The sequence below is a fragment of the Pygocentrus nattereri genome, chromosome 24 (genome assembly GCF_015220715.1).
Source record: "Pygocentrus nattereri isolate fPygNat1 chromosome 24, fPygNat1.pri, whole genome shotgun sequence".
In the NCBI taxonomy this organism is placed as follows: domain Eukaryota; kingdom Metazoa; phylum Chordata; class Actinopteri; order Characiformes; family Serrasalmidae; genus Pygocentrus; species Pygocentrus nattereri.
In genome coordinates, this window is record NC_051234.1 from 19,362,527 (window position 1) to 19,650,884 (window position 288,358).

The window sequence follows — 288,358 nt, forward strand, 5'->3', positions numbered from 1 at the left end:
TTTTGACCCATTTTGCCTAAAGAAAAAAGCTGCCTAATAATTATGCACACCTTGATATAGGGTGTTGACCTCCTTAGGCCACACCCTCCCTCATTACACAGATACACATCACCTGCTATGCTTAAATCCATTAAGCAATCAGGTTTATCCAGCTTGGAGTTTGAAAATATGCCTAAAAATAATATTATGGTCAAAATACTCACTTGCCTAATAATTGTGCACACAGTGTATATATCTGCAGCGAGCAGTATTCTTAACCTAAGCTGTCTGATTCAGTTAGATTATGTAAATAGTCTCACCTACACAGTTTCCGTGCTGACTGATCTTTTGGTCAATAACTAATGGATTTGTACTGAATGGCACCCACCAGCTCATGGTTTGTGAATGGCAGCTTTTCCTGCATTGTAGTCCATTCTATTTTTGGAATAGCTCCCCATTTTGGTAGAAACATTTCAATTTCCATAAACCTAAGCCTCTTTCTGCACTTTCATAAGCTGTGAAAGGCTAGTCTTCTGCATTCCCCAGTTATAATACAGTTTAACCAGTACGGCTCCATGGAGATATGTCCAAAAAGTGCCATGAACATAAGTTCTATGTATGCAATACAATAAATGATACCCTGAGCAGTGAAATCATCTTGGAGGAAATATATCTAATATTTTTCATTATAATACCGTTGTAAGGCTTGGGATGTATATTCCTGGTAAATAAGCCATGGTAGGGTGTTCATTACTGTGATTTTATGGTGGGTGAAGGCATTAGTAGGCACAATGTGTAAAATCCTCTTACCTGTGATAAAATCACTGAAATGCACTCATTGCTTTCTCTAAACAACAGATAACAGAACCTATAGTATTTCAAAGAACACTGAGGAGGCCCATGTGCTGAAACTTGTCTGCATTTGTGAGTCAAACAAATATTTTGCAATTATTGTAAGAGTGCTGTCCAAGCTTTTTTTCATTTTTCAACGTAAAATATGATAAAATACACAATTCTCAATAAATAATTGATAAGTGGCTTAGATAATGAGTGATGAGTGAGTTATTATTAATAATAATCTTCATAAACAATTATTCTGATAAGAAATATAGTTCCTTTAGAGTATCTAATGCAAAAACAATGCACTTAGTAATTTTTGCTCACCAAACGACCACTGCAATGACAATGCTAACTTCCATTATCACTTAAATGCAATTTCCAGTCTTATCTAGCACCAAGCTAACAGATTTTTATGCCCCCTTTTCCCCAAGCTGAGGCTCAATCCCAAATGGTTCCCTACTTCCTATGTTGTGCACTACATTGGAATTAAAATACTGGATCCTACACTCAATTAATACATTATATATCTAACAAATAGTTGTCTTTAGTCATCACACAGTTCACACTGGATAAAAAGTGCAAGTAGTTTACAGCAGCTTCGAACATGGCAGTTAAAATGCTTTAAAATCCCAAGTTTGATTTTATTTTTCAGTGAATTGCATTATGGGAAGCACATTAAAAGCAGAGTATTTAGTATCATTGAAACTGCAAAGAAGGTAAAAGGAGTCAGCAGTAAAGATGTGATGACTGACTCCAGCTTCAGCAACAGATAAAAAGTAGAATGAAACAGCATGGCCAGAAGCAAGAGCTTATAACCCCAGTATGATCTTTAATATCAAAAGATTTCTTTCATTTAGCAAGCGCGAACTCGTGTCTTATCGCATCCATCCTAGAGGATGAGAAATAATCCCCCTATACAGAAGGAACTGAGCAGATAGACGAAGAATGTGGACTTAAAAACTCAATACAAAAGACAAATGAAGGCCAGATGGCACCAAAAAATATCCCAGAGGGCATGTTTTGAAGGGAATGACAAATATAATGCTGGTATCGCAGGATATTTTTCATTGCTAAAGGCGCTGTGCTTACTGACAAGCAATCAGTGAAACTGCCTGCATACCTTCAGTAATAAAACGTGCAGCCGGCAGCTAATACAGCAGCAAAACTGCAAATATTTGCTTGTGGTAAGAGTGACATAGTCTTTGAAAGTGTTGTTTAATGAAGTACAATCTTGTCGAATGGCAAACAGATGGCATTTTTTGTTTTTGGGGACTAACTCCTCAGTGACTAAGCAATAACATTCATGTTGCCAAGAGCACTCGCGGTTGTTTGTCCACAAGGTAATTCAAGTAAGGTATTTAAAGGAACACTCCAGCATTTTTTGACTTAATCTCTATCTGTTGCATCTGTTGCTTATTGCTGATTACCATGAACGATAATTTTAATACCTTTCCAGAAGGTATTCTTAGGAAAGAATGGAAAAGCCCTTGACTAAAAACATACTTACAAACCCCAATGAAGTTGGGACGTTGTGTAAAACATGAATAAAAAAACAGAATACGATGATTTGCAGATCCTTTTCAACCTATATTCAATTGAATACACTACAAAGACAAGATATTTAATGTTCAAACGGATAAATTTTGTTTTTTGCAAATATTCACTCATTTTGAATTTGATGCCTGCAACGCATTCCAAAGATGTTGGGACAGGGGCATGTTTACCACTGTGTTACATCACCTTTCCTTTTAACAACAATCAATAAGCGTTTAGGAATTGAAGCTTTCTAGGTGGAATTCTTTCCCATTCTTGCTTGATATACAACTTCAGTTGCTCTACAGTCCGGGGTCTCCATTGTTGTATTTTGCACTTCATAATGTGTCACACATTTTCAATGGAAGACAGGTCTGGACTGCAGGCAGGCCAGTCTAGTACCCTAGTACCCGTACTCTTTTACTATGAAACCACGCTGTTGTAACATGGGCAGAATGTGGCATTGGCATTGTCTTGCTGAAATAAGCAGGACGTCCCTGAAAAAGACATTGCTTGGATGGCAGCATATGTTGCTCCAAAACCTGTATGAACCTTTCAGCATTAATGGTGCCTTCACAGATGTGCAAGTTACCCATGCCATGGACACTAACACACCCCCATACCATCAGAGATGCTGGCTTTTGAACTTTGCGCTGATAACAATCCGGACAGTCCTTTTCCTCTTTGGCCTGGAGGACACGATGTTCATGATTTCCAAAAACAATTTGAAATGTGGACTCGTCAGACCACAGGACACTTTTCTACTTTGCGTCAGTCCATCTCAGATGAGCTCGGGCCCAGAGAAGCCGGCGGCATTTCTAGGTGTTGTTGATATATGGCTTTCGCTTTGCATGGCAGAGTTTTAACTTGCACTTGTAGATGGAGCAACGATCTGTGTTCACCGCTTACTTGCAGAAATTTCTCCAGATTCTCTGAATCCATCTTATGGACTGTAGATGATGAAATCCTTGCAATTGCATGTTGAGAAACGTTGTTCTTAAACTGTTGGACTATTTGCTCATGCAGTTGTTCACAAAGTGGTGAACCTCGCCCCGTCCTTGCTTGTGAACAACTGAGCCTTTCAGGGATGCTCCCTTTATACCTACTCATGACACTCACCTGCTTGCAGTTAACCTGTTCACCTGTGGAATGTTCCAAACAGGTGTTTTTTGAACATTCCTCAACTTTCCCAGTCTTTTGTTGCCCCTGTCCCAACTTCTTTGGAACGTGTTGCAGGCATCAAATTCAAAATGAGTGAATATTTGAAAAAAACACTGAAGTTTATCCATTTGAACATTAAATATCTTGTCTTTGTAGTGTATTCAATTGAATATAGGCTGAAAAGGATTTGCAAATCATTGTATTCTGTTTTTATTTATGTTTTACACAACGTCCCAACTTCATTGGAATTGGGGTTGTATAATAGAACTTAATGGGCAGTTGCTTCAGCTTCTAAACCATGTAATCCTCTATGCAAAAATGAGCAGCCAAGAGTGTCTCTATAGACGTAAATGGATTATTGAAGTACGTATACGGTAGGTGTTTCTAATAAAGTGTCCAGTGCAGTGACAGCTGGTCATAACATTGGTCCTTCCCTACAACAGGTGTGAAACAATCAAATGAGCTGTCTAGATAGTCATTGGATTTTCGAATGTGTTTAAATGTTGATGTGTGATGCCATTAGCTAAATATTTAGCAAGCTAACAGAGCAATCACAGTATATTTTACAGTAGTATTGTGCTTTTTTAATCTACTTTGACATGAGCAGAACATTAAATTAAAGTTTAAATTAAAGTTTAAATAATTACCTCGACCTGTCCAGGGTGTATCCTGCCTTCCGCCCGAAGACTGCTGGGATAGGCTCCAGCACCTCCCCACGACCCTGACGGAGAAGCGGCTTGGAAAATGGATGGATGGATGGATGGATGGATAATTACCTAATGAGCCTGTAAAACAACAATATACAAATTATAAAAAATATCTCTCCCAAATGTTTGTTAAAACCTGTTAAAAACTTTCAAGTGTCCATGTGCCAGAGTACCCCTGTAATGTGCTAACATAATATTGCATATCCCATTGGTTCCCTTTACATACTTTACATGTTTACTCTTTAATCCTACTGTAATACATACTAAGTACATAATTTTGGAACAATTTACAAGAAGTGTGTTTAAATTGTAATTAATCTATGGTTACATGTTAAGTGCATTAATTTGTGCTTTGTCAGCAGTCACCTATGTAGTGGACTTGTGCAAAAGTCACAGAGATGTAATTTATTTGTTTAATTTTCAGTGAAAACTGCCACTGTACACAAGACATTAATTTTTCAGTGTTAGGGAGAAACAAGTAATCCCAAACACTTTCAGTAATGTTGAGGTCTGGACTCTGGGCTTGTCAGTCCATTGGTCTGAGAATGCCAGCAACGTCTTTGTTCGATGTGTCTTTTTCCTTTTCTCGGGAAGAGCGTCCCGACAGCTCCACATCCTTCAGACCCATAAGTGTTGAGCCGTCTTCTCACAGTGGAAGGATGGACAGAAACACTTGTGGATTTTTTCAGATCTGAATCAAGAGCAGAACTTGATTTTCTCCTCTCAAAGAAGAAAGCTTTATCTGATAGGGGCAGTTTTGTTGGTCTACCAGGCCTTGCAGGTGGTTGTTAGGAGACCCATTTTCTCCATAGCTTTTAATCACTTTTTGAACTCCAGTTTTGGAAACTCACTTATTTCCCTCTGTTAAATCTCATCAGAAATATCTCCTGAGAAATTAATGACTTTATTCATTAATTGATGGGTGGTCTCTGACTTTTGCACTGTACCAATAAGTCTAACTAGCTAGTGTTGTGTTTCCATTATTTTGTCCACCCTCTGCAAATGTACTACAAAGAAGTAGCAGATAATTGCAACACATTCCAAATCAGCGTGATACTCACAGACGTGAATTATTCAGAAACGGTTCCTTATATTTATTTATCAGTTTCCCTCCTATTTGTTTATCGTTTGCTTATTTATTACACCCATATAGCCTACATGCTTGAGCATCCCATTTCCCCAAGCAGTTTTTAATTACAAATTCAGAGAGGTGGAACTAGCTCTGCGCTTATCGCCACTCTGATAGAGATTTTATTCTGTTAATTAAAACGAGCTGCGATTTTTTCCCAAGGAACCAAGAATGAATCGGTTTCTTTGAGATGCTTTAGATTCCTTCCTGTTCACGCTGCTGCTGCTGCTGGAGCGTTTCACTAAACGCGAAAATGCAACAGTAAGCTAGATAAGACCTCATTTGCATAATTGCCATGTTGTCACTATTCATCCCACCACTCACCCATCAGTCGGCCGAATTCTGACTTATTTGGTCACATAACCTTCATATTTCACATCCAGTCAGAGATTCTTGTATCATCCGTCTGAAATTCAGAAAGACCCTCTAATAGGATTAGCATGTGTACAGATGCATTTGCATTTGAATCCTTCTTACACTGTCTTACTAAGTTAAAGCTAAGAAAGGTTGACAGAAGGAATATTCTGGAGATCGTTTATGTGCTGGTGACTATTTGAAAGCCATCACTGTCCCTCTCGTTTGTGCCTTTACAACTGATACATGTAAACGAGCTTTGTTCTGATTGGCCGCCTTCATATTGTGCCTCATTTCAAAAGTTGTCCAGGTTTAAACACTCCTAACGTCAGTGTGAATAGACGGGGTTAAACTGCAGTAGGCTGACTAGGTTGATATATGGAAATGTGTTGGTGTTTCTTTACATCACGAAAACACTGATGGTACATTTTGAAACTTTGCAGGGCCCACATCTTAAGTTCATGCAACGAAAACATGAATTCATTTTTGCCAATTGACAATCTCTCTTTATCCCTTTACAATTAACCAGGCTGTTTAAACTGTATTTTTAAGACTGGTATCTGCAAATAAGCTCTGTTCCGATTGGCTGCGCATCATTCAAAAACAATCTAGGCTGAAACACTCCATAATATCAGGGTGAGTGTGCAGAGCTAAACTACTGTAAACTGTAAGTAAGTAAGTGATACTTTTTTGATCCCACAACCGGGGAAATTCCACCTCTGCATTTAATCCATCCGTGAAGTGAAACACCACATACACACTAGTGAACACACACACTAGGGGGCAGTGAGCACACTTGCCCGGAGCAGTAGGCAGCCATATCCATGGCGCCTGGGGAGCAGTTGGGGGTTAGGTGTCTTGCTCAAGGACACCTCAGTCATGGACTGTCGGCCCTGGGGATCGAACAAGCAACCTTCCGGTCACAGGGCCAGATCCCTAACCTCCAGCCCACGACTGCCCCCAATGTAGGTGTGTGTTGGGTTTTGTCACATCACAAGAACACTCTATTTAAAACGAGTTGGTTTGCAGCTTAGTTTCCACTTATGAACTGTATGGAATATGCAGTTAATGGTAGGTTTTGAAACTTTAACAGTGTTTACATACTATATCAAACTCTTTGAGGTCAATAAAAGAGGAAAACTTTTCCATGATATAGGCCCTTTAAAATGAGTAAGACTAAGATCTTTTGGCTGATTCACATATTTGAACAACTGTTTTTTGCTGTTGTTTTCGATAAATGTATACAAGTTTAGTGCTGGGTGATTTCTATCCCACTACACCAGTACTTAAGCTATTCTGATAAATACTAGCAATATAAATACACAGTGGAAGTGTCCCTTTGGTGTCATTGTTAAAGGGATTTGTAATGTAAGTAATACAGATTTTTCAAACATTCTATGTAATTCAGTGGTTGAGAAGAAAAGAAAGTCATTTAGAATGATTTAATATGAAGTGTTTCATCATAGAGAAGCTTACATACTCAGATTTCTTTGCAGTGGTGGTGATGTGAACAAGGGGCTGTGATGCCTACAACACAGATATAGCCATTTTGTTTAATATACAAAAACCACCAGTGAACCTACACCCATCTTCTGCATTTTTATATGTAGTATTGATGATGTTTCTTTAGGGACTATTTTGCCTCATGGCACTCAACATTTACCCCTCCACCATGAATAAAAATGCATTTTACTCCAGAATCTCCACAACACTACAGTACAACAATGTCTCAGACACCAGGCAGTGTATTCATTACCATTTCATGTAATAACTTTCTGTGAGGAAGCTTTTAGAGGTGGATGTCTGGTTCCTGTCGCCACCATTATAAAGAATTCTGACTTAGTAACTTTCTTTAGAATAGAGCATTTCACAACAAGTCATTCTAAATGGCTTTGTTTACATCTTAACCTTTTAATTGTGCAGGAATAAGACAGTGAAATCAAAACAAACTGTCTTTTTAAAGACTTTTTTTTAGAATAGTAGCAGCTCTCAGCCTGGACCCAACACAATGTTGTCTTTCACTTTCTTCATTGATTTTGGTAATACAGTACTGCGAAAAAGGCAGAGAGCACCCTTCATTTATTTATCTGGTTAAAGTAGCTATTAAGTACAAGTTATTCATTTTTCAGTGTCAGGAAACAAAAGCAGAAAACAAATGTTTATAATAATTATAATGATTACATAATGTTTATAATAATTACAACTAAATATAATACCAGTTTTTCTGTGTTTAGCGTGTCCACTCTTCACCTTTATTCCAACTTCTGTTCTTTTCAGGAGACTCGCTTTCAGTTTTTTAAAGAAATCTGCAGAAATATTTTTACATACCTCCAAAGTTCAGTCTTAGAAGCTGGTTTTCCTTTTTCTGCTTCTCACTATCCAAATATTCCCAGTGATGTTGAGATCTGGACTTGTTCCCTTGTTCTAAGAACAACAGCAGCTTCTTTGTTTGATGCGTCTCTTTCCTTTTCTCAGTAAGAGCTTCTCAACAGCTACACATCCTTTCAGACTCATAGTGTTGAGTTGGCTCCTTACAGTTTAAGGATGGACAGAAACACTCAGTGGATATTTTTAGAGCTGAAGTAAGAGTGGAGTTTGATTTTCTCCTCTCTCAAAGATGAAAGCTTTAAGTGCTGTTTATCTGAAGGGACAGTTTGGGTGGTCTACTAGGCCTTGTGGTGGTTGTCAGGAGTCCCATTTTAATCACTTTTGGAACTCCAGCTTTGGAAACTCCTGGATTATCTTATCTATCTAATCTAATGAGACATAGCTCTGGAACAACGCTACTGCAATGGTATTAGTGTAATACGTCTTATTCATGTGGAAATGACATACACATTTCAATCACCTTCAAATTAAATTCAATGCAGCACTTTTTTGAGTGTGAATAGACTGGTTTGACTGGCCGTCTGCACCACTTTCAAAGGAAAAGCATATCATATTTTAAGATTTGTAATGTCTACATGATTATTTGACTGGCTAAAAGAAAATGACTGAGTTGCATTTTGAAACACGCTCCTCTTTTGGCAGGGTCTGCTGCCGTGACTCAGTATGCCACTTAGTCACAAACGATGGCTAAAGAAACTCTGAATGTCATCTCTCTGACCTCTCGGCCTCCGTTTCAGTCTGCATCGCCGCAAAAAACGTCCGGCTGAGTGTATCTTTCCTCACATGAATGCGCTCAGTGTCAGAGTCAGTGTCTTCATGGTTCATTCTAATGGGTTTCAGTGTCTCATTATGTGTAGTAGTAGCCGTAGTGCTTGCTGAGTGAGAAGACATGAAGGACGATCTGTTCACTTTCATTCATTCAGTTTCCTTCACAGTCAGTGCGCCTTCAGTCCTAACACTGCCAGAAGACACATACTAGACGAAGCTTCACTTATCTGAACTCAAATCTTAAAAGGCCCATATCCTAAATTTACCTTGTATTTTAATTTGTGTGGTTTTTATGTGCCAAAAACAATCAATTTCATTTTATGTAACTATTTACAAACTGGTCTCTATTTCTTACAGTTGTAGTGGCTGTATACCCCTGGTGAAATCACTACTTTTTTGCTGATTTTAACATATTGGAAAAAGACATGCATGTGCCATAACTTTTGCATTACTTTTTTTTCCCTAAACATATTAAATTCAGTATATAAAGAGTAAATGTGCAGAAGAGGAACTGCAAAAAAAATATGTAATTTGACAAGGGGTACCCAAACTTTTGCATACAACTGATATATGCAAATGAGCTCTCTTCTTATTGGCACCTCTCATGCAGAACACAGTTTGGACTGAAACACTCTTCATAACTTCAGCATGAATGGATGGGGGCTAAACTGCTGTGAATGGCTGGATATATGCAAATGAGCTAGTTTTTGTGACATCAGGGATACAGTAAACTCCGAATGGGCTGTTTCCAGAGCTTAGAAAGCATTTTTCAGTTTTTGACATGATTTGAAAACGCCTGCTGCCCCTTACATTGTGTGTAAATTTCATGGTGAATGGATCAAAACAAAAGGCCCAGTGAAAAAGCTCTGGTTCCACTGACTTTACATTAAAAGTAAAGTATGTTTTTCCCTTCTTCTAAACTTCTAAAGTTACCATTTTGGAGATACAAGGTTTTCTTAAGACAGCAGCGATATTTACACTTTAGACTGGAGAGTGAACAAAACATTTTTGAAAATTTAACAAGTCTTTTATTTAATAAAATGAACAAGAAAATGAATGTTTGAATTTTTCCAAAACGTGGGCCGTTTAACCATTTTAAACACTAGAAGTCATTTAGCTATACTTTTATTATGTAATTAGATAATTGGAAATTGAATCATACATTGAATTGTATTTATGTTTTGTTTACATCCTGTACTTACAGGTTTGTAACAAAAAAAGGCCATAAAAATGAAGGACAGCTTTTCTTTCAAACTGAAATGTAACATGAACTGAAAGTTTACAATCTACACTTTCCACACCATTTCTCCTCTTGCTTCACTGAGCTACAAGCCGGAAAGAATTCATCTTGAATTACAGCATGATTTCGTTATTGCCAGCTATAACTGCGACTTCTAAGCTTAAAGGGAAAGTCCAGCATCAGCGTCAGGTTTACTAATGCTCAACCTGTTCAGGCCTGGAACTATCTATGAGCTGGCTGTTTCTCAAAAGCCCTTGATGTACTTGAGGAGTGTCATATTTTATGCAGGTCGATGCATGCATACAAATGCATTTATTAGCATGCACGGAGTGACATCAGGCCCGAGCAGGACATGCTGAATGTGAATATTGCAACATGGGAAATATCCACTGGTTGCCAAGGCTCATTTAACAGCGCAGATATCACTTCACATCCCCGAGTCACTTTGATCAGCCGCGTCATCAAGTATGACAATGACTACACTTCTGGGCACTTTTTGGACATTAGCTGACACTTTTTCCTCTCTAGAACAGAAGTCTCTCTCTGCTTGTTGTGTTTTTCCAGCTTTCAAAAGCAGGTAGGACAGGTAAGAGTAGCTATGAGGCCTATAAATTAGTTATAATAGCTTCCACAGAACAAGTGCTTTTGCTCAGATAATCACACTCAGCTGAGAAAGTGTTAAGCTTGTTTCTCTGCTATTGTAGACATTTGTGTGAGCGTAAAGACTAGTGAAGTACGTTATTTCATATCAGCCAATAAGGAAAGCTAACTGGCAAGTAAAGTAGCTAATTAGCCAAATTAGAAGCTCCTGGTTGGACCAATCAGTGCTTCATTAAGTTGTGCTCATGATGTAATTGATGGTATTAACAAGTCTCTGTGGCGGCTGTGAAGGTGTCAAGGAAAAATATGGACCCAAGAAATTCTTGTTACTTTTTATTGTTTCTATGTTTATTTGAATTATGAATATGACTTTATTCTAATGTATATTGTGATAAACTCACTGCTGAGGTCAATTGTTGAAAAATTTGCTTAGACGCCTAAAACTTTTGCACAGTACTGTACACTCACCTGACACTTTATTAGGTACACTATTAGGTTCAGTTGCTTGTTAACACAAATAGCTAAGCAGCCAATCACATGGCCACAACTCAATGCATTTAGGCATGTAGAGGTGGTCAAGATAACTTGTTGAAGTGCAAACCGAGCATCAGAATGGGGAAGAAAGGGGATTTAAGTGACTCTGAACGTGGCATGGTTGTTGGTGCCAGACGGGCTGGTCTGAGTATTTCAGAAACTGCTGATCTACTGGGATTTTCACGTACAACCATCTCTAGGGTTTACAGAGAACGGTCAGAAAAAGAGAAAATATCCAGTGAGCGGCAGTTGTGTGGACGAAAATGCCTTGTTGATGTGAGAGGTCAGAGGAGAATGGGCAGACTGGCTCCAGATGATAGAAAGGCAACAGTAACTCAAATAAATAAACAAAATCTTTTCAACACCTTGTTGAAAGTATGCCATGACGAATTAAGGCAGTTCTGAAGGCAAAAAGGGGTCCAACCTTTTACTAGCACCTAATAAAGTGGCCGGTGAGTGTATGTTTCAGGATTAGTGCAGAATCCTGTTGTACCAGTGCAGCACTACCTGCGTTATGAGTAAGTTCTTTGCTTTTGTGATGTAACACTCATTTATCCTTTATTGGATAATTTTTTGCATGGATTGCAAAAACTTCAGTGAAAGCTGCCGACCCTGTTATCAGTGTTGCCAGATTGGATGAGTTCTGTCCAAATTGAGCAGAATTTGGATGGATTTAGAGTGTGAAAAGTGCTTTGACATTATGTAATAATGCAGCTGAAATTTGATCAGGCCTAAGTTCTCCTTACATCCACTCAGTTATCAAAACTTCGACTGATACTCAGCCAGTCTTCGACTGGTTTTAGTTTTGTTGAGAGGAGGCCGCATTCCCGGCCATCTGTATCATTCACGGTTGACATCAGTGCCCAGTTTATTGTGGATGTAATGGTGCGTCTTCGGGTCTAACGTGGAATAAATTATCCAGTTCACTGCTTTACTGACTTGAGGTATTACTGATGTTCAACTGCCTTTCGGATTACATAGCATCATGTGTCATATCAAATACAATGCATTAAAAATGTTAACACAATGTAAACAAGATACACATACAAATCAAAGCATTTTAGTTGATACTAAGATAAAAAAAAAATCTAAAGTAAAAGTAAAATCTCGATGTCTTGGCTGGTGTCTGCATGTGGGGTAAGTGGAAAACTGTGAAATGGTGAAATCTCAAACTGTACCACGAGCCCTTCGAGCTTCAAGTATAGCTCGGCTTGACCCGCCATCCTTCAAGGCGCGTGGAAGACAAGCGTTGAGACTGTTCTCTATACTGGCACCCAAGTGGTGGAACAAACTCCCACTGGCTGTCTAAACAGCAGAGTCTCTTGCTGTCTTCAGACGCAGACTGAAGACACCTCTCTTACATGGCACTTAAATGAACATTGAATTAAGTAATGATTGCAATATATTGTGCTGCACTTATACACTCACCGGCCACTTTATTAGGTACACCTTGCTAGTGAAAGGTTGGACCCCTTTTTGCCTTCAGAACTGCCTTAATTCTTCATGGCGTACTTTCAACAAGGTGTTGGAAACGTTCCTCAGAGATTTTGGTTGGTTATTTGAGTTACTGTTGCCTTTCTATCATCTCGAACCAGTCTGCCCGTCTGGCACCAACAACCATGCCACGTTCAAAGTCACTTAAATCACCTTTCTTCCCCATTCTGATGCTCGGTCTGCACTTCAGCAAGTTGACTTGACCACCTCTACATGCTTAAATGCATTGAGTTGTGGCCATGTGATTGGCTGATTAGCTATTTGTGTTAACAAGCAACTGAACTGTACCTAATAAAGTGGCTGGTGAGTGTATGTTGTATTATATTGTATTGCACAGAGTTCTCTGTTCAACTCTGTTCCTTTTCTTTGGGTATCAGCAGTAACTTTTTGTTTCTAGCAGTATCTGAGCTCAGGACCAGCTTTCTCTCTAACCTATTGGTAACTAGCAAAGATACTTTCTCTAGATAGACAAAGCACTTCTTGTAAGTCGCTCTGGATAAGAGCGTCTCCTAACTGCTGTAAATGTAAATGTAATTTTGTTTTTCTGACAAACCACTCTTCAACCACTAGGGATGTGTGGATCAATGCTGAAATATCAATACTTTCAATGTTGATGTGTCCCTTTGAGAGTCAATCTTTACATAAAAATATGAGATATGGGGTATTTTCTTTAACCAACAACTAATAATTGTTTAAAAGAATTTTTCATGAATGCATTCTTGGTGCTATGGGGGCGTGCTGGTGACATCTTGTATAAATAAAAACAATGTTTGGCCATGACTTAGTAAGGTGTGAGATCAAGATCATGCCTTATTAGGCTGTGATCAGGGCTTAATTATCTCATTCCCATGGCTTTCTGAGTCGTGGCCACTCATTAGGGTCTCATTCCCACACTTTACTAAGTTGTGGCCACGGATTAGAATCCTGTTTCCTTACTAAATCATGGCCACAACATATTTATCTCGCCTCACTAAGTCATGGCCATGTATTATTTTTATTTATTCTGGCTTGACCAGCAAGGCTCCGTGTGATGCTAAAAATGATGCTAATTTCACCCTTTAACACGATATTTTATTAAGAGTGGAGATTTTGCATAATACGTTGATCAGTATGAATATACTGGCTTAGAATGGACAGACAAGACACTGCTTGATTCAACACACCTCATTCACTGATTATGGAACTCATGGGTTGAATCAGGTGGTTGTAGTAGTGAAGCTGTGCTATAGGTTCACATCCCTATTATCAAGATATTATCAGTGCTATATCGCACAGCACTGTTAACCACTAGTCAGTCTCAGCGCAGGAGGCGGAGCTACTTCTAGCCAACCCTCACGCAGGAGGAGGGACGCTGCTATTCAATCATAGCTCAAGAAGCGGAGCGCCAGCTCACCAACCCCAATGCAGCGGGCGGGGCTTCCCCAAAACGGGTGTTAAAAAAACACAGCGTACCGCGTCCAGCTCAGCAGTTCGTGCTGCAGGTGCCGCTGAGAGCCGGGCGTCTCCTCACATCTCTCTTTCTTTCTCTCTGTCTCCTTCCGTTTCTCTTTTCTTTCTTCCTCTTTCGCTTCTTTCTTCCACTCTTTGTCTCACCGAGTGGTTTTCGCTCACCTGTACATTCTCTGTCTGTCACTCTGTCTTCCTCCCTCCCTCTCTCTCTCTCTCTCTCTCTCTCTCTCTCTCTCTCTCTCTCTCTGAGGTCCCGCAGTCTGGCCGGCTTTGCGCCAGCAACATCCTCCACTTTCTCTCAGCGCTTTTAACTGGATTGCAAACATATGGGGAGCAGATAGAAGTGCATGTTCCTGTCTACTGCGGTGGGAAAACAAGATGAACTCCAAGCCATGAAAGACAGGAAAGCCCAACTGCTGCCAAGGATGGTGGTGATGACTGAACTCTTGGGCTGCTGACCAGCAAAAGCAGCAGAAAGCCTGCCGGTTTGCGCTGAGGGGGATTTGTCGTCGTCTGCACTGGAGGAGAACAACATAAAGACATTTTTTCAAATTGATTTTTCATGTTGCTGAAGTTGTTGTTGAGGCCCCGTGCTGCGCGAGCTGCAAACAAGTGAAGAACAGCAGGAGAAATGAACTGGCCCGCGGATCGATTCTGAGGATTGTTCCTGAAAAGAGATGGAGGGCTTCTTTCTGCTTTCTCGTGTCAGCATCGTTGTGTCGCCGAAGAGTGAAGGTGGAGAGCAGCAGGGAAGCTAATGAAGGACCTTTCCACGCGCTCCGTGCAGCGGAAGGATTTGGAAACGTTTGGATGGATTTCAGGCTCATGTTTTAAAGCCTCTCCGGTTTTATCCCGAGCTGGAGAGGAGTTGAGCGTTTCTTTACGGAATTTTCTCCCCCGCATCAGCAGCTGCTGCATGAAATCTCTCTCTCTCTCTCTCTCTCTCTCTCTCTCTCTCTCTCTCTCTCTCTCTCTCTCTCTCTCTCACTTTAGACCCATCACTCGTTTCTTCTTGAAGTATTCCCTTCTAAATGGAATTAGTTGAGGTCGAAGCACGTTGTGAAAGGAACAGACATGGTACATGGGCGCAGTTTCCTTCACGGTGAGTCCAGAACCCCCCAAATCCAGCTTAAAGGGAATCCCACCGATTTTTAAAAATCTCTGCATGGCAGTGGTTGAGAAACTAACAGGTTCGGATTTGTTTACAGTGGTGCTGATAGGAGCCAGGGGTCGAAATAACTTAAACACATATATAGTCTTTCGCCTTCGACCACCAGTGAACCTGGACGTGTGTTCTGAGGTTTTATAAAGCTAAAATAGTAGTAAATCTAGAAAAAAAATGTTTTCTTTTGAGCGGGGGGGCTCTTTTGCCTAAAACCGTCTTACGTGTACCCCTCCACCGTGAACCAATTACCTCAAAGATGTGAAACAACGTCTCAGTGGTGCGTCCTTAGTAATTCCGTGTGATAACTTTCTGTGAGGGAGGCTTTAGAGGTGGACGTCTGGTTCCCATCACCACCGCTGTGAATAATTCTGGCTCGGCGTGTTTCTCCACCACTCTGAACGGCGTTGTTTACGTCTCAGTCATTTATGTAAACATCTAAAAGCCGGTGGAGTTCATCTTTAACTTCACTCTGCGTCCTCGGTTGACTCGAGATGGGCATTTTCCCCGCGCTTTTTTGCGTGAGGCGCGTGAGGTTTACATTGTGTTTTTCGTGTGAGGTAGGCTATGCTAACATGTTGCGCGTGAGGTACACGTGAGATACGCTGGTGGTTCATGCGTGAGGTATGTTGGAGCTGTAAGCCTGAGATGTTCTAAGCGTTTCATGCGTCAGTTACACTGTTTTATGTGTGAGATACACTGATTTTTAAATGGGGTGCATTGTTTTATGAGTGAGACTGGTGTTCTACAAACAGGGTTAGGAGGTAATGGAATGCAAGTTTTGGGAAGACATATTCGGAATACAGATATTAAACGGGAATTCCACCCATTTCTGGAAAGATATATGCACAGTTCAATGGTTGAGACGTAAACAAAGTCATTCAGAGCGGTTAACTGTACAGAAACTTACTCACATTTCTTTACAGTGGTGTTGATAGGAACCAGAGGTCACAATGTCTACAACACAAATCTTTTATTTGCTGTCTAATTAATCTCAGTGTCACTCAGCTCTACTAAAGACTGAGTAGACTGATAAATCAGTGTGATGATCAGTTATTAATCTCAGTGTTACTCAGCTCTACTAAAGACTGAGTAGACTGATAAATCTGTGTGATGATCAGTTATTAATCTCAGTGCTACTGAGCTCTACTAAAGACTGAGTAGACTGATAAATCTGTGTGATGATCAGTTATTAATATCAGTGCTACTGAGCTCTACTAAAGACTGAGTAGACTGATAAATCTGTGTGATGATCATTTAATAATCTCAGTGCTACTGAGCTCTGCTAAAGCCTGAGTAGACTGATAAATCTGTATGATGATCAGTTATTAATCTCAGTGTTACTGAGCTCTGCTAAAGACTGAGTAGACTGATAAATCAGTGTGATGATCAGTTATTAATCTCAGTGCTACTGAGCTCTACTAAAGCCTGAGTAGACTGATAAATCTGTGTGAAGATCAGTTATTAATCTCAGTGCTACTGAGCTCTACTAAAGACTGAGTAGACTGATAAATCTGTGTGATGATCAGTTATTAATCTCAGTGTTACTGAGCTCTGCTAAAGACTGAGTAGACTGATAAATCTGTGTGATGATCAGTTATTAATCTCAGTGCTACTGAGCTCTACTAAAGACTGAGTAGACTGATAAATCAGTGTGATGAGCAGTTATTAATCTCAGTGCTATTGAGCTCTACTAAAGACTGAGTAGACTGATAAATCAGTGTGATGATCAGTTATTAATCTCAGTGCTACTGAGCTCTGCTAAAGCCTGAGTAGACTGATAAATCAGTGTGATGATCAGTTATTAATCTCAGTGCTACTGAGCTCTACTAAAGCCTGAGTAGACTGATAAATCTGTGTGATGATCAGTTATTAATCTCAGTGCTACTGAACTCCACGAAAGCTTGAGTAGAATGATACATCAATGTGATGATCAGTTATTAATCTCAGTGTTACTGAGCACTGCCTAAAGGTAGATTGGAGTTCTACGTGTGCGATATTACAGTGTTTTGTGAGTGAGCTATGCTATGGCATTCTATGCATGACATACAGCCTAGGTATGGATATTTTGTTTGTGAGGCACACTGGAATCTGTGTTTTTCATGCCTGAGCAAGCCAGGAGTTCTATGCATGAGATATACTAACATTTTATGCGTGAGAAGTACACACGTGTAGTGGTGCTTCTATGCATGAGCTACAGTGGCTATTTTTGGTATGAGCTATAAGTGTGAGATATACTGGCACTTTTACTTTCAGGGTTGACTTATGTTGCTGTTGTACATGTAACTTATACTGGCTGTTTATGTTTGCAGTGTAGTGGGATGTTAGTTGTGAGGTAGATTTGCAATTTATATTTGAGGTATACTTGCAAATTTTAGCTCAGAGTATGGTGCTACTTGACATGTGAGATGATCATGCACATTTAAGGTGTGGCAGTATTTTAATGTATGATGTAAACTATCGTTTTCAGTATTGCTTTCCAGTTCATGTAACTGATTCCAAAGGGTTACACAATAAAACTCTCCGATTATACAAAGTGCTTATATAAGAATATGTAAAATGTAATATGTTATATGAGTACACAAATAAACACTAAAAGAGTTCAACACTGGGGATTTTGCTGTTTAGCTGCTGCTTCCTATATACACTACACACTGAAGGTAGCACCTGCTACTTTGTGCTTAAGACATACAACTTTTACAGGTTATTTGATCAGAGCTTTTATTGTGTTTTTCTGATCTCTTTTCAAATGAACCTCATAATAAACCTGAAATAGAGTTCCATCTTTCTGGGCAATGAACTAGCACAGCATAGTCTATCGATTAGCAATACAATACCCTTCACAGGCGTTTGGAACTGATAATAATGCTCTTTTGATAATAAATTCTTTCACAGCTGTTGCAAGTCTCCTCATACTTGGGTTGTCTGGGGCAACGAAGAAGGAAGCAGGTAATTTTTCTTATTTATTTAATTTTTTTTACCCCTCTTGGTCATAAAACCCCTCACTTATTCGGAGTTCACTCACTATCGTTTGATTCTGCTGCTTCTTTCAGTGAAAAACAACTCAGGGGTGCAGCCGGCAGGGCAGTGCGGAACGTGGGTGAAAAATCCAGAGGGAGGGCTCTTCACATCTCCAAATTACCCCAACAAATACCCCCCAGAGAGAGAGTGCATTTACATCATTGAAGGTACGCGCACAGCAACGGCAAATGTATCTGCACTTCATTTGAGCTGCACTTTTCGCTTTGTCTGATGTCTGCTCATTGGTGGAGAAATGGAGCACATTCACATTCACTGTTTACTCAGTTTTCTTTGTAGACTACGCCAGCGATGTTGTGTAAGGGAGTTTCAGTAAATTACAAGTCTATTTCACATGAATGTAACAGTATCATCTGCACAGTGTCTTCTTTGTTTTTATCAGTATGTATATATATATCAGATATATATTGTTTCAGACAATATACACTCACCAGCCACTTTATTAGGTACAGTTGCTTGTTAACACAAATAGCTTATCAGCCAATCACATAACCGCAGCTTAATGCATTTAGGCATGTAGAGGTGGTTAAGACCACTTGCTGGCCGGTGAATGTATATCTGATATATGCTCACCGGCCACTTTATTAGGTACACCTCGCTAGTAAAAGGTTGGACCCCCTTTTGCCTTCAGAACTGCCTTAATTCTTCATGGCATACTTTCACCACGCTGTGGGAAACATTCCTCAGAGATTTTGGTTGGTTATTTGAGTTACTGTTGCCTTTCTATCATCTCAAACCAGTCTGCCCATTCTCCTCTGACCTCTCACATCAACAAGGCATTTTCGTCCACACAACTGCCGCTCACTGGATATTTTCTCTTTTTCGGACCGTTCTCTGTAAACCCTAGAGATGGTTGTGCGTGAAAATCCCAGTAGATCAGCAGTTTCTGAAATACTCAGACCAGCCCGTCTGGCTCCAACAACCACACCACGTTCAAAGTCACTTAAATCACCTTTCCTCCCCATTCTGATGCTCGGTTTGCACTTCAGCTAGTTGTCTTGACCACCTCTACATGCCTAAATGCATTGAGTTGCGGCCATGTGATTGGCTGCTTAGCTATTTGTGTTAACAAGCAACTGAACCTAATAAAGTGGCCGGTGAGTGTATATCTGATATTCTGGAGTTTTTTAAGCACTGTTCACTCTATTAGACACTCCTAGTTTGCAGGTCCACCTTGTAGATGTACAGTTAGAGACAGCAGCTCATTTGTTGTTGCACAGTCCTCAATCTGTGGTCACAGGACGCTGACCACACGATGCTGTTGGATGGATTTATATGATTAGTGGACTATTCTCAGTCTAACAGTGGCAGTGAGATGTTCAAAAACTCCAGCAGCGCTGCTGTATCTGGTCCACTCATACCGGTGCAGCACACACTTACACACCACCGCAGTGCTGAGAATGATCCACCAGCCAAATATTACCTGTTCTGTGGGGGTCCTATGGGGTTCCTGACGGTTGAAGAGTATGCAGAGTATGCAGAGTCTGTAATTGCAGAACTCTGAAGTAGTTATATGGTAAATTGAGCTGATAAAATGGACATTAAAAACAATGGACAGCATAGAAACAAGGACTTTTTTTAAGGTATTAGATGTTATTGAAGTAAATTTAACTAAGTTTGAGAAATTATTCTCACTTTAACAGTAGAAATACAGTAGAATACACCTTATTAGAGATGCCATAAAAATAGATGAAAGTGTGTTTATTTAAAATCTGGTAAGTAAATACTATTACATTTTAAGCAATTCTTATGCCAGGTTAAGTAAATTTCACTCTAGGTACATATTGCCTCTTATCTAATAACTGATTATTAATGGATGAGCAAATCAGTACCACTTTCACAGTTTCCTTTAATAATAAATACTGTGCAAACATGCACACATTAGTAGTAATTCCATGGAAGTAAATTTAAAACCTGCTCCTCACTAAAAAAAAGCAACACCAGTAATCACTCTGGAACCAGATCACAGTGCATCCAGGTATATTTAAATGGATCTGACTCATCTGTGTCTCGAAATTAAAATAACATTGATTTTTAATGTTTTAGCTGCATAATTCCAGTTGCACCTGCTCAGCTCGGAATAGTCAGCTAATGTGCTTGTTGACCCATGAACCAGTTTAGAACAGGGAACAAATTACAAATCCCAGTTTTACTAATGATCTAAACTGGCTGAGCGCTCTAATCACTCTTGTAGATTGTCACCATCATAATAAGATTACAAACATCATGATTAAAGGATCATCTTTACAGAGGAAATTACTCCACTCTAAAAATATCCAGCTTGTTCAAGTCATGAAGGATGGGATTGGTTCACTCTTTTCTTTGCTAATTCATTCATTCTTTATTTTTTCATGTTTGGTTTGCTTGTAGGAGATTGCTTTCTGAAATGCTGTATTTTCTTAATAATTTTATTCATTTGTGTTTAATTTCTTTTTGCTTTTAAGAAGAAAAATCACTGATATGAGAACTGTGGGCCGATGCCGTTATCCCAAATTGTTCTTTAGCAATGTAGAAACTGGAAATTCACTTGGCTTATCGTTACAGAGAGTTTTTGCAGTGAAATTAATAAAATATTGATATTTTATTGAAGTCACCTAAACATTCTGCTCTTCCAGAGTACAATAAATGCATTTTATGCAACATCAATGATCGCTTAAAAATACCGGTCAAATCTGTACGATATTTCGTGTTTTTAAGCTACTTATGCCAACACCAGCACTTTTGTTTTGAATCCAGTATATTCAATACAGCACCTTTTCAGTGTGCATAGCTAGCATGGTTCCTGCCTCCTTTCTCTCTCAATAATGATTTAAATAAATCCATTAATGCATTGTATATACCTGATAATTACAATTTTCTTTGCATGTTAGGGTCAGACTGATGTGAATTGCGAATTGAAATGTTTAGAATACAGTAGTTTTACTGACTGATATGATTATCAGTTCTCAATTATTGCACTTAAATTGAATTAAAATTGAAATATGAACAATTTATTGTAGCTTTGGGAGGGAAGAATGTTGAGTGTTTATCACCTCCAGTTGTTTTTATTTTTTTAGTAGGTCTCTTCTTAGAAGTGTTACAATATTCTCATACTAAAGTTTAAGTTTAATGTCTAATTTTTTTTTTTTTTTTAACTTTTACCACGTTGGTGGTCTGTGGTCAGGTTCAGCAGGTCAGCCTGTACTGTTATCAGATAGTTAAACAGAGAACATCTCGCCTCATTTTGAGCTGCCCAGTAACATAACTGACCATCAAGAGAAGGTGTGAATCCCACTGCTGCCATGACCAAAATGAGTATCAGCGATATCATCAGCGGGTAGGATGGTACAGCAGATCAGCCAATATTTCAGCTAACTGGTGTATCAATTGAGCCCATATGTCCTAATAATAAAAAGTGGGATGCACAATCGGATTCAGCGGGTTTTTGCTCAAAACATGAAATCAGCAGATTAAAAAGGTGAGGCGGGTAAGAGGACGTCTGAACCAAAATATGGAAGCAAAATTATACACAACTCATTGTGCTGAACATCCAGCTGCCTCTTACTCTCAGCACTTTACATGATTTTAAATTGAAAACACATTAAAATGCTACTTTGGCTCATTAAAGAGCAAATATTAGTCATATTGTAACTTTAGTTAATAGGACGTTTCATGCGCTCTTTAACCCCACACAATGTGAGCTTTGGATGTAAAAAAGGCTTGTAAAAGTTGACCAAAACAATTGGCCATCAGGCAAAAGAAATCAAAATTGACCAAAATATTCATGATCAGTGCATCCATGATGATAATAATAATGATAATAATAAAAATAATAATAATATCCATACTAATAAACTTGTCTGAGCACACATCAGAAAAAGATGAAACCAGATGGCTAAAAATGTAATATTTAATAAAAAGTTTTTATTATTTTATTTAATCATTTTATCATATGTAGTAAAACAGGAAACCCAAATTTGACTGTAATGCCTGTAGATAAATGATATTTTTTGCCATAGCACAATGTGGGTTTCCCCAATAACTTTGCTAAGAGCTCTTCAAAATAAAATAATAAAATTAGGCATAATAACAAAAAAAGTACTGTGAATCATCTAAAATATAACTATATTATTTATTCCCTTGTTATTTCCCTTATAAATGCAGCTATTGGTCTTGAGGGGGTCACAATTGACAGCATGCATTCAATTACAGCTTAATTGTTCCCTGTAGATTGCAGTCATGTTTGTGTTTTGTGTTTGCTTTTGCTGTTCCAGCTCCCCCGAGACAGTGCATTGATCTCTTCTTTGATGAAAAGTACTCAATAGAACCGTCATGGGAATGTAAATTTGACCACATCGAAGTGCGGGACGGTCCTTTTGGCTTTTCTCCGATAATTGGACGTTACTGTGGTCAGCAGAGCCCCCAGTACATCCGGTCAAGTGGCCGCTACCTCTGGATAAAATTCGTCGCGGACGGTGAACTGGAAGCCATGGGCTTTTCAGCAAACTACAACTTCACAGCAGGTACCGTGCCATGTTTGTTTTTCTTCTCTCTGCCTCGTCTGCTGCTGCAGCTTTACGGCTGTTATTTATAAACTCCCCTAATTTACTGATGTCGGTGCCATTAAGACAGCGGCTCGGTTTATAGCCAGACTGATTCAGTGTAGCACGTTGAAATGCTGTGATGTGGCAGCTGCTCTTTTGACATATTGGACTCTGACTTGACTCACTGACCTGGGGCCATCGTGAATTCCTAATGCAATCAGTAACTGCTTGTTAGAATCTCAGCCTCTTGATTTTCGCACTGGTATCGTGCTTCATATATATCATATGTGACCATTAAAGGAATACTCCAGTGTTTTTGACCTAATCAGTTTGTTCTACCTGTAGCGGATGGCCGATTGCCACAGACACTCATTTCACCATGTTTCTGAGCACAGCTGTAGTAGAAGCCAATGGTCAGATGCTGAAACATGCAAAACTAATATTGACAGTATGATGAAGATGCAGCAGAGGCTGGAGTGTTCCTTTTAGGTGAGCCTGCTTGGCTCAACATAGTCAGCTAATGTACTCATTGACCCATGAACTAGTTTAGAATAGGGAACAAACAGCAGTTTTCCTTATCAATTCCTAATGTATTAAGTGTTGTATTCATTTATATTCACATCTCAAAAACACAAATTGGTCTTTTTTTCAAATCCCAAAACACAATATTTTCATTCATATTTAAAAAAAAAAAGTCAGATACTCATGAAAAGAAATAATCCATATACGCCTATTGTGGTTTCTTGAAATCCTATTTTCTACTGGTGTTTATTTGCTTGCTGACAGTGTTCTACTAAAGAAATTTTCTCCACTGCACGTTAACCATTTGCTTTAAATTGCATTGTCAGTGGTGCAGTCACACTTTGGACCCCTAATGGGGGAACAAATTACAAATCCTAGTTTTGCTAAACTCACTAAATCATTCATGTTGACTGTATGCATTTTTGTAGTCACAGTATTTTCAGTCATATTTAAAAAATTTGAGTTGCTTGCTAAAAGTGAAATGTGCTCTACGAAATAAGCCACTGTGCATTAATTATTTCCTTTGAAGTGAATCTTATCAGTGGTGTAACCAGTGATGCAGTCACACTGTGGACCCTTAAAGAGTTTTTTGAACACCTTGTCTCACTACTTCAGACTATTGTATCACAAATTTTACACCATTAATTAGCTGCCCAAAGTAGATACAGTAACTTAATATCAATCAACATACTAAACCAAGCATAACATTACGTCACCAACTTGGCTGAGACATAACAATAAACGAGTAAATGACATTGTCATTTCTTTATTCACTGAAGGTCATTTTTTAGGGTGGGACAAATGAATCACGCCGGAGTCCATAAGATCCTAATTACACGACTGAATCTTGTAACTAGGTTTGTGCAGTCCATCTGTGTCACACTCTCATGTTTGTATGTGGTGCTTTTCACAAAAACTTTAACAGTGGCTTGTTATATCTAAATTTCTTTTGACCAGAAACCAACAGTTCTTAGTCAGTGATTAATTGTTAAGCTACGGTCAAAGATGGTCCTCATGTAAATATGTAACACAGCACTTTAAGCTGTATTGAATGAAAAGACACAGCCTAACATAACAGATATGTCAGTAACGTAATGTGGTCTACTTACTTACATTTACCACATATTATTAGCTCAGGTTAAGCAACATATCTGGCCTGGCTAGGATTGGATTAAAGTTGTATATGAATAGTATACAAATGAATAGCAGGCAATATTAAGCCAGTCGCTTTATGCTTTTTTTTCTAGTGAGACTACATAGGCCAACTGTTATTAGCTAACAAGTGCATTTGTAGGCCACAGCTTAAGGCCTTAGCACAGTGTCATGTGGCCAAGTCATTTTTATGGAGAAACATATCCAACACATCCACATGAGTCAGTCTACTGTGCAGTCGGTATGCACAAGTTGCATCTGATCAAGGTTGCTTGCCTCTCAAAGCCATGCATCACGCTGCCTGAGAACATGGACAAGATACTTGGTTGTCTTTTCTTGGCCTTCTTGCAGAAAAGGGGCCACACAACACTTCTTCTCACACTTTTTTGTGTTGAACGGCGAACGATGGGGAATAGATTCTGCAAGAGTCGATTCCAGCATGTCTTGATGTTGGGAAAGACTCTTGGCCGATGTCGTTGAGAACTAAATAGAATGGATTTGTAGCACATTGATGATCTGTAGCTACCCTAAATTGTTTAAACTGTGTTAATGCCTGCTATATCTCTTTACCTACACATCCGCAGCAGAGTTTGGAGTCTGAATCAACTTCAGTATGGTTGGCTCAAGTTGCGCTTTTGTGCCCACAGCTTAACAATCTTCAACTCAAAAAGCATTCATAAGCAGTTATAACACACAAATAAAAAGGGCAACAGTAATCTGTTATTTGCCTAATAGTGAACCCACATTCATTTCACCCACACTTAAAAATGATAGTTCTTCAAGGGTCCTTTAGTTGAGAAACTGGTTCTATATAGAGCCATGAACAGTCAGAGTACCATTTGCATGATTGAAGGGTTCTTTGCACAGTGAAAGGGTTCTTCAGGTTAATGGAGAATGTGCTGTAGATGGCTCTGTATAGAACCTTTTTTGAAAAGAGTCCCATATAGCACCAAAAAGCGTTCTTCTATTGTTACGATGTCAGGCTTGTTACCCTTTTTGGTGCTAACTCTTTTCAAAAGGGTTCTATTCTCCATCAATCTGAAGAACCATTTCACGATGCAAAGAAGCCTTTAATCTTGCAAAGAGTTCTTTGAGTGTTCGTGGTCTTATATAGAACCACTTTTTTACTGAAGAACCCATAAAGAAACATCATTTTAAGTGTGAAGTTAAACCGCAATTTTTGCTGGTTGCTTATCTTACCTTTAATAATGTGTTATAGCTGTTTACTAATGATTTTGAAGGTGTTTATGACCTGATTAATAACCATTAATAAGCTTATTTAAAACCATTAATAAATAGCTTATAAGTGGAGTCTTATTCTAAAGTGGTACCCAAATTTCAATAGTTTATCAGACATTAATTTTTTTTATAATATTGGTCGAACATTTATGTTCGTTAAATCATTAGCATTACTTCTCTTTTCAGACTATAATACATACTTGCATTCCTGATTGGTGAGTGGTTCACATGCTTACAAGAAGGCAGTTAGTTGACAGTCAAGTGGCAGTGACAAAAAAAAAAACGTGTTGGTGAAACTATAATATATACAATAATAATATGATAATATTGTCAAGTCTATACAGAAAAAAAAATATTGAATTTAATCTATTCATATGCGTGCAACAAATATTTAACATATTGTAACGCTAACTAGTTTCAGTGTACTTTTAGAAGTAATTATGCTGTGCATTTCTTTTGTATATATAAATATATTCTTGTCATATGTTATGACTAGAGTTGTCAGTCCATTAAAATAGCAGTTTGTGTAGTTAATCACAATTCTCTTATTTGCTCAAATGTGACAAAAATAAAGATGCTTGAAAATGACATGATTTCCACGGAGTGAACAGTTTCCAGTTTTTATCATTGATAAAAAGTGAGAGCAACAGCGTATATCATATATACAGCTCTCCCATGAGCACTATCCAGCATAGTCTGCTGAAGGTGCTGAAAGGTTCACTTTAAAAGCTATTGAAGTGCTGTGTTTGAGCGAGAAGGCTTCAATCTTCGATTTTATCAGAGCAATATAGAGCTACAGCTGGGCTTCAGCCTGAACCTGAACTAGAAAAATAAGTAAACTGCATTAATAATTTATTATAGAAACTGTGTAGCACAATGAATGTTATTGATGTGTTACTTTGACAGCCCTAGTTGTTTTATATTTCGGTCATGTGTTGTGTAAAGTTTTATTTAAATGACTAAACACAGTACATAAACATAATACATGTATACAAAATTATTACGAAAAACTGTAACTGAAAGTTGATCAAAAATATATTTATGTGGAAATTATGTACACATTTGAATCAAGTACATTCACTTCCCTTTTTTCAGCCTAGTAACCGCCACTATGTTTAGGGACATAATTCCTGCTGCTACAGTCAGCGGACATTTAATATTCAATTGGTAATAACTGTAGGCAGTGAATGTGACAGCTATAGAGCAGATCAGCGTGGATCAGGACGGCTCACGACTTCTTTATTAATAATGCAGAACACTTGTGGGTAAAAACGGTTACAGAATCTGGTGGTAAGACTCGGGATGGCTTTATACCCAACAGATGAATGAATGTGTGATTGAGGTTTCAGAATGTGTTGGCAGATAAACTGAGCTGTTTCTTCAAAATAAATGCTTATAATAGATGTTTTTAATTGTCGACAAGTGCAGATAAAATGTGAAATTTGTCACTAACGATGTGACTAATATTTGTGTGATCAGAGTTTTGAATGTGCGCTATGACAAAATCACAAGATCACTGTTTGTATGTCTGTAACACACTGAAAGAAAGGTAACCCAATTACTTATACATATACCCAAAGGGGAAGTCCACTGACTTTTCCAAATTTCTGCATAATTCAATGTATGGGTGCACAATATATTGCTTCTTAATCATTATCATCACCTCAAATTTTGCTGTACTGTTATTGCAGAAGGCTGCCGTATTCTAATGAGCCAGTGTTTTGTTGTGTACTATGACCACATCTGTGTGTTTGAATGAAGGTTAGCAGGTCAACTTTTAGCTTTGACCCATCAAATGTTCATGAATATATTAATTTAATATTTTGAAAGGTATATTGCAATTGCAGTGCGTAGCAATGCGAGTAATAGCTTGCAAAATTTTGGAACATCTTGCTGCCCTTAGTTACTGTTGCTATGTCTTTCAAACCTTTAGCTCAGGCCACCTGGTAGCATTCAGAAGAACACATGTGAAAACACTGTTTGTTCAAAAAAATAAACTGGCTTTAAAAAAGGTTCAGTGTAAATATGCATGTTTGAGAATCTATAAAATATGAATGTAGGTCAGTTTAAGCAAAAAGCAATTATCATTAAAAATGATCAATAGGTTGTAGTGACTGAATCTGCATCTTCAGCTGAGCTAATGTTAAAGCTAGTGCTAGCCACACTAACACTAAGAAAACTCATCTTAACATTGCTCTATAGTGTTATTTATCATTAAACATGATATTAAAATGAATATTAGCAAGTACAGTAACCTAGATGGAGTTGAGCTGACCTTAGAGCTGCTTGTTAATGGTTTTACTATTGAGCTGTGAGTTTTCCAGCTTCAGGGAAGAGATGAATAAGAGTAGCACCATTGAAATGAACAAAGAATATGGACTATTTAAGAATTATGTTCCCCTCATGGCATATTTGTGCAGACAAGTTTCTCCTTCACTTGGTGGAGGAATAGCTCTTAGAAAATATTTTTCTGTCTTCATTTTGTGAAGGGTCTGTTGTTAAATGGTGTTGGTGTAGCCCATCTAAAGTATTGATCTATTGTCTAAATTCCTGTCTCTGATTCTCCATTCTCTAAACTCATTATTTCCATCGCTAGAATGATAATTAGCTCAATTTACAAACTGTTTATCTGGGTAATTGTTTGTTATAAATTTTTTGTGACAAATTTTTCTGTATTTATCACAAAAACCTAAAATACATGACTTTTTCATAATATTGTTCAGCCCTAATTCAGTGGTTGAGATGTAAACAAAGTAATTCAGAGTGGTTTGATGTGAAGTAGCTCATCGTAGGAAAAGTTTACAGTGGTGGTGATAGGAACCAGGAGTGGAAAAGGCTGTATTGTAACGGGGCGGAGCGAGGAGGCGGACGAATATGCGGAGATAAGCGACATTTATTATGGGCAAATCCAGGGTCATAGTCCAAACGGTCCAGGGTCATGGAGCCAACACGGATTGATCGGGGGACAGACATGACAGAAACCAGAATCAAACAAGCAGAACAATACAAAGTCCAGTAACCAAACAGGGGAAAACACAGGCTTTAAATACATAAGGGTAAATGAGGGACAGATGGAAACACAGGTGGAGACAATCAGGGGTGGAGTCATGAAATGAGGGGGCTGGACTAAAAACCAAAACAAATACACATGGGCCAAACCAAAACAAATGCACATGGACCGGACTGGGAGGGGCCAATTGTGACACGTATATTTTAGACCAAAATGTGATCAAAACGGCAGGCAGTGTATTTATTACCATTTCATGTACTAACTTGTCTGACTCTAGAATGGAGCATTTCACATCAGACCACTCTGAATTACTTTGTTTACATCTTAACCATTTAATTAGGCAGGATTTTTAAATTGAGAGTATTCATATAGTTATTTTATACAGTTATTTTGGTTAAGTTCAGTACGTGAAGACCTTAACTGAATTGGCCTAATTCAACGTTTAGCAATTATGTAACACTACCAGAACACCATAAATAGATTTGATGTTGTAGTTCCTTCGCTCTGCCTTTGACTGACACAGAAAGAGGTGAAAAGACTGTAGCTGTGTGAGCTAATTGGTATTGTTAAACACAAACCATGCAATTACAGCGACTCACAAAGGCCTGACACACTTCATTTACGCTTCGTTCTGGAGGACGCCCTTTTGCCATAGTGAGAGGATTCAGTACGGTCCATTTATAAACCATTATTTGACATTGATTCTTCACAGTCAGCCTTTACACAGAGGCAATGTCTCAGTTAACTCTGTCTCAGAGAGCTTTTGTGTGAAAATGACACCTGGAAGAAGTAAGTGGACCTAAACTTGTCCAAAGTTGAATTGGCCGTTCGCATTTATTTTGGCAAAGCATGCTGTACTTTTATATGCATTATGTCTGACTTGTAGCTCATTGAAACAAATGGAGAAATTATATGTAAAGTGTAGATTCTGAACTTTCAATCCAAATGCCATTTGTGTTTGTAAGTAGAAGACATATTTTATTATGATTTGAATTTAATGAAAAGTTAATGAAAGATTTTTGACATGTTTTTGTCATTTTTTTTTGACATTGAAATACATTTTTGAACTGCAGATATGAAACTGTTGCTACAGTATAAATGGACTAAATATAATCCCATTAATGTATAATTAAATGCTTAAATTAAATTCAATTACACTGTAGCAAATTACTATAGTAACATAGTAGTAATGTAGTAATAATAATATTAATAGTAGTAATATACTAATTTACTAATAGTAGTAATATAATAGTAATATACATTATATTATTGTAAAGTGCTGTCAAGTTGATAAGGGCCTTCAGGTCTTCCCGTTTTTTGCTATGACTGTTGTCTCATCAGACTCCAAAAATCACAGGTTATTGATGTTTCTTTCACCAGTCCTGAATCCTCGATTTTCTTCCTGCAGTCCTCCCAATAAATGTTCTGCATATACGTTGAACATGTGTGGTGATAGTAGCCCTGTCTAACTCCTTTACCAGTGTGGAATCAGTCAGTTTGTCTAAATTGTGTCACGACTGTTGATCAGCATAGAAATTCCTCAACAGAACATTAGGATGCTCTGGAATTTCAGTGTTCCTTATTTTCCTAGAGTGAGCTCTGAGAGAACAACTGTGAAGTAAACAGTTAACACTCTGAATTCAGTATCTCCTATAAATATGTAGTATCTACTGTAAATTGTTACAGTATGAGTTATACAGTATGTCATGACTTGTTACTCAAGTCTGACTCGAGTCATATATTTGATGACTTGAGACTCGATTTGACAAAATTGATAACGCCTTGTGACTCAACTTCGAATTTGAGCACCAATGACTTGGGCTTGAGCCTCAGGACTTGGAAAGACTCTAGACCCCAGAGTGTAAGAAACGTGGAGAGTCTGACTGCATCAGTGCATGCACCCTCACTCAGTGCTTAAACTCAGTTTTACTGGAGAAACTTACCAGGTGAACTGACCATTTTCCTCATGATTGCAAAACAGAAGCCAAACTGCTCTCTGTGTTCGACTGATTTGAACAGCTTCTGTAAGTAAAACAAGCATAACATTCACCATGAGGCAGAGGCTGACTTGTTATTCACCAGCTTCATATTGAAATTTACCGTTCCACCTTAAATGGTGCAGAAGTCAGACACCAGCAAGTACCTGCTGTACTATTTAAGGTGGAATGGAAAATTGAAGTCCGAAGCTGATGAATAAAAAGTCAACTTCAGCTTCATACATTCACCATCATTTTACTGTCCTTTCTGTAAACTTTGTTCAGCCCGGTCGTTTAGGTTTCTGTTGTCATCTAAATTCTTTTCAAACTAGCAGCTGATTTAGTTAACTGGGCAAGTTTTAGTGCGGAGCTCTACATTTTTACTTTAATCCAGTGGGCTCAATGTTCCTAAAAATAATCAAAAATGAGGGTGAAAAAAAAAATGAATATACAGTCACACACTATTAACATGCTGTCATTAAAAGGCCGTATTCATGTTACCATCATTTTAATATTCAGGTTTGAAATGGCATTAAATTATCTGAGGAATACAGTCTGAGTTGTTTATGACTTGAAAATTAGGACACGGGACTCGACTTGAGACTTTCCCTTACTGACTCAAGGCTTCAATTGAGACTCGAATTTCTTGACTTGGGGCTCCATTTGGGATTTGAGTGTCAATACATACTTGTTACTTGCAACTTAGTGACTTATCTACTGTAAATTATTTTCGAACCAGTATACATTTTTCAGTGTGTAGTAAGAATTATTCATCATCTACTATGACTTAATCAGTAAGTGCTATGCATTATTCCTTAGGAACTTAGTTATCAATAACTACTATGAATTATAAACTGTCTAGTAACTACACTGAATTATTCAGTAAGCATTATGAATAATTCAGTGTCTATGGTGTGTTATCCCATAACCACTATGAATTTTTCTGTATCTACTATGAATAATTCAGCATCTATGGTGTGTTCTCATAACCACTATGATTTTTTTCTACATCTACTATGAATTATTTAGTAACTACTACAATTTATTCAGTATCTAGTATGAATTATTCACTAACCACTATGAATTATTCAGTAACTACTATAATTTATTCAGTATCTAGTATGAATTATTCATAATCTACTATTGATTATTCAGTATCTACTATGAAACTAATCTTTAAATTCTCTAGTTATGAGCATGATATATTGAAGTTCTGACCCACATACAGACTTTTAAGGGCTTAAATGTCTTACAAAGTCCTCGCTGCAGCCTTCTAAAAGTCACGGCATTTTACATCTTTTCTGTCTAGCAGAGCTTTTCATTCATCTGTTCTACCATCTGCATTAGCATGTGTTAGCACTGGCTGGAGAGCAGCAGATGCTGGACTGTTTTTTGGTGGGGCAACATCGAGTGAAGTGAATTTGTGGACTTTTATCTTGCTAATTATGGAAATCTTATGCCATGGATATTCTTTATCAGGACCATGGATGCTGTGGGTTTTTTCCCCTAGCCTGTGTGTCGCCCATAATGAACAGAAGCTCTGCTATTTCATCACCACTTGCAGTAAAGGAGTAAAAAAAACGGTGTCTTTACAATTCATCTCTCAGAGATCACTCTAGATAAGTCTTACCTTCTCTTGTGAGGTGTTTTTCTCTCTGAATGCAGACATATGCTGCTGTGCAATCTTTCCTTGAAGCCTCAGACTTGCAGATGAGGCTCCAGTGCCGTGGCTGTCATTTCGAAAGTAGACTAACCTGTGTCGTCTCCTAAAAGTTAGATAATAAAATATTTCCTGGTTTGGTTTGTTACTTTAGAATCTGCACAGTTTCTCTATATGTTTCAATGAGCTACAAGTCAGACATATTTCAGAAAATGACAGCACAATTAATTATTCAGTAACTACTATGAATTATTCAATATCTTTCATGAATTACGACCTTTTCAGTAACTGCTATGATTTATTCTGCAATGCTCATTGCTCACCAGCAACTCAACACAGATTCACAACATTTAACACAGATAGATGACAGTTTCCTAGTCAATCTGATAAGAGTTACATGGAAAATCTTTCATTTGATCATAATAATTACAAATATCTGAGTGAATCTCCATTTTGCTGGATGAATGGCAAGTAGGGGACCTGCAGAAAAAGGTTAAAGTTGATGAGGTGTAGTCAGGGTGTCTGTTTCTGGTTCATGGCAGTTAATACATTAATCTTTCGCTCAGTTATCTGACCTAGAGAGTGATGAAAGTGCCTGGACAGGACGGAAATGGATGTGCTAGTGTGGATGATCATGGTTCTGCCCAAATGAAATACAGCAGCAGCTTTTAGAAAACACAAGCTACTATAAATCTTTAGACAGTGCCTGCAGTAGCTGTACAGTCTGCGCTGTTTAGGACTGTTGTGGCACATTTTTAACACTGCAGTGTTTGTGTTTCTCACCACTGTGTATTCAGGGTACCACTATTGCTATGTTTGCTTAATGCTTTGAAATGATAAACATGGCATGACACAGAATGTTTCTGGACAAGTTGTTTTTTCTTATAAGAGAGCACTATATGTGTTTTGGCTTTATTTTATTCTCATACATATAATTGATATTTATGCCTTGTGAGAACTTTGACAGCTGCATTTTAAATCAACTCAAGCTGTTTGTCTTTTTTTGGGAGTTCAGTTAGGAGATCATTACAGTAATCAGTCCTGCTAGAAATAATGGCATGGATGAGATTCTCCAGGTCTGGTTCAGTCAGAAAATTTCTGATCTTGTTGATGTTAAGGTAATAAAATGCTGATTTACTAACTGCTTTGACATGATTGCTAAAATTGAGAGCAGAGTCCATTAATACACAAAGGTTACATACTAGTTCTTTAGATTTTACAGCTCTCAAACCCACATAAGCAGCTACTCTGTGTCTCTCGTTGCTATTTCTGAATAAACTAAGATCTGCTTTGTTTTTATTCAACCACAGAAACAGCTTTGTACCATCCAGTTAGTGGTATACTCACAGCACTTACAGAGTGAGTCAAGGGGACCATAGTTGTTTGTGAAGAGGGCAAAGTAGATCTGCGTATCATCTGTATAGCTGTGGCAAGATCTTGTAGGAGTTGGCAAAGAGGAATCATGTATAAATGAAATAAGAGCGATGAAATGATGAAATAATGAAATAAGCTCAAGAATTGAACTCTGGGGGACACCGCAGGTCATTGTGCTCTTAGAAACCTTATTTTCTATTTTGACAAAATAGTTCCTGCCTAGCTAGTTTTTAGGGCAGTTCTAGAGATTCCAAACCAGTTCTTAGGTCTATCTATAATGATTTTATGGTATCAAAAGCAGCACTGAGATCAAGCAAGTAGAACAGATATCTTTCCAGAGTCTGTTTTTAAAGAGTTTGTGAGTAAATGAGTTGTACTCTGCTCCAAATTGCAGTATAAAACATGACAGATTACTGATTACTACACTGTATGTAAAGGCAGAAAGACAGACCTGAGAGTGATTTTGGTAATAGTCTATGCATTATATGATTTCATTATATGAAATGACAATGCTTGACTGAAAGCAAAACTGATATTCAGTGCACATTCAACTGAAAACCAAAAACCAAAAGAAAAGGTTCTGTTAAAAAGAATTTGCTTTATAATTTATGGTTTTGAATTATCATAATAATGCTGAGGATGTGTCAAAGGGGATAATCACCTTGTTGGGAAAGAGAACTGAGAGAACTAGAAGACTAATTTCATTTTACACAGCTTTCTAAATAATGTAAAACATTGAATATTCACTCTTTCTGAAAGCTCTAAAGCTGAATTCCAGAGCAGCGCCTCTATAACGATGGAAAGCATCTTGTTTTCTAATATGTAAAGCGTGTAGGCATGGCTTTGGAACTCCATCTAACAGTCTAAAGAGTCTCCAGCAGGGGGCTGTGAACACACAAGTCACTTTTAGTGTTTGTCATTTTGCGAAGAAATAGTCATAAACACATACCACCAGAATCTTATCAACACTCATGTACACGGTAGCATCTTTCAAAGCCAAAAGTCTTTGAGTTACTCAGTATTATTTATGTGATTTCCATTAAAGATAAATCAGTTAATGTTGAAAAGCATGTTAAAGACTGTATAGAGTGCAGCTGCAGTGGATGTTTTTTATATCTATTCCTGATTTTTAGTTATATTTACACTTATTTAAGACTTCATTGTAGCCTTATTTCAGTGTGTGCTCTTACTGGCTTTTTTCTTTTTCGCCAAAAAATGTGGCCAAAATTTTGGTGCATCCCTTAGTTATTGCACTTTAGGCTCTTTGTAATAGTGCTTTGTCCTTTGCTGCTGTCCTTGGCTTTGGTCAGTCTCTCTCCCTCTCTCTCTCTCCCTCTCTCCCCTCCTGGGCTCTGTGCACCGTGTTACTCCCCCATCTCTGTCTCTGAGATAAAGTGATGTAGATGAGATCTGGCTGGCTTTAATAAAATGTAAACTCACTCACCTCCCTTTTCTATAGCCAGCTGAATAGCTCACCTCTGTGATAAACAAACCCAGCAGAAAAAAACAACAGAGAAGTAAGTTACCTGCCTTACATCACATTATGTTAATGTGATATGTGATTAACTTTTTCTTATAATGAAGTAGTGTAATGCATTCTTGTAATCACATTACAGTTACTCACTTAATCAGAACTTCTTTCTCATACAGTCATATGCAAATGTTTGGACGCCCTGGTCAAATTACTTTTTTTTTTTTTTTTTTAAGCGTAAATGGACAGTTTATTTACTGAACTTAACATATCGGGAAAAAGTAAAGCATAAAATGTGTGTACAAAGTTTGTTTTGGTAACAAACCTGTATTATATTCAACAGATTTATAATATTTCATAATCTGTTACCAACTGTTTACCATTGTTGTTCACTGCAGTGCTCATATTCTTTTCTGAACCTTGTGCAGAGTCATGATCGTCCATAACAGCAACATTGTTACGTATATGAGACGAAGTAAATTAACCATTTCATATAAAGAAGATGAAGGAAAGCTAGACAGAAGCTCATTCACAATAATCACAATAAGGCAGTGATGGATGAAGTGCATTTAATCTCCTAATTTGTGGATTGGGAATAGTATTGGATTTAAATCACTCTAATGACCTTTGAGATTAGACCAGGCTGGCCCCGGCGCAGCAGATCAGTCCATGTTATTGAGCTGTGATGGATTCAAACTGGAAAATTGAAAATTTTAAATTGAAAGAATGGACCTTCCTCGCTTTCGGGTGGCCACATGTCTCTGCAGTGAGATTGGGCAGGAATTGAAGTGAAGTCTTTTGGTTTTTCTGACTTTCTATAAAGTCTCAGAGTGATATAGTTTGGGAGATGCGACAGGTGGATCAGGCTGAAGACTGAGAAACTATTTTAGAACGACTGGAATCTGTTGGATTTTTTTGCAGTCATGTGCTTAGGCAAGCTGCAGCTGAGCCACAAAACCAGATTAGAGGAATGAAGGAATGCTGCGCTCTTAAATAGAGGTGATGCCACTGAAGAACCTTTTCAGTTCCCTAAAGATGGTTGGTGTTTCTTTCAACAACTTAATTGACACAAGTTATTTGAAAGGTTCTTGGAGCTGAGATGTGTCCTCTGTGGCATTGAAAGAACTTTTTAGCAGCTTTTTCTTTGAGTCAAAAGGTTCCAAAGGTTCATGGGGGTTCTACAAAGTAAAAAAATGTTTCTTTGGAAAATTAAACCACAAATGGCTGGTTACTTGGTAACCAGCACTTTAATCAATGAGTATATGGAATTTATGGAGTATATTAGATGATAAACAAACAGTTGTTTCTCGGGGCGTGAAGACCGCTGTTCACTGGCAAAAACATCTACAGTATACATATGCCTACTGTGTCCACAGAACTGGACCTTGGAGCAGTATAAAAAGGTCACCTTGTCCATTGAGTCACTTTCTTTTACATACTGTATACGCCCAGGTACATGTGTGCCGTTTACCTGGGGAAGTGATGGAAACAGGATGCACTGTGGGAAGAAGTCAAGTAGGTGGAGGGAGTGTAATGTTCTGGATGATGTTCTGCTGGGAAACCCTGGGTCTATCAGTGTGGACCAGGCACACCCGTTCATGGTAATGATGTTCTCCATTGCCAGTGTCCTCTTTCAGCAGCCACACTGCATACGTTGTTAAGGAATGGCTTAAGGAATATGATAAAGAGGTCAAAGTGGCCTCCAAATTCCCCAGATCTTAGTCTGATCAAGCATCTCATCTCTGGGAGGTGCTAGAATAAGAACACGGATTCATGGCAGAGCCACCTCAAAACTTACAGGACTTAATAGCTGCTATTATATATAGGGTTTTCATGCCAGATATCACAGGGCATTTTCAGAAGTCTTGTTGAGTCTTTGACATAGTTCTTGACATAATTTGTAAGTTTAAGCCAATAGAAATGGTCCAAAATCACTGTGAAAAAATCATTGGCTCAACTGACTTTTGCTTATGCATATGTATAAATGTATATATACAGGTGTGACAAAATGTAGGTTTCAGATAGAGTCTAACATGCCATTATCATATGACTTAAAATCCCTCCAGATACAAATATTGTTAGCCCTCCATGCAGTCTGTAGTAGGAATAGACTTACATATTTGCTGGCATTTGGTCTTTGAACACTTTTAATAATATCAATCATAACTAACCTGCATCTTTTATCATCTATGTAACTTACAGTTTACTGAGCTCTGTTTAGGACTGTCTGTTTATCATGATGTTCAGAAATCGTGTAAGTGAGTTGGTTCAGATATTAGGAGGACAGAAAATGTTTTCCTTGTTGTACTTCTGCATACTCTGCAAAGAAAAAAATTATATATATATATATATATATATATATATATATATATATATATATATATATATATATATATATATATATATATATATATATATATATATATATATGTATGTACCCAAAGGCATTGCAGCATAAATTCCATTTGAGAAGTGTCGACACGGCACACTCTTCCAAAGACAAACAGCGAACTGCCGGCAATACAGCCGCCAACATGTACAAGATCAAGTGCCTCGTTTTCTGACTGCAGAGATTTTTTGTTAGAAAAGTGTTAAACTGTGTTGTGAAAGGTTTGATAATGTTACTGTCTTGAGACATACATATTGTCATACAGTTATACACACACACACACACATATATATATATTACTGCTGTCGAAAGAAAACCTTGTATCTCCATTTTTGATGTTTTAACTTCATTTAAACATTATGTGTAAAATTTACATTACCCTTTACATTTTGTATAAATTTTGTGAAGAATGGACCAAAAGAAACAACCCAAAATGGTTTGGGAAAATATCTGGTTCCACTTACATTCGAATAAAGTAGGTTTTTTCCTTCTCCTGTAAAGTTACCATTTTAGATGTTTCCTTCCGACAACATTTATGCTACTTTGAATCTAAAATTGAGGCTAGTTTGGGTTTCTTTATCCAGGCTAAGCCCACTGTGTAGTTCCATGTGTATAATATCATAGTTCTTTCACTGTTATTCTAAAATGTGGAAAGAGTACAACAAAAGAAAACTTTATAGAAGTAGGTATCTCCAAACTTTTGACTGGTAATGTATATTATTAGCTGAGAAATATGCAGAAATTGAACATCTCCCTTTGGTTATTTGCTGTCAGTATCTGTGACTGCTAGATGCTGTTTTCTAGGGGATGCGAATGAGTCGACACTTTTTTCGTCTAATAAAACTGGATTTAAAGACTTCATGCAATATCTCCACCTGCCAGAAATGGTTTCATTGCACAATTTTTAGAACATCAAAATAAATTCAATCTGTATGTCAATCAAATCCTGGCCACTAAACATGCATATATGCTGACAGGAGATTTAGGTTTAATGGAAACATTCTGCCAGCAGAAGAGTGGACTCATCTCCTGAGAGAGCCACTTTAACTCTAAGAAGACAAAACGTAAAGCCAATGAGAAAAAAGCATGCTGTAGATTTATATGATTTATTTCCGGGGTCGAAGATTGTTGAAACAATTGGATAAATTGTGTGGAAAGTGCAGATTCTAAACATTTTATACATACCAGTTTGTAAGTGTAAGAGATTTTATTATCATTTGAATTTGATGTAAATATTGATGAAAAATGTTATTTATAAAGAATAACTGTTTGTTTCTAATGAATAAATAATAACTATGTAATGAATTATGTTAGTAAATGAAAATTTAGGCACACACACACACACACACACACACACACATATATATATATATATATATATATATATATATAAATAACATTAGTCCATTCATCATGTAATTTACTCACAGTGTAACAGGTATATATATATATATATATATATATATATATATATATATATATATAGATAGATAGATAGATAGATAGATAGATACACATTCACCGGCCACTTTATTAGGTACACGCTAGTAAAACTTTGGACCCCCTTTTGCCTTCAGAGCTGCCTTAATTCTTCATGGCGTACTTTCAACAAGGTGTTGGAAACATTCCTCAGAGATTTTGGTTGGTTATTTCAGTTACTGTTGCCTTTCTATCATCTTGAACCAGTCTGCCCATTCTCCTCTGACCTCTCACATCAACAAGTCATTTTCATCCACACAGCTGCCGCTCACTGGATATTTTCTCTTTTTTGGACCATTCTCTATAAACTCTAGAGATGGTCATTTAAATCACCTTTCTTCCCCATTCTGATGCTCGGTCTGCACTTCAAAAAGTTGTCTTGACCACCTCTACATGCCTAAATGCATTGCATTGCGGCCATATGATTGGCTGATCAGCTATTTGTGTTAACAAGCAACTGAACACTACAGAGCCTGCATCTTACATTTTGTTCTTGTATGCCAATGAAGAAAGCATAGAATGAACTACTACAACCATCTAAAAGCTACTGCTACAGCCGCCTAAAGGCCACTGCTGAGGTCTAAAGACTGCTACAGCTGCCTAAAGGCTACTGCTTTGGTCTAAAGACTGCTACAGCTGCCTAAAGGCTACTGCTGAAGTCTAAAGACTGCTACAGCCGCCTAAAGGCCACTGCTGAGGTCTAAAGACTGCTACAGCTGCCTAAAGGCTACTGCTTTGGTCTAAAGACTGCTACAGCTGCCTAAAGGCTACTGCTGAGGTCTAAAGACTGCTACAGCTGCCTAAAGGCCACTGCTGAGGTCTAAAGACTGCTTAAAGATTGCTGCAGTTTTTTAGAACAGCTTTTTAAAAGCTTCCAACTGTGCCAGCAGTAAACATAGTAGCAGGAAGTCCAAAGCACATACTGTTGGATGCAAAAACATTTGGCACCACCTGGTCAAATGAAACATTTTGGTGATTTTCTAAGTGAAGGTAAATTAACACAACCTCTACAGAGGGCACACTTCTGCATACTTTAATGCACAATTACTGTTAATTCACTGAATTTAACATAGTGGGGGAAAAACAAAACAGAATATGGCCTGTGCCAAAAGGTATCAGAAAGTTTCAGCTCAGCTTTTCACAAACTCACTCTTTTTTAAATAAAAGACCAAGTACATGTTTTTGTCAGGGTAGAACACTGATTGTTAAATGGTCACTGTCCTCTGATGCATCTGATACAGTAGACTGTAGCCATAATTTCTATATGTAGCCATGATTCCTATGGTGGGATTATTTAAATATGATAAAAAAAAGCCATCGAAATTCAGATAGCAGATTTGCAGTGCCCATTCCTAACACACATTTCTGTGTTTCAGAAACTACTTTTTTCCCCATCAATAATCAGCTGTTGCTTCTCGGATGTTTTCCCTGCCTGGTTATAAAAAATGCAGGTGCTACGAGCTGCTTGCTGCTGATCTAATTTCCTAAAGTAATGCGATCAGACTGAGGTGTTTGGCACGAGTAGATGCAGGCTGGGAGGGAAATAGCACTCGGGAATGAACATAGGAAGTCTTTCTCTCCCCAAACTTATTCCACTCTTCAGTAAAGGTAAAGTAACGATTGCTCTAAACCGGACAGGAGAAATGGAAAAAATAAGAAAAGAAGGGGGAAAATTCTGCTTTGTAATTGCTAAAATGCATAACCAACACTTTCTGACGCTTATAAAAATGTCCCATAATTGAGTGGAGTCTCTGGAGTGGAATTACGTCTTCTGTTAAAAGATGTTGCAAAGTAGATCTGCTGGTGGAAGAACACTGAATTTACAACATAGTGAAGCAAAGTAGAACTCTGGAGGTGAAATTATATGGTGAATAAAATTATAGCTGGTATGATCTGCCACTAAATAACAGGCCAGATGGCATTATAACATACGTGGGCTGGAGGTTAGGGAACCAGCCCTGTGACCGGAAAGGTTGCCGGTTCGATCCCCTTGGCTGACAGTGCATGACTAAAGTGCCCTTGAGCAAGGCACCTAACCCCCAGTTGCTCCCCGGACGCTGTGGATAGGGCTGCCCACTGCTCCGGGCAAGTGTGCTCACTGCCCCCTAGTGTGTGTGTTCTCTAACGTGCATGTATGTGGGTGTTTCACTGCATGGATGGGTTAAATGCAGAGGTCTAATTTCACAGTGTGCAAAACACAGTGACAAATGGTTGTAAATTCTCTTCTGATGTTTAAGCGAGAGAAGAATTCTGCTTGGTGATTTGTAATAAACACTTTCTGATACTTTCAGGGTGGACAAGATATTGTTTGCTGGTCTTTATTGCAGTATACCGATACGTACTGAAGTAAAAGTGAAGCTTGAGTAGTTTGCTTCTCTTATATAATTTCTCTGTTAGAATCAGAATCAGAATCAAGCTTTATTGGCCAGGCATGCTTACACATACATGGAATTTGGTTTTGGTTACAGGAGCTCTCAGTGCACAGTACCAGACATTTACATGTAGTGAATAAAATAAAATAAATATAAAATAAAATAAAATACAAGAAACATGTATTCCTACCATCACTCACTCGTACACACACACACACACACACACACACACACACACATACAGTTGTATCTGTATACCTTTACATTGCAAAGTATGGGTCTAAAGTTAAAATTCTGAGTGCAGCAGCAATTAAAGGGTGGATAGTGGCAGAGAAAGTGATCAGTGAGATAAGTGGGGTAATAAGGCAGGTGAGTAAGATGCTAGAATAAACACTGGTTTGAGACAGTAGTTATAAATTGTGGGCTTTTACCTTTTGGCTAGAACGTTTGAGGCATTAGCACAGGTATCTGATATTCGTGTTAAGCAGAGACCGCATGGTGTCACCATTTGATCTGCCACTCTTTGCCTACCATTGCTATACTTGACTGAGAAACCTTGCCATTTCAAACAGCATGGCTAGTCAGTCTTCTGAGGTAGTCATACCAAAGCTAAACTAAACCAACAACATTCCAAGAGCAGCGAAGGTTTTATTTTTATTGTGGATCCTGTAGCATGAAAACTAACGGTGTTTCAGTCACAGCGCGTCTCACAACCCCTGCATTGAAAAAATGAGTATTAACGTGTCGTGTGACACACTTAGTAGTTTGTGAAACAAACTGAATAAAAATCTGCACATTTTGTGTGTTGTTATGTCGTTCTTTATGATAAAATATAATAATAATAATAAGTTTGCACATTTCATCCTGGACTGGAGCAACAGATTGGAAAGATAAAACAGCACAAATTCTAAACTATACATGAAAAAAGTTATTGTTAGGTACATTATATTAACATTAGAAACTGTGAGCCGTTAACATTGTGATCACATACACACCAGCTGGAAGAGAGTGGTCTCTTCTCTCACACACACACACACACACACTCTGAGTACTCTGTGTTATCGAGGCTCGGTCTTCACTCACAGAAGATCCACTGTGTGCTTATCAGACCCACAGAGCTCACTTAGACAATCCACATCACACATTATTTAAGTCGAAACTCTTACATCTCTTTCTTTTCTTCCCAAATCAGACTGGGGACAGTGTGAGTCGGGGTGTGTGTATTTGCTTTTGTTCAATTTTAGGACAGAAATGCTCCTGACTTTGTAAAGTGCTTTTAACAGAAACTTCTTTCATTTCATTTCATCATTTCATTTCAACTTCTTTCATTTTTCAAAGCCGAGGTACAAAAACAGTTTTTCGGTTCCTGATATTAAGATTAGTGTTAGGTTGGGAAATATATCTGCATGTGTGAGACTTATTATTATTATTATTATTATTATTATTATTATTATTATTATTGCTTACAATACTGTGCAGAATTCATTTTTCAATGACAAGAAAAAAAGGGAAAACTGGATATTTTTCCACTCCTCCGAATTCAGTGTCAGAAGATGGTGTTGCACTTTCTTCTCATGATCCAAGTAGACATGAGTTTATGCATTTAATGTGTATGGGCCATATTATTTTATTATATAGACACTTATGTATATCAGCATGGCTTCTATCCAACATACTCTTCCTCTCTATCTCTCCCTCTCTCTGTCTCTGCTCTGTTTTCCTCTTCTCTCTCTCTCTCGCTCTCTCTCTCTCTCACTCGCTCTCTCTCTCTTGTGCACACACTCTTTCTCTCTCTGTCTCACTCTCTGTCTGCCTCTCTTCTCTCTCCTCTCTCTCTCCCTCTCTCTCTCTCTCTGTCTGTCTCTTCCTCTCTCTCTTGCGTACACACCCTTTCTCTCTCTGTCTCACTCTCTGTCTGCCTCTCTTCTCTCAACTCTCTCTCCCTCTCTCTCTCTCTCTGTCTGTCTCTTCCTCTCTCTCTTGCGTACACACCCTTTCTCTCTCTGTCTCACTCTCTGTCTGCCTCTCTTCTCTCTCCTCTCTCTCTCCCTCTCTCTCTCTCTCTGTCTGTCTCTTCCTCTCTCTCTTGTGCACACACTCTTTCTCTCTCTGTCTCACTCTCTGTCTTCCTCTCTTCTCTCTCCTCTCTCTCTCCCTCTCTCTCTCTCTCTGTCTGTCTCTTCCTCTCTCTCTTGCGTACACACCCTTTCTCTCTCTATCTCACTCTGTCTTTCTCTTGGTCTCAGTCTCTCTCTTTCTCTTTGTTCTCTCTTTCATTCACCCTTTTCTCTCTGTCTCTGTCTCTCTCTTTTTGTTTCCTCTTTTTCTGTGTTTCACTGTCACTCCTCTTTTCCCTCTCTGTCCCCATATCACCCTCTCTGTTCCCTCTCTCTCTCTGTGTCCCCATCTCACCCCTTTCTCTCTACTCTCTTGCTCGCCCCCCACCCTCTCTCTCTCTCTCTGCAGAAAAACCTTTGCTGTCTCAGAGCCCTCGAAGCCCATGCAAATGTCTCCTTTAAACACATACTGTATTCTCTCTCTCTCTCTCTCTCTCTCTCTCTCTCTCTCTCATCCCCCCTTAAACTTTCTCTATGTCTGTGTCTCATAAAGACACACTGTCTATTCTATTGCTAACATTGATTTCTATGTTCATTTACATCTATTCCTGTTTAGCTGAGGCTGGGTCTGTTTCACAGTGATTCCTGTGAACATGTTTTAAGCCACTCAGCCTTTGAGGTCAACACAAAGAAGTGGCTGCTTCTCATATTTCATGCGTTCTTCTTCATTAATAATTATTATTTTGTAATATACTGAAAATGCCAGAAATCTTTCATTTTAAATCTTCATAATAAATAAAATATAATGCTATGATAAAGTCATGGTGGACTGGGCTGAAATAGTTGTGTTTATTTATTTCTGCTTCCCTGTGGAATTCAAGTAGCAAAATATGGCCAAGCTAACAGCAATTAACATAAATATTTTATGCCCATTCCAAGGTAAACATACACATTTCAAGGGTGTAAATTAAATGCATTTGTAGGTTTTATTTGAAGCTTGTAACAGACATTAACCCCTTAAATGGTCAAGGCGGGCCTAGTTACACACTTATATAACCTAAGAATAGCTCAACCAGTAGTAATAAGCCTTAGTATATGACACACCTGGGATTTTAAGATGTTAAGCTATATTCAAGCTTGTGTGTATCAGATTCATAGTGATGCTTTCAGTAAAGAATCTTGATATTGCTGCTTTCCATGGACTATAATGTTAGACTATGGCTCACTTTCATAGTCAGTGATGTATCTGAAATTTCTAGAATGTCTGACGTGTAAGGCCTTCAGTTCCACTCCTGAAGTCCTAAACAATGGGAGAGAATGCTTGTGCTGAGAGTGCAAACAATCAGGGGCGGAGTTACAAAATCAAAACAAATGCACATGGAACAAACCAAAACAAAAAAGCACATGGAGTGGGAGGAGCCAATCGTGACATAAGCACAGAATCATAAGTGCCCTCACATTTGATTTTAGTCACAGGCATTTTTGCTGTTTGGCTCTAAGGCTTAGGGACAAGTAGCTGCAGATCGGAGAGTTTTAGGAGTATTTTAGGAGTGTTTTAATCAAAGCCCACTCTACAGCGCTGAAAGCAGCTCAGAGAGCTGCAGTTCATTCATAATCATGATGGCTCACTGCCCAGTCAGGTTTAAATCTTGCTGAAATATTACCTCATACGATCCTAGATCCTCAACATTCACACTGTATATCCACTCACTGTGTAATTTTATCAGTTTATAGCTGACTTATTGTACTTTTCTGTTATGTATATATTTTCTATTTTCTTTGCAGACGTAATAGTCAAAACTGGGGCTAAAGTCAAAGTTAATTTCTTAATATTGTGTTAACATAATAAGTTATCAATGATACAGATTTTTTTAAACACCAGTAATGCATTTTCGTAGTGTGCAGTGACCTGTGGCCCCCCAGTAGGTCATGGTGGTTCTGTAAGAAGGCTGTTAGCAGTGATATTTATCTTCATAGTCCAAATCTTCATTACAATATATTTATCATTTATAACAATAACATTTATCCAAGCTAATGATTTTAAATATGGCAAATATTATCATCATCATCATCATCGTCGTCGTTGACCGCTTAATCCAGATAGGGTCATGGTAGCAGTTGGGAGAGCAGAGAATCCCAGATGACCCTGTCCCCCGCAACTTCCTCCAGCTCATTCCCAGGGACCCCAAGCCACTCCCAGGCCAACTTGGAGATGTAATCCCTCCAGCGGGTCCTAGGACGATCCCGAGGCCTTATCCCGGTAGGCCATGCCTGGTACACCCCCACCGGGAGGCGTCCAGGGGGCATCCGATTCAGATGCCCGTACCACCTCAGCTGGATCCTCTCAATGCGGAGGAGTAGTGGCTCTACTCCGAGCTCCTCCCAGATGGCCGAGCTCCTCACCCTATTAAATAGAGTGTAGCCCGCCACCCTGAGAAGAAAGCTCATTTCCGCCGCTTGTATTCGCGATCTCATTCTTTCGGTCATTACCCACAGCTCATGACCATAGGTGAGGATCGGGATGTAGACTGACCGGTAAACAGAGAGCTTTGCCTTATGGCTCAGTTCCCTCTTCACCACTACAGTCCGGTACAGTGACTGCATTACTGCTGCCGCCTGTCCCAGCCTGTGGCCAATCTCATGATTCCTCTTCCCATCACTCGTGAACAAGACCCCGCGATACTTAAACTCCTTCACCTGAGGCAGGTCCTTTCCCCTTACCTACCCCTTATTGCCAAGCTAACAGCAATTAACATAAATATTTTATGCCCATTCCAAGGTAAACATACACATTTGAAGGGTGTAAATTAAATGCATTTGTAGATAGGTTTTATTTGAAGCTTGTAACAGACATTAACCCCTGAAATGGTCAAGGCAGACCTAGTTACACACTTATATAACCTAAGAATAGCTCAACCAGTAGTAATACGCCTTAGTATAAGACAAACCTGGGATTTTAAGCAGTTAAGCTATATTCAATCATGTATGTATCACAGTTTCACAGTGATGCTTGGGCTGGAGGTTAGGGAACCAGCCTTGTGACTGGAATGTTGCCGGTTTGATCCCCAGAACCGACAGCACATGACTGAGGTGTCCTTGAGCAAGATACCTAACCCCCTACTGCTCCCTGGGCACTGCGGATTGGGCTGCCCATCGCTCCGGGCAAGTGTGCTCACTGCCCCCTAGTGTGTGTGTGTGTGTGTGTGTGTGTGTGTGTGTGTGTGTGTGTGTGTGTGTGTGTGTGTGTGTGCTCACTAGAGTGTATGTGGTGTTTCACTTCACGGATGGGTTAAATGCGGAGGTGAAATTTCCACGTTGTGGGGCTAATAAGGGTCATTTTATCTTAATGTGTCTGAAATTTCTAGAATGTCTGATGTGTAAGGCCTTCATTTCCGCTCCTGAAGTCCTAACCAATGGGAGAGAATGCTTGGCTGTACCTGTTTGGCATTTCAGGATTTTTAACCCCTTTGTTTCCCAATGAAACATGTCAATTAAAGTTATTGATATACTGAATGTTAAATACTTTCTGATGAAGCTTATTTTGTCTAGTCATATAGCTATAACAAAATGCACTGCTGGGACAAACCTTTTCTTTAGGATCAAATTTGAGTAACAGACAAATGCCATAATTATTACACATTATTATTGATTTATCATATATAATTCTTGTTATTAAATACTATTTGAGTGCTTTTGTTTGATTGTCCTTGTGTGTATGTGCAAGCAGTGTCAATTTTACATCCATTAGCTCTTTTCTCTTTTCTGCTTTGCCGCTTTCCATTAGGTGTGCAGGTCTGGAAACATGAATTAAAACAAACACTCCCAGTGGGAATATTAAAAACCTTAAAGGAATACTCCAGCACTTTTCAGCCTAATCTCTCTCTGCAGCTTCTGCAGCACATAGTTGATTACCACAGACAATAAATCAAAATTTCCCTATGCTTAGAAAATAACAGGAAACATTATAATAGAAAATTCTCCCTAGTTTAGTGGGTAAGATGTAAACAAGGTCATTTGGTTTAATGTGACAAACACACTGACTCAGATTTCTTTTTGTTGGTGGTGATAGGAACTAGGGGTCACAATGTCTACAGCACAAATGTAGTTGGTTATATTTACTATCCATAATCACTGGTGCACTGCATGTGCGTTTTTAAATGTAATGTTAATAATGATAATGTAAAAGTTCTACTAGAAATGGATTTTAAAAATACATTTGTCAAAACAAGTGTGAAAAACAATATATCTGACATCAGGCAGCGAAAGTAAGGCCAGAATTCCATTCTGATGATCTTTTAGAGGCATTTAATTCTTCAGACATCTGGTTCCTATCACTACCAGTATGAACAATTGTGACATGGTACGTTTCTCTAGAACAGAGCATTTCACGCCAAACCACCCTGAATTAGTTTATTTACAACCATTTAATTATGCAGGAATTTTGAAAAATCTCTCATTATTATTCCTTTAACACATAATATAATGACTTCCTCAGGCAGCAACTTACTGCTTTTTGGGCTGCATTATGCAGACACAAAATGTGTGTTGAAGTTGTTGGATGTTGTATTTACACTGTTTGATTGGTAAACTGCAATTAACTCTCTAGGACTGACACATAAAGTGGCTACTTTTTCAACTGTATCTACTCTACTGTATTCTTAATGATTAATGGGTGCTGTAATCGTGTTTACTGTGATGAACTGGTGAATGAACAGGGTGTATCCTGCCTTTCATCCGATGACTGCAGGGATAGGCTCCAGCTCCCCCCACAACCCAAAAGGATAAGCGACTTAGAAGATGTGTGTGTGTGTGTGTGTGTGTGTGTGTGTGTGTGTGTGTGTGTGTGTAATTGTGTTTATTTTTAAATGGAAAAAATTTGATCAAACAAAGCCAAACATTTTTACATTTTAATTTAGTTTGTGTCACAATTTATCAATTTTGCATCTTTTTAAATAAAGCTGCAGAAAAGCCATAGAAAGCTGCAGTTACATGCTGAAATTGTTTACATGAGTCTACCATGGCAGGTGCACGTCATACCTCTTCTGTTAGCAGATTTAAACAAGTGTTTCTTTTCTGTTTTTTTGGTCCTGGTCCCAACTTGTTGGGTTTGTGTGGTTAAGAACTTTGTAGGCATTCCTAAATATGCTCCGGTTTGCTTGGTTAAATTTTAGCAAACACTGGAGAAATATAGATTGCAACCTAGAATAGCTATTGGACAAGGTTTACAGAACACTGCTGAGAGATCCTGTTCAACTTAATAAGAAACTGTAGAACAGACTCAGTTTATATCACAATACCTACATTTAGAGTGAGTTACTCATTCAACCTGATGAGAAACTGTAGAACAGACTCAGTTTATATCACAATACCTACATTTAGAGTGAGTTACTCATTCAACCTGATGAGAAACTGTAGAACAGACTCAGTTTATATCATAATACCTACATTTAGAGTGAGTTATTCATTCAACCTGATGAGAAACTGTAGAACAGACTCAGTTTATATCATAATACCTACATTTAGAGTGAGTTATTCATCCAATCTAATAAGATACTTCTCATGAGAAAAGACATCCTTTAACCAGACATGTATTCAAAAAACAGTACAGGTTGCATGGTATATACATCTTGCAACTACAACGTAGCTTGAAACTGCAGCTTGCAGAGTGATACATGTGTTTTTGTGAATAAATGCAAATTATTATATGCAGTACATCTATTTATAGGAACTTCTGCATTGAGAGAATATACTCATGCATGAAACAGTAAAGCAATTCGACATTTATTTCTTTTTTTCCTGCTGAATAAGGCACTTTTCAGCTGACTCTCCCCATAGTTGTTGGCCCGTTTCTGCGGCCGCATGTTAAAAAACGATAGTTGTCCTCTAACAAATGGCACAGGCTCGGCTCAATGAATATTCAGATATGGAGCAGCCTTGGGGAAGCACGCTGGCCCGGAACTGTTATCAGGCCAGTTTCACTCCTTTCTCTTTCTTTCTCTCTCTTCTCATTTCCGCCCTTCCAGAATGGCTGTATGGGACTAAAAATAATAAAAGGAGGCGCACGGCTGGTGTGAATAATTGAGCTTGGCAATCAGAAACGGAAGTACAGGGAGAGCAGCTTTGTGCAGTACCCTGTACAGTGGTTGTGTGGGCAGCAGGGACAATGAAAGCCCAAAAAAATAAAACAGGGCTGCACAATGTGGGATTACATGATAGAGAGCACACATTTTTTGTCTATTCCGATACCAATATCAATACCGAAACCTTGAGTATCGTCTGATATCCAGTATTGCTTCTTTAAGAGCTATAAAGGTTTTAAATGAGCTATTTGTAATTGAAGCACTTCACACAAATTAAGTCAAACAAAAATAATAGCTACTCTACATACTCTACAATAATAGCTGCAAACAATATACTGCCACGCAAAACACATTGTTTGGTAATCATTATTGTGATATTGGGTTTTGCCATATTGATTGTCAGATAGCTTCAATATGCAGGTGAGAATACTAACCAATCACAATGCTTTTTACTGAATGCTGTGAGTTTCGGGGAAGTTTCTGATGATTGCAATACACAGTATACAACAGTATGTAGTGGTATAATCGCAGCACTAGCATTTTGTCTGTATTGTGCAGCACTTAAATTGCATTACCCATATGCAGCACTGTAATTTAACACTGAAGGATTGTGTAACAGCGATTAGAGTAGCACTACAGAGCATCAGAAAACTGAAAAGTGAACCAGTTAGCTGCACTGGTAGAAAAATGTGTACTTTTAAGTGAATTTTAGTCCCCTAAGGTACAACATGGTTGTTTGAGTCCAATTGTGTACCTTTATGAGTTTTAAAGGTATACTACATTCACATTCTGAGTGAAAAGGTGTACATTTGTACCTCCTTATAGCTTGACATTATTAATTAGCAGTGGTGGACTCTGATTTTTATGATTAGGCTTTCGATTCAGATTATAAATGTCAAAACTCAATCACGAAGAAGCTAACTGAGAATTTTTTAAGCTTGTGACAGACATATTAGCATATTTTTACCTTGTATCGGTTTCAGTCTTTCAGTAGAGATGCCTGGTATACAGCTTAGTCTCTCTTTTCTGTTCTCTGTGTTTGCACTTTCAGATTCTCTTACTTTCAGGAATTTGTAGAATACCTTCAGCATATGCAGCCCTCAGTGTTCTCAGCCCAGTGTTATCCTTGTAGGTTAATCCCAAACATCTATTTTTCTTTGTTTGACAAAAGTAGAGCAGAGAAGAAGTAACACACTGACAGAGATGAAGCGGTGAAGAAGAGGATGGATGGGATTGGACAGTGCGAGTTTTGCTGCGTGACAGTGAAATACGAGCGACATGATCGTGGATGTAGATTCAGTGCAGTTTTTTACAATCAAAAAATCACTTCCAGAATTGGTTGTTCAAACATTTAAGTACTTTTTAAAAAGCTGGTTAAAAAGTAAAAAAAAGTCAACTGGCCACTTTATTAGAAATGCCTACCTTATATTTCTACTCACTGGCCAATTTGTTAGAAATATTTACCTTATATTTCCACTCACTGGCCACTTTGTTAGAAATATTTACCTTATATTTCCACTCACTGGCCACATTGTTAGAAATATTTACCTTATATTTCTACTCACTGGCCACTTTATTAGCACCTACCTTGCACTTCCACTCACTATCCACTTTATTAGAAGCGCTTACCTCGTGCTTCCACTTACTGGCCACTTTATTAGAAACCCCAACCTTGTGGTTTCACTCTCATGGCACTTATTAGAAAAACCAACCTTTCACCACTAGCAAGGAGGAGCTATAAGGAACGCATTTTCGATAAAGTGACTAGTGAGTATCTAGTGATTTGATGTCAGTTGAGGAGTCAATCAGAACTGTTCATATTACATCTTCATTGCATTTCATGGCGTGACTATTGCACTGCACATTGCTTTTTGACTAGAAATGTATTTCCAGTATTTACTATTGGCAGCATATTTGCTTGTGCCATTGCTATTAACTGATAAACGCTTCTTTGAATGGACAAGCCGGCATGAGAGATTTTTTTCCTCTTTTTCCCATTTAATGGTGCAGCTGATGTCATTTGTGATCTCATTTGGTTTAATCGGACAGATGAATCGGTCACTTAGAGGTCCGGTTCCATTTTGCGTAATTAGTGACTTGGTGGAGGTGACAAATGATATTGGAATTATACGCTAATATTCTAACCCAGTGCTTTCCAGTTCTGCTCTTGGAGTCCCACTACACTACACATATTAGTGTTTTTTTCTTCTCAAAAACATAATTTTTAAACTCCATAAGGGCTTTTTCTTTAAGAGATGAGTTGAGTCAGGTGTTTTGGCAGCAGGAAATCACTGAATTGTGCAGCACAAGAATAAAACACTGCTATAGCTCAATAACCCAGAGCTAAAACCAAGAAACTTCCTCTTAGGCCCCGGTTCTTTCTTTAGTGAATTGCTGACTAGATTGAATCTTATTTAATGTTTTTTTTTGTCTCATTAAAGCACAGTGAGGAGGAAGTGTCTTTAAGGGCTGCACGATTTATTTTTCTTTAATGATTATCATGATATTGGTCTTTCCGTTAGTGACATTGGAGAAGGTTGTAATATGCAAATGAGCCTCTAACCAGTTGCCAAATTTCACTCAGCAGGCCATCTTACAAGAGCCACTGCCTCCTGCTGAGTCACTGACTGACTGACCGATACACATTATTGAAACAGGCAAGCATTGGCCAAGATGGACAGTAAATTACAGTATATACCTAATTAAATTTGTGTTAAAACTATTAGACTTTTAGAAATCCCATGGGGCAGTAGTAGAATTTAGTAGAGGTGGTTTTTTACCAAGTTTTGACATTTCAGGTCTGAATTGAAGGCCTCTGATAGTCACAGTTTGCAACATAACAAATAGAGTCCTTGTATTTTGTTCATATCATTCAGCTTTAAAATGAGCCTTTTTCAATGAGCTCTACTATCTCTTGTAGAATATTGCATGCCTGCTTATAATATCATTATATTGTGACTTAAAGCATGTTCATCCAAAGCTATCACTCATTTTAAGGTCAAAAACAAATGCAGTTAGATTATCTGTATCTGCAATTACAATAAAATGACCATTTTTGAAAGATTGTTTAGTTTTAAATTATTGCCACTATGCTAATTGTGAAAGTTTTGTGTTTATTGTTAAAGCATTTATTGTTAAAAAAGAGAAATAAGTATGCCATTACAGTCTGATCTTGTTGGATAATTAGACAGACTGACAGACTCTTATGAAGGGCAGTACATGGCACAACTGGGAATTTAATGGTTTCAGATTAATATAAAGTCAGCGATAATAATCATTTTGTACATTTTTTATGAATTATTTTGTAGCTCATTGAAACAAGGGGAGAAATTGTGTGGAAAGTGCAGATTTTAGTTTTTCAATCAATTTGTGCTTGTAAGTAGAAGAGGAGATATTGTATTATGATTTGAATTTTATAACTGGAACTAGCAAGTAGGATTGGGCAACACGTAAACGGAAAGAAGCTAATGTTACCCATTTAGCTGAGTGGTTGAATCAGGGATGTTCAGTCAGATTTCCAGTGAAAATACAAATGTAGCAGACTCTCGAGGCCCTTGAGAAATTAGGCTAAACTTGATTATTAGAATTCTCCATTCCACCTTAAATGGTTCATCAGTTGCATTCAGGAGTCTGTACACTGCTGCTCCATTTAAGGTGGAACAGAAAATTTGAACAAAAAGCTGCCAAACAGAAATCCAACTTCGGCTCTGTAGAAATTGAGACCTAACATTTAGCACTGTTTTTGCCACAAAGCAATATTAACAGGTGTATCTATGCATTGTTCAGGTTTGTTTTTACTATTTTGCACAATAAAAATATTTCATATTTACTTTGTCTGTTAAAAATGTCTGCATATAGAAGTAATGAGACAACCCAGAATAACAAGTCACTGTTAACCTTCAAAAATTGATTTATTTAAACATCTAAAGGGGGTGTATTTAAAAAATGTATACCATGATATGTATATATACAGAAATTTTCCGACACTTTATTTTTACCTTTATATATTTCTTATGCTGTACCGCCCACTACTGAATTGAATGTAGATGAAACTAATTATGTTATGCTTTGTTATTAATTATGAAATTCATTTTTAAATAACATTTGAACAGTATAGAAAAATAGCCTCTTACTCCAGATTTCTAACTCTTAAGACCTCCGCCTGAATTAGTAAAAGCTGTCGGATTGATTAAGATGATTAGTTCTGCTTGAGCTTTCTCTGGGATTTCATCAAAGCAATGACAGATCCTCTCTGATCCCATCCTGAATTTTTTTTTATTCCTGCAAGATTTCTGATTACAGCTACTCGATTAATAACTGCTCTTCACACAAAAAGCCAATTTAAGACCATTAACGGTTTTCTAAAAGCGATAAAGTTATCTCCCAAGTCCCCAAGACGGCTTTACAGAGCTCAGCTGAGGCACGACTTCCATTAACACCGGCTCTTGAGGTTGGATATAAATATTCCTCTCTTTAATTTAGATAACGAATAAAGGATGGAGCATCAGTGGAGTGTGGTTGGTGTGTGGGGGGGGGGGGGGGGTTGGGGGGGGGTTGGGGGGGGGGGGGGGGGGGGGAAGTTGATCCTCTACCTCCCTCCCCCCAAACCATCCTGACTCGTTCAGCCTTACATGACTCGCCTCTTACTCACCCATCATCCGGGCAGCTGCCTCTTTCAGATCAAATCAAAAATAAAAACGTCAAAAGCCAGAAGCCGAAAACTCCTTCAGACAGAGCCTGTCGAGATCTGCATTGTCCTCACATACGTTCAGCAATGACAGCGAAATAAAAAGAGAATGGAGGAGAACACAGTGAAACAATAAACATTTCCTTTTTATGTTCATTCTGTTTGACTTTTCACCACTCGCTGTGCCTTGTAAATTAGTAAGCATGTACCGTCACTGGCCACTTTATTAGGAACTCCAGCCTTGTACTTCTTATTGGTCACTTAATGAGAAATCACTCCCTTGTACTTCCACCAACTGACCACTTGTTTAGAACCATCTACCTTGTACTTCTTCTAACTGGCCACTTTATTAGAGACACATCTTGTACTTCCACCAAATGGCCACTTTTTTAGAAACACCTACCTTATATGTCTACTAACTGGCCACTTTATAAGAAACACCTACCTTGTACTTCCACTCGTTGGCCACATTATTAGAAACTGCAGTCTTGTACTTCTGCTAACAGTCCACTTTATTAGAAACTCCAACCTTGTCCTTCCCTCGACTGGTCATTTTATTAGAAACACCTACCTTGTACTTCTTCTAACTGGTTACTTAATTAGAAATGCCTACCTTGTACTTCTTTTAAGTGGCCACTTTATTGTAAACTCCAACATTGTACTTCCACCAACTGGTCATTTTATTAGAAACACCTACCATGGGCCACTATATTAGAAATTCCAAACTTGTAGTTCCACTTATTAAACACTTTATTAGAACCACCTAACTTGTGTTTCCAGACACTGGCCTCTTTATTACAAACATCTACATTATAGGTTACATTAAATAGGTGTGCAGTTGTAGTGTAGTTCATGTGCAAAGTTTATCAGCTCCCCCGTAACCTATTCATCACTGGTGAATTTCTGACCACAACAGTGTTGTTGCCAAGATATTATTTGGGTGGTGGTCAATTCTCAGCACTGTTGTGCTCAGCACCATAGTGTTTGTGGAGTACACTAGCAAAAAGCTGCAAAAAAGGGGTTACCAGTAAAGTGGCTGTAGAAGTAGCACCGCAGCATTTATACACTCATACAGAAGTCAATGAATGCACACACACACACACACACACACACACAGACTCAGCACACCAGATCTGAATGCTCTGGTTTTGATGCGATGTGCAAACATCACCATGTTTCTCCACTGTCCTCTTGAGGCTGTGTAATGCAGAATATCAAAGTCAACCTGGATCCTCAGCCTTGTAGTCTCTCACATCAAAGGCCGGCCAGCATCCTTTCAACTGACCATATAACACGGATATTAATGTAGGAGCATTCTAATTGATGTTTCGGCCAGTGCTGTGCAATGTGATCACATGTTATTTTATGTTTGTTCATTTGTTAGTAGCTAATGTTAATGTTGTAATTTTATGTTTTAATAGTTGGTCAGATTTTCTCTTGAATTCGAATTTGATGTTTAAAAAATTTACAAATAGGCAAACGCTTCAATATGGTTTTTGCACCGAAAATTTGCCTACTGAATATTTTTACCCAAAAATGGTCAAACATAGCATTTTGCAAATTATGAAAACAATGGATGAGAATAACATTTTTAATTCTTTTCATTATCCATGATGATGAAATCAGCTTCATATTTTGTTATTTGGATCTACCTTCACATCACAGGGAACACAGGGTGTAAATTGTCAAACATGTTTGTATAACACTAAAATTGTGTTTTAAACATATAGTAAAATTTGAATTAAATAAAGAAGATTGTGCTCATCAATTCATCCAAGAACAATGTGGGCGTGGCCTAATATTTGAATTAGCTTGCGTGGTTGACAACCCTAAGACCAGCACTGCCTGCCTGCTGTTTCACTGAAGCAGAACTAAACACAAATGAGTGAAATGGGCTCTTTGTGTACAGGTGGTGTTGCTGGGTTAGCTTTTGCTTGGTGGTTAGCTTTCTTGCTGCTTCAGCAGAGAGACAGGTACCGCTGTGGAGTACAGTTTTAATAAAGCTGTGTGGACAGGACAGCCCAAATCAGCCTTGTGATTGGTAAAGATGCTGCTTATGTATGTGCTATCCAGGATTAGGACTGCAAAGTTTGCGTCAGGAAGGAATGCTGGCAAAATACATTGTCCATTTATTGATCATTAAAAAGTTATTTGCAGGACATGCTTTCTACATGTATGTTGTGCACCCACAAGAGCATAGCTTTAAATGATGTGGCTGTTACATGGGATGCAAAGCCTAATTTTGATTATTGACAGCTGTTCCCATAGACGGCAGCAAATGTGAGATGCCTGGAGGAGAAATATACAAACCTAATTGTAAAAAGCAGTAGGATAATGTGAACAGGAACCACTTAGCTTGGACACCAGTTGGTGGGATAACACTGGGTCCTGTGTGAATGCACTGTTGATGCATAGGTTTTGTAGCATTTTCCACAAGCTTTTTCTTCTACAGGTTCTACAAGCGAGTGCATTTCGTTGGTTATTTCAGAGTCATTTTGTTCTGTAAATGAATTGTGGCAACAACATAGCAATGCTTTGCCTTTGAAAAGAAAATGTATTTTTCATTTCTGAAGTGTTTTTAAATCTAAGTACTCCAGTACTTTAACTCAAGTTAAAATTTGACAACAACCTTTTGCTTGTCTTAGAGTAATATTTGACCAGGAGTATGTATACACTGTTAGAAGTAAAGGTTCTGTATAGGTACATTTTTCGTTCATCAAGGTGCAAACAATGTAATTGTGCCCTCAAAGGTACAAGAGTGGTTTTAAGGGCTAATTTTGTAGTTTTTCTAGGTAACAAGTGCATATTTGTACCTTTTCACAACCCAATGTTTTTTTTTTCACAACCCAATGTTTCTCTTGGACAAGGGAAATAGAATTTCAGTGGATTATGGTACGATGTTCCCTGACTAAAGGCACTGAGATGTACCCTTGAGGGGACCACCCCAGTGACAAGAGGGGTATTGCCACAGTGACAATCTCATACCTTTTTTCTGTGTGTACTTCTGAGTGTACTTTGGAGTTGTGTACTCTGTCTGCGCCTAAGTGAATGAGATTTCAGTGAATGCTTATTCACTTGTATACCTGTGAAAAGCTAGAAAACTGGTGCTTTTGATCATTCCACAAATTTCCCGTCTTATGCGCCCCCTGTCTCAACTTTTTTGGAATGTGTTGCAGATATCAAATTTTGATTTTGTGTACATTTACAAAAGTCAATCAAAGTTAAGAATGGAAAACAGTCAATGTCTCTTCTTTGTGCTGCATTCATTTAAATATGTCTAAAAGACCGTTTACAAAACACTGCTTTCTGTTTTTCTTTGCATTTAAACTACTGTCCCAACTGTTATAGGTACTGAATAAGTCCTATTACTTATTTTTTCACAATAAATGATACACCAAGATATTTATTTTTTCAGACATCTGATCAGTTGGAACAAAGAAAAAAGATCCAGCAGTGCTACATTTTAAAAATTACTGTCAAAAACTGTGAATACAGTGATTTTTATTCCATATTATGCACGCTGTGTTGCACTAAATCCAGCTAAGAGGGACAAATTTTGGTCCCTTTGTAATGAAACATGCAGTCAGTCAGTGTAATGATATCCACAATATGTTCAGAAAAGCATCGAGACATAATATATCACAATGATAAATGTTGTCATATTGCCCAGTCATATATTTTTCATTGGTCCACATACCTTTCTAATGACAGTCAGTCTGAAACACTTGCTTTTCTTAGTAACGCTCTATTTGGAGTGGTCTTTTGTAGATGATTAATAAAGTCTTAACAGAATATCAGTAACACATCAACAACATATCAGTGAAGTAGCAGTAGTGAAGCATCTGAATGCTTTGAAGTAAATTTCTTGTAGATGTTCTGTTGATACATTACTTACATTACGTAGATGTATTGTTAATATGTTACTTCCACCTAATCCTTTCACTGGCCCTAATCCTAATCCTAACCCTAACCAAACCCTAACCCTGGCCCTAATCTGAAAACCTACCCCTGGCTTTAATCGGAAAACCTGACCTTAACCTCAACCCAAAACCGAATCCTAACCCTGGCCGTAATCGTTAAATTTAAGATTAACCTCAAACCAAAACCTAATCCTAACCCTGGCCATAATCCTAAAACCTAACCTTAACCTCAACCCAAACAAAACCTTGTATCTCCAAAATACAGTAGAAGAAGAAGCATACTTAATTTAATATTAGTCAATGGAACCAGAATTTTTTCCAAGTCATTTTGGGTCATTTCTTTTGGTCCATTCATCATGAAATTTACACACAATGGAAAGAGCAAAGGGTACTTCCAACTGTTAATAACTGAAAAATGACAGTAGTGATATGATTTTGGCCTGTTACTGAGAGTCCATTGAATGCTTGTTTGATCTAAAAGGACCACCCAAATTAAAATGTCATCCATTTATCTGTAAATACAGTGGTGTGTTTGTTAAAAGTAAAATTGTTACAGTGCTGTCATGAGAGTCTGTTTTGATACTGAACAGGCAGAATTTTCTCCAAGTGTAGCGCTCTTACAGTGAGATCACAGAGAAACGAACTGTTAAATTGGTGAGATTCTTGCTTTAACAGTCTGTGATGTTGTTTTTGCTGCGCCGCCAGCAGAGCTCAGAGAAATTAAACTCTCATTGAACATAACAGCTACAGGAGTTTACATTAAAGTGACTCACATTCACACAAAGTTCTGTAACATGCTGAATCTCCTGCTGACTGGATGAAAACCATGTTTCTGGTCAAGCTCTGATGTTTATGCTCACTTCAGCCTCACACTGGTGGTCTGTTAATGTAAGTGAATAGAGTAAAATAATGAGGTAGCTTGTGAGTTTATTATTCTGATTACAGTTGTTTGTTTTGGCCTGATTTCATTTTCTCAGCGTGAATATGTCACAAAAGAATTCACTGTATTTCTAATTAACTCCTTGGGTTTGTAGTCGTTTTTGATTTGCTTTTGCTCTCTCTCCCTCTCTCCCCCCTCTCCCTCTGTCTTTCTTCTATCTCTCTTCTACTTATGTTTTCTGTCACCATCTACTTGCTGCCAAGTAGAATTTGTTAGCGTAAAGCATCATGGGATTGAATCTAATCTGTGATTTCTGTGTGATTTCTCCTTAATCTGACCGCTGCCGCTCAGTTACACAACTGCAATGCTCAGAGTTACTGCACGCTCTTACCAGACTCCAACAGGATGATCGCTTACAGTTCATTGTTAAAAGCTTCACACACTTAAAATCATAATATTTTTCATTTAAAGCATAAAAATGTTTACTTAATTGCAGAAAGTATGTGTTGTAGGTAGTGAAAGTTCTTAATGGTACATGGTACTTTCAGACTGTGGGACACATTTACTTCAAAACAGTGGGATCTAACTAATCTGGTGGTTGGTGTAGTGTAGTGGTTAACACCTCTGCCGTCTATGCTGTAGACTAGGGTTCAATCCCCCACTTGGGTAAGCACCCTACAATATACCAATAAGAGTCCTTGGGCAAGATTCCTAACACAACCTTTGCCTACTTGTGTAAAATGATCAAATTTAGTCGCTCTGGATAAGAGCGTCAGCGAAATGCCATAAATGTAAATGTAATCTACCATGTGGCCATAAGGGACAAGGGAGGGGGTTCCCCAAATTTCTCCCCAGTTTTCTCCCCAATGTAGTCATATCCAGTTCCACCCACTAGGTAAGGCTCCCCCAATCACATGCTACCACCAGCATTAGGAGGGCAAAGGCTTTCTTCAAGACCTGTGAAGCGTTACCGCATCTTTTCGGACAGCCGAATGTGCTCGGAGGAAAGCGCCACCCACCAGCTCTGTTACATCAGCTAACAGAGGCCTGAACGTCATGATGAGGGTAGAGGGGAGAGTTAGACCAATTGTGCTCTCTTGGACTCCCGGCCACAAATGGCTGTAGCATTACAGGAATTGAAATCATGTTCTCCTGATGATAAGAATGTTTCATCCTAAATCTTTCAAGTCAAAAAGATCTGTAAAAAATATTTAGTGTTTGGGACAGCTACCTTAAGTAACTTATAAATTATGGTTTTGTATATATTCAGCTTGCTACTGTATTTAGCTTATACATTTGAAGAGGTCATAACATAATCCTTGTAAATATCTAAGATCTGAATATTTAGTTGTTTGTTTCTATTGTTTTCTGTTATACAACGTGACCGCGGTTTGCACTAATTTAGTATAACGTCCGTATGATGAGTAATAGTGAATAAAAACTTTCCTTTGCTCTCCTGCACCAGCCAGCACAGACATGTTAAAACAGTTTGAGCCGTAGTGGATCAACAGTATGTCAGCCATGTGGAACTATTTCAGTTTCAGGCAAGCAATTTATAATCTCTGTTCACGATACGCCAATTGATACAGAGAATACAGCAAATCAACAGACGCAGAAAGGAAAGTTTATTAATAGGCAATAAATAAATAAATAAATAATGGCATTCAGCAACTTGGATGACCAACAGTTCTCTGATTTTGAGGACGTTGAATTTCATGGTGCTCTAGCCAATGTACTGTAATCATTTATGAAAAGTTTATTTTTTTGGTTTTCAGTTTTTGGTTTTCAGTTTTGACCTTTGGCGAAATGTGTTCTGGTTTTTGGTTTAGGCTCTGATTTCTATGAACCTGGAGCTTTGTGTCACATACAGTCATGTCACACGCTATTCCTGTGAAAAGTTGGTGATATTGTGTATATAAAGAAACGCTTTGATGATACTGTGTAGCTGTATATTAATATAAAGTGCTTTATACAGCTGCCTCTCTAATCATCCTTTCAGTCAGCTTCTCTGATGGCATTTCTTTTGTGTCTTCTCTTCATTCTGCTCTTTCAGTGTAGAGAGGATGGAGAGCAAGTTTTTCCTCTCAAACCATGTAAATGGTTGAAAGACTTCTGAAGCATTCACACTGGGAAAATGTTAAATATAGATATACATGCAAGGATACTAAATATAGCAAAGCAGCACTCGTAAAACTTTTTTTATAGTGTAAAGTAACATCTGTTTGAAAAATCCAGCAAAATCACAGAGATGTGTGTCTGAGCAGGAGTAAATTTATCAGATGACCACTCTTTTCAGAGTAAAACAGTATGTGATTGGCCAGTATTTTTTTCAGGGGAGAAGGTATAAAAACTGACATGGCTAATACAGACCTGTAAGAAATGACCCCGGAGAAGAAAAGCTATCACATAGCATCTAGCCCGCCACCCGACGAAGAAAGCTCATCTCCGCCGCTTGTATTCGCAATCTTGTTCTTTCGGTCATTACCCACAGCTCATGACCATAGGTGAGGGTCGGGATGTAGATCGACTGGTAAACAGAGAGCTTTGCCTTATGGCTCAGCTCCCTCTTCACCACTAAGAAATGACCCCAGATCTACGTGTGTGTTTAATCCCAATACAGAGCTGTAAAAATAGCCTTTAACAATACATCACCTTCTGCTTCAGTTATCTCTAATGAGCCTCACATTTCAGGCCCTTCACAGATCCCATAAAACATAGAATGAAATTGAATTAATATCTCAAATTTGAGACTTTTGGTCCAGTTCAGTAGATCTAATGTTGCTGAAACATTCATTTTCCCCCCAAAAGAGAATCAGATCATTAGTGTAAGATAGTCTACCGCCTGCCTGGTTTGTGTGTGTGTGTGTGTGTGTGTCTGCGTGTGTGAGAATGAGTGAGTATAACAGTCACGGTTAATGTATTAATAGCCTTATTCATCCGCTCAACAGAATGTTCATCTCTCACTTATCCTAGTGTGTCACGGATGTGATTCTAATGCTGTTCTGACTTAAATGATACACATAAGCATATCTCGATATACAGTATAACATAATTGTGCAGACATTCTGAAAAATCAATGGAAATGTCCTTTAAGTGTTATGTAGAATTCATGCATAATCATCAGCTTACTTTGTCATAGAAGCAAATTTCAACCATTCAAGCATTGTCCTCAATCCATTCCTTAATATCTAAGATTGTGGAAAACATGCGCTCAGTTGGGGGGGTGCAAACTTTTGACTGATACTGTATGTCAAAATCTGTTGTTTGATTATATTGAAGTATGTTTTCAGTACTATCTATATATTTGTTTTAGAAAGGTAAGCCCCTCTCCTCTCTGCACCTTATAAATAAATCAGACACGAGCAGAAAAAGGCCTGGGAGGAATTTGCTGTTGACTTAGCAACCGGCCTAGCAACTGACAGGTATCTGCAGTGAGTGTGTTATTGTTGTTATGATGCTTTTGTTTTCGGCAGAAAAGGTTGGAATGGTACTTAAAGGGAAAGTGACTGATTTATTTGCATAAATCAGTGGCTGTGCATCGAAGTTATTCACAGTGGTTTTCTTTATGTTGTACCTAATAAGAATCCTATGCTGAATTACACTGCTCTGGCATGTCAACTCATCCATTCGTTTACAGTAAGAAGCAATGGTTCATTTTTTGGGGGGACTTTTAGGAGAGTTTGAGTGAAGTGCTGCATCCAAAAGTTCATTGAAGGTTCTCTTTATACAGATGAACCCAGCCAACGTGATACGTGATGGTCTTGCCATCAGCCTGTTTCACATAATGAGGGGTGAGGGGAACATGGGAGTGATGTACTGAGATCATTACTGTAACCATAATTTTGAAAGAAACCATTTAATTTTTTTTTTTACGTTCTCTGTAAAGGAACCAAGTTTGCATTCAGGAGAAGTTGGATGTTACCTTGTTTCTCTACGCATGAGGCTGAAGTTAGCCTTATTCAGCCTTATTCATTATTAGCCAGCTTCTTATTCAACGTTTCCATTCTATCCTAAAAGGGGCTCCTGTTACACTAATGTAAAAATGTACATTATTTAAGGTATGCTTCGTCCTCTTTTCTACAGTGCTACATGACATGTGTTGTTTTTATTTGGTTCCTTATACTGTTTCTAATCATTGCTTATTGTAACAGTAATAATGAAGAAAATGAAGAATCAGTGTGAAGAGTGGGATCAAAAACATTTTTCTGAGCAGAGTATGTGCTTATAGCAGCTGATGAGCTGTGTTGGCATTGTTTAAACACTGTAATTAAACTTGCACTACTGAAACCCTAGATTCTATCAAACTGTCCCTCGAGCCAATTACACAGGAAAAACACAGAGTCGACTCCAAGCATTTTGACTCTCAGAGCTGCTGGCTAAGAATGAATTTCAGAAAGTGAGTGAAAGAGAGAAGGAGTGAAATAGGGAGAGTGAGTGAGTGAGTGAAAGAGTGACTGAAAGAGAGCGAGTGAGAGTGAGGGAAAGAGAGTAAGTGAGTGAATGAAAGAGAGAGGGAGTGAAGGAGAATGAGTAAAAGAGTGACTGAATGAGTGAGTGAGGTGAGTGAGTGAAAGAGAGAGAGAAAGAGTGAAAGACAGAACAAAGAGAGCAAGATAGTAAGTGAATAAGAGTGAGAGAGAGAGGGAGAGAGTAAAATAGTCTGAATCACTGATGTTTCATCCTTTCAGTGAAGTAAAAAACACTTTTCTGGCCGCTGAGTGCTGGAGTACCACATAATGGCCAAAGTACACACACACATTAAACAGATCACAGTGACTGTGTGAATCTCATTAATCTGACCATTCACACACACACACACATCCTCCCACACACGTACTCTCCATTCATTCACACACTCATACTCTTCATCTTTAAACAGATGCACATCACATCATCCTCCCACTGGATAATAAACTTCACAGCTACATCAACACAATCCTCTCTACAGTTCTGTGAAAAAGTTTGGGTGCCAAACACAAATTGTTTTGATCAAAGTGTTTTGTTAATTCCATGGTTTCATGTGATAAATGTAAATTGTTTATTTTTTTCTGAATTATTCTGATATAAATTAGTTGAAGAGTGTAGATCCATCAGGAGTTGAATTTTACACTAAAATTATTAAATATTCAAAAAACACTCTCCTGTGTTTACATGTCACTACCGAAACACAAAGAGTCCATTGGCAGAGCCCTATTTTGGCCACACTCTACATTTTAGAGCAGGAAGTGAGTGTGTTCCTGTCCCTCCTGACTACATGGTGAGCAGTTCCATTAGTTTGAAGTAAACTTATCCAAAATGTGTAACATTAAGAATTGTCACTACTGAAATACATTTTTTCTAATATTAAGTAAACTTAATTGTGTTATACACTCACTGGCCACTTTATTAGGTATACCTTGCTACTTAAAGGTTGGACCCCCTTTTTGCCTTCAGAACTGCCTTAATTCTTCATGGCATACTTTCAACAAGGTGTTGGAAACATTCCTCAGAGATTTTGGTCCATACTGACATGATAGCATCATGCAGTTGCTGCAGATTTGTCGGCTGCACATCTATGACGTGAATCTCCCGTTCCACCACATCCCAAAGGTGCTCTATTGGATTGAGATCTGGTGACTGTGGAGGCCATTGGAGTACAGTGAACTCAATGTCATTCAAGAAACCAGTTTGAGATGATATGAGCTGTGTGACATGATGCATTGTCCTGCTGGTAGTAGCCATCAGAAGATGCACTGTGGTCATAAAGGGATGGTCAGCAACAATATTCAGGTAGGCTGCGGCATTTAAACGATGCTCAATTGGTACTAAGGGGCCCAAAGTATGCCAAGAAAATATCCCCCACACCATTACACCACCACCACCACCAGCCTGAACCATTGATACAACGCAGGATGTATCTATGCTTTCATGTTGTTTACACCAAATTCTGACCCCACCGTCTGAATGTCACAGCTGAAATCAGGCAACATTATTCCAAACTTCTATTGTCCAATTTCGGTGAGCCCGTGCAAATTGTAGTTTCAGTTTCCTGTTCTTAGCTGACAGGAGTGACACCCGGTGTGGTCTTCTGCTGCTGTAGCCCATCTTCTTCAAGGTTCGACGTGTTCTGCGTTCAGAGATGGTATTCTACGTTCCTTGGTTGAAAACAAGTGGTTATTTGAGTTACTGTTGCCTTTCTATCATCTCAAACCAGTCTGCCCATTCTCCTCTGACCTCTCACATCAACAAAGCATTTTTGTCCACACCACTGCCGCTCACTAGATATTTTCTCTTTTTCGCACCATTCTCTGTAAACCCTAGAGATGGCTTTTCATGAAAATCCCAGTAGATCTGCAGTTTCTGAAATACTCAGAGCAGTCCATCTGGCACCAACAACCGTGCCACGTTCAAAGTCTCTTAAATCACCTTTCTTCCCCATTCTGATGCTCGGTTTGCACTTCAGCAAGTTGTCTTGACCACCTCTACATGCCTAAATGCATTGAGTTGTGGCCGTGTGATTGGTTGATTAGCTATTTGTGTTAACAAACAATTGAACAATAAAGTGAACCTAATAAAGTGACCGGTGAGTGTGTATATACCAGTCAGATACATACAAACTTTCAATTTTGACTGACAATTGTAATAGAAGTGGGTTGAATTAAGTTAGTTTAAAATTCTGTTTTATGAGGTCTGGACGCACACACACACACACACACACAAACACACACACACATATACACACACAGTCGAGCCGTGTGTTGGTGTGAGGTTGTGGGCAGCATATGCTCCCTTGCTGATGAACAGGGCTCCCTCAGGTTGGCACAGATTGGACTCTAGTTAAAAGCCACGCTGCTATGTAAATGAGTGGGCAGGGGAGGCACCAGTCTGCAGGGGCGGGTAATGAGGACCAGCAGACGCAGGACAAACCCTGCAGAGCCACTCTGCACACTCACACACACTCCAACTGCCCATATGCTCCCGGCTGTGCGCCCACACCACCACCACAACCACTACCACTCAGGACACTCCAAAGTCATGGCCGGGCTTGGTTGTTTACTCCACAGGAAATTAACAAATCCAGATGAACCCAAATTGATTGCTGTAGGTGGGTTTCATTGCAAAATGCATAGACCAATGTTAAGAATTTCAGAGGGCCTGACATCATTTAATGGCTGAGTCCACAAAGGTTTAATGTGCCGTGAATGAAGATTTGTTGCAAACTGGGATATTTAAGATTTTCTAGCTAAGTATTTTCTGTATATTTGAATACTAATTGTGTTAGATTTTAGCTAAAATTAAAGCAGAATTTTTGTTAAACCTGAAAAAGTAGCATTACTTACTCAGGAGAAGAAAAACAGGCTGAAATATGATGTGCATTTGTTGCTGTAAAGCATGAAGTAATAATTTATAAGTCAGAAGTGTTTTTCAGATCACATCATAGTTCTTCATATACTGAGGTCACATACAAAAGCTCAGAAAAGGTCTGGCTTGATGTTTAAGTCTCAAGGGAAAACTCTGATAAAGATGACAGTAGTTTTGACTGCGTACTGAGTTTGAATTCTCTTTCAACAAACAACAAAAAATCATCAGATCAATCCACTCATGGGGGGTCTGAATCACAACTCATGTTACCAGTGTTCTTCCACATCTTGTGTGCTTTTACGCTAGAGATGTCGCTAAATGCTCAGATTTCACATTTTAAACCTAAATTTGTCAAATACTTTGTTCAGGTAACAAACAAATGCTACATTTGTCAACATATCTAAGATTTTTACAGCGTACAGCTGCGTTTCCAGAACAGTCTCACCTATGTTGGGTACAGCAAAAGCAGTATTAATGTTGGATTTTACCCAGAATGTTTAAAGGTTTAGCTATGTTCACATGTGAAATTCCTGTGCCGTCACAGTAATAAATTAACAACCAGCAAAAATACAAGGTTTTACCATCACTGGAGGCTGTTATCATGGTAACTTGGTTAAAGGGGAACTCCACTGATTTAAAAATTTCTGCATAATTAAATGTCAACAAATTCATTCAGAGTGGTTTGATATGAAATGCTTCATTGTAAAGAAACTTACTCAGAATTGTACAAAGTGGTGTTGATAGGAACTACTTCCAAAAAGCTTCCTCACAGGAAGTTAATGGTTTTGAATACACAGGCTGGTGTGTGAAGAATTGATTTACAATAGTTTTGTAATAAAGTTTTGGCCTAAAATGTTTGTTAAGCAATTTATGTTATTCCGTTAATGGTAGAAGGATACATGAATGGTGTTATAAGGCAAAATAGTCCCAAAGGTTTTTTCAGATTTCCTGATATGTATAAATTACATATAAAAACTCAGAAAACACAAGTAGGTTCATTGTAGTTTTGGATGAACAGATAAAATGGTTAGATTCGCATTATAGTTGTCATGACCTCTTGTTCCACCACCACTTTTAAGAAATCTGAGGTGCTAAGTTTATCTACAGAGTAACTATTTCACACCAAAACCACTTTGAATTACTTAGTTTCATCATCATCATCGTTGACCGTTAGTCCAGATAAGGTCGTGGTAGCAGTTGACAGAGCAGAGAATCCCAGATGACCCTGTCCCCCGCAACTTCCTACAGCTTATTCCTGGGGACCCCAAGCCACTCCCAGGCCAACTTGGAGATATAATCCCTCCAGCGGGTCCTAGGACGACCCCAGGGTCTTGTCCCAGTAGAGCGTGCCTGGAACCCACCACCCACCTGGGAGGCGTCCAGGGGGCATCCAGATCAGCTCACCTCAGCTGGCTCCTCTCAATGCGGAGGAGTAGCAGCTCTATTCTGAGCTCCTCCTGGATGACCGAGCTCCTCACTCTATCACATAGCATGTAGCCCGCCACCCGCCATTACCCACAGCTCATGACCATAGGTGAGGGTCGGGATGTAGATCGACTGGTAAACAGAGAGCTTTGCCTTATGGCTCAGCTCCCTCTTCACCACTATAGTCCAGTACAGTGACTGCATTACTGCTGCCGCCTGTCCCAGCCTGCGGCCGATCTCACAATTCCTCTTCCCATCACTCGTGGACAAGACCCCAAGATACTTAAACTCCTCCACCTGGGGCAGGTCCTTTCCCCTTACCTGGAGTGGGCATGCCATCCTTTTCCGGGCTAAGACTATGGACTCAGATTTTTAGGTGCTGATTCGCATACCAACCGCTTCACACTCAGCTGCAAACCGCTCCAGTGAGCGCTGGAGGCATCCATGTGATTCAGCCAAAAGAACAACATCATCTGCAAATAGCAGAGGCGCCATCCTCCGGCTTCCTCACATAATGCCCTCCTGACCCCAGCTATGCCCTGACACTCTGTCCATGAATATCACAAACAAGAGTGGAGACAGAGCACAACCCTGGCGGAGTCCAACACTAACACTGAAAGAGTCTGACTTAATGCCGAGTATACAGACACAGCTCTCACTCCAGGAGTACAGAGATTGGATGGCCCGGAGTAGTAGCCCCGGCACCCCATACTTCCGGAGGACCTCCCACAAGATATCTCGAGGAACATGGTCATAAGCCTTCTCCAAGTCCACAAAACACATGTAGACTGGGTTAGCAAACTCCCATACCCCCTCAACAATCTGTGAGAGGGTGAAAAGCGGGACAGAATCCACATTGTTCCTCCTCAATCTGAGGTTCAACTATCGGTCGGAGTCTCCTTTCCAGCACCTTTGCATAGACTATACCAAGAGCCAGTTTCTGCTGCAGGGGCCACCAAGGGCCTCCCTGCAATCTCCCACTGCCAGTACGGCACTGCACCGCTCCCCCATGCACCTTGCAGGTGGTGGGCCCACATGGCCTCCCCATGTTGCCTCTTTGGGCTGAGCCCGGCCGGGTTACGTGGGCTACCCGGCCACCAGGCGTTCACCATGGAGTACTACCCACTGGCCTGGTTTCAGGGGTAGATCCCGGTGACCCTTTCCCGGGCAGGGTACACAATTTTTCGTGTATATCGTGCATGGAGTGGTTACTTAGTTTATGTATCAGTAAAACCAGTTTAACCATCATCAGGCATCAGGTGGCTTAGATTATCATTAAAAGGACTACGTTTTTGCTTTTCACATTTGCAGCATGAGAATTTGACTTATGATTGATGATTATGTAGTGCAAAATATGACAGGACCTCACTGAATTTGCTTGATTCAAATGTGTACATAATTTCCACTTGAATACACTATATCAACACTATACTAAGTATAAATTAGTAAAGTGAAAAACTGTGTTGATGTAATATATATATATATATCCTTTGGAAATGATGTACACATTTAAGCCAGGTCCATTCAAATCAGTCACAATTTTCTGAGAAAGTGCATGAGAGAAGCTGGAGGGAACTAAAAGATACAAGAAAAAGAGGAGTAATTCACACAGGCAGTGATTTTAGTGTAAAGATGGAGCTGTGGAGATGGTAGAGTAGAAAACAGCTGGTCCTCCGCCAGCTCTGTCGGTAAATTGGATTTTTGCCATGGCAGCGCTGCTCTGATAGCATCAGACGACCAAGGACTGGAGGTCGATGGGCTAGATCGCTCAGAGACAAGAAGACAGAGTGAGTCGAGAGAAAGAGTGGAGTTCAGAGTGGAAGCAGCAAGATAAGAACCCAGCTCAACTCTGAAAAAGTAGAGACGTTGAAACAGGGAAGAGTTACACAACCAGGTGTATCATCACTGTGGAAACAAAACCTTTTATCACTAAAACAACAAGTTTACAGGTAAATATTCTTAACTTTTAGTGCAAGTTAATGTAATTAGATTTTATTCCAAGTCATTTTGGATGATTTGAGTTTTGAATAATGTTAAATGTTGATACATTGTAAAAGGCAGCTGCAGTTTCAAATTTTAGAGAGATGGTCCGACCTGGTTTCTGTGCCAATTTTATCAGGAACATCTACTATTGATCTACTGATCTAATAGCTCCACTGTATATGTGTACACTTACAAACTGTAGCCCATTTGCACAATTTATCAGCCCTCAACCACATCTTATTGGTCAGTTTCTGACTATACTAAAACTATGAACTGCAATAAAATTATGTTGGTGAAAAATCTGTGAATTTATCATTAATCATGTTTGTTTAACCAGGCATTGTTTTGACAGACTGATCTCAAGCCCCACCTTGTATTTCTAGCTCTCCAATCTCTGCCTAGTTTTTCTGTGAATATATTTTGAATGTAACGCTGCAGATATGGTGGTACAATGTGCCCAGGGAACATCTGATAACCTGACAGACTGATTATTGTTTATGTATGTCTTGTATATATTTACATTTCGTCTTCCAGGACAATACTGCTTTCACTTACTGCACCAAATTTACTTGATTGTGTACATCATTTCCACATGAATATTATGCATTTATCATTCAGTTTACTGTTGACCCTTTTGACATAAGGGGTGAGATAAAATATTGATACAGCGATATATTGTATCGCTTTCTTTTGCGATATATTATCAATACACTGGTACCAAATATCAATTTATTATAATGCTCTAAACGGACTCCCCCTTCAATTTAGTTTACCAAATTCACTTCTTCATGACTCCACATGGTGGCGCTAAGCTGGTAATCAAATGATTAGAGTAAACCTGCGTTGAAGAAAAAAAAAACTCAGGGGAAAAATGACCAAAAATGCAGGAAAACAAATCAGACAGGCACTCAAATCCAAGGGGTTAGGGCTTATTTGCAAGAACCTTTGCCCATAAAGTATAGTCGAAAATTAGTATTAATTAGGAAATTATAATATATAGTATTATAAATTAGGAAATTAAGTATTCTACCTTTAGACATTTTAACCCCAGAACTGCTCTGTTTTCTAGCAGTTTATCTCTTTTACTTTGGAATGATGACACGTAGTCAGTGTATGTGTGTTAAAGAGGCATGAAGCTAAGCTATGAGCATTGTTGTTTCATATTAGTTGTCAAATTCTGTGAAACTGAATTTATTTATTAATAAATACACAATTCCTGCTATTTGCCTGTTTAGGAGTATTTTATTTTCTTCAGTTATACAGATATAGTGATGTATCGCAGAGGATAGTCTTGCATCCGGTATCACAGTACCACAGTATCGTGATATTATTATTGTGGGCAATGTAGTGTGAAAATATCGTATCGTGAGATGCCCTGTGATTCCCACCCCTGCTTGACATAACAGGTTTTGTTTTTGCAGAGCTGATGTACATGTTTACATCCGGTCTGTTCAATTAAGCACTTTTTGGTAGTTTTTGGTCAAAACTACCTAATTTCTTCATCATTTAGCAAAGTGCCCACCAATTACACCACCCCAGCCTTTAGCCACATGCCCACTACATAAACAGCTATGACAAAAACGTACTGTTTTACATGCTCACCTTGCTCATGCCTTTGAGCTGAAATAGTAACAGCAAAGAAATACAGTTCATACAGCAGGTGCTGGAGCAATGCACGGTGACAAAAAAATCAATAATGTACTTTGCACATCTTTCAGGAAAACCCTTCTAGGGATAACTGCCTAGTGGATGCTTTGATTGTCGTGGTGAACGCAGTATGTCTGCCCAGTGTTACAGTACTGCATTCAGCGCCAAGATGATAAAGCAAAAAAAAAAAAGCAAAAAAAATGACTGCCTGTTATAAAGAGTTTATGTGAAGTGCAGTATTGATTGTTTCAGCACTGCTTTCATGAACATTTACCTCTAGTTCAGCAAAAAGAAGCAAATGCCTTTTAACTATTTGCTACATCAGTGGTATTCTTGATGTTTGTTCAGCAGCACATTCTGGACCTTGTCCTCATCTGGTTGGAAAGAGTTTTCATTGATTGATGAAGTCTAATAGCCTATCCTCTGTTTTCTCACATTACATGTTGAGTGTTTATTGTCTAGAATAAGACATTTCCAGACATTACCATCAAATATAGGTGATAATGTTTCAAATCTACAGTACTGTGCAAAAGTCTTAAGCAGCCAAGAGTATTTCTCAGGGTAGTGAGTGTTTTTGCTAGTAAAAAGACTAGATAACATTTAAATGCAGTAAGACATTACAAGAACGCTTTGTTTAAAAAAAGAAGACATTTATGACAGACATGTGTATCCAGAGAAGTAAGCTAATGCAGCAGTCTTGCCCAAGCACTCTAATGCTGCAGGTGTTGTAGACCACTAGAGACAAGACCAAGACTGTGAAAAGGCAGAGAAAGAACTGAAACAAGACAGAGTACAAATGATGTCAAGACTGAGAAAAGACTGAGACAAGATTGAGTCTAAATGATGTTGAGACGGAGAAAAGACAGTCAGGACCAAGTTCGAATGATGTTGAGGCTGAGACAAGACAGAGATTGTTCATTTCATTCTCGAGAACTATTTCCAAGTGCACCTTAAATAATGTCGAGACTGAGAAAAGACAGAGACAAGACTGAGTCCAAATAATGTCAACACAAAGAAAAGGCAGAGACAAGACCAAAGAGTCCAAAAGTGTATATTGTTATATTATTATGATCATTTCTTCCACATGGAAAATATCAAATCAAATCTATTTGTATAGCGCTTTTTGCAACTGATGTTGTCACAAAGCAGCTTCACAGAATTCCAGTAAAGACAAAGTTTTGACATGAATGTAAAAACCCCCAGGTGAGCAAGCGGCAAGGAAAAACTCCCTCAGAGCTGAGGAAGAAACCTTGGGAGGAACCAAGGCTCACAAGGGGGGACCCATCCTCCTCTGGTCAAACTACCTACAAAGTGATTATACTACTAATATTAATGGTAGTAGTATTAGTAGTGTTAATAGCTAGGAGTCCATGAAAACGTCAGTGTACTGTGGGCAGCTAGTCCATGGTAAGTGGCAGTAGCTGGGGTGTGGGCAGCTGGTCTGAAGCGGGTAGCAGGAGAGCTCGACAGTCAGTCATCCATCAGTGTCCAGCCAGACAGGTGGGCGGTCATTTACTTGGAAAAAGGTAGGGAGATGGAATTAGTTTTGTTCTTCAGTTTGCCCACATTTGACTTTAAAAGTGTTGATGTAATAGCTTCCTTTCCACTTGAATCGAAGAAATGCAGTGTTTCTGCTCTTTCAGAAGTAGTGCTGGGATGTCAGTTCACAAATGTAAAGCCCAAGTCACACAGAATTTAATCAACTGGTCTTTTGGAACATGAGGTGTACATGATGGAGAGATTTTCAGAGTGTTTTATAAGGAAAGGCCTTGATTTCTGAAGCTAATAAATTATGAGCATAGCATTCCCTGTGTAGTGCTGCGGAGAGGTTTTATTAAAAAGACGTTTTACAAATCCAAATGAAATTAATTTTTCCTTGTGCTATTTGTAGGAGTGAAACTCGGACACAAGGTGTAGTTGAGAACTTCCATAGAGAGCTTGTAAGCCTGATATGTGTGTGTGTGTATATATATATATATATATATATATATATATATATATATATATATATATATATATATATATGTTATGACCCATTTCATTCATGCTTCATACCTTCATTAGGCTAAGGTGTTTTTTCTCTTCCAAAGCTGTTTTATGCATGAATGTGTTCTCCTCCTTCAGACTCCTTGGTAGATTATTCATTGGGAACAAACCACTTAACGGCGTTCATTGGAATCATAGTCGCATTTTTCCCCAGGAAGCTGCAACGTTAAATGTTAAAGCAGAAAACTCTGCTGAGACTTCATAATGAAGCTTAGCCCTTGCTTATCTATTTGAAATGAAGAAACACACCATTACAAGTCTTTTGGGTTATAATCACAGTTAAGACCCAGACGCACTGAAAAGGTAATTAAGCAGCTCACAGGAGAAACGTCTGTGATCACTTTAATCTAGAGAGCCCACATGAATTCTGATCATGAATTGTAAGAAGCAGTCAGACCCAGAAATGATAGATTATTCATTGTCCTGCTTCACAACTGGAATTATAGACACTGGCCACTTTATAGAAACTCCTCTCTTGTAGCTTTGAACTCCTGGTGTACATTTAGAGACTTGTGTTGGCCAGTGAGAAGAAGTACATGGTAGGTGTTTCTAGTAAAGTGGCCAGTGAGTGGAAGCACCATACTGGTGGTTCTGATAAAGTCAATAGTCTGGCTGCAGACATGCACTCTCAGCCAGATACACTCTCAGCCCCACTGACAACAGGTGCACAGTGACTTTTGGCTGCTGCTGCTGTTTAGCGATATCATCACTTATTCCATTTTTCGTCCATAACTTGGCTAGAGAGTTACATTTAATGTACCTTTCTGATGAAAAAGATCATAGAACTCATTAAAAATGTCTGTTGGTTCCTGGTGGTTTTCAGTAGTCGCTAATGGTGTTCTGTGTTTTCCTGATGGGTTGATATCACAGTGTAAAGGATTCTAATAATTTCCTAATGGCCTCTAATGGCAAACATCAAGTCAATTCCCATTGGGAAGCAAAACCATCAGGTTTTACTCCTAATGGCCCTGCAAACACAGGTACTATTTTAATTAATATTACAGTTTTTGATAATATTACAAATTTTGATAATTCATTGTCAGCATGGCTTTCATGAGTTTCAGTGGTAGCCGTTTTGTTTTTCTGGGAATAAATCTGACATTCTTGTCTTATCTTCGTGGTGTTTTATTTTGAAGGTATCTGTATTCAGTTACCTTATTAACAATATGGCAATGTTAATATACATTCAGTGTAGCTCTTGTTGCCCAGCAGTACATGGTTCACTGTTTTCCTCATAAAACCGACAAAGACACTGTCGTGGCAGAGCGTGCAGAGGCTGAGAGTGCATGGCTGCAGCCAGACCCTTCTCGATAAAGTGGCCAGTGAGTGGAAGCACAAGGTAGGTGTTTCTAATAAAATGGCCAGTGAGTGGAAGTAGAAAGAAGGTGTTTCTAATAAAATGGCCAGTGAGTGGAAGTAGAAAGAAGGTGTTTCTAATAAAATGACCAGTGAGTGGAAGTACAGGGTTGGTGTTTGAAATAACATGGTCAGTTAGTGAAAACATAAGGCTGATGTTTCTAATAAAGTGGCCAGTGAGTGGAAGTGCAGTGTAGGCCAACATGTTTTGGCCTCACAATTATGAGGTGGTTAAGTAATCATAATACAAAAACTCTTGTATTTTAATATGACATTTTAACATTCAGACACAAAACATTGTGTAAATCTGGTACCGTCACAGGGTGATTCTTTGCCATTCAAATACAGATTTTTTGTGCAGTAAGCTCTGCTGTCTGAACACAACCTAAGGCTAATTTTATCAGGCTTTTATTGGAAGTTTTTGTTGTGTGTTTGTAATGGGTGGGAGCGATAAGGAGGCAGACGCATATGCAGAGAAAAGCGAGATTTACTGAGGGCAAATCCAGGGTCATGGTCATAACAGTCCAGGGTCATATAGCCAACACAGAGAGCAGGAGCGACGGACATAACATAATTCCAAACAATACACACCTCAAACATGAAACATGTCAAACAGTACATCAAACAAATCAAAAATCAGCCCTAGACTAGGGAAAACACAGGGCTCAAATACAAACAGGGATAACGAGGGTTCACAAAACACAGGTGGAAAACAGGTGGGAAAACAATAAAGGGCGGAGTCAAGAAACAAGGGGGCAGAACCGGGAAGAAACAAAACAAAGAAGCACATGGACATGTAAGCAAACGCACATGGAAGATTGGGAGGAGCCAATCATGACAGTGTTTGGACTCTTTTAATGGTTCTCCTCTAATAAAGCTAATAAAGCCGGAATAAGATGCACATATTTAACGATGTGATCTTGGAATTGAGTTTCGTACATCATTATGTAGTATAGCTTAACTATAAAGTCAGTAAGGTCTGTAGATGTTTAAGAGTTAAAGTGATGAGAAGGTCTGTGTCTGCCCTGGTGAGCTGTTTGAGATGCAGGATAGAAGCAGGTCTGGATGCGCTCTCACATGCATGAGCAGTTTGACTCCTGGATGCATGACAGGACTGTACTGTGTGTGTGGCTAGCTGCTCAGAAATATCTCTGGCTGTCGCTTTTTATTTCTTTTTATTCGATTATTTTTCATCAGAAACCTATGTGATATTCAGTAAATAAAGAAATGTTACACATGCCATGAGTTTATTATTGTGTTTAATCTGTTATTCTTTTATTCAATTTATCTGTTTTTCATTCATTCATTCATTCATTCATTCATCTATTTATGTATGTGCTATTCATTCATTCATTCCTGCATGTGCTGTTAATTCATTTACTTTTATTTAGTACATGTGCTATTAATTCGGTCACTATTGATTAGTTGTATGTGCTATTCATTCATTCATTCATTCATTCATTCATTCATTCAATCCTTCATCCATCCATTTATGCATTTACTGTGCATTCATGCGTTCATTCGTTCATTCATCCATCTATTTATGTATGTGCTGTTTGTTCATTCATTCATTCGTTCACTCATTCATCCATTTATGCATGTACTGTGCATTCATTCGTTCATTCATTCATTCATTCAGCCATCTATTTATGTATGTGCTATTCATTCATTCATTCATTCATCTATTTATGTATGTGCTATTCATTCATTCATTCCTGCATGTGCTGTTAATTCATTTACTTTTATTTATTTATTTAGTGCATGTGCTATTAATTCAGTCACTATTCGTTCATTCATTCATTCATTCATTCATTCAATCCTTCATCCATCCATTTATGCATGTAATTTGCATTCATGCGTTCATTCGTTCATTCATCCATCTATTTATGTATGTGCTGTTTGTTCATTCATTCATTCATTCATTTCTGCATGTGCTATTAATTCATTCACTATTGAGTAGTTGTATGTGCTATTCATGCATTCATTTAATTGCATTAATTCATTTACATTGCTTACTTACTTTGTCATTCATTGACTGATTTTATTAATGTTTCATCTGTCCATTTATTCATTCCTTCATCCAGTAATTCATTCCTTCGTTTACTGTATGTGCTAATTCATGTTTCTTTCTTTCATTTCCTCCTTTCGGATGTGTTCATGCAGAGCTTCTGTTTGCGTGATGTCTTTAAGGAACTAAAGGCACCGATAAGTAAAGTTCTGCCACTTCCAACTTTAATTCCCACGTTATTCATGTTCTTTTTTTGACCCTGTGCATTCTGTAATTAAGCAGTGAGAGTCCATTTAAAGCACTCCATTTACTGCTGAAATCAGAATCAGTAAAAAAGCAGCCTGAAAGGTGAGGTGCGCTAGGTTCTGCTTCGGCACTGATTAAAGCCTTTCACCAAACATAAGAAACAGAAAAACATAACCGAGGAATAATAAATCTGCAGCCGGCTGTACTGTTTTACTCAGGGACAGTTTATACAGGGCTCTCAAACACAAAATAACTAAAAATAAAAAAGTAGAAGTACTTTAAGGTCTACAATATTGATTTTCATGCTATAAATTAATGTAAGTCATATAATAATATAAATAGTATTAAAAATACACTGTTCAGTTAATCAGCCAACCAAATCTGTTTTGTTTATGCATTTATTTTTTCATTATTGTGCCCATTATAAGCCTTGTGTCATTCTTACATATATGTGCACATCATGCAGCCTTGGGGGTATTTTTTTGCTCCTGTACCGCAGTGTGGTGGAGTGTGTGGCAGAGGGAGGCAGATGGGGGAGATGGTGTAGAAAGGAGGAAAGGAAAGGTGAGAGAATGAAAAGGAAGTACTCCCCAAGGTCAGCTGAAATGGATGGCTGCCCACTCTGGCCACTTGCTGTTCCTTCAATCAGCTGGTCAATCAATTAGAGCTGAATCAGCAACTGCCAGAACTCAGTATAACCATGAGACCAATATGACCATCTAATTCATTTATCTATCTAATCAATATAAATAAAATATCCACTTAATCTATGTAATAAAAGTAACATAACTAATAGAATCATCTGATCAACATAACTGGTCAAGATAGTATGATCAGTATAACCGTACAATCATAATTATAGCGATTATAACCATTTAATGAATGTAAGATAACCCGTATAAACATCTAACCAATATATTATAAGTAGTATCCAGTGTTGTACCAGTAAGCTGTAGTTTGAGCTCATGTGAAGAGGTTCCCTCTGTTACTCATCCGGCATTATTTTTGAATAGTAGAACATTTCCGTTTGCATTTCTCTGCTTGCTGCTAATGTTTCTGTTCTTTTTAGTCTATTAACATCAGAGCTGATGCCTAAAAGAGTAAACCTCCAGCTTCAGCCCTACGTTTCCATCAACTGAAGCACTTATTTAGTTACATATATTATTATACCTGCCATCTGCTCATGGAAACACAGGGTTACATTGTGAAGACATTTTTTCCGTTTTCTGTTTCAGCTGGTGGGACTAAAGGGTCCATATGGCTCTAAGGGAGACCCTCATCTACCTAAAAGGACCAAATTGTCAGTGAAGGGTTCAAGGATGTGTGCACGTTATTTAGTCAAGTCGTCATGGCTGGTGTGTGTGTGTGTGTGTGTGTGTGTGTGTGTGTGTGTGTGTGTGTGTGTGTGTGTGTGTGTGTACAGACATGATTTAAACGATTTTAAGCGGCTTTTGACTTGGATTGCCATCACACAGTGTGAGTCCTCTCCAGCAGAGGGACAGATAAAAGGAGAGAGAGAGGAAAAGAGAGTGAGAGAGAGATAAAAGGAGAAAGAATGAGGGAGAGAGGGGATAGATAGATAGATAGATAGATAGATAGATAGATAGATAGATAGATAGATAGATAGATAGATAGATAGATAGGGAGAGAGGGAGAGAGGGAGTCAGAAAGAGAAGAAAGTATGGGGAGAGAGGATAAAGAAAAGGCAAGACATAAACAAGGGAAGAGAAAAAGAAAGAAGAAGATGAGAGACAGGAGGAGAGTGATGGAAGGAGAGAAGCAAGTGAGAGATACAACAAGCTTTTAAAAGAGAAAGGAAGCAGGTGAGAGAAGATAATGGGAGAGAAAGAGAAAGACACATAAGAACCATTCATTCCATCATAACAGTTTGGCGTGGAGAAGAGCCTGCACAACTCTAATTCTAGTTTTACAACAGTGCAAAGGCCAAAAACACCAGAAATGCAATAATTGGATGGTCCCAAAAAACTTGCAGTGGCACTCCTGACCTTCTGATGAATCGTCTAGCCTTGTCGAAATGTCTTATTGTAGCACATACTTATAGGTTGTCTTTCATCCAAGCACGTTCAGCCGTTCATTGACGTTGTGGGAGCAACAGTTCGAAAAGATGTGGTGGCTGGTTTCACAGGTCTTGGAGGAAGCCTGTGTTAGCCTTCACCCTCCTAGCATTGGTATTATCGTGTGATTGGGGGAATCCTAACTGGTGGGTGGAATTGGAGACTACTAAATTAATAATGGTAATAGATGTTTTTCTAACTGGCGTGTGATGATGTCTGCAGGGAAACATCATGATGGTTGATGACATGGGGTGGGGGGTGGTAGCATTTGCCTTGCAAAAGCACTATAAATGCTTGACACGTCTTAAAATACATATTTATCAGATTTCTGGGTAAGTGATGAGTGATAAATACAGATTTCTACATTACAGCAGAGATGCCAGAATTATGAGGCGGGACAATGCCATCATCTATTGGCCCAATCTTACATACTATACTGCATTAATGATGTGTGCATGTGTGGTAGGACTGCATGATGGGTACGACAAATTATTAGAACACTTTTGCTGAAAATGTTTCATCAGTATATGTACAGGTGTCAAAACACTTCTCTCAATTGAATTTAAAAGGATTCTACACAGTGTAGGCCATGGCAGAAAAACATGTCAGTATCTTCACTGTACAGTACTCAAAGGCTGATTAACCTCTTACATGGCAAGAGCCCACTGGGCCCAATATTTTCTTGCATATTGCTGTGGCCTAAGAATAGCACAGACAGTTCCTGAAGTTACTGAATAATAAGCCTTAAAAGGAAATAAGCCAGGCATTTATAGGGGTTAAAGATGAAAGGGCTGATTAAAATAATAGGACTGGCTGTTGGTTCATCTTTAAAAGAGGTTGAGAGGAGCTTTTTTCCAAAAACCTTTTGCCATTATGCCCTTATGCATGCCCCTATTTTCTAAAATTTCTTCCTGTTACAATGAAATTACTTCTGACCTCACTGAATTTTTTTGTGAATGCAGCCTGTGTACAGTACAATGAGCATATGACCGTGTGTATGTTTATTTATGTATCTGCCTTAGACAAATAAAGCATTGATATTTAGTATCTTAATAGAGGTGATGAGCTAAAAATCAGCATCTGCACTGCATCTGAACCAACCTAACACAAAACCCTTTACTATTAAGATAACTGACAAGAAAATAAGAGGTATTTCACAGAAATAAAAACACTAACATTTCTGAAAACCTGGGCCTCTTAATTGCCATCTACCTTAATCAACATCTCTCTCTCTCTCTCAGACTCATTCTCTTTGGGTTTGTTCTTCTCTGCAGTGCTGCAGTCCAGGTGTATTAAATTATTTGTCAGAGAGGCTGAGCTGAGGAAGCTCAGGAGAAGGCTGGGGGAAAATCAGGTTGTGGATGCTAGCAGGCAAATGAAAGTTGAATATGCATATTACATACTGCATATTATATAAAAAATGCATATTACAGATGGCAGGCTGGTGGACATTGATTTGGAAGGCCAGTTGGCTTTTAAAGTGAAGGAAGGAAGGAAAAAAAACACCCAAATGTTAATTAGAATGAATTTTTAAGCAGTCGTATGGTCATTAGAGGAGCTGTTTTCTAGTCCTGGTATGGTAAAGATGCATTTCATTTAGAAAATACACCAAAAATTCATACTACACCTGCAGTCTGTCTTATCAAACCTGCGCTCTTGTTTTGAGTTTCAGACTCGCTCACTGCAGGTTGGACTGTAATATTCATAAACACGCTTCAGAAACAGGTGTAGAATGTAATGGCCCAAGAAAGTGTTTCTGGAAGTGTGCAAGTTGTTTGCTTTAAGTCAGTAAAAGACTCTTCCTTCAGCAAGACAGACTGACTGATGGTGGTGTTTATCCTCGCTGCCGCCACACTGAATACAAAACATGATGGCACTTAGCTGTTTTGTCTCTCTACACCAACACAGTGGATTTGAAATGAAGCAATCAGCTTTTCAGCTTTAATTTAAAGGCTTTGACAAGCTTATTGCATCAACTGTTTAGGAATTAGAGCCATTTTTAACACAGTCCCTCCATTTTCACAGCCTCTAAAGTAATTGGATAGTTGACTTCATGGCCAGGTGTGGCCTGTTCTCTCATTATTTCCGGATGGATTAACCCCTTAAATGGCCAGGGCCCACTGGCAGGCCAAAAGTTTTATTACACTGGTATACCCTAAGAATAGCTCAGCCAGTTTGCATAGAAGTCCCTAAAGTTCCTGAATAATAAACCTTAGCATGTTATAAGCCTGAGATTTTAAGGGGTTAAGGAGATACAAGTTCTGATGAATATGGATTTGGTGGCTGTTCATGGATAATATGCAGTCTAATATGCAGAAATATGCAGTCTAAAGTGGAAGCAAGGGGGCATCATTAGGCTAAAAAGGCAAAACAAACCTGTCAGCGAGATAGCAAAAACTTTGAGTGTGGCCAAATCAATAAACCAACAGGTCTGGAAGAGCACAGAAGACAACAGAAAAGCCTGCCCAGTTCTGTAACAAGAGTCTTTGGGCAGATGAAATCAAGATTAACTTGGACGAGAATGATAGTAAGAGAAGAGTATGGAGAAGGAAAGGAAGGGCTCCTGATCCGAAACATACCACGTCCTCTTTCAAACATGGTGGAGGCAGTGTTATGACATGCCTGCCAATGGAACTGGTTCGCCCAGATTCAGTCAACTACTGCATAACTGAGAGGATGGTGCTCCCAGTACAGATGGATAATGACCCAAAAGCAGCCCAAGAGCTTCTTAAGGCAAAGAGATTGAATGATCGTAAATGGCCGAGTCAATCCACTGACCTCAGCCCAGCTGAGCATGCTTTTCACTTACTGAAGACAAAACTGAAGGTGGAAAGACCCACAAGCAAGCTGCAGGTGAAGGCAGCTGCAGTAAAGGCTTGGCAAAGCATCTCAATGGAGGAAACTTTGCATTTGGTGATGTCCATGTCTTCCAGACTTCAGGTAGTCTTTGGCTGCAAAGGATTTTCATCCAAGTATTACAAATTAAATACTAATGAGCTCTTCTATAGCTATGTTTTATCACCTGCCTGTAAAGCACTTTGAGCTGCCACCAGCATGAAAAGTGCTATATAAATCAAATTATTACTATTATTATTATTATTAATAAATAATCCTCTTATTGTTGTCCATTTACTTTTGAGCCTGTGAAAGTGGAGGGACTCTCGTATAGAAGCTGAAAGTCTACCATCCAATCGCATCTTGATTGCTTCATTTTAAACCCATTGTGGTGGTGTAGAGAGGGAAAACTGCAAAAATTGTGTCACTGTCCGAATACTTTTGGATGTGAGTGTGTAATCTGAGGGTAGTTTTAGAGGGTTAGATTAATATTGTGACCTGGGATTATTTCTAAGGGTTTTTGAAGACATGATTATTATAAGATAGGGTTTGTGGCCTATACATAGGTATATAGTATCATATACTGTGTACATTCACCTCTGGTTACGTCATGCCTTTGAACTAAAGATCAAGTAAGTCCAAAAGACAAGACTTTCACCCTGTAGGCATAACATCCAGAAAACCAGAAAAGAAACTGACCACTGCTGCAGAAGCCCCACTTCCTCTCTTTCTCCGTCTCTCTCTCTCTCTCTCTCTCTCTCTCTCTCTCATCTCTACATAATGAATTTTCATTTCTATCACGATCCTCTCAGCTGAGTTATTGTTCCCAGATTACAGCCCATTATCCAGAAGTTACACTAAAACCGCAGAGGCAGCGAGTGAGCGGCAAGAGCCGTGAAATAGTCTCCGTTTCTTCAAAGACAAAGGAGAGGAGACAAGTAAACGCGGTGGAGTGAGGTCACATACAGTGGAAGTATAGTGCCGATCAAAAGTTTGGACACTACTAACAGATGGGTTTATTATTATTATTATTTATTGTATTTTCCACATTTTGGAATAACAGTGAAGACATGAGAACTATGTGGAATCAGTCTAATAAAGCTGAATTATAGTAACGTATCTTAGAATAGAACATCTCCTGAAATGCTCCTGTTTAAGGAAAGCAAGGTATTTTTTTTTTTTATTATTATTTTTAAACATTCATATATTCATGCATTGGTTGCACTATTTGCATTTGACTGACATACTATTTAGACAGGATTAGTTGAGGAGGTAGAAATAACCCCAGATTATATTAATCCCATGCTATGAAACAAACTAGCAATTACTTCACATAATAATCCCATGCTATATATCAAACCATAGAAATAACTGAATTATATTAATCCCCTGCTATAAAACAGACTATAGAAATAACTCCAGAATATATTAATACCATGCTATAAAACCAACTGTAGAAATAACCAAATTATATTAACCCCCTGCTCTAAACAAACTGTAGAAATTGCTTCAGACTATATTAATCCCCCGCTATAAAACAAACCGCAGGCATAACCCAAATTATATTAATCCTCTGCAGTAAAACATACAGTAGAAATTACTTCAGATTATATTAATCCCCTGCTATAAAACAAACTGTAGGCATAACCAAAATTATAGTAATCCCACGCTTTAAAACAAACCGTAGGCATAACCGAAATTATAGTAATCCCACATTTTAAAACCCAACTGTAGGCATAACCAAAATTATAGTAATCCCACACTTTAAAACAAACCATAGGCATAACCGAAATTATAGTAATCCCCTGCTACAAAAACAAACTGTAGAAATAATCCCAGGTTATATTAATTCTGTACCATGTAATAAATCATATGTAGATAATTTTGCTCAGTTGGTTTTAATTCAATCAGGCTGTTAACTGACTTGGGCTTTAGACTCAAATCCTTTTCCTTTGAGTGACTCTGTGCTTTATTATTTATTATATTTATTTATATTTTATAATAAATAATGATATTTATTTCTATTACAACAAATAATTGAACATTCAGTTTTGTCACTCACAGTAATAATAACAACACCCCAGACTGTTTCAGTACTGATGAGTTCAGCTGTAACAGTACAGATTGAATCAGACATTCGTGGTAAAAATGAACAAGAAAGGCTTCACTGAAGGAGACGTAATCCGAGCTCATAGTCACAGAGCAGGCATGGGTCAAAACCAGAAAACTCAGCCGGAAAACAAACATAACCTAAGCAAAACAATCCAAAGGGCGAGGCGAAAGAGCAATGTCCAGAATACCATCCAAAAGGTCAGAACACGGTGAGAGAATCAATGGCAGACAATCCTAAGTTAAGCAAAAGACGTAATCGGAATAAACAGACAAAGGTCATAAACCAGAAGGCAGACAGTGAAAATGCTCAGTAGGTCGAATAACGATGCTATACTTTGCAGTCTGTCTAAACTAAAGCCCGGGCATATAAACTATACTAAAGACATCACATGACCTCCGTCACAGGTGACCCGAATTAGTATTCAGGAGAGTGAGAGCGGTGATTGGAGCATGAAGGCAGGTCAGAGGTTGCAGAAGTCATGTGATCCCCCAGAGGAGTCTGGGAGATGGAGTCCGAGTGAGTGTCAGAGCCTGAGGGGTGCGTGACATTAGCTAATTCGGAGCAGAACTCAAAAACGCTAGCCGGTAAATGACTAGCAAACACAGCTCTGAACAGTTTCACAAACTTTACATTTTTTCTTTAAAACACAAAAATTAACTTAATTGCAAAAAATATGAATTTTGGTAGTGACAATTTTGACTTTGGGGCACGTTTACTTCAAAACAGTGGGATCTTACTGCTCACCACGTGACCATGAAGGACATGGATGCAGTCTCACTTCCAACTCTAAAATGCAGGGGTGTGGCTAAAATAAGGCCCCGCCTACAGACTAAAAGTCTTTGTATTTCAGTAGTGACATAAATACAGGGCAGCAGTTTCTGAATGAGTTTTCTTTTACTTAAAAATGAAACTCATGATAAATCTGTAAACAATGCTGAAAGAATGACAAAAAATGTATCACATGTATTATAAATAATGTAATATTTTTACAAGTTGAAATTTAGGAGTTGAGACAGACACCTGTCTCAAGGTGAGGTTGAGACAGACAGACAAGAAAAAAATACCCTTTAAATGATGATTTTGTTTACATATAGCTTATTACTCTCTTAATTAATGATTTGGGTCCAAATAGAGCATAGTATAATCTGTGTAAGTATCTATGGTCTGAATACTTTCTGAATGCTGAATGTTTTTACTGTAAGACTGCAGTTTGAAGTCATTTCCTAGAACGGTTCGTGGGTAGTCTCTGAATTTCTTAAAGAGTATGAACTTTTGCTCAGTCAGTTGAGTCCAAACCTTTGCCAAAATTGCATGAACACTTTTACTGTAACTTACAGATTGAGAACCACATTGAAGAAGATGGACTGTTTATCTTAAAAAAGAGCAAATTCTTGAAAATCCAAGCCTTAAACAAGCCCCACTTGTTTTTATAAACGGGGCACTTAACACCCAAAGCTTCGATTATGCCTGGTTGTGTGTCCTGTCAAATTAAAGCAAGGTTGCTTAAGTAAAAACACTATATATAGAACAGCAGCAAGGTCCATATTGTCAACCCATCTGCTAGAAAACACAATTACACGCTACACTTACACATCTCCGAACTGAATGTCAGCTTATGTTTTTCCTTTCCGTATAATTTGTCGTGGCGGATGAGGCGGCGTAATGGAGTGTGATGAGGTGGGGTCGGGTTGTTTATCATTAAATAATGGAATATCAGAGCTGTTTAAACAGCCTCATTTAGCCAGTCTTATGAATCTTTATCTGAACATCGGCCAGCAGCAGTCAAAAGTTTGGACCACCTCATTGAGTACATGCTATGATGTCCAAAGGTTTCTAGACACCTTCTTTTCCTTGTCAAATACACTCACTAACCTGGCAATTTACGGGTGAGTTGAATCAAAGTGACTCATCAAATTGTCCTGGATGCTGGAGTTGTGCTCCCCTACACTGGATGTTAGAACATTGCTGAGGGGATTTGACTGCATTCAGCATTAGTGAGGTCAACCAATGTCATTGGACGATCATTTCTGGATCACTCCAGCTCATCCCAGAAGTATCGGATGGGGTTTTATCACTCCAGAAAATGCAGTTCCACTGCTCCACAGTCCAATGCTGCAGGCGTCATACCCCTCTATGGTGACCTTAGACTCATGTGCATCTGTTCCATTCTGTAGGTAAATGCTTTTCTATGGCAATTAAACAGGCTGTGTGCACAATTGAGCATCTATATGAGCAATAGGTGCACCATTCTGATGTTCTAAAAAAAAGCCTGAGTCTAATGTTTCTCTCTCTCTCTTAATTGCCATCCACCTTAATCAACATTATCTCTCTCTCTCTCTCTCTCTCTCTCTCTCTCTATTGCAATGCAAATGATGCATCTGCACAACATACAGAAATTAAAGGCTGTGTTCAGTCAATCCATTATACTAAGTGGTGTTGTCAGGAACAATTTGTAACTCACTCCGCAACAGTACTGTTCAGATTGCCTGGCTTAAAAGTTTATATCAGGCAATAAACAGGAGGAAACCAGTTACACTATGTCTATGTGTGAATGTGTGTAAATATGTGTAAATATGTGACGTCGTTTGTCAACTATAATAATAATCATCTATCTATCTATCTATCTATCTATCTATCTATCTATCTATCTATCTATCTATCTATCTATCTATCTATCCGTTGTATTTTCTGCTTCCCATGATCTGAATAATACCAAACACATTCAGCAATGTTGAGGTCTGGGGTGGTCAGTCCATTGTTCTGAGATTGTTCAGTCCATTGTTCTGGGGTGGTCAGTCCATTGTTCTGAGAACACTAGCAGCTACTTTGTTTTGTTTGTTGTTAAACTGTTTTAATTAAACTAACAAAACATTTTGACAAAAAATTTGAAAAATTACATATTCACAATTCTGTCAGTTAAACCTTTAAAAAAAACCTTCTCAGCAGCTTCTCCCCTGTTCCACTTTTAACTGCATGGTCAGGAGGTGCCAAGGCTTATAAAAGCATTCTTTATAGCTATTCTTAAGTCATACATTTTATTACTGCCGAGATCTACTTGGAATTTGTTACACTTGTGTTTTTCGTCTTTCTTTTCTGAAGACAAGCTCGATGTGAGTTGTTGTGAAAAATATTCCTCCAGAACTGATGACTGATGCCTCCCAGTAGTTGCTGTACCAGCTGTTCTAGACAACTCACATACAGATCAGTTTTCTATCTCTTTTGGCCACATGTCAGCTGAGGGACATGGACTGGTGTCATTTTCTTAATGCAGCCATAAATCCAATTATTGGCTTTTTGGACCAAAATCCACCTCGGTTGATGTGAAGATGCTGAAGTTTCATCGGAGAGAGAGAGACAGAGAGAGAGAGACAGAGAGAGGGAGAGAGAGAGAGGGAGAGAGAGATCCATACTGGACCAAACTAAGACAGCATTATGAACTAGATTACAGGTGTTTTCTATGAGTTTGTTTCCCCAGTGGTAATAAAATCATGTTGTAATTTTATATGAATTATTTCTGACTTATAGCTCATGAGTCTTGTTTTGCAGCAAGAAAAAAAACTTTATATTTTTGTTGTTTGTCACTGAAACAAACAGCTGTTTTTTGTCATTGAAACAAACAGAAAATAGCCAGAAGTGCAGACTCGAACCTGTTCATGCAGAATGTAGCTGTAATACATTATGTAACAATGTAATTAATGATTTGAGTAACTAGAATTTTATCAGTATAGCAAAATGACAGGTTATAACTGAGGAAAATCATGACCAAAATCTGTGTTCTCTCAACATTTCCATTTCATTTGATTTCATTTCCAAACATACAGTCATATGCAAAGGTTAGAGCACCCCTGGCCATATTACATGATTAATTTGGTTGATTTTCTAAGTGAAATTAAGTTAACACATCCTCTACAGAGAACTTAAAGATGACCAACTGCTGTAAAATGCTGCTTATTTAATCTGTTTAATGAGTAAAGCAAAGACTTGCAGCTTCCCTAAGGCTAGAATGACTGGAATCCATCGCTGCCCAAATTGGCAAGTTTTCTTTGTCCTTTTCTCAGCATCTTACAGTTTTAAAGCTTGATTGAGTTTATTTAGAGTTAAAAATAGGACCATAGCACAATGACTAAATTCAATAATTCTCCGTAGTTTATCAGTTATAGGTCCAGGTCCACATACGACAGCGTCTGGGTCCAGACTCTGACCGCGCTCCGCCTGTTAATAACCTCTGCTCTAGGTGAGTATAGTATTTGAGTATAATCTAAAGTGTAAAGTATCCAGAAGTTAACTGTTCAGTTGAAGTTCTCTTTTTAATGGCTTCCTTTTCATTGAGCTCTTCAGTTCAGAGTAGTTCTGCCTGTATGTGTTGCAAGTGAAAGCAGAAAAAGTGCGGAGTTGAATAAGACAGGCTGCTGAGATTTCCTCTTCATCTGTGAACGCAGCCCGTCTCAGACGCCCTGCTGTTTAACCTCTCACACAAGCACTGATAAATCATCTTTAGTTCTGAGTATCAATCTGCGATAAACATCCTAGAGGATCTGCCAGATTCTCAAGTCCTTTACTATTAACCCTTAAAAGCTTAGACCAACCACTGTTATTTTGCATACACTGTTAGAAATCAAGGTTCTGTGGAAGTAGTTTTCATTCATCAAGGTACAAACAATAGAAATGTTCCTTCAAAGGTACAGCAGTGGTTTTAAGGTCCAAGTGTGTATCTTAACTAAGTTTTTACCAGGTAAAAAGTACGTATCGTTTCATAACCTAATGTTTTAAAACAGAACAATAAAATAAAAAGCCTTTAGACGAGACGGGGGGTGTGGAGCCAGTACAACTTAGAAAATATAGTTTCAGTGGATTACAGTACAATTATGTTCCCTGACTAAAGGTACTGAGATGTGCCCTTGAGGATACCACCCCAGTGACAAGAGGGGTACTGCCCCAGTGACAGTTTCATATCTTTTTTCTGAGAGTGTACTGCTTAAATGCTATTACATACTGAAGTCATTACGTACAGTACTGTGCAAAAGTCAAAGACCACCCTTCACTTATTCACTGTCCACTCAAAACTGCCATTGTGTACAAGTAGAGAAGATATTTGTGAGAAGATTAGATACAAGGAAATTTGCATAAAGAAGGAGAAAGTCAAAGGTTTTAAAACTTGGGCTACGTTTACACAGCAGGTAAAAGTGGCCCAAATCCGATTTTCTCCCCAAATCAGATTTTTTTGTTTGGCTGCTCACACTATCTTTTAAATGTGATCTGTACGCGACATCAGTCTGAACAGATCACGCTCCCAAACCGACACGCATGCGCAAAAGAACACTTCGCGTGTCCCGCTTCAGTTTAATATTTGTCAGCATCACAGGAGCAATTAAAGTTCTAATGACTGACAAGAACACAATGTGTTCATTCATTAAAAAGGGCGTGTTATTCGGTCACGATCACTTCTTTGGTTCGTGTCCTCTTTAAACTGTTCTCTGGCGCTGCAGCCTCGGGCTCTTCCGGCTGCACTCGGCCGTTTCGTCCAAAACCTTTTTAAACTCGGAGCAGCTGTGATGAGTCTCTTCTATTTGTTTGTTACAGAAACATCAGCATAAATGTTTATGGGTCTCAGCAGCGCAAGATTATGACTTACTGACGTAAAAGTCGCATGAATTCCGATCTGGCTGTTCAGACCGAGTTGCCGCAGATCGGATACGGATCGGATTTCAGTACCACACATGAAAGCGTCTCAAATCGGAATTGAAAATGTCAGATTCAATGCATTTTTGGCTGTTCACACAGCCACACAGGTGACACATCTGTGTCACATATGAGGAAAAAGATCGGATTTGGGCCACTTTAACCTGCTGTGTGAACGTAGCCTTGGAATTGATTGAAATGATTTAAAGCTACAGAGAAAGTGGTCCTCCTAACAACCACCTGCAAGACCTGGTAGACCACCAAAACTGTCCCCATCAGATAAACAGCACTTAAAGCTTTTATGTTTGAGAAGACAACTTAACATTATGGGTCTGAAAGGATGTGTAGATGCCAAGATCACTGAATGTGTTTGGATTACTTGGATGGTGAAAAGCAAATTATATTAAAACCATCTTCTAAGACTGAACTTTGAATGTGTAGCTGCAGGTTTCTTTGAAAAACTAAATCAAGGCTCTTGAAAAGAATGGAAGGTGTGATAAAGGTAAAGAATGGACACTAAATACTGAAAAAGTGACATTTAGTTGTTGAGGTTTCTGTGTCATTTTCATTTAAATATATGTTTTCTGCTAGTTTTCTGATGCTGAAAGATGAATAACTTGTGTTTAGTTACCAATTTGACTGGAAATCAAATAAATAAATAGGATGGACTGACTTTGGAGCAGTACTGTCGTTAATGTATTGCATTTACATTCGAATTACATTCCGTATTGACCAGTTTGTGTCTGCATGTCTGTAGCACCGAGAAGCGAGGAGGCGGTCATGTGCTAAGATAATCAACTTTTATTAAGGGCAAATCCAGGGTCATGATCAAAACGGTCCAGGTTCAAATAGCCTATACGGAGAGCAGGAGGGACAGATATGACAAAATGAACACAGAACCTCAAACAAGACCCAAACACCACGAGAATACAATACACCCAACACGATCAAACATCCAAACATCCAAACAACACAAACAAAGACCAGCACTAGACTAAGGAAAACACAGGGCTAACAATAATCAGGTGGGAAACAGGTGGTAACAATCAGGGGCAGAGTCACGAAACAAGGGGCCGGACTAGATGGAAAAACAAATGCATGTGGAAGATCAAAACAAAGGAGCACGTGGACGATCAGAAAGTAACCAGAAAAAGCACATGGGGTAGTGGGAGGAGCCAACCGTGACAATGTCTGACTTTTTTCTGTGTGTTTCAATTGGGGCTGATCAATAGGACAATATGTATTACTTTCATGATAAATTACTTCACAATATTAATTTCTGAGGACATCGTGGATATGCTCAGAACTTAAAGAGCACTGGTCAACTGTATGTTCCATTTCAAAGAGAGCATAATTACTGCTGCTTAACTAGATTTACTATCAATGTATTACTATTATCATATTAAAATATCTCCTTTCACTTACAGACACGAATAAGGTATGCATTTAATGTTTGTTTCAATGAGAAATAATTAAACAAAGTTGAAGTGTTGTTAGATATTCGTCATGTTGGCCAGAAATCTTAATACAGTCAATCAGAAAAGCTGTACTTTTTCAATTTCGTCTTCCTTCTGGATCTTCATGTTTCAGCTCTTTAGAGCAAGCAGATTTTTTTTTTCCAAAGCCTTTAGCCTCTGTGTTTTGTATTTGTACTTTGTTTATTTGTTTGTTGGTTTACTCGCACAGAAAAATTGCACTGTTGGAAATGCAAATAGCTTTGCATACATCACCTACTTCATCAGCCTGTGGTGCTACTCGAAGGCGGCGAATCTGAAAATAGGCTCCGCTATCTGATTTGAAGACTCTTTGTGGTGTGAAACCCAAACAAAAAAAGGGGGAAAATGCAATCTCAAAAACACAATCAGACACTTTAATTACCTTTCGGCAAAATCCCTTCAGCTTCAGTCCCACTCCTCTAATATGCAGGCCTGCTGTGATGAAAAAGATCTACTGTAGTATTGATTTATTGCTTGACTAGCAGGATGAGAGTGGAGTTGATTGTGGCTGTCGAGGGGGGCGCGATTAACCCTTAGACATCTAGAGTTTTTACCATAGTTTTACTATAATATTACAGAATCACATCATTGCTTACTTTTCCATTTAACTTGCATTCTGTATCAACAGGTTTGAGTCTGCACTTCTGCCCCTTTTTGGTTTGGTTAAAAAACTTTTGTGTAATTCAGTGGTTGAGATTTATTCAGAGTGGTTTGGTGTGGAATTGTTTACTGTATTGACTTAGAATTCTTTACAGTGGTGGTGATAGAAACCAGGGGTTATGATGTTTTGAGTTTTTTATATGTAATGTTGATGATGGTAAAATAGTGGTAAATCTGAAGAAAGTAATACTTTGCATGGACCCCTTCACCACGAATGGATTTTAAAAATAAAGATTTTTCTCCAAACAATTGCGAAACAGTGTCTCAGACATCAGGCAGCGTATTCATAACCATTTCATGTAATAACTTTCTGTGAAGGAGCTTTTAGAGGTGGACGTCTGGTTCCTATCACCACCACTGTGAACAATTCTGACTCTGTACGTTTCTCTAGAACTGAGCATTTCACACCAAACCACTCTGAATGGCTTTGTTTACATCTTAACCATTGAATTATGCAGGAATTCTGGAAATTTGGGAATTCTGTTCTTCGAGTCAGAAGTAATTTTCATAAATGTACAATATGATTTTGCTAGTTCTGGTGATCACTTGTAAGGAGTTAAACACAAACAGCTGAACAGCTGTCTGAGTGAGGGGTGGATGGTATTGATCAGGATCAGCTGTTCTCAAGGGAAATAAACCCTCTGGTCTGAAGTCCACCCACTAATTCTTCTGCTAAAATAACAGCTCGATCAGTGAAGAGTGAGTCCACGGGGAGATTTTACAGGACTCCCTCTGTTAGCAGCAGTAAAGCATTAAAGCTGTGGTCTAGTGGAGATGAGGAAGAGGATGACTGAATATGTTCAGTTTTGATGGAAGTGGGGAAAATCAATCCCGTTTGAATGATGTAAGAACAGAAAAATATATTCTTAGCAGTGATTTCTGTTCATTGTTAAATCATTTCTGGCATCTGTTACTACATCAGAAAACCCTTTTTTTCCAATATTAATACTGGAGCCTTGAATTTTGGCAGACATTCATCTGATTTTATTTCATTAAAAAACTAAAAAATCCTTCCTGACATGTTTGTTAGGGCTGTCAAACGATTAAAGGTGCTTTCACACATAGCTTGTTCGTTCCTCTACTCGCTACTGCTGTTCAGAAATGCTTAGCACATTTTTTGCTGTCCACCAAGCCAACAAATTCCTTTCCTCATTTATGGTGTGATCGCGACTGATTACTGCTTATCATCATTCCCGGTTTCCCTCTTCATTCCCAGTTTCTCTATGAAGATCTTTTGAATGCATGAACTGTAAACTGACAATGCACACACATGCAAGAGAGTAAGAGAGGGAGAAAGATAGAGAGACACTGCAAGAGAGAAAAAATGCATGCAAGCTTGCAAAATATACAAATTTACTACACAAATAAATAATTCACTCATTAGAAAACGATCCCGAGCCCAACCCAAGTCCAGTGTTGTCCACTACTGTATATCACTTTTTCCCTTCAGATACCAATGCCTGATGCTTAATTATTCGCCGACATCAAGGCCAAATCCCATTTCTTATTTTTACTCCTACTCCTTGTTTTCAAGACTCACATTGCCCCTTGAACTGAGTAACAAGGGGTGGTGGTTGAAATCTTCCCCTATGGAATGGGACTCCCAAATAAAAAGAACATCACTTCATTAACAGCTACTAGTGCTTCTCTGTAGGCGAACCTACCAGTCTGCAGTGACAGCAGAGGAGGGTAAAGTTCAGCTCCTCACTGCTGGGCTTTAGTTGCGTTTCGGGTATCATATGCCTTCAAAGAGCGGAGATGAAACAATTACTTATTATTGCCCACCACTAATCCTTCAGTGATATGAAGCTGAAGTCAGCTGTTCGCCAGCTTCTTGTTCGTTTTCCTGTTCCACCGTAAATGGAGCAGTAGTTTAGACACCTGAGGCACCAGAATGTAACTGCTGCATCACTGAAGGTGGATTGGGAAATTAACCAGCTAGCTACCAAGACGTTAGTATACTACTAAAAATTTCAATGCTTGTTATGAGGAAAAGGACCATAACACATTGAAACAACATTAAAGTAAGATAATACAATAGTTATCATATTTTAAATTGAGAAAATACTTGCATTCATGGGTTTCTTTAGGTCACTTTGGTCTATCTTGGCTTTTTTTTCCTCATGACATTCTGTTTAGAGTGTGCCTCTGAAAAACTTCTGTTGGAGAGCCACGTAGCCCTAGCACTTCACCATACCCTTCTATCTCAACAATAATCGGGACACCCTACCCCTAGGCATGAACGTGGAAAACGGAGGGGTAAGGGCCAAGTAATAGTTAAGTAATAGTCCTTGTTAAGGAATGTCATAAGTCTCACAGAGACATAAGGGCCAAAGGACTATATTCTTCTCTATTATTCAGATTCCTCAAGTAATTCAACGTGAAATATGAGACAAATTGTGCCATCTGAGTGTCAGACTCTGCAGGAGTTTAGTAAATATTACAGTCATTCACTCTGTCAGTAGCAGCGGTTGAGATGTCTGAGCTTGCTTTGCTCAAGGCTAAAACTAGGCTAAAAGGCTATTATTTCCCCAAGACCGGTGGTTCCTTCCATATATCTCTCTAATGTTCACTCCCTCAGTGTGATTACTGAAAAACGCCTGGCACAGACTTTCAGATAAAGGGCTACTATTAGTGTGTTTTCTACTGTGTTTCTCACAAAATGCTGGCATTATAGATTGTGGCACAAGAATTTTTACTACTGCTTGTCAACTCACATCGTCAATGTATTAACATTTAGTAGTGTGTGTGTGTGTGTGTGTGTACGTGTGTCAGCAAAAATTGCTTTATAGCATCATTATCCCCATCACTGATAATAATACTATGTTTAAGTGCCAATATCAATGTGGTATTGGTATTGGTGCAACCCTAACTATCTAAGAGTTCGAAGAGTCAAACTAGGAAAATAGGTTTATGGAGAGTGAATATTTTTATGGTTAATAAAACCATATCATATGGTTTTATGGTTCATTTCTAGTGCTCTGGATACATGAGAAAGAAAATATATGCAGCTATTGTTAGTAACGCAAAAACAGGCCACAGCTGATCTTTTGGTTTCTGAGGTTAAGGGTAGAGTTGGGTTAGGTGCGGCATTTACATGCACTCAAATAGAAGTCCATGAGTATGGGTGTGTGTGTGTGTGTGTGTGTGTTTGTGTGTGGCTTCTGTCCAAACACATTGCTCTGGGGGCTTAGAGGGGCTTTAGATCCCAAAGAGTTGAGCTGCAGTACAAATATCCGCTCTAATGACTGTTTAGGGCAAAGCACCAAAACTGGCATCCCACCCCTGTTTACTGAATATTATCATTAACCCTCAGATTTCCCCGCATTCATCCGCTTCGTTTCATCTTTTCTTCCTCTCGTGCCACGTTTCCGCTCAATTTCTGCTTCATTTTTGCTGCTACATGAAAAAAGCGTGCCACTGTTTGATAGTCTCTAAAAGGATTTGACCTCTAAAAATGCCACATCTTGTCCTTACGTGACATTACTGTATATTAAATTTCTGGCCCCCTCCCTGCTGAGCTTTGGGCAGAAATGGAGACGTGTGTATGAACTTGTGCTGACAAAATGCATCAATGCATCATAACTCATGAATCTGAGGCTGGCAAGAATCAATTCTAATCAATTATGGTGATAATTGATATATGGTCTTATTTAATTTCATTTTTTCAAAATTATTTTTGAAAAATTATTTCATTTTCAAAATAAAAGTTGGGTGGCGCAGTGGGTAGCGCTGTCGCCTCACAGCGAGGAGGGCCTGGGTTCGATTCCCTGGCCGGGTGATCAGGGTCCTCTCTGTGTGGAGTTTGCATGTTCTCCCCGTGTCTGAGTGGGTTTCCTCCCACAGTCCAAAGACATGCAGTCAGGCCAATTGGACATGCTACATTGCCCCTAGGTGTGAGTGACTGTCCGTGTCTTGTATTCAGTGCACTACTGTGTAAATAGCTGCTCTAACCATGCTTATATATTGAATACACACACACACATCTCCTAAACCACTTATCCTTCTGGGTTTATATAATTGCCAGCGATTTTGGTAATTGATTAATCGGTTTGAGTGATTTTTTTAAGAAAAAAAAGAAAACTTTTTCTGGATTCTTTACTCCTCTGTGACACCAAACTCAATATCTTGGGGGTGGTGGACAAAAAAAGACATTTATCAATATTTTTCACCATTTTCTGAAATAAAAATAAAATAAAAACTATTTGATTAATCAAAAAATAATCAACAGATTAATCGACAATAATCATTAGTTGCAGCCCTACTGTAATGCAGCAGCGACAATGTAGCAGTAATAAGCAACAGTGACAATGCAGCAGTGATAACATAGCAGTGGTAATTCAACACAATAGTGCAGCAGCTATAATGCAGCAGGTATAATCCAGTGGCGATAGTGCAGTGGCGAAAAGGTAGCAGTGATAAAGTAGCAGCAATAATGAAGTAGGGATAATGCAGCATCTGTAATGCAGCAGTCACAATGCAGCAGAGATAAGGCAGCAGTGACCATGCAGCAGCATTTATGCTGCAGCTATAATGCAGCAGTGATAAGGCAGCAGTGATAGTGCAGCAGAGATAAGGCAGCAGTGACCATGTAGCAGTAATTTTGCAGCAGCTATAATTAAAGCAGTAATAATGCAGCATGGTTGATGGAGCAGGGATAATGCAGCTGTGATAGAGAAGCAGTGATAATGTAGCACATGTAATTAATTAGTTATAATGCAGCAGTGATAAGGCTTCACTGATAAGTCACTGTGGTTTGAGGCTGCTAGACTGAGTGGAGGGTTTAAAGTGCCTTCAGCAGAGTCTGACAATGATTAATAGAAGTAATTCATTAGTTTGATCAACCAATTTAGCACCTTGGAAGATATTAATCAGCCTCTATTTAAATATCACTAGGAAGCAGCCAAAAGGAAACAAGACCTCTGGTAAACATAGTGAGGAAGCACTTTAAGAACTCAGCTAATGCATGAGCACTATGTCTTTATCTTAAGAGCATATTTAAATCTAAATAACGTTTAAAAAACAGGGAATGGGTGAAATGTGTATTAACCTCTTGAATCCCTGAGTAATTAGATACCAGGGCTGATTATTCGGAAACTAAATAGAAATCAGTTATAGCAGTGAGGAAGGCTCCTGGCCAATGAGGCACTTTATTAAAGGCTTAATAAGTTAGATTATATAAGTATATAAATCGATTAACTTATATTAGAAATATATATGACATACTGTTAATCTTTGACCATTATGTTGCTTATCAACTATATCCTACTGATCAAGTATGTTTTAAGGATGATTAATGAACTTAAGTGTATTGTGATTATTACTTTTCATCAATTCATTGTTTTGAATATTTGTGGATTTTATTATATTTTATCTCAGTCTGAAAGCAATAACCCACTTGAAGGTTTGTGTTATAGTGCACTTTGTGTCAGCCATCCACTGGTTCTTTATCAGTGGTCAGTTTCTTAGCCAAATAATATGTGGTCACCAGTGAGCTAATAAATTCTGTGGTAACAGAAGTGCTAAGGTCTTTAACTGTAGACATACTGTATATATATAGTGGGTCTATAAGGTAGGTGTTTCTAATAAAGTGGCCAGTGAGTGGAAGTAGAAGGTAGGTGTTTCGAATAAAGTGGCCAGTGAGTGGAAGTAGAAGGTAGGTGTGTCTAATAAAGTGGCCAGTGAATGGAGGTATAAGGTAGGAATGTCTAATAAAGTGGCCAGTGAATGGAGGTATAAGGTAGGTGTTTCTAATAAAGTAGCCAGTGAGTGGAAGTAGAAGGTAGGTGTTTCGAATAAAGTGGCCAGTGAGTGGAAGTAGAAGGTAGGTGTTTCGAATAAAGTGGCCAGTGAGTGGAAGTAGAAGGCAAGTGTGTCTAATAAAGTAGCAAGTGAATGGAGGTATAAGGTAGGAATTTCTAATAAAGTGGCCGGTGAGTGGAAACAGAAGGTAGGTGTTTCTAATAAAGTGGCCAGTAAGTGGAAGCAGAAGGTAGGTGTTTCTGATACAGTGGCCTGGAAGTGTATGTGTATGTGCTAACTGTCTCTATAACTAGCTTGTGCATACATGTGTGCATTAATCAAAGAATGAGTGATGAAACACTGATGCAGTCTCCCATCATGATTTGTTTATTGAAAGGAATAATCTGTACACGGTTCAGCAGCAGCATTTCATGTTGACAGGCGAATGTGTGGGGTGGTGGTGGGGAGGGGGGTATATATGTTTGATAGCACTCGTGAGTGTGTGCACAGAGCAGTGAGATTGGCCTGCATGGTTTAGTGGTGCCATGAGCCGATGCAATTTCAGCATTCAGAGGAAACATATTTCTCCTGTCTGTCGGTATGAGTAAATACTGAACGCTTCAAAAGATTGCATACTGAGCCAAGCTTTACAAACTGAGTGTTAGGTGTGAGAGGTGTGCGCAGGCCAGCCACTTACACACACACACAGACACACACACACCATTACACACACATTTATTAGTTTTTATACCTTCTCAGGACCTGGAGTCATATGTCCCATATGTATTGTATATGTGTAAGTGATACTTTTTTTTTTTAAGTGATACTTTTTTAATCCCACAAACGGGGAAATTCCACCTCCACATTTAACCCATCCATGAAGTGAAACACCACATACACACTAGTGTATGCACATACACATGCACTGGGGGGCAGTGAGCACACTTGCCCGGAGCGGTGGGCAGCCCTATCCATGGCGCCCGGGGAGCAATTGGACACCTCAAGGACACCTCAGTCATGGACTGTCAGTGCAGGGGATCAAAAATAATGTATGCCAACTGTAGTATATATGTGTAAGCATATATCACTGTTGTCAGATCAAAACCTAACTTTAGAAAAAACTTACTTTGTCAAAAACTGAAAAATTATAAAAATGAAGATACAAAGTTATAAATATATATATATAATATATATATATATGTATATACTTTACTTTTAATGTAAGTCAATGGAACCGGACATCTTTTCAAGTCATTTTGGGCCATCATTAAATTCCCACACAACGTAAAGGGTAACAGGTACTTTCAAAAGGTACTGTCAAAAACTGAAAAACACATATATATATATATATATATATATATATATATATATATATATATACAGTCCTATGCAAACGTTTGAATATCTCTGGTCAAATGAACATTTTTATTTTCTAAGTGAAAATAAGTGAACGCATCCTCTACAGGGAATAAATGTAAATTTGACATTTTTCTGCAAATTTCAGTAGACATCTACTTTTTATTTGCTGAGTTTACCATATTGGAAAAAAACATAACATTTAAAATGTGCCCTTACTTTTTTCGAGGCCACATTTTATGATTTACTTTTTACCCAGTATATTAATTCAGTAAATTAACAGTAATTGTGCATTAAAATGTAAAATCCTTGTTTTATCCACACCCCTGCATTTTAGAGCACAAAGACTGCATCCCTGTCCCTCATGGCCGCATGGTGAGCAGTTGGATCCCATTGTTTTGAAGTAAATATGTCCCAATGTCTGAATTGTCACTACTGAAACGGTGGTGGTTTGATTGCTCTCACAGTGGCAAAATGGATGCTCAATTATTTTAATAAAATAAACATAATTAAGGTATAGAGTTACTCAAAACAAAAAGATTTTAGTCTTAATTCCAGATCAGTTCAAATTTAACTGTTAAAAAATCTTTAATTTTAACTATTAAAACTCTTTAAATCAATTGAATGCAGTGGAAAGATCCATATAAATAAATAAATTAGTAATTTGCCACAAATCTTGATATGTCTGCTTTTAAAAAATGGCACATGGAACTTTTGTAAAAAGCACTTTACAATGTCAGAACCACAGATTCCATTTGCTGTATAATTCTGTTTCCTGTTGGGTGGATCATATCTGAGGACACGCGCACACACAGTGAGAATTCATAGGTTACACAGTCTGCTCATTTAACATGTGCCCTTCTGATTTATGCAGATTTACATAGAGCAAAGACACAAAATACAGCCCTGCAGAGACTTCATGCCTCCTGAAAGCTGAGAGATACATAAATCACTCCCACAATTTCAAAAGCCTCCATTCAGAGTTCATTTGTATTTGAATGGTAGTTTCTCTGTAAAGCAAATTTATCTTACTTTACTGCAACGAACGTAATGTTTTTGGGATCATTTACCCCGAAGCATGTTCAGTAGTATATTTGACTTTTTATTAGTTTTAGTGTTGGTGTGAATCTGATGTCACAATTCATGGAGAAAAGCATTCCAAATGACACTGTAGATTAAATCAACCCGCCACCCCCCAACAACCCACCCCAAACAAATAATATGTGGTTAACAGTGGTCCTGTGCTCAGAAACCGCCGAGTGGGAAATGTAATAGAGGGCTAATAAATCGTGTGGTAACAGTCTGTAACTGTACACATATATATTGGGTCTATACGGTAGGTGTTTCTACCTTATAGACCCACTATATATGACCCACTAATAATCCATTAAGATCCCATTCATCTTTGCTAGATTGTCCACCTTATTCCTGTCCACTGTAATGCTTTGAGTGACTTATGACAGGACAGAACTTTTGGTGAAATGTAAACAGACAATACATAGAACAGTTATAACATCCTAACATAATAATAATGTGAGAATAGATAAAAATATCAATAATGTTAATCGATGGGATGCTTGAATACATGTGAGCAGCTGTTTGTAGCTTAAGCGATCTGTCAACAGAAACCTGAACGTGTGTGAGAACAAGGCTTTAGTGAGAGGATCCTATTTATAGCCTTCACCAACTACTCACGCTAATATAGTAGTTTCATTAAAACTTTTTAATTATGTTTACATTAGTCAGACATAGTGAGAGAACCTTAAAGCCATGGCATTACATAGCTGTCTAATGTAGAATGTAGAAATCTCTTTTTTAAACCAGTGCTTCGATAATGTGCTTCCTTGTATTTTCTCCATGATAGCTGTCTTTTTTAGCGTCAAAGCTAGCAGGCCTAGCTCGGCACTATGTAAGATTTTTGATGACAGCTCTAGTTTAAATAGGGACATTTGTAGCTTGTATTAGGCATGTAAGAATTCTTTACTTTTTATGACTCACTTTTTAAGTACTACTTCATTTAAAAGCTTGAGCTTAAAGTCTGTCTTATTGTAGCATTAGCTTGATAGCCCGCTATAGCTTTGTGCTACCTAGCCTGCTAGTGAGTGCAGAATGCAGTTATAAAGAGAATATTATGTGTTTTTTTTAGGTATAATGGTTTAGCTATAATGGTTATTTTAGCTATAATGCTGAAACACAGTGGTCACATAATAACAGGGATTAAATGAGTCAATAAGATGCTATTGTTTATTACCACAGTGTTGCATTAATTGCATTTATTGTATATTTGTGAAATACTAACACAGTAATGCTGTAAATACAGTAGTAATAATAATTATCTTTATCTTTTCACCCTAATTGCCACATCATTTTGTCTGTCTGACTGCCTCTTGTTGAAAAAATTAAAAACTGATGTGCAACTGTTGCTTATCAGCCACAGGTGTGTAGTTCATAATACGTGACATTCACGTATGTTAACATGACAGATGCTGGATTTTGAACTTTACGCTAGTAACAATCTGGATAGTCCTTTTCTTCTCTGGCCCAGATAACATGACATCCGTTATTTCCATAAACAATCTGAAACATGGACTGGTATGACCACAAAAGACATTTCCATTGTGCATCAGTCTATTTCAGATGAGCGTAAGTCCAGAGAAGTCGGTTGTGTTTCGGGACATTGTTGACGTTTGATTTCCACTGTGTTTAGCACAACCTTAACTTGTGATTGGTTGAATGCAGTTTTTATTGATATTGCTTTGTCAATATATTTTCGAGACTGTGTGGTCTGAGAGGTTGAAGGTCACAAGCTTTCATTTGTGGTTTGTGGCCTTTTTCTTGATGCACAGAGACCCCAACCCCTTAATTTTTTGATGATATGCGCTGTTAGAGGTGAAATACCTAATCATTGCAATCCCTGGCTGAGGAATGTTATTTTTAAGCAGTTGGAATTTTTTTAACAACACATTTTTGGCAAAATAGCGAGCTCCAACCCATCCTTGTTCATAAATACTAGGCCTTTGCTGGATACTGATTTTATATCAGAGCATAATTTTATCAGCCTTCAAAGATGTTTTTCGAACATGTCACAGTGTTTCTAGTCTTGCACTGCTCCTGTCCCAACTTTTTTGAAATGTGTTACAGGTATCAATTAAGGATTGAGTGTATATTTACAAAAAGTAATTAAGTTGATAAGATTACATTATAAATATTTGACAAATATACATTATATATGGATCATATATAATGGTATAGTGTTGGTGTGATATGGTGATCTTGCCCTAGAATGTCTACTATGTGGAAAGTAGCAGTATTATTTGCTATACCATATCACCCACTAACACAATAGTTCAGTTAAAAACTAGCTACGTCAGTCAAGTTCTACACGACACTAGCTAAAACCAACCAAAACTGGTCATTTCCTATAGGATTACGTGACTTGTAGCTGTCACTTGGTGACAAGCAGCAAGCAAAATTGTGAGAGGGCAACAATCAATAAGCCCAGTTCAGTTTTTATCCACTATGCAAATTAATTATGATGTCATGAAGCCAGAATCTATTCATTTAGCTCCAGCAAATTCCTTGGATCAATTATAGACCATGGGTTCCAAAATGCTAGAAAAACCAGGACATGTTGGTTTTGGATGCTGGTCAACCAGTAAAACCATACTAAGTGACTAGCTAAACCAGCACTAGACCAGCATGCTGTTGTAGGCTGGGTCATCCACAAACTTGTACACTTATAACCGTAGTTCGTAAAACAAAACCGCAATATATTTATAGTTAATATTACTGTGTATATTTCTTGGCAGGTGCTTAATGTTACTTTTTTTGTCATGATCTGTTGCTTTTTTGTTGATGTCTGGACCACTCCTTTTTAACTCCAACTTCTTATCTGTAGTAATTGATATCCAGTCATCTATTTATTTGAATAAATTATCAAGTGGTAAAAATGATTAGCCGTAGCCCTGGTGCAACCTCTTTCATTCTGTTTGCAAATCCATTTTGAAACCATTTGACTGAATTATACTTTTCAAAGCGCATTGAAATGGATGTAGAGTCACTTAAGGATACGAACAACTGTCTCCCCACTGGCTATTAGTCATTTTAACTCTGTATGTCACTTTTTTGTTTATCAGTCTCCCGCTGGAGAGATTCATGCGTGATTTACTGGCACTGAGCTCAGGAGTATTGTCACCATCTGAATGTGGGAATGAGCAAAATAATACTTTTCTTGCACTGACTCAGTATAATCTGTGATTTAGTCTGCAGCCTTTTGCTTTGGCTTTAGCATCTTTATTAGATGACTATTTCTGGGCTGCTTTTCATAATGCAAGCTTTGCCGCAAGGCCTCCACACTACAGAGTGGATGTAGAGCCTTCTGCTTCTTTTATGTTGTCAATTTATATTAATTATTTCTCATAGCTCACTGAAACACTGCTGGAAAGTGCAGATTCTGAAACTTCAGTACACACCACATTAGTGTTTGTGAGTAGAAAAGGAGATATTTTATGATTTGAAGTTGATGGAAAGTTATTGTTGTGTGTATAGTCTTGTTGTATGGAAAGAAAAAAAACAAGCTTTATATTTTTGCCATGTTTTTTGACATTGAAAGGTACAAAACAGACTCTGTAACTATGGAATCAACTTAAACTTGCATTCCTACTGTTCATTTACTAATCATCTTAAGACTTATTATTTATAATCTTGTAATCTTTCTGTACAGTTTACAGTTGACACTATGGCACTAGTCCCTTCACCGCTCACATACTGCTTTGACACCAGTCCACTTCTTTAAAACCACCTACTTGTTTCTACATTGTCCGTTTTATCAGCTCCGCCTACTAGTGCTGCTGTGTCTGATCAACTTGCACCAGCACTGCACATTCTACCATGCTATATCACCATGTTAGTGATGCCACCAACCCAAAAATATTCAGCCAACAGCATCCTGTGAGCAGCATCCTGTGGGCACTGATGAAGGTCTAGAGGATGACCAACACAAACTGTGCAGCAGTAAATGAGCCACATCTTTACATCTATAAGGAGGGCTGACAAGGTAGGAGTGTCTAATGATAACCAATGAGTGGACACAGTGTTTAAAACTCCAGCAGCACTGCTGTGTCTGATCCACTTGTACCAACACAATCAGAATCAGAATCAGAATCCTTTATTGATCCCAGAGGGAAATTGCAGTTGTTATAGTTGCAACCATTTATGTAAAAGAATAAACACTTTGATCATTTAAAACAAAGATAAAGAGAAAACACACACTAACAACACACACTAACACACCACCACCATGTCAGTGTTACTGCAGTGCTGAGAATGATCCATCACTCAAATAATACCTGCTCTGTGGGGGTCCTGACCATTGAAGAACATGGTGAAGTTGTCCAAACAAAGTATGCAGAGAAACAGATGGACTACAGTGTGTATTTGTAGAACTAGAAAGTGAAGCTGATAAAGTGGACAAGTGAATTCAGAAACAATGAGGTGGTTTTATAAAGTGGCTGGTCATTGTATATGATTTGCTGACCAGTCTATTATTTATTGTGTGTTGTATTTATTGTTCTGTATATGTATTGCCTGGTATATTTACTGTATATTCTTGCACTGTTGTGTATCTGCACTCAGTCTTGTGTAATGTGCTGCTGTTGTGTGTTGTGGGGCCTAATGAATGAAACTAAGTTCTAATGTATACAAGTTATATTGAGGAATGACAATAAAGGCTGTTTGACTTGACTAATTACAGCAAAAAGCAAAAATAACACCATATTAAAAGAATCCTTTTGGATCTTAAGGGGGAAGTCCACCAATTTAAAAAAATGTTTGCATGAATAATTGGTTAAGATGCAAACAAATCAAAGTCAGTCCGACAGGTTTAGTGTTAAATGCTCCATTCTAGAGAAATTTACAGAGTCAGAATTGTTCATAATGGTAGTGACAGGAACCAAACATCCACCTCTAAAAGCTCCCTCACAGAAAGTTATTAATTGAAATGGCTATGAACACACTGTCTGATATCTGAGATATTGTTCAATGTTAGTTTTGAGAAGGTTTTGACTTATTTTTAAGACTTTTTTTTTTTTTTAAGATTTACCACTACCTTATCATCATCAACATCACATAGAAAAAAGGCATGTGTGGGTTCAATGGTGGTTTTGAACAGTAAAGAGACTGTGTTGTAGTTATTGTGACCTGGTTCCTATCGCCACCGCAGTAAAGAAAACAGAATTGGTGAGTTTTTCTGCGATCAACCATTTCATGTCAGTCCACTCTGAACGACTTTGTTCTAGACCACGTGTACAGAAACTTTGAAAAATTGGTGAGATTCACCTTTATGTGAACAGTTGACTGCTAAAGCTCTCAACTGCCAGTCATTGATCTTTTTTTTCTTTGACTCTTGCACTGTCTCACCATGGCAGTGTTTTCACAGATGCATTGGAAACATGCAAGCGCAGCGCAAGAGTTAAAGAAAACCTCGGCCTGCTTCCGTCTGAAGCAACTGCCCATCTGCTTATATGTAGGCCTGTTTTGAGCCAAAAGATTTTTTTATCCTTTGCTACATTCAGGCAAGCCCTTTGAAGTTGTCGTCTGTGGTAACTGGCTTTATATTACAGATGTGGAAGATAGAGGTTAGTTAAAAACTTGGAATATTCCTTTAACAGAGCTAAGTAATCTTTAGAAAGTTTCTGTAACCGATAGTGCTAGTGTTGCCTGTAATAAACTGTGTAGGTCCATGTGACTGCCTGCACCTTCCGGGTTAAATGATGTCAAACTCTCATCATAAATCAGTGCAGTAACCAGCTCACTTGACCCCCAAGGTCAGTGTTTCATTAACCAGCTGCCACTTTGATTTTACCACTGCAGCCTTTCAGTCTGAATAAAATATAGACATATTTTCTGAAAGATTGGTGATGATAGCAGTAACAGCCTCTATACTGGGACATTGCTGTGAGGATTTGATTGGATTCAGCCACTAGAGCATTAGTGAGGTCAGTTACTGATGTTGAATGATCAGTTCTACACCAGTCCAGCTCATCCCAAAGGTACTGAATGGAACTTCATTACTACACAGAATGCAGCTTCACTGCTTCATAGCTTTATTTTTGGGTGGGCTTTATATTCCCTTGGCCCACGCTTGGCATTGGGCATGGTGACCTAAGGTTCATTCCTCCCAAGGGCATGGCTTTGATAATCATTCACTCATGCACGTGTTACAGTCTGTAGTTTCTGCCACAAGGGACGCTATTAGCATGCAATGAACATACACCAGAAGGAGCTTAAAAATGTACATATTTACAGTAATATTTATTAAAATGACAGGTGAAGTAGTTTTCAAAAGATGATGCATTACTCAGTATGTTATTTAATGTGTGATTTTTGTTAGTTTTGCATTAAAATAGTTATTGTTAAAAAAAAACATACAAATAAAAAATAGAGTAGAGTGAAAGCTACAATCCGTCCATCCACCCATCCATTCATGCATACATGCACTTTCCCCTACTCAGAGTCCTGTCCACTTACTTTGATTCGTTTCACTGTTCCTCCCTCAGAAACTCACTTTACCATATTGGTCTTTATTACACTGACTCTGCCTCTATTGTAATTTTAATTCCCCTGTGTGCTTTGTTTGTGATTGACAGCTCACAGCATGTGCTTTAGCCCACAGTCTCACATACACACAGACAGCCTCTCCCCTCCGGCTTGTGGCGATCACACAGCTGACCGTGTAAACAGTGTCAGAACCTCTTTTACCAGATCATCAGATAGAGAGCACATGCACATCAGATAACACCCCTCCACTCAAACACCCTTTCTTCTCCCCGCTCTCTGAGAGACAGCACTCACAGCATGAGTGAAAAGAAGAGGCAGAGACAGGCGCCTTTGATGGAACGTGCCGGACATCTGAAAAGAAATGTGTGGGTGAGAGAGCGTATGGAAGACAGTGTGGGTTTTTATTAGGGATTTCAGTAATTGGTGCTAATCAGCAAGTCATGAACAATCACAGCATCATCAGGGCTATTTCATGGGATGGCATACTGTGTAGCGTGGACTGCATACAGCACCAGTATTTGGATCGCTCTTTCAAATGAATCCAGATCGTTCATAATGCATTTCAGACTTTTATCAGACTTGGACCGAAAACTAAAATACTTTTGCTTTGAGTGACCCTATAGCAATGGCTTAATTTCACCAGGCATGGCAGAGTGCTAATGTGAAAGTGCAGAAGTGGTGGGGGGTCGGGGGCACAGGAGAGGAGGTGGTTAAAGTTTGACACTTGAATCACAGATTGCCAAAAACGGAACCACTGTTCCCCACTCTTCCCATGTGAACATGTAATGAAGTGTGGGGTCAGTAATGTGAAACTTGTTTTGTATCTAACCTGGTTTATGCAGGTCAACATACCAGCAACCAAAATACAGCATGTGCTGGTTTTGCTGGTGACCAGGCCATGGTGGTCTATGCTGGTTTTTCTTTGTTTTGAAAATTAAAAGAGAGCATGGTTTTTGCATGAACTACTGTTGTAGTATTTTGATAAAGATTTCTTCTATTTCTTAAATTTTTTTAAGAGAAATCTAGACATAGTGATATAACGGAATTAGTCCTACATGCATGGAAAGGTAAACACCAACACTGTATTTGAATGGCAACATCCTACACATCAGTAATATTTAATAACTGTAAACAGAAAACAAGTCTGAAAATAGATAGCATTTAGGAGTGTCCCGAGTGTCTGAGCCATCAACCTCAAATGCAGAATGTTATTAGCTATCTATATAGATTGTCTAGCTAACTAAGCCCCTAGCGTAATTATTAACTATTATAAACTTGCTCTTAAATCATTACAATCCTAACCAAAAAGAGCTACACTTATGTTAAAAAGAACTCATAATGAATTTAAAATGACTCCAATGTCTCAAACCATCTTAGGTAAAGGTTAAGCATGCTAGCACGGTTCTCGAAAAGTTAGAGTTAAAAGTTGGAGTGACTCTACAGGAGTTGACTCTACAGACAACTAGTTAGCTACCTAAATATCATGTTAGCACAACAAGAATAAATAGCATTTTTCAGCTCTTTAGAAATATTTTAACCTCTTATTCTTCAGGCTATATTTTGGTTTTTCCATCTGAGTTTACATGACCAAACTATAAGGCAAATTATTCAGTAACTGCATGAAATAAATTATTTATTTATTTATTTTTGTAAAAGCTCCTCTCAAATTAACAGAACGTGTTTTATGATCGACACATATTGCGATATACTTACAATTTACTGCTGAAAGCCAAAAATCTTAGACACTCTTTGTATTATTTTATAAAAATCATTTTTACAGAGTATATCATAGAAGAGACACCCTCTGTTTAAAGTTTATACCCCAGATTTGTGGAAAAATGGGTTGACTTTCAGTTGACAAAAAATAGTGAGTCTGGCTTCTTTTATTATAAAGGTTTAAAATTACATTACCCATCTATTTGTCTGGAAAGAAAACAGTTACAGCTCTCATATGACCAGAGGTGGACGAAGTACACAAATCATGTACTTGAGTTAAAGTAGAGATATCCAAGGTAAAATATTACTCCAGTAAAAGTAGAAGTCCTTACTCTAGACCTCAACTTGAGTAAAAGTACTAAAGTATTTACCTTCAAATGTACTTAAGTATCAAAAGTAAAAGTACTAAAAGATGAATTATGGCTCTGATGTCCTGTTATCATTTTTATAACAAGACTCGCTTCATGAACTCATTTTAGGTGAAAGTCCTCCAGTGTCTCACTTGATAAACCAGTCTTTTAATAGAACGTCACTAATTAGTGACACTGACGTCTATTAAAATGATCATAAGCACAAAACACAGAGTGGCTCTGAAATCACTTTTACAAACAAGAAAAGTTTCAGTTTAAGATTACTTTGTAAATTAGTTACAAGTTGAGTAAAAACTGGCTTTAAACTCAGGATCACAAATAACTTTTCCTTTTACTGTATTGATCTGTAGGTCTCTGTTCATAAACATAAACCAGCCCAAACTAATTTACTATAAAATGAAATGGTGTTTGTATAAATTCAGAAAAAAGATGAGTCAGTCACGACTGCATATGTGTACATATTTCTATATTGTGGTCTATTTGCACAAAGTTAGGTTAGTTCATCATTTAGGGACGTATGTGCTCCCAAATTTTTACACTGCTGCACTGACGTTGAACCATGTGCTTGCACTGGGTCAAAACAAGCTCAGAACAGTGACCGCTGTGCCCTGATTGGTGTTCTTGCTTTGCACTTCTTTTGTTTTGACATGTTACATTTTTATACACACAGAAACCAAAAGGAATGACAGATTTCTCAAAATGTAGTGGAGTGAAAGTAAAAAGTTGCCCAAAATGGAAATACTTAAGTAAAGAACAGATACACAAAAAAACCTACTTAAGTACAGTAACGAATTACATTTACTTAGTTACTGTCCATCACTGCATTTGACATCTACTTTATTAATGTAGCTTCTGAAATATGAAAGTTATGAAGAATATGACAAAGTATATTTTGGAACCAGCGGTGGTTCCAAGGAATGTAAGACTCTATGAAGCTATACAATCTATATTTTTCACCTCTACTGTCTTGAACTTATCTACAATACTTTTGTAGTATCCAGTATAAAACCCTAAACAGCTAAACTAGCATAGCTGGTTACCAACATATTCTGTGTTTTGGATGCTGGTATGGTGGTCAACCAGCATGACCAGCATTAGCATAAACCATATCAGCATGGATGCTTGTCTGAGCTCTTTGTTTTGTTTTGTTTTGTTTTGTTTTGTTTTGTTTTGTTTTGTTTTGTTTTGTTTTGTTTCAGTAGGCATACAGTAAATTACTATAACATTTATCCTGTAGACATTCCTTTATGGGTCTGTACACATTCAAATGTGTTGAATGAGTCTTGAACTTGTATTGTGTTTATTTCAGCCTGGATAAAAGTTATACTAGCTAGCTAGCGTTGTTACTGCTAGCACACCACTAGCCACTAATGAGCTACTCAGTTGTTATGCTAACACAGCACTAGCCACTAATTAATTAGTGTTGCGCAAGGTGGGGGCTTGTCTAAAGCCACATGAGCGCTGTTTGCTAATTTAACAGCGCAGATTTTGCTGTGTATATCTGTGGATTAGGAGCCGTTGACGTGTCCGTCGTGATTTGTGATTTTCGGGATCCAGCTGGGCGCGTTTTCAAAGAGCAGCCAAGCGTCCGGATTCAGTTTGAAGAGACTGAGTGAGAGTCTGATTGTGAATGTAAATGCCAGAGCTGCGGTCCCATTTCCACACTCTTCTCTGCTTTGATCACACATCTCATCTTCATACTGGCAGTGAACTTCATTTGATATAGCAATTTTCTCTCTCTGTCTCTCTCTCTCTCTCTCTCTCTCTCTCTCTCTCTCTCTCTCCTTATACCCTTGTTCTGTAATATCTGTTCATTCTTTCATTATTCTCGCTCTGTAGCTGGTTAGGCTGAGGCGAGTCACAGCCTGAGTTTCCAACATATTTGTATGACACCTTTTCTAAACTGTCCTCAGCCAGTCCTCCTTTCATAGAAAACCCTTTGAGTGGTGCTGTTTTCAGTAATCCTTCGGTTTTATTGTAGATAAAGGCATAAAATGTTGCTAATATTCTATAGGTTTCAAATAGTTGATTAGATTCTGTAAAATCTATGACATTTTCAATCATAAACTGACTTATAATAACCAAGAAAGCAGTGTAGCACTGAAAATGAACTGATAATAAAACGGACAAAATGCAGCCAAAAATGTGAATAAAACACATTTTTGGGTCATACAGACGTTTCTTTTACTATCATGTACAGAACGTTATAGTATACCTATAAAAATATGTAATACACTGAATTTAATTAACTATACTACAAGTATGTGGAATCTGTACTATAATATATACTTATGGAATTGAATTTAAAGTGATTTATTAACTATTTTGTCTTCTCTCTCTCTCTCTCTCTCTCTCTCTCTCTCTCTCTCTCATTATACCCTTATTGTATAATATATGTTCAATCTGTCATTGTAGCTGGTTAGGCTAAGCCAGGTCACAGCCTAATATGAATTCCCAGCATGATTTCCTTTGACTAGAATGAGTGGTGAACAGTGTGAAGTCATTTTTGAAATTCCCAGGCATGCTGGCTACTACATTTACATCCACATGTGCCAAAATGTATCATTGAGGTGGACCCAGCATCCCATGACAAAGTTAATTAGAGTGATTTTCTATAGTATTGTCACATTGCACTACTACGTTTAACCCCTTAATTGTCCAGGGCCCACCAGCAGGCCCATCGTTTCATTATACACTTCTAAAACCTAAGAATAGCTCAGCTAGTTTCAATTGAAGTCCCTGTAGTTACTGAATAATAGGTCATATTTTTAAGGATTTTAAGAGGTCTATTCTGTTTGTTACCTTTTGTTACATTATGTTAGTCAGTGGTGAACAGTAAATACATTATTTTAGAAAATTATTTACTTGCAGAACGTTTAACAGTAAAATGTCACCAGATTTTACATATTAGGATCATTTTGCTGATCATTTGGACTATAAATTGGACTATAAATTAAAATCCTTTTGCTAGATTTATTCTTTTAACTTAATTATGTTTATTTTTTTAATAAATGATTTTGTCACTTATAAACAATCAACCAGATGTTTTGATTTTGACCATTTTAGCTAATTTTGCCAGTATATGACTAGCAAACATGTTCACACTGATTATCAGACACATTTACAATAGAATATAACTGCTGACCATGTGGCCATGAGGGACATGGATGCAGTCTCAGTTCCTGCTCTGAAGTGCAGGTGCATGGCTAAAATAAGGCTCCATGTACATAGTAAAACTGTGTTCAGTAGTGACATGAAAACATGGGATAGCATATTTAGAGTTAAAGTTTAAAGTATTAAAGTTTTTTTTTATTATTTAAAAATTAAGCTCATCACAAATCTTAGTTTTTCAACCTTAAAAAGAACATTGCAAGAAGTATTACTTTCACAAGTTGACATTTACGGGTTTGTAACAGACACTTCCTTAGAAAAAATACCCTTTTAATGATAATTTAGTGTGTATATCAAGCTGTTTACTGTGTCAGTAATGCCAAGGTTTAAAAGAAATCAGAACATAATGTGTGTTAATATCTAAGCCCTAAATACTTTTACATTGTTTATTTACATTTTTACTGTGAGGCTGCAGTTTGAACTAATTCCGTTGAAAAGAATGGTCTAATATATCAAAGAATATGATGCACTTTCACAAATAAATTAAGGAAAAAATCTTTCCCTTTCACTAAACTGCTCCCCTGAATACTGAATATTGCAGCATTGTGGAGGGTATTTTTAAATCAGCTGATGTCCCAGGAGTGAATTTTAGCCCATTTTCTAAACTGAGGACTCAAGAATTTTTAAAAAATATCTCACAATTCTTTTTCTTGTGATACATAAATACATTTGAAAACATTTCCTTTTGTTCTTTAACCCAAGTAAAACATCTATATACCTAATATATACATACTTCTAGTAATCTAGAGTAATATCTTTTCAAAGCTATCTCTACTTTCACTCAAGTACTTCACTTGTGTACTTTGTCCACCACTCGTTTGGTATAGTGTGTATACCAAATACTGTGCACACTTTTTATTTATGAAGGTGTGAATGAGTAAAAGAAAACCATATAGTTTTCTTTGTGATTGTGACATATACCCACCAGCCACTTTATCACAAACCTTTCTCATGTAGCTCCATCAGACTGTACAAACTGTAGCTCATCTCTTGATGCACTGTTTGTGTTGACACTTCCTAAATGTTCAGTTTCTGATCACAGAGCTACTCATAGCTGGATATTTTTGCATAGTGGTCCATTTTTTAACCCAGCAGTGACACTGACGTGTGTAAAAACTTCAGCAGTAAGGCATTTCTACTAAAGTGGCCAGTGAGTGGAAATATAAGGTTGGTGTTTCTAATAAAGTGGCCAGTGAGTGGAAGTACAAGGTAAGTGTTTCTAATAAAGTGGTCAGTGAGTGGAAGTACACGGTTGGTGTTTCTAATAAAGTGGCCAGTGAGTGGACGTACAAGGTTGGTGTTTCTAATAAAGTGGCCAGTGAGTGGAAGTACAAGGATGATGTTTGTATTAAAGTGGCCAGTGAGTGGAAGTACAAGGTTGGTGTTTCTAATAAAGTGGCCAGTGAGTGGAAGTACAAGGTAAGTGTTTCTAATAAAGTGGTCAGTGAGTGGAAGTACACGGTTGGTGTTTCTAATAAAGTGGCCAGTGAGTGGATGTACAAGGTTGGTGTTTCTAATAAAGTGGCCAGTGAGTGGAAGTACAAGGATGATGTTTGTATTAAAGTGGCCAGTTAGTGGAAGTACAAGGTAAGTGTTTCTAATAAAGTGGTCAGTGAGTGGAAGTACACGGTTGGTGTTTCTAATAAAGTGGCCAGTGAGTGGATGTACAAGGTTGGTGTTTCTAATAAAGTGGCCAGTGAGTGGAAGTACAAGGTTGGTGTTTCTAATAAAGTGGCCAGTGAGTGGAAGTACAAGGTTGGTGTTTGTATTAAAGTGGCCAGTTAGTGGAAGTACAAGGTTGGTGTTTCTAATAAAGTGGCCATTGAGTGGAAGTACAAGGTTGGTGTTTCTAATAAAGTGGCCAGTGAGTGGAAGTACAAGGTTGGTGTTTGTATTAAAGTGGCCAGTTAGTGGAAGTACAAGGTTGGTGTTTCTAATAAAGTGGCCAGTTAGTGGAAGTACAAGGTTGGTGTTTCTAATAAAGTGGCCAGTGAGTGGAAGTACAAGGTTGGTGTTTGTATTAAAGTGGCCAGTTAGTGGAAGTACAAGGTTGGTGTTTCTAATAAAGTGGCCAGTTAGTGGAAGTACAAGGTTGGTGTTTCTAATAAAGTGGCCAGTGAGTGGAAGTACAAGGTTGGTGTTTCTAATAAAGTGGCCAGTTAGTGGAAGTACAAGGTTGGTGTTTCTAATAAAGTGGCCAGTGAGTGGAAGTACAAGGTTGGTGTTTGTATTAAAGTGGCCAGTTAGTGGAAGTGCAAGGTTGGTGTTTCTAATAAAGTGGCCAGTGAGTGGAAGTGCAAGGTTGGTGTTTCTAATAAAGTGGACAGTGAGTGGAAGTACAAGTTGGTGTTTGTATTAAAGTGGCCAGTTAGTGGAAGTACAAGGTTGCTGTTTCTAATAAAGTAGCCAGTGAGTAGAAGTACAAGGTTGATTTTTGTATTAAAGTGGCCAGTGAGTGGAAGTACAAGGTTGGTGTTTCTAATAAAGTGGCCAGTGAGTGGAAGTGCAAGGTTGGTGTTTCTAATAAAGTGGCCAGTGAGTGGAAGTGCAAGTTGGTGTTTGTATTAAAGTGGCCAGTTAGTGGAAGTACAAGGTTGCTGTTTCTAATAAAGTGGCCAGTGAGTAGAAGTGTAAGGTTGGTGTTTCTAATAAAGTGGCCAGTGAGTATTCATAGCCTATAAAGCCTGATTCTGAATAAAACAACAAAACAAAGACTGGTGAGGTTTTCCTTACCGAGTTCAATTCTGTATTATGAGGCAGGTCGAGACTGCTGTAGCTGCTGGAGGAAAACAGTAGGTCACACAGGGACACTTTCCCTCTCCAAACCAATTTATTACTTGGTGTGTGCATGCGTGTATTAAGCTCCTTCAGGTGACTGAATCCCCCCAGGATGATGAAAGCATTAATGTTATGTGGTTGTGGGGACATTTTATTCCTTGTGGAGAGAAAGCAAAGTAAACTAGGCCAAATCTGACTGTCTTATCCTGATATATTTGTCCACATAATGTCCATATGTGCCAAAACATTCAGTATGTGCAGTGAATATTTGCCAAAAATAAATGAAAGCGAATAGCTGCCAATTAACATTATGCAAATGACATCATGCTAATTGGCAACTATTAGATTCCACTCATTGTTAGTGATATTAGCCTGTTTGGTTGCGCTTTGCGCTTTCCTTTTAATTAGCCTGTGTGTGTATCTGCTCTGTTAGTGCAATACGGCAGGGGCGTTTCAGTGGCAGCAATGCAATGGAGTAAATAATGTGGATGCAATTCAAGATAGCTTTATTGGCATGAATGGAAGTTCAGAGTTGCCAAAAGTTTTAAGCTGAACATACTCTGTAGAAGCAACAGCAGCAATAGAGTAAACAGCAATAAAAATAATGTTTATAAATCACCTTACATGCCATAACTGGGAGAAATCCAATCTGATATTGGATGAAACCCATTATTCCTAGGTTCTGAAAATGCTTTCTGCATAATGCAAGGGTTAAGATGTAAACAAAGTCATGCAAAGTGGTTTGATACTGGAGAAACCTAAGAGTCAGAATGGTTCACAGTGGTGTTGTTACGCCCTAGACGGGTTTACAGGCAAAGGAGTGGGTTTTATAACTTATGATTATCAATAGTAACAAAATCAGTTGACAAATGGTGCTTGTTTTGTCTGCTGTCTTTGACCTTTACATGACCTTACAGTTATACTGTAGACAATAATGGGTGTATGAGGTGTCAGCAGTGTAATTCTTTAATAAACAAGACCCATGCAGTATTGAAAATCATCTTATTTTACACTAAATACAGATAAACAGATACTCTTATAATAAACATACTCTGTGTTTATTATGACAGTGGTAAACAGAGATATAAGATGGCAAAATGGAAGTTATAAATAGCCAGACTGAAGTATGATCCTTCCTTTTTTTAGTTGATGCAATTACTGGTACAATATTAATAAGAAAAATATTCCCCCAAAAAAATGTACTTTTTAGATTTACTATTTTACTACAATTCATCATCACATTCAACAATTATGAATGACATTGTTTACATCTCATGATCAGTCGTAATGAACCAATGGTATGATTCTGATGTTTTTGCACTAAAATATTTTGCATTTTCTTTTTTAGATCCTGACTTTAAAGACATGGGCATCCCCAAGCCTCTTCCTTGTACGTATGCTTTATTATTATTCTCCTCTAAAATCTCCACAGCTTACAGTCCATACCGTGTGCCTTTCACCTCTGCTAACATTCTCACTCTCTCTCTCTGTAGTTTGTGAGTTTGAAATGGGTGGGTCTGAAGGCGTCATCGAATCGCAGCAAATTTCCAAAGATGGTAAAGCATCTCAGACGGAGGCAGTGGACTGCAAATGGTTCATCAGAGCACCCCCTCGCTCTAAGGTGACTGACTTGCCACAGCTACTTCATATAGTTTTTTGGGGGGTTTCCCTCTATTGCAAGATGCCAGGTTGGGATGGCAAAAACTAGCATATGTTTGCACACTTGGAGGAGACTGCTAATATTAGCTAACAGACACCCGTTGGCATTATATGGCTAGCATTATATTTAGGTATGAGGGAGGATCTCTTGGATTCTTGACCACGGATGGCTGTGGCATCACTGGAGATGGATCTTCTGAAGAAAGGGCCAGCTACCTTTTTCACTGTTATGGCTATAATTGTGAAAGTGATAGTTTGGTTTAAAATCAGCACAGTTTTGTTGTCAATCAGCTACATATTAAAGTACATATACTTGCTTGCGCGGAAAGAGAGGAGGGAACAGCGAGGAGTGAATTGATCAAACAAGCTGCAGTGTGCCAATTGCCAGCAACGCAGACCTTTTTTGAGACATTTGAATGTTAATTTGCATAAAAATGTGCAAAAACGTTTTGTCTTGGTGAAGAACCAAGATTTAGTGCTCTGATTATCTCTGTTAGCTGCATAGCCTTTAGCTTACTAACTAGCCAGTTAACAGTGACTAACTTAACAGCAATCTTGTCTAAGAGATGGAGTAGATGTTATGGTTTTGAACTACTAAGTATTTATTACTATGTCTTATAAACAGATTTGTCTGCTGTTTTTGGGGGCTTTTTTGGAGGCTTGCTATCATTTCATTTCTACAACACTCAAACTCGATCCCTTGACCCTTTGATGGCTCATCTAATTAACTTCACTTGAGCTAACAAACCAGAGGAACAGTCCTTTGAATGATGTCAGAATTTCCTGGAATAAATGAGGCTAAGTGGATGAGTGGATGTTAAAACTGGTACTGATATTGAAGCAGATGATAGAGCTACAAAGCTCAAGTGGGTAACAGGTAATGGAAGCTTATACCACCAATTAGCACGGTGCTAACGTCTAAATAATCACACAGTTGTCTCAAACTGTGTGAAGTTGTTAAGTAATCACTAATAGATGTGCTTATGTGGTTTCTGACACTGAACGACACACTGTTCTCTATAAACATGGAGTTGCAGGTAGCAGTGTTATTTGGTAAGCTTCTATTATTTGTTAGCTACATTAGCCTCATAGCTCCATCATAAAACTAAAGAGGGAAACTTCAGACATCAGATTTGGTGTCTCGGCTGGTCATTTACATTTGTAAATCTGAATTTTGGCCAAACCATCAAGTATGACAGTAGCAACAAAAACAACAGCAAAATTAATAAGAGTGACCTTGACAGGTAGTAACATATAGAACAATATGTGAGGGAACCAGATGTGATCTTAATTAATGTATGTGCCTAGGTGTGTCTATGATAATATAGACATTGCTGCTTTTTCCCAAGTGGTTGAATCCCTTCATAATACATTGTTCTCTCTGGGAGTCTCTTGTTATATTAGAATTTTCAGCAGCTTCCAGGGAAAGTCCAGGGGAAAATTGCAATAGACCCTTGGGGGCAGTGAGGAGTTACCTGAGGACTTGGAAACTACAGCTAAGGTGGTGAGAGAAACGGGCAAGAATGTGTTGGGTGTTTTGTCTGGTCAGAGGAAAGAAGACAAGGAAAGGTTGTGGTGGAATGAGGAAGTCCAGGAGAGTATTCAGAAGAAGAAGGCAGCTAAGAAAAAGTGGGATAACCAGAGAGATGAAGGAAGTAGGCAGGAGTACTGTGAGGCTAGTCGCATAGCAAAAAGAATGGTGGCAAAGGCAAAGGCTCAGGCCTATGATGAGCTGTATGAGAGGCTGGACAGTAAAGAAGGAGTAAGGGACTTGTATCGTTTGGCTAAACAGAGAGATAGAGCTGGAAAGGATGTACAACAGGTTAGGCTGATAAAGGATAGAGAGGGAATCGTACTAGTGAGTGAACAGAGAGTGTTGAGTAGATGGAAGGAGTACTTTGAAGAACTAATGAATGAGGAAAATGAGAGAGAGAGGAGGACAACAGGGGGAGAGATAGTGAATCAGGAAGTGCAGAGAATTAGTAGGGTGGAAGTGAGGGCGGCTTTAAAAAAACGATGAAGGTAAAAACGATACCTGTGGAGGTATGGAGATGTTTAGGAGAGAAGGCACTTTTTAACCAGGTTGTTTAACAAAATCCTGGAGAGGGAGAGGATGCCTGATGAGTGGAGAAGCAGTGTACTGGTCCCCATTTTTAAGAACAAGGGTGATGTGCAGAGCTGCAGTAACTACAGAGGTATAAAGTTGATGAGCCACACCATGAAGGTATGGGAAAGAGTTAGGCTAAGGCGAGAGGTTCAGATCAGTGAGCAGCAGTTTGGTTTCATGCCCAGAAAGAGTACCACAGATGCAATTTTTGCATTGAGAGTGTTGGTAGAGAAGTACAGAGAAGGTCAGAAGGAGCTGCATTGTGTCTTTGTGGATCTAGAGAAGGCATATGATAGGGTGCCAAGACAGGAACTGTGGTACTGTATGAGGAAGTCAGGTGTAGCTGAAAAGTATGTTAGGGTGGTGCAGGACATGTATGAGGATAGTAAGACAGTGGTGAGGTGTGCAGTTGGAGTGACAAATGGTTTCAAGGTGAAGGTAGGGTTACATCAGGGATCAGCTTTGAGCCCCTTCTTGTTTGCAATGGTGATGGACAGGTTGACAGATGAGGTCAGGCAGGAGGCTCCATGGACCATGATGTTTACAGATGACATTGTAATCTGTGGTGAGAGTAGAGAGCAGGTGGAAGAGAATCTGGAGAGGTGGAGGTTTGCACTGGAGAGGAGAGGAATGAAGGTCAGTAGAGATAAGACGGAATACATGTGTGTGAATGAGTGGGAGGCAGGCGGAAAGGTGAAGATGTAAGGAGTAGAGGTCGTAAAGATGGATTACTTCAAATATCTTGGGTCAACCATCCAGAGCAATGGACAGTGTAGAAAAGAGGTGAAGAAGAGGGTGCAGGCAGGATGGAGTGGGTGGAGACGGGTGTCAGGGCTGATGTGTGACAGAAGGATAGCAGCAAGAGTGCAAGGGAAGGTTTACAAGACAGTAGTGCGTCCTGCTATGATGTATGGTTTGGAGACTGTGGCTCTGTCTAAAAGACAGGAGGCTGAGCTGGAGGTGGCGGAGATGAAGATGGTGAGATTTTCGTTGGGAGTGACAAGGATGGACAAGATTAGAAATGAGCAGATCAGAGGGACAGTGAAGGTGGAGCAGTTTGGAGATAAAGCCAGAGAGGCCAGATTGAGATGGTTTGGACATGTGTTGAGGAGGAATAGTGGATATATTGGGCAAAGAATGTTGGAGATGGAGCTGCTGGGTAGAAGGAGAAGAGGTAGACCTCAGAAAAGGTTTATGGATGTAGTGAAGGTGGACATGGAGATGGTTGGTGTGAAAGTAGAGGAGGCAATGGATAGGGCAAGATGGAGGCAGATGATCCGCTGTGGCGACCCCTAAAGGGAGCAGCCGAAAGAAGAAGAAGAAGCAGCTTTAAAGTCAGTGTGAAATCATCTCCTTCCATATTGTGATGCATTTGTTAGTGAGATGTTTTCTCTCCATGATAGGTAATGAAACATGCTGTCATTTATTGAAGCTGCACCATGTAAGATTTGTTTGTTAAAATGGAAAGAGTTCACGTTGAATCTGAAAAGAAAAAACTAAAATCTACTATGTGCTGTTGCGAGTCTCCCTGTAAAGCCTGAAAAATTCATTCAAAAGTCAGAGCTGATTTGGCGGGAGTTTTTCAGACCATGTCGGAAACTTTTTATATTGACGTTATATGCACAGACCTAAAAAGAAGGTCCAGTTGCTGGAAGAGCAGGCTCTCGTTAAGGGCAGCATGAGCACTCATGCTGAGAGGCAACGAGAGCTCGCTGCTCTGCCTCCTCGTCACCCCCCCAGCTCGCAGCCCAGCCTAGGGGGTTGTGCTTTTGCATAGTGTCCTAAGAGACTTTCACTAGATACAATGGTTTAAGGGGCCTATATCTTGAAAAACATATATGAAATAGTGTACAATCACTTCTGACATTTCAAAATGTACCATTCATTCTTTACATCATACAACCCATATATTGACAACAAGCTTCCGAAAGAGGCCACCTTGAATTTATTGTTTTAGTGATGTCACAAAAACCAGTGTATTTAAATACATCCACCTAATCAGCCCACAGTAGCTTAGCTCTATCCATTCATGCTGAGGTTATAAGGAGTGTTTCAACCTGAATGGCTATTTATTTATTTAAATTAGATAAAATACAGGATAGCCAATCACAACAGCATCACACAACATTTACATATATCGGTTTTAAAGGCACAACAACAAAATCAGCCTGATTAAGGGAGGGTATATTTTAATATAATTTCACTTCAGTTTTATTTTCATTTTTTCAAAGAGTGTCAGAGTAAATTTGTTCACAAAACAAATTTCAGTTGTAAAAAATTTTTTTTCCTAAGTCACCGTGTTTTTTTGGTTGCTTCATAATTCCATACGTGTTATTAGTCCTGATGTTTCAAAAACATACATTTAAACACTTCTAAACAATTTAAAATGTGGAAAATAAAGTAAACATGAGTAGGTGGAACCAGCTGTTGACTGGTGCTGTATGTCTATGACTCCGGATGTAGTTTTTTGCAGGAGGATGGCAGCACTCTTGTAGGGTCATTATTCATATCACGGTGGATGAGAGAGGGAGAGAGAAAGAGTTCAGAGGGACGGCTTTGGGCTGTAAAAGGTCGGGCCATGAGCCATGCAGTTTATTTGAGGTCAAGACTGTTTTTAATCAGTGCGCTGTTGCCTGGGGAGAGGTTTACAGCTGATGAAGTAGTCCCGACTCCAAGCTGTTCCTGCTACACTTTCAATGGACACTTTTTTTCCCCCAGTCTTGTCCATGATGCTTCAGCACACAAATTGCTGTGTTTTCCTGCATCTGTTTTGGGCCTCCTCCAAGGCCTTTCTGAAGATGGATGAGACCGAACCTGTTTAGCCAATTCTGCGGTGATAACAGCTGTGGTCGTGAAGATTAGAAAGATCTGAGATAAAGTGTTAAAGGGCAAGTCCAAAGATTAAAAAAATCTATGTAATCCAGCATCTGAGTAAACAAAAATAAAGAAACCTACAGACTCAGATTTCTTTACAGTGGTGGTGATAGGAACCAGGGGGTGTGATGTCTACAACACAAATATATTAAATATATTTTATTTCATATCCAAAACCACTAGCGAACATACAAATGTTTTTATATGTGAAGTTGATGATGGTAAAATAGTGGTAAATCTGAAAAAATATGGTTTGTTGGGGGAATATTTTGCCTCATAATGTCCTGGATGTTCCCTTCTGCCATGAATGAATTTGAAGAATATATGTTTTAGTGCAAAATTTTATCTCAAAACTGTTGGACAGCAATGTATTAAACCTCAGGCATCCATTTCACGTAATAACTTTTCACGTAATAACTTTTCGTAGGGGGTAGGATTTAGAAGTGGACCTCTGGTTTCTATCACCACCACTGTGAACAGTTCTGACTCTGTAAGTTTCTCTACAATGGAAAATTTCACACCAAACCACCATTTAATTATGCAGAAAATTTAAAAAATTGGTGGAATTCCTCTATAAATACTGCATTTTTATAACAGGACCGCTTTGTTGTTATGCAACAGTTGTTAGTGATATTTGGACATAATGTGATTTATTGCCTTACCAATTGATTTCAGTGCTATTTGATTTCTTTAGAGCGAAGCAAATTACAAGCATAAGTCCTTGGCCATATCATCATGGACAGAACCTACTGACTGTGCCATTGAGTTGTTTTCTTGATGCAAAGTGAAATCTTGACTTTTTTTGTGGGTTAGCGTATGGTGGAAAAAAATAATGCACAGAATCATGTTTTACAAAAGCATATCTAAATCCTAGTTACTGTTGCCAGGTCAGACAGGCTTTACCGAAAGTCTGGCAAAAATCCCAATGAAGAGTGGCTCAACTGTCTCTGTTGCAAGTCTTGGTTTGGCCAGTGATGCCACAGCCATCCATAAGCAGGAGTTAAAGAGATCATAATTGTCCTCTCTCTCTCTGGGTGGGTAGGATAGTCCTCCTTCTCCCCCATCACTCAGCACAATGCTAGCCAACCCAAGTGTCTGAACCAGAATTAGCAGTTAGCATTATTGCATAAGTGTGTTTTGCACAAGTGTGTTGAGATGTTGCATTAGCAGCAGTTTGAAAGGATTTGGTAGAACTTCATATGGAAGCATGTGCTAAACTTCACCCTCCCAGCTTGGTAGCATCATGTGAGGGGAAGACCTGACTAGATTGTGGGATTGGCCACAACTACACTTGGAAGAAAAACAAAAAATCTCATTTTACTATAGCACAAGTATTGGTGAAATATTAAAAAGTTAATACTAAATTTAGACTGTTACTAATTTAAATTATTTTATATTGTTTGCACTTGAAAGTCACAATGGCTGTGTTTACATGCAAAGATTTTTGCCAATCCAAATGAATATCGGATTACAGATTCAGACTGAGGTGTTTATTCTCACTCTGTTCAACAGTCTGATGAAAATCTTCATTTACATGCCTGCTTAGAGTAAACGTTACCATGACAGTGAACATCATGTGAGGTCCAGTCGGCGTGAGGAGAGTTTCCAGTTGGCGCATTTGAGTTTTTAACTGCTTTAAACTAACGTCAGACTCAGAAAGACGTCGTGCTCTGAGACACAGAAGCTGGACGTCCGTCCCACCGCCGTCTTTTAAAGCTCAGAGTATAAACCTCGTCTCCTCTGCAGACCAGCTTCAGCTCCGCCGTGTTGAACGGTATAAACATTTCACGATGATGCGCCTGCGCAGAATGTACTACACGTTCCGATTGGACTGTAATCGGATTCAGGCATTTACACGGATATTACTCTTCTATTTAACGGATTATTTAGAGGTGTACCCACCTCGTTTAATCGGATAGAAATTGTATTCCGAATGGCCTCATTTGGATTAGTCTATTCCGATTGAGGTATTTACATGGACGTATTCCATTCCGATTGAGCTATTAGTCAGATTATTAATGGATTATCAGGCTGCATGTAAACGTGGCTACTGTTAGATCAGGTTTACTTTTTTGTTTAATCAAGGTAACGTTAATGAGCCACTACACTGGGCCACTACAGTGCTTGATAAATCGTATTCAAAAATTTGACCACTCCTGGTGACAAGTTTGTTGATTAATTAAAAATAAGAGAACACAGCTCTGCACATTTTAATGTACAATTATTGGTTATTTGCTGAGTTTAACATATTGGAATGACATATAAAATGTGCCATACTTGGTGCACAGATTGCATTTTGTCTTATTCTTTTACCAAATGCAGCAAATACACAGTAGTTGGGCTTTAAAATGTGCATAAGTGTATTCTCTGTAAAGGATGTGTTAATTATTTGTAATTAAATTGTGTTAAAACATGTAATTTCACCAGGGGCACTCAAATATTTGCATGTGAACATTAAGTTTCCAATTTAAAATGCTGCGCTACCAAGCTGGTCTGTGTAGTTAATCAGGACTAGGCTGATTTAAAACAGCAATGCTAACAGCATGCTATCATTACCCGAACTACACAACAAGAAAAACTATACATGAACTGTCCTAACAGGTGACCTAACAAAATTATAAAAACACTCTAAATGTAGGTATTGTGATATAAAGTGAGTCTGTTCTACAGTTTCACATTAGGTTGAATGAATAATTCACTCTAAATGTAGGTATTGTGATATAAACTGAGTCTGTTCTACAGTTTCTCATTAGGTTGAATGAATAACTCACTCTAAATGTAGGTATTGTGATATAAACTGAGTCTGTTCTACAGTTTCTCATCAGGTTGAATGAATAACTCACTCTAAATGTAGGTATTGTGATATAAACTGAGTCTGTTCTACAGTTTCTCATTAGGTTGAATGAATAACTCACTCTAAATGTAGGTATTGTGATATAAACTGAGTCTGTTCTACAGTTTCTCATTAGGTTGAATGAATAACTGACTCTAAATGTAGGTATTGTGATATAAACTGAGTCGTATTCTACAGTTTCTCATTAGGTTGAATGAATAACTCACTCTAAATGTAGGTATTGTGATATAAACTGAGTCTGTTCTACAGTTTCTCATTAGGTTGAATGAATAACTGACTCTAAATGTAGGTATTGTGATATAAACTGAGTCATCTTCTACAGTTTCTCATTAGTTTAATTTGTAAAGCTTGCTCAACCTAACAAAAGTAACAACAATAGAACACATTTGTGGGCGGAGTGTGGATAGGCAGTTTCCCCTTTTCTTAAATGCTGTGGTCTCTTTGATAGAGTCCTATTGATTCTCCAGTGCCATTTAGTAGATTGCATGACAGGCTGTTGGCTGGAGTATTAATACATTTAAATGGACTGTAAGTGATTAAAGCGCCCAAAGCTTCTCACCGTGAGAGTTTAATTGTGTTACAGATCAGGGTTGCCACACATGGCGCCCAATCCCCATTTTGGGTTGCCAGAGTTAATTCTGTAAAAGGCTTTAGATCACTGTTGTATTTTCGGCCTCACAGGAATGTTTACTTTAAGCACAGATGGTGGTGGTGGGGAGGATGCTGTAATCATATCATGGTACTATTCAAACAGCCCATCTCACATACACTTGTATTTCCAAAGCCATTAGACCCACAAGCCTAAAAACCTCAGCTACACAAATCACATCACACAGACTCTTCAGTCGATTTACAGGCTGATTGAAGAGTGATAACGAGAGCCCTGACCAGCTTAGAGGAGCCTTTTTGTGTTGTTTGCCACAACGCATATATTTAACTGGTGATTTTTCTTAGGTTAACCATAATGTGTATTTAATTGAATGTTTTTTATGTTAACCACAAAATACATATATACAATTAAGATTTTTCATTTTAATAACCACAGATTGTGTATTTGATTAAAAATGTTTTGTTGTGTTAACCACAAAATGAATAATTAGAGATTTTTTGCTACATTTACCACCAAATGCATTTTTAATTGGATATTTTGTTGTTGCCCGGCCGGGCGACCAGGGTCCTCTCTGTGTGGAGTTTGCATGTTCTCCCCATGTCTGCGTGGGTTTCCTCAGGGTTCTCCGGGTTTCCTAACCCACAGTCCGAAGACATGCAGTCAGGCCAATTGGACATGCTAGATTGCCCCTAGGTGTGAGTGTGTGAGTCACTGTCTGTGTCTGTCTGTCTGCCCTGCGATGGACTGGCGACCTGTCCAGGGTGTATCCTGCCTTCCGCCCGAAGACTGCTGGGTTAGGCTCCAGCACCCCCCGCGACCCTGACGGAGAAGCGGCTTAGAAAATGGATGGATGGATGGATGGATGGATGGATGGATGGATTTTGTTGTTGTTAACCACAAAATGTATACTTATTCAAAATGTCTCCTCCTAATTGAAATATAGCATAAATGTTTACCAGTTTCAGTCTTTTGAGAGATAATGTCCATTTAAATGCCTTTCAAAAATTAGCACAAATTTATGCCTGGTTTTAAGAAACAGTGAAAATCAACCCACTGAAATTTTACTAAATTAGATGGAATATGTACTCCAATAGTCCCTTCCATTTGTGAGATTTTCCCTTTAAGTGTGTAGGCATGAGAGAGAGAAGCATGTTTTGCTGCATAATACATAACATACATAACAAGCTTTTTTCAGAAATAATGTATCATATTTATGTCTGAAAGCTGCCATAAAAGACTTAGCACATCTGGCCCTGCATGTGAAGTTATTCTGGAAAAACAGTTCAGATTTGACCGCTATTAATAATGTACGCACTACTCTGAGTCTGATTCATGAAACCTTTGTATGACGGGAAAACTAGCAGAGATTTGGGTGCAAATGATGAATCGACATAAGTGCGTAAAATCAAGCACCAGCCCAGCAGCATATCATTTATTTACATAAAGCTTGTACTTATTCAAGTAGATGTTGTAATGGGGAGCCAATAAAATGACAGCATGCAGTGGGTTGTGAGCCAATGGCTGCACTCGTAGCTAAGTACACTGCTCCCCACTGACTGAAATTTCTAATCTTATAAATACAATGTGAAACAACTTTCTTTTAGGGCAGTGGAATGATGTGATTGTGCAGTGTCATTATTTTCCAAAAATAACATAATTAATATTAACAAATAATACAACTAAGAAATGAAAAATTAAGTAACAAAAATAACTAAATAGTGCAGTATTGCTGCAGTGTATGAAATCCTTCTGCACTAGCTGGGGCTGGGTTTTTGTATTATTTGTTTTTTGGGCTTTGTCAGTAGTAAAAAACAAAAGCACAGTGTAATATGTCTTTAAATGTAATGCTGAATAGTTCACTTTAGTTGTGGACAATATGCCAGTGTACCTGATATACTGAGTGAAATTATGACAAATAAGGTATTAGTTTTGTCATTACCGTTATACTGCTATGCAAATAAATACAGATAATGTGATGTACAAACATTCCAAAACATGCTGATTCCCTCATTCCATCACGTGTAGTGAGATGCAGCCTGAGGTATGTTAGTATGTTAGTTAATGAGGGTGAAAAGAGAGTGGAAGGAAAAACCTGTCTCTTGGGGTTAGCCATTAGCCATTAGCCTTTAGCCAGCATGACTTGCTTAGCCAGCTGCTTCAAGCAACACTGCAGTATCTGGCTACAAGTCAAGAGACTCTGCAGCTTCTCAGCTAAAACTGATAGTGTGAACAGCTTGTAACATTTACTAAATCCCAGCAGTGTCATTGATGAAAGCTCAAGAGTAAGAGATGCACATATCAGACGAATGACTTTCAGACGTAAAACGTCATCAAGCCCTGTTTCTTAGACTGAAGTTGACTTCCTATTTGCCAGTCTCTTTTTGAATTGTCCTGTTCCACCTAAATGGTGCAGCAGTTACATTACTGCTGCCATTAAGGTGGGACGGGATAACGGGACTTCAACTGTGTACCGTTTTTTCCGTGCTCAGAGAAGCCACTGTGGGCTTTAGATACCCTCACCTTTATCCTGTTAGCACTAGAAAACAATATCGACATCTGTCTATATACTGTTTGTTTCAGTGTTTACTTTTTATTTCGCCCAATAAAAATATTTTACATTTACTTCATTACATAAAAGTGGGTCTTGTTGAAAGTATAGGGACATCTACGTCTATGTATGCCATTGTTAAACTATAAAAAAGGTTTACTTGCATTGAAAATTGCTTTATTTAAAAAAATACACATAAATACATTATACTGTTATATGTACCAAAAAAATCAGTAGTCTGAATTATAATGTAATATGACATATTGACCATACAGCCCACTTTAATGTACACCAATGTCCATGTAAAATAAGTATAGTTTATACTGTAATCCTGGACAAATAATATGCACAAATTGTTATTATTATTGAGATTTTCTATTTTTATTCTTACTATTGCAGTTACAGATGATGTTGATAATACTTTTGGTTAGTAAACTGCAAATTAAGCAAATATTTCAGGTTAAACATTTCTGCACAAATTTAAATACAGGTGTGAGTCTGACTGTACAGATATACCAAAGATGAACCCGATGCATAACAAAACTGTGAAATTTGTACGTGCGAATTTTACACAACTTTGATGAATAAGGGCCGTTATCATCTATCAAAATAATCACATTTAAAAATACTTACACAATAAATTCTGATTAAATACACCTTTAGTGGTTAACAAAACAAAAACCGGGTTCACAAACTTACAGGCATGACTGTAGTGGTCCCTTTCAAACATGAATAGCTTTGATTCTTCACCGTACACAGAACCTTTCTCTCAGCTGGCTGGAGCTTTAGCCATCAGCTGGCACCCAGTACAAATTAGTCAGCACAGGGGACGTGAGCTGCACCTCAAACACACTCACCAATGGCCTGAAAAGAGATAACGCACAGCCCTAAAGGTTGCTGCCTCAACGTCACGCGCATGCTGATAATGTATTCCAAAGCAATGGTGGAGAAAAAGCTTACTAATTGAAAAACTATAGCTGAGAAGGCTAATTAGAGTGTACTCAAGCAATAAAGCCTGGGTTGCAAGTTGGGGGTGCTTGACATGATCCACAAGGGAATGGGGTAGACAGTACTCCTAGAATTAACAGAACAGTATAATTTCAACAATTTTCTACATCCTCCTCATAAATGTAGTTGATCTGCGATGTTTGGTGTCTGAAGTTGCCATGACAACTTCACTCTGGACTTAATTTAGGACAGAAGCTATTACAGAACAACAGTTCTTAAGTTCATAATCTCATCCTAACTCAAGCTAAGAAAACAGAAACATCCTAACTAGACAAAAGTGAATAAATCCTGGCCTAACTTTACCCCAGAGGTGACTTAACTTCTGTTTTAACCATCTGTTTCTATCATTTTGTGCACTGACAGGCAGCATAGTTCACTATAACTAGCATAAAGATTAAGAGACCTTATTAGTCTCACAACGGGGAAATTTCACCTCCGCATTTAACCCATCCGTGAAGTGAAACACCACATACACTCTAGTGAGCACACACACACTAGGGGGCACTGAGCACACTTACCCGGCCAATCCGCAGCGCCTGGGGAGCAGTTGGGGTTTAGGTGTCTTGTTCAAGGATAATGTGCTGTCGGCTCTGGGTATCGAACTGGCGACCTTCCAGCCCACGACTGCCCCGAAATAAAGATGTTCCATTCACCGACATTGAAAATGGTGCTTTATTCTAACAGCATGTAAAACCCCAGATGCAGCAGACATGACTTCCACCATCCCCTCTTATTACCATTGTGTGTAAATGTTAATGAAAACTCATCAGATAAACGATTACAGTGATGGTTGTGAATGATGAAGGGACGGAGTTGAACATGTTGCTGTGTATTAGGTGGAATAGCGTTAGCATGGTTGATTAAAGTTGTTAGGGAAGCGTTTTGGCAGAGCTCCAATAAACAGCATGAAGCGCAGCCACCATCTTACCTTCAAGTTTACTGCACTTTAGTTTTGTTTGATGTTTTTACAAAAGTAACCTTAGCTTACCTGTCTGGCTAACTAACTTGACTGCTTTGATTGTTTATGTGTCAGCTGTGCGCATACGGTCAGTTGGTAAGTAACAGGCATGACAGTTGACTGTCAACTTTGATCAAGTAGCTTAAGCTTTCCTAACTGGGTAAAGATAAGATGCTGTAAGATAAGATCTTTTTTTTTTTTCAAAATCTTATCTTGATCTGTCAGATCTTAACTAAAGATACGCAGTTTTTGTGGCCCCTGGCTCCTGTTAACACTGTAAAGATAAAGAGTTGAAAAGTTTCTGGCCAAAGTAAGGCATTTAAACTTTTTTCTTGCAAAAAATTACATCTGACAATAACTGTTAGTATAGCTAACAGTAAGAAAACTGTAGGAACAGATGCACTATTTCTTTTTCTTGACGAATATTTGTCTCGGGTCGTCGAGTCTGGGACACTGATGGATACATGTCTGTCTTGAAAAACATTAATTTGGGTAAATAAGGTGCTTTCATTTATTCATTTAGCTGAATGCATGTATATAGTAGCAAACAAGTAAAACCCACAAGCTAATAAAATAAAAGTCTTCAACCAGTTTCAAACGTAATAATAATAATAATAATAATAATAATAATAATAATAATGATAGTGAAACTGTTTGTTGTTTTATTTACTATTTAACTGTTATGTGCATAATTCCTCCAGTCATATTTGTGTATTTGAAACAAATCATAGTTACATTCAAGATTTCATAATTCATTTAATTAAGTATTGTAACTCCATTATGCATTACTGTGAAGATATATATTACAATAGACGTGGTGGTGAAGAGCAAATGTATCTCCAAGTGGACTTTTGTATAGTGCGGTCAGAGAGTAGCAGAGAGAAGGGTTTTGGATGTTTGAAATCCCTCTGGAGCTTCTTGGACTCTGTGGGGACTGGGATTAGGGTTTCAGGGTAAGATTACTGGGTCGGTTATGTCATGGCATTTACAGCCTGTTGGAATGACTCTTTTCATCCTTAAGAAAGGCGGTTGGTCTTTTTTTTTAAAGCTCAACTGAAGCATACTTATTCTTCCCTCAGTCTTCTTTTCACATGTGCACTTTAGCATTCCACTGAAAAAAAGAATGGATCCACTGAATCTTTGTGTTACTTTAATAAAACTTATTAGACCAACACAATTATAGTAATCAGGAATACAGAGTTTTGTTTATGTAATATATTTTATTTGTGTAGAAATAATGGAATCTGGGAATCCAGTGTTACATTTGCTCTGCACTAAATGAATGAACTCCATTCACAATAATGACAATAATTGCAGAGTTCACTATATTGTCAAGATATTATCATTTGGGAACAGACTGATAATTGGCAACCAAATTGGTGATGATTTTGACCCTAAATCTTTTTAATTGTCCTGTTTTTGCTGTTGTTTTAACTCAGGGCTCAACAAGCACTGAATTATTATTGGCTTCACCTGCCATATAATCATAATCAGCTCAGTTATCAAAAGGTGGCAGTTAATCCTAGATTAGCAGTGATTGTTACTTCAGCATAGTTGCATGCATGTAAGACAATGTCTGAAATCAAAACAAAAAGGTCTTTGCTCACAAAGTCAAACTTCTTTCATTAAAAGGAAAATCTTCAAAATTTCGGCATAATTTCATTGCTAAGATTTATTAACGTGTTTAGATATGAAATGGTTCATTGTAAACTTAACTCTGATTTCTATAAAGTGGTGGTGATAGGAACCAGGGCTCATGATATCTAACACACAAATATAGTCCATTTATTTATTACCCAAAACCACCAGTGAATGTACGTATCCTTTGGGTTTTGTATGTAATGTTGATGATGGTACACAACACAGGCTTGAGTATCAAGTAGAGTATCAGCTTAATCATCTCATCTTATGTATAATTTCTTTCCTTTTTGTTTCTTGACCAGTTTTACTATTACTTGTAAAATGATTCATTTCCAAGGATTCAGAATGAACAGCAAATTAACCCATTACTGTTAAGCCAACACTTAAACCGTGTAATGAAATGTGTTTACATCAATAAATGTAATATTATGTTCTGTGTAATGTAATGTGAAATCTATTTTCCAGTGTATAATTCTTGTACCTTATTACGCTGTGGGAATCATAACTAGATTCATGCAAATTACTAATTAATTTCAGGTGCAGATCTTTAGCCTTTAGGACAGACATGCCACCACATGCACATGAAAACAAATGAATCTGGTGTTTCTGCTCTGCTGGTGCATGCATGGAAAATCTTCATAAGCCGAGCCTTTAATAAGACAGTTTAATCCTGTGCTTTCGGCCTTATTTGGGCCTGTTGTGTGCAAGGCTGTAGTTTTGAGGTCATGAGAGGTTAAGGCACTATAAACATACACAAACAAGAACACTGAAAGCTACTAATAACTAAAACATTTTATAGTTACAAAGAAATTATTATTTTAAATACAGGATATCACATTGGTGTTTGTTAAACTAGTGGAGACAGATGGGTTAAGCTCTCCGAAACATTTTGGGACTTGTCTTCTTGGAATACGTTACTCCTAGTGAAACTATGAAACCATGGAATTGGTGCAACTATGGAAATAGGTGTAACTATGACAGGTGTAGTGTAACTGTGGAAGTGGGTGTAACGTAACCATGGAATTGGTGTAGCATAACTGTGTAATGGGTATGGTGTTACCATGGAAATGAGTGTAACATAAGCAAAAGAATGAATGTAGCGTAACCATGGATTTGATATAGCATAACCATGTAATGGGTGCAACTGTGGAAATGGGTGCAACTATGTAAACAGGTGTAGTGTAACCATGGAAGTGAGTGTAATGTAACCATGGAATTGGTGTAGCATGTCGGTGTAATGGGTATAGCGTAACTATAGTGTAGCACAACCACTGAAGTGAATGTAGCATGAACATAGAATAGATATAGCTTAAGTGTTGAACATCTCTGGAAATGAGTGTAACTTTGGTCACAGGTGTAGTGTAACCATGGAAGTGGGTGTAGCATAACTATGGAAAGGGTGTAGCATTACCATCAGAATGGTGTAACACAACCATGAAAATGAATTCACAGTAACTATGGAACTGAGTGTAGCATAGCCATAAAATGAGTATAGCATCACCATGGAATGGAATGGAATGGAGTGTAACCATGGTAATTGTTGTAGCATAGCCACAGAATGGGCCTAGCATTATCATCAAAGTGAATTTGTTGCTTTAATTATGTTGTTGCCTTGTCATCTTCACCGTTACAGCATTCAGCAGCTAGTAATGGGACATGTCTTCTCAGGAGTGCAACTGTGTAAATACGTGTATCATAACCATGGCAGTGGGTGTAGCGTAAATATGGAATAAATGTAGCATAAGTTGACATAGCATAACCATCACACTGGTAGTAGAGTAACCATGGAAACAGGTGAAGTGTAATCATGGAAACAGGTATGACATCAATATGGATGATGGAGATTTCTTTGTCTTGTCATCTTAACTGTTCAGCCAGTAATGGGATGTGTCAGAACCACAGCCATCAAAAAGAGTATAGCAGAACAATGGAATGAGTGTAACATGCTCATATAAGGACTGTAGTGTAACTATGGCAGTGCGTGCAGTGTAACCATGGAAATGGTGTAACCCAATGATCCTTACATTAGTATTGTAGGTCTTCATTTTTATCAAGTCTTTGTTATAACTCTTTTCCTATCATCTGGATTATGACAGCTGGGCAGTAAGAGTAGAACTGCACGCCCCACAATCTGTGACTTTTTTTTTAATGATCAGCTGACATCCCCCCCCCCCCCCCCCCCCCCCCACACACACATTCACTTGGAGCCTCCAGATTCCCCCGAAGTGTCAAATGTGGGAAATTACCCGTAGGCATCTCTGAATCTCATTAAACTTCATCTCCCTGGGGGCCAGCCGAACAGACCGGCAGTCCTCACACACCGTCATTTGTTCGATTTGAGTGTGTCTGTGCAACGCCCACACTGCTTAGTGCCAGACTGCCGATGGTGTAGGCCTGCAGGAACACCGGGGGTTCTCCAGTTCATTAGTAATGTTGATGGTGTGTGGGTTTGCAGCATCTCCAGGACAAGCCCAGTGATGTGGTTCTGTAGCAGCTTCTCACTTTATCACCAGTCTGGTGTTTTTCTGGAAGAGAAGAGACGCTCTTATTCACTCATATACGTCCTGTCCACTTTGTTGGAAACCCCCTTCTACAAAAGGCTACTTTTTAACTGGCTACTTTATTAGAAACACCTACCTTGTGCTTCCACTACTTGGTCACTTTATTAATAACACCTACCTGGTGCTTCCACTAACTGGCCACTTTATGAGCTCCACCTGCCTTATAGGTCCACTACAATTTATCTATCCATGCTTGTCCCACAGTTGTAGCTACTGTTGCTAGATCAGTTGAACCTAGTGAGGAACTGGAGCACACAACACAGTTTTGGTCAAAATTTTTAGCTACATTTAGCTACATAAGTATGTGAAACCTCACAGTGTTAGGACAGGTATAGGTATAATTTTTGGTCACAAAGTGTTAGAATGTTGGCTAATTTGTCATCACATCCAATCTACTTATTTTTATGTAGCTACAACAACACAGCCCATCTCAGTAGTGTAGCATTTTGAACTGGACTGAAAGGCAACATTATGTAGTGAATCTAAACTCCAATCTAAATTCATTAGATTGAGTGGGATTTTTGCCAAAGCCTGCCCATCCTTGCACCCTTGTACCTGCAGAGAACACATTTGTGGGCGGACCCTGGGTAGGACAATTACAGACTGTATCCTGCTCAGTTAATTAGCTCCCCTCTACCCCTTTCATCACTGGTGGGCTTCTGAGCTCAGGTCCACTGCTGTCCAGATATTATTTGGGTGGTGATTCATTCTCAGCACAGCAGTGATCCTGACATGGTAGTGTGTGTGGTGCTGGTACAAGTGTGTCAGACACAGTAGTGTTGCTGGGTTTTTACATGTGCCGGTGTCACTGCTAGGTTGAGAGTGGACCACTACTCAAAAAAACAAGCCAGTAGAGTCCCTGTGGTCAGAAAGTGACCACTAATGAAAGACTACAGGATGGCAAACTGTGCATCAACAGATGAGCTTCAGTCTCTAATTGTACAGAGAGAGGTTTTTAATAAAACGACCAGTCAGTGTAGCATCATTTCTCTTGTCCTTTTGCTTTTTTGTCATGACTGAGTATTGTTCTCATTGTAATGAGTAATGATAGCACACCATGGGCAGTGGACTTAGGCCACTACCGAGCACAGCAGGGGGGGGGTGGGCAGTCCAGTCTAATAGCTTCCACTAATGACAGGCTTGCATGTTGAAGCTGTCATGCAGTGTTTCTTTGGCAGTGTCATTGTGAAAGAGATTAATTCTAACAGAGAGTATAATATTTCCTGCAGTGAAATTAGGACAGTCCTGTGGAGAGGGATGAATTTGCCTTGATTAGCAGCGAATTAAAGTGATTGTTATGTCAAAAAGTTTCATTTTCACAATTTATCCCTTATAATCATTCAGTCAAGACTTGTTTAATGTCTGAGGCTTGCTTCTTTAGTTTTGCACTGAACCAACAAGCTAACTGTGTTAATGCGGTAAAAAACAGTAGCAGCTTGTCTTTGTCTTTACTTTTGTCCAGGTTTATTTATAACAGTATGTCATACAGTGTCAGAAACCAGATAAGCAAGTCTATTAAAGCAATAAGCCATGAGAGGCTGTGGGTTACTGCGATTTTACCACAGCAAGGGTGTTCTTAGGTACAACGAAGTGGAGACCATGTTCTCTGCAGGCATTTCCATAACTTTGCCAGACACTGGTTATGAGAGTAGTTACCATCATGACCCTACTGTGAGCATGCGTCTCCTGCCATGATTCTCAAAGCAAGCAGAATAAACTCACACGACATGTTGCTGATATAAAAAAAGCTATAGCAGGGTCTGTTTGCATTTCATATTCAGTGAAAATGAGATACATCAACACTGACATTTAATAAATCCCTGAACGAGAGAGTAAACTATAAAACTAGATGTGCATTTCCTGAAGGAACTTCAAGGGTGTTTGAAAAGAGCTGCAAATGTGTGTGTGTGTGTGTTTCTGTGTGTTTCTGTGTAGGTAAACAACACCTCCTTAGGTATGTGTCTGTGTGGTGTGTGTGTGAGAGGGAGAGATGTATGCGTTTGAGGGGGGTTGGGGACAGTCATTCAAATTAACTGTCACTCAGATGGTGTGAGATAAGACCCCTTGAGGATTATTTTGTGTATTGAGAAGAAAATGTCTGAGTTATGACAAGTTAAACACAGAGAAAATCTTGAAATAAGCAGATTCTGATTTTGATAAATTTACATGGGAGTGAATGGGGCAGTTTTCTGTGCTTAGTGCCAAACAAATGCTCATGACTGTAAAGCTAATTGATAAAAATGATGAGATATTTTGAGGTTTCAGAAAGGACAAGTTTCTCTACCATTTAAAACTGGAGTGTCTAGGTGAAAGTTTAAGGATTTTAAAGCGGATTCCCTGCGTGATCAGCTGTGTCTGTGAGACAGAGTGGCCTGCTGTGACATCATCGATGTCAGTTAGACTTTGAAGTTCTGAACATTCAACCATTCATTTTTATGGGAGGTTTTTAATTTTTAAGCTTAATTTTATTAAAAACTACCAATCCGATCGACTCAAAAAATACATAGCACAAGTCACAGCGCTGAGCCATCCGAAACGCAGTTTGAACGGAGTCTGTACGTTAAGCGGTTCGGGCTGTATTAATCACAGAAATTTGTGGAAGAAGAATAAGAAGAAGTATGAGAGATAACAATAGAGCGCTTTTTCAAGCACTCTAAGTTAGTGAAGGTGAGAAAACAGCATTTCATATGTAAGAATGGACTGTAAACATATGTAAACATGCATACATATAAAATCCATGGAATTTAACATGTCTTATTGACTACAGCAAAGCTTTTGACAGTGTCAACCACATACAATTATGGAATGTCCTCAACGAAGTGTGTACAGCAGAGCATCTCATTCTAATAAGGAACCTCTACACTGATCAACAAGCCACAGTCATAACAGCAAATGGACAGACTGGTTTTACATTGGTACAGGAGTGGGACAAGGCTGCCCACTATCACCATACTTCTTCAACTTATATGCTTAACATGTTATGAAAGAAGCAGGACTGGAGAAAGATGACCAGGGATTCAATAAACTTCAGTATGCACATGACACAAGACTCATAGTGAAAAGTCAGGAAGACCTAGAGGTTCTTGTAAGGGAAGTAAAAGAACAGAGTGAAGAGATGGATCTTCTGCACAATATGAGGAAAAACAAAGGGTGTTACAATGAAAAAGACCTTTACTATTAATGGAGAAGATGTAGAAGTGCTGGACAGCTTTTGCCTACTACAGATATTAACAACAGTTGGGAAAGTTGACACACTCAACAGATCAAGGTTGAAGGAGCTTGAAAAGATCTTCAAACGTAATGATTTGTCTGTACAACCAAAGATCATATTTGTCCAGGCTGCAACGTTTCCTGTGGTTCTTTATGGATGTGAATGCTGGGATAACAAAGCAGGACAGACAAAAAATATTGATGCGTTTGAATTTTGAAAGAGAAAACAGCAAGAACACAAACAAACGGACCCTTGACCAAATCAGACCTCACCTCTCACTCGAAGCCCAGATGACCCAACTGAAGTTGTCTTATTTTGAACAGAGCAAATTCATCGGAAAATACAACTATGTTTGGAATAATTAAGAAGCCTGAAGACTCAAACAGAAGACTGGACATTCTGGGAAAATAAGCTATTCATATAGTCACCAGGAGCCAGAACAGACTTAGCACTTGCGAATGAATACAATATTGATGTTCATTTCCATTCCATCCCCTCCATTACATCTCTGCCATCCTATTGTAGTTAACACCAGATACCAAAAGCACAACACAACAGTGTCAATAAGAGTTATGAGAATAATGAATAAAGAAACAAAGTGAGCCTAATCCAGAAAGAGAAGTCAGATGAAACAATGAAAACGAGTCAGTAGTGTCTGGAAGAGAACCTAAGAGTCAGTTTTCCATTATGGTAGCAAACTGGGTATAAATTGTATGTAATTCAAGTGTAAAACAAACAACAATCAGTAATATAACACCACTGACAGTAACACCACTGACGTTTTTTAAATATAGTCTTCAGACAACTTAGTTTCAAAGTCACATTTTGTGTGGAAAATTATGTTATTATATTATGTTAAATATAATTATTATGTTATATTGAATATTGCATGTATACTGTTATTTTATTTCACTTTTAAAATCTGTGTAACACTTTGCAAAAAATACCACTGACACACTTTTTTCTGACAAAATTTATCCACTGGATGATCAATTAATAGTGTTTTTGTCACGATTGGCCCCTCCTAGTCCTGTCCATGCGTTCATGTTTTGGTTTAGCCCTCTCATTTCATGACTCCGCCCCTGATTGTCTTCACCTGTTTTCCACCTGTCCCTCGTTTTCCATGTGTATTTAAGCCCTGTGTTTGCCCCTTGTCTTTGCTGGTCTTTGTTTGCTGTTGTTTGAATATTTCTTTGCTTTGTTTGATCGTGCTGTTTGTTGGTTATTCTAGTTACTGTGTGTTGTTTGATCCTGTTTATTGTCGGTCTATCATGTCTGCCCCCCATTCAATCCGTGTTGGCTCTATGACCCTGGAACGTCTTGACCATGACCCTGCATTTGCCCATAATAAATCTCGCATATCTCAGCACGTGCGTCCGCCTCCTCACTCCACATCACAGTTTTCTTATTTATCTGGTTATGAACAAAAACAAACATGACAGATGGTGAGACAGACATTCACCGCCTCTGAAACTAACCAAAACACTCTTTCTGAATGGTCCTGTGTTTATTTCAGAAATGTTTTCTATATGTGTCCTTTCAGAAAGTCCCTCTTTTTAAAGGTAAAAAGAGAAATAAAAGATATTTATCAAATTTTTAGGTTAAGTTTAATGTCTAGTAATCTGGACATTTGCAGTTTTTTTAGTATAATAAACTCTTATATTACAAAACGCAGTCATTCAAGATTTTAGTTTATGTTATTTCTGAAACATCTAGAAGTTACTGCTGTCTACAGCACTGGGCTGGTGCGTATAAAATATATGTAATATGCTTAATATTGCATGTAAATGTAAAATGTGCTTATGTAATATTTTTTGACTTTTTCTATCAGTGGTCTCAATATTTTTAACCATTTGTTAATTGTAGATATAGTCAAATAAATCATGTATAATGCATACGCTTTGTGTTAAAAGCTCTTTGTTTATTATTATGATATAAATGTTTGATGAAAAGTATTTCACTTAGGAGCCGTTCATGCAGATGTCCAGCTAGATCCACAAGTTCAAAGCCTTTTTCATGCAGTTGTGTAAACACAGAGAAAAAAAACAGTGTTTACTTTGTGTCTTATTATGTTGGTGATAATAATGTTCAGAGGAGGTTAAAATACCTAACATTTTGTGAAGTCAATGGTGTGACGTGAACAACGAAAAGACTACTTTGTGAAGTACTTTCACTACAACAATTGTAGAATGACCCTGGTGAAGAATATAAAAAGAAATTTAAATCCATGATTGGATTTTCAGTTCAGTTTCTTGTTAGCTACATCAGCCTCAAAGCACCAAACCTAAAGAAGAAAACATGTCTCGGCTGGTTGACTACATTTGGGCTAATGGGGGAAAATGTGTAAATTAGATTTTTTGCCAGACCGCTCCTTCAACTGGGAAGAAAATAGATGCTCTGCTGCCTTCTGGGGTTAGAGAGGCTCCAGCACAAGCCGCGTTTTTATGCTTTTACCGACACACTGAGCAGAGACAGAAACACTGATGTAAATCTGCTTTGTTGTGAAGTGTCTGAATCGGGTGGCAGTTTGAAGTATGAGATGGGTTTATTGACAGCATCTCATTATAGAGATATCAGTCACAGTAATGCGGCTGAGATGAAAGAGCTTGGTAACTTTGATACAATCCTAGAGCCGTTGATGAAATATACACCTGTAAATGATCCAGATGTCAGCCGTGTCATGAATGAAATGATGGATCTACAGTGCTGTTTGTGGGACAATAATATGTTTTTGTCAACCATGCTCATTTACAGGGTGCTGAGGTCTTGCACTCTGTACATTGCCTGTCAAAATGTTGTGGCTTTTTGAAATTTTTAATACAAATACGCATGTTTCTGATACTGATATCTAGTAACCTAACATAATACAGCTGGTTTGTTTAGAGTAAAACTTACATTGTCACACGATGAAAGCCTCAGAAAATTTCAACTATATGTATTCACTCTCACTCTCTCTCTCTCTCTCTCTCTTCCTTAGATCTACCTGCGTTTCCTGGATTACGAGATGCAGAACTCTAATGAGTGTAAGCGTAATTTTGTGGCAGTGTATGACGGCAGCAGTTCTGTGGAGGATCTAAAGGTGAAGTTCTGCAGCACGGTAGCGAGTGACGTGATGCTGCTGACTGCGTTGGGAGTGGTGCGCATGTGGGCGGATGAGGGAAGCCGCCGCAGCCGCTTCAAAATCCTCTTCACCACTTTCCAAGAACGTAAGAACAACCACACACATGCACAAGGACATGGTATATACCCCTATGGAAATGAGTACCTTGAGAATTGTTGTAACCATCAAAAAGGGGTGTAGCATAACTGCGGAAATGGTTGTAGCATAACCGTGAAAATGCATGTAAGGGAACTATGGGATCTGGTGTAGCATAAGCATATGTAACCATTGGAAACTCGTGTAGCACATCCTTGAAAATGTGTGCAGTGGAACCATGGAAATGGGTGTAATGTGACCTTGGGAAAGATTGCAGTGTAACCTAGATAGCAGGTGTGCCGTAACTATTTATAACCATTTAAAATAATGGCATAACCATTTAAATCGATGTAGCATAACCATGGAAATGAGTGTAACCACAGTAATAAGTGTAACCTTGGAAACTCGTGTCATGTAACTATTTAAATTGGTGTGGAGTAACCATGGAAATGAGTGTAATGTAACCATGGAAATGGGCGTAGTGAACCCTTTGAAACACATCTGGTGTAACCATTTAAACTGATGTAACATAATCATGGAAATGAGTGTAACCACAGTAATAAGTGTAGTGTAACCTTGGAAACTGGTTTCGTGCAGCCATTTAATTGATGTAGTGTAACCATGGAAATGGGTGTAATGTAACCATGGAAATGGAGGTATTGAACCCATTGAGACAGGGATGGCATAACCATTTAAACTGATGTAATCTAACTGTAAAAATGGGTGTCATAACAACAGAAATAGTTGTAGGATAACACTGAAAATGCATGTAATGTGACCATGGTAATTGTTTTAGCATAAACTTAAAAATACATGCAGCATAATCATGGAAATGGGTGTAATATTATCACAGAAGATGGGTGTAAGTGTAACCCTGGAAATCAGTGTAGCAAATCAGTGAAAACAGGTGTAGCTTGCTCTTTCCAACAGGCACAGTGCAACAGTGGGAATAGATATAATGTAAGTATGAATAAAGGTTAGAGTAACCGTCAGGGATGGGGGAGTAGCTAAGTAGCACGCTACTTTTTGTAGTTAGCTACAAATATTAGTAGCTAGTAGCTGTAGCGCTACAGTTTTATGAAATGTAGCTAGTAGCTGTAGCGCCTATACATTTTTGTGTAGCTATAGTAAAATTATTCAATAACAATTTCGCAACAGGCTTCAGACAATCCGTGTATAATGAACCACAGAACGCGGCAGTGAACTGGGCTGGTGGAGCTTGTGCAATCCTGTCTGAGCCACGGACAGCTCGCGCAAGCGGGCACGTGCTCGTCCCCATGCGCTGATCACCCCTAGCTAGCAAGCTTACCTCAGGGGTCACAACCGAATGTTAAGAAGAGCAGTTTTGTCCTTTCAGCACAACACAACATTTTATGTCCGTTTTACCATCTTGGCTGTAAGTGTATTTCAGTATGTGCTGATATGCAGGCTGAAAATATAAACCCAAACTCAGACTTACTTTGCTCTGCTTTAAGCTTTAGCTCAGCTGTAGCTGCTTTTCTCGCTTCTCAGGAAACGTCTCTGAGAGTTTCTTGTAAATTGTCTCTCAATGTTTGACTTTATATGAGGTTGAAGATGCTTCTTATCCTCCAGCTTCTCTTTCGAGTTGTCCCGTTCCACCTTAAATGGTGCCTGAGGCGGCAGATTGTCCTGCTGTGCCATTTAAGGTGGAACGGGAGAATTCGAAAGAGAAGCAGAAGAAAGATTCCGATTCAGATTCCTTTATTGATCCCAGGGGGAATTTGCAGTTGTTACAGTTGCAGCCATTTATGTAAAAATAAACACTTTACTAATAATTTAAGACAATTAAATTAGAGATTAAATTAGATTAAACAAAGAGAAGCTGACTTAAGTTTTGTGAGTTGCTGCAGATTAAATGAATCAGCAAATGATTTATAAATGTAAATAAGTCCATTCATCTCCAAATTATCGATGCTACATTGTCAGCCCACCTTGCAGATGTAAAGTCAGAAACGATTTCTGCACAGTTTGTGTTGGTCATCATCTAGTCCTTCATCAGTGGTCACAGGATGCTGTTGGCTAGATAGTTTTGGTTGGTGGACCATTCTCAGTCCAGCAGTGACACTGAAGTGTCCAGCATCCACTCACACCCAAAAGTGGGCTAACAAAGTATGCAGAGAAACAGATGGACTCCAGTCTGGAATTGTAGGACTACAAAGTGCACCTGTATAGTAAATGTAGCTGATAAAATGGACAATGAGCGCCGAAACAAGGAGGTGGTCATAATGTTAAGCCTGATTAGTGTATGTTGCTGAAATGTTTCAGTTGGAGCAGTTTTATTTCATTAGTTGATGGTGCTTTGCACAAAATTCTCTTGTTTGTATTCAGTTATTTTTATTGATTTTTGGAAAAACCTGGAATTTTTGACTTTGCATTTAGTCTTAATATTTGTTAGATATCACGGCATTGGGTGTATAAGTTTGATTGTTGGTTACATTTTTGGTGATCGTTTTGTATATTTGCAGCTTTTCAATTGTGTGTTTCTGTCTGCCATTTGGTTTAAATGCAGTGTCTTGTTCACACTGTCAGTTGGGATTGTTTTGTGTACCAGGTGGAGATTCACAAACATTCTAACAATCGCATTTTGAAAGTAGCTGAACAGTAGTGCACTACTTTACAAAAAGTAGCTAAAAATAGCCACTACTCTTTCTGGAAAAGTAGCTAAATTGTAGTTAGCTACAACTTTTGGGAAAGTAGCTACAAAAGCTAACTACTAGTTTTTCAGTAGCTATCCCAACACTGGTAACTGTACAAATATAGTGTAACCATGTAATGGGGTATAGGGTGAGGGTGCCCAATTTTGGTCCTAGAGATCTGCCACCTTGCAGATATCATACCCAACACATCTGGTTGTAATATTTCAGTGCTCCTGAAGGCCTCAGTATCTGAATCAGGTGTGTTAAATTAGAGTTGGAGCTGAACTCTCCAGGGTGGTGGATCTCAAGGACCAAGAGTGGTCATCTCTGGTGTAGGGTAACCATAGAAATAGGTGTAACAGCCATGGACATGAACTAATGGGTGTTGCATAATCATGGAAACTGGTGTATATCCACTGCTATATGCCCACTGGCGTGTTGCCGCTGCTATATATCCACTTGTGTATTGCCACTGTTAGATATCCACTGGTGTATATGCACAGGTGTATTGTCACTGCTATATATCCACTGGTGTGTATCCACTGCTATATATCCACTGGTGTATTGCCACTGCTATATATCCACTGGTGTATTGCCACTGCTATATATCCACTGGTGTATTGCCACTGCTATATATCCACTGGTGTATATCCACTGCTATATATCCACTGGTGTGTATCCACTGCTATATATGCACTGGTCTATATCCACTGCTATATATCCACTGGTGAATATCCACTGCTATATATCCACTGGTGTATATCCACTGCTATGTATCCATTGTTGTATTGTCACTGCTATATATCCACTGGTGTATTGCTGCTGGTGTATATCCAGTGGTGTATATCCACTGGTGTATTGCCACTACTATGTATCCACTGGTGTATTGCCGCTGGTGTATATCCAGTGGTGTATATTCACAGGTGTATTGCCACTGCTATATATCCACTGGTGTATTGCCACTGCTTTATGTCCACTGCCATATACCAGCCTGTCATTAAACACAGAGAGGAAAATAAACATCACGCTCACCAAAACACAGTCAGCTGTGGCAGGTTTAGTGACTGAACCCTACAGTACAGAGGGAAATTAACAAGGTGGCATGAGACAGCTTTCTTTCTCTTCCTCTGTCTCTCTGTCATTCTTTTCCCCTGTCTGTATATCTGTCTATTTATCCCTCTGTTTTCCCATTTTCCCTCTCTCCTCTCCTGCACCTCTGTATCTAGCACATCTTTCTCTCTCTCTCTCCCTCTATTTTCTTTCTCTTCCCTCTCAATCTCCATCATATGCTCTCTCTTTTTCTCTCACTGACCCCTCTCAATCACTCTTTCACCCTCTTTCCCCCCATTCTCTTGCTTATGTTTGTTTTTGGTGTTTTGATACGAGTCTGCCTGTTTCTCTTGTCTGCCTGTTTTTGTTTGTTTATTTTAATACAGCTCGTCCTGTGTTGGCCCAGACTGACCGCTGCTGACTGAATTAACTCTACTGAACTGCATCAGCATACATCCGTCTGCAGGACACAGAGAGAAAAGAGAGGGAATGTAAAGGTGTTTTGGAGATGAGAGAGAGAGAAAGAGAGAGAAAGAGAGAGAGAGAGAGACGGAGAGAAAAGGGTTCTATGTCAAGCATGCATGAAACCATCATTGTCTCTCTCTCTCTCTCTCTCTCCCTCTCTCTCTCATTTCTGACCGCTACACATTTCATTACTGTTACTATGGTATCCCATAACAGCGGCCAAAATATGAGAAACATGCCTGTCATGCGCGTGTGTGTACAGTGAATGAACACAGGATGTGCTGTTGCCGGGGTAACACTCCTGCACAACTCTCTCAATCTCTCCATCATGTGCTTTCTCCCCTTTTCTCTTACTCCCCATTTCCCCTTCTCTCCATCCCTCTCTCTCTCTTTCTTTAAATCTCTCCATCATGTGCTTTCTCCCCTTTTCTCTTACTCCCCATTTCCCCTTCTCTCCATCCCTCTCTCTCTCTTTCTTTAAATCTCTCCATCATGTGCTCTCTCTCCTTTTCTCTTACTCCCCATTTCCCCTTCTCTCCATCCCTCTCTCTCTCTTTCTTTAAATCTCTCCATCATTTGCTCTCTCTCCTTTCCTCTTACTCCCCATTTCTCCTTCTCTCCATCCCTCTCTCTCTCTTTCTTTAAATCTCTCCATCATGTGCTCTCTCTCCTTTTCTCTTACTCCCCATTTCCCCTTCTCTCCATCCCTCTCTCTCTCTTTCTTTAAATCTCTCCATCATGTGCTCCTTCTCCTTTTCTCTTATTCCCCATTTCTCCCATCTCTCTATCCCACCTCTCTCTCTCATTCTTTAAATTTCTCCATCATGTGCTCTCTCTCCTTTTCTCTTACTCCCCATTTCTCCCATCTCTCTACCCCACCTCTCTCTCTTATTCTTTAAATCTCTCCATCATGTGCTCTCTCCTTTTCTCTTACTCCACATTTCCCCTTCTCTCCATCCCTCTCTCTCTCTTTCTTTAAATCTCTCCATCATGTGCTCTCTCTCCTTTTCTCTTACTCCCCATTTCTCCTTCTCTCCATCCCTCTCTCTCTCTTTCTTTAAATCTCTCCATCATGTGCTCTCTCTCCTTTTTTCTTACTCCCCATTTCTCCCATCTCTCTATCCCACCTCTCTCTCTCTTTCTTTAAATCTCTCCATCATGTGCTCTCTCTCCTTTTCTCTTACTCCCCATTTCCCCTTCTCTCCATCCCTCTCTCTCTCTTTCTTTAAATCTCTCCATCATGTGCTCTCTCTCCTTTTCTCTTACTCCCCATTTCCCCTTCTCTCCATCCCTCTCTCTCTCTTTCTTTAAATCTCTCCATCATGTGCTCTCTCTCCTTTTCTCTTACTCCCCATTTCCCCTTCTCTCCATCCCTCTCTCTCTCTTTCTTTAAATCTCTCCATCATGTGCTCTCTCTCCTTTTCTCTTACTCCCCATTTCCCCTTCTCTCCATCCCTCTCTCTCTCTTTCTTTAAATCTCTCCATCATGTGCTCTCTCTCCTTTTCTCTTACTCCCCATTTCCCCTTCTCTCCATCCCTCTCTCTCTCTTTCTTTAAATCTCTCCATCATGTGCTCTCTCTCCTTTTCTTACTCCCCATTTCCCCTTCTCTCCATCCCTCTCTCTCTCTTTCTTTAAATCTCTCCATCATGTGCTCCTTCTCCTTTTCTCTTATTCCCCATTTCTCCCATCTCTCTATCCCACCTCTCTCTCTCATTCTTTAAATTTCTCCATCATGTGCTCTCTCTCCTTTTCTCTTACTCCCCATTTCTCCCATCTCTCTACCCCACCTCTCTCTCTTATTCTTTAAATCTCTCCATCATGTGCTCTCTCTCCTTTTCTCTTACTCCCCATTTCTCCCATCTCTCTATCCCAATCTTTCTTTAAATTGCTTCATGATGTGCTCTTTTTCTCTTCCCATTTCTCCCCTTTCTATCCCTCTCTCTGTGCTCTATCCTTTTCTCCTGCTCCCTATTCTCTCTCTCTCTCTGTCACTCTCTCCATCCCAATCCCTCTTTCTTTAAATCTTTCCATCATGTGCTCTCTCCTTTTCTCTTCCTCCCCATTTCTCCTCCCTCTTTCTGTCAGTCTCTCCATCATATGTTCTCTCTCCTTTTCTCCTGCTCCCTATTCTCTCTCTCTCTTTTTCTACTGCACCAATTTAATCTTTTCCTCCTGCTCCCTTTTTCCTCTCTTTCTTCTGCTGCACCCACCCACCCCTCTCTCTCTCTTTCTCCTGCTCCCTTTTTTCTCTCTCTTTTATTTTCTGTATCTCCTTTTCACACCTCTTTTTTTCTCTCACTAACTTTCTTTCTGCCTACCACTTTCTCCTTTCTCTCTCTCTCTCACTCGCTCTCTCTCCATTATGTGTTCTCTCCTTTTCATCGCTCTTTCTCCTGCTCCCTTTTCCCTTTTTCTTCCTATTACTTTCTCTGCTCTCTCCCCCCTTGTCCCTCTCGCTCTCTCTCTCTCTGTTTCACTCTCTCTTTTCAATCAAAAAAAGCACCACAGCTTGTTTTCCCAAAGTGTCTGTTAACACTGTTCTGCTGTCATCCTCAGCTTTTTCTTTATTATTCTTTCCGTCTTGGGGATAATAAGAGCACTAAGTGACATCAGTCTGTTTCAGGCAACCCATTAAATGTGACATTTTCTACATATTTGATATTTTGCTTTGAAGATTAAACAGAAAAAAACACATTTTCCAGACACATCATTTCAGTTGATTTGGACCTCATTCATCCAGCAGTGCAGGAACGCTGATGGAGCGTTTACAGGGACAAATCCAGTCAAACAAACAAATCAGATTTGATCTTTCCAGCCTTCTGTCCAAAGACGATCGAGCGCTGTTCAGCAAAGCCGAAAAAAATCCATCAGTGATGGAGACGTTTGGTCTGACCTGTCAATTTGATTTAATTGAAGAGGTGAGGACGCATTCCTGAGTGAGCAAAAGGCCACTTTTATTAGGAAATCATTAGAAATGAATTCCTCTGGAGGCTGGAGTAGATCAGCCTTTAATACTCCCTCTCCCTCTCTCTCCCTCTTCCTTAACTCTTCCTCTCTCTGTATCTCAGTTCCTCCTCTTTTCCTTTCTCTTTCTCTTCTTCTCTCTCCTTCTCTTTATCTCTCTCTCCTCTCTTCCCTCTCTATCTTCCCCCCTTTCTCCTTCACTTTCTATCTGTCTCTTCCTCTTTCTCTACCTCTCCCTCTCTCTCTGTCTCTCTTTCTCTCTCACACACACATTCTTCCTTTACTTTCTCTCTCTCTGTATCTTCCTTACTTCCCTCTTTTCCTCTCTGTATCTCCCCACTCTTCCTACACTCTTTCTTCCCCTCCTCTCTTCACTTTCTTTCTGCCTCTTCCTTCTGTCTCTCTCCCATACATATATATTTATCATGCCTGTGTTATCATACCTAAATGTCGCCACCTTGTGGTTAGATGAGGACCTGAATGTGGTTTAAGCACAAGGAGGAGGTTACAGCTGGAATGATGAGTCATCCTAATGTGTGCGGTTATTATTCACCTGGGATCAGCTCATGGAAGAAAAACATTAATATATCACCTGCGTAATTCACTGCAACCTTGAAATTTTCAGGTTGTTTTGGGAAAAGTCCTATTTTTTAACCCAGTATATCAACTCTCTCTGGTTCAATAAAACACTGAGAACATAAACATCATTACAGCATGACAAGCAGATGTATGTACGGCGGATGGGTGGGTGGAACAAAAGCACCTTCGCGAAAGTCACCTCAGCGATTAAGCTCCTCTAATGACAGTAGCATGGCATATATTCACAGACCAGATTCATTTCTATTTTTTTCATTCTCCATTTATCACTTTTTTATTTCATAAGACGACTATGCAGCATTTACACCTTGTAATGCAGTGTGGGCCATGTCAGAAGACTCTGAGGTTTAAATCAAATTTTGAAATGAACACATAAACTGTGCTTCCACTAAATGGCCACTTTAATAGAAACGCCTACTTTACTGGTCCACTATATACAGTGCCCTCCACAAATATTGGCACCACTGGTAAACATGATTTACAGGTTAAAAAACCTTTTCACAAAATAAATATTTTTCTCAAATCCATGCATGCCACAATATTTGGCACCCCTTCAATTAATACTTTCTGTAGCCTTCCTTTGCAGAAATAACAGCTCTGAGTCTCCGCCTGCAATTTTTAATGAGACCGGAGAAGACACAGCGAGAGACCAATCCGCCCTACAGAACCTCTCCAGATCCTTCCAATTTAGAGGTTTCCACTTGTGGACTCCTTTTCAGCTCATCCCACTTGTTTTCTATAGGGTTTAGGTCAGAGGACTGAGGTGGCTATGGCAAAATTGTGATTCTGTGGTCAGGAAGACATTTTTTTGTTGATTTTGGGATGAGATTTGCATCATAGTCCTGTTGGAAGATCCAACTATTGCCCAGTTTTAGCTTCTTGGCTGCAGCAGTCAGATTTTAATGTCTAATGGTACTTCTTACTGTGTATCTGAATAAGTTGTCCAAGGCCTTTGGAAGAAAAACAGCACCACAATACCACAGACCCACCACCATACTTCACAGTGGGGATGAGGCACTTTTCTGCATGGCTGTCTGCATGTCAACACCAAACTCATCTCTGGTATTTATTGAAAAAGCTCTTCTTTGGTCTCATCTAATGTAGAACATGGTCCTTATACTCTGCAGTCATTCAGGCCCTTTGCGGATAAGATTGGATACCCCTGGACTAGAGGATCAGCAAATGAGTTACAGTCTCTAACTCAGTGATTGATCTGAATGATTTGGACAAGATGTTAAATGCAGCTTGTCCAGGCATGTTAATTTTTGTTCTCCAACTCCATAGGTTGTATTTCCACACTTAAGACACAAGACATTGTTTTGATAATATAGACTACAGTGCCACATCATGCTGTGTGAAAGGTATTGATTTAAAAACGATTAATCTTTTGACCCTACCAGCAAAGTGGTATTACAGGGGAGATGCTATAGATAGGCAGAGAATATATCTGCTTGAAAATGAACATTAAAGATTAGACTTTTCTTTAGTCTGACGTTCACCATCTGAGAAGAATTCTCAAATTTCATGCAGTTCCACCTGAACTTAGTGCTAAAGTTAATGGATCTGCTAAAAGAACCTGTATCCAATCTCCACACATACTTCTTATTCCATTCATATTTGAACAGCTGGATTAAAATTCATGCCTAGCAGAAGGACACAGAACCAGCTTCACCAGATTTGAGTAATGTGTTACTAAATCTGAACGATATCAGCTCACAGATGTCAGACTGACACGGTGTTCATAATTACCCGGTGTGTTCAGAAAGTGAATAATATGTATCGTGTGCTGTTAAGTAGGAAAAGATTAAACAGGATGTTTGATTTTATTCTCTTTATCTACCTTGTAGCCGCTTATGTAGTCAGGAGACAAACTCTTACCTCAACAGGTGGACCCTGAATGACCTGCGTGCAGGAAGTACTAATGTAATGTTTGTCTATGCACATTTATTGATTTGACACATTGTGACATTATGTTTGGTCTGCTGATTGCTGACATGGCTAGTAATAAACCTGCCCTTGTGGATAATTAAAGCTAATTATTTTCAATTGTTCTAATGAGAAACTGTAGAACAGACTCAGTTTATATCACAATACCTACATTTAGAGTGAGTTATTCATTCAACCTAATGAGAAACTGTAGAACACGAATCACAATATCACATTGCCTACACTTAAAGACACCAGACATGGCTGGATTTTTTTAACTTCCTTGCTGAATGTTTTCTAACAAAATGAAACATAAAATACAAAATGTGCCATAAGTTTTGCACAGGCCACATTTTTGTCATGTTTACATCCAACATGTTAAATTTGACTAATAAAAAGTTTGGCATTAAAATTTACATTTTCTTCTAGCTAGAGGATGTGCTAAATTATTTTCACCTGAAAAGTCAACAAAACATGGAATCATGACCAGGGGCGAGCACAAAATTGCACAAATTAGGCCTTTAGTATAGATTGGGTGTGTGTTTTTTGTGTGTAATTGAGCTAATATTAGCATGTTGACAGATCCATCCACGCTGTTGTTTTGTCCTCTCCTGTAGCCCCCTGTGAGGCAGATACATTCTTTTGCCACAGCAACATGTGTATCAACAACTCACTGGTGTGCAACGGAGTCCAAAACTGTGTGTACCCATGGGATGAAAACCACTGTAAAGGTGAGTAGATGACTACCATACATATTCATTTTAGAGCCCTGGATAGCCATCAGTGTCCTCCTATTGTTCACAGTGGTGCTGACATGAACCAGACGTGCGAAGTGGTTGTCCAAGACATTGTTTTATTTTAGTTGTGAGACGTTTTCGGCCTAATATGTCTTTTTAAAAACACATTCCTGGTGAAGAGATACATGCTGCATGTTGTGAGGCACCACCACTGTAAATTGAATTGAATTCTGAACCATCAGCCAACTGTGTTTGCACACTGTGGAATTAGACCTCCACATCCATGCAGTGAAACACCCACATACATGCACACTAGCGGACACACACACTAGGGGGCAGTGAACACATTTACCCTGAGAGGTGGGCAGCCAGGGAGCAGTTGGGGGTTAGGTGTCTTGCTCAAGGGCACTTCAGTCACGTACTGTCAGCCAAGGGAATTAAACCGGCGATCTTCTGGTCACAAGGCTGATTCCCTAACCTCCAGCTCATGCTCCCGGGAAAGAAATTGGAGTAGAAGAGTTCCTCTACGATGAATCATTTTACATTAAACCATTCTGAATGGCTTTGTATACCTCTCAACAAATTAATTCAGTAGAAATTTTGAAAAATCAGTAAAAAGTAGTAGTTACACCAAATGCAAGTAACATTTGCCTGGAGAAAAAGCCAATTCGTTTGAATGTTAAAGGACGCAGGGAGGAATTTACTTCCAGTAGCAGTTAATTTAGCTTTGCTTTGAGTTCACCTAAGTAACCCTGCAAATTCGCAAACCTCAGAAACATAGTTGAATAGAAAACGACAGCGAGCTGTGGAATCTCTCTGAAAAAGATTAAATGGATGTGTTGCAAAAAGATAAAAAAGTGTAGTTGGCATTCACTGTTTACCAAACAGTATGTTGCCTCCCAAGTTATTTTATATCAGGATTCAACTAATATTTGCTTCACCCTGTTGAAGAAAATAGTGAAGCGACAGTCTGGTGTGACCTTAGCTAGTGTTATTTCACTGTTATGCAAATGTATTCAATGTTATAGAAAACCATAGCTGATCTCATAGCAAAAGTCTTCATCTAAACTATGCAACACTAGATAAACCTGAGACATTTTGGAAACAAGTGCTGTAGGATATTGAACCAAAAATTAATCATAATTGTTTTGGGTAAAAAAGAGCAGCATTTGATGACATGAACAACTTGCCAACTGTTAAGCATAATGGTAGATCTGTTATGCTTTGAAGTTGTATAGTGTTTAAAAGACCTTTTTCTTTAGGATATATAATGTATTTAATTGTTTTCGGCATTGACAACATTGGTCAACAAACCAGTGATTCAGTTTCATTTTGGCACAATTCAAACAAATGTGACTGGAGGAACTGTTTATACAGTAATATAATAAAAAGCCTATAAATCAGCTTTTATTTTGGACAAAAAAAAACAACTGCTTAATTTATAGAACATATAACTGATTATAATCCAAATTCAGTGCAGTCGAGTCACCTTGTGATCGGTGCATTTTTCCACCCCTCAATAGTTCAGTGGATAAAAACTAGAGCTTCATTAAAACAGTCCTGCGATTCTTCCTGGAAAACACTTGTGTTTTGAAAGCACCACAGTGACTTTTAAGGCCGCCAGAATCCTGGAGAAAATAATGATCCCACCTGCAGCCACCCATTTATCTCAGAATGACTGTATTCAGGTCAGATATGGAAATAACCACAATTTATAAGAGTTGTCTGGGGCATTTGTGGGTTTATATCTCACACAGGCATTCGGAGCTGCAATTAGCCGGAAGCTGAATGTACGGCTGTCAGCATCTTTAGAGGATAGGTTTGTTTTCTGCTGTTCATGCAGCACTGTTTAGACACAGCACTGTCTGTTCGCTCCCGTTTAGCTTCAAAATGCCACCGAATTGGCTTTGAATCTGTCCTGCAGTGTGAGTATTTTCTCCTCTCAGAGTAAAGCTTGACTCCAGCAAGCCTCATAAATAAACAACACGTTTCCTATTAGATCGATTTGCTGAGGTGTAGCTGCATTATAAGCTTTAAATATACCTCAATTTTAATAGATTTTGCAATAATGTCACTGTGACTCAGTGTGCTTTCTGTCAGCACTCAATAAGTGAAAAAATGCTTAATTTCTACTTATAAATGCAATATTCTTTATGTAAATAAAAAAGTGCAACATTCATTATTTAATGCTAATGACAGTGCAGTATTCAGACCATTCTTCTTGTTTTATAAAAAGACATTCACTCAGACTCATTCAACACATTTATAATGTTTAAGCATAATGGCACTGATAAAGTTGCGTACAGTCAAATCTAATCATAAAATAAGCACATAAATTTTACTGACAGTTTTGTAATTCATTAGTTTTATCTTTGCCATATCTGTAAGATCAAAATCAGTAAAAGTGTGTATGTAAATTTGAGCATAATAGTTTAACGACCTGAAAAAATGCATTATTTTTTAAGTAATGAAAATAACAATAACATCAATATTATCAGCAGTGACAGTAAAAATAGAAAATAATGATAACACTGATAACTTTACGTACAATGCTTGTACTAAAGTGGATTTACTACTTTCTTATGTGCACACTGATAAATGCTACAACTATACATTCCATTTAAAGACTTTTGCTTTATACTACTGATACAGTAATTAAATGCCTCCAAAAACACAATCAACATTAGTTGAAACAATCAACAAGTTTGAAACAAACATCCAGAATAAAGTTCTCTTTAAAATATTATACAGAAAGAAGTTCTAATAAAAATAAAATCCAGAATAAAGTTCTAATAAAATTAGCATCCATAAAAAAGTTCCAATATAAATAATATTCAGAATATTTTAATAAACCTATTAGAAAATTACATATCTTTAATTTGATCTAAGTTCTAATAAATCCAATGTCCAGAATGAACTTCTAATAGGGTTTACCTCTATAAAGACTTTTAAGTAACAATAATATTCATAATAAAGATCTAATAAAACTAATATCTAGAATGAAGTTCTGCTAAAATGAATATCTAAAATAAAATTCGAATTAAACCATCCAAATTAAAATCCTATTAAAATTATTCAGAATGAAGTTTTAATAGTTATTTAAAAATTATGTATTGATTTTTTTTGTAATGGTTTATGAAATGATTTGAAAGAAAACTGATGAAGATCTAACAAAAAAATAATATCCAGAATGAAGTTCTAATAAAATAAAATAAAATTGAATATGAAGTTCTAATAAAGATAATACCCATAATGACATTCTAATAAAATGATTTTGTAACGTGGGGGAGAGATGATGAGGCAGACGCATGCGCTGAGATAAGTGAGATTTATTAAGGGCAAATCCATTATTAGAGTCAAGACAGTCCAGTGTCAGAGAGCCAACACAGATAAAACGAGGGATAGACATAACCAAAAGAAACACAGACTAAACACAATAACAGAGACTATGAAATCTAACGGAGACCAGAAGAACTAACACCAAACAATATATACAACCATACAAAGACCAAACATTAAAAAGACCAGCAAACAACTAGGGAAAAACACAGGGCTTAAATACAGAGACTGGTTAACGAGACACAGGTGATTAAAAAGAGGGTTTACAAGACACAGGAGAAAATTATCAAGGGTTGAGTTTAGAAACAAGGGGGCAGGACCGGAAAGAAACAAAAAAAAGCACATGGAGGACTGGGAGGGGCGGAAGAAACAAAAGAAAAGCACATGGAGGACTGGGAGGGGCCAATTGTGACAAATTTACATAGATAATGCCAGTATATTATTTATTGTTTAATAATTATTGTTAATAATTATTGTGCCTCTCCATGGATCACCACCTTATCGTGGTGGAGGGGTTTGCGTGCTTGAATGATCCTAGGAGCTATGTTGTCTGGAGCAAAAGCTCCTGGTAGGGTCTCCCATGGCAAACTGGTCCTAGGTGACAGGCCAGACAAAGTGTGATCCAAAATGCCCCCTATGAAAATAATTAAAAACCAGGACCTGTGTACCCTGCCCAGAACAGGGTTATCAGGGCCCCACCCTGGAGCCAGGCCTGGGGGAGGGGCTCGCCAGCGAGTGTCTGGTGGCCGGGCATTTACTCATGGTGCCTGGCCGGGCCCAGCCCGAAGGGGTTACATGAGTCCCCCCTCCCATCGACCCACCACCAATGGGAGGGGCAGTAGTAGGGGTTCGGTGCTTTTGAGGATCGTTCTGATCCTCGGTTGCTGAAACTGGCTTTTGGAACTTGGAATGTTACCTCACTGGCAGGGAAGGAGCCTGAGTTGGTGCGCGAGGTTGAGAGATACCGGCTAGATATAGTCGGGCTCACCTCAACACACAGCTTGGGCTCCAATCTCCTTGAGAGGGGCTGGACTTTATTCTTTTCTGGGGTTGCCCATGGTGAGAGGCGGCGGGCAGGTGTGGGCTTTCTCATAGCCTCCCGACTCCTGTATGTTGGGGTTTTCTCCGGTGGACGAGAGGGTAGCTTCCCTATGCCTTCGGGCTGGGGAATGGGTCCTGACTGCTGTCTGTGCTTATGCACCGAACAGCAGTTCAGAGTACCCAGCCTTCTTAGAGTCCTCGGGAAGGACGCTTGAAAGTGCTCCTCCTGGAGACTGTATTGTCCTACTGGGGGACTTCAACGCTCATGTGGGCAATGACAGTGTGACCTGGAGGGGTGTGATTGGGAGGAATCGCCTCTCTGATCTGAACCCAAGTGGTGTTCAGTTTTTGGACTTCTGTGCAAACCACAGTTTGTCCATCACAAAGTGATGCAAGTGCACATGGCACCAGGACACCCTAGGCCGCAGTTCAATGATTGACTTTGTAGTCGTGTCATCGGACTTGCGGCCATGTGTTTTGGACACTCGGGTAAAGAGAGGAGCTGAGCTGTCAACTGATCACCACCTGGTGGTGAGTTGGATCAGGTGGTGGGGGAAGATGCCGGTCAGACCAGGCAAACCCAAATGTATAGTGAGGATTTGCTGGGAATGTCTGGCAGAAGAACCTGTCAGATTGATCTTCTTCTCTTTTTAAAAAAGGGGACCGGAGGGTGTGTTCCAACTACAGGGGAATCACACTCCTCAGCCTCCCTGGTAAGGTCTATGCAGGGGTACTGGAGAAGAGAGTCTGGCTTATAGTCGAATCTCGGATTCAGGAGGAGCAGTGCGGGTCCCGCCCGGGTCGTGGAACACTGGACCAACTCTTCACCCTCTCCAGGATCCTAGAGGGCTCATGGGAGTTTGTCCAACCAGTCCACATGTGCTTTGTGGATCTGGAGAAGGCATTCGTCTGTGTTCCCCGGGATATTCTGCAGGAGGTGCTTTGGGAGTACGGGGTACATGGCTCTTTGTTATGAGCCATTCAGGCCCTGTACAAACAAAGCAGGAGTTTGGTTCGCATGGCCGGCAGTAAGTCAGACTCGTTCCCAGTGAGAGTTGGACTCTGTCAGGGCTCCCCTTTGTCACCGATTCTGTTCGGAATTTTTATGGATGGAATTTCTTGGCGCAGTCAGGGGACGAAGGGTGTCTGGTTTGGTGACCTCAGGGTCACATCGCTGCTGTTTGCAGATGATGTGGTCCTATTGGGGACATCAGGCCGTGAACTTCAGCTTTTGCTGGATCGGTTTGCAGCCGAGTGTGAAGCGGCCAGGATGAGAATCAGTACCTCTAAATCCGAGACCATGGTTCTCAGGTGGAAAAGGGTGGAGAGCCCTCTCTGGGTCGGGGATAAGCTCTTGCCTCATGTGGAGGAGTTTAAGTATCTCGGGGTCTTGTTCACAAGTGATGGTACAAGGGAGCGGGAGATTGACAGGCGGATTGGTGCTGTATCAGCAGTGATGCAGGCTCTTTACCGGTCTGTTGTGGTAAAGAAAGAGCTGAGCCACAAGGCAAAGCTCTCAATGTACCGGTCGATCTACATTCCCACCTTCACCTATGGTCATGAGCTTTGGGTAATGACTGAAAAAATAAGATCGTGAATACAAGTGGCCGAAAAGAGTTTCCTCCGCAGGGTGTCTGGACTCTCCCTTAGAGATAGGGTGAGAAGTTCGGTCATCCGGTAGGGACTCGGAGTAGAGCTGCTGCTTCTTTACGTCGAGGGGAGCCAGTTGAGGTGGTCCGGGCATCTGGTTAGGATGCCTCCTGGATGCCTCCCTCGTGAGGTGTCACAGGCAAGTCCACCAGGGAGGAGACCCCGGAGAAGACCTATGACACGCTACCATGACTATATTGCCCGAACCCCAGAAAAGCGGAAGATGATGGATGGATGGATGGATGGATGGATGGATGGATAATTATTGTATTCAAATGCTTGAAATATATCCTAAAGTTTTAAATAAATTCAATATAATACATGGTAGTGTCTTTAAATCTACACTGTATAAAAATAAGTTATCAGTGTGTAGAAAAAATGAAAATTATTATTGGGGCAAATTATTCCAAATTTCAGAATTATTATATGTTTTCAACAAAATTTCCAAGAGAATAAAATATATTATTATTTCAGTTTAATGTCTTAACCCCTGTTTGTGTATATGTGGTCAGAGAAAAGAAAAGCTAACCTTCTGGACAACCTGAACAACACGAACGGCACCATCATTGGGGTGACCTGCTGCGTAGTGCTGATCCTGCTGGTTGTATCTGTGGTGGTTCAGATAAAGCAGCCACGGAAGAAGTATATCCTGAGGCGGGACGATTTCGACCCCACCGTGTTTCAGGAGGTGTTCCAGGAGCCGCCGCATTACGAGCTGTGCACGCTGCGGAGCGCTGCCGCAGCCTCCGCTGACCTGGCTGAACTGGCTGAGGACCTGGAGAGTTTCCACCGGCTGCGGAGGTCATCCCGCTGTGTCCATGACCACCACTGTGGCTCCAACCAGCCTGGCAGTGCCAAGGGCAGCAACCTCAGCCCCACAGCCATCATGACTGAAATCCAGCCTCAGCCCTCAAGGCCGCTGCTGCCTCAAAACACGGCCAACCGCCGCAGCATCCTGGTGATGAAGCACAGCTACTCTCAGGACGCCTGCGAGCTGGACGACGAGCTGGACGAGGTCCCGACCACCAGCCACAGGCTGTCCAGACACGAAAAGGCAGTGCAGCGGTCAGTATCCATTGATTTTTGATGGACTTTTTTAGAGTTTTAGGGGGAGGGGAGGGCTTTACATTTTTGCCCTGACTTTCATTTTCCTTTTTTAAACCCCCCCTTTTTCAGTTTTTAAGTTTTTGCCTTCTTACATTGTTTTCTTTCCTTTAAAGCTTTGTTTTTTTACCCTTTTTATTCACCAAGAACAGAATGCACAAGGTTTTTTTCTTAGTGTAGCTATCAATATACATTTCTCCAAAATTATATTATGTATAGATCATCACACACCAACTCACCTGTCTGGTCAAATGATTTTTCATGAAAAAAAAAAAAAATCTTATAACATATAAATATATACAGATTGGCCACTTCAATTAGGAACACCTACCTTGTAGCTGCACTTCTTCCATTTTATTGGGTCCACGCACTATATACGTGCACTTTATGATTCTACAATTACAGACTGTAATCCATCTGCTTCTCTGCATACATTATTAGCCCACTTTTACCCTGTTCTTCAGTGATCAGGACCCCCATGGACCCTCACAGATTAGGTACTATTTCAGCGCAGCACACTCTAACACATCACCACATGTGTATTTATTGTTCTTAGTTTTGTATTTGTGCCCAGTTAACATTTCAGCTCAGTTAAGTTTGTTCATAAGCAGTTACAATCAGTATTCAAGATGCAGTTTAGATGTGATGGGTTAAACTTCATAACTAAAATATTAATTACTAAAAACAGTTGTTTTCATGGAAATTCATGACTTGACATGCCAGGTCTTAGAGTCTGGGTCAGTTGGTGTGGAATGAGTAAATACTGTGGGACCAAATGTCTAAGACCACGTTGAAAATCTTTTGTTTTTAGAATTTTGAAAAATTAAAGACAACAAAAAGTTACAAAATGAAAATCATAATGCAAATCATACTCTGCATTATTTCTACGTCACTGTTCAAATTTAAACTGATTTGTGACATTATTAAGGACAGAAGTCTGTCCTTAATAAAAGTCTCTTCCATTGAGGATCATGTCTCCACTGAGGATCAGATGACACTTGATCTGCTTGTTAGAGACTTTTGCAGTCCAACATGAATTTCAAAATTTCAAGAATTCTACTATTCACTCAACTTGTTGTGCTGAGAATAGAATTGAAGGGTTTTGTTCCAAAATTCGACCTGTCCAGGGTGTATCCTGCCTTACACCCAATGACCGCTGGGATAGGCTCCAGCACCCCCTGCGACCCAGAAGGAGAAGTGGCTTAGGAAATGTGTGTGTGTTCCAAAATTCATTATAGACCACTTTCTCCTTTATTATAGCAGTAAGATAGTATTTCCCAATACACATTCTCAAAAATCCTTATGTCTAAAGTTGTTCCTGCATTTTGGAATTAAACTTTTGTTTTTATAAAATGATTGATTTTATAAAAAAAAATATAAAAACTAGAAAAGAATTTCATTAGTGATCTCAGACTTCTGAACCCCTCTGTATATAACCAAGATCCAAATCACATAAAAGGTATATAATGGGTGTTATTTTAAATTATAAAGTTGCATCATAAATATTGAAGTTTTGTACAGTTATAATGTGTGTACAGTCATGTACAAAAGTCACCACTGGTCAAAAATGTGTTAGGGATGGTCTAAGTGAAAATAAGTGAACACATCATCTACAGAGAAAAGACTTCTACACACTTTAATGCACAATAACTATTTATTTGATAAAATTAGCATATTGGTAAAATAATGTGTAAAGGTTATGGCACATTTAATATATATTTTTGTTTTTCCAATATGTTTTGTTCAGCAAATAAATGGAAATTATGCATTAATTTATTTGAGCTTGTTTACTATAGATTCACTTAGAAAATAAACAAAACAAATCATTTGACCAGTCATAATACTTTGCGTATGACTGTATATACAGTATGTACTGTTTATATGTAAGCATTGCATATATTTTTGTCATATTATTGAAACCTCAGTACTCATCAGTTATAAAAAGGCTGGTTGACTGGCAAAGTAAAAGGCCTTAAGGCACCATAAGGTCCAGGCTCTATTTGAGTTTATGCTCAAATCTCTTTACATGTCTAGATTCCAGCAAGTATACGGGATAAAGTGCCCATTTATTGAAGGTCATCTGCATTCTACCGGATGCATGAAGACACCTATGGATCCTAACTGACCAACAAAGACCTCTTTTGTTCAGAGGTTGATTTTTTCAATAAACCTGCAATATGCTGTTTTTACTCTCTACCCAAGGGCTTGCAGGTTTGGCCTATATTTCTTACAGATTTTCTATTCACATAATGTACATACAGGCCAATCATGAGTGACAGATGTAGTTAAATGTAGTTACATGCTTAAACTACTAAAAAATATAATAATAACTGGCATGAATTCTGAGATAAATACTGAGAGTATTTTACAGTAAGTTTTGCACCTTGACTGCTTGAGAATTTATATGTTAACAGGTCGTACACTAACTTTCTTTAAAAGACGAGTAAAAGAAAGTAACTAATTTGCATGCACATTGTGTGTGTGCTCTGTTTTGTGTAACTGAGAATTTGTCCCTTCCAACTTGTGCATGCAAGAGATATTGACCCAAAACCCAGAGGAATTCTGGGTAATATATCTTTGTATGCAAAAAAAGCTGTTAAGATATTAAATGATTAAATATAATAGCGGTGATATTTCAGGTTCTGCCTCATTGGGTCTCTAAGCAAACATGAATCAGAGTACAACACAACTAGGGTGTGAGACAATCAGGTAAGCCCTTTTTTAAAAAAACAAATATACCTATATTTTGATTTTGTTTTGTATTTTGTGTAGTCATTGTGATTCAGTGTCTCTGTGCTGTTTTGTTATTATTTTTTTGTTATTTGCTCTTATTTTCATGCTCATAAAGATGGTTGGCATTTAGATGTGAAACCATCATGCTTGTCTTGTGATTTATTTTTCTTTTGCATTGTTTAGTTTTTTATGTTTAAAGTTATATGTGATGATTTGCTCATGTGCATGGAGTTTATCAGTTTCTGCTTCAGTGTCGAATCTACTGAGCGAAGCAGGTACAGATTCAACCATGCCTACACTGAAATGTGTAATACCCTGCATAGACCTGGTTCTGACATATACATCATTTCTAAATGAATAACTTATATCAACAAAATCATTGCAAAAGTTTGTACCATAGAAAGACTGATTTATATATAAATCAGTCTTTCTATTGTACAAACTTTGAATTTTTTATTATATTATGCTTGTGTGGAAATGGTGTACACATTTGAGTCAGGTAAACTTTATGCATTTTTTCAACATGTGGCTGTTTAGTCCAGGCTTTTCTTCATAGCAGTAAATGTCTGGATTAAATTCTCCTACCAAACTTTTTCAAAGTCCTTGTTTCAAGCCCCAACTGGAAACTGCTTTATGATGGTTTGTGCCCACTCATTTCTTAGAAAATCATATTAATCAAGAAGACACATTGCATATTATATTCCATCACTATGCAAGTGCATAAAATGTGTAGCCTGCTAAGTAAATTACAGTGATTTTACTTAATAACAATAAATCCTATGATGGTCAATCCATTATATCTCATCAAAGGACTAGCAGATTATGTTAGATTTTCTTGAAAAAAAAAGCTAAAAAAAATGCTTCTGTTTTATTTTCACAATCATGCAAAATTTCAACACTGTGCTCCAAACAGTTTTTTAGTTATGACTTTTTAAAAATGTTAAATTGAATCTTTCATATAAATGTTGAGTTGATGTGACTGAACTAAGCTGAAATATTACCTTCCAATAAATAAAACACTAAGAATAATTTAAAATTTTAATTATTTAGTTCCTTGATAATATATTCCCACAAGAAGATAATGTATTGGAGAATCTACTTTTTTTGTCTGGCCCAGATTCTGTGCATAATATATCTCCCAAAAACAAGAAATGGAAGTATATTGCCCCTTAAATTAGAATACAGGCTTCTTAGAGAATTATAGAGCTTAATGCAGAACATCAGCATTAATCTACACACTTAAAAAAGAAACTGTTTAGAGCCATGAGTTCTACATAGAAACATACGCTTGCTTAAATGGTCATTTACATTGTGAAATATATAGAACCATGTACAACACATTCTCCATCAGTCTGAAAAACAATTTCATAATGTATGTTCTATGTAGAACTGATGGTTCTAAATAGAGCCATCATGTTTAAAAATATATACATATTAACCATGATGGATTATTAATGAGACATAACTGTCCTTACTGAGGAAAAATTTAGAAGGAAAAAAGTTTAGGGTAAAAACACCTCCAGAATAGATTTTTAGTTATGAAGCCATTTTAATTGTATGGTATGGCTTCAAATATTAGGTGCAGAAGTGAAAATGTATTGGGTTTGATAAAATATTCTTTATTTTTAATTTAAGAATACTACATGGAACTTTACAAAAATTACTTGGAAATCTTGGAAATTTCAGACATGAAAGATTACATGCTTTGTATAAACAGTACATCCTGCAATATATTAATGAGTTTGTGGAAAAATGTTAATATTTACATTGTTGTGTTTTTAAGTTAATATTTCTTATCAATGAATTTATTCTGTAAGCAGTTATGCTTTAATATTTAAAATGTGATTTACAAATTGACAGGACAAATGTTTCAAGTGTCATAACTAAAAATTTATTTGGTGCACAATCAAAAAAAATTGCATGGTTACTTAAATAAAACTGAAGTTTATTTAAACTGTCAGGCCCCAGGTGAGTTGATGTTAAATGACTCATATATCTTTAATATATATTACAGTGCAGGGTTTCTTAACCTTTAACCTACAAGACCCATAAAATTGATGTGGATGGTGTTTCACTGACTGTGTATATTTTTGAATATAATTTTTGGTGAAGATAACTTCCAAGTAGCCAAAATCTTTCTTAAAAGAGCTACATGTACTTTAACATTTAAAATGCATTTAATGAACATATATGAATGTACATGAAAGAACATAAAACCTTGCTATTTAGCAAACATTTATCATGAGTACCATTAGAGCAGGCCTACATGACTTCTGTAGCTCCTGGTGTGTTTTCAATTATAGTTGAAAAATGAAGGAAGTGGGTTTTGTTTGAATGTTAAGCAACTTTGCCTGTTGCACACAACTGATATAAAAACTACATATTTAAATTCATTACCAGCCTTGAATGAAAAGACAAGTATTTTCTCTTGTTGTCTTTTATATTTCATTGATTTTGTTACATTAGGCCTCTTGTTTTGTGTCTGTTGAATCACACTGTGAACTGTGTGCTGTTGTGTGTCTTTGCTCATGTTCTACGTTATGTTGCATTGTCTCCATCATATAGACTTCTTGAAAATAGTGCAATCCTGGATCAGTACGAACAAGCTTCAGTGAAATATGAAAACATGGACCGGAGATTTACACCAGCATGATGACATGGACACTTTAGTGACAATTATAGGGCCTACAAAACACATTACAGATGTAAATATCTCTCAGTGAAGGACATGGACACTGTAGCAAAGAAAAATACTTGCTTGGAATATCTGAAACTTGAATTTAGGAGCATTAAGTTAGTCCATTGACCTTTTATCTTCCCATTTTCAGTCTAAAGATCACACAATGTCAAATGTTCATTTTTTTGAAAGAGAATTATTTCAATTCAGTTTACAAGAATAAGTGTGATCAGTACTTCTTGTTTAATGTTCTAGTGCATGCATTTGTTATTTTGCTATAAAAAGATGTTCTGTTTTGTTTTTTTTATACACTGGTATTGTTGCTGATTATGATTCTCCATATCTACAATCTACAAATATTTCTATCATTTTTGACTTTTGCATGTTTTACACCTATTTGACATTACATTTAATGATTGATCAAACCAGATAGCTTGCCCAGACCTATTTTACTGTAGAGTCTAATCGAAGGCATTGTGAATTAAACTAAAGTCCCCCTTAGAGGCTAATTCCTGTACTAACGTATGCATGCTAAAATCTTAATGAAAGATAAAATATGTGTGGCTAACCTAATTTAAGAATGTTTTATTTGAATTGGATGATTTTGCAGTATAACATTAAAAGTGCAGGTGCTTTGACAGAAAATACAGTAACTTCTGCTACATTTTAGTGGCACATAACCTTTGTACATTAAACTTTTGTAGCTGTTTGAAAGCTGGACCACCTTTAACACTCAGTTTATGTATGCTTTATGAAACAAATGAAAATAATAAACTTTGACAAGCTTCCTTTTCATCTTTCTTACGCCACCTGGGCATAAATCTTAAAATGAAAAGAAGAAAATGTTTTGTCTAACAGAGAATATTTGATATTTTCTGAAATTGGAACAACGTGTTTGTCACTAGCATGTTGAACTAAATTTGTGCTAATGGATACAATATGATATTGTGATGATTTTCTTTCCCAAGTTTGATGACTTTGAGATTGTATGTACATTTCCTCTGCTACTAACAGGTAATGCTAAATGACTGAGTACCAAAGCAGCAATAACATCCTGAACATACAGACACATTTTTGTTGCTAATTTTGATGATCTTAACAAATATTTTCACTCTCACTCAGCAGTAATGCTCATAATGATATACAATGTAAATACCAACTGATACTGTACCATTAGCAAAGGCTGCAGCACAACACAAGGTATGGATATAAGCAGGAACATGGGAACTGGGGGTGCAGAGGGGGCTGCAGCATCCCCCATTTCAGGATTGCAACTGTTAAAAATAATAAAAAAACATTCTGAACTGTCACTTAGATGTATATATTGTTGTCATTGACCTCATTATAGCAATGCGACACATTCTGTTTGATGTAAACTAGCAAAAAAAATCAAATTAATTGATGTCTTTGGTCATGTACTCTGCTTAAATTTAAGCACGCCCTGCTTAAACCACCTTCCTGCATCACAGGGTTAAGGCTCTGCTTCATTGGCTCTTAGATTATTGTAGCAGTACATTGTGTTTTAGCATAATTTATAGCATGTTTAGCCTATTATGTGATCATGTAACATTTGAACCCTTGGCAAGAAATGACGGAAGTGTTCCGTTTATTAGCAGATCAGACTAGCAAGCTAAAGTTGTGATCACCAAATTGAATTGATCTCTGTCAGTGCTACGACTTGAAACCAAACTCACTTGACCCTCTAATAAAAGATATATATTTGCCTTTTAGTGAAATGTTGAAGGAATAGCTCAATTACGCTATAATGCTAATATAGCTAACAGGGAATGGAATGGAATAGCAGTTAGCAGGAATTCATTTGCAAGTGCTTTTCAATGCCAATTCACTTTTATTAATTGTTAGAAATATGTTTTTAGCACATAGCAACACTGACACTGGACCTATACGTTTAAATGTATGCAGCTTCATATTTGGAGCCATGTTTTCTATTTTTCCTGTGCAAAACCAATAAAGACTGTGCAGTAAGGAGGAAAATGTAGGATTTTGGAGTTGACCTAATAGTGTTTTCACTTTTTCTACAGGCAGATGCACCATTACCCTGCATCTTTCCAAGTTTGACCGCTTAAGGGGCTAACATGTAGCACCCTCCTACAGACAGGACTGTTGCATTCAGCGAATATAAACTGCATTGTGGTCGAACTTGCTTTTTTTCTGATGGCCTTGGGCCTCTTGGCTTTTGGTGAATGGCACCAACTCGTGTTCCTACATTGACTAAAACCCCCTGAACAGTATTCTAGCGCCTAGACAGTAGGCGTATGTTTCCAACTCCAGACAACAAAGTGAAATCCAGGGGGTATATTGATGGGGGGGGGGGTATATTGGGGGTAGGATGAGGTTTGGGGGGGTTTCATTCTATTCTCCATTTTTTTTTTCCATTTTTTATTGTGTAGAAAATGAGTCAGCTATTTTTTCTCTTGTGTGACCTTTACAAAAAGTTATTTAATGCCAAAATAACATTAGAATTTCAATGATAATAAATGTCAATTAAAATTTGTTACTGTCTTAAACATGAGATGCATCCTTTTATCACCAGATAAGCAGATGTCAGTTGCCTAAATTTGACCTGATTTTTCTGTGATCTGTTTTCTAATCTTATAACACTTACCCTACCAAGCATCTCTGTGGACACAAAATAAAGAATGTGGATCGTTGTGAGATGCAAATTTTAACCATAATCTAGAAATCGGTCAGCAGGTCTTGTCTATGCATACTATAATAGAAAAAAAGCCCCTACGATCTTCATAGGTGAATTATTGATCAGTGACTTAAAGGTAAAAAAAATCACAGATCAGACTTTTTTTCAAGTCTTCATTGATTCAACGTTAGATAAATCCTGGACATATTGTTTTCAATAAAGTGACATGAATAATTGTGTCGAATCCTTGCTTCATGCTTGATTATTACATGACATTTTATAGAAAGTATATGAAAGCTCTGTTGTGTGTGTGTGTGTGTGTGTGTGTGTGTGTGTGTGTATATATATATATATATATATATATATATATATATATATATATATATATATATATATATATATATATATATAAATGATGGTTTCCGATATAAATGGTAAGTTAAATAATGCACCAAATTCATGCACACATTTAAAAAAAATAATTGCTTCGAAAGTTAAAACACTACAACTACCATGAGCCCCAGCTACCACGTCTGAGCTGCAAAGTTAAAAGAAATCAATTCTTAAAAAAAATAAAACACAAATAGAGCATGTATTTTATTCAGTGAAAGTTAAACATGATTACTTTTTGTAAGATAGACCACTAACGATCAAGAGCTCGGCGTATTTTACTGCACAAATATCTCAGTTTCTAACTAAAACGTTTTATTTAGAAAAATTCAAAACACTACAGCTCCCATGATCCTCAGCGCACATCAACAGCCGTCTAACATAAAAAAACTTTCATTTTGAAATATAAAGGAGATTTTATTCAGTGACAGTTACACTTTATATTTTAAAATGTCGTAATCCATAAATAATCATATACACAAGCTGAGCCGTGTAAAAACGTTTATGTTAACACGCGAAATTATCGCAGGGCACTTTAGTTTTGAAGGGGAATATTAGCACCAGGGTTGCTAGGACAAGCAGGTGGACTCTTAATGAGAACTAAGATTGTTTTTCTAGGTTATCACGGGTCGTTTTGTCAGTTAAGATCCACGCTGTCTTGAGAGAAAACTGTTGTTCTTTTCTTTAAGTAAAACAATAGCGTGTTCGGAGCTAAGCTAACATATCAGATACTTCTCGTGAAGCAGCTAGGTTAGCCAGCTAGCTAGCTGTATGATTAGCAAAGTTTAGCCAGCAAAGTTAATGGTACGCTAGTTAAGGTTAATATCTGACCAGAATCAAATATAACTTGGTTATTAATTCTTAATAGTTGGTATAATGGCTTACTCTCTCATATTCAGAACTGGCAGAAATTCACATTGTGTACAGCAGATATTAAAGCGTGTAAATGTCACCTTGTCTCCACAAGTGTCACCTTTGCAGGTGAATAATCCTATTTTAATCCAGCTAAAGTTAACTAAATCGCCTTTTGCCCAGTGGACATGTATGCCTCGCTGGTTTGCTGTTCAAACTCGAGATTTTCATGCTGGAGCTCAGAGCAGGAACACAACGGATCATGAGGGAAAGGACAGGACCCAGGTGTCAGTCCAAAAGAGCCAGACATCATCTGGCCTCTCAGCGTCACAGAAAGGTTGGTTTAGGGATTTTATTACAGTTCAAACTTCATAATAAAGTGTAATAGCTGTATGTCAAGACCATGCTGTTGGCAGGCGTAAGTATTCATTCAGTTTTGCTTGGTTTGACCAACAGTAAAGCAAGCTGGGAAAGATTTCACCTATCTGATAGTAGTGCTCATTGGACTTGGAGTCACAGGTGAGATTTATGCTGTTTTGGAATTTCCTAGTTAAATTGTTGGTTACTTAAAGGGTCAGTCCAGCATTTGGTATGTAATTGTCATGATATGTAATATTATACAGCGCAGCATCACTCAGCTTCGTGAGTTTGACAGAGCATTTTTTGTCAATAGTCAATACTGTCTCACTATAATACCCAGCATGCATTACACAAATTCATTGTGTACTAGTACATTCTGTATTAGACAGCTAGCAGGAAAAAATTTGAACAGTCCCACTGCACTTGTAGTTTGACTTTTAACCAGAAAGTCTCTCTGTAGAGTCTACTGCAGCTCCATAGTTGAAGATTAGGCATATATAAAACAGATACAGTGATAGTCCCTTTAATGTCCGTGTGTTTATACAGGTTGCATAACACAAAGTATTGACTTGGCATCATTTCTTATAGGAGGACTTCTGTATGTCATCTTCCAAGAGCTGTTTTCATCATCAAGTCCAAGCAAATTGTATGGAAAGGCGTTTGAGAAATGCAGATCACACCCAGAGGTAGGCGAATTTTTGAGAATTTCATTACAAAAAGGCAAGTTTTTTTCAGAAAGAGTACACAAATATTTGCTTTATGTCATTTGTAGGTAATTGGAGCTTTTGGTGAGCCCATTAAAGGCTATGGAGAGACCACTCGTCGGGGTAGAAGGCAACAAGTCCGGTACGAAAGCTGTACTTGTTTTTGAATGTTTCAGGACAGAAAAAATGCTTACGCTTCATGAAGTCCAAACTTCAAAGCTGTCACTGTAGCTTCTGTGGTTCATGGTTGTTAAAAGCACAAATGTTAAGCTAGAAATTGTTGTATTATCTGTGATCTGATGTTTCTGGAGTATTTCTTGGATTTTCTAGTCAGTCTCAGGGTGAACATTTCAAGTGAGCTTTCCAGGTTTTGAATTTTTGGGTCGTTTTAAGTCATGCCAGATGGAAATTAAAAGTTTTGGGTGATCCTGATATGAAGTGGTTCAGAATTCTGATAAGTGATAAAATGGGAATGTGTTTTTTGTTTTTAAATGTTTGCTGACTGATATGACTGTGTTTTTAATTGTCATGTTTTTTAAACCTAAATAAGCCATAACATTTAAATAATCTAAATAGTCTAAATATTGTAGCACTTGGGGAGAAGCTTCCCAGAATTACTTGCTTATTTTTTGTTTTGACTTATTTACTCATTATTGCCCATCTTTTTCCCAATATCAATAAACATCAGCCGATATTACTGGCCAACGCAATGTCATTTGCGCTCTAAGTCCAAAAACATGCTCTCTGCCAAGACTGTGCTTAATCTGTGACTAGGACACTGGCCCTAAATGTCTTTCAGATCTGAATTAAATGGGAATTCTACCGATATTTCTACATTTCTGAAAAATTAAATAGATGTAAACAAAGTCATTCAGAGTGGTTTGATGTGAAATGCTTCATTTTGGAGAAACATAGTCAGACTTGTTTACAGTGGTGGTGCTAGGAACCAAACATCAACCTCTAACAGCAACCTTTAAAAACAGAAGTTAGTTATTAAATAAAATGGTTATAAATATACTGTCTTAGACAATATTTGATGATAGTTTTGGCCTAAAATGTATTTTCTAGAAAAGTCGTGAGGGATACATGCAAGGTATTGTATGGCAAAATAAAAGTCCCCAAAGGAAAAAAGTGTATCTGTGTCAAATGAAATGGATGCATTTGCGTAATGGATATATTAAAACCATTATAAAGATAACTAGGCTGAGTTACTTTGAACCATTTCAAACGGCATCAAAACACTTTGCATGATTTTGTTTACAAAGCAATGATAGAACTATGCAGAAATTTTGAGAAACTCCTCTTTAACTGGCTAATCTTCCTGCAGACATATTGAATACATCAAGGATGGAGAGAAGTACATGAGGCTGAAGTTTTACATCGAGGGTTCAGAGCCGGGACTGCGCGGAACTGTTCATTCCGAATCAAAACAGGTGAATTTCAGAATCTCACTGAGCACTTTGTAGTCAATTATTTAAAAGTATTATTTCTTTACTATACGTATAATAGAAAAATGTTTGATATTTCATGTGTGGTGGTGTTCTCATTTCACAGAATCCTGAGACAGGAAAATTTGAATTCCGCTACATATTTGTGGACATAGACACATATCCCAGGAGGACAATTGTGATTGAGGACAACAGATGATCATTTTCAGGGAAATTTATAGAAGAGTGAATCAGTGAATCCTGGACAGGTTCTCTTCAAGCACTTAATGCTCATATTTGAATTGAAGCCTGTTAAACTTTGTTTTGAACTTTGTTGTATAATTGCCTTTGGCTAGGTTTCTATGCTCTATAATAGCAATATTTAAACTGAAGTTCAATTTTTTCCCCTAGATTTCATACATTGCGCATTCTAAAGATGTCAGCCTATTTTTGCAGGGAAATTTACAAGAAATTAAATAATGAAATATTATTATTTCATTAATTATTCATATTTATTAATATCAGTTTACACTTGGTGCTTCAGAAATTGGTGCTTATGCAGATTTTGTATTAATCATCGCAGCCCTCTGTGTTGGGGTCAGTGATAACTGTGCAATTTGCAGTTTCCCAGCACTTCAATAGGTCTAGTTACTGCAGCCACATTTTGTAAGTCATTGTGTTTAATTGTGTCCAGTGTGTGAAAATTGCTGATTCCAGATAAGTGAAGAAAATGAGCTTTTGTGCTCACTGACATGCTTGCAAACTGCCTGATTTCCGTTGTGTCATTGGTCAACTCAATCTACTTCTTAAAATGAGTTTTTGGCATCAGGAATAAAATCATATAGGCTGGTGCTGCACTTCTGTCATTTAGTTAAGATGAATTGGAAATAAACCAAAATAGTGGTCATTACTTGTTGTTACGTTGTATTATAATGACACATATTGGACATATTTGGATTTTTGCTTGCTTTGAAATGCATCTGTTGTAATATGGAGTGATTGGAAAAGGAGAAAAGGCTTTACATTGAGATGTCATTCAGCATGTTTTAGTGGGAAATGGTTCATTGTTGCAGCCTCATGTGTCTTTACAGTGGTGGTGATGGGAGCCAGGGTCATGATGTCTACAACACAAATATAGTAATTTTATTTACCATCCAAAAGAGACCAGTGAACTTACACATGCTTTCTGAGATTTCATATGTTATGCTGATTGTAGTGAAATAATGTTAAATCTGAAATAGCAAAAAAAAAATGGCGCACAGCGACCTGCATGAAATTCTTGGCCATTAATATACTGTATATTAACACATGCGTTTTAGGCCATGGGCGTATCTGCCGTAAAACAATGTCCAAGACCTCAGGCAGCAAATTGATAACCATTTCATGGGATAACTTTATATGAGGGAGATTTTAAAGGTGGAAATCTGGTCCTGTCACCACCGCTGTAAACAAATCTGACTCGGTAAGTTTCTCTAGAATGTAACATTCCATATCAAACCACACAATTCTTGGAAAAATTTGTGGAGTTCTCTTTTAATGGAAGCAGCAGGAGTGATGCCAAGAAATCATTTTTCATTTGCAGTAATGATCTAAGCTGTGGTGAATAAAACCACAGCACTTTTTTTTGTGGTTGAACTTAATTTATGGTGCAATATGAATCAACTTCCAGTTCAGTAGCTTCATATGTTTAAAAGGAGTTTTGAGTGCAACAACAGATATTTCATGAACCTCTTATTGTGCGTCTGTGAGGACGATTAATTAAAGGAGGAGCAAGTATTTTTGTTTTTGTTTTTTTTGGGGGGTCTTGTTTTATTTTTATTGCTTTCAATTGTACTGAACCATCCAACCAGGTAATAAGCAAGAAGAAGAAGACAGGAAAAACTCCCATCTGTAAACAATGGCATTGTCTTATCAACCCTAATTTCTATTCTTAATCTCCTGCAGTGAGCTCACACTTGTTTCTTTACATACTGCTATTACTTACCAAATATTTTAGTGTTTAAAACTCAAATTCCTCTTACACCATTTTATGCAGTCGGAGACAGTGGAAGCTGCCTCTCTTGCTGGAGTCCAGTAGGGGGAAATATTGTACAACTACAGGATTTGTGCAATGACTGGCAAACCACCTGGGTGCCACATTACTGTATATTCACTGTGTTGCATTACATTTATGATCCAATTCATGCACTGTTAATGTATTTTTGAGTGTTCTCTCATTGTAGATGTAGACAGTTGGTAATACTACCAACTCATAATTTAATACACATAGACTTAATACACATGCTTTCCAGTGCATCTGTCTTCAAAGGAGATCAATAGTAACTAATATCCTGGCAGGTTTATGTTCAGTGCATGAGGATTTCCTACTCTGGTGAGATTAGAAGTATTGGTGCTTTATTAATTTCTTCATTATTTATTAATTAACAGTTCACGTAAGTGGCAAATGGTTAAAAGCTACATTAATTTTGTACAGTTCAAAACAAAAAACATCATGATATACATACACTGACATGACTGAAGGACACCAAAACAAAGAATGCTATAGAAACTGAGGTGTCCTTGAGCAAGACACCTAACCCCAAGTTGCTCCCTGGGTGCTGTGGATAGGGCTGCCCACTGCTCTGGGCAAGTGTGCTCACTAGTGTGTGTATGTGGCATTTCACTTCATGAATGGGTTAAATGCAGAGGTGAAATTTCCCTGTTGGTCGGATTAAAAGTCTCTCTAATTTGGCAAAACTCTTGAATCTGTTTTTCTCTTTCATTCATATATGATTCCCCTTAAATATTACTTTTGGTTTCTAGCCTTGAAAGCTTGAAGGCTGTATTAATTTGCTCTTAAGCTATGAGGCTAATGTGTCTAATAAGTAGTGGGAATCTATGTCACCCAAAATGCTAAAATGCTAAATAGCTGATGAATGAAACACTAAACATGGCATGCCAACTATGTTTATCATAAGAGGTAAAAATTTTGTTAATTTTTTTCAGTGAACCGTATTTTAAAAGAATACCGCTTCTAGTAGGTTTGTTCATCAGATATGTTGAAGACTGGCCATATTGAAAGGAATAACTGAACAAATCCAGTTGAGTTGGGTGAATAAATAGTTGGTCACTGAAATCTTCTGTTTGTTAACATTAATATTAAATAATTATCCAGCATTTTTATTTATTCAAGCTGTTTATAATACTTAAATGCTTCTGGCCATCCAAAAGTATGATAATGCAAAGGGCTCCTTACGCTGACATTGTGATGTGTAATAGAAGTGAAAGTAGAGAAAGTGTGCTTATATGGTCAAAAGTCCTCTTTGTGCAGGCATGGGGTTTTCCTGTAGTGGTTTAGAGGAGAGAGTGGGCTGTGTCTCAAATCAAATGCTAGTCATGCACCTAGTGAACTAGTAACTAAACTAAGTCTCCACAAATTTTTTGTCTTGGGAGGCCAGGGTGCAATATTGGTGATGGGCTGAGGCTGTCAGTGACAACACAATATCCAAATACATTCACATTGATTTTAAACAAAATGATATTACACTGTATTTTTACTAATTTGTACAGTACAAATTTAAAAGGAAAATAAGAACTGAGTAAATTAGTATAAAAATATTTTTCCTCATTAGGTGAGGGGGTGGAAATTCTGGCTGGCCAAATGAAACATCCTCACGGCCGATGCTTTGCCTTATCTAGGGAAAGAAAGCGAGGTCATGTTGAGGTCATGAAGGACCTGGATTTACTGGAACATCAGGACATGTAAGGCCAAAACTTCAGTTGTTACATTATGCACTCGACTTTAAGGGGAATTTTCTGCATAGTTCAACTTTTGAGATGTAAACAAAGTCATTCAGAGTGGTTTTGTGTGAAAGGCTTTGTTCTAGAGAAGCTTAGTCAGTATTGTTCACTGTGGTGGTGATAGGAAACAGATGTTCACATCTAAAAGCTCCCTCATAGAAAGTCATTATATTAAATGGTCATCAATGCACTGCCTGATGCCTGAGACATTTTTCAGGGTAGTTTTAATGAGATTTTGGCCTGAATTTTGTTTTATATGTTCATGGTGGAGGAATACTTGTAGGGTGTATTGAGGCAAAATAGCCCCCAAAGAAAACCTATTTTATCATATGTATCACTACGCATCATCACCATCATCACTGTAGGTTCACTGATCCATTAGGATAGAAAATAAAATGGCCATATTTGCATCATGACCTCTGGTTCCTATCAACACCACTGTAAACAAATATAAATCTAATAAAAGCGTGACAGCCTATTACAGATTTCAGCATTTTAAAAATGCTCCGAAAAGTCGTTTCTACATTCGGACACCTTAGAAAATTGTTGCTCATCTGTTTAGTTTACTACATAAAGAAAACACGTGGTCGATTATATACAGTACTCTTCTGAACAGAACAAGAAATACTAGTGGCAAATGCATATTTAAAAATGAAAGTGACTCTCTTATTCGCTTAATAAGTGATACTTATTTTTTAATCCCTCAACTGGGGAAATTCTACCTCCGCATTTAACCCATCAGTGAAGTGAAACACCACATACACACTAGTGAGCACACTTGCCTGGAGTGGTGGGCAGCCCTATCCATGGCGCCTGGGAAGCAATTGGGGGTTAGGTGTCTTGCTCAAGGTCACCTCGGTCATAGACTTTCAGTGCTGGGGATCGAATCGGCAACCTTCTGGTCACAGGGCCGGTTCCCTACCCTCCAGCCCACGACTGCCCCCATTAAGGGGAGATACACAGATTTTTATATAATTTCTAAAGATAAAAGTTTCCTTTGGGGGCTGTTTTGTCCTGTATGCACCATGAACACTGTTTAAAATTACAACGTAGGCCAAAACCTGCTCAAACTACCATAAAACAATGTCTCAAACATCAAGCAGTGTATTAATAGCCATTTTATGTAAAAATTTCTCTGAGGGAGCTTTTGGAGGTGTTCGCCTGGTTCCAATCATCACCACGGTGAACAGTTCTGACAATTGTGAGCATTTCACACCAAACCGCTCTGAATGCTTTTTAAAATTCACCATAGACGATCTCAAAGGGCACAAAAATAGCACCATTTGGATTTTGGGATAATTTAAAGCTCTAGTGTCTTTGGGATAATTTAGTACCTTGGAAATGTTTAAACTACCAGTTACTCTCACTACAAAGGGAGCAAGAAGTCGATTTGAGTCGCAACCGGTGAGAACCGTAAATAAGTGGTTTAGCATAAATGACGCAGTTCCGTTCGTGGGCGGTCGGTGGATGTGCAAGAGCCAATAAGAGTGATGGTTTTTATGAAACCGCGCCCACATCGTGCCATCGCCAACCTGGGAGGGAGCGTCTGTTTTCACGGAAGCAGATTGAAATGGGAAGTTTGATTCAGTTTAACGAACCAATCTGAACTTGATTCAATGGATCAAACGCCCACTTTACTGAATCATCGATTCACTAGTGAAGTCAACTTTTTTGCTGTCTACGCATATAAAGCTATTTATTTCAGATTCTAGAAAGTGTAGTTTTGCTTTACTGTCATTCTGTGCTTCTAAAACACAATGATAACATCGTGTATATATCCCTCAGAATCAATAGACTTTAACATTGGCCACTGACTTTGACATCATCCGCTGGCAAACATCACATTATAGACCTAAGTGACTGTTTATTGTACCCTTGGCGTGTCTTCCTTGTATTATAACTACACTGCAAGGTCTGTTGTATAAATACAATTCACTTGAATTCAATGTGACTGTAAAAGGAAACTCCAGATAGAAAATGTAAAATAATTCAACAGGATGTGATATTATAGGATTTTATGCGGATGAATTGTCAACGGTCATTTATTTGAAAATCATTAGAATCGAAATCCGCCAAGAAAAGTTCGATTCAGTCGAGTTTGTGAGTCAATTCCGTTTAGATTGATTCCCCACGAAGAGCTGATTCAAAAGAAAGGTTCGTTCACGAGTCGGCCGTCGCTAGTAGCAAGTAGGCTAGCTGTACAGAAAGATACGTAAAAATGTTATTTAGTTCATGGAAAAGTGAATAAGGCAGAAGACACGTTTATCCTCGCAGCTTTGGGAGATAAAACCGCGAGCAATTTGACTGTTATTGTTTTTGTTTTGTTGGTATTAGTCTCACAAACCCGAAGCACATTTTTCTTTGGGCAGGCTAGTTAGCTGGCATGCTAACGGTCTGTGTGTTTTGGCTTGTAATTAGCTTAGCAGATCAGCGCAAGGTGAGTCACTTTTGTTTGCTCGAAAACTAGCTCACTAATTTTATTAACGAAATTCAAGACTTAAAACTGTGTAATAAACCCCGTTGAGTTTTAAAATAATTCAGTGATAAAAGCAAAGACGTTTGTAGCTCTAGTTGAGCTGCTTGAACTGAGCTAACCCTGATAGCAGCGTAAGCGTAGCCAAATGTAAATAATGCAAATAAATAAACAAAAATGGATTAACAAATGTTCAAAGTTTCTCCAATGTAGACAGTTAAAAAGCCTTTATCTGTGTCTTCTAACTCAAAGCATTGTTTTTGCTCTGCTCTGGTAAACAGATACTGTTTTGAGTACTAGAAGTCTCTATAAGCTGTTGAAGATGGACAGTATGGAGTGAAGAGGTAAGCTAGTCAGTTTATCACGTTGTTGTTGATGTTATGATTATTATAATTATTTATTATTATTATTACAAAGTAACTCAATTTTTTAAAACGTCAAAGAGAGACATTACAGAGTGAAAAGATAAGCTAGTTATTATTTCAAACAGATTTAAATATTAAGGCAGCTTATAATTCTATAAACAGTAAATGATGGACGTTAAAGTGGAACTCCACCGATTTTTAAAAATTCTACATGATTAAAAAGTTAAGATGTAAACAAAATCATTCAGAGTGATGTTAAATGCCAAGTCAGAATTAGTCATAGTGGTGGTGATGGGAACCAGACACCTGAAAAGTTTAATGCCTCCCTCACAGGAATATATCACATGAAATTGTTAGATAGTCTGGTACATCGTTTTAGGATAGTTTTGTGATTTTTATTCATTTATTTTAAGCCATTTATAGCAGAGAGTTCTCTCTAAAGAAAACTTAGGCCCAGTCCCATTTCTTATTTGGACCCCTACCCCTTGTTTTCGAGTGTAACCCTCCCCCCTTGAAACTGGGTTACAAGGGGTAGTGGTGAAATCTCTCCCCCTATGTAATGGGACAACCCTTCAAGTACCGGATGCGTCATCAGTTGTCAGCAGCGACTTTTTTATGTAAACAGACGAGACGAGGTTTTCTGGCCATTCCCAATATGCCGTCTCCAGCTGTGGTGATCTCACTTGTGTTACATGACAGGAGGAAATAGCCTGAAAAAATAATCAGGACGTGTTGTCCTGCTGTGTCTCCATACTATAGCAATAATGGTATATTACACTGACATTTGCCTATTATCCAAAGGAGACTGAAAAGCACCGGTGCTCATGATTCATTCACAACTTCAGTTTTATGCATCAATCAATCAATAAAAACGAGTCACAGAATAAAAAAGAGCACAAACAAAAAACTACATCACTTCATTAGCAGCTACTAGCGCCGCTCTGTAGGCGACCCTGCCTGTCTGCCGTGACAGCAGAGGAGGGGAAAGTTCAGGTCCTCACTGCTTAAATATATTTAGGGCATCATACGCCTTCAAAGAGGGGGGCAATTATTTATTATCGCCACCGAGAATTCTTTGGTGATATGAAGCTGAACTTAGCTTTCTAATCGCCAGCTTCATGATCGAATGTTCCTGTTTCACCTTAAATGGTGCAGCAACCTCAGGTGCCAGAACATAACTGCTGCGCCATTTAAGGTGGAACAGGAAATTTCACCAGGTACTGACCGAGACATCAGCGCATTACTAGCGATTTTTATGCGTGTTAAGAAGGAAATGACCATAAAACGCTATTACAATGGTTCTTACAGTACAACGACTTTTTAACAGAGAAATACTTACATTTGTCTCTCTGTGGTTGCTTGTGCAGCCGTCTTGCCGATGATTCACAGGGCATTCTGAGAATTTTCTCATGAACCTCTGTTTGTAGTTCCCCTCTGAAAAATCTCTGTTTCAAGGGCAATGTAGCCATAACACTTCACCCTACCCCTCCATCTCAACAACAATCTGGACAACTCTACCCCTAGACGTGAACGCGCAAAACCGGGGTAAGTGTTAGGGGCAAGGAGTGAAATGGGATTGGGCCTTAGTGTCAGATTTATGACTGTTTTACTATAATTAACATTACATGCAAAAACCCAGAAGGCAGGTTTACTGGTGGCTTTGGATGGTAAATAAAATGGCTATATTTGTGTTGTAAACATCGTGATCTGTGGTTCCTGTCTCCAGCACTGTAAAGAAATCAGAGTCTGCCACTTCACATCAAGGCACCCTGAATGAATGTTTACATGAAACAACTTTGAATAAATCTGTTTACATTACAAGGACTGATTTAGAAATTTAGAAAAACTTGTGAAATTTCTCTTAAAAAGTTGTTGTTCGACTTTTAACCCAGAAAACTGTTTGTGTTTCCTTGCTGTTTTCATTTCAGCCAGACTGACTGCAGATTGATTATGAAATCAGATTTTTACTGAGGATAACTATGGAGCTGTACTGGTACATGTAAGTCTTGGAAATGCTTATTCTAAATAATTAAAGCCACTACTATCTTTTTTTACTGCCATGATCTGTTAATAAACTAAATGTATTATGATGAGAATAAATTCCACAGAACTTGTTCTGATTGGATTTAAAATAAAATATATATATAACTCTACTTAGGATAAACATCTAACACTTATGTTTTGTACTTTTGTCCAAGACAGATATATACAAAATGTAATTTTAGATAGGTCTGCCTTGGCAAAAAATCTGTCATCTATCATTTTCATATTTTTATTTATAATCATATGTGGATTTTCATCATTTGTTAAAAATAGGAGTTTAATATGAATACAACACAGGCAGCCTGTTCTGAGAGCATTGTTTTACTCATCAGTAATAGTGCTAATACGTTAACATGTTTTTATAAATTGTGTTCACGGCCCAAAGTTAATTTTTGAACTTTTTTATATTAATCTTTTCAGAGTTGTCATAATATTTATTATGATAAAGATCTTCTTCTACATCTGCTGGTACCGCTCAAGACAGAGGCAGCTTGCTGCTTACCTCAGTAATCCCCGCAATGCACAGATCGTTATTGTGGGTGGAAGAGCCTATCTGCACCAGATGTGCGAGAGACAAAATGTAAGTATTCTACAGTTACATCTGGAAATTTGCCTGCATTGTTGCATTGCTTTCACTGGTCTGAGTGATTCAGACAAACTGAACGTAAATATTAGAGTTGGCACCCTATCACTTTCTTTTCCGATATTGATACTGATACTGAGACCTTGAATATCAGCTGATACCAATCCCAATTTCAGGTTGTTGGGTTTTTTTTTTCCTATAAAAAATGCTTAAGCTTTGAAATGAGCTATTTTTAATTAAAATACTTCATGTATAAAACACCATACTGAGACTGATTAAACAACGCTGGAGGCTCTCTAACCTCAACCACATTTTTTTTGTTAGGCAGGCTAATTAGTTGGCATGCTAACGGTCTGTGTGTTTTTCAGGTGTAATTAGCTTAGCAGATTAAGTTTTGTTAGCTCATCAAGTAGCTGACATTTTTTACAGAAATAGTCAGAACTGTTTCATAAACCATGTTAAATATTAAATTAATTTAGTCATAAAGGCAAAGAAATTGTAAATTGTAGTGTGGTACAGCAAGCTACTTAATGTTCTGATGCTCATGTCAGAGTACAGTTAGATGCTGTCATGATCACATGACATACATTGCTTTATGTCTCAGGCTAAAGATGTTTCAGGCTAGATGTTTTAAATTGGATTCATTATTTTTAGTCTCATATTTGCAGTTTCAGCTAATGTCAGTCCAGTGATAAATGCATAAAATAAAAATGTATAAATATGATTCTGAGGCTTTGAAAATATCCTGTATGTTATGTTTATGTAAAGATCCGTGCTGTTTGTGCATGTTTGTGAAAATGTATGTTTAAGTAATGATTCATTACTTTAGTCATTACTGATGATTAAAACAGGGTCTTATTTAAAAACGTGTAGATTGATCCATGTTTCCAACCTGACGTACAAACTTCTGTCAGTTAGTCACTATGATGGGCTTAGTTAACCAAGCTACAGAGCTAAATCATGAGTGGGGGCATCCGCAGAGGGACTGTGAGGGGCCTCTGTGGAGAGAATCAACAGCAAGTTACCAAATAAGGGTTTTCCTTTAAGAAATCGGCAGATTAATAAAAATATACACTCAGACTCCACTATTTATGAGTTTAGCCTATTATACTACCATTTATAAATGTTTCTACAAAAACAGCAAAAAACAAAGTGAAACTGAATTGCACTGCCTCTGCTTCAGTTTAATTGTGATAGCTTTTGCCAGCTCAGTATAGATGCAAGTACAAATTACAGTGGGTTATGATCCCCTGATGCTGGGCCTGTGTAACTTTTCACCAGATTTACTTCATAAGGAATCTAGCCTACTTCATTAAAACCTTGTATTCGGTTGAACAATCAAATAGACAACGTGATAAATGATTAAATCCCTAAAGTAATTAAAAAATGAATACATTTTACAAGTGGATACTTAATATCATGTGGTTCTGCTGAAGGGATACACTGTGGCACATCTCTTCCAGTTATGTAGATCTGTCTTCTTGTTGGATTGTTGTAAGTCATTTAAAAAAAAGTCAGGACATTACATTCCTCACAGAGAATAAACCAGATGGATGCATGTAGCTATATTAGCTATATTGGACAGGCAGACCCAGCCCCTTTTCAGTACATCATTACTTATGAGCATTTACATTACTTTTTTCTGTTTATTATGTATACTGAGTAAATAAATACATAAATCTGTTAAACCAATGAGCAGGAAGTCTGTAGAAGAGAACATGCTGCACTCTGCTCTTTTCTATTTCTTTGACCAGTTATTGCTGGAAACATTCATATGCATACCAGTTAAAAATTGAACAGAGCTGGAATGATTGTACACATGTGCTAATTTATATGACCAGTTTTGATTTATAAATGACTGGCACACTTAAAAATGCATTGTATATATTCAAGCATGTACTCATTTTTATAGACCATTTGTATACAATTGCTGAGAACTTTTCTTAAGAATAAGCTTAGTACAAATTTAAAGTATCTTTTGTGAAAAAGGACCCAGGTAGTTTTGTGTGGTTTTAGGAAGCAAAAAACAATCATATATTTTTTACATGACTCTTTTCCTGCATAATCTTAGAATTAAACAGGGAGTTTTTGTTGCTGTGCCTTGAACACTGATTCATACATATGAGCACTGTTCTGATTGCCCTGTATTGTGCCTTGTTCAGTTAGGCTAAGACATTACCTATGTAAGATTTAAAATGTAGTTTTTCGTAATGTTCCTTTATTCTATCTCCTAGTTGTTATTTATTTCATTTATTTATTTTCTAGAGCCCAGCACTCATCAAATTTAACTAGTGCCTGTAAAAAGTAGGATCCAGATCAGCAAAACTGGGTGGAGTAGTGCAATAATAAAGGCCAAGCACTGAAGCTGCTTCTGTTGACCGCTCAAGTTAATCAACATATATGGCCTGACTGGAGCTATCAATATGTGGTTCAAACAACATGCAGCATAAAGCTGGTAGCTCAAAGATTTAAAGCTTTTTTTGTGGTGGGAATAAACACCATAAGCTAATCATTAGCTAGCATAACACATCTGTAGGCTATAGCTTAATGCTGCGCTGCTGAACAGAAGCAACATGACTCTCATAAAAGTCTCAGCTGTAGCTGAATATCCTAGCTGTGACAGTGCTGTAAACATCAGTAGTTTAGCTGTACCTTATCAGATACTGACTTTGAAGAACTGCTGTGTTCTACCTTTTTCTCAAGAAATATAGGACTAGCTGTAATTTTAGGACATCTGAGATCTCTTATCACAGGAAATCATCAATTTAGCAGTGAAACATCAAACAAGAGTTAAAGAAGTTGTGTTGATATAACTGTGTGAAAGGTTTTTACAGACCTTTTATCAGGGTCAACTGCTCATGTACGTGTGTCATTGTGAGGGTTCAGTGAATTGTATCACAGTATTCTGTTTTTTTGTTGTTTTTTTTAATCTCTTGATCTTTATCTCATGAAGATCACCTTATATGATTTTTGTTGTGACACCAAACAGACATGTCTGTTGTGGAAACCTCTTGAAACAACTCAAATATCATTGTGTGGTCTCTGCAATATGTCAGTACTGCTGCGTTTACATGATGGCAAACCGGATGTTCCATTGTTTTTTGTGCAACGGAAAATTATGCCACTACCAGCTGCAACATTCCCTTGACCACAGCGGTAAGTGGAACGTTCCTTCAAGGGTTCAGATTTCCTAACTTTTGCTGTCAGCAGCAGCAGCAGTGAAATAAACAGATTTCTTAGGCCTCACAAATGCCCAGGATCAACCAGTATTATCAACATAAAAAACAAAAGTTATTTAAAACTGGGGTGGAGCTGCCACCACTGTTTTCCATTCTTACCAAGTGACTGAAACCTTGCTAGACTACTGTTCGTTTTCACAGCCAGTGGCATATCTAGAACCTGCAGAAGGAAGAGAAGAGTCACTGTTTTCTAACACCCATTGTAAATAAAAATGTGACTGGATGATTCCTCTGTTACTTCCTATTTATGCTGTTAGTTAATCTAATGGTTAAAGCCTTCAGTGCACTCCTGAAGTTCCAACTTTCAAGAATTTAGCCCCTTTCTGTAACAATAAAGTAGGAGTATTAATTTAAGTGATACTTTATTAATCCCACAACTGGGGAAATTCCACCTCCGCATTTAACCCATCCGTGAAGTGAAACACCACATACACACTAGTGAATAGACACACACACTAGGCGGCAGTGAGCATGCTTGCCCGGAGTGGTGGGCAGCCCTGTCCACGGCGCCCGGTGAGCAACTGGGGGTTAGGTGTCTTGCTCAAGGACACCTCAATCATGTGCTGTCTGCCCTGGGGATTGAATCGGCAACCTTCCGGTCACAGGGCCAGTTCCCTAACCTCCAGCCCATGACTGGTACTACAAGTACTACAGTACTTGCTGATTTTAAATACAACAATCATGTTGATTATTAAATAAGAACAACATTCTGATGGTCCCCCTCTGCAAATTGGCTGTGTCTGATTTATTTATCTCCTGAATTTAAGCAAATGCACAAACATGCAAGCACACAGTCATCCTGAAACTTCCAATTCAGTCTAAGTTTTTAAGCTACTTGGCCATTTGGTTGTCTGACATTTCTTTTGTTTTGGAGGGTTGAATTAGCCATTGTTGTTTCTTACTTCTCATTGTTGTTTCTGTTACTTCCTCACCCAGCATTGCCACTTCTCTTAATTATCAATTGAGTGTTTCATTTAGTTCATCAGGGCATTCTTGCTTATGTAGGGCAGACAGAATCACAGAGATTTCATCTGGAGTCCAATTCTGGCAAACCATGTACAGTGGAGAAATTGAATAGATTCCAGAATGCTTAACTGGACTCTCTTATCTGCAATTAAAATGGTAGCCTTCATAAAAGAACATCATTGCTTTTGCCAGCACAACTCATGCAGTCCCGTACTCTGTTGAGAAAATGATACTTTTTTATTAGGTAGTGCTTGTCGTGGGCTGGAGGTTAGGGGACTGGCCCTGTGACCGGAAGGTTGCCGGTTCGATCCCCAGTGCTGACAGTTCATGACTGAGGTGTCCTTGAGCAAGACACCTAACCCACAATTGCTCCCCGGGTGCTGTGGATAGGGCTGCCCACCTCTCCGGGCAAGTGTGCTCACTGCCTCCTAGTGTGTGTGTGTTCACTAGTATGTGGTGTTTCACTTCATGGATGGGTTAAATGCGGAGGTGGAAGTTCCCCATTTGTGGGATTAAAAAAGTATCACTTAACTTAGAATGTGGTTCTGTGTTTCTGTAGTTCTTTGTGGTAGGACGTTATTCAATGCTTTTCATAGTTTGAGTGTAATTTTAATATAATAAACTGTAATGATAAACTGTGGGATGTTTGGGGGCTGGAGAAAACTTGCTCATGGACTGAGTCTGGCCCACAGGCCTGTGTTATTATTAAGTGCCATCAAATGGATTCTAGCTCCTGGTGACCATATGGATATTGTCTCTCCAGAATGGCCTGTCATCTGTTTGGGTTTTCAGGCTTTTTCATGGCTTGTTTATGATTTCTCTGATTGCCATCCCTTTCCAATTCAACTATTCCAAGCATAACTGTCTTTTCCAGTGAATTGGGTTGGCTTATCATTGCATAATATGTCTAAAGATCTTCAGTTTGGTTATCTGGCCTTTGAGTGAGAAGTGAGACTTGATTTGTTCCCAGTTCCCTTTTTTCTGGACATCCAGTGTACTGTGTGCTAGTTCAGAGGCATCATTGTCAATGTTTTTGCCTGACCTTCTTTTTATTGTCTAGTTTCATGTCCATAACCACAGATAATACCACAACCAGCCCAATTCTGATCTTTGTAGTCATTATATCTGAAGATCTTTTCAAGCTCATTCATCCTTGTTCTGTCAGTGGGTGTCGTATTTCTTGAATGCTAAGCTGGCAAAAACTGTCCATTTAAACATCTTCCGCATCAGTGTTTAAGTTACTGCTCTTTCCTCTTCATAGCCTTTGTTTTCTTCATGCTGAGCTGAAACCCCATGGTTTCCTGCAGACTACAAAGTCTTGACGTATGATATGAATCAAAAAGTAGAGAGCATAAATTTCTTACTGTGCCTGAAGACTGGTGACTGGTGTGATTAGGAGATGTGTATGAGATTGAAGCAAACTAGTAATTGGAGCAACTAGTGTTGCTAAGAATCTGTTAACATTTCTGTTCTCTTACCATCAGTTTATCGTGTGATTTCATGATGAAAAGTGGCAATTAAGATCTTCCTTCTCAGTATGTTTTATATTTGACATCACTGTGTGTGGGTGATTTTAACTCCCACTTCTGCTCTGTTCCACAGACATCAATCTGGCCAAGCTGGTATGGAGTGCAGGATGACGGATCAGTGGGTGAACCTTCTGCCTCTCTTCCACCAGCTTCGTCCCTCTCTCATCTAGACATGCCTCCTCCATACGAGGCTGTGTCTGGAGGTAAAATCAACAGCTCCAACAATCCATGTCTAAGATAAATATCTGCTTTTGGTGAATTCTTAATGCTATCACAGCCTCTAAGGGTCTATATGGGGGTCTACGTTTTAATTCCTCATCCCGTAGCTACAAAACACACTACTAATACATTTAATACAACTGTAGATACTAGGTTTGAACTATTTGGCAAAACAAAAAGCTAACTAATTTTTCTGACAGTTGTGATTACAATTTAAATGTAATTATATGTCCATAAATATTTGCATATCATAACCATTACACATAAAAATGATATTCATGTAGTTTTGTAAATCAATTGGAGCTCCTTGTTGTGTTGTGTTGTGTTGTGAATGTTAAATTATTCAATATTTTGGCTTTATTTTACCCTAATTCTTATTAGTGCTAATTAACAAAGGTATAGGATCACTCAAAGCAAAATGATTAATAAATTAACATAATTAAGGTATAGGGGTCACTCAAAGCAAAATGATTCGTAAATGAACAAGGTATAGGGGTCACTCAAAGCAAAATGATTCATAAATGAACAAGGTATAGGGGTCACTCAAAGCAAAATGATTCATAAATGAACAAGGTATAGGGGTCACTCAAAGCAAAATGATTCATAAATTAACATAATTAGGGTATAGGATCGCTCAATGCAAAATGATTCATAAATTAACATAATTAGGGTATAGGCTCACTCAAAGCAAAATGATTCATAAATTAACATATTTAGGGTATAGGCTCACTCAAAGCAAAATGATTCATAAATTAACATATTTAGGGTATAGGCTCACTCAAAGCAAAATGATTCATAAATTAAGGTTGATAATTCTAATTTAATGATTCTAGTTTAAAGTCCAGGATAGCGAAAAGTCCTAAATATTCTCAAGCCTGAAGCGCTGACTAACTAGTTTGGTAGAGTGATCCATATAGGTAAGAACTGTTTAATTTACATTTGTAAATGTCCATGGTGATGTCCAGGAAAGCATGATTAGGGTACACATTTAATTTTTGCAGTTACCAGACAGTATTTTTGCTGTATGATAAACCGGTTTTGAGTGTTCTCCAGAAAATCAGAAGAGTCAGAAAGTTTTGTTTTTAATGGCTTAGTGGTCACTCATAACATAACATTCCTCTATTCGTTGCTTACTTACTAGAGACTCTCAGTGTACAGGGCGAGTCAAAAGTCATAGGCCATCATTTTATTTTATTTCATTTTTTTATTTTATTATCGTTTTATTTTGTCTCTGGGGTCATCTCAAACAAATTGTGTATGCTGAGAAAATCCGCAACAAACACCACTTTCAGCACCGCATTGTGGAGGCTTGTGACAGCATAAAAAAATAAAATAAAACGGTGTCCTGTGACTTTTGACTCACCCTGTACATTGTGATGTTCAGCCGATGAAGTGATTTGGGTCACAGCCTATCAACATTTTTGTTAAAGAACAGAACATTGGAATCTAAATAATTCAACAATTGTTAAATAATGACCTCACTTTATGAAATCATAACTGCTTTCCACATCAGTTCCTATGAACCATGTGTTTGCAACCTATTTTAGGCAAAGCAAATCCAGTAACAAATTCCCTCAGATAAGACTGGACAGCTAGCAGGTGGGAAATGTTTGCAGAAAGTTTGGTTTGAATCAAGGTATTCACATGATCCAGCCAATGTAAAATGATTCTTATCAAAATAATGCAGACGTGTTACATGAAGGGTTTACCGATGTGTCTTTAATGTATTGCAATACATATTGTAATATGTGGCGGTATATTTTATATTAATTTGTCTTTTTCCAAAAGAATGGGTTGGTTTTATGTTGATGTTTGCAGAACATCTCATTTTGACATCATAACCTCTTTCTGAAGTTGTGTTCTGTCATATACAGTCTTTTGAACATGAAAATCTGTGAGGAATTATAGGTAATTGAAATTCATAACAAAGGTCAGTCCCTAAACTCTTTGCTAAGCGTGGGGACAGCTGGCTGGAGGGGAGTGTTTGCAGTAAGTTGTAGCACTTTACATGGCCTTAGGTCATTGAGAGGTTGAAGACATAAACATAAATCTCTGCTATTTTTACTTGAGAGAGTATTTTTGGCTGTATATTGAGCTGTGCACATGGTTAAGTGCGGCAAATAAACAGAGGCAAAGGGTATAAATGCCCCACATATTAAATGTTTTTGCCATTAAAAATATGAGGACAGAGATAAAAAGTGCCTCTGTGAATGTAATAAATCAGAACAAACTGCTAAATATAATAAACCAGTGGGATGAATATCATTTTGCAGAAATCACCAACACCATTTCTATACCATTTTCAGTAAAACAGACATTAGATCTGTATGCCTAATTTTTAAGCTTAATATTCAGTTGCAAAGTTATGTTTTGCGAAGTGCCCCCATTTGTTGATAAAATATCCCTGCAATTGCCTCAAATTGAGACCAGCACATCCTCCAAATTTAGACTGATGTCTCTTAATTATCAGGTTGCAGAAGGGACATGTTGCAAAGACTATTTTAGCATGCCACTCACCAGATTGTGGAAGATGTGTCCAAGGGGCAGATGAGTCTCAGACTTGGAAAAATAAGTCTTCAAAAACTTGTGTGACGTTTAGTTGGTAGTAGAGTGATTTACTGATGTTTATTCACTAGTCTTATGTAGCTGGATATCATCTTGCAATGAGTATACACGTCTCGGGACAACATGTTACGCCTAGGATACATTAAGTCCACGTTTAGGAAGGACTCTCTATAGAACAAGTTTGTGGCAGTCTAAAAGTGTAAAGCTACAATGTATAAAGTAAATAATTTGTTATTTAAATGTATTGTATTTTTCAAATGTCTTTGTGTTTAAGCTAAATCTAGAGTGAGAAATTGAAAACGAACCACTGTTAGCGGTGCTAGGTGTGTAAAAAGCCAACTTAAAAGTGAACATTAAGTGAAAGAGTACATTAAACAGTGAAATGCAATGCGTTTTTGCATAATTGACAGTACATGAAATCTATGAAATATGTGATCATGGTATATTTTATGTTTGTGTGTTATCAGAGCACCTTGAGAGTGCATACATATGTTCACAAGCCTTGGTAGCAGAGCACTGTCATCACCTAACACCTTTTCAGCAAACTTGTGTTACTTATGAGCTAAGGACAGGCTTGTTGTCTGTCAGACATTGTTTATGAGCACAGTGCTCCCTACTTTGACCCCTGTCTTCCCGAGATGTTGGATTGGTTGAGATATTTCACACTCAATTGGTTTACACCCCAATAAGTCTCTGTTCCCTCCTACATTTAGCCTAACATTTCTCACTGTTCCCAGACATTCTCATTATGACACTCTGCAAGACTTTTTTTCACCAGTGTGGGGAATTTTGGAGCCATTAAGTGGACTTGAGAACAGCTGGTGGAAATTCTCTTTCTCTACTGTGTAATACTGTGGCTTTGGAACATTTTGAAATGGCCGGCTTCCTTATGACTAGGTGTGGGCGTCATGAGTGTTATCGTTTTTGTGATAAATTACGTCTTTCCTGAGTACAAAGTGGATAACATCACTTCTAGAACAGTGAGTAACTGTGTGGATCATTAAAAGACAGATTAAGACCAATTATAGAGAGCCTATAAACAACAACTACCATTGTAAGTGCATAAACCCATTATGACATCATCTTGTGCAGAGAAGTGCAGACTTAAACCTGCAAGTGCAGAATGTAAATGTAGTTTATTATGGAATTCCATTGAAATGTTCTATCAAATTAGTGATAAATCTAGACTAGTGGTTTAAAACTTCAGGGGGAGACTCAAGGTTTTTATTTTTAAACAGCGCAGAATGCTAGATGGAATCAGCAGACAGGATGTGGCTGTGATGATGTTACATTCAGAGCGACACAAGGACTAAAAAGAACTGCCTGATCACCATTTCCTTCCCTTCTGGCTAACAGTTCACATTCTGTAGTACATGCTTCTGCAAACCAGGTTACCGCATTATCAGTAGATAACTTCAGCTGACTCTAATAAATGTACTTTATGTACTTAAATTTTTCATTCAAAAAAAAAAAGTTTTGATGATATAATTGCACTCATGAGCTCTTGCTTGTTTCCAAACCTACGTATGAATTGACATTATGCCAAGGAAGTGACTTAGCAACAATGGCATTTGTGGTTTCCGCAGGTCATTTAAGTTTTCTCATAAGATGGAAGCAGGAAGCTAGAGGTCATAGATAGTAGTCACTTGCTGGCTGGTTCATTGTTAGATTATTTTAAAGTTTCAAGTGTGTCACAAGATTAGTTTTGATCTTTTGATAGGAGTCAGCATTGTGATTTGACTGTGTAACCACTGGGGAAAGCCACAAAAATGTCAAGTACACTGGCTCTACAGGAGTAGGACTACATTATACTTTTTATTTAATTATTTATTTATTTTAAAAAATTTACTGTTGTAGCTCAGTTCAGGACTTTACAACCCTGCTACTCTTGAACCCTTGACCTGCACATGTAACATCTAGCTGCAGCACAGCAGAACAAAGCCTCGACTTGGGCGCATGAAGCCACGGTTTGGATGGAAGTCAGCCAACTGGCTATATATTAATCTAAATGAACTGGCTTGCTGAAGTGTTGGGGAGAAAGCTCACATTAACTACGACATATGCTGTAGAGATTCGCAACCACTGGGCCATGGATCTGTACAGGGATGTGGGCTGTTTGATACTGGTCTGCAATAATGCAGTGCAGTAACATGTAACATCACGTGTGTGTGTGTGTGTGTGTGTTGCTATTGGCTGCTTTACTTGATGTCTAGTATAAGAGAAGAAGGAAAAAAAAGGAAAATGACAGAATTAAAAAACTAACAAACACCCCTACAAGCTAAAAACACTGAAGACAAAAATTCAAATGACACAAGACGAAAGGACATATTCAATATAAAACAGCTGCTGACAGCTACATGAAATAGGTTATCACTGACCAGTTACAGAAAATTTCCTCAAGCAAAGGTGCAGAACATCATAATGTCTAATTTGCATTATGATTCAGTGCCATATACTGTTTACTGAAGTAGCCTAGTAGTTATAGCACCATTTTATGTAGTCAAAATCTGAATGTCAAATCAAATAATGTACAATTCAGTAATATTTCAGCGTTTTATTGTCAGTTTTCTCTTTTTAGAGAACGCCATGTAAAATAATCTGGCTCACTCTCTTTTCCGACTGGTTGGTTCGTCTCTCCTCTGTGTGTGCCTCACTCATTCGAGTTGCAGTACTTATCGTAATGCACAGATCTGATTGACTGAGTAGCATCATGAGTGATATGTACAACTCATGCGATTGGTCTGTGAGTCTTCCGGGCTGCTATAGCGGTGCCATAAGGACTAGAAAAGTTGAATCAATTAGGGCCATACTATTGAAATTAAATAACTCTCCATAGTTTATTGGTTATAGGTCCAGGTCCGCATCCGCCTGTTAGTGACGTCTGCACTAGAGGATTCAAATGCACCGAATTCATTTTGAACAATTTGCACTGAAAAAGATAACAAATGAGGCTATGAAGACATCCAGTCACTTCTTTTGCCCAAGTTGAGGCTTTGCCCAGCCTAAGCTTGGCTGAATAGTGCTGGCACTTTTGTGTTTTTTCATACTCCTAAAACACCCATTTAAAAGAGTAGCTTGCCAGTAGCTGCTGAGAAGTGAGGACGAAAGTTAGGGAATATATCAAGAGCTGGCTAGTTGTAGCATGTATTTCAGCTGCACCTGAAAAAAATGATTCATAATAACAATAATCAACGCATTACTAATTTACCTCATGAAGCACAGCTTCATATATCTCTAAAGGAGCTAGAGTAACTATAGAGTGAGAGATGAAGTTGAAGGAGATAAATCGAAAGGGTGTGACTTTGGAATGTTAAGATCAATTAAAATTACTTTTAATGTTCAGTAAAGTTAGCACTTTTTTTTTAACCAATTAAGTTAAGTACCCTTTTTTAAGAAATTAAGTTTTTGGGCTGTTTCCAAATGTGAAAACACTGAATTTGAAGTTACTTAAACAACAGAAATAAACAGTTCTATCCTAGATCTGTCCTAACAGTGCCATATAAAGTAAATATTGAAATTAACACTCCATGTAGGTATTATGATATAAATTGAGTCATGTTCTACAGTTTCTCATGAGGTTGAATGAATAATGCCATAAATGTAGGTATTATATGAGCTGTGTACTAAGCCTGGGCAATAGGGTAGTGTTATTGGATATCGCTGTTGATGGATAAGTAATTCAATGGCAATATGTAGAAGGAAGTAATCTGCATTTTGAATAAAGAACAGAGAGAGAGCTGGATAGGACTAATTTACTGTGAAATGGCCATGCCGCCCTGAGAACGCCCGATCTCGTCTGATCTCGGAAGCTAAGCAGGGTCGGGCCTGGTTAGTACTTGGGGCAATCATGGGCTGGAGGTTAGGGAACTGGCCCTGTGACCGGAAGGTTGCCGGTTCAATCCCCAGGGCCCACAGTCCATGACTGAGGTGTCCTTGAGCAAGACACCTAACCCCCAACTGCTCCCTGGGTGCCGTGGATAGGGCTGCCCACCGCTCCGGGCAAGTGTGTGCTCACTGCCCTCTAGTGTCTGTGTTCACTAGTGTGTATGTGGTGTTTCACTTCACGGATGGGTTAAATGCGGAGGTGGAATTTCCCCAGTTGTGGGATCAAAAAAGTATCACTTAACTTAAACAGCTTGTAAATATTGTAGTGTTTTATGATGTAGAAGAGGACACAGCAGTTTGCACACAAATATTTGGTTCTAGCTTTGCCTCGTACATGAAATGTTTCTTCTGTCACTCTCAGCCTCTTTACCACTAACTTGCTTGGCTGCAAATTAAAAAACTGATGCTGTCTTCCTGAATTAAGTATCAACACAACTAAAGAAGGCTTTCCTCTCAGCTTGATGTCATCAATACACCGATTTTTTTTTTTTTTTAAAAAACTAGACAGTATCATGCTATGAAAGAACATGTTTGGGGGAGGACACACTGCATGCAATCTTGGAAAGTGAAATGATCTTCAAACCAGAGAAAATATTTAATAATTCTCATTTAGATTAGATTTAGATTATTTAACTTGGTTTCAGTCATTTTATGTAGGGAAATGTCTTATTGCATTGGCAGAAAGTTTTGCTTGTTTCCCAGTGAAATGAGGTTTTCACCAGATAAAATTGGCCTTAATTTTGAGATTTAATCATGCACTCAATCATTTCCCTAGAAATTGTAAAACTGAATCATTATGAGGTACGAATTACAGCCCCGGGGAACCACTGGGGCCCCAAAGCTAGAAAACCTACAGCAAACCGGTTTCATTGTTAAACACAAGCAGGCTTGTAGGCGTAGGTGTGCAGTGGCTAGCAGAACACATGCAGATTTCCTGAAGCTTGACAATATCTCATATTTTCGATGAGTCACTGAGCAGTAAAAGCAGCAGTACGAGTGCCGTGATGCAGGTCAGCTTGTTTATACCTGCTCAGAGAAGGCATAGAGCTGTGCCGGGTAGTTTCCAGGCCGTGCTGGTTCTGACATGTTTGAGTTGAGTGGGCTGGTGCCTCTGCTTTCCACTCTTTATATAGAGTTAACCTTTATGAAATGTTGTGGTAAAGGAAACAAAAAAATTGTAGTTTTGAACTGAAATATTTTCAAATCTATATTAGTCCTACATACAGTTACATATATGATCTGGAAGACCTTTGCTGCCACTTGGAGGAGAAGACATTGCCTGTGCTTCTGGCAGTCAAAATAGTGATTAGTATATTGAAATAATGACTTACCATCTCAAATTACTGATTTTATCTAAAAATGATTACTTTTTCTCAAAATGTTGACTTAGTATTTAAAAATAATGACTCCTTTTTCGAAAGTGTTAAAATAGTAATTACATCTTGACATTGACAGCAAGTCAACACATTGAGAAAATAAGTCATTTCTTTTTCACTGCTGCCACAAAGGGATATATTAAAAAAAGTGTTGGCTTATTTTTTCTCCATGGTGGGAATGGACTTATCAAATATGAAAAATTAGAAATTGTGTGCTATATTTGACAGAAAATGCTATATTTGTGTTCCTTGTAGATGATGTGTTATCAGCAACACATGAAATTTGATCAGTGATGTTGAGGCTTTAGCATAAGACTTAATGTATTATGTAATTATATGTAAATAACAGAAATACAGCAGTAATAGCTCTAGACATCTAAAGGTTAAGCATGTCATTATATTTCCTCTATAACTTTTTCTTTCTTTTTTTTCTTCTCTTTATAGCGAATGACTTGAAGCCTCCTCCATATAGTGAATACGCTCAGAACGATGACACTGATGCCTCTCTGAGCATCGCCATCCCCGAGGGAAATGATTCCAGCACCATCACTGACGACCCACCTCCATACACACCCAGCGCCATCTCTCCAGCCAGCCAGCAAGCAGACACCAGCATTCAGGGCCAGCTGGAGACTGAAGGCAGATCCAGCTAGTCTTTTTCACCGCCAGCTCTCAATTTTGTCTACTTCTGAACATAGCAAGGGCTGTATTTATCCATGCAGACATTTCTTTTCAGCCCCAGCTTTGAGTTACAGTCTTGATTTTTTTTTTTTTTTTTTTTTTTTTTTTTTCCCTCTTAGTTTTCTAATCAAGGAGGTAATGTTGATGGTAAGGGTGTTGAAATAGGAAAATTGTGGTGTAGTATGAACAATCAAACAGATCTGGTGCCCTCCTGTGGTGAGATGTGGTATTGTGACCTCCAGTGATGTAAAGGGTGCTTTTAGCTCACCCATGCCTTATTGTGGTTTCCTCTTATATAACCAGCATCATGACAGCACATAATTATGTAACACGTGCACATGCAGTAATCTAGTCCTATAGTGCATTTCATTTTTTTTTTCTGACTTTGTTGGAGTTTCTTTTTCTTTTTTTTCATTCTCTGTAATCCTAAAGACTGATGCCATGGATTCAACAGCCTACAGCTTCCGGTCGTAGTGGCTTGAATTAACTGTACATAGGCTTGTGGATTGATCAGTGCCATGTCCAAAAAAAAGAAACAAACAAAAAAAAAAACAGATTCCTCAGAGACATTGTTGTAGACATGTAGTGGTAATGTTTTCTCTCTTGTCTAAAGGCCCAAAGGGAGAGCATTATGAATAAAGGTTTCACCTCACCTTTATACATAACCTCAGTTTGTATGTGATGACAATTTCAAAAAAACTATCCCTCAGCACTTTTATGTCTTGTAATTGCCTTACTTTTGTCTGTTTGTAAGTGACAAGTATAATCATCGGAGTCAGTGTGACTCTTGGCCTAATGAAGTTGTGTGTAAATGCAGGGAGTTTGTCTCCTACACTCTTTAGCTTCTGGCTTTTCAGGTGACAGTAATGATTTTTATGCATTTGGGCCGCAGTACCCACATAAATGAACTTGGCTTACTTTTAAATAACATTTTTTTTTTGTCTGTGTGTGGTAATGATGTATGAAAAAAATGTGATCTAACGTTTCGTTTTCGTATTAATGTTGTGTTTTAAAGAATGTATGAGGTCAGCTGTGTGCAGTTGTGAAATATCAGGTTAACGTAACGGGATCAATACGTTTTTTTTATTAAACTATCAGGATAAAAGAAGTTGATCCGCGTCTACTTGTAGACATTGTATATCTCCCTCCTGTCTCACAGTATAATTTGATATCATTTATTTGCAAGTCTTAATACTGCTTTATTGTTATTACTCACTGAATAGTACTGTACATTAGGGCTGTGTAGATTATTTGATTAAAAAAAAATGAAACAATATGCATGTTCTTGATGAATCAGCTCACCAATTAGTTCACATTTAAATGATGTGTTCACTGTGTTTGGCAGACTGAAGGTTCTTCACAAGCTCCTCAACACTCAAATCGCTTTTGTGTGCATCACTGAAAGAGAGGAAACCCACACCAAGTTTGTAGTTACAAGTTGCATATATTGGAAGTAAAATTGAAATGCTTGATTATGCAAATTGCATGTATATTAATTAAATGCTCTTATGAAGTAAAAGGCTTTATTTGACTAGGCCTAGGCTGCACAGCTCAGCAGCTAACACTACTCCAATGATATTCGGTTTGGCTTTACTGAAGGATTCATTCTAAAACTGCAACAAGACGCTTAAATGTCTGTTACAAACTTCAAATGTCTATTTTTGGGTGCTAACAAAATGCTGAAAGTTCTATAGAAGCACTAACAGATTAGGATAGTTGTGTATTTAAGCCATCAGTATAGTAAAGAGGCATTAAACCAGGAGAGGCTATGCATTACTGTGACTTTGTCGTGTGTTCTTAGGCACAATGTGAAGAATAAACCGCCTTACTCAGGGTGGAGTCATTGGAACGCATTGGCTTTACCTGCTCTGTGGTGGCCCTGTGAGGGTCCTGAGCATTAAAGAACAGTGTTAAAGTGAGCTAACAGATGGACTTCCATCTTTAATTGTACATGGTTATAATGTTATAAAAAATGGATCTTATTAGTGTTGTGTTCGGTGTACAATGATTAACTACTGTAAAGGAACTACATTAGGTGATAGAAGAATTGTTTATAATGAAATGGCAGTACTACACAGTTTTAAGTGATACTTATTCATCCCACAACGGGGAAATTTCACCTCTGCATTTAACCCATCCATGAAATGAAACCACATACACACCAGGGCAGCCCTATCCACAGCGCCTGGGGAGCAGCTGGGGGTTTGGTGTCTTGATCACTCGTCGGTGCTGGGGATCGAACCGGCAACCTTCCAGTCACAGGTCCAGCTCCCTAACCTCCAGCCCATGACTGCCCACAAGCTAACCTGTAATTTAAAAGTAGAAGAAAAGATTGAAAACATAATTTTCACGTTGATTTCCTCCAAACTTCAAAATATTAAGTCTGACCTACATGTCTCATCAACAACTAGATTTCAGGCTAAGGGGGATTTTTTGCTGAATTACTATGTTAAAGAAAGAAAGCAAATAGTGCTTTAAAATGTGTAAAATTAACAGCAAATGTAATGTATTTTATTTAATACTCTAGTTTGGCATCAATAAACCTGGGTTTATAAGGACTACTTGACCCTCCAAATGGAGGTTTTCCAAATGGAGGTTTTCCAGAGACATTCCAAACTGAGTGTTACGGGGAAAAAGGAAAAAAAAAAGATTTTCTGGGTAAACAATGACAGTAACCATTGTATTATCTTAGTTTAATGTGGGTGTCCAACAATTCTTGGACCAACAAGCAGCGTTTAAGACCGGGCAAGATAGTACTGTTCCCTGTTGTGCCACATTAGGGCCACTAGAGGGCAGTAAAACATCATGTTTGAACTAGACTCTGCTCCCTTGCTCAGTGTTAAATGGAAACATCAGTGTCTGTTTCCTTTTAACTTTCTTCTCTTATCACAAGTTGCATCTGATGTTAGTTTGTTTTAGCAGCTCTGTAAACTTGCCTATTATCATATGCATCACTCTCCTGAGTCCTTGCCCTGAGTTGTCCTGTGTAGGCTGTTAAAATCTCGGCAGAAACAGGAGTGGGTGGATCCTGCAGCGGGCGAGTCCAGATATAGTGTTTGCTCCCACAGTAAGTGAGCCTTACTTTTGCTTTGAACTGCTACATCTGACCCACCCACGGTGGTGATATACGCTGTCTGTCAAAAGTTTGGGGACAGAACAGCTGTGTGCTAATGCTTTAGGTATATTTATCCCCTTTTAGCTCCATGTTCATCAGTGTGTCTTCTTTGGCAGGTTCTGAAGAGCAGGTTTTGATGTTTGAGGCACATATGGAAACTCAAAGGTGGTTTAAACACCTAAAATGTTTGAGTGCTAACCTCAAAACTTGGCCTTACTCTCAACCAGTGTGTGAAATGCCCACTTGTATTTAGTGGGGGGTCCCATGTGGGCTGGCTACTCCAGTGTGGACTAGATGCTGACTCCTTCGTTATACCAATGCTTTCCATTGCAGTGGCAACAAAATGTAGGCTTATTTTTCTTTTGGAAATTCACCATTTCCTTAGTGAAGCAGGCTGAACAATGACCTTCCCCCAAATGTGCAACAGAATCTAACTTTCAGCGACCCTCAGAACTTTGATATCGAGACATTCAGCAGGTCCAAGAGGTTGATTAAGCGGTCCCAGATCCATCAGGACTCCGTGGTTTGGGATGCACCTTGGTCACAACCTGGCACCGTCAGTATGACTGACAAAAATTGTTACGTGTGTGGTACAGTTTTCTCCTAAATAACCCTGCTTAGGCTTTAATATGTTAAAGAAACTCAAAACATTTTTTATAGGTTGATGGTCCCAAACCCTTGCCTGGCAATTATGCCTCTGAAAATCAGCTGGCAGGAAATTTGTTTTTAAAAATACTGCCCATACTGTAAGAAGTGGACATTGGTTCCACATGAATAATAAATACATCAACTCAGTTCTTGCCAAAAGTGATTAAACTAAAAGAAAAAAACGTGCCGATGCAACATATTTTATTCATGTGGTTCCGTTGTACACATTTGAACCAAGTAAAAGCAGCGCATTTTTTTTTTTCAGTGCACCTGCAGTGTGGAATTCAAATGCACTGAAACTTTATTCTTATCCAGCTTTGCAGAATAAAGTCTGATCCATGTTGATGTTTATCTGAAAACAAATTCATTTTAAATTATGTGTTTGCATGACTGTTAAAGTCCAAGTTAAGAGTTGAAGTACACTTTACTTCATTTGGCTGACGCTCTTATCCAGAGCGACTTACAGTTTGATCATTTTTACACAGGTAGGCCAAGGTGGTGTTAGGAGTCTTACCCAAGGACCCTTATTGGTATAGGGTAGGGTGCTTGCCCTGGTGGGGGATTGACCCCAGTCTACAGCGTAGAAGGCAAAGGTGTTAACCACTACACTATCCAACCACCACTTCCACACCACCTTACAGGTCTGTAGCATGTATCGTTTATTATTCATTATTGCTGTAGCAATGTCGGTTATTGTGATATCTCAAAAGACATCAGTAAGCAAATATGTCCTTTAAATGACTCTTTTATTGTGCTGTGTGAGCATCCTGACCCCTCTGAGGTGTTTTTGCAGGCATGGTTGTGAATTAAAGAATCGAGTGTAAAAAATAAGTAAAATAAAATAAAATATATGCAGGCTGGTCTTTAATCATGTCCTGTCATTTGCCAATTATTGTAGTGTATCGTAAAGCATGAACCAATCACAATAAATATCAAAATACTCACAATAGGGTATTTTGTGCATATTATACAGCCTTAGGCTGGATGATTCAGCAAAAATATATAACTTACCTCACCGATGCATAACAAGCTTCATCATACATTTTATATATGAAAATAATTTTTCTGAAGTTTTCAATCAAGTTGATATAAACAAAATGCACCTGAACAACAGTGGTCTATTTAATTAAGACCTCCATGTACAGGGATGCAGTATATGGCCAAAAGTATGTGGACACCTGACCTTCACATCTGTATTTTTTTCTTGTTTCATTTCATTCCAAAACCAAGGACAATCATTTGGGAATTCCGCACTATTTTGGAATTTGTATTGTCCATTCAGTCAAAAGAGTATTTGTGAGGTCAGATGATGGCACCGATGGCTAATAATCAACATTCCAGTTCATCCCAGAGGTGTTCAGTGGAGTTGAGGTCAGAGCTCTGTGCAGGCCACTGGAGCTTAGTTTGTGCACAGGGGCACAGTCATGCTGGAACAGGAAAGAGTCTTCCTCAAATGAATGCCACAAATCTGGAGGCATATAATTGTCTAAAAGGTCTTTGTATCCCATAGCATTTTCATTATGCTTCACCAGAACTAAGGGGCTCAAAGCCTGAAAAACAGTCCCAGATCATTATCCCTCCTCCACCAAACTTTACTGCTGGCACTATGCATTCCAGTTGGTAGCACTCTTCTGGCCTCTGACAAATCCAGATTAGTCCATCAGACTGCTAGATACTAATATGTGATTAATCAGTCCAGAGAACACATTTCTGTTTATCAACATTCCAGTGTCAGCGTGCTTTACACCACTCCAGTCGACGCTTTGCACTGTGCATAGTTCTTATAGCCTCATGTGCAGCTGCTCAGCCATGGAGACCCATTTCATGAAGCTTCTGACACACAGTTCTTATGTGGGCAATTTGGAACCTTGTAGTGAGTGATGCAACGGAGGACAGATATTAATGCAGTGCTTGCTCAGTTCTGTATGTTTGCATGGTCTACAGCTTAGTGGCTGAGCTGTTCGTCCTAGATTTTACCGTAATAGCACTTACAGTTTACTGGGCCAGATCTAGCAGGGCAGAAATCTCACAGTGCTATGTTTAAAGTTTTATAACTTTAAAATTAAAAGTGGTGTCTGCATACTTTTAACCTTATCATGATGGACTGCCATCCAGTCAGCTTGTTACTATGCTGTTTAAGCATTTAGTGTACATTGGTGGTTGTTGTTGTTGTTTACAGGCTCTCTATAATTAGTTAAAATTTTACAGTCAGTGTTCTATAAGTGCTGATAACATCAATTTTATGATTAGGGGCATAAGCAATTCTGACTAGGTTTCTCTAGAATGGAGCATTTCATGCAAAACATTCTGAATGACATTTGTTTACATCACCATTTAATTATGTAGGTTGGAAAATCTGTGGAGTTCGCCTTAAACTATTCCCACCCCAACACACCTGATCAAGCTCATCAGTAATTATCAAGCTCTTCATTAGCTCATTAAGCGGGTGTGCAAGGCAGTGGGTCCCCAGGACTCATCTCAAAACATTCCTTCCACTGTCAAACATAGGAGAAACTTGCAAACCTGCATTGAGAACAGCAGTAGCAGTAAATTAGCCAGAATATTAGAGTAAGAAATGGTTGAAAGGCGTTAGTGAGGAATGTATGATGTCTGACTCACACTATGCAGATCATCTGTAGGGTAGAGCTTTTTTATTTCATTCCTGAAACTGAAAATGTTTAGGAACCAACCCTGTGGAAGACCAAACTAACAGCTTAATGACTATTAATGTACAGATTAATACTGGCTCAAAGGTACATTTAACTATATTTGCAGTAACAGCCTCTACTCATTTGGGAAGGCTTTATACTAGAAGTTGAAACATTGCTATGAGAATTTTGATTCCAGTCAGCCAGAAGAGCATTAGTGAGGCCAGCTGATGTTGGATTCAGGATAATTCCTACTGCCCTTAAAACCTCTGCAGTTACTCCAATACTTAAGGAACCTGAATTGGACCCGAATTCTCTTTCTAATTACAGACCCATCTCACACCTTCCATTTTTAGCTAACGTAATGGAAAGAGTGGTTGCTTCCCAACTCCAGACATTTCTGAGTGATAATGCCCTCTATGAGCCATTTCAGTCTGGATTCCGTACTCAACACAGCACTGAGACAGCTCTTCTGTGAGTTGTTAATCTTCTCCAGTCTGCTGATGGTGGTTCTCTCAATATTCTCCTTCTCCTCGACTTAAGTGCAGCTTTTGATACTGTTAATCATGATATTCTCATTTCTCATCTTTTCTCTATTGGTATCACTGACACAGCCTTACAATGGTTCAGGTCATATTTTACAGCCAGACACCAATTTATTACACTAGATCCACAGAAGTCCTCCTCCTCTCCTTTCAGATGTGGTGTCCCGCAGGGCTCAGTTCTTGGACCCCTTTTCTTTTCTTAATTTACATTTCACCCCTTGGGCAGATCATTCATAGCCATGGCCTAAACTTCCATTGATGATGATATTCAGTTATATATCAGTACACACACACCCTCAGATTCCCCTGCTAGTACACTAATTGATTGTATTTCTGATTTAAAGCTCTGGATGCACAATAACTTTCTCATGCTAAACACTGATAAAACTGAAGTCTTATTGGTTGGCCCTAAACATTTAGTTTCAAAGTCATCCAATTTTTCAGTTAGTATTGATGGCCTGCTCATTAAGCCTGCACCTGTTGTTAGAAATCTTGATGTTTTTAATTGACCCATCACTTAATTTTGATTTGCATTTCAAGCTCCTCACTAAGACTGCATTCTTTCATTTACGTAACATCGACCGTTCCTGACCGATAAAGATGCCAAAACTTTGGTTAATGCCTTCATTATGTCCCGTATTGACTACTGTAACTCCCTCTTTGTTGGTCTCCCTGTAAAATCTATCCAAAAGCTACAGAACATTCAGAACTCTGTGGCTAGAGTTCTCACCCATACTAAGCATTCAGCTCATATCACCTCCATTCTCTTTCAGCTATACTGGCTACCCGTCCCATACCATATAAAGTTTAAATTTTACTACTCACTTTCAAAGCTTTGCATAATCTTGCTCCCCCCTACCTCAGAGAACTGCTGACCTCTTACACTCCCTCTCGCTCTTGCTGCCCGAGACTTAACTTGGACTCCTCAAAGGCTCAAGGCCCAACTCAAACCCACTTCTCAAAGAACTTATCCAAAAGATAAGTTCCTTTCCTAAAAACTTGAGACTTGACTCCAACGAACACTCCAGAGGAACGACTGAGACTCGCACATTAGAGAGAATTAAGACTCATTCAGTTGTTAAGATAACTAATTATTGATATAATTGTAATATTTTGTGTACTGTATTATTAGTGAATTATAACAAATAATTTTTTTTTTTTTTTATTTGCTTGCAATATGAAAAGAACAAGACCTCAGTTCAAAGCCTAAATTAAGCTGAGATTGATTTAAAGCAGATGTGTTCTCCGTGGACCACCAGAAAAATGCCCGTCTACTCTCATTGCTTCATAAATGCCTTTTTCTGATTTTTTTTTTCTTCACAGCTCCATTTCTTTCTCCCTTGAGGATCCAGTGCTTCCTAGTTTTCTCTCTTTTTAAGAGTGTAACTAAGCGTTAGTCCACATTTATCAAATGCTAATTATGACTTGAATTCACATTAAAAGAAAATGTCATGTTTGTGTCAGCCAAGGTGATGCCACCTGAGGGTTTGAGATGACTGTAAAACCCCATGTTTGAGTAGCATCTACATACGTCTGAGTGCTATTATGGGTTGTTATGGGTCCCATTTTATGAACTGAATGCTACACAGCTAGCTTGCTGGTGCCATCCTTGGTTTTGGAGTGATTCTGTGAGGATGGATCACTTTTTACTGTTTGTTTAGGAACAGTGTGTTTTTCTTGTAAGGTCCACTTATAACATTTGTATGTTTTCATGTACTGATAATCATATTCTACACTTTGTCATTGTATTTTTTTAGATTTTTTTGTGGGATTTATTTAGTCAAAACAGTTACAAATTTTTTTCATGACCATTTCCAACCTCTCAATCACTTACAATTAAACCAGCTGTTTTTGTTACTGTTGACTTTTGTTGAGTGACTGACATATTTAGAAACTAATATACACTGCTCAAAAAAATAAAGGGAACTCAAATAACATCCTAGATCTGAATGAATGAAATATTCTCATTGGATACTTTGTTCTGTACAAAGTTGAATGTGCTGACAACAAAATCACACAAAAAAATCAATGGAAATCAAATTTATTAACCAATGGAGGCCTGGATTTGGAGTCACACACAATTAAAGTGGAAAAACACACTACAGGCTGATCCAACTTTGATGTGATGTCCTTAAAACAAGTCAAAATGAGGCTCAGTATTGTGTGTGGCCTCCATGTGCCTGTATGACCTCCCTAAAAACGCCTGGGCATGCTCCTGATGAGGTGGCAGATGGTCTCCTGAGGGATCTCCTCCCAGACCTGGACTAAAGCATCCGCCAACTCCTGGACAGTCTGTGGTGCAACGTGGCGTTGGTGGATGGAGCGAGACATGATTTCCCAGATGTGCTCAATCGGATTCAGGTCTGGGGAATGGGCGGGCCAGTCCATAGCTTCAATGCCTTTATCTTGCAGGAACTGCTGACACACTCCAGCCACATGAGGTCTAGCATTGTCCTGCATTAGGAGGAATCCAGGGCCAACCATACCAGCATATGGTCTCACAAAGGGCCTGAGGATCTCATCTCGGTACCTAATGGCAGTCAGGTTACCTCTGGCGAGCACATGGAGGGCTGTGCAGCCCTCCAAAGAAACACCACCCCACACCATTACTGACCTACTGTCAAACCGGTCATGCTGAAGGATGTTGCAGGCAGCAGATTGCTCTCCACGGTGTCTCCAGACTCTGTCACGTCTGTCACATATGCTCAGTGTGAACCTGCTTTCATCTGTGAAGAGCACAGGGCGCCAGTGGCAAATTTGCCAATCCTGGTGTTCTCTGGCAAATGCCAAGCATCCTGCACGGTGTTGGGCTGTGAGCACAACCCCCAGCTGGTGTACTGGCTTGTCTCCTGGTAGCGCCTCCAGCCTCTGGACACTACGGTGACTGACACAGCAAACCTTCTTGCCACAGCTCGCATTGATGTGCCATCCTGGATGAGCTGCACTACCTGAGCCACTTGTGTGGGTTGTCCGTGTCATACTACCACGAGTAGTAGACATCAGCCAGAAAGCATAGGTACTGAGAAGTGGTCTGTGGTCCCCACCTGCAGAACCACTCCTTTATTGAGTGTGTCTTGCTAATTGCCAATAATTTCCACCTGTTGTCTATTCCATTTGCACAACAGCATGTGAAATTGATTGTCAATCAATGTTGCTTCCTAAGTGGACAGTTTGATTTCACAGAAGTTTGATTTACTTGGAGTTATATTGTGTTGTTTAAGTGTTCCTTTTATTTTTTTGAGCAGTGTATTACATTAAACTTTTATTTTCAAAACAAGTGAAGTTTGTTTTCCATGATATAGACCCTTTAATCTATGTAAATGAGCTGCATCCTGAGTGGCTGCCCTGTGTTATGCCACATTCACTTTTCCAATCTTAAATAATTCATAAATTTCCAACCAATCTATCACTTAGAATTAAATCAGCTGTTTTTGTTACTGTCACTTTAAAATTGATATATGTAAACGACCCCTATTCTGATGGGCTGTTTTGGATTGTTGATCATTCAAAAAGCAGACCGGGCTGAAACAGTCATGGCTAAACCATTGTATGCTGAATTGGTCTGGCATACTGTAAATGTGTTCACTGTTGTGACTTCACAACCATGATTAATTAAAAATGGATTGTTTTTGCAGGTTAATGTATGTAAATGGATTGTATGGAGTTAATGGTTTGTTTTGCAGGTTTAACAATATTTATATCTTTCAAAAAAGTGATTGTTTCCCATGATATGGGCCCTTTAAAACAAACCCATGAATGGCTATGAATGGCCATTTTACAATATGCTTCACCAGAGGGCCTAGACAGAGGAAGGTGGTGTAAATGGACATGCCTGAGGCACAACATTAGTCTTTATGAACATGTGGTTTGCCACTGATGATGATGGTGGTGATGATGGCTGTGGTTTTGATGTGAGAATAGCCGAGATTGGAAAGTGGTGAAAGGGAAAATGAATTGATTACATAGCCTGTCTCAGGATGTCAGACTGTGTGCCCGTGCATTCACACGCTGCATCTGACAGCCGTCTGATGACTCAGAACAAGAACCCGAGTATCTCGTAATCAAGAGCTACGATGACAGGCAAATTACAGCCTCATTAGATAAGGCCTTATCAGCAATGTAGGGTCTAGATTTATCTTATCTTCAGAAAAGAGAAACAAATGTCCTCCCCTAAAGAGACCCCACACACCACTGCAATTAGCCCACAGGAGGGGGAAAGGGCTGTTTTGACTTATTATTTTTGCTGTTGTGAGGGTGTGTTAATTTTTAAGTATGGCTCATTCTGTTTGGAGACATGCTGTCGGTGTTTAAGGAAAATTTCAAAAAGAGACAAGGAAATTGGTGAGGGTAAGAACCAAGCTGATTCCTCCCCCAAACTCTTCTTTTCTGTCTTTGCCTTGCTGTTTTTAAACCAGACTGTGAGGGATGGTGTCAAGGCCTGTGGGCAAAAATATCCATTACTATACATAGGAAGTGGTGGTCATATGAGAACAAGCCTAAGAAACACAGACCACCCACCGGAGTTCATCATTAACCATGAACTCCACTGGCAGCATGATGAAACTACATATAACCATTAGTGATTCAGTACATGCTTCTATACTGAGAAAGTGCTGCATTTAATTTACTTGATTCAAATGTGTAGCTAATTTACACATGAATAATGTATAAAATGTCAACACAGCTATTGCCACAAGTAAACGGAACAAACACATTGTGCATAGAGCTGATACAGTTATTCATGTGAATTGAGCAACGTTAGTCTAGTAATCAATTAATTGATAAGCAGGTTTCCAGGACAAGTGGACACATTGGTGTTGAAACCAGGTGGGACATTGGAATCGGCTGCATTTGTCCCACCCAAAAATTCTACAGCGCAGGAGAAAAATATGTATTTTGCCTGACGAACTTCCCATTTCATGTCATGTTGTGTGATGCTGGGCCTTCTTTAGCCTTTGTTAAGGCTTGTGTTGGGGATGCCTGCTCAAAGATAAAGAGCTTCTGCCTAAAACTCATGCTTGTTTGAAAGTCCTCCACTCACGAGCTTCACTGTCGTCAGCTTTCACCTCATTGGAGCGTCTGAGGTCATTAACGAATAGCAACGACGGCTACTTACAGCTATGAAAACTCGCATAACCTCTTGTTACGGTATTAAGAGGGTTTGGGTTTGCTAACGTTAACATGAACAATGCTCAAGTCATCAAAAACACTCCAGAACTTCAGGTAACATTAGTCTCTGGCCGCGTCCCAAATTGCACACTGCCACACTAGATAGCGTGTAAAAAATAATAATGACCCACCACCATTACAAGTGCTTTCAGCAGTGACGTATGTAAAGTTCCAGAGTGTGTTGTTTGGGACGCAGCCTCACTCTCTACCCTTAACGTTAGTCTAGTAGCCTTATGCTCTATTCGGACGGGATTAGTTCTCATGGTGATGTTAATGCAAGCTAGTTTACCTCAGGACATTTGTAATGTTTAAAACCTAATTTAGACATTGTTTTATCCAAACCATTTAGCTAGTGAATACAGTGCGTTATTAGCATGGCGATTAGCACGGGAATTCATTACATATCGGCCTGATTTTAGCCACAGAGATGAATGAACCTGAAAAGTCAGCGTCCTATTCGCCTGTTTCTTCCATATGTTTTCTTCTGCAGTGGTGGAAGGTAATGTATCAGTGGAAAGGTAAGTTGATTTGAATGCTGTATATGACTTTTATCCTTCAAGAAAACACTCATACTTCACTTCTTTTTTAGCTTTTTAGCTAAGAAGCAAGAGAGTGCAGGCCTGTGCAAATGTCAGGGCTAGCTATACAGTGGGGCCTTGAATTAAGCACAGCTATTTGTGGCCGAGTTGTGTGCCGTCTTTGATAACAGTAAACGCTACTATATTTACATACATATATGTATATATGGTTATAATAGCAGGAGCTATAGCCAGACTGCATGTGTGTAGTAGCTTAATTACACTCATAGTGAACACAGTCAGGGGTCAGAGAACAGGCAGGCATGCCCGAGGCATATAGGGGAAAACACAGGTAACAAAGCTAGGTTCAAATGCAGGGACACAAAGAATACAGCTTAACACTAAAGGTCCAAATGAAATATTGTGAAAACAGAACTATACAAAAGCCATGGAAACTATTCAGCTTGACAGCAAGTGTAACATAGGGGCTGAGGCAGCTGTCAGCGCGAAGTCACCTTATTAGGGGCATTCTGATACTCATTTTTGTAGCAGGCAGGGGTCAACATACAGGCAGGCAAGACAAAACAAAGAGAGTAGCAGGGGTCAAAACCTGTGAGAACCAAACACATGAAACAGGCTCAGAACTCAGGTGACACAGAGACTTCTCAAATTCACAGTAAAAACGTATCAAAATATGACAGCGAGTGTTTTTGTCAGTAAAACACTGTAAATAAAACATTAAATATGTAGGTTTGAAGAATACAGTTAGAAGAACAGGTTTGGCTCCAGATTTTTCTCTGCACTCAGTGGATCGATTGGTTCATTTCCATGACCAGCACCTGATATCGTTTATTGAATTATTGATCATATCAACTAGGTATTGGGTGGTGACTTGTATATATGGTAGTATATGATGTTCATTGAATTCATAATAATAGATAAAGGCCCATTTCAGCCCTTAGCCCTCTATTTTGCACATTCTTGTCTAGGGTTGGGGTGCCCCAATATTTGTTGAGATAGAGGGGTAGGGCGAGGTGTGAGGGATATATGGCCCTCCAAACTGAGCTTTTTCAGAGGCACACTCCACAGAGTGTTATGAGGGGGAAAAAAAGAAAAGCCGACAAGATGGGTGACCAAAGAAACCCACAAATGTATTTTCTCTGTTAATGAGAAAATACGAGAACCACTGTATTATCTTAGTGTAATGTCATTTCAATGTATTATGGTTGTTTTGTTCATAACAAGCATAAAAAAAATCGCTAAAAGTATGCTAATGTCTAGGTAGCTAGCCAGCTAATTTTCCCATTCCACCTTAAATAGTCCCAGCAGTACTGACGCTTTAAGCGCCAGAATGTAAATGCTGCACGATTTAAGGTGGAACTGGAAAATTCAAACAAGAATAGCTGACTTCAGCTTCGTATCACCAATGAGTTAGCGGTGGTCGATAATAAATAATTGTCTTATAAGTTACCCCCTCTTTGAAAGCATATACCACTCACAAAAAATCAGGGATATTTGGCTTTGGGGTGAAATATCAGGATGAACCTAAAATGCACTCTAACCTTTTACATGTGAACTTAATGTGACCTGCTCTAAATTTTTGAATGCACACGTCCAACTGTTGGTGATGATTAGGGTCAGGAAGTTCAATCAAGTGGATGCCAATGTGATTTTGACTGACCATACTGTGTTTAAAAAAAATGCCAACCTTAGTCGCCATCAAGGTTTGGACTTTACTGCACACATTTGTTAGTGCATGCCATGTTTGGGTCCAATGAGATTTCTGGGGACTTCTCATTAGGCTGGAAGAGGAGGATGCTCATTAGGCTGGAACAAGTTCCAAAACTACTTCTGTTGAGTTTGGACTTCTCTGATCCACTGTCACACAGACAGTGTACAAGTGGAGGAAACTCAGCAACATTATTACCCTTCCCTGGAGTGGTCATCCAACAAAAATGACTCCAAGACTGAGGCATAGAAAATCCTGGGAGATCACAAAGAACTCCAAGGTAACATTTAAGGATCTGCAGGCCTTTCTTACACTTGTCAGTGTTCATGCAAGAAAATCCACCCACATAACAGAGTTGAAGCAGTTCTGTAAGGTTTGGTCAGGATTCCTCCCAGTCAATGTGCAGGGCTGATCAACGGTTACAGAACTGTTTGGTTGAAGTCTTGCTGATCTAGGGGTTCAAGGAGGTCCTGTAAGCGGATACAAACATACTTTTGCCAGACATTTAACGTTAGTTTTATGTTTAATGTTAGTTTAGAAAATGACAGAAAAAAACGAGTGAAATCTGTTTTTTTGGGTTATCAACTGTGACCTAAAATATTCATTTAATGCAACATTTATGTAGAAATTCACTTATTCATTTAAGTAAAAATATGCTCATTCTCACAAATTTTTTGAAAAGCAACATGTCCCAAACTTTTGATTGGTGGTCCTGTGTGCTTCATAAATTCTCAACAAGTATTTCCAAACTGTGGTGTAGAGTTGCAGCAATATTTCAGCTTCTACTGAGACTTTTTTGCATAAATTCAGAAGTTGGAGCTGTATGTGAAAGGAAAATTGTCACAGCAGCAGGAGGGCGTCTGACACATGATGAGGCTTATGGAGAAATCATAGCTTCCTGAATTAGATTTGCCTGGGAGCAGAGGTGTTGAAGCTACCATCATTCTTCATCTCCAGAAAGACAAACTTGTGTAAAACTACAGGAAACCATCTTCAGCCTACATGATTTTTCCTCCTTAGGCCAAATATAGTCAATCAGCCAGAATATATTTGGTGTCCGAAGTTTGCTACTTTTGTTTTGTACCGGAGCTATGAGGCTAATAGAAGCTTACACCAATTAGCATGGTGCACACCGCATGCCTAAATTTGGTTGAGAAATCTCAGATAGACTTATTTATATGGTTTCTGACACTGTATAATAGGGGTGGGAATCAATATCACAATATTATCACAATAGCTGAGCCACAGCACACGTCTGTGATTCAAAGCTGTACAATGCATGTTTTATTTTGTCTTACTGAGTCAGAAGGAGAAAAGCGGGCTAAAAAATGATTTAAAATAGTCATTTCAAAAGTCTTAGGTTTCGCGTCGGGAGTTTTTCAGGCCAAATCATTTGTCTTTAGATATTAACATCACACAAACAAAATACTCAAAAATAAGGTCCGGCTCGATATTTAGGTCTCAAATGCAGAATCCATATCAAACTGATAGAGATGTGATGACAACAATTATATGAGGATATGAGTGAATTATAATTCACTCATATCCTTGAAAGTCCTTCACCAAATTTTGACTGATTTCTCTTTGAATGCTCTTTTAGCATGCTTGCACTCAGAAAGGAGGTCCGAAGCATAACGTCATGCAGCTACACATTTCCACCAGAGAGGTCAAAATCCCCAAATCTTATATAGTGTAGCTTTAAAGATTTGTGGGTTGCTAAGTATGAAAAAGTTCCTGTCTGATCCAAGTTTACTCTTCGTCTCACTTCGGAAGCAGACAAATCAATGGAAATAAATCATTACATATTTAGCAAATGCTTTAATCTAGCGCAGTTTATGGAAGGTGAATGTAATGTCACAAGGCTGTTTATTGGAGTATACAGATTAAAGTAGTTTCAATTCCTGCCTGAATAGTGGGATCAAACCACCCCCACCCCCACTATATTATCTATTTTTAATAATAACTGTGACCAAGTTTGAAACCTAGGTCTCATCATTCCTGTTCTTATAGATGAAGATAGAAATGTATTTTGGTAACCTATTTAATGCGTCTAATGCTGCCTTCAAGTCATGTCAGAAATATCTTATAAATCAGATAAATGCAGATGAACTCCACCACAATACTGTAATTACTAGTGAGAAACCCATTTTTCAGTGAGCCCTGACATTTAGATTGCACTTCAGGAAAGAGCAACCGTGGCAAGTTCCACTGATGGTTGTATTGTAAACTAGGTGTATTTTATTTATTCAGCAGCCACACGTGAGTGCTGCAAGTTAAAATCTCCTATTAATATCTTCCTTTCATTTATGTGCACAAAAATGGATACAAGCTTACGCTCTGTGATCTTTTAAGTGGAACATCATTCACATAATGCACATTTTGCAGTAGCACTAAATTATGCTCTCCTTGATGGTAGAAAAACAAAAGTAAATAAAAAAAAGCATTATTTTTTGAGCTCCACCTTCATTCAGACCAAAACAATACATGACACATGACGTCATGTTTACAACCTCTGTAAGTAGGAACTAAGGAGGACTAAAAGAAAGCATAACAACAGGCTTCCTATATGTTCAAATGTAAAAATGATAAAATAATGATAATAAAATACCAATACTTGGCTGTTATGATACAATAGATACCATTTCTAATATAACATTGTGATATTATACTGTATTGAAGTTTTATCAGGTTTATCCAACAGTTTGTCATAGTTTTAGAAAGCGCATAAGCATGTCTATCAGAGATTCTTTAGCACCATTACACAGTTTGAGACGTTATAATTTAGCCATGTTGTTTGGCGTGATGCTAATTGGTAGCATATAAGCTTCTGTTACTTGTTGGCTACATTAGCCTCACAGTTTCAGGTCTTAAACTAAAAAAGCAAACTTCAGACACCAAACTTTTCTTGGCTGGTTGACTACAGTAAACCGAGTTTGAGTTATGGCCGTATCTATCACTTTAAGAGAGACACGATGGCTCGATTAAAGACATTTTTGCTAATTCCATAAGGAAAACACTGACTTTTGGGTTACGAGTTCTGACCCACAGCCCAACACCCCAGTGTGTGACCTCTCAAAGGCCAAATATTGACACATTCACAAAGCTTTCTTGTGCACTGAGAAAGCATAGTGGACCTACATACTGTGTTGGGGGTTGGAGGGGGTAGAGTAGAACAGGTCTGTGTGAAAGGTCAGTTAATTTGTTCCTGTAAACTATCTCTTAAAGCCAAGTATCAAATGGGGCTCTTGGCCCTCCTCTAAGTCCTCACTTTGGTTGATGTAGACAGTATGCAGACCTTTAGGACAAGAGGGAGCTCAGAGGAACTTGAAATAAACGTGCATTTAAGATGGACCCATGAGACGTACAGTGCAGCACCCAGTATATCGGTCATACTCACCTTTTTAAATGAGATAAGTAGCTGATCTACAGTGGATTAGTTCAGATTCAGCTCAGCGACCTGTTCACTTAATAAACAAATACACTTTTACCCACATCTGAATATCTTGCTCTACCCAGACATAACCACAGCCCAACAGTCTGATCTTAAGGAATTTTGAGTAAGACAGTTCTAACTTACAGGACAATTAAAATACATTTGACAAAGTATTATTATTATTATTATTATTATTTTTTACAAAAACAAGTTTCATTTTCTGAAAGGGAAAGATATAAATACATAAAATATTTATTTGCTTTTGAGGTTAGGTCTCATTGCATATACATATACTTGCATATCACTGTTGGAAGAAAACCTCATATCTCCAAAATGGTAACTTTACAGGAGAAGGAAAAAACCTACATTACTTTTAATGTAAGTCAGTGGAGCCAGACTTTTGTCCCCAAGTTATTTTAGGTCATTTCTTTTAGTCCATTCATCAGGAAATTTACACATAGTGTGAAGAACAACATGCACTTTCAAATTATGTAAAAAACTGAAAAACGTCAAAAACAGAGTTACAACAGCGATATATATATGTGTTGCACTGGTCTGAGTGGATCAGACACAGCAGTGCTGCTGGAGTTTTTAAACACCTCAGTGTAACTGTTGGACTGAGAATAGTGCACCAACCAAAAATATCCAGCCAACAGCGCCCTGTGGGCAGCGTCTTGTGACCACTGACAAAGGACTAGAGGATGACTAACAGAAAATATGTACAATTACTGTTTATTTGCCGAATATAACATTGGAGGAAAACAAAACATATGTGGACTGTGTATAAGTTATGGCACATTTTATTTTTACTTTTTATTTTGTTCCACTATGTTGAATTCAGCAAATACTATAAATAGAAACTGCAATAAAATTTGTAGAGAAATGCCATATTTATATTTGCTCTCTGTAGAGGATGTGTTAACCTATTTTCACTTCGAAAATCTGCAAAATATGTAATTTGGCCAGGGGTGTTAGGAATGCATAGTACATATGAAACATACTATAATTGCATATAGTTATTTACATTACACATACAGTACTGTGCCAGTCAGAGACCACCCTTCCTTTACTTTCCTATTTTGTTCAAAATGGCCAGTCAGTACATGTTGTTCATTTTTTCAGGAGACATTCCTTTGGAGATTAGATGTAAAATAATCAACTTACATAAGCAAAGAGAAACTCAAAGGCACAGTAACAGGAGTTTCCCAAACTGTACCTCAAAAAATGATTAAAAGCTAATGAAAATGGGACCTCAACTAACACCTGCAAGGCCTGCTAGGCCACCAAAACTGTTTCAAATCTAAAACAATCCATAAGTGTTTCTGTCCATCCTTCCACTGTGAGAAGACAACTCGGCACGGAGTCTGAAAGGATGTGTAGCTGACACGAAGCTCTCACTGAGAAAAGGAAACGGACAAACACTGAATGTGTTTTTACTTGGACGGTCAGAAGCAGAAAATGCAATGTGTAAATTTGATTCCCTGCTTGTTTGGATTGTCTGTCTCCAAACCGCTGCACACACAGAACATTTAAAAAAATCCATCCATGCTTTACTATCGCTCACTCACAGAATTTCATCATCTGCTCCTCGTGTTTGATTGAAGCCGATATGTCTGAGGGATCTTCCTCTTTGATCTGCTACCTTCGTAGCTCTTGGCGATGAGAGAAACGAGTAATAAAAAATGACACGAGTGGAGAAGATGGGCTGAGTCAGCTCGTCTTCTCGTCTGGACGGTAATTGAGTTGACTGCTGGTGTGGGAGATGGTGTTGATGGACTGCTTTTGTTTGGTTATCACTGCTGACTCGGCCAGATCAGACTTTTTGAGTATATTCAAAGGCGTTTTTTGAGCGTTTAATTATTAATAGCCAGGAGGCATTAATCGCGACTTTGTACACCACCCTTATCCTCATCCAGGCTCATTATACTGTGCTACTTAGTTAGTACATACATTTGTAAGCACATTTAAAACAATATGATGATGATGATGATAATAATGATAATAATTCAAGACATAAATGGACCTATACCATAATAAATGTTCAGTATCAAAAGAACCTGTTATTTTTCATGCAATAACATGTTAAATGTGAATTTGAGGTGTTCTGAATATTATTTTCATTAGAGCATTGTAGATGCTAATTTTAAGTAATTTGGAGAATTTTAAAATCATTTTTATGCATTTATCTGCAACTAAACATGTTTGATTGAAAGCTTTGAATGGACTAGCCTGAATAAATCACGCTGCACAACGCTCAACCTCAATCGGCTTCTTATCTCTGATGATGGCGCTCACAGAAACCCGTTATGCGCTCTAGATTGCTTTAAAGTGAATTCAGCAAAGTGTCTGAAGTTTTGCTTTTTTAGTTTTAGCACTGGAGCTACAAATGTAGCTAAGAAGTAATGGGAGCTCCACCAGTTAGCATGGTGCTTACTGCATGCCTGAATCAAACCATGTGGAATATTCTCTAGGCTTGATTGTGTAGGGTCTGACACTATATGGCACACTTATCTATAAACATTGACGAAAGTACAGACAAAATTCTGTGCTTTGTAGTTTGCAGTGTTTTTATAGACAACATAAGCTTCCATTACTTGCTAGCTACATTACCCTCGTAGCTCCAGTGCTCCAGTCCTTCTGGTCACCCCAGTTTTGCAACATCAGACAGTCAGGCATTGTCAGTAAAGCAGGCTCCAGAGACTGTGTGAATGGCTGTGCAGTTATAAGAGTTTAATGATACTACATTCCGTAATCAGTGTATCTCGCTGTGAAAGACTACTACGAGACAGCGCTGGTAAAAACTTGAAATCCTCACATACCTGGATCATTTTAAAAGCAAAGTTTTTTCCCTCCATTTTTCAAAAATAATTTTTTTTCAAAACTCCGTATGAGAACACAAAAACAACTATAAAACACTCGCGTAAGCTTGCCCGCCTAGTAGGGTGAGATGATACTCAATAAAATTTGATGTCATACACTTTAGGAAGAAAACTGTGAGCATGCATGCTGTGCAAAATAAAGAGCGCACCACTAAATTAAAGCAGAGATTTTCTAACGACATGACAGAGACGTATTATACCTGACCTCCATTATTCTAGATTTCCTACAGATTCAAAGTCAGATTTCTGCCGGAAAATAAAAATTTTAAAAGGGAAAAAAAAGCATAACTCGCTTGCCATAAGGGTGTTTATGTTGCCATGGCTTACACCACTGTCTCTGAAATTTTCCAGTCTGCCTTTAATCTGAGGACTCTCTGAGGTATTTTTAATACTTTCAGTTGAGTTGATGCTCCATTAATGAGATGGAGTGCAGTGCATTCTGATGCCTCCGCACAGCAGAACATTCAATTTTAAACAGGAGTAAAACTCCCAAATCACCCCAAAGTTTTCAAAATTCTTCACCACGGAGAGCGTAATAAAAAAAAAAAAACTCTAACTTCAGTGAACAAAAATTGCTTATCCTGTGAACAGGAGGTCAAAATGTAGAAAAAAAATCTGTTTTCAAAGATATCCAGATACATGTGCACGAGGCCCAAACTCACCTCAAAACAGCCAGTTTTGAATTTGCTGTTCTTGTGATGTCACTTAAACCAATGCATTTACGCATATCGGCCTACTCAGCAGTTTAGCTCTGCCTGTTCACGCTGAAGTTATAAGGAGTGTTTCAGGCTGGGCTGTTTTTTGAAAGAGGCCCATTATAGGGCAGCCAGTCAGAACAGAGCTCATGGACATATATCAGTTGTAAAGATACTGTTACAAAAGCAGCCCATTTCATTCTGAGGAATAAAGAGATGTTGGAAAGTGGTCATGTAAAATTGTCACACCTTACACTGTGTGCACAATTATTATTCAAGTCTTATTTTTGAGGATTATTTTTATTAATGACCAACTACAGTGCTCTCGGTTAATCCAAAATGTTAATAAACCTCAAACATGAATGTTTAAGAAAGTAAAAGTGAGGTTTTGGCTTTCTTAGGAGAATATCTATATGTGCACAATTATTGGGCAACTATTATTGTGCAGAATTATTACGCAGCTAAATGAAAAACACACATTTTCCCATCTCACGTTTTTATTTTCATCTGTTCAAGTGAGAATTATGAACAAACAACTCAAAGCTTTCCAATGAACATTTGACATATTAAAAAAAAAATCAGTGAGCAATATAGCCACCCTTCTTTTCAATAACAGTGATAAGCCTTCCATTCATGGAGTCTGTCAGTTTCTTGATCTGTTGACGATCAACTTTTTGTGCAGCAGCAACCACAGCCTCCCAGACCCTGTTCACAGAGGTGTCCTGTTTTCCTTCACTGTAAATCTCCTGTTTAAGAATTGCCCACAAGTTCTCAGTTGGGTTCAGGTCAGGTGAGGAAGGAGGCCATGTCATAAGTTTTTCATCTTTAACACCTTTTCTGGCGAGCCATGCAGAGGAGTACTTGGATGCATGTGATAGAGCATTGTCCTGCATAAAAATCATTGTCTTTTTGAAAGATGCAGAGTCTTCCTGGACCACTGCTTAAAGAAAGTGTCTTCTAAAAACTGGCAGTAGGCTTGGGAGTTCATTTTGAGCCCATCTTCAACCCGAAAAGGTCCAACCAGCTCATCTTTAATAATACCAGCCCATACCAGTACCCCACCTCCACCTTGCTGGCATCTGACTCGAAGTGGAGCTCTGTCCCGTTACTGATCCAGCCAACCCTTAGAAGTCTGTCTTCAGATATTTCTTGGACCAGTCTAGATGCTTCAGCTTATGTGTCTTGTTCAGTGGTGGTCGGGTTTCAGCCTTCCTTACCTTGGCCATGTCTCTGAGCGCTGAACATCTTGTACTTCTTGATACTCCAGCTAGGCTGCAGTTCTGGAATATGACAGAACTGGAAGATAATGGGTTCCTGGTAGCTTCACGCTTGATTCTTCTCAAATCCTTGGCGGTTAATTAGCGTCTTTTTTTCTCAACACGTTTCTTGCAACCCTGCTGACTATTTCCAACAAAACGTTTGATGGTTCTGTGATCACGCCCCAATATCTTAGCAATTTCAAGAGTACTGCATCCCTCTGTGAGACTTTTGGTAATTTTTTACTTTTCAGAGTCAGTTCAATCTCTTTTTTGGCCCATTTTGCCTAAAGAAAAAAGCTGCCTAATAATTATGCACACCTTGATATAGGGTGTTGACCTCCTTAGGCCACACCCTCCCTCATTACACAGATACATCATAGATCACCTGCTATGCTTAAATCCATTAAGCATTCAAGTTTATCCAGCTTGGAGTTTGAAAATATGCCTAAAATGTATAATATGGAGTGTATAAGTGGCCCTCAGAGAAAAAATAAAACACAAGAATACAGAATGTGAGACCTTTTAAAGCTACTGTAGTCTTGTTCATTCTGCTTCATGAAGCAGCTTTCTACATTAGCACAACATAGTTAAAAGATTTTAACCAAAATCGCAGTGCTCAGCAGAGATTAGGAATGGTACAGAAAATGAAACAAATGATAAACCCTGAATGACTGTTTACATATTAACCATTGAATTATGCAGAAATGCTGAAAAATGAGTGTAATTCCTCTTTAAAGAAAAATGGAACTTAATTTTGTTAGCAGTGTGGTTCATTTTCTGGATGATCCTCAGCTCAGTATCTGTCACGACTTCATTTTCTTAATGTCAACAGGAGCAGGAGCAATGCTGCAAATGAGCACCTGAAAATGGATCGAGGCTCATGCAACATCAGCTCAGCATAAAAACAAAAGAGACAGTAATCTTTTGTCATTTTGAAAGATGCTGTTTTTGGTCTTGTAACCATTGTGGCATGGCTGATAGTAGTTAATTAAGAGATAATGGCTCTATTCACTGATAGCACTCAGACAATAGAAGCAAAAATGTGGTCGTACAGAAAAAGAAAAATGAACACCAGGGATTAGAGAGGCGTTTAATTAAAACCCTTGATGTAGTCGGACATTGTAAGAGGTCCTGCGGAGTAAGTCAGGTAGGACCTCGTTAAAAGTACTGCAGGAAATTCATCCCTCACTCTTCTTCAGGGTCAATATTTGACTTTTTGTTTCAGTTTAATTAAAGAAAAGTTTTTTGAAAAGTTATCTTTTAAATTTCAGAAACCTAGACCCGATCTGTCTAACTGTACTCTCCCTGGCCACTTTATTGGAAACTGCTCTCGTGCTGTTACAGTTAGAAACTGTAGCTCATCTGTTGATGCACAGTTTGTGGTAGCCAGCTTCAGGTCCTTCATCGGTGGTCAGTTACTAACCACAGAGCTGCTCTTGGCTGGGGTGCTTTTGGGGGTGGACCACTCTCAACAAAGTGGCCAGTCAGTGAAAGCACAAGGTTGGTATTTCTAATGAAGTAGCCAGAGAGTGGACGTACATGGTTGTTTCTAATAAAATGTCCAATTAGTGAAAGTATAAGGTAGCTTTTTCTAATAAAGTGGCCACTGAGTGAAAGTATAAGGTAGGTGTTTAATAAAGTGGCCAGTAAGTAGAAGTACAAGGTTGGTGTTTCTATTAAAGTGGTCAGTGAGTGGAAGTACAAGGTAGGTGTTTCTAATAAAGCGTCCAGTGAGTGGAAGTACAAGGTTGGTGTTTCTAATAAAGTGGCCAGTGAGTGGAAGTACAAGGTTGGTGTTTCTAATAAAGTGGCCAGTGAGTTGAAGTACAAGGTTGGTGTTTCTAATAAAGTGGCCAGTGAGTGGAAGTACAAGGTTGGTGTTTCTAATAAAGTAGCCAGTGAGTGGAAGTACAAGGTTGGTGTTTCTAATAAAGTGGCCAGTGAGTGGAAGTACAAGGTTGGTGTTTCTAATAAAGTGGCCAGTGAGTGGAAGTACAAGGTTGGTGTTTCTAATAAAGTGGCCAGTGAGTGGAAGTACAAGGTTGGTGTTTCTAATAAAGTGGCCAGTGAGTGGAAGTACAAGGTTGGTGTTTCTAATAAAGTGGCCAGTGAGTGGAAGTACAAGGTTGGTGTTTCTAATAAAGTGGTCAGTGAGTGGAAGTACAAGGTTGGTGTTTCTAATAAAGTGGCCAGTGAGTGGAAGTACAAGGTAAGTGTTTCTAATAAAGCGTCCAGTGCATGGAAGTACAAGGTAAGTGTTTCTAATAAAGCGTCCAGTGCGTGGAAGTACAAGGTAAGTGTTTCTAATAAAGCATCCAGTGAGTGGAAGTACAAGGTTGATGTTTCTAATAAAGTGGCCAGGGAGTGTATTTATGCTTCAGGGGTAAACAGCACCAAAATATTATCTCCAAACAAAGCTGCTTAAACAGTCGAAACAAATATGAGAACAAATCCAAGTGGATGAAGACGCATAGTTCAAGTAAGTGTGAAAAAAGCATCATTAGCACTCGTATCTCTCCCGCTGGAGTGAAGCAATATGCATTATTCCATTAGAGTAGGCGCTAAATCTGCACGCCATGCTTCATGGCTGACAGGCTGGTAGCGGGTCAGTGTTTTAATGTAGAAACAAAACTCTCCACGTCTAGTGCTAGGATCCCCACGGGCCTTCGTAGATTCCGGTGGGGATCCTAGCACTTGACGTAGGAGCAATTAATTGAAATCTCTACTTCAGAAACAGAAAGGTGTTTGTAATTTTAGATTTTGTAGCTTTGGACACTTATAATGAACGCTCTTTTCTTCATGCTTAAAATGAATCTCTTCCCAGTCTGAACTAGTGTGCATCTTGCATAAATGAAAAGAGTAAATACACCCACCCTAACCACAGCACAGCTTTACATGTTACATTAGAGTGGGTGATCATGACCATTAGGAAAATTCCCACTGGAACAGTAAGGTTTTGGGTCGATTTCGGCAGACCAAGGACATTGGCAGTCACCACAGCCATTAGCAAGCTGGCTAACTTGCAGAATCACAGCACTAAAGATAAGTTACTCTCTTGATTAAAATAAGTCTCTTGACTGACTGCATATCATAGTCTTTCTTTCATGGGTTTATTTAAAGTCAGTGAGGAACAAAAATGGTAAACGGTTTGTACTTGGGGCCCAAGTGCCATTTCACCTCTTGCCCCTACCACTTAGCCCTTACCCCTCCACTTTGCACGTTCACACCTAGGGATAGGGTGTCCAGATTTTTGTTGAGATACAGGTTTAGGGTGAAGTGTTGGGGCTACATGGCCCTCAAAACAGTGTTTTTTCAGAGGCACATTCCATACGGAGTGTTATGACAATAAAAAGAAAAACTGCATTCTCATTCCACCTTAAATGGAGCAGTTAAATTTTTGGTGCTGCAGGCTTCAAAACTGCTGCATCATTTAAGGTGGAATGGGAAAATTTGATTGAGAAGCTAGTGAATAGCTGACTTCAGCTTCATATCGCCAAAGAATTTGGGGTGGGTATTAATAAAAATTGTCGTATCCCCCTCTTTGAAGCAAATGATTCCCTAATTCAAATAAACACCAGCATTGAGGTTAATGATGTAATGCTATTTTTAATTGGGGCATTGTCCCATTTTGTAGGGGAAGATTTCAACAACTACCCCTTGTACTTCAGTTACAAGGGGCAAAATGACCCTTAGAAATGAGGGATGGGGTAAAACTGGGATTAGGCCTCAGACACTGGTTAAATTAGTGTTTCCCCTGTTTGAAGCCACGCTCCTTCATACGCCCAAAGCAGTAGTTTTAGACACATTTGTGTCAAAATTCATCCGTCTTAAAGGCACAATAACAAAAACAGCCTGTTTCATTTTAAGATGCAGTATGAGGAGAGGTTGGAAGATACTCATGTAAAATTAATTGAGACCAGACAAACTTTATAAATCGTTCTCAGTCAAAAATAAAACAAGAAAAATGTAGAATGTGGGTCCTTTAAAGTTAGTTGTCACATCTACGGAGGACACAAACTCTATTTCCCAGAATTCCCAGGGTAATCACATGTCCACGGCACTGCCTGCTTCTTCTCAGAACACTCATACAGACTTTGGATTCTCCTCCTCACTCCTATCAGCATTCGCGTTCACCTGACTACTGAGTATTTTCACCTGTGTGAGAATCATGTGATGTTTTAGTCAGTTTAAAAGCCCGGGCTTTAGATTCAGTCTTTGTGAGGTATTGTTTGTGTATGTCTACTTTTCTGATTGTTTCCCTGTGTGTGATCTGTGTTCCTGTTACGTACGATTTCGAGTTTGGTTTCCCCTTTTGGTTTTGTTTGCTTGGACATTTCTGTCTGTGTGTTATGAACCCCCTGATTGTACTATAACGACGACTTTGGACTGCCCTGTTGGATTGTTTGCCCCTGAGGAGGATAACATTTAAACACATGCTTCTTTTCAAGCATCTGAGTTCTGTGACCGCATTATGTTAGTCTTAGTTAAAAGCACCTAAACAGTTGTCTACATCAATATAGCTTGGTACTTTTGTGTATGTGTTTTCACAACACATGTCAGAAGATTTTAGCCACAGTCATGGTTTTGAGCAGAGATTAGAAATGGTAGAGTTGAAACAAATAACAACTACTCTGAATCACATCATAACCGTTTCATTTTGTAGAAGTGTGGAATTCCCTTTAAAGGAAAATGGAACTTCATTTTTTAGCTGTGTGGTTCATTTTTCGCGAGACCCTCAGCTCATCATGTCCTTGATCCTCCAAAGTTCACCAAAATTGAACTAAATGAAGTTTCGCACATGAAATATATTCATCCTGGATGTCTGCGAAATCATTCACTGCAGTGAATCCCATTCAAATTGATACAAATTCATATGTGAAATTTCTCTGGCAAAGGCAAGAATAAAAATCACAGTTTGGGTGGTATGAAATATGTGATAGATCCATTATTTTGCATTATTTGGCTGCATATTAACAGCTTAAAATCCCAGGCTTTTTACATAATAATCTTATTATTTAGGAACTATAGGGACTTCAGTGCAAACTGGCTGAGTTATTCTTAAGTTACAGAAGTGTATAATAAAACTTTGGGCCTGCCGATGGCCTTGGCCATTTAAGTGGTTAAGACCCTGATTCATTTCCTTTTTTTAACTTGATCTTGTCCTCTTCAACTCCTCACTTGAATGGATGTCCATCACACTTATGTTCCAAAAGTGGCCATTCGCTATGGAAGGGGAGGAGTCAGCAGCGAGGAGCAGATTATTCAAAAGGACCATACTCGGCAGTTTAGCCCCAGTGAGCTAATTGGCTAGCTGTGCAAATGTTTTTTTATTTTATTTATTTATTTATTTATTTTTTTGAGAGGTTTGAGCTAGCATTTTTGTATGCGAGTCCAGTCTTGTTCTCAAGGTCATAAATTAGTGGTCTTTCTCATCTCAACATCATTTGGGCTTGGTTTTGTCTCGGTCTCGGGGTAAAGTGTGCTTGGAAATCTTTCTCTAGACCAGCCGAGTGCAGTGCCTCCATCTGAAATCATTAAAAGCCAAACTTTATCCTATTATTATTTAATATCAATAATACCTTCAAACAGAATAAATCTTTTATCTGCATCCAGGGTTCCCAACTGTTTGCAACTCATAGCCCACACAAACGACCACAAAAGCATCTATGGTCCACAAGATATAACCAATCAGATGGTTTTGTTTGTTTTTCTGACTTACCCAGTGAAAGCTGATCTTGTTTGTCGAGTACTGAGTGCTGGATGTCAGGCTAAAGAGAGGAAACTTGCAAATAAGAGTTTTGACTCAGGTTTAGAGTTGTTTTGCTGTGAAAGTTGTTGTTGTTGAGTTGTTGAATCTTAATTTGAAAAGACCTCTGAGGGACCAGCACGGAGTAAAAGATCACAGAGTGGTTCTTCGGTTCCCATGCACATGCCCAGTATACACTATGCTGCATTTCTTTCTTTTCGGTTATGTTTTCCCTGAAAATATGTACATAACTAGCTAGCATTTTGCCAGAGCGATATAAATCTGATGTTCAATTTTTGTCAATAATTAAAATTTAACAAAAAATTAAATATGACAAATGCCTATTTAGTATTGAATTTTTGCAATTATAAAAAATTTAGAGTTAGCAGCCCTTTAGCCTAACAACTGCTCTGCATGGTTAATATCTGTTTGCTGTGGATTGTGGATTTAATTGATCCTTTCCTGGATGGCTTAACTGGGTATTATTTATTTGTTGCTGTTCATTCCAAGTTTCAAACATTTCCTGAGGGCAGATCAGAATGTTATCATTACTTATTATTTTCCGTAAATAATAAAAAAGGACGTTGTGTGGTTTATGTTCAGTTGATTGTAGGCAGTGATTATGATTTGTATTTGATTGTAAATGAACTACCATATATATTGTAACATCAGTGAAGAAAGACATAAGAAACATTGCATTTTAAAAGGGGAATGCTCTTTTATTCATCACGCAGCAAAGAAGACAAGAAGACGCTCATCGCTAACTGACGCAGCCGGGAAGCAGGCAGGGAACCATACAACTCTCTCCTTCCTGGTAGACACTTAAGCCAGCTAACTACCCCACAACCCAGCACAGAATAGCACAACCAACATGTAAATACATGTTAAATAGGCATCAACAACTTAAAGAACAATAAATGTCTCTCCTTCCGGCGGGCACAACAATATATATTGACTTCGGTTCAATGTGTCCAGGTACTGGTAATGACTCAGACTCCCCTCTAGCAGCCTTGACTGCTACACTATTTTGAGCGTAACATACATAACGTGTGTGAGTAATTGCTTTGTCTGGCTTTAAACTTTGGTGCCTTTCTATTTGTTATTATTAGCTTTGAAGCCTTTATCATGCTAATGAGTCAGTTAGCAGAGGAAAGTAAAGTGTTATAAGCAGACATGTATGACAGATGCAGTAGTTTGGAACTTAAGGCCCAGAAAATGGAATGCTATAGTTTTTAAATATTAAACATCAGCATTAAGTCCTTTCACCCTTAAGATGGCTGTGGGGATTCTTCCCAAGGGGGAATGACGAGGTCAAGTGCATAGGCTCAATGGGCCCACATCCTACATGTTTGTAGTATTTTAAGACTGATGTACGTAACTGAGCTCGGTTCTCATGAGATGCCCTGTCTTTTGCCTCAATTAAAATAAGCAGTCTGAGCTGAAACACTCCTTATAACTCCATGAATGGGTGGGGCTAAGCTGCTGTAGGCTGAATAGGTGGGTATTTGACACAAAAACAGTGAATTCAAAATGGGCTGTTTTTGCAGCTTAGCTTAAATAGACTGGGCTCATTTTTAGAAATGTTACTGGTGTTTATGTGCTACATCAAACTCTTTTATTTAGGAAAATGTGGTTTTGCATGACATGGGCCCTGTAAACCCAGGCCGTAGGTTCCGGCTATACTTTCTGCCTTTTCAGTGATGTAAAATTGCTCTCTCTCTCTCTGTGCGGTCTTAACTCAACCTCACTTTTACTCCCTCCGTTCTTATTCAGTTTCTGTTCTACTACAGTACACAGAAATGCACCCTATGGCCAGATTGCCTCGTCATATCTTCAACACAATCCAATTTTTTAAAAGTAAGTGGACCATGTAAACAATTACGCTTAGCTTTCATACCTTACAGTGGGTGCTATATCACTGCTTATTTCTCATTCACACCCAGCTCAGAAATCTATTCTGCTTCTTGCGTGTTTGTTCCATTAAGATCCAGTGATTGCTGTGCTTTATTATGTGTATTTGTTGGCCACTGCAGTGCAATAGTTGCCATGGGTTGCTGTCCGGCCAAAAGCAATAATGTTCATTCATGAGCTCTTATATAACCCTGTTCTCATACGACCCATAAGAGACGAAATAAGACTGGCGTCAGATCAGCATAAAAGATTTATACACACTGTTATAGAGGTTCGGTGGACTAAAATGAGATATAAGACAAAGTTTTCTCATGTTATTCAAGTTCTTCAGAGTTTCCACTGAAATAGTATAGACCTGAATACTGAGGCTCCATCACTGAATGAGTAAATGAATGAATAAATGAATGACTCAACAAACCTTGTATGTACACATGTACTGTAGGGATGCACCAATTCCATGTTTTCCCCCTTTCGATACCAATACCTGATCTGAAAGCATCTGCTGATATAGAGTACCTCTTATCTAACCTAACTAGTAAAAGCAAAAGTGTTAAAAGTAAATGTTGAATGTTTTGTTGATTTTCAGGAAACAAACTTAAATTTTTAGATTTTCTGAAAGTTTTAATGCATAAATTCTATTTATTTGCTGATGGTATGTGCATGTACTAGCATATTATTTTTTATCAGAACAAAACCTTCTCTCCAAAATTGTAACTTTATACAAAAAAGGAAAAACACATTCTCAACTTATAATGGACGTCAATGCAATGTTTAAAGTCATTTTTGACCATTTGTATAGTTCTATTTATCATGGAATTGTCACATTGTGATTATACGCCTTCAAATTATGTAAAAAAAATTTACAAAAAAATTACAAATTTCAGACAAAAGGTTTTGCTCTGACAGTGATGTATCTAAATATTAAAACACATAAATTTAGCACATGTATTTTAAAATATCAGATATAATGCACACATGCTACAAATTTTTTTATATTATCAAATATGGTAGCATATGAGAGTCAAATGATTGAAAAAAATGTATGCTGTAGCATTAGCATTATCCTTCATGGGAAATAAAAGGCTGAGCCCAAGCTCTGAAAAACAGCCCCAGTCCATTATCCCTCCTCCACCAAACTTTACTGTTGGCACTACACATTCTGGTAAGCAGTGTTATCCTGGGATCCAACAAACCTAGACTCATCCATCAGACTTCCAGACAGTGAAGCGTGATTCATCACTCCAGAGAACACATCTCCACTGTTCCAGATTCCTTTAGCAGCGTGTTTGATGCTACTCCAGCCAATGCTTGGCATTGTGCATAGTGATCTAGGCTTGTAAGTAGCTGCTCAGTCACAGAAACCCATTTCATGGGGCTCCCAGTACACTGCTTGTGCTGATGTTGCTTCCAGAAGCAGTTTAGAACTCTTAACAAGTTTTGCAACCTCCTCAGCTTTACTTCTGAAAGAATGAGCCTCTCTGTGATGTTCTTATTATACCCAGTCATCTTACTGACCTGTTGCCAATTAACCTAATTAGTTATGAGATGTGGTTTTTTTTTTGTTTTTTTTGTTTTTTTTTTAGCTTTACACAACTTTACCAGCCTTTTGTTGCCCTGTCCCAAACTTTTTTGAATCTTGCTGCTGGAATGAAGTTAAGGGTTAAATAAAGGGTTTATGTTCACTTTCATTGCATATGACTAAAGTTCTTTAAATAACATTTATAATTGTGGATCTCTAAAGATCCATAACTATACAAAAGATTACACAATAACAGACAGTGAATATTATAACCTGTGGATGTAAATATACACAGACATTTGTGTGTTGTCTTGTGAAATGGAAGCTGATAGCAGACTGTTTCAGCAGGCCACACCCCACCATCTCAGCAAAGTTTGTCTTCTTTCCAATAACATAGGAACTCAGTGATAAACTGTACTTCCCTCCTCCTGCACTCGCTCCTTCCGCCTGACCCTCTCTGAGCCCAGCAAGTAATTAAAATTAATTAACTTGTCTGGTGTGCAGCAAAAAACCAATTACCCCAGTGTACACTTGCTTGTCAACAAAGTGCTTTTCATGTGAGGAGGTAGTGTTGGCTTGTTAGGCTGCGGCAGCAGCACCGGGCCTGCGAGCGGCCGGATGATGGATGGCCGACTTTACGGAGGTGGCTCGCTCTTAATGAGCAGCCCAACCTGACTCCAGTGTCACCATTACTGAAGAGGAGGGCAGATTAGAAATAATGATCAAACATGCTGAAATGGTAATGATAGTAACCACAGCTCTGTTGGTACGGATTAGTGCTGTTAGTGCTGCTGGGGTCTAACATTAAAACTGCTACTGGAAAGGATGGTAATGACCACTGTTAGGCAGAGGCATATAATACAGTGCTTTACTGCTGGTCTATTTATTTATTTATTTGGTATACAACAAGACTGTTTAATTACTTATCCATAACAACAATTGTGTGTCCACTCACTGTCCACTCTATTAGACTGTCCTACCTTGTTGGTCCACCTTATTTACGTTATGACTAGTTTGTGTCATTCTCTAGTTCAAAAGGCTGCCCACAGGAAGCTGTTGGCTGGATATTTTTGGTTGGTGGACCATTCTTAGCAAAGTATGCAGAGAAACAGGCAGACTACAGTCTGTAATTGTAGGACTACAAAGTGTTCCTTTATGCTTAGTGGAGCTGATCATAATAAAATCATAAGCTCATACATTTGTTTAAATTATGAGGACATTCTGAAAAATCAGTGGAATTCCATTTTAGCACCTTTGTGATTCTTACACACAGCTTATAGCTTGTTCTGCCTGTTTTGACAGCAATTTTTTGCTTAAATTATTCTAATTTTGCTATCTTATCATAAGAATTGTCTGCACTCCTGATTTGCCATGAATGAAGAGCTCAAACTGCTCTGGTTTGCGTCAAAGCTGTTTAGAGTGTAGCATGTGGTTTCATATCCTCCTGTGTGTGTTATAGAGGGCAGGGAAGTTCCCCTGAAATGCGAGAAGGAATCCACATGGGTATAAAGAGCTTCTGGGCCGAACAGGAGCTCGTTGCAGTCTCACTGCTCTGTCCCCTGCAGCGTTTTCGTGGCAGCTACTGAATACTTGTTATATGTGCTGTGATAGGATTTAAAGAAATGTTTTGGCAAAAAAAATTTCATTTAAATAACCCCTCACTCCCTTACCCCAAATGAAGTCAATCACATGTCCAAAGATTGCTTCTTTAGTTTTTTCTTATCACTAGAGCTATAAGGCTAATGTAGCTAACATGTAATGGAGGTTTATGCAACACTAATTTTTTATTTATTTGCTTAAATAAAATTTTAACCATCAACTTATTGCTTCTCTTCTCATCGTTGTGGTATCAAATAGCTTCGTAAAATTTTATATCCCTATCATTTAAGATTGCATTTAATGTCCATATCTATAAACATGGACTGGCGTACCAGCAAAATCAGGCTTTGGGGTGGCTGCTGTGTCATATAATATTATAGCATATTGTCACTGGCCAAAAAATACATTGTGTAAAAATTCCTAGATGAAAACACTAACAGAAATCCTCCTAAAATGCTCGGAATAAAATCGCTTTACATTAACATACTTTTTTTTTTTTGGATATCTGCTGAATTGTGTGTTCAGCTTATTCAAAATAAATGATTTCTAATAGCAAACAGTCCAAACAACTAGTATTGATTTGAATGTTGCATATTTCATATTAAAAAGGTTTGTTTGTTTGTATGTATGTTTCATTTTTTACATTAATTTATTTGCTCTAGAACCGTAACTCCCCAAATGTCTTTATTTTTTTTAAAGAAAGGGAAGTACAAACAGTGCTTTAGTATCTGTCATGGTGGACAGCGATAAATACAGCCTACAGAAATCTTCAACAGACAAAAAGAGTGATGACCCCAAAGCGTATTTCATTATCACTCTGAACATTTAATCTGTGGATGCCCTCATGAGAGGATACTCCATCACGACTAGATCCAGAACCGTGCATTAAGCCCTTAGAAAATGGTCAGCATGGAGATGCTCACCAACAAGACCCCTGCGTATCAAAAGTTTGGGGACCTCTTGTCTACTTGTTTGAGATTGATGTTCGATTTTTGCTGTTACTTCTCAATTATGTAAGACTAAATTCAGTGTTTTATGTTTTATTAGCATGGTGGATGCATTGTGAGGCATTAGAGCGGAGTGAATGGCTTTTTAAATAGTTTATTATTGCACAGTAGGACATGATATGGCACGAAAATTTCATCATCTCTAGATCACGGTGGAGAAGCAGTGATATTGCTGTTTGTCTGTGCGGGTTACAGCACTGCTTCTTCACAGAGGAGGATCATAAGAGACATTTTTGCCTTGAGTTTTCCACTTTTACTTCCAGTCAAAGTAACTTTATTTTTTTTTTTTATTAAAAATTGATTCAGTCTATTTTATACATTTGTCACCTTCCAAAATATTCCAGAATATTCCAGATTTTATGATCATTTTCCAACTTATGATTCTGATTTTTTTACAGGGCCTGTTAAGATTGATGCATGTAAATGATATTTATGACAGTCTTGTATTTTGCCTCATTCAAAAGCAGTCCAGGCTGAAACACTCGTCATAATTTCAATGTGAATGAATGGGGCTGAATCTCTGTAGGCTGAATCTGCAGAAATATGTAAAATAGATGAGGTGTAACATCACAGAAACCGTGAATAGAAAATGGGCTCCTTTTCCAGCTTAATTTCCATATATTGATTGTATGGACTGACAAAGAACAGCACATTTGGAAACTTCAATACAATTTAATACAATCAAATTTATATACTACATCACATGTTTTCATTCACAAAAGTGAAGAAAATTCTATTTTCCATGACATGGACCATTTAAAGCAAGTATATTTTCCATATTCTTCATTGATTTTTAAATTTTTTTTTAACGTTAGGCATGGTCCTCAATATATTGCATATTCATGACCACCACTTGATTGACAGACTGTGTCAAACATAACAATGTAGTTTACTTTCAAGTATCACACTATCCAAAAGCTACACGAACAGTAAAGTTATATATCTACTGATAAAGTATATCTACTGATCTGAGATGTAAAAGTTTTGATAACATACCTACTAAACAAGCTTAGAAGACTGTTTTGTTCATCATCTCAGCAGAAAGCTAACATGCTAACAGGGTTTCAAGACTAAGTGTTTGCCTTTAAGCTTAAACAACTTATTTAAACTTATTTTAGAAGTTCTAAGAAGTATTAAATCATTGGCAGTAAAATGAACGCACAGCACTGTTAGCTTGATGCTCATAATAGTGAATTCCATATAGGTGATAGCAGAAGTTAGCATTATGCTAGCAGAGTAAGATGCAGAAGGCAAGAAGGGATGTTTTCAATGTAAAACCATGCGGCTGGTGGGTTTTTTTTTTGTTTTGTTTTTTTTTTTTTTGCTTAGCTGTTTTTTAGGCACAAAGGTGTTTTGAGTTCTGTTGACTGCTGACATCACAACAAGGGAATACAAAGTGTGGCCTTTGGGTTTATTCCCAAGGAAGAGAAGTCACTTGCCATGTCTTGACGCGTCAGCTCTTTTACGTGAACTCTCGGAGCTGGTTTGAAGAGCATGTTTGGCTTTGTTTTGTTTTATTTATTTTTTCATTAACAAAAAAGAAAAGTGTGGATCTTATGGCGCTGTTTTTGAAAATCACACGGACCTCTTATCTGGATCTCCTTGTAATACTCTGGATCCACTCACTCAGTGTCCTAACACCTGTTTCTTATTTGTGTTAGTTTTGTTCTTGGTGGTTTTTGTATGCCTCAATTTGTTTTTTGTTTATTGATCAAGGGTCGGTCTTGCCTGCATTTTGCCAGTCTGCCACTCTTGTACTTGATGCCTCTTGAAATTCCAGTGAAATTACGTATCAACATCTAACCTCTAGCTATTTCCTTTGTTATTAAAAGAAAAAATGCAGAGTTCTGTTAATTCCAAGGTTGACTGTTTCATTTAAAATGAATTGTTTAGATATTATTACTAATTTACTAATTTTAAATATTTTCTTTACTCGTTGTTACTAATATTGGCACTCATATTTAATAAATAAATATTAATATTAATGAACTTGCTCAGGCTTTAATTTGTTAACTGAATTGAAAATCCATAAAGAAAACATGCTTGTATTACAGTTTGAAGGCTAGATGTCCCCAGACTTTTGTCTGGCCATGTATAGAGTGGTAAAGGATGACCGAGGTGCTTCACAGTTGGCCAGCTCAACCTCCTCAGTTTAATGGAGCCTGAGCGGCCACAGCCAGAACCCCAAGGACCACTGTTAGCCATGATGGAGTCACTGCTGAGCCAGGTTTACTCTTGTTTATATAACTCTCCTACGTGCGCAAAATAAAGGTGCCAAAACTGGCTTCTTTAAAGCAGTGCCATAAAATATTTAGTTTATCTAAAGAACCTGCATATAATATTATATAGGTTCTACTACAATTAAAGCACTTTAGCCTTAAATATAAATAATTACCAAAAAAAATTAAATTAAAATTGAATGTGGGGAAAAAAGGTACAGTTAAGCTGAGTGGATGTTTTGTTAAGATACTATTTACAGAGTTAATACAGAATTGCATCTCTTTCATAGAGAAATATACTTAGTTAATTCATGAATTGTCTTTTTGAATTGTAAAATAAAAAAAAATTCAAAATTCAAAGTCAAAATTAAAGAAACTTGTAGATGAGTAAACTGTGAGGAAACAGAACTGTGTACAATAAATGACAAAAAAAAATCATTGGTCTAGACAAACATTTCCAACAACCTGTTCTTGAAGGTCCTGTTTTCGATTTATGATCCTGTTGCTGTTGACTTGCATGAAAATATGACTCTACAGTGCTTAATATGCAGGTGTTTTGCACTATGATTAAAAAGGAATTTGGCAGATTTTTGAAACTCCTGTATAATTCAGTGATTGAGATGTAAACAAAGTCATTCAGAGTCGTTTGGTGTGAAATGCTTTGTTCCAGAGAAACTTATCAAGTCAGAATTGCTTATAGTGGTGGTGACGTCCACCGCTAAAAGCTCCCACACAGAAAGCTACTACATGAAATGTTATGAAAATTTTGCCTGAGACATTGTTTTACGATAGTTTTGAGTAGATTTTTGCCTAAAACATGGTTTCAAAACCAATTTATTGCAGAGGAGTACATGCAAGGCACTGTGAGGCAAAAAAGACTCCAAAGAAAACTTATTTTTTCAGGTTTTCAACTAACCCTAATCAACATTTTATATAAAAATGGCTTTGTGTTGTAGACATTGTGACCTCTGGTTCCCATCACCACCACTGTGATCTGATTTCACATCAAACCACTCTAAATGACTTTGTTCCTGTGTTGTTGTTTTAAGTACATTATTTACTGTATGTGTAGCTTTGCTCATTTTAAGCATTTTTAATTGTCTTCTGCTGCAATCACAGACCCTCAGGCATTGCAGTGACCTCACGGAAACACTTGTCTATTAGCACTGCATTTCCATGATATCTGGACAAAAGCATTTTTATTGTAGAACCTGATAGATTTCACCACCATCATGCAAAAATATAAAAAAATGCACGAACGACTGCTATAAAATATGAGTTCATGCTCCACTTAGTTATATTGCCTCAAAGATTTCCTCCATAACTAGCAGAGCTCTTACCAGAGGAGCTATGACTTATAGCAAAGCAAAGTTCAGGCATAATTCAGCCTGTTGGAAGTGTGCAGAGACTTTCTGCACCAGTTCTGTAAGGTACTGCTCAAAAGTTTGGAATACTAGTCATACATTTGCTATTTGGTTTACTAATAACTTGTGTAGACATTATAAACAAGAGCACATTTTAGATGTATTTCACAGTTTTTCAGTTTTTTTGGTAAGAAGATCTTGAACAGAACTGATATAAAATACTGTAATTACCTATTTATAGTTATTTCTAAGTGTCACATTACCTGCCTTAAGATTTAATCACTATCTTCTGGATATTCATTTTATTATGATTTTATTTTTGATGTGATACAGCTTTCTCAGTCATTATAGAGTCATCTACTGCTGTGTTTGTTGTTCTGGAAACATCCAACATTCCTTACATTTCATATTTTAATTTGTATAATATTAGAATCATTTTACATATAGTCAGCATTTAGTTTGAGGCTGAAAAAGAGCCTCAGCAACTAAATGTAATAGGACATTTTTCAGTATTTAGTGTGTCCACTCTTTACCTTTATTATAGCTTTCATTTTTCAAAGAAATCTGCAGCCACACCTCTAAAGTTTAGTCTTAGAAGTTGGTTTTGCATTTTTGGCCTCTCAGCATTCAAGTAACCCAAACAAGAAGCAAGCAAGCAGTTTATTTATATAGCGCTTTTTACAACAGGTGTTATCACAAAGCAGCTTTACAGAAAGAAATCAGTATTACAGAAAGAAAAAGAAAAGAAAAATCCAGGTCCAAGCCCCCATGAGCAAGCCAGTGGCGACAGTGGCAAGGAAAAACTCCCTTAGAGCAGGAGGAAGAAACCTTGAGAGGAACCAAGACTCAGAAGGGGAACCCATCCTCCTCTGGTAGACGCTGGATAGCAAACATTGTTAGCATAAAGTATTATAGTACAAAGCAGGAAGAACAGGTGGGGCAGCGGTTAATTAGATTAGTTTATGATTATGCAGCGGCAGCAGCAGAAGGTGAGGATTGGACAGAGTTGTACGGCAAGAAGCTCAGTGGTGGTTGATCATTCAGCCATGTTAAGGTCTGGACTCTGGGGTGGTCAGAGCTTCTAAGAACCCTAGCAGCTTCTTTGTCTGCCTGTTTCCTTTTCTCAGTAAGAGCTTCTTGACAGATACACATCCTTTCAGACTCGTAGTGTTATTGTCTTCTCAGAATGGAAGGATGGACAAACACCTGTGAATTTTTTTCAGATCTGAATCAAGAGTAGAGCTTGATTTTCTTCTCTCTCTCTCAAAGATGAAAGCTTTAAGTACTGTTTATCTGATGGGGACAGTTTTGGCTGTCTACCGGGTTTTGCAGGTGGTTGTTAGGGGTCCTATTTTCAATGTAGCTTTTAGTCACTTTATGAGGAAGCTCCAGTTTTGGAACATTCACTTATTTTCCTTTGTCTTTATCCTTCCTTATGCAAGTGGAATGTCTTACATCTAATCTCAGAAGTACTTCCTGCAATGTTTCCAAGAGAGAAATAAGAAAGACAGTAATGAGAGACAAGGAAAAGGTGGATTTAACAAGCTAACATTAAGTTGGATCAATTTTACAGTTTAAAAGAACATTCTTAATGAAACATTATCCTCTATTGATGTTGTCATCATGAAATAATGCTCCAGCTAATCTAACATTTTACCATTTTTCTTCTTCTTCTTCTTTCGGCTGCTCCATTTAGGGGTCGCCACAGCGGATCATCTGCCTCCATCTTGCGCTATGTACTGCCTCCTCTACTTTTACACCAACCATCTCCATGTCCACCTTCACTACATCTATAAACCTTCTCTGAGGTCTACCTCTTCTCCTTCTACCCGGCAGCTCCATCTCCAACATTCTTTGACCAATATATCCACTATTCCTCCTCAACACATGTCCAAACCATCTCAACCTGGCCTCTCTGGCTTTATCTCCAAACTGCTCCACCTTCACTGTCCCTCTGATCTGCTCATTTCAAATCTTGTCCATCCTTGTCACTCCCAACGAAAATCTCAGCATCTTCATCTCCGCCACCTCCAGCTCATCCTCCTGTGTTTTAGACAGAGCCACAGTCTCCAAACCATACATCATAGGAGGACGCCCTACTGTCTTGTAAACCGTCCCTTTCACTCTTGCTGCTATCCTTCTGTCACACATCAGCCCTGACACCCGTCTCCACCCACTCCATCCTGCCTGCACCCTCTTCTTCACCTCTTTTCTACACTGTCCATTGCTCTGGATGGTTGACCCAAGATATTTGAAGTCATCCACCTTTACGACCTCTACTCCTTGCATCTTCACCTTTCCGCCTGCCTCCCACTCATTCACACACATGTATTCCGTCTTATCTCTACTGACCTTCATTCCTCTCCTCTCCAGTGCAAACCTCCACCTCTCCAGATTCTCTTCCACCTGCTCTCTACTCTCACCACAGATTACAATGTCATCTGCAAACATCATGGTCCATGGAGCCTCCTGCCTGACCTCATCTGTCAACCTGTCCATCACCATTGCAAACAAGAAGGGGCTCAAAGCTGATCCCTGATGTAACCCTACGTTTACCTTCAAACCATTTGTCACTCCAACTGCACACCTCACCACTGTCTCACTATCCTCATACATGTCCTGCACCACCCTAACATACTTTTCAGCTACACCTGACTTCCTCATACAGTACCACAGTTCCTGTCTTGGCACCCTATCATATGCCTTCTCTAGATCCACAAAGACACAATGTAGCTCCTTCTGACCTTCTCTGTACTTCTCTACCAACACTCTCAATGCAAAAATTACATCTGTGGTACTCTTTCTGGGCATGAAACCAAACTGCTGCTCACTGATCTGAACCTCTCGCCTTAGCCATGCTTCAACAACTCTTTCCCATACCTTCATGGTGTGGCTCATCAAATTTATACCTCTGTAGTTACTGCAGCTCTGCACATCACCCTTGTTCTTAAAAATGGGGACCAGTACACTGCTTCTCCACTCATCAGGCATCCTCTCACTCTTCAGGATTTTGTTAAACAACCTGGTTAAAAAGTCCACTACCTTCTCTCCTAAACATCTCCATACCTCCACAGGTATCGTTTTTACCTTCATCGTTTTTAAAGCCTCCCTCACTTCCACCCTACTAATTCTCTGCACTTCCTGATTCACTATCTCTCCCCCTGTTGTCCTCCTCTCTCTCTCATTTTCCTCATTCATTAGTTCTTCAAAGTACTCCTTCCATCTACTCAACACTCTCTGTTCACTCACTAGTACGATTCCCTCTCTATCCTTTATCAGCCTAACCTGTTGTACATCCTTTCCAGCTCTATCTCTCTGTTTAGCCAAGCGATACAAGTCCTTTACTCCTTCTTTACTGTCCAGCCTCTCATACAGCTCATCATAAGCCTGAGCCTTTGCCTTTGCCACCATTCTTTTTGCAATGCGACTAGCCTCACAGTACTCCTGCCTACTTCCTTCATCTCTCTGGTTATCCCACTTTTTCTTAGCTGCCGCCTTCTTCTGAATACTCTCCTGGACTTCCTCATTCCACCACCAACTTTCCTTGTCTTCTTTCCTCTGACCAGACAAAACACCCAACACATTCTTGCCAGTTTCTCTCACCACCTTAGCTGTAGTTTCCAAGTCCTCAGGTAACTCCTCACTGCCCCCAAGGGCCTGCTGCAATTTTTCCCTGAACTGCCTGCAACCATCCTCCTCCTTCAGCTTCCACCATCTAATATTTGGTTCTGTCTTCACTCTCTTCCTCTTCTTTGTTTCTAATCTCATTCTATAACATTACCATTATTAAACTCTATAAATCATTCGTTACCTTACTTCAATAAACATCAGTAAAACAATTCCATGTTTATAACGATGTTAATGAAACTATTTCTATTTTAGTTACTTTATCAAAGTAATGTAACTTATTACATTTGATTACTTTTGATTTGGCACATACTGCCAAATAAATGGTGCCTGTCTAGATGTCAAGAAAGATGCAAAGCTGAAGAATCAGTGTTATACTCCACATATACACTGATCCTTGTTTCTACGCTCATTGTCCATTTTATCAGCATCACTTCATATATAGATACACTTTGGTTCTACATTTACAGACCATCTAGTCCATCTGTTTCTCTGCATACTTTCTTATCCCTCTTTCACCCTGCTCTTCAGTGGTCAGGACCCCCATGGACCTTCACAGAGCAGGCATTTTTTTGGATGGTGGATCATTCTCAGCACTGCAATAACACTGACATGGTGGGGGGGTTGTAAAAATGCTGAAAAAATGTTTGACGAAACGCTTCAGCAAAATTCGTAACTTACACTTTCTATTTTAACTTGAAATTAAAAAAATTAAGGGTGGTCTCTGACTTTTGCACATCTCTGTGTAATGTGCAAGTACAAAAACAGCATTTTTCCTTTAAGCAATATATACAAACAAACTGTCCTGAAACAGTCTTGAAAAGAGGGTTGTTTTTGGCTCCGTGCTGAAGTTGCTCCAGGCGATTTCTAGCTATTTAATGAAGCTCAAGTCTATTGATGGTGATTTGGTGAGTCAGTACATTTAGAAATAAGTGTGCACTGAACACTCAGTCCGATTAATCACTGAAGTTCTTAGCTTGCCAGATTCTTTTGGAAACATACATAGTTAACTTCATTCAAGTGGAGTTATTGTGGAGTTAATGTTGTAGTGTTTTGCACCATGCAGTTTTTTTGTCAACACAGTTGATTGGTGATTCTGTTAAACAAGCACACTTATGGAGATGCTTGTATAAGTTCTGGCCACCACAAGCTCCAAAACAATGTGTGGATCTGGCGTATTTTTATCCTGTTACCTAAGCGGAGTGGAATATGATTGGTTTCGGCCTGCAGTGATGGATGGAAAACCCTTTGGCTTACAATGCTACGCTCCAACGGTCGTCTATCATATTTTGAGTCGTGCTCCTGCGTTTTCTGCACATGATTCATTAGAAGGAAATAATAGACTTCTTTTCTTCTCTAAAGGAGTAGATTGATGACAGTTTTTCAGTGTATTGAGTGCATGTGAGAGGATTAACTGGAAACTAAGCCTGTAATACGTCCTGCGTTTTGGATATATGTCCAACAGTGTGGCAGCTACATCATTTCCAGGACTGCACTGTAATGCATTTCATCAGAAAACACCAGAGATGGAAAGTAGTAGCTTACAGTTAGAGTTCATGGGCACATTTTTCTCTTTAATAATACATTTCTATCTATGATTAAATCCGATTTTACTACTACATGATTTCTAATGAAGTATTCACTCCGCTTAACTCTGCTTTTTAGATTATGGCCAGAAAAATGAAGCTAGCTGGCTATATCTTTGCTAAGCTAATGTTAGCTAAACAGCTACTGTTACATAGCTATTTTTACCATTTTCTTTTCAATGATTCACAACAAGGATGACAGCCTTTTATTAAACATAATGAGAGTGCTTATACTATATTTAGTCTCTTTTAGCTAGCTAATTTAGCTGATGTAGGCTTAAGTTGAAGATGGTCTAATACAGGCAGCTATGTAATCTAAATCTAGCAAAACCTTGAGGAAATGCCCAAGTTATTTACTCTTACTCAACTGATTTATCACTACTCCTACTGAAGGTGGCATTTTTAGTACTCTTTTCACTCCTGTAAACACAAACTGCAATGTAAGCTCCATCTCACACAGCTTAGCTGAATTATTTAAGACCTACCCCATCTCTCAAATCAACTGCTTACATAGCATTAGCATTAGCTACTTTTAGAGCAAATATAAAGCTCACACTGGAAAATGAAGCAGGATGTAGGTGTAGAAGTAAAACCCAAATGGTGCTGAAAAGTTAACTGTGAGTGTTAACCGTCAGCATGTTTGAGTCTGCTCTTTTAAATAGAACATTCTGGCTCCACCCCTTCATTATTCCCAACACCTGTTTCTTGTTATGTTAATTTGCTCTTTCCAGTTTTCATGCATTTCCAAGTGAGTCTTGGTAGATGTTGTTTTTTTTTTGTTTGTTTTTTTTCACTTTTGCCTCCCTTTGTTCGATGGGTTTACTTGCATTTGCCTGTCTGCTTCAGACACTTTGTTCATCTGTTGGTAAAGCTCACCATCTCCGACTTTGGAAATATTTCTTGATCTGTTTTTTAGATTTTCCTTCATAAAGCACACTTGCATTGCATAGTTGACTGTCAATCACATGCAGTGCAGCACTGATCAAAATGCATAGAACAAATCTATTTAGCAATAACTGACCTATTCTGTTATTATAGCCAAACTTGGCAATAGTGGACAATGTTTTTTTTTTTTGTATTAGAATCTTGATACTTTTACATTTAAAATCGTTCTTCATGACAAATATAATGCATTTTTGTTCAGTATTCTCCCATATGTTGCAGGACGTTTGAAAATGTAAAAAAAGGTACTAGTCATTTTATGTTATAGCTAACTTTCCCTTGCTAGTGTGAGCTAAATGCTAACCTAGGTGCAGTTTAATGATGTGAGCTACCAAACTGTAATTTGCCATTTGTGCAAAACATGAGCAAGACTTGCAAGATTGGCAAGATCTTCTTGAAGTGTCATAAAACAGCTTAACTGTGGTTGCATTTGTTAGGTGAAGCTGAACCTTGGATGAGCATGCTTCATGAGACGGACCCCTGTTAGACCTGATGTCTTGTTTTGAGGCCTTTTTGTTGCATGAGATCTCTTTAGGTGAAACATAAATTTAGATTAATTTTTTTGCACTTGATTTCTGAGAACAGAAAAACACTACAGTCAAGAAGGACAGACAGCACTACAACCACTCTCCCCGCCACAAACTTTTTCCCCCAACCACCTTTTTTATGGCCATACCAATGACAATAAATCGCAAAGGCTATTTAGCTGATGACCGTTTGATTTCTTTTGGATTGTGCCTGAGGCCAAAACAGGCAGCAAATGCAGTGTCTGCAAATATGAAAGTTTTGGCTGCGTTTATACCTCAGAAGGGTCTTTATCTCACTTTTGATCTGCTGTGAAAAAGGTAAGTTGAGGCGCAGCTTTACAGCTAGAGAAATTTAATACACATGAAGAACTAGGCTACTGTTAGCCCAGAAGAAATTACATTTGAAAAATTCCAGACCCAGACAAGTAGTTATTAACTCTCCCTGACATGTGAGGTATTGTATACTTATGGTTTTGCTGTCACCAGGAAAGAGAGAGAGACAGCGACAGACAGGTTGGTAGATTTCTACTGCAGTACACAACGTTTCTGGAGGTGCTCTGCTTTTTTTCGAGTGGCTTTCCGTCTGAGTAAATTCACCATCTCATTTCAAAGGTAAACGCTGAACCCACAGAAGAAAAGCCACTTGAAATGTAAACCTCAGTTTTCACTCCTCCACTGTGGCACGTTCGACTTTTGAATTCCGATGTGGGCGAATAACAAAGAGACTCAGATGTTTAGTCTAACACAAGGTAAGTTCAAACTCAAACAGTGTTTTTCACTTGTAAACAGTGGGGATCAAGTGTATTAGCATAGAATATAACACACTAAAAATATATATATAATATACATGTAATAGGGTATATTTACTCTAGGCCACAGAAAGGTGTTTTCTAACAAAAAAATGCTTGTTGGAAGAGAATTTAATACACTGCCAGAAACAAGAAACACATACTATTTTCTTCCACTTTCTCAGAAAACCCTACCTTGTAGATCCACCTTGCAGGTGTACAGTTAGAAACTGTAGCTCATCTGTTGATGTACCGGTGTTTTTAATAAAGGGGCTAATGAGTGGAAAGACAAGGTAGGTGTTTGTACTAAAGTGGCCAGTGCATAGAAGTACAAGGTTGGTGTTTCTAACAAAGTGGCCAGTGAATGGAATTAAAAAGTAGAAATTAACAGATTTTCTGTTAAGTAAATGTTTTAGATAATCATTAACAGCTGTTATTTTTTTCTCATTAACTGTAATGCACACTTAACACTTGGTTGCCTCTTAAACAGAACAGTCTGAGACATTATTAGATCCCCCAAAACTCACAGAGCACATGCGCTCTCTCTCTCTCTCTCTCTCTCTCTCTCTCTCTCTCTCTCTCTCTCTCTCTCTCTCTCTCTCTCTCTTCTTTTTCACTCTCCAGTTTATTTTAGCTCTCTTGCACTTTACTTTTCTCTTTGTCTCACTTTCTCTTGTTCTTTACCTTTCTATTTCTCTCTCACTCTCCTTCTTTTGTTTGTTTATACACATTTCTCCTCACTCTTTCCCCTCCTTTATTTACTCTCATCATCACACTCTCACCTTTTCTCCTCTCTCTCTCTCCCCTTCTCCCTCCCTCCCCCTCTCACCCTCTTTCTCTCCGTCTTGTCTTCCTCTTGTTCTTTACCTTTGTTTCTCTTTCACAATCCCCCTCTCTCACTCACTCTCTTTGTCTTTTGACTCTCTCCAGCTCTCTCCTCTTTCACAATCTATCCTGCTTTCTCTATTACTCCCTCTCTCTCTGTTCCTCTCCTACTCACACTCTGTCTTTCTCGTCTATATTCACATACTCTCATACTATCGTTTCTCCTCCTTTATTCTATCTCATCATTCTCTCCTCTGTTCTGTCTGTGTCTCTCTCTCTCTCTCTCTCTCTCTCTCTCTCTCTCTTTCCCTGGTTCACTTTATTTTATCTCTCTCCTTTTCTCTTTTCTCCTTTCCTTTTCCCAATCTTGCGCTCTTTCACCCTCTATTTCTCTCATTGTCTTTCCACCTTTTTCCATTTTTCTTTCACTCGTTCCTCTCTCTCTCTCTCTTCTCTCACTCTTTCTCCTCCTTCTCACGCTTCTCTTTCCCCTCCTCCTTTATTCCGTCTCTTTTATCCTTCTCTCTCTCTTCTTCCCGTGTGTGCGTGCGTCTCTCTCTCTCTCTCTCTCTCTCTCTCTCTCTCTCTCTCTCTCTCTCTCTGAAGCTCTTCCTCCACATCTGCGTCCACACTCACGCGCACTCACTCACTCCTCTCGCGCTCTCAGTGGGATCGCACGCGCTCAGTGGGATTTTACTCTCTCTATCTCTGTCCCTCTCTCTGTCTCGCTCTCTCTCTCTCCTGATGAACAGGAATACTCGCACACTTTCTCCGGTAAGGGACCCCTTTTCATTCCTCCCTTTGTCTCGCGCCGTTTCATGTCTTTGATCCGCTGCGGGTTTCGCGTTTCGTCTCGTGCGACTCCGCTCTGGCTGGACTGAAGTGGACCCGCGAGCCGCTGAAACGTTTTGCTTCCTGAAATCGACACTTTTTCATAAAGGCCTGGGAGCTGCGCGTGCTGCTCAGCCTCCGGGCCAAGTTTTGGGGAGAGAAATCACTTTTCCGCCGCGTCCTGCGCGTGGGGTGCGTTTCTGAAGGTACCTGCAGTTGTGGTGTTTCATTTTTTGGGGGGCGCGCATGCGCAGTTCATTCACAAAATGAGGCGACGGTCCACTATGGCGATGTTAAAGGCTTTTAGAATCTTTTCCAAGTCAGTTTTGTTGTCCAGAATGCAGCCCGTACACGGTGTGAGTGACCCACCGTCCAGGGCAAGTTTGTTTGGTCGTGATTTAATCCACCACAGGGTGGCGCTATCGCAGAGTTTATGTCATACAGCCTGACAGACTGATTCAGCCTTGAATAATGCTTAGAATAACTTTACGTTGGCTGGACTGTGATTGATTTGCTGGTCTAATTGTGCTGAAGTGCTTCACTGAACTTCAAATGTCTGCCTTTGTACGTGTGCAGAGGAATTTGATTAATAATCAGCATAATTAACAAAATTATCTATAAGTAATATTATAAGAAATTTGCTATGTGGCTATGCATTTCAAACAAATGATATATATTTGCATATATGGATTTCTCTTATATTTAACTTATGTTAGTCTTCTGTGTGACGTATATGCCAGCTTATTTGAAATGTTCAAATATGAGACTTATAGCTCAGCCATCAGCATATACAAACACATCGTTGCTGTCGGAAGAAAACCTTGTATCTCCATTTTTGGCATTTTTCAGTTTTTGACATAATTTGAAAGTATCTGTTACTCTTTACATTGTTTGTAAATTTGATGATGAATGGCCTAAAAGAAATGACCCAAAATGACATGGAAAACATTCTGGTTCCATTGACTTACATTGAAAGTAAAGTATGTTTTTTCCTTCTCCTGTAAAGTTACTATTTTGGAGATACAAGGTTTTCTTCCGACAGCAGCGATATGTAAAACACATATATTTAACAATATGTGATAGAAAATGTTCATATATATCACTGCTGTAGGACAAACCTTGAATCTCCATTTTTGACCATTTTTTCAGTTTTTCACATCATTTGAAAATACCTACAGTCCTTTACATTGTTTGTAAATTTCACGATGAACGGACCAAAAGAAATGACCCAAAATGACTTGGCAAAAATTCTGGTTCCATTGACTTACATGTTTGTTTTTTCCTTCTCCTGTAAAGTTACCATTTTGGAGATACGAGGTTTTGATCTGACAACAGCCTTATAGTACTCATATATACTAGCTTTGTGTTATAGAATATATGCATCTTCTTTGTTTCGCCCACATTCTAATTAAGAGAAAATGAATATAATAGCTACATAAATTTACTCTAAAACCTGAAAACTGTAAGCTAGGCAATTCAAATATTAAATAAATGAAAATAGCATTCCCTGACATATTGAAATATTTAAACAGATAGCAGTTATAACTGTAGGATGTATGTATCATCATGGATATATGCATGTATTATGCATATATGTCTAATATTTATATCTATATATCTAATATCTAATAACACATGTTTATAAACGTTAAAATATATACCTGACCTGCTTTATGTGCATATATGACTACATATCAGATTTCTTTATGATTAATGCTGTGTAATATCTCACTTCTAATAAAAATCTGCTGTCTTCACCTCTCTATATATTTATACTCTATAGTACCAAATTTACCTTGGTTTTATTTTTTTCAAAATACTCCAGAAATTCCTGTAGTATTACTGTAGATATAAGCGTGTGAGCATGAGATGGTTTTGGGTTATTTTTGAATGTGACCCCTGCCACAATTACAGTGTGTTAGACTTCTAAAAGTAGTATTAAAGTAGTAAAGTCCTCATAAACACTGTATGGTTTAATGTGGCTGCACCCTTTAAAAAAAGAGGCGTTCTCTAAAAATAAGGCAGTTCTTCAGTGGTTATGTAGAACCGTGAGAATTCCAAGAACTATCAAAATGCCTCTGGTTCTTTGCTTGCTTTGTCTTAATGGAGAAACGGTTGTATTTTTTTTTTCAAAGCACCTTTTCAATACAATGATTCCATATTGCAACAAATGGGGTTTTAATATTGTTATGGGTCAGATAACCTTCCTCCTCTATTGGCTCTCTATAGAGTGCAAGAACTGATGTCTTGGCAAGTGGAAGCATTGTTATTGTGGCCAGTCGTGTATAGTTGATACTTCTCATTATCAGACTGGTGTAAGAATATTCAAGTCATTTTATCTGGTGATATTTTCTTATTGTCAGATAATTTCCTGTTTGTCAATAATCCTTGAAATGTAAATTATCTGCCAATAAGAAAATAAATTCAAGAATTATGCAGTAGGATACGATGGTCAGGTTAAATGCAAGCAAATATAAATCACCAGTTATTTTAGATGTCCAAAAGTTTGTAGACACTTGTTCCTCCATTTTTTTCTTCTGAAATCAAAGGTGTTTTCCTGCAGTATCAGCCTCTACTTTTCAGTGAAGGCTTTACACTAGATGTTGAACACATCTTGTGATTTGTGTTTCTCAGATCTGTGATCTGGATCACTCCAACTCATCCCAAAGGTATTGGAAGGAGCTCTATCACTCCAGAGAACGCAGTTCCACTGATCCACAGCCCAGAGTTGGGGGAGGGCTTTGTGCCTGTTTAGCCCACACTTGGTATTGGGCATAGTGACCTTAGGCTCATGCGCACTTCCTTTATAGCATCCAATTGTATTGGCCAGTGCTTTTCTATGGGGATTATACAAGTTGTGTTTTTGTATACCTGTGTCGACAACGAGTGACACGAAAAGCAAATTTCCACCCAATTTTTAGATTTCTGTATAATTAAATGCTTAAAATGTTATATGTATATATTATATATATTACATGGTATGTTGAGTATTTTGGCTAAATTGTAAATAATTTATCTTGCAAGTATGTAACTTTGCAGTGTAGAACTCTTTTATGTTTAAAATGTTGTTACTTTCCACACCATTACCACAATTAACTTTTTTGGGGTTTTTTCTTGCATTGTGGCTTGTGCAGCATGGAAGCAGCTTTGTGTCAGCACGCTGCTGTTAGCCGCTGACATATCCAATCTCATTTAACACAATAGGACTTGTCAGGTCATTAGGCATAATGGCATCAACCTTGCGCGGAGAGAGAACATTCTCACCCACACGCGTGTGCGGGGCTGGTCAGATTTAATGTGTTTGTTTTCCTGCAGTGTGCTGGGGCAGCTGGCCGAAAAATGGGAAGTGACTCTTTAAACAGCCAGCAAATGCAGTTGTTTATGGCTCTGAACATGAACAATAACTTTACCTGTAAGAATTTCACTCTCTGGAGGATGTGTTTGAGTTTACAGCAGATTGCAGCATCTTTTATTTTATGCATGCACACAACGCACACTTGTGAACGAACATACGTCAGCAGGATATACAGTTCTGTCTAGACTCTGTAAAGTATCCCAGTTCTCTTCAATGTAACGCATAATATATGTTTAAGATGTTTGTAGGGATGGGAGTAATTTTAAAAAGGAATTTCTCTGACTTTTAACAAAAGTCTGCACAAAGCCCAATGCTAGGGGGCTTTATACACCTCAAGCCCAAGCATTGGGCACGGTGAACTTAGGCCTGTGTACGGCCCTCCAGAGCATCCCATTCTATTGGTCAGTTAAATGCCTCAGCAGCAATGTGTCCAATTTAGAGATAAATTCCACTGAATTTTCCAAATTTTTGTATAATTAAATATTTAAGATGTAAACAAAGTCATTCAAAATGGTTTAATATGAAATGGCCTACTCTAGAGAAACTTACGAGAGTCAGAATTGTTTACAGTGGTGGGGATAAGAACCAGGCGTCCACCTCTGAAGGCTCCTATACAGAAAGTTATTGCATAAGTTTGCAAAATGCTGCCTGATGTCTGAGGCAACAGTTTTGAGAAGGTTTCGAGCCTAAAATATATTCTGTGAATATGTCCGTTCATGGTGGAGGGATACATGCAGGGCGTTGTGAGAAAAAAATAATACCGCCTGAAAATATATTTATTCATTCATCACTATTTTACCATCATCAGCATTACATACAAAAACTCAGAAGACACGTGTAGGTTCACTGGTGTTTTGGACAGTAAATAAAATGGCTATATTTGTGTTGTAGAATTTGCAACGCCCGGTTCCCATCAGCACTACTGTGAAGAATTCAGAGTCTGTACAAAGAACCATTTCACATCAAACCACTCTGAATGACTTTGTTTACATCTCAACCACTGAGTTTTGTGGAAATAAAAAAAAGTGAAATTCCCCTATTTACAATACACTGCAATATAAAACCCAATAGTAACAATACCATTTCAAGTATTAAAAGTTTCAATAACCACGTAAAATTAGCTTCTTTTGTAAAAGTTGGTAGTGGTTGGTATAGTGTAGTAGGTAACACCTCTGCCTTCTGCACTGTAGACTGGGGTTCAGTTCCCTGCCTGGGTTGTTTACAAATGGAGGACATACAAAACAACTGCGACCATGCCCAGGTCTGGCCGTCAAAGCAAGTTCACCCCCAGAGCAGACCGTAAGATGCTAAAAGAAGTCATGAAAAATCCTAAAATTTCATCACAGGCCCTACAGCAGGCTCTTGCTACTGTCGATGTGAAAGTGCATGACTCAACTATCAGAAAGAGACTACACAAGTTTAATTTTCATGGGAGGTGTGCAAGGAGGAAACCTTTGCTCTCTAAGAAAAACATTAAGGCCAGACTGAAGCTTGCCAGAGAGAACGCAGACAAAGACCATGACTTCTGGAATGATGTTCTTTGGACAGATGAGTCTAAAATTGAATTATTTGGACACCAGAACAGAAGACATGTTTGGCGTAAACCAAATACAGCATTCCAAGAAAAGAACCTCATACCAACTGTCAAGCATGGATGTGGAAGTGTCATGGTTTGGGGATGCTTTGCTGCAGCCGGACCTGGCCAGCTTCCCATCATAGAATCCACCATGAATTCTACTGTGTATCAGAAGGTGCTTGAGGAACATGTGAAACCATCTGTAAAAAAATTAAAGCTGGAGCGGAACTGGACCCTGCAACACTAGTTATTAGAGGGTAGGGTGTCCTAACTTTTTACGCATTTTTGTTCATATCTTTTGTTTCATGAGTAAAACAACATAAATTTTTGTTGTTTAATTGCAATTAAATCACTTTCTTTTGGACGTTGATAGGTGAACATTTCTTAATAAAGAGCTGACTATTTAATGGGGTGTATACATTTTTTCACATGACTGTAGGTCTTAAAGGCACAATATCAAAAATAGCTCTAAGATCTCCCTCAAAGAAAGTTATTACATGAAATGGTTATCAATATGCTGTCTGATGTCTGAGGCATTAGTATGTTGATGATGCTTAGAGATAAAAAAGGATGGAAAATAGTCTCATAGTCATATGAATTAGGACTTTTTGGTACATGAAACCACAGAAATGTTATAAATGGACATCAGGGAGAAAAATTGAAAAACAAGAAGAATGTGGAATGTGGGCCAATTAAAATGAAGCTGTTTTGGTGGTATAAAGAAATGCTCACATAACACATACCTGGTGAAATGATTTCAATATGTATTAATGCTTTTTAAAGATATTTTATCCCGTTAATGTTCATATCTGAAATGTTCAGCTGCTTGTCCAGATGCTTGATCATAACATGGAAGAAATATTCAAATTGATCAAACCATATGATGTTTTTGTCATAGAACAATAGAAAATCCACAATTTATGGAGAATAAAAAGTATGAAAATGATAACAAAAATCTAATAGTTGCTTTTGGGGATTCATCAGAGGCGTCATTATATATACATACTATACACATTTCTGCACTGTAGATCAGAATGAGTTGTTGATTTTTCTTGTATTTTTTTTCCATAGTTTTTGTTGTGTGTACAAAAGTCATTCATTTTTACACGGCAGTATTCCAACCTCTCTTTATTCCTTGGAATTAATCAGGCCATTTTTATTACTGTGCCTTTAAGATTGATGTGTGAATGAGCTCTGTTCTGATCATCATGTAGTGTGCCTTGCAAAAAACAACAAAAAAGTTCAATGGAAATGGCTAAAGCTAAACTGCTGTGGGCTGAATAGGTGGATATATGTAAACGTGTTGATGTTTGTGACATCACAAACACAATAAGTTCAAAAACAGACTTTTTATGGAGTTTAGTTACTGTGTATGGACTGTATGGGGAGAGAATTGACATACATTTTGAAACAGTGCTTACATGTTAAATCAAACTTTTATTTCAAAAAGTGTGGCAAGTTCTTTCCCCTCCCCATGATAGATTCTTTAACACTACTGGATATTGAAATTTAACACTGTGGAATACTGAAACTTCAGAGAGTAGCTGAAATATAACACTACGGTGTATTGAACATGCCATGTTATTTATTTGAACTCTTTTTAGAAGAGTTTTTCAAAGAATCAGCCATACCCTGCAGACTTCCCTATAAAGCACATGTGCAGAGAAATAATGTAGAAAAGTGACCCCTGTCCAGATGGTTATATTATTTTGGGTCGTCTTTAGCGGAGTCATTCTCCGTTGCCTTGCAGTTGTGGAGGTCCCAGAGGACAAAGGCTGAAAAGGGCTGAATTCTAAGATGAGCTGTTGAGTTTCCCTTAGGCAGTGAGGCTGGATGAAATTACAGAATTACAGCACAGTTTCTATGCAGAATGTGGACGTGCTTGGGACAAGAAGAGAAATGCCTTTGGATGATTTTGGGCAGTCTATGGTATAATGTTACTTACAGTGCTGTGCAAATCAGAAAACACTCTTCATTCATTTCATTTCCATTCAAAACAAGCTTTAAGTAGATTTTTCTCAAAAAGTGATTAAATGCTACTAAGAAAATAAGACCTCTCAACAATCACCTGAAAGACCTGGTAGACCACCAAAAGTGTCTCCTTCAGATAAACAGCACTTTAATTTTTGAGAGAGAGGATAACATCAGGCTGCTTCAGATCTGAAAATATCCACAGGTGTTTCTGTCCATCCTTTCCGTGTAAGAAAACAACTCCATGCTATGAGTCTGAAAGGAATTCTAGCTGTAAAGAAGCCCTCACTGAGAAAAGGAAATACGTTAAACAAAGAAGCTGCTCAGAACTTTGGAATGACAACTCCAGACCTCAACATTACTGAATGTGTTTGGGATTATGGGGATGGTGAGACGCAGAAAGTGCAAAACCATTTTCTAAGACTGAACTTTGGGGGTGTGGCTGCAGATTTCTTTGAGAAACTGAAAGTGTGTCTCCTGAAAATATCAGAAGCTGTAATGAAGGTCAAGAGTGGACATTCTAGACATTGAAAATGTTATTTTTGCTTTTTTCCTGATGCTGAAACATGAAGATGGCCATTTTTACTGGTAATTAAATTAGTGAAGGACGGTGTTTTACACAGTGCTGTGTGCTAGCACAAATCATTCATGTTATATTATTGATGTTGGTTTTATACCACCTCCTTGTTCCACAACAGCAGAACATATTATCTAAAGACATGGACAACATATAGATAAGATGTGACTTACTTTAATCCATCTTTATAGTTTGACACACAGTGTCAGAAACCATATAATCCAGCCTATTACAGTTTATTGAACAACTCCACAGTTGTATGTGGAGGGAAGTGGTGATGATTTAGGTATGCAGTTAGCGCTATGCAGGTAAACCGTCTAGGACTTGTCATAGCTACTTTAGCTTTGTAGCTCCAGTGCAAAAGTAAAACATGTCCTGGCTGATCAGCTACATTAAGGTTTAAGGGGAAGTTATGTAAATTAGATTTTTTTTTTTTCCCTAACTGTCACTTTAATTTTAGGATGTTTGCTGGTCACTGGCTCATTGTTTTGTGACAGCACCTTTCTCTGTTCATTCACGTCTGGCTGTGTTTGGGATGCAGCGTCTGCCAAGCCTGTGCTATCAAACACATCCAGCACTTCGGTCTGCTTTAGTGTTGACAGATGCACAGCTGACTGCCAGTTCAAAGACACTGCTTTGTCACTGACACTTTCAAACGTCCAAGAGATGTAAGATCATTTAAAATAAAAGCCTTTGACTTTGATGAGGGACATGGGCATTTTTTTTGTTTGCGCTCTTGGAAATGTTAGTGCATATGTTTGCAACGCTTGGCTTGGCATGACTAGGGCATTGTACACGGAGTTGCACTCATTGGCCATACAGTCATATTCAAAAGAACACTACTGGTTAACACGTCCTCTACAGAGAAGACACCAAAATATGGGATTTTTGGCACTTTTTAGTGCCCATTTTTTATTTTCTTTCTGAATTGAACATATTGAAAAAAGACAAGATGTAAAAATTATGCCATAACTTCTGCACAGCCCATGTTCATTTGATTTCATTTCCCCAAATATATCAAATTGAACAAGTAAACAGCAGCTGTGCATTGAATGTGCAGAAGTGTGTTCTTTGTAGAGGATGTGTTAACATATTTCACTTCTCAGTGATTTTAGTCCTTTCTGAATGCAGCATGTTGGTCATTTTTACAGACAGGAACTCCAGCATCAGTAAAGATTCCAATGCCTTTTACCTTCCATAAACAAGCTATAGAGAGAACCCCAAATAACACTTATAATTTGTGGAAAAGATGTTTCTATAGTGTGGAGGAACTCAAAGATATGTTTACTTGTGCTCTCTGTCCCGAAAATCAAGCCAAAATGTACTCTCCTACCTCAAGTGGACATTTCATGACATTTTTAAGTTAATTTTTAAAAAGATAATTTTTGCAGCGATGTTAAATTTCCAAGCTAGTAATAAAGCACACTGCATTTACTTCATTTAAGACATCAAAACAGATTGTTAGGGAAAACAGAATAGCAGCTAATGTAAATGTTGTAAGTGTTTTCTGCTCATTTCTGCAGAAAAGACGATATGAAAATTGAGTAGCCACCGCCATCTGTCATATACCGAGAAACGTCTTCTTACAAGGGGTGCTCAAACTTTTGCATTTGACTGTAGAGGTACACTTTGTAGGTATCCAATGGAACCACAAGGGAAGATGCTTAATTGGTCGTTAAATTGCATTCAAGCAAATACCTGCGTGATTAGTCATATTTTTATTGTTATCGCAATTTGTGTTTCTGCAAGAAACACAAGACAAAGGGCTGTGATGACAGAATAAGTCATATTGCATTACATGTGCAGAGCAAGAGTGATGTAGTGCTTGGAGCTGCATCTAAATTAGAGCACTTGTGTCTCCCATAACATGATCTCTTACATGTAGTGTAAGGAGTTAACCACTCTGCTATGAAGCCAATTATAAAGATTACCCTATTCTTTAAGACATCCACTGCTGAGAAGTGAACAAAGGCATTCAGAGTGGTTTGATGTGAAATGATTAATTCTAGAGAGTTCTTTACAGTGGTGGTGATAGGAACCATGTCTTCTATACACGTATAAAAATAGTTTTCTTTGCGAACTATATGGCCTAGCAGTGCCTTGCACGTACCTCTCTACCATTAATAGTTTTTTAAAATTATGTTGTAGGTCAAAACCTTCTCAAACTATCATGAAACAGTGTCTCTGACATTAAGCGTGAGTGTATACATCATTTCATCTGTTTTCGAACAGAGCTGACTCTGTATGTTTCGCTAGAACAGAGCCTTGTCAGTCAAACCACTCTGAATTCCTTTTTTTTTACATCATAACCATTGAGTTGTACTGAAATCTGGAAAAAAAATGCTGGAATTCCCCTTTACCTAATAATTTTTACCTAAAACTTTTTTTTGTCATTCAAAGTGTGAAAAATATGTCAAGTGCTAGTGTCACAACAAAGCTGCATCACCATAAGGTCATGTTTTAAAGGGCCGGTGAAAATGAGTGGATAGGGTCTTTAACTATATAGTTTTATGCCAATTTTGCGACTGACTTTACTGGCCATGGAGCAGTTACAGCAGATTTTAGATTAATAAGAAATTGGAAAGGTAAGGTAGGAAAGGAAAACAGGATGCCACTTCAGTACTTAGACCCTGAGCATCTTACCTTGAAGCAAATCCACGCTGAGCTGCAGTCCAATACAGTACCCTAACCTTCAGTCTGCAATCCAATATAATACTAACCTCCAGTCCATATTAATCATACAGCAGCTCGATTCTTTCAGCATGTGCCCCTGGGTCACATTCATTTGCGCGCAGGACGTTGCCATGACTGGGTCCAGACCCTCTGTGAGAAATGTGAAGTGTCCATCAGACACAATAGGTTTGCTGTGGAGAGAGAATTTGCAGAGTGAAGCTTTTATTGTCACCGATGCTGCTCGCAAAGGTTCAACAATGTTGCCATAGCTACTGTGAAAGATTAGATAAGTGCATGCGGAGAAGAATAGTGTGGAATGGAGACGAGACAATTATGTGTGTCCTGACCATAGTAAAAGCAGAGAAAAACAAGACTAACCTACAAAATCACCTGGGAAAATGAAGTGTTTTTACAAAAGCCCAGTGATTAATTTCTTAAAACTGAAAGAGCAAAACCATTTCATTCATTTAAAGTTAAGATCAGGTTCAGGATCAGGCTTAGACAATTATCATTATGTATAGATACGCTCATATCTTAATGATGTTTGTATATATACTACATATCTGTGCTAGCCAAAAAAAAAAGTAAGTTGGCAAGAGAAGGCAAAAATTTCTTTAAGATTAATTTGAGATTTTATTCCAAGCAAAACGTGGAAAAGATACTTGTACTTGTCTGCAATGATATGGGACATTATTACATGTAGATGCATACATATGTATAATACATATGTGGCTTTTTTTTTACACACTTTGTGAATTATCATCCTGGAGGTAGCCATTAGAAGATGGGTAAATTATGACCATGAAGCAATGCACAGCTACGATGTAAAAAATAGGCTGTGGTATTCAAGCAATGATTAATAGGTATTAACAAGCCCAAAGTGTGCCACTTTTACACCATTACACCACCTCCACCAGCCTGGACTGTTGACACAAGGCATTTTTAGTTAATGAATTCATGCTTTTGGCATCAAATTCTGACCCTACATACATCAGCAGAAAGCGAGATTCATCAGACCTGGTTATGTTTTTGCAGTATTCAACTGTCCAGTTTCGATGAGGTTGGCTGATAGAAGTGGAACCTGACATGGTCTTCTGCCATTGTAGCCCATACACCCCAAGATTTGGTGTGTTGTGCATTTCGAGATGCTTTTCTGCTCAAGACAGTTCTATAGAGTGATTATCTGAGTTACTGAAGTCTTTGTCAGCTCGGACAAGTCTGACCATTCTCCTTTGACCTCTCTCATAAACAAGGTTGTTCCATTTGCAGAACTTCCGTTCACTGGATGTCTTTTCTTTATTGCACTAGTCTGATTGAACTCTCGAGACTGTTGTGAAAATCTCAGGAGATCAGCAGTTACAGAAATACTCAAACCTGCCCATCTGGAACCAACGTTTATGCCATGGTCAAAATCACTATCACATTTCCCCCCCCATTTTGATGGTTGATGTGAACATTACCTGAAGCTACTGGCCTGTATCTGCATGACTTTATGCACTGCACCACTGCCTGACAATTGGCTGATTAAGTAATGTATGGGTATAGTGTAGTGGGTAACACCTCTGCCTTCTGCACCACAGACTGGGGTTCAATCCCCCACCTGGATAAGTACCCTACACTATACCAATAAGAGTCCTTGGGCAAGACTCCTAACACCACCTTGGCCTACCTGTGTAAAATGACCAAATTGTAAGTCGCTCTGCATAAGAGCGTCAGCCAAAATGCCATAAATGTAATTGCGTGAATGAGTAGATGTACAAGTGTTCCAATAAAGTAAGTGCATATACAATATTTATGGGACAAATTATTACATACAAGTACTAAAGTATTCTTAAAGTATTCTTTTTTTATTGCTCTAACGGTTCTTCCTTGATCTGGCGTTCTACTGTTCTAATGAAGGTCAGTGAGTGCTAGAGTATCAAAAACAAAGAAAGCAGCTCACTTTTTAAAACCACAAATTCATGAACACAATTCATTCATAAAGCACAAAATCAATGTTTTACATGTGATTCTATCATTTTGATTCCTAAATTTATGAATGAACTGTAATAACTAAATGGAGACAATATTTAACTTAATATAATTAGATTCATTACAGACTTTTGGCTTGCTTTTCTGAAATGCAGACATTCTGAATCCGTGCTATAGCACTCTTCACTGTGGGAATCTTAAGATGTATGTGAGAACTGAAGCCTGTTCTCACAGTATCAACAACTGTCAGGCTAAAGCAAATGAGCTGACCCAAGACTCCAAACAAAGTGGAATGTTTGCTTCAGTAATGGCTGAAATATTTGGATGTCCTTAAAATCTACCTTACTGGTCAAAAACTGAACTGCATTCTATATTTCCATGGCGTTAAAGTGGTGTTGTTTAGTATGTAAAGTTTAAACATGTGTACTAAACAGCTTGTTACTTGTTAATTACTTATAAAAGTGATGTCATAAAATCCAGAGCTTTTACACACATCTGCCAGTTCTGTGTATCTTTTTTGCATAGTTTTTATATACAGACTGTATGGACTGGGGTGTGTGCTGATGTATGTTCATTTACATGTCAGAGAAAATTAGCAGCATGTCTTCATTCCCTCAGTTTTCTGTACTGACGTGTTTGCTGTAGCCCTAAAGCCTCACAACTCACAGCATCTGAACATCAAACTGTAAACCACCACCACTCACTCTGTGTGTGTGTGTGTGTGTGTGTGAGTGTGTGAAACACTGTTAATAAATCCCCCGGGCTGGTGTGTGTGAGTGTGTGTGTGTGTCCACAGCGCTCTTATCAAAGAGCGTCGACTGATAGAGAGTTAAATAAAGACTGACTTTTTTCCTCCACTAATAAAGCTCTACTGCTGCTGTTCTACACAACTGATTTAATGGGCATCCTGTTTATACAGGAAACACTTAAAATATACTGTATGAGAGACAGAGACAAGGGAAATGGTAAGAGATAGAGAGACGAAGTGATAGGTCAGAGGAGAGTAAGAGAAGAGAGAGATTAAAGGAGAGAGCGACAGAATGGATGAGTGAGGGAGAGAGAAACGAGTTAGAGGAGGAGAGAGAGTTAGAGGACCGAGAGGAAAAAAGGGGATGTATGTGAGAGAAAGAAGAGTAAGGAATGAAAATAGGGAGTGAGGAGGGAAAAGGGACAGAGAAAGGGGGAGTGAGAGAGGAAAAACAAAAAGAGAGAGAGAGAGATAAAGGGGTAAAGAAAGGCAGCGATGAAAATGAAAGAGAGAACGAAGGGAAGGGGAAGTAAGTGAGAGGTGAAAGGAGAGAGTGATGAAAAAGAAAGAGGCCAGAGAAAGATAAGAGATGATGAGGGAGAAGGTGGAGAGAGAGAGTATGATGAAAAAGAAAGCAGGCAGAAGAAGAGAGGGAGGGGAAGATTTTGGAATCCCAGTTCTCATTAGCCTGAATTTCATTTTTGCTAGCATTCCATAAAGTTTGCCAAACCTCCACAGAACACCATTCATTCATTCGTTCGTTCATTCATTCATTTTAGTGAGCTCGGAATGCAGCTGTCAAACCTCTGTGTGAACGTGCTTGTGTCTTTAAAGCTACAGTTCTGTCATCAGTGGGATCTTCTGCCTGGTCTAGATGTAGAAGTGATTCTTTTTGAGCACAGTGGAGTTTCTCTGAGGCGTTGTGGAGTTCACTCTAAGATTAAGATTAAGATTAAGTGATACTGTTTTTGATCCCACAACCGGGGAAATTCCATCTCTGCATTTAACCCATCCATTTAACCCAAGTGAAACACCACATACACACTAGTGAACACACACACTAGGGGGCAGTGAGCACACTTGCCCGGAGCGGTGGGCAGCCCTATCCACGGCGCCCGGGGAGCAATTGGGGGTTAGGTGTCTTTGCTCAAGGACACCTCAGTCATGGACTGTCGGCGATGGGGATTGAACCGGCAACCTTCCGGTCACAGGGCCAGATCCCTAACCTCCAGCCCACAACTGCCCCAAACTTCAATCTAGAGCTGTAGATTGAATTATTTTGGTGTGTTCAATTCAATTACAGTCAACTTCAGTAATATTCAGTAACATCCAAAAAAAAAGCTGTTCCTCTGCTGTGTATGTAGTTCCTCCAGTCACACTGCTGTATTTAAATCTTGGTCAGTCGAATCACTGTGAAATTTGAGATTTGATTCATTGAATCATATTGAATAGTTTCCTAAAGAATCATAATTGAATCGAATCATAATGAGGTCTGAAATGCATATGGCACTATGGAACTCATATTGGGCCAGGAGCTGTACTCACCCCTGTCTGTGGTGCTCCTGAAGTAAATCTGAGCACAGATTGATTCTTAAAGCCATGTGTGTCCTCTCAGGAGAAGCTAGACTGTGTACTATAAAGCAGAGCTTTAATAAACAAGCTGGACAGAAAGTCTAACCACACAGCTTATTCCACACAGCTTTATTCTCTTCTCCTTTCTCCAGTAATGGAGGCAAAAATGCCACTTTCTTTACTAGTGGTGTAAAAGGGGTGATTCAAATGGCTGCATTTACTAGAGCCGATTGTTCTGGATTGCACCAAAGTAATGGAATCAAGTCGTATTGAATCAGGATCAAATTTGAGATTCATGATGCACTGAATAATTTCGTATAGAGTCATAATTTCTCTTCTCTGCTCTGATCTTCTCCTACTTCTCTTCTTTAATTCTATTCTTCTCTTTTCTTTTTTCTTCTTTCTCCACTGCTTTTAAACTTTTTTTTATGTCTGTATTTTGTTCTTGTCTTTTTCCTTGTTATCGAATGTTCTCTTCTCTTTTCGTCTTGATTTTCTACTCTTTTCTTGATTCTTTATCTTCTCTCCACTTCTCTTCTTCTTTTATTCTCTCCACTTATCCTCTTTTCTCCTTTCTTCCTTTGAGATTTTTTCTATTCCTTTTTCTTGTCCTCTTCTCGTCTCACCTTTTCTCCGTTTATTTTCTTTTTTTATGTCTCCTTTTCTTCTGCTTTCTCCTTTCTTCTTCTCTGCCCTTTTCTCAATTCCTCTCTTCTCTTTTCTTCTTCTCTCCCTCTCTGTTCTCCATTCTTCTTTTCTTCTCTCCTCTCTTTTGTCCATTCTTCCTTTCTTCTGTTCTTCAAGCAGTTTTTTCCTTTGTTTTCTTCTCTTTTTTTCATTTTTCTTGTCCGCTTTCCTCTTCACCTCTTTTCTCTATTCTTCTTGTCTCCTACTGTTTTCTCTTTTTGCTTTCTTTCTTCTTCACTTCTCCTCAATTCTCCTTTCTCCTCTTCTGTTCTCTTTTCTCTGTTATTCTTCTCTTTTCTCAATTCTCTATTCTTCTCTTCTTTCACCCTGAGGCATTGTGGACTGTATCTGAAACTAGGAAATTATTTACTGTATTTTATTACCTTCTGAGAATTATGATAATTCTGACAGCTTTATTCTGCCATTAAATGCCATAGCGATTTCCACCCCTGGCTGTTGTCTGCGGTGTAAAATGTCAGTGACTCAGAAGGTGATTCATAACAGTCACTGCGTTCCTGATGCAGGACCAGCGCCTGCTTCTTTTTTTCCTTTGTGGTGAAGACGGGCTGTTAAACTGCGCATTTCTCCGCTCTGACAACAATTTGATATTTGGGTGGCGGGTGCGTCTCCAGTCTATCCGGATTTGCGATAGCATCCGGATCGGCAGCGTTTTGGCTGACAGGTGAAGCGTGCTCGAGGCCGGCGGAGGCAGGGCAGGCTGACAGTGATGTGACAGCGGAGGAGAAGAAAACTCATTCCTTTTCCTTCTCCTCCTCCTTTCCCATATAAAACCACATTACTGAAAGAGCTGCAGATTGAACTGAGGTGCTTTTGTAAAGAGCTTAAATCCTACGTGGGTTTAAATAAAGATTCTTTCCATAATCATTTAATCTGTTTATAATGAGCTGCCCTGTGTTTCCTTTTAATTTAGCATTGCAGATTGTGTATTTTCAGTGTGATTTTAAGTAATTAAGTGACTCTTGAGGTCCTCTTAAAACAGTTGTGTTGTTTTGTCCCAAAAACGCTCAAATCTCTTTTATATGCAATGATAGACCCAACAATTTGACCAGGAGTGCCCAAACCTCTGTCTGTGCTATTGTGCTTCATTCACTGAATTCAAAATGTGCTGCTTACTTGAAATGTATGGATTAGGAAGTGAATGATACACATTGAAACATGTTACATACTATAACAAACTCTATTATTTCCAGAAATAATAATAAACATGCAGTTTTCCATGATATGGCCTGTACTTTATGGTTAGTGTTCAGGTTCCTGCTAGTGCTAAACTGAAGCAGCCATTAAGCCATTAGGCTGTTAAGGAGGCTCAGTGAATTTCCCCACCCGGTCTGTGAGCAGTGTAGATCTGGAGGAGACAGAAAGCTCTCTAATCAATACAAAACCTTCTACAGTCTCTCTGCTTAAAGCGCGGAGCTGCTCTGAGGCTGAAAACTCAGCAGCAAATAATCAGACCTTGCATCTCTGTCTGATGCGCTCAAAATGTGTTGATTGACTCTTCAGAAATGGATGATTGCTCGTCCAGGCTATGCAGAGTAGATCGATGGGATTTGCTCCCAACAGAGGTGGGTGCCATTTATATTTAAAGGCTTGAAATGATTTTCCAGTGCACTACACTTCCAGGAACATGTTTCAGCTCGACGCCTGCGGACAAAATGCTCAAGAGTCACTCGGATCGGACAGGAAGTGGTGATCTTCACCCTCGTGCTGATCACATCCTGCCCGCCATGAGGAAGCCACAACAAGAGCAAATAAATCAGAATATTTTTAGTTTTCCATGTTTATTTCTCATGCCCTGTAGAGTTTTGGCTGGCCGTGTTGACTCTCCAGGCTGAGCGCTTTGGGCTGTGAATGTGCAGGATGAGTTTTTTCTCTGGTTCTAATCCTGCAGCTTCAGGTTAACTCTGAATATTCAAGTTCTGTGGGAAAGAAAAGGCTCAGAAAAAGTCACATTTAAAGTTGGAAATGGGCTCTGTTTAATCTTAGCTTATTAAACTCCAAGAATTAAAGGGCCCGTATGATGGAAAACTGAATTTCCTTTGCTTTTTTTTTTAAATAAATGAGTACGTTTTAAGTTTAACAAAATTTAGGTTCAGATATGTAAACTAAGCTGCAAAGCAGCTCATTTTGAATTACTCATGCTTGTGATGTCTGAACCATGAATGTGTTTACATATGGCCACCTATTTAGCCTATAGTAGTACAGCCCCACCCATTCAGCCTGTAGTACTGTAGCCCCACCCATTCAGCCTATATTAGTTTAGCCCTATACATTCGGCCTGTAGTTGTTCAGCCATGCTGACTCAGCCTACAGTAGTTCAGCCCCACCTATCCAGCAGTTTAGCCCCCATTCAGCCTTCAATTGTTTAGCCCCGTCTATTTAACTTGCAGCAATTTAGCCCCACTTATTCTGTAGACAGCAGTCTTATGCTGCTCATTCAGCCTGTAAAATTTTTTGAGCCCCACACGTTCAACCTACAGTAGTTTAGCATTGCATATCCAGCATAGAGCAGTTTAGCCCCTCCCATTCAGCATAAAGCAGTCTTGCCCCACCCATTCAGCCTACAAAAGTTTAGCCAGTCCCATTTAGCCTATCATAGTTTAGCTCCACCCATTTAGCCTAAGGTAATTTAGCTCCTCCTTTTCAGCCTACAGCAGTGTAGCCCCACCCATTCAGCCTACAAAAGTTCAGCCCAGTCCATTTAGTTTAGTCCCACACAATTTAGCAAAGCTACTGGAGTGGCTGTATGAAAATGATATAACGTTGTGCTGTTCCTGAGTTGTGTGTCCAGGCTGAGGGCATTGGCAGCCTCACCTTGTTTGTGACTTTACCACAGGCTGGACGAAAGCTTTTTGTACTTCACTGTTGTGCTGTTCTTGGTTAAATAGCGTATAGGGGCATTGGGGGGTGGGGGGCAGCTCGGCCAACACATTTCCTGTGGACCTGAGGCGCATTTTCCCTTGCCAAAGTAAAAGTGGTTTTGTGGCAGTCTGGTTCAGGTGTTTAAAAATAATCTGCAGCGCAGCAATTCAACAACGGTCACTCTGTTACCCTGCTGGTCTTTCACTCCTTGGTGTTTTTTGGAAGCACGGCTGGACTCAGCTTTCCACATGAATCCAGCAGAATAGGAAAGACTCCACCTGTAGAGTCTCACATACTTTGGACAAGTTGTGTTTTCAGTTATTTACCAAATAATTCTCATACTGAGTGGGGAAAAAAATCAATTCAAAGACAATTCTTTGAAATCTTTACAAAATAACGATTTCTAAAAGGTTCTTGTCTTGGATGAGACTTGGATGCACAGTCATAGAAAAACTTTAACCTTCTAAGTATAGAAACTTTAAATCATATAGAGATATTTATAAATGTTCTTAATACCCGCATATATCATATTCCAACACTGAAAACCATTGAAAGGTTCTTTAGGGGACCAAAAGTGGTTCTTCTACTGTTTTGTTCCAAAGAAACATTTTTTGCACCTTTAATTTAAGACTTTTTTTTGAGCCCTGTTTAACAGCTCAATTTCTTAAAGTCAAAGCTTTTTGAGACGTTTTTACAAGAACTGACTGAGTGAGTATTCTTCACTGGTTGGTCTGCAGTAACTTCATCATAACCCTTTAAGCTCAGTGCAAAAAGCTGTTGTGTAACAAGGAGTGAGGGAGCGGACGCCTGTGAGGAGGTAGGCGACTTTTATTGAGGGCAAATCCAGAATCAGGGTCATAATGGTCCAGGGTCAAAGAGCCAATACGTACAGAACGATGTACAGACATGACGAGCAACACAAACAACCAGAGTTCGAACAAAGACCAACACATCAAACAAAGACACAAAGACCAGCAAAGACAAAGTGCAAACACAGGGCTTAAGTAACAAAGGGAAAACAAGGGACAGGTGAAAACAATCAGGGGCGGAGTCACGAAACGAGGGGCAGGACTACAGATACCAAAACAAACGCACATGGACAGGACTGGGAGGGGCCAATCGTGACATGCTGTTTCTGCAACTTATTTTACTTTTTTCCATTAATAATGTGATTTATTTGTTTTAATGTGTGAAGAACTTGAAAACACATGAATAGGACTATAAGTCATGTGTGAATATTGTGCTAGTGCTAGTTTGGAAATAAAGCCATGGACCACGCCCAATTTCTCCCCTTGTTGTGATGTCAACACCTCTTTCAGGCGTTTAACTCACCTTTCAGTATGTGCAGAAATAAAAAAAATCAAACATTATTTAAAAATAGTGGCACAAAAGTAAAACAGATGTACATATAAATAAGTAGTATTCTACACATAGGCTGTGGAACATTTAAAGCTAAATGTGATGGGAATACATTCAGATTAAACCCAATCTGAGTGAAAGATGGTTTGTTTGGGCTTTTAAATGATCAGAGTTGCTTCTTTTAATGAATCAGAGCTCCTCTCTGCTCCATCCTGCAGGGAATCGCTCTAATGGTTTCCCCACGGCGAGTCATGAAAGCTAAATATTATTGGCTGTTAAGTGGGAGAGAAACTATGGTGCCCTTGAGCAATTAGTCTGGGCCGTGTGAGCAAGCGACGCGTTTTCTGACATTCGCAGCGTCCCGTGAGACGGAGGATGAAACTTTCCATTGTCCCTGCTGGAGTCGTCTCCCTCTGCTGTCTGATGGATGACCTTTTGACTGCTGTTTCCACACTTTTTAATTCATCCTTTGCATGACATCAGCCATGATCTCAACCTTTAGCTGCCTAAACTCTTGAAAATAAGGAGCAGGAGAGACACTTTTGGTAACCTATAGATCTTTTGATTGGGTCATTATGATAGAAATCACATGGTGATAACAAAAACATGCTGTTGAACTATTTCTGACTTGTAGCTCATTGAATCAAGTGGAGAAATCATCTGGAAAGTGTAGTTTCTAAACTTTCAGTCCATACCACATTTGTGTTTGTAAGTGGAGGAGATGTTTTTTTTTTTATGATTTGAATTCGATGAACAGATATTGTTGAGTGTATAGTGTTGATTTGCAGAGAGAAAACAAATCCTTCACATTTTTGCCACTTACATATACATTTACAGCATTTGGCAAATGCTCTTATCCAGAACGATTTATGATTTAATCTTTTTTACACAGGCCTGCACAGGTGCACAGGTAGCGTTAAGAGCCTTGCCCAAGGACTCTTATTGGTATAGTGTAGGGTGATCACCCGGACAGGTATTGAACCCTGTCTACAGCATAGAATACAGAGAGTTACCCACTACGCTATACCAACCACTTTTTTGCCATTTTTTATGGCATCAAAATAAAATACTAAATGTTTATACTATCTGAATGTCTATGTAACCGATCACTTAAAGCAATGTATAAGAAATAACATTTATTCATTTATTGCTCTTTGTTCCTGACTGCACTGAAGCAGCTTGACTGAAAGAGCCAAACAAATCTATAGGCAAGATTTAACAATAAAATCACATTTTAAAAGCGAAATCACAGGCCTTATGGTATGCGTCCACTCACAACTTCACCTTGCCGTATCCTGTTGACTACAGTGGAGGAATGAGATGTGCATGATGGGCTGCAATGCAGCGAAAAATTTCACCTTTATACAAAGGAGCGTTTTTCTGTGTAGCCAGTCAGGCAAGCGTAGGCCGGTCTTCATCACGTTCTGCTCTTTAAATCAGTGACAGTTTTATAATAATGGAAATGTCTGCTTTTACACAGAACTGTTGACAGAGAAGATTTGGAGGGAGGGATGTTTGTTTAGATTTAGTTTACATGGTTCAAGATGGCAACATTTAAACCATACAGAGCTTGTAGGTTACGTGCTAAGCTGGCTTGCTAGTGAGATTGAGTGAGGTAACTTTAGTTTGTGTGCTTTTTTTATTTCAGATTCACTGTAAGCCTCTGAGGAGCAACAAACATCATATCAGAATGTTATATGGCCAAAAGTATGTGGACTCCTAATTATTGAGCTCAGGTGTATCAGCCACACACATTGCTAAGAGGTGTATAAAATCAAGCACATAGCCATGCAATCTCTGTAGACAGTAGAATGGGTCATTCAGATGGACTCTTTGACGTTACGTATCATAGGATGCCTCCTTTGCCACGAGTCAGTTTGAAATTTTTGCCTTGCTAGATCTGCCCCAGGCAACTGCAAATGCTATTATTGGGGAATGGAAGTGTTTAAAGGCAACATCTTGCCACAAAGTGGTAGACGACGCAAATTCTGAGAGTAAGGCTGCAGAGTGCTGAAGTGTGTAAAAATTGCCTGTCTTCTGTTGCATCACTCACTATAGAGCTTTAAGCTGCCTTTGGAAGCAACATCAGCACATGATCTGTGTGTCAGGAACTTTCTGAAATGGGTTTTCATGATTGAGTGGCTGCACACAAGCCTATGACCATTATGTGCAATGTCATCAGCTGAAGTGGCATAAAGCATTAGGATCAGGTTTGTTTTTCTGAGCTTGGGCTTAAACCTCTTAGTTCCAGTGAAGGGTATTTTCAATACTACAGCATATAAAGACATTTTAGACCAATATATGCTTCCGAATTTGTGGCAACAGTTTGGGGAAAGCCCATTCCTGTTCTAGCATGACTGTGCCCCTGAGTTTGGGGTGGTCAGTGGCCAACATCAGAGTCTGACCTCACAAATGCTCTTGTGACAGAATAGGCACAGATTCCCACAGACACACTCAATGAAGAGAGCCTTCACAAAAGAGTGGAGGCTGTTATGTCCAACACACTCATGTGACAGTCAGGTGTTCAAGACACAGTTTCTTCTTTTCCATAACGGAATAAAATCAAGTGGACGTGTAATGTTAGTCTGAGTGTGATGAGTATAGTATAGTAGGTTTTCACAACGTATCGTGAGCATCACTTCACTAGAAAGCATATAATATGCTGTCACATTCCTGAAAACACAGCACGGTAGAAACTTTGCTCTTTCCTGAGCTTTTCTTGCTTGAAATTACTGGTGCAAATTACGGGGCAGGGGGTCGGGGGGCTGACATTATGCAAGATAAACGTAGGAGTGTAGGATGGTCGTCAAACGATCCTGTCTACCTGTCTTGGGTGTTGTTTTCAACACTTCGACAATTCTTCACAGTTACTAATCCTTCCTTCCCCTTTTTAGCTATCATCGTATTTATTATTACTGGGATTTTGCTAAATATTTGTAACAGCTTTCAGATGAGACTAACCATTTTCATAACAAAAATCATTGTAATACGCAACAAAACAGAACCTGTTGTGAAAATGTAGGATATTCTCATTAATAATAATACTTGTTTTGTGTTTTAATATTACTTACCCTTATACTTATAAAATAGGTGTAGGTGTGCCTTGTTTATCCAATTTTCCATTCAAATTACTGTATGTAAGGTATAGCAACCCCATTTGGCAGACGAAACTGAACACATATATATATATATATGTATGTGTGTGTGTGTGTGTGTGTGTATGTATATATATATATGTGTGTGTGTGTGTGTGTGTGTGTATGTGTATATATATATATATATATATATATATATATATATATATATATATATATGCATATATATATATGTGTGTGTGTGTATGATTAAGGGGTGCTTTATATTGTTCTACAGATTGATGGGGAATGTTATTTTGGTGCTATATAGAACCTTTTTCAAAAATGTTGTGTATAGTTGGTAGACTCAGAACATAATGTAACTAGAACAGAACATCCAAGCCATGAACCATTTAGGAACTTTTATTTTTAATACTGTGCCAGGCTCTTGCTTAATGTTTGTGCTTAATTAAGAGCTGGAGAACTGAATCTTATCAGAGAACACTGGTGTAGGTGTACTCTCTTTTGAGTTGCTGCTATTTAATTTTAGAGCAACTGTTAATTAACAAAAAAATATTGTGCATAACATGTAATTACCACTTATTCTTTTCAGTGAGGTGGTTGATTTTGCTCTTTGCTGTGCTATACTGTAATTACAGTGGTGTTACTCACACACGTTTCATTAAAAGCTCCTAAATGAAAACCAAAACCCAAGGAAGCGTCTCGTTTTTAAATTAACTGCAGACAGAACGCTTTTTTGAACAATTACTTTCTTGTACTCTCATTAACCGTGCAGCATAACCCCCGTCCATATGGCCCGCTTTCAGGAACGGCAAAACCTGTTAATAAGTGTGAGGAAACTGCGGCTCCTTCTCCGTCAGTTTTACAAGCAGGAAATTCTGCTGTCTTTGGGAGCAATTAATGAAACACTTCAGCAAAAAAAAGACCAAGTTCTCTCTTGTACACATGTAAAAATAAAGGTTAAAAAGTTCTAGGGAAAATGTTAATTAGTATAGAACCTTTGCATTACATACCTGCTGTCAAATCACAGCATGCTTTTGTTATCTGCTGTCACTGCGTAATTCAGTGGCTGAAATAAATAAACGGTCATTCAGAGTGGTTTGATGTGAAATAGTTCACTGCAGAAAAATTAATTGATTTCTTCACAGTGGTGATGATAGGAAACGGGTCACGATGTGTACAACACACATACTATCCAAGGCCTCCAGTCAACCTACACATGTCCTCTGAGTTTCTATATGCAATGCTGATGATGGTAAAATAGCAGTAAATCTGAAAAAAAAAATATGGTTTCCTTTGGGGACTTTTTTGCCCCACAACACCCATGTACCCCTTCAGGTGGACGTCTGGTTCCTGTCACCACCACTGTGAACAATTCTCACTCTGACTTTCTCTAGAATGAAATATTTTGCACCAAACCATTCTGAATGATTTTGTTTACATCTCAACTATTTAATTATGCAGAATTAATTTTACAAACATTACTCACTGCTGTCCTCTAAAGGTGTTAACAAACATCAAATAAACAAACATTACTTACTGCTGCCCTCTAAAGGTGTTAACAAACATCAAATAAACAAACATTACTCACTGCTGCCATCTAAAGGTGTTAACAAGCATCAAATAAACAAACATTACTCACTGCTGCCATCTAAAGGTGCTTACAAGCATCAAATATATAAACATTACTCACTGCTGCCATCTAAAGGTGTTAACAAACATTAAGTAAATAAACATTACTCACTGCTGCCCTCTAAAGGTGTTACCAAACATCAAATAAACAAACATTACTCACTGCTGCCATCTAAAGGTGCTTACAAGCATCAAATATATAAACAATACTCACTGCTGCCATCTAAAGGTGTTAACAAACATTAAGTAAATAAACATTACTCACTGCTGCCATCTAAAGGTGTTACCAAACATCAAATAAACAAACATTACTCACTGCTGCCATCTAAAGGTGCTTACAAGCATCAAATATATAAACATTACTCACTGCTGCCCTCTAAAGGTGTTAACAAACTTCAAGTAAATAAACATTACTCACTGCTGCCCTCTAAAGGTGTTAACAAACATCAAGTAAATAAACATTACACACTGCTGCCCTCTAAAGGTGTTAACAAACATCAAGTAAATAAACATTTCTCACTGCTGCCCTCTAAAGGTGTTAACAAACATCAAATAAACAAACATTTCTCACTGCTGCCCTCTAAAGGTGTTAACAAACATCAAATAAACAAACATTTCTCACTGCTGCCCTCTAAAGGTGTTAACAAACATCAAGTAAATAAACATAACTCACTGCTGTCCTCTAAAGGTGTTAAGAAACATCAAATAAACAAACATTTCTCACTGCTGCCCTCTAAAGGTGTTAACAAACATCAAATAAGCAAACATTACTCACTGCTGCCCTCTAAAGCTGTTAACAAACATCAAATAAACAAACATTTCTCACTGCTGCCCTCTAAAGGTGTTAACAAACATCAAGTAAATAAACATTACACACTGCTGCCCTCTAAAGGTGTTAACAAACATCAAGTAAATAAACATTTCTCACTGCTGCCCTCTAAAGGTGTTAACAAACATCAAATAAACAAACATTTCTCACTGCTGCCCTCTAAAGGTGTTAAGAAACATCAAATAAACAAACATTTCTCACTGCTGCCCTCTAAAGGTGTTAACAAACATCAAGTAAATAAACATAACTCACTGCTGTCCTCTAAAGGTGTTAAGAAACATCAAATAAACAAACATTTCTCACTGCTGCCCTCTAAAGGTGTTAACAAACATCAAATAAGCAAACATTACTCACTGCTGCCCTCTAAAGCTGTTAACAAACATCAAATAAACAAACATTTCTCACTGCTGCCCTCTAAAGGTGTTAACAAACATCAAATAAACAAACATTACTCACTGCTGCCCTCTAAAGGTGTTAACAAACATTAAGTAAATAAACATTACTCACTGCTGCCCTCTAAAGGTGCTTACAAGCATCAAATATATAAACATTACTCACTGCTGCCATCTAAAGGTGTTAACAAACATCAAGTAAATAAACATTACTCACTGCTGTCCTCTAAAGGTGTTAAGAAACATCAAATAAACAAACATTACTCACTGCTGCCATCTAAAGGTGTTAACAAACATCAAGTAAACAAACATTACTCACTGCTGCCCTCTAAAGGTGCTTACAAGCATCAAATAAATAAACATTACTCACTGCTGCCATCTAAAGGTGTTAACAAGCATCAAATAAACAAACATTACTCACTGCTGCCATCTAAAGGTGCTTACAAGCATCAAATATATAAACATTACTCACTGCTGCCATCTAAAGGTGTTAACAAACATTAAGTAAATAAACATTACTCACTGCTGCCCTCTAAAGGTGTTACCAAACATCAAATAAACAAACATTACTCACTGCTGCCATCTAAAGGTGCTTACAAGCATCAAATATATAAACAATACTCACTGCTGCCATCTAAAGGTGTTAACAAACATTAAGTAAATAAACATTACTCACTGCTGCCATCTAAAGGTGTTACCAAACATCAAATAAACAAACATTACTCACTGCTGCCATCTAAAGGTGCTTACAAGCATCAAATATATAAACATTACTCACTGCTGCCCTCTAAAGGTGTTAACAAACTTCAAGTAAATAAACATTACTCACTGCTGCCCTCTAAAGGTGTTAACAAACATCAAGTAAATAAACATTACACACTGCTGCCCTCTAAAGGTGTTAACAAACATCAAGTAAATAAACATTTCTCACTGCTGCCCTCTAAAGGTGTTAACAAACATCAAATAAACAAACATTTCTCACTGCTGCCCTCTAAAGGTGTTAAGAAACATCAAATAAACAAACATTTCTCACTGCTGCCCTCTAAAGGTGTTAACAAACATCAAGTAAATAAACATAACTCACTGCTGTCCTCTAAAGGTGTTAAGAAACATCAAATAAACAAACATTTCTCACTGCTGCCCTCTAAAGGTGTTAACAAACATCAAATAAGCAAACATTACTCACTGCTGCCCTCTAAAGCTGTTAACAAACATCAAATAAACAAACATTTCTCACTGCTGCCCTCTAAAGGTGTTAACAAACATCAAATAAACAAACATTACTCACTGCTGCCCTCTAAAGGTGTTAACAAACATTAAGTAAATAAACATTACTCACTGCTGCCCTCTAAAGGTGCTTACAAGCATCAAATATATAAACATTACTCACTGCTGCCATCTAAAGGTGTTAACAAACATTAAGTAAATAAACATTACTCACTGCTGCCATCTAAAGGTGTTACCAAACATCAAATAAACAAACATTACTCACTGCTGCCATCTAAAGGTGCTTACAAGCATCAAATATATAAACATTACTCACTGCTGCCCTCTAAAGGTGTTAACAAACTTCAAGTAAATAAACATTACTCACTGCTGCCCTCTAAAGGTGTTAACAAACATCAAGTAAATAAACATTACACACTGCTGCCCTCTAAAGGTGTTAATAAACATCAAGTAAATAAACATTTCTCACTGCTGCCCTCTAAAGGTGTTAACAAACATCAAATAAACAAACATTTCTCACTGCTGCCCTCTAAAGGTGTTAAGAAACATCAAATAAACAAACATTTCTCACTGCTGCCCTCTAAAGGTGTTAACAAACATCAAGTAAATAAACATTACTCACTGCTGTCCTCTAAAGGTGTTAAGAAACATCAAATAAACAAACATTTCTCACTGCTGCCCTCTAAAGGTGTTAACAAACATCAAATAAGCAAACATTACTCACTGCTGCCCTCTAAAGGTGTTAACAAACATCAAATAAACAAACATTTCTCACTGCTGCCCTCTAAAGGTGTTAACAAACATCAAGTAAATAAACATTACTCACTGCTGTCCTCTAAAGGTGTTAAGAAACATCAAATAAACAAACATTACTCACTGCTGCCATCTGAAGGTGTTAACAAACATCAAGTAAATAAACATTACACACTGCTGCCCTCTAAAGGTGTTAACAAACATCAAGTAAATAAACATTTCTCACTGCTGCCCTCTAAAGGTGTTAACAAACATCAAATAAACAAACATTTCTCACTGCTGCCCTCTAAAGGTGTTAAGAAACATCAAGTAAACAAACATTTCTCACTGCTGCCCTCTAAAGGTGTTAACAAACATCAAGTAAATAAACATTACTCACTGCTGTCCTCTAAAGGTGTTAAGAAACATCAAATAAACAAACATTTCTCACTGCTGCCCTCTAAAGGTGTTAACAAACATCAAATAAACAAACATTTCTCACTGCTGCCCTCTAAAGGTGTTAAGAAACATCAAATAAACAAACATTTCTCACTGCTGCCCTCTAAAGGTGTTAACAAACATCAAGTAAATAAACATTACTCACTGCTGTCCTCTAAAGGTGTTAAGAAACATCAAATAAACAAACATTACTCACTGCTGTCCTCTAAAGGTGTTAAGAAACATCAAATAAACAAACATTACTCACTGCTGCCATCTAAAGGTGTTAACAAACATCAAGTAAACAAACATTACTCACTGCTGCCCTCTAAAGGTGCTTACAAGCATCAAATAAATAAACATTACTCACTGCTGCCCTCTAAAGGTGTTAACAAACATCAAGTAAATAAACATTACTCACTGCTGTCCTCTAAAGGTGTTAACAAACATCAAGTAAATAAACATTTCTCACTGCTGCCCTCTAAAGGTGTTAACAAACATCAAATAAACAAACATTTCTCACTGCTGCCCTCTAAAGGTGTTAAGAAACATCAAATAAACAAACATTTCTCACTGCTGCCCTCTAAAGGTGTTAACAAACATCAAGTAAATAAACATAACTCACTGCTGTCCTCTAAAGGTGTTAAGAAACATCAAATAAACAAACATTTCTCACTGCTGCCCTCTAAAGGTGTTAACAAACATCAAATAAGCAAACATTACTCACTGCTGCCCTCTAAAGGTGTTAACAAACATCAAATAAACAAACATTTCTCACTGCTGCCCTCTAAAGGTGTTAACAAACATCAAATAAACAAACATTACTCACTGCTGCCCTCTAAAGGTGTTAACAAACATTAAGTAAATAAACATTACTCACTGCTGCCCTCTAAAGGTGCTTACAAGCATCAAATATATAAACATTACTCACTGCTGCCATCTAAAGGTGTTAACAAACATTAAGTAAATAAACATTACTCACTGCTGCCATCTAAAGGTGTTACCAAACATCAAATAAACAAACATTACTCACTGCTGCCATCTAAAGGTGCTTACAAGCATCAAATATATAAACATTACTCACTGCTGCCCTCTAAAGGTGTTAACAAACTTCAAGTAAATAAACATTACTCACTGCTGCCCTCTAAAGGTGTTAACAAACATCAAGTAAATAAACATTACACACTGCTGCCCTCTAAAGGTGTTAACAAACATCAAGTAAATAAACATTTCTCACTGCTGCCCTCTAAAGGTGTTAACAAACATCAAATAAACAAACATTTCTCACTGCTGCCCTCTAAAGGCGTTAAGAAACATCAAATAAACAAACATTTCTCACTGCTGCCCTCTAAAGGTGTTAACAAACATCAAGTAAATAAACATTACTCACTGCTGTCCTCTAAAGGTGTTAAGAAACATCAAATAAACAAACATTTCTCACTGCTGCCCTCTAAAGGTGTTAACAAACATCAAATAAGCAAACATTACTCACTGCTGCCCTCTAAAGGTGTTAACAAACATCAAATAAACAAACATTTCTCACTGCTGCCCTCTAAAGGTGTTAACAAACATCAAGTAAATAAACATTACTCACTGCTGTCCTCTAAAGGTGTTAAGAAACATCAAATAAACAAACATTACTCACTGCTGCCATCTAAAGGTGTTAACAAACATCAAGTAAATAAACATTACACACTGCTGCCCTCTAAAGGTGTTAACAAACATCAAGTAAATAAACATTTCTCACTGCTGCCCTCTAAAGGTGTTAACAAACATCAAATAAACAAACATTTCTCACTGCTGCCCTCTAAAGGTGTTAAGAAACATCAAGTAAACAAACATTTCTCACTGCTGCCCTCTAAAGGTGTTAACAAACATCAAGTAAATAAACATTACTCACTGCTGTCCTCTAAAGGTGTTAAGAAACATCAAATAAACAAACATTTCTCACTGCTGCCCTCTAAAGGTGTTAACAAACATCAAATAAACAAACATTTCTCACTGCTGCCCTCTAAAGGTGTTAAGAAACATCAAATAAACAAACATTTCTCACTGCTGCCCTCTAAAGGTGTTAACAAACATCAAGTAAATAAACATTACTCACTGCTGTCCTCTAAAGGTGTTAAGAAACATCAAATAAACAAACATTTCTCACTGCTGCCCTCTAAAGGTGCTTACAAGCATCAAATAAATACACATTTCTCACTGCTGCCCTCTAAAGGTGTTAACAAACATCAAATAAACAAACATTTCTCACTGCTGCCCTCTAAAGGTGTTAACAAACATCAAGTAAATAAACATTACTCACTGCTGTCCTCTAAAGGTGTTAAGAAACATCAAATAAACAAACATTACTCACTGCTGCCATCTAAAGGTGTTAACAAACATCAAGTAAACAAACATTACTCACTGCTGCCCTCTAAAGGTGCTTACAAGCATCAAATAAATAAACATTACTCACTGCTGCCCTCTAAAGGTGTTAACAAACATCAAGTAAATAAACATTACTCACTGCTGTCCTCTAAAGGTGTTAACAAACATCAAATAAACAAACATTACTCACTGCTGCCCTCTAAAGGTGTTAACAAACATCAAATAAACAAACATTTCTCACTGCTGCCCTCTAAAGGTGTTAACAAACATCAAATAAACAAACATTTCTCACTGCTGCCCTCTAAAGGTGTTAAGAAACATCAAATAAACAAACATTTCTCACTGCTGCCCTCTAAAGGTGTTAACAAACATCAAGTAAATAAACATTACTCACTGCTGTCCTCTAAAGGTGTTAAGAAACATCAAATAAACAAACATTTCTCACTGCTGCCCTCTAAAGGTGTTAACAAACATCAAATAAGCAAACATTACTCACTGCTGCCCTCTAAAGGTGTTAACAAACATCAAATAAACAAACATTTCTCACTGCTGCCCTCTAAAGGTGTTAACAAACATCAAATAAACAAACATTACTCACTGCTGCCCTCTAAAGGTGTTAACAAACATCAAATAAACAAACATTACTCACTGCTGCCCTCTAAAGGTGCTTACAAGCATCAAATAAATACACATTTCTCACTGCTGCCCTCTAAAGGTGTTAACAAACATCAAATAAACAAACATTTCTCACTGCTGCCCTCTAAAGGTGTTAACAAACATCAAGTAAATAAACATTACTCACTGCTGTCCTCTAAAGGTGTTAAGAAACATCAAATAAACAAACATTACTCACTGCTGCCCTCTAAAGGTGTTAACAAACATCAAGTAAACAAACATTACTCACTGCTGCCCTCTAAAGGTGCTTACAAGCATCAAATAAATAAACATTACTCACTGCTGCCCTCTAAAGGTGCACCATTCAGACAGTACATTTGTATTTGTCAGTCCCATGATGTCTTAATAAATGCATTTTCTGCTTGCTTTCTTTTTTTTAGTGCACTTACATCCCTATTCACAATCTGTTGCAATCTAAACATATAATTGTGAATGCCAATACCTTTAGTCAGCTTTAAAATGCTATGATTATACTGTAACTGGCCTATTTGGGCTCAATATCTTTTAAGTAAAACCAGAAAGAGTCTTGGGCCAGCTGACTCCAGTGAGTCAGTGAAGCCGTGTTAAATGGTGGTCCTTCATGATTTAAGGATTGTGGCTGTTAGAAATAGTGCCATGCCCACAGTCCCAGTGGAATAAAGTCCCACCTGGAGGCCACATGTGGCTGTCCTATAGAGCGACTGAATGGAAAAGCGCTGTCATCATTAAACTAGAGGGTGGAGGGGCTCATTAAAGGGATTATTTATGTGCACTGTGATGTTTTATCGCTGCTGTACGCTTTCATAGAGCGCTCACAGGCCACGTTCCTGAGGCAGGAGAAGAATACGTTATTGTTTTGGACTTTTAAACTCGACTACTGCAGTTTGAATGCAGTATGACTGGGGGGAAGGAGGGTGTGCTGAATGTTTGCCAGTCTTCAAGAATGTGTGAAATTCTCCATACTGTTTGTGTGTTTGCTTATTGATTAAGTGTTTGGGGAGCGAATGCATCTGGTTTTCAATTTGGGTGACTTTTGAAGGAGCTCAACAAGCAGCTTTGGAGAGTTGAGGGCCCTGATGAGCTTATTAGGAAGTTTTACTTTTACGTAGTTGCACTGTTTTTAATCAAAATGTGCAAGAATGTGCCTTTGAGGTGCACGACTAGGTGAAAAATCTTTGTACCTTTCAAATATGGCATAGTTTAGTGCCATTAACACTGCAATTTAGATTCCTTTTGGTTTTTCTTTTTTCCCCTTCAGATTTTAAACTCTTTGGCTGGCTTTACATGCTGAAACTTTCATGCAGCTAGTTGCATTTTGGGGGTTTCCTGCTGAATCATTTCTGTGCACGTGAAGCAATTAAAAAACAAAGTTGCATGCATTTGATTACTACATAGTTAGCCAAATTAGCAGCTCATGTTAGCCAAATTAGCAGCTCATGTTTTTTGATACACCATATCATTCTAGCTATAAAGACATATAAAGGTGGTTGGATAGTGTAGTGGGTAACATCTCTGCCTTCTACACTGTAGACTGGGGTTCAATCCCCACCGTGGCAAACACCCTACACGATACCAATAAGAGTCCTTGGGCAAGACACCTAACACTACCTCCGCCTACCTCCATCCATCCATCCATCCATCCATTTTCTAAGCCGCTTCTCCGTCAGGGTCGCGGGGGAATGCTGGAGCCTATCCCAGCAGTCTTCGGGCGGAAGGCAGGATACACCCTGGACAGGTCGCCAGTCCATTGCAGGGCAGACAGACAGACACAGACAGTCACTCACACACTCACACCTAGGGGCAGTTTAGCATGTCCAATTGGCCTGACTGCATGTCTTTGGACTGTGGGAGGAAACCGGAGAACCCGGAGGAAACCCACGCAGACACGGGGAGAACATGCAAACTCCACACAGAGAGGACCCTGATCACCCATCCGGGGAATCGAACCCAGGCCCTCCTCGCTGTGAGGCGACAGCGCTACCCACCACGCCACCGTGCTGCCACCTCCGCCTACCTGTGTAAAAATAATCAAATTGTAAGTCGCTCTGGATAAGAGCGTCAGCCAAATGCCGTAAATGTAAATAAAGAAGCGCAAGCTTGATGAGGAGCACATCTCTGTCTCATCTCTGCCTCGTCTTTTGTAATAACTTCCATCATTTGGATCCCAAATGAATCTAAGCTCTGTGTAAAATTAGGGGGTGTCAGGAGAAGAGAAAATGAATCTGGCTACCTTAATCACTCTAACAGCAGGTAAAAAAGAATAACCGCTGCACAGGCAGCTGTTTAAACAGCTGTTAGGGTTAGCTGGCTAGTTAACACAGCTGGTTACTGAGATGTCAGCTAAGAGAAGCTTCCGTTTGTTGTCGTGACTGGAAAAAAAAAGAAACCTTGAGTCAGTCAGGGGTGGGGACTGTTTTAATTTCTTGTCAATTGATTTTAGGAGATGTCCTTTAAAATGTGTCGTTTGACGTGACCTGATGTATTATTGGCATTTTGATTGGCTGTTTCATGAAACTTATTTCATAAAGTTGAGCTATGTGCAACTGTTGCAACTGAGTTTCAAATAAGTTGCAGGACACTTTACGTTATGCAGTTCAAGTATAATTTGGTTTCATGTAGGTTTCAAGCAAGTAAAATTGAGAGCTTCACCACATAAAGCCGGCATTGATGCATTGATGATCAGTGATAGCAAAAACATGCTTTTTTATAGGAATCATTTCTGACTTGTAGTACTATACATTAAAATAAGTGAAGAAATGGGCTGGAAAGTGCAAATTCTAAATGTTCAATTCAAGCCACATTTGTGTTTGGGAAGTTGAAGAGGAGATATTTTATTATGATTTGAATTTGATGAAAAGTTATTGTTGTGCATGCACTACTTTTCCAAACCGTTAACCAAAAGGTGTGTGGAGATTTTATTCTGTATTACAAGAATTCTGTGAAAAAGAAGTGATTAAAATGATACATTGTCTTCAGACAACAGTGAAATAAACTCGTTTTTCCAAAATAATAACTTTATAAAAGAAGGAAAAACCACTCATAATGTAAGTCAATGGAACCAGAGTTTTTTCAAGTGATTCTGGGCTGTTTCTTTTGGTCCATTCATCATGAAATTTATACACAATATGAAAAACAGGCATTTTCAAATGATGTCAAATACCGAAAAACAACAAAAATGGAGAAGTTTTGTTCCAACAGCAGGGATATATATCAGCTGTCCATTAGATTCATTTTTGTGAAGTTATCTGCCTTGAGATTTGGACTCCACTTTAGAAATATGTTGAATTCTGCAAATTAATTTCATTGCAACTTAATTCTCAATGTTTTGCAGCTTTCTTAGTGATTTACTAAGCTCTGTTCACCATTCTGAACACTAATCTAAAATTCCTTCATATTTATTTATTTAGTGTCCTATTTATTATCTGAAAGCTAATAAAACTACACAGGACTAGAATATTAAAGTCATTTCATTTCTTTATCTGCAATCAAATTGTTTTTTTGTGGTTAAAAACTCAAATTTCCAACTTTTAAACTGTCTACATTTTTGTTTTTGTTTTTTGACATCAAATAGAAAAAAAATCTAAAGTGCAGACTCTGTAAATGAGACATAAATATTGTTTATTGTGTATATTTGCAATAAACAATGGTAGTCATACCTCCAGACCCATGTAAGGGTTAATGTTAGTTTGGGTCACACTCTGCCTTGGTTAGGTGCTCTGTGTCCAGAGTGTGATGGATCCTGTGGGATTTCCTCTCTGTGGCTAGTGGGGCTGAGCTGCTTATCCAGCTGCACCCATCAGCTCCACTGGCCTGTTTTCATTTGTCTGATTCAGTTACTGCAGGCTGAGCGGCGAGAGGCCACTGTTATAACATGTGCTGCGTGTTATTTATGGAGATTCCAGGTGCTCCTTATAGATTCCTTCTCACTCTCTCTCTCTCTCTCTCTCTCTCTCTCTCTCCCTCTCTCTCTCTCTCTCTCTCTCTCTCTCTCTCTCGCACTCCCTCTCTCTCTCTCTCTCTCTCTCTCTCTCTCTCTCCCTCCCTCTGTGTCTTGCACTCCCTCTCTCTGTCTCTCTCTCTGTCTCTCTCTCCCTCTGTGTCTCACACTCCCTCTCTCTCTCTCTCTCTCTCTCTCTCTCTCTCACTCTGCTTTTATGCTTGCGCTCTCAAACTCTCCTTTCACTTGAGCTATTTGTCACTCTTTCTCTCCCACTCCTCTCTCTATTTTCCTTTTTCTCCCTCTCTCTTCTCTCTGTTTACATTCTCTCTATCTCTGTCTCTAACACTCATTTTCCCTCTCTTTCTCTTTCTTTCTCTTCCTCTATCTCTCGATCTCTCCTTTCTCTCTTTTCTTTCTCTCTCCCCCCTTTTCTCTCTTTTCAAGCTCTCTTTTTCACACTCTCTGCTTTCATGTGAGGTATTTCTCCCTTCCTCTCTCCCACTCTCTCTCTCTTTCTCTCTGTTCACATGCTCTCTCTCCCCCTCTCTCATTTTCACTCTTTTCATTCTCTCTCTGTCTTTCTCTCTCTCTCTCCTTTGTATTCCTGTAAATTCTTATAAACAGATAATTACAGTTTAACATTCACTTTTTTATTGCTATGCCATGACTTTTTATTGTTTATAAGCCATCGGTTTACATTTTTGTGACTAGTTTATAACACTTTAATATACTCTGTGTAATTTATTTTTGAATACCAATTAATAATAAAAGAAGTGATTCCAAACTTTTTTGGAACGCCAACTTTTTTCATTCTCATTACCTTTATAATGGTCTATAAAGTCAGATTTTTCTACATTTTATTCTTACTGTGCCCAACATTTCCTAATCTTTGGCAGTAGGGATTCACTGAAAGTCTTAGCCAAACATATCCAGTGGCTTAAAATATTACATGCATTCCATTTGGAAAAGATTGGTAAAATTTGGAGTTTTCGGCTGACCATTAGACCCTCTGCAGTACTCAGCTAATCAAAAGCCAGAATTCTTTGTGTCTAATATATCACCTACTAAATAAAATTGATGTGCAATAGTATGACAGATGATCAGGCTCATTCAGATGCAGCAGCATGCAGTCACTCAGGTTTCAGTCTGACGGTTACATGCCTCTGGCAATGCTAGCGTGACCCAATGACAGCATCCAGGAATACAGCACAGTTGGGTTGCAGATATTTATCCTTCTGTCATCACCAGACATGTCAAATGGATGCAGAATATATGGGCAGTAGTTAATAATTCATATTTCTATTTCAGCCATTACAATATAATGAATTAAAATATGCAGTTTATAATAGTGTGATGTGATGTTGTGGGACATTTTTATTACTTGAAAACAGATTCCACAGGTTCCACATTTTCCATGTATAAGCCTTAACCCTTGGATGTCAAGTCATTAAGTTGGCTTGACAATGTTCTTTGTTTTATTTTTCTGCACTTCTCTGTACCATTTTCATGGGTCACAGTTTTCGAGCTAGAACCACATTTTTTGCCATAGAAATGAATGGCCGATTTTTTCGAAAATTCAAATCTAACAGCCACAAATTATGTCAAGCGCTGTGCCACATAGACATTACATACAGACTCAGGCAATGGTTAGGCAACACCTTAGTAACTACCTGTGATACTTTAGCCACAGCCTGGCAGCACCTTGTAAACCACTTGGGAACAACATAACAATAGCCAAGCCATACCTTAGCAACCACCTGGGATACTATACAAGGTAGCAAGAGAACAGTGGGCCATTGTTACTCCAATGATGGAAAAGCTTTTGGCCCACTGACTTTTTGCTCAGTGTTGTCTAGGTGGCCCACAGATTTTGAAGCAGGGTATTGGACAAAATACCACTATTTATTGCTTTTTTCAATGAACAGTCCAATGGACCTATTTTTCTTTCTTTCTTTCTTTTGTTATTCTTTGTAAATTGTTTTTGTAAGTTAATTTAATCTAGTGCAGTGTCAGCACCAATATTTTCAAGAAAATATTTTATATTGTTCAATTCCCCCCCACTATTATACCTGTCTTGGTTTCTTTTCCAAAGTATAAGTCTATGTGCATTTAAAATCTGTTTGAGAAGCTTAAAAACTAGTTAGACCTTGTATGCAAGACAATAGTCTTGGTAGCAGATTGGTGGGATGCAGTCAGGGCTGACCTTATCAAGACTGATATATGCTTGCTTTCTAGGTTATCAATGGCCTAGCAACACCTTAGCAACTATCTACTTGGGACACCATAGCAATGTCCTAGCAACACCTTAGCAACCACCTATCTAGCACACCATAGCAATGGCCTAGCAACCCCTTAGCAACCACCTATCTAGCACACCATAGCAATTGCCTAGCAACACCTTAGCAATCATCTATACAGGACATGGTAGCAATGGCCTAGCAACACCTTAGCAACCACCTATCCAGGACACCGTAGCAATGGCCTAGCAACAGTGTTGCAACTTCCTACCTGGGACACTGTAGTAATGGCCTATCGACACCTTAGTACCTACCTGAGATACCATAGCAACTACTTGGGTTGCCATATTGATAGCCTGGCAACACCTCAGCAGCTTGGGATTTCATAGCAATGGCCAAACAACATCTTAGCAACAACAGGATTTCACGACAGTGTCTTTGACCACTTTTTCATGAACTTGTCCCTATTCAAATTTGTTCTGCTGTACTATTTAAACATAATTATTTCAATATATTTCATTACACAGGTATGTAATGCATTACATTCAATTCAGATTCTATATCAACATTTCTGTTTATGATGTCAAAAAATGTTAAAAATGTGGCAATTTTCTTTATGCAAAACAAGACTGTACACATGCCAACTTCATATTAAATTCAAATCATAATAAAATGTTCTACCTGCAAATTCAAATGTGGTATTGATTAAAAGTGAAGATATACTCTCCACCCAATGTCTCTTTATGTTTCAATGATCTACAAGTCAGGAATAATTAATGTAACATTACAGTATGCTATTATTATTGCCAGTGAAAAGTGCATAGATGTAAGTAGATGACAAATTAGCTGAGTCCAAAAACAGATGGCTTGAAAAACATCCGTCTAGAGTCTTTTGATCATCGTAATTTCATCTGAGCATCCAAAGTTTGTCACGTGAAGCTGGACGCACGACCCCGTAACAGGACTGAAGTGCAGTAATAACACAGCTGCTCAAAACAAAACAGTGGCCCGCGAGTGCCTGCTGCAGGCCGGATGCACAGTCCAGTCTGCTTACAAACAGGAAAACACTAGGAAAAGGTCTAAAACATCTGTAACAGCTTTGAGACTGAGTGCAAATGGACCCCTCCATTAGTTTGGGTCACAGGGTGGACATCAAACAAGCTCTGCGTGCATGAAGTTTGAGTCTAGAGGTCAATGACTGCCAATTACATGATTGGATTCAGAATGGCACAGCAATTTGCAGTTCAGTGTAGGTGTATATTGATGTTACTGCACAGATGTCCAATTATGCCGCAATTTTGTTGTAAGAAACAAGAAAAGCATCTGTGTGAACTTGGGCTACATGGTATAATTGAATTGCCAGTTTGTTGGGTACCTTAAAGGCATTCATTGACCATTTTACTAGGTGTGCCATTCTCAGCATAGCACTCAGCCTGATATGTGTTAGTGGGTGGTGTTGGAACAATAAGTGGTCAAGTTCAGGCGGGATGATGGGGTCAACAAACATAGAACAAAGTGTGTCGTGTATAAGAACCTATAATCTATTTCACTTTTATTACATAACATTTTTCTTTTTACTATTATTGTTTTGTGTGTATTTGAAAATGCATGCAAATAGGATTGGGGTCACTTAACATCAGGGTCAGTTGTATTATTTTATGGTTTCTGCCACAATGCTCAGCTCTCTAACGTAGGCATCTTCCACCCTAAAGAAAACAGTAAGAGATAAGCTACTCAGTGCTGCTCACTGTGTGGAACAATAGATCATTTATTGCCACCTCTCGATCTGTTACTTCTTTAATCAGCATTTTATTCCCTCTTCCTTGCAATTACCAATAAATTTTACAATATCAGTCAGGCTAACACTCATAACTGTAGTGTTATCAACACTGACACAGTTTTCTTTCTGCAGCTGCAGCAGGCAGTGCTGTCACCTTATATTATTTGTACCTTTTATTTAATTAAATATAAAATAATGACCTTGGAAGAAGCTCCAATTTTCAGTTGTATTAACTTCAAAAATCTCTCACTGGTTAAAGCTGCTGAATCCAGAGCTTAGCGTTCTGTAAGGCAATTGTGCACACTCCACAGCAGTGAAAAGTAAAAGCCTGTGATATTCCATTGTTTTCAATTGATAATTTCACCAGTGGTCATGGCAACGTGGAACTTTGTTACATTTTCCTAACTTTTGCCATTGACCATGTTGTAATAAATAAGTTTGGAATAAACCAGATGTTGATTTTTTTTGGCAATCATAAAGGCAGAATGTATTATTTACAACAAAACAATAAAGGAATACAGAGTGTCTTCATGTATGTTTCTTGTAAGTCGCTCTGGATAAGAGCATCTTCTAAATGCTGTAAATGTAAGTGTAAATGTCTCTACTGTAAGATGAAACTCACATTATTTTCAGTCACCATGGCAATGCTGTAATGCCTCTGTATCACAGATGTGTTCTCATAATGAGAATACATAGTTGAGAAAACATTTTAAACTTTTGGTGCTGGATTGCAATAAAGTCTGGCACTAACAAAGATATATATGCCTCTCTAAAACCAAAACCACCCCAGTGGTCTCCAACCCTGGTCCTGGAGAGCTACCTTCCTTTAGAGTATAGTTCCAACCTGTGTCCAGTAAGCTGCCCCACCCCCTTACTTAACTGTATTACAATCGATTTAGCCAATTAGTGACTTGTGAAGAGATTGCTTAGCTGGAGCAGGCGTGGCAAACAGAGGTTGGAACAAGGCTCTGCTGGAAGGTAGTTCTCTAGAACCAGGGCTGGAGAACACATATCTGGTCAGTGGTGGTCTTATGATAGTCCTGTCCCATTGATGGATGGGAAAAGGGGTGCTGATGACCTGAGCAACATCTGTATACTTACACAGTGCACCTATGTGGTTGGTGTTTCTGATAAAATGGCCATTGTAGATACAGAGTAAAGTTTCAAATCAACTGGCCACTCTGTGTAATGTTTGTTAATAATTATGGTGAATTTTGGCCTTTGAAATGCTGACATTGCACTCATAAGCTAACAGTAGGTTACACTATGCAAATGAGGCAGTCTGCACATGATCCAACAAACATGAATAAATGGATACTATTATAATCACTATGTGGTGTTTTGTCCATGCTGTGGAGCACTGAGCACAGATTTATCTCTAATTGTTGTTTCCTAATGTTTTTCGACCCTTGAAGAAGTGAAAGACCAAAACAGGCCAAAAATAGAACTTATACAACCACAAAAAAAGTTGAGATCTCCCATTCCTTTGAAGTCAAAATACATAAAAGTGTGACTCAGTGGGGTCAGCTGCCTTGTGTATTTATAGACAGACCTTTCTTTAGGGCAGTAGATTGATGGATCATTCCTATGCATGCTTGCTATTTGAACCTGATCATGTGCAAGGTATATGTAGTTCAGCTCTCTATAGAAGCAAAGCCTTAAAAGAGAAAGCTGCTGTTAACACTTGGCCTTCAGATCTCTATTCATTCAACCAATTCTGTACAATTACAGAATAGATTTCTTACATAATAAGATTTTCATTTTATCCTCTGATATCTGATCCAGCATATTGACCTGATAGCAATACCCAGTATCAGTCCTTTTGCCTCTAGACAGATGGAAATTTGTATTACACGAAAGGTATTATTAATTTCATTTGCCATGAAAACAGCCATTAAGTACTTAGAAGAAGAAGAAGCCTCAACAACTCAATATCGAAATGTGACAGTATTTAGTCTTTCCTCTGCCTTTACAGCTTGCATTCTTTATAAGAGACTTGTTTTAAAGAAATCTGCAGGGATGTTTTTCCCCATCTCCAAAGCTCAGTCTTAGAAGTTAGTTTAGCATTTTCTGCTTCCAAGCACATTCAGTGATGATGAGGTCTATGGTCCATTGTTCTGAGAACAGCAGCAGCTTCTTTGATTGATTCTTTTGATTGATCTATTTCCTTTTCTCAGTAACAGCTTCTAAACAGCTCCACATCCTTTCAGACTCATAGTGTTGTTGTCTTCTCACAGTGGAGGAATGGACAGAAACACCTGTGGTTTTTTTCAGATCTGAAGCAACAGTGGAGCTTGATTTTCTCCTGTCTCTCAAAGATAAAAATGTAGAGTGCTGTTTATCTGAAGGGGAGAGTTTTGTTGGTCTACCAGGTCTTGCAGGTGGTTGTTAGAAGTCTTTTCTCTGTAGCTTTTAATGATTTTTTTAAACTCCAGTTTTGGAAACTTCTGTTGTTTTGCACTTGGATTTCCTCCTTCCTTCTGTAAGTGGATTACCTTGTATCTAATCTCCTCAGAAATAGTTCTTGTGCTTAACTTGTACTTAATTGCCGTTTTGACTGCAAATTAAATTAAATTAAGGATCTCTGACTTTTGCACAGAACTCTATAAATAAGCTTTGTAAGTCCTGATGCTGTTTGACTAAGCAAATTAACATGGACATTTAAGCATGAGTTTAGTGTTTCATTCATAACTGTGAAAATATGCTACTTTAGATGTTGTGGGGTTTTTGCATTGTAGCTCCTTGGACGTCTTCAGGTTGAATCATGTTTTTAAAACTGCTTTAATGGTTGTTTTGACAGCCTCTCATATTGCCCTCCATCATTTACTTTTCCACCAAGAATAAAACCTGCCCCAAGGCCTTGCAGTCGTCATCTGTTCTCTATGTTGAGGGAAGATGAGCCAACGCTGCTGTTCTGTCTTTTGTCATGGGCGTTTCAATGTATTGTGATGTTCTGAAGTTGTCAGACCATTTGTGTCTTATATATAAGCATTCTTGAAAAAATAAATGAAAAAACATTTTTTACCAGCAATAATAATGCAATATGTATATAAAGCTAAAATGTAACATTAAATATTTTATATAATACTTATATAATATTTATATACCATGCTCGACTCTGCAAACCCTCTGCTCCACCACTTGTATTGCTATCATATATTTAATGATATTATGTGGTAAATGATAATATAGTACAACCTCATTGACTTGTATTGCAATTTGTCAGTACAACCAATTCTTTAGAATTACAGAATACATTTGCTACATAATTAATTAATTCATTCTTTTTCTCTGATATCTGATCCAGCATATTGACCTGATACCAATACCCAGTATCAGACCTGTGCCTCTAGAAAGAAGGAAATTTGTATTACACAAAGCTTTTCTTACTGAGGTTACTAAGTTTAAGGTCAGGATTGGGTTAGATATAGCAATATTTAGCTACAATTACAGTAATAATTCAACAGAAAACCCTTAAAAGGATAGTATAACAGGTTTGTGTGTATTTTCTCTGTACTGTAGGGTAAAAGTTTCATGTTTCCGAGTCATTTACCCTTTCAGCTTTTCACGAGTGGTGTAAGTGATAACACAAAAGAGCCTTAGACAGAGTGGAGGTGGTACACTGACTGAAACATGATCCCGTTTGGTTTTTTGGAAAATACCTGAAGGAAGGAATGGCACCCCAAAGCATAGATTTCATGTTTAATTTCTTTCTTGGGTGATTTAGAGATTCAGACTGCAGACATGTGAGTGAAAAGTGACAGGCTCTTGATGGCACCATCAAAAGTTGGGTTTCCAGCCATGTATTCTCAGGTGAATGTTGACATATTGAATAAAACAAGGTTGATGGAAACTGCAAATGTAGAATAAATCATAAGTTTGAGGTGGATCAAATTTTTTGCAGATAAAAAGAAACTTTTCTTATGGAAAAGCTTTTACTGGATAAATACTGCAAACATGAGTAGAATAAGGTCATTTGACTGATCAAGTGTTTCTATTTTTGTGACCATAGCTAAGAAACAGATGAAGTGGACAGATGAGGAAATGAAAACAGATCTTTATCTTAGGAGAGAAAAAACTGCTTTGTAGTTGAAGTGGTGTGCTTTGTATCACAAGCGGTTCCTTTCCTTCTCCATACTTTTCCTGTCATTCTTTGTCTCATCTGTCCATAAGATGTATTTCCAGAACTGTACAGTTTTTTTAGATGTTTTCAGCAAACTCTAATCTGGTCTACCTGTTTCTGAGGCTTATGCTGGTTTCCAACTTGTGGTAAACTCTTTGTATTCACTCTGGTGAAGTCTGCTCTTGATTGTTGACTTTGACACAGATAAGTGAACCTGTTCACAACTCTGCCAACTTTTGTAAATGGGTTTTTCTTCACCAGTGAAAGAATTCTCCTGTAATCCACTGAGGTCTTCTGGGCCAATTGGTGTTTCTGAGCACACCAGTGCATTCTTTCTTTCTTAAGCATGTACCAGTGACTGATTTGGCCACACCTAATGGGTTGGTTTTCATTTTTCAACTTAATCTTGGAAAGTGGAAACTCTTTGAAATATATTAAGAGTTAACAGCAACGGATTCCAAATGCAAATGCCACACTTGAAATAAATAAACTGTTGAGATTTTATCTGCTTACTTGTAAGTGAAACAATGAGGGAATAACACACTTGGCCATGGAACAGCTTAGCAGCTAATTCAGCCTCTAAAATGGGTGGGCTGCTAATGATATGTTGGATGTAAATCCTCTCAAATGAAAGCTGAAAGTCTGCACTCTCATATCCGTTATGTAAATGACTGCTTTATTGAGAACTAGGGGTGGGTGATATGGCAAAAATATGATCTCACAATACTCAAAGTTGATTTTAATGGTACACAATCCATATCACAATATTTTGACACATACAAAATGCTGAAGTAATGTGTCGGATTTAAAAATCATCTAAAACTATGAATACAGTGATTTTCCTGTGTTTCACACATTGCATTGAACTGAATCAAATTGAACAGGCCTAATTATGGTCTAATTATGGCAGGCTGATCTGTAACCATGTCACATCAAGGATATATGAATGAATTTATGATATACATTATATCACAACTACAATATGCAGAAATATAACCACAATATGGAATTGACTGTTGTGCAGGCCCAGTTTACAGCCCAGCTGCAGGCCATGGCTGACCTTGGTCAACCACTAGTCCACACTGAGGCACATATTTTTGAAACAGAAATCATCATGGAAAGCCACGTAGGACGTAATTAAATCCAGTGATATCATAGCTGTTTGGATATTCGGGTAACAGCTACATTGGTTTGCGTATGAACTTGGACTACTTTTAGAACCTTAAGGGAGACATCCACTGAGATTTGAAGCGTCTGTCTTGTTTTTGTGTTTACTCTTTATTACAGAGTGTTTGGAGAATGAAGTTCTATTGCTGTATCAGGGGAAATAAAAGCATCTGATGTTGATGGAGTGCGGTTATATCATTCCCATAATACCTTAATTGGTTTGGCTCTGCACTGTTTGTTTTTTTTTTTGTCCCTAATGTGCTGAATTTCAATGATGTAGCACCAAATCATTTGATTTGTTTTCTTTTCCTCTAAGATGTAAATAAGCTCATTAGGCGACATTCAAAAGGAAGAGCCTATCTTTAACACCATATATGAGGGGAAAAAACATCTAATCAAATCTGAGGATTTCGTTTACATGTGCATGTAATTAATAGTATATTATGCACATGTAGAGCACATGATGTTTCCTAATGATGCACTGAAATAAATCATATGCATGGCCAATTTATCTGAAACACCTAGTACATATCACCTACCAAGTGTTTCCATTTAAAAGAAAAGCGGTGCATTTTGTTTTGGCTGTAGAAGTGGACAAAATAACTTAATCAGAAAGTATTTATTACCTTCAATGTTTCCATAATATTATTTTGAACATATTGCATTTTTCATAGTCTACTGTGAAACATAAATATGATATAAAGAAAATAAAGTTGCAATTATATATTTTTGCCTCATTGCCCAACCTTCCTGGACACACAGATGTGTTAAAATTAATAGCACAGTAAGTGTTGTTTTTACCACATCTGCTTTGAGAGCGTATGAGCTTCTGCGCTGTCTTTTATAGACCGCATTACCCCCCACAGATGTGTGATTAATTGGTTCCACTGGAGCTTAGTAATTATTTATGGCTCCGCCTTCCACGTAGCTTAAAACTCAAAGTCTGCCATCTCCATCAGTGACGCCCAAGCCTTTACAGTGGGCTTGTTTCTGGAGTTTAATTATATGGCGGTTCACAAAGTTCTCTTGTTATTATCTGTTTGCTTTGACACTGTGTGCGTTTTTATCTGATTTACTCTCACGCAGCTGTCTGGATTCTTGTTAGTCATGGCCTTGATGGGAAATTGACTGAGGAAGTACAGTAAGCATTATTCTGTTTCATCACCTTTCTGTATACTGAACTGAACCAGAATGAATCATGTTTAGCCTTTTAAACTCCAAGGGTCTGTATGTGGGTTCACAGTTAATTCAACTCTCTCATAACTACAGAAATCACGCTAATTTTGTCGTAGATATTGAATAATTCAATGATGGATACTCAGTACGTTGTAGTAGATACTGAATAATGTGTGGTAGATACTGAAAAATCTATAGTAGTTACTGAATAATTTGTAGTATTTACTGAATAACTCAGTAGAATACTGAATCATTTACAGTAAATACTGAGTAATTAAAAGTAGACACTGCATAAATTTTATAGTGGTTGCGGAATAATTCATAATAAATACTACTATGAATAACCCATAGCAGTTGCAGAATATAGTAGACAGTAGTTACTGAATACTTTGTAATGTTTGTGGAATAATTTATAGTACCATACTGAATAATTCTGAATAGTTACTAAATAATCCACAGTGGTTGTGAAATAATGCCTAGTAGATCCATCCATCCATCTATTTTCTAAGCCGCTTCTCCCTCAGGGTCACGGGGGGGGGGGGGGGGGGGGGGTGCTGGAGCCTATTCCAGCGGTCATCGGGCAGAAGGCAGGATACATCCTGGACAGGTGGCCAGTCCATCACAGGATGCCTAGTAGATATAAATAGTAATTCATAAGTATGTTTGTAGGTAAATAATTCATAGTAAGTACCAAAAAATCTTAATATTTACTGAATAATTCATAGTAGATGTCAAAATTTAATGATAAATTATAAATACATGGAATTATTTTGTTATGAATATTTTTGGAAAAAGCACTTAACAATTGTTAACAAAGCAACTATTTACACAGTTGTTTATAGACAACAAAACATCATTTACATTGAAGTGATATGAAAGTGTTCTGGTAAAGACACACCAAAGCAGAGTCGACTTTGCTGTCTCAGCTCAGAGGACTTTTGATCAAAATCTGTTTTATCAGTTCATCATATCCTGTGTAATAATGTTGAGGGTCAGTTGTGTGGCAGCTTTCATTCAACTTTAGCAGTGTCCAGTTTTCTCAGAAAGGGGTGTGCGCTGTGGTCTCGGTGGGAGGTTTTTTGTTGGGCCGTGTGATCCGGATGTGCAGCTGCAGACAGAGACGGTGTAATTTACTGAGAGTTTCACCCAGCTCATGTTGGCCAAGCGTGTAATTAAACTCCTAAAAATGTCAAATGCTCTCTGTGACGGGCATTATGGGTATAATCTCTGAATTTCCAGGTGTGTATGCGTGTGGCGGTGAACGTGCATGTGGGTGGGAGGGGCAGTTGGAGTGGTGGTGTATGTAGATTTAAACGGGAGGAGCACATTTTCAGTTAGACTTCTGGTGTGTACAGATTACATGCTTGTGATCTGACATCAGGAAGCCTCCCTGACCTTTTAACTGTATGCTTGGCTGCAGATACTACTGTTTTTAACTGTTTTCTGCTTGCAGAGTTTATCCATGAAACTTGCAACACTCTGTGCAACACTTTATTGCTAAGTGTGCAATCTCATTCAGTCACATCTGGAAACCACAACATCTTTAAAGTGATGCGTTGAGATTAAAATACTGGGGGGAAATAAACACACTAAATCCAAAAAACAGCTAAAGCTGACAGTAAATAAAATGATGATATATGTTAAATATATGAAATTACTAAAATGATTACAGTATGTAATTATTACAGTATGTAATCACATTTGTCAGCTTGGTGAAAATCTCCAAAACCTACGTAGTACATCTTTAAAGAAATAAATAAATAATCTGTATGTATATAGCACTTTTCATGCCATGATAATGTATAATTAAAATAAATATATAAGAAAGTGACACAGATCAAATTAAAAGATAAATAGAGATGCAGAGATTTAATTTAACATCAAGTTAAATAAATACGTTTTAGATATTTCTTAAAAGTGAGCACTGAGCTTGACTGTCTAATAAAGGGTGAAATTGAGTTGCCTGTTCATGTTTTCTATGTTTTACAGAAGGTATTTGCAGAAGGCCAATATCTGCAGATCTAAGATCACATGTTGAAACATAAACAGACAGACACTCTGTGATGTAAGCAGGTGCTTTAAGGTCATTTAAAGCCTTAAAAACTAGTAGCAGAATTTTAAAATCAACCCTGAATGATAGTTAGCCAGTGCAGTTCTTTCAAACAGGAGTGATATGATCTCTCAGTTTTGTTTTCATAAGGATCAATGAAGCCACAGTTTGTACGAGTTGTAGTTGTGTTGTTTCCTGAAGAAGCCCTGAAAATAAAGTATTACAACTCTGCTTGTAGCAGATGGATGAACAATTTTTCTGCGTCGCTCTGAGATAGAAAATGCCAAACTTTCCATTACTTCTTAAATGACAAAGCTACTTTAGTGGCTGTGTTTATATGCAGGATAAAACTTAGAGCTCAGAGTCTAAGATCACACCCAGGTTTCATCAGATTTGGTGTATGAAGCTAAACAGTTTCTCATAAAGCAGCTTTCTCTGAGTCTTAGTACCAAGTATCAGTATTTCTTTTTTTTTTTCATAACTTAGTTGTAGAATATTTTGCGCCATCCACTGAGAAATATCTGACACAGCTGGTAAGCCTGTCAACAGTTTTGATCACCAGAAGAAATCGAAATTTTATAATTGTATATCAGCATAGCTATGAAAATTGATGTTGTTTCATAATGACATCTCCTCGTGGTCACATGCAAAAAGAGAAAAACAAAGGCCCTAAAATTGATCTTTGTGGGACTCCCCAGGAAATATTTTTTGATGAATGATTTCCCACCATGAACTGTCTGTTAACTAAATATGATTTAAACCATTGTAAAACTGTGGCTGAGAGGCTGACCCAATATTCACGGTGGTGTATTAGAATCTTGTGATCAACAGTATAAAAAGTTACACTAAGATCTAATAAGACTAAAATATAAGGATTTTGTGCGGCAGCGCTGAGCTTGAGGTAATTCACAATACAAACCAATCCTGTCTCTGTACTATGGTTAAAAAAGGAAAGTATCCGGAAAACCACCTGTTCACAAAGAA

At 38.4% G+C, this 288,358-nt stretch overlaps 4 protein-coding genes across 10 annotated transcripts in view; all 4 read left to right on the forward strand.

Annotated features, from left to right (window-relative positions):
* The first annotated feature begins 14,190 nt into the window (after nt 1-14,190).
* Nucleotides 14,191-165,257, forward strand: neto1l (neuropilin (NRP) and tolloid (TLL)-like 1, like). 5 transcript variants are annotated; one of them, XM_017696235.2, is made up of 11 exons: nt 14,191-15,278; nt 18,234-18,287; nt 18,392-18,526; nt 22,631-22,879; nt 116,118-116,159; nt 116,263-116,390; nt 139,778-140,006; nt 150,275-150,388; nt 156,937-157,489; nt 160,168-160,237; nt 164,981-165,257. In XM_017696235.2, the coding sequence occupies exons 1-10, from the start codon at nt 15,251-15,253 to the stop codon at nt 160,226-160,228; spliced, it is 1,593 nt and encodes a 530-aa protein (XP_017551724.1). In that variant the 5' UTR covers nt 14,191-15,250; the 3' UTR covers nt 160,229-160,237; nt 164,981-165,257. The 5 variants fall into 5 exon arrangements, with proteins under 5 accessions (XP_017551724.1, XP_017551725.1, XP_037389684.1 ...); XM_017696236.2 differs by lacking the exon at nt 164,981-165,257 and adding an exon at nt 162,827-164,965; XM_037533787.1 differs by lacking the exon at nt 160,168-160,237.
* A 1,171-nt stretch (nt 165,258-166,428) lies between these two features.
* timm21 (translocase of inner mitochondrial membrane 21) lies at nt 166,429-171,103 on the forward strand. The gene is made up of 6 exons (XM_017696145.2): nt 166,429-167,173; nt 167,293-167,355; nt 167,785-167,882; nt 167,969-168,042; nt 169,228-169,333; nt 169,455-171,103. The coding sequence occupies exons 1-6, from the start codon at nt 166,861-166,863 to the stop codon at nt 169,545-169,547; spliced, it is 747 nt and encodes a 248-aa protein (XP_017551634.2). The 5' UTR covers nt 166,429-166,860; the 3' UTR covers nt 169,548-171,103.
* Nucleotides 171,104-175,249: 4,146 nt separating this feature from the next.
* Nucleotides 175,250-194,307, forward strand: si:dkey-118j18.2. Of its 2 annotated transcripts, none has more exons than XM_037534226.1 (6): nt 175,250-175,544; nt 175,862-175,924; nt 177,874-177,944; nt 178,409-178,568; nt 184,379-184,508; nt 192,795-194,307. In XM_037534226.1, exons 3-6 carry the CDS (start codon nt 177,925-177,927, stop codon nt 193,001-193,003), a joined length of 519 nt encoding a protein of 172 aa, XP_037390123.1. In that variant the 5' UTR covers nt 175,250-175,544; nt 175,862-175,924; nt 177,874-177,924; the 3' UTR covers nt 193,004-194,307. The 2 variants fall into 2 exon arrangements, with proteins under 2 accessions (XP_037390123.1, XP_037390124.1); XM_037534227.1 differs by having other exon boundaries at nt 177,878-177,944.
* A 45,636-nt stretch (nt 194,308-239,943) lies between these two features.
* The window catches only part of sema5a (sema domain, seven thrombospondin repeats (type 1 and type 1-like), transmembrane domain (TM) and short cytoplasmic domain, (semaphorin) 5A), a 246,127-nt gene continuing 197,712 nt past the window's right edge, over nt 239,944-288,358 (forward strand). Inside the window, exon 1 of one of the 2 annotated variants that reach the window (XM_017696239.2) lies at nt 239,944-240,103. The gene's annotated coding sequence lies outside the window, so the exon portion shown is untranslated. The remainder of the gene's footprint in view (nt 240,104-288,358) is intronic. The other variant, XM_017696238.2, reaches the window with a different exon arrangement.

Coding starts and splice junctions, on each gene's coding strand:
- neto1l (XM_017696234.2), top strand. CDS start 15,251: ATGGTACATGGGCGCAGTTTCCTTCACG. Junction 22,880..116,117: donor AAACTACAACTTCACAGCAG/GTACCGTGCCAT, acceptor TTTCTTTTTTAG/ATCCTGACTTTAAAGACATG. Junction 140,007..150,274: donor CTTCACCACTTTCCAAGAAC/GTAAGAACAACC, acceptor CCTCTCCTGTAG/CCCCCTGTGAGGCAGATACA.
- timm21 (XM_017696145.2), top strand. CDS start 166,861: ATGGCTTACTCTCTCATATTCAGAACTGGCAGAAATTCACATTGTGTA. Junction 167,174..167,292: donor CCTCTCAGCGTCACAGAAAG/GTTGGTTTAGGG, acceptor TTTGACCAACAG/TAAAGCAAGCTGGGAAAGAT. Junction 167,883..167,968: donor AATGCAGATCACACCCAGAG/GTAGGCGAATTT, acceptor TGTCATTTGTAG/GTAATTGGAGCTTTTGGTGA.
- si:dkey-118j18.2 (XM_037534226.1), top strand. CDS start 177,925: ATGGAGCTGTACTGGTACAT. Junction 177,945..178,408: donor ATGGAGCTGTACTGGTACAT/GTAAGTCTTGGA, acceptor TAATCTTTTCAG/AGTTGTCATAATATTTATTA. Junction 178,569..184,378: donor AGATGTGCGAGAGACAAAAT/GTAAGTATTCTA, acceptor TCTGTTCCACAG/ACATCAATCTGGCCAAGCTG.